General features: G+C 40.2%; 3 protein-coding genes across 20 annotated transcripts; 2 read left to right on the top strand and 1 right to left on the bottom strand.

The window, feature by feature from the left end:
- Nucleotides 1–7,919: 7,919 nt before the first annotated feature.
- On the top strand, nucleotides 7,920–47,631 carry LOC117216380. Of its 2 annotated transcripts, XM_033463054.1 has the most exons (7): nucleotides 7,920–8,112; nucleotides 8,332–8,588; nucleotides 13,792–14,011; nucleotides 43,163–43,419; nucleotides 44,524–44,587; nucleotides 45,131–45,379; nucleotides 45,772–46,128. In XM_033463054.1, the coding sequence occupies exons 3-7, from the start codon at nucleotides 13,808–13,810 to the stop codon at nucleotides 46,126–46,128; spliced, it is 1,131 nt and encodes a 376-aa protein (XP_033318945.1). In that variant the 5' UTR covers nucleotides 7,920–8,112; nucleotides 8,332–8,588; nucleotides 13,792–13,807. The 2 variants fall into 2 exon arrangements, with proteins under 2 accessions (XP_033318945.1, XP_033318944.1); XM_033463053.1 differs by lacking the exons at nucleotides 7,920–8,112; nucleotides 8,332–8,588 and adding an exon at nucleotides 11,919–12,440 and having other exon boundaries at nucleotides 45,772–47,631.
- Nucleotides 47,632–47,989: 358 nt separating this feature from the next.
- Nucleotides 47,990–141,716, bottom strand: LOC117216378 (voltage-dependent L-type calcium channel subunit beta-2). Of its 16 annotated transcripts, none has more exons than XR_004489363.1 (13): nucleotides 141,408–141,716; nucleotides 138,832–139,667; nucleotides 108,673–108,762; nucleotides 67,004–67,120; nucleotides 65,367–65,486; nucleotides 65,087–65,297; nucleotides 63,584–63,672; nucleotides 61,772–61,777; nucleotides 61,548–61,684; nucleotides 60,817–60,982; nucleotides 60,381–60,750; nucleotides 57,413–57,720; nucleotides 47,990–55,942 (listed from the first exon to the last, which is right to left on the bottom strand). XR_004489363.1 is itself a non-coding variant. In XM_033463040.1 (13 exons), exons 2-13 carry the CDS (start codon nucleotides 139,096–139,098, stop codon nucleotides 55,746–55,748), a joined length of 1,809 nt encoding a protein of 602 aa, XP_033318931.1. In that variant the 5' UTR covers nucleotides 139,099–139,667; nucleotides 141,408–141,712; the 3' UTR covers nucleotides 47,990–55,745. The 16 variants fall into 16 exon arrangements, 14 of the variants coding, with proteins under 14 accessions (XP_033318931.1, XP_033318934.1, XP_033318929.1 ...); XR_004489362.1 differs by lacking the exon at nucleotides 57,413–57,720 and adding an exon at nucleotides 59,840–59,878 and having other exon boundaries at nucleotides 47,990–54,634; nucleotides 55,668–55,942; nucleotides 61,548–61,777; nucleotides 141,408–141,714; XM_033463040.1 differs by lacking the exon at nucleotides 57,413–57,720 and adding an exon at nucleotides 59,840–59,878 and having other exon boundaries at nucleotides 141,408–141,712.
- Nucleotides 141,717–144,227: 2,511 nt separating this feature from the next.
- LOC117216279 (protein abrupt-like) lies at nucleotides 144,228–211,832 on the top strand. 2 transcript variants are annotated; one of them, XM_033462862.1, is made up of 9 exons: nucleotides 144,228–145,413; nucleotides 165,625–165,969; nucleotides 166,570–167,404; nucleotides 170,593–170,745; nucleotides 189,098–189,334; nucleotides 189,424–189,630; nucleotides 190,217–190,379; nucleotides 190,790–190,843; nucleotides 208,623–211,832. In XM_033462862.1, the coding sequence occupies exons 3-9, from the start codon at nucleotides 167,198–167,200 to the stop codon at nucleotides 209,615–209,617; spliced, it is 2,016 nt and encodes a 671-aa protein (XP_033318753.1). In that variant the 5' UTR covers nucleotides 144,228–145,413; nucleotides 165,625–165,969; nucleotides 166,570–167,197; the 3' UTR covers nucleotides 209,618–211,832. The 2 variants fall into 2 exon arrangements, with proteins under 2 accessions (XP_033318753.1, XP_033318754.1); XM_033462863.1 differs by lacking the exon at nucleotides 170,593–170,745 and having other exon boundaries at nucleotides 144,242–145,413.
- The last annotated feature ends 279 nt before the right edge of the window (nucleotides 211,833–212,111 follow it).

Below are 212,111 nucleotides of genomic sequence, written 5' to 3'. Positions count from 1 at the left end.
TACGGTGTACGAAATTCATCGAAAGTGGCACGAGATTTTATGACTTCATTTCCAATGCAAATGATCCTCGTGGTTCGTTGATTCTTTACGTGGAATTGTTTCAATTCGAAATCAACATAGACGAAGAAGATTCAATGTCGAAATTTATTACAAAGGTTCTGATTCTTTGAAAATACTCGATTAATACTCAATTAATAAATAAACTATGGGTGCTTACGTATAGGTAAGAAATTTAAATGTGCAAAATCCACGATAAGTACTCGTTATAATATTTAGAGGACGAAGTGTAATTGCATTCATAAAAACATGAATTTGCATAAAAGGAATCGCAGTCTATTGATGAATTACTCGTGAACAATTAAAGTGGCCTTCTCTATAGACGATAGCAAATTAACAGTCAGAGATTTCACCGTGTTCCGCATGAACTTCCACACGAAGATCATATTCAGCTATACATATAGCATAAATACATACTCAGCTTCGTGTCAGGTGGTTCCTCTTTATCACACAAGCGCATCTTAGATTAGTACCAAGAAAATAATCGCAAGACAACTACCACCATCCGCAGCATATTCGCGGTTCCCATCCATCTCGCAGAAACAATAGGTCGTTCGACGAAGAAAAAGAAAGAGAGAGAGGGTTGCCGCTTTCCTTTCTCAGACGCTCGAGCCAAAGAACGACGACCGCTAAACACAGGCAAGCTTTCGAGACGCGTGATCCCGAAAGCAAGAAGAAGGGAATATTTTAGAATACAAGGTTCTAATTGGTAACGTCAATTACTTTATAAATAATAACGGATCTACAGCTTATAGGAAATTAACGTTCTTCCGGTCAGACAGCAAGATTTCTCGATGGATAAAAACGAGTGAAAGTGAGGTCTCGTAATAAAGGGTATCGGGGAAACAGAGGAAGAAAATACTGGAATGCGAAGCTTTCGAGTTGCGTGATCTCGAAAGCAAGAGTAGAAGAAAATGCGATGGAAAATAGACTAGAAACCAGTGGAAATAAGGCAAATTCGCGCGACCAGAACCATAGAAGCGGTGAATATATGTATGCAACGAAGAGTTAATTTGCCTCTCTCACGCAATTCAGGAAGGCCGTTATTCGCGAAGGACGCTTCCCACGTTATTCGCGTCAGATGTGCGTTACTGGACTCTCGCCCCGTCTAGGGGCATGGTCGAAAAACATTTTTTGAGCAGCGTTTAAACGACCAATTTAGCCCCTTAATTATACCGAAGGAAGTTTTATTTAATATTTAAGTACCCGCGATGAATCTGCAAATTGCCATTGGTATAAACGAATTTCTTGCGCAGGAATGCCGAGGATTACATTCATCGCTTCGTATTATCTTGCAAAGAGAGTAGGATTACGCTTTCTGCCTTTGAAGTGAATAATCGAGTTATACTTATGCGAAATGAAAGTACGAGTCTCATCTGAATGACCTTGCCAGTCCAATATGTTTTGACTGTAACATCTAAGATTCTTGTTATGCCGAGAGAAGGTTAAAATAGAACTCATCGACAAGTAATTTATTCATATAAATGTAATCCATATAATAGGAGTTCAATAATTTCTCCCACTACTTACTCATTTTCCGTTCACATAGTACGAACTCATAGTCCGATAATTGAATTTAATCAGGAATTCATTTAACCTACTGCCATACTAATTTTGCGCACTAAATGTTTTTATGTATACTATTTTTCCTCGCGTATATGGAAAATGCTAAACAATAGCCACTAATGGACTCACGAATTTTATAAACTTTCATTTCAAAATATATAACATAGCCTTCCTCTAAATTTGACAAACTACAATATCTCAGATCGCCTGGCGAACGACTGTGCACTCTGCAATACCATACGTACAAATAGATTAATCGGCAACTAATTGAGATTTCGTTTCAATTAATAAAATTCTGTATTATCAATTGAAAGGAACTATTTGAATTAAGATGGCAGTTAAGGAAACACTTGGGACCAGAATTCGATGAGCCTCGTCTCGGTTCGCCGAGGTCACACGAGACGGTCACGCACTACCAGTTGCGAGGTATGGGTGTCGAAACGCCTATAATGCTCCAGATGTTTGGATTTCCAGATTCTTCATTGCGCTTTATATCTCTTTATTCTGCCTAAGATTCTTATTATTCGATTTTATGTATACTGAAATTTGAAATTTTTTCAATTTTCCACATAGAAAGAAAATGGATGTTTCTCGTCAAACGATTTGGCTGTAATAAAACTCACATATCGTTTCATCATGTCCGAGAACCGAGAGATTTCGTACCGGAAATTTGAAATTCTTAAGCAATGAAAGTATCGAGCGTTTAGCACGGTCACATACTGTGCGCGCCGGAAATGCATAACACAGCGTGGTGAAAACTCGATCGCACCTTCATCATATCCTGAAATTAGTAAACAGGCTGCAAGTTCCCAGAGTTGAAAGGAACAGGTTTCACCGTGATTAGAATTCTGGCACTTGGCTAATGCTTTATGTCACCTGTTTCTTCATTACGTAAACATTTTCCCACACGATGTATTTAAAAATTTCGTATCGAGAGTCTTTTGAAAACTATTCTTTTAAGGATTTTTAATTGAATATTATTCCTCCATATCAAAGATATTCAAGTCTAATGAATTAAGCTAAATCGATTTGTTTCACATGACTGCTCGAGAACCTTTCTAAGTTACACGCGATCTGTCTGATCGAAGATTGCAGGAAGACTTCGTTGCAAGAAGACTTCGTGGCCTCGAACCAATTGCCCGTTTCTCCAACTCATACCGCGGAGATGTTCGATTTGCAGCGAAGAATTACTTCTGCTGACTCGCTTGCCGGAAACGTCGATGCCCTTATCATACCTTGTATGGAATTATTTCTTCTAAAAATCCGTGTCACGTATGCCACGACCGATTAATAAATATACTAGAAAGCTTCAAGACGAATTCGTATGATTCATGAGCGTATATAATTACACCGATATTCTCGTTTCCAGCGTGGCAATCGTTAAATGATACACGGTATAGATCCACGATCATTTCGCGCGGCTATACCTTATTTACCGTCGTCACTTATCGTGTACAGTTATCGTAGCTTGCACGAGCCTCGTTTCGATCGAAGATCAACAAATGAACTGTGATTTATTGATCGTCGTCGTAGTGTTAGTATTTCGAGATACCGTCGGATCCTGTAGTAGCAAACAGATGTCAGATATGTACGTGACAAAACGCGCGACTCAATAATCGTTTACGTGTGTTGTGACACGGGCAGCTCGTGCCAATGCATTGCAATGGATCTGCATTTTCAAACAGTAGTTTTGAAATTCCCTTGGTGAATAATCATAATCCCGGTTCATCGTCTCGTGTAATTTCCCGTAGCTTTTCGCAAACCCCGTAACGAATGATGCATGAAGTAACGGTACTCGAATATCGAGTTAATTAATTGCATCTTCGTTGCATACAACCGAAAGCAGCCATTCCTACGTTCTTGCTGATTTAGAAGAATTTGTAGTCGGTGCGTGTCTACGCAATTTTGCGTGCGGTTAGTGGACACGCATGCACACGAAACGCAATGGTTGACACGGCAAGATATGAAACTTTGTGCAAGCGAGGCAGTTGCGTGCACGCTGAAAAGTACTCGCTAGCAGAATTTAGACGCGGAGACGATTTTCAGTAATTGAGATTGTTTCTTGCGACGATTCGTGGATTTTTAGTTCATGGTTAACGGGACTAAATCATCGTAGCGCGTAGCGGTATATCAGGATAGCGTGCAGAGGATCATGCTTGAAAATGTGAAGAATATTAAAATCAAGGCATTGTACTTTAGTATTAACCTAGTGGCAATAGACTATAGATAGAAGAGTAATATAGTTCACGGAGCTTCCCGGGCAATTTTTATTTTCATCGTTACGGTTAGGTAGGCGAGAATCCGGCGGAAGTGGAAGCGATTTAGGTGTTACACTGCTGCAGTGCCGGAAATACACGGGCAGACCCTGTGGAACAAATCGAAGCTCCATTGTTCGTCGCGAAATCGCGCTTGTAAACCCGGAAGTGGGGGCTCGTTTCCGGAAGAAGGTGAAAAAATGTCTGAGAAATTGCGAATCTAATGAGACAGAAAGTGATGGTACTGTTCACCTTCCCTGTTGAAACAATTCGTACGGTACCGCTTCTAATTTCTAATGGATCGTCTCCGCCGTTTAGTCACGGTTTGATTGATAATCGCAACGAGATCGAATCGTAACGGGAGAAACGAGGAAATTCGAGTTTCGCGCGTTGTCGCTGGTGTCACTCCGCTTATTAGATTCTGTCAGAAAGATATACGAGCTGTTCCACAAAAGACATTATTCGTTCCTGGCGTCGTTTCCTCTTTCATCACGATGCTTTTACGTGTAATCATACTAAAGTGGCTTCGTTACATGAAAACGCAGGAATAACGATCCGACGTGTGTTTGCGTGCAAGGGTGGAAGGTGCAACGATCGAGCCGCTCCCTTTGTAAGGCGCGGCCCTTTAAAGGGTGTGGTGTTTGCTACACGACGATGCTACGTCTGCTCCCTTATTTCTAAGCCTCGTTTTGTAAATTTGCGTTGGTACAACGTGTCCTGTTTAATAAAGAAACAAAGCATCGTTCGTAGAGCTCACGTTAATGTATGGAGATGAACAAAAGTAGCGATACAGAATAACATCTCTTGTCTGGTAATGTGCTGTATTAATTTGTAAAAATGTGATTCTTTATGGAATTTTCTTTTATAAAATATGATTTACAAGGGTTGAAAACAGTTATGATATTAATATTGATTTTAAAACAGTAGAATTTTTATTTTACTTTAATTTCGAAGTTCATATTTTACGTAAAAATATTAATTAAAAATTGTACGTTTTACAAAACACGGGAATTTACAGAAAAATCTGATCAGTACCGATACTCTTATTCATCAGTGTAATCTGTAAACTTAATTCCCATTCGTATGACTGTTTTGTTTGGCGATATATACATATTACCAGCAGTTTATAATATTACACGTCTGAAGTACATAAATTATTTCCACGTAATACGTGTTAATTACAGTTGTATATGAACTTTGAACTTTCTACGAACTTTTCTGTCACAACTTTTTTCCAATTTGTCGAGTCTATATTTTACACTTTCCACGTGCGTCGTTACATAGTACGAGTACATCTTGGATGAAAGCCGCGCTGTTCGCGAACGACAGGATGATGTACGTTTTGATTCTTCGGTTACGATAGATCCGCGCGGAAAGACGATTTATACTCTCGCGGCGTCTTATTGTCAGCGAATGTTTGTCAGTGGACGATCAGAATTGTTTATCCTATGACATACTCGTCGGTCTCTTAGTCATAACTTATTCGTCATATGATATTTAACGAGCTATGTATAGCGGCGTAAACGTGACGTACGTTTAAGATAAAAAGTCTTAACAATGGAACATGACCGTATGCCTCATCTTAGAATTATCAATCATATTTGTCGAACCTGAGATGCGCCTCGAATTTCTTCCTTGGTCTTCACAGGAAGTAAAGAGATTAAGTCGAATTTCTATACGCATTGATGCACTTATCAGACAGAAAAAATTATTAAAAATAGTACTTAAAATTGAAGAAGCAAGGAAAGACTAAATGTTACTATTTGCTGGTAGACATACATGTAATATATTTATTGCTATTTTTAGCGTTAATTCTTGAGTAGTGTTGGTGATTTAATTATTCCACTTTAATTTCTGTGCGATTCGACGAAATAATTTAGAGAGACAAATCAGTAGGCAGCGTATTGAAACAAATATTATTACTTAAAATAGAAAGATTTTTAGTGAAAGAAGAATTTAAGAATGCTTGATTGTATTTGTATTTAATGTAGTAGTACAAAGCAATATGTATTGGAACAGACACTAAAAATAATTAATGAAAGAAAGAACGCAATTCGAAGGGGTGGTTAGTCTTATTTTAGTAGCAACGACTGTGCTAACTTCTTTTTGACGATAATAGTAATTTCGTGATCTGTCAGGGGTCTCTTTATACCATTTACACGTTCGTTGCCCCTCGTTGCCCTCTGTCAACTCTGTCTGAAGAAATCGGAAAGTTCACGAAGCGTGTAATGTAAGTCAATGGTCGGATAGAATGCAAGAGGTGTTCTATATGTGCACAACCACTCCCGAATTGCCGATCCTATAAACTCGGGATCAATTAATCTATTACGTAACGTGTATACCATTCAGAGTAAGTAATTACGAACTTTTGTCGTTAATTAAACGCGCCTGGCGTAACGCTCGAATTCCTCGTGTCACTTGCAAACATTCCGTTCGAATAGTTTCAGCGTAATCTGTTTTCTTTTATAATAAATTCAAATACTTCTGCTGTGCATAATTTTTCAAAGGCATGGATTATTTCTTGACACGTTTTCAAGACAAGATGTGGTCTCAGGAACGGAAATTGGTTGTTTACTAAGTGCAGCAATATCGAGATTTAATACCTGGAGTATGACTGGACTAGTTTCGCCCGTCTTGAATAACTTTTCCTTTTTCACCTGACTTGATGGCCTAAACTGGCGAGCACTTAGGAGATTAATCGTCATTGATTAATGTATGTTCTCTGCTATCTGTAAATTTTCATTGTTATCAAAAAATATATATATGTTTTAATATGAACTATGAATAAACAATCCCAGAATATAAGTAAATAAACTCAGAAATTAAAGATAGAGAAAATACAAATCAACCTTTCATCTATTTTTCAACTTTATGATAGTCAACTATCTTATGGTACTCCAAAATTGGCACCAGTAACGATAGGCTTCCTAATTTATAATATTTCGATGTTTTATTCGTAAGATAAAATTTTAAACTGGAACTGAGAGACACTTCCTCTTTACTTTCAGAAATAACCGATACATTCGTTGAAGTGGATCTTGAAGTAATGGCGGCATCAGACAGCTTCGCGATGAAAGCAACACTCCTGGGAATGAAGAACTCATCGAAGAACTATCTCCTGAACTAGATGCCGTCGGCAAATCTTGTTATAGTGGATGCCGCGGGATATGCAATCGAGATATCCCGCGGTGCTTCTTTCGATCCACTTAAAATTTTTTGGGCCCCGTTACTCCGGTTTTCTTGCGCTACTTGCATCAGGAGAATGCTCGCGTAACAGACTACTCGTACTTCGTATACGAAACACTTACTCTTCCTAAGAACATCTCGTAAAAGTACTTTAATTTCTTAAACATATGTATTTTTAATTTTATATTTGGTACAAGTTTTGGGAAATTTCCCTGTTCTCTTTGTTTCCTTATTATATCTTAAGCGTAATTATATTGAATTTAGGTATTTACAGTATTTATTACTCGGATAAGTCATTAAAAAATTAAGTCGTTCGGAAAAACAATCCAAGGATCTTCAATGAATAGAAAAATTATCGGTGGACACGATTAGTAAACAATTTTGTTTCATCATGATCTCGCCCAATTATCTCGGCGCGTGTTAAACCTTAACAAACAATATGACGTTATCGGGTTAGTGTACAGTTGCAGATGCAGAAAACAACACCCATGGGAAAGGACACGAACTCGTCGATGACCATGGGGAAAGAGTCCACTTGATGTTGGGGGTCCCTTTGAATGCATGCAGCACGGCACGGTCCCGGAAATCAGTCCCGTCACGCAGGCCGGAAACTGGACGATGCCACGTTGCTGGATTGACATTAAATCCCATCAACCATTCTCTCTGTTCAAAGCAATTACTCATTCCATGTTAACGTATTACAAATTACAAATTAAGCTTGATTTTCGTGATCCGCTTAATAGATCATCTAATCTAAAAACGCAAATTTCTAAAAATATTCGTATAACACACTAACTATAAATCACCATTACATATATAAGATATATATCGTCCATTTCTCCATTCTAAAGAATTTTTTCTCCAGTATCAAAGCTCAGAGAAGTCTCATCGATACTTCTCTCTTCCCAGATTTCTCTTCGAACTGCACGAATGAAGGATGAAATTGGTCCATCAAAATCGAATTCCACATCGACTGCATATAATATGGTGCTTTGTCGGCTCGCTTCCGCCACAGGTCCCGTAGCCTGAAATTTAAAGATCCTCAGGGGTAACATTATTTTCAGGTCGTAACACTCGGTTTAAGACGATATTCGGTTTCGGTACCGACGAACAGGTTCGCCTTGCAAGGTGAGATGCGTGCTTCTCCCGTTCTTTCATTCTCTTCCACCTTCTCCGTCTGACCATTTTCGTCTCCTACCTATACAACCCTGTACATTCGTCAACGTGTTCTTTCCAACAGTGTGGGTACACGTACGCGCGTGTGCAGGTGCACGATGGGCGTACGCCGTGCAGCTTGCAAAGAATTGCACACGAAGGAAGAGACTCGCCTGTGGGAAAGTAACGCAACACCATGAGAGCCAGCGACCTGGACCGCTGCTGCCAAACTCCCATAGCGGCGTATGCATGCCATAGCAGCGTGCTCGTGGTGCTGGACGTGCTTGTTGCGTGCACGAGGATAAAGTGGCTGACCACCGTGGTTCCGATATGCTCTCTGACTTCGTTCTAACCGAGTTCCCGTCCCTGGTAAGCTTGTTCCTGCTGTATGAATTGGTAAAAACATTTTCATTCATTGAATATCGACCTCGGACTATAGTTTAGCAGAGGTACTATTAGAATCTTAATTCCTACTGATTGACAATTTCCGAATTGTAAATACATGTATGTATGTATTGCATCTTAAGAACTTGTATTTTGGTATCTTTCATTCATCTTATTTAGATTTGGGGTTATAGTTTAACATAAATAGTATAATGATGTAACATGATATGATACAAAATATTATTTCAAATTACAGCTACGATATACATATAAACATCTTTTTGTGTCTCATAGGAAGGATTTTTGTTTTCTATAGTGCAATGTTCCTTCAGCCAAGACTTCTGAATTTTTCTTAGTGATTTATGAGGATTTAAACGTCTCATAAGCGATTCACGATAATTTTATTTTCTAAAATTTGGAACATTCTAAGCCTGGAAGAGATCCGAGTCATGGCACGATGACGAGCTGCATCTATGATAAATGAGCGAATCGAAAGTCGCACTCGAGTGCTCCTTTCGCATGACATACAAGTTTCAGAGTTATCTGCCGATTGCAGCTGCGACGGGAGTGATCTAGTTGCCGTAGCTAATTGAATTTTCTCCTTGAGATCGTCGCGAACGAAGCCAGACAGCCGAGGGAAATGCTTCTCACAGGAGGCTCGTTGTTCGCGACAAAAGGCAAGAGTGTTGCACCAGGGAATCGCGATATCACGCGTGGCTGAGACTCCACGGCTTTCACGTTGCGATATATTTACTCGACGTTCCTCTACTTAAGGGTTGAGATGTCTATAAAATCCTTCTGATGGTACCGACAGTAGTATCAGAATGTTTTACGCTCTTCACGGGTCTTCGACCTCCAACGTGAAAAAAACACAATTATAATAGGAAGGGAGTGTTGTCAGTTGATCATAATTTATTTAATCTACCTATAAATCATAGAATTACTTGGTAAATGGTTGAGTAGTCTATTAACTATAGCTTCAAATTTAATAAATAGAGACTATCAATTTCAAAATTCTTATTCAGATATTTTTAATACCTGTATAACCATATCATATCTACTTTAAATAACTCGACCACCCCATAGAACATCCCTTGCAAGGTAAAACCCACGCAGGTATAATGATACGCTTCCTATTCGTCTTTTCTACGTTTCAACATGCAACCTGCACCCTACCCAAGGACCAATCGGTTCTGCTCATGTTGATTCTTTTCGCAGTCTTTGTGAACGAGCGAAGTGGCACTCACGAACAAACGTGTGAAGCATTTTCACCTGTTCAAAGGCGATACTTGCGGAATCCGTAGGATCTCAGACGAAAGAGAAGCTCCGCGTTACGTCGCGAGAGAAATCAGTAAAAAGATTATCACTGGTAAGAAGGAAATTGCCCTAGTCGTTTCCGGAATGAAAGCAAACGCATAACTTTCTTTCGTCTTCTGCTCGAGGGATCGCGTTTATTCAATTTAGATCGTATCTAGAACACTGGAAAATGAAATGTTTTTCAATCGAGTCTTAATCTAGGAAATAATCATAGGTTTTTCATAAGTGTAGACATTTCTGTCTAAGCTACAGACATTTTCGTAGTTGTACTCCTACGTGAAGAACAATCGTTTTTCTTCGAAGAAATTAACACGAAATTTTTTCCCTCGATGTATAATCGACGCCCATACATTCATGGATTTTATGTGATTACGTAGGAAGCACTACTTCTCGTCTTTATGTAATTCTTTTTCTGTTTCGTCAATATAGGCACCGTCGTATGACTAAAATATCGCCTTCTATAAAGGGAAGACGAAACTTCTGTATCGAAGATAACTCGTTGTCACGGTCGATTTAACTTGCGAGTCGCGAGTATCGCGTAGGAGTTTATCAGAAAGCAGCCTCTTACCAACGTTCTACATTTTCTCTAAAAGAAGATTGCCTTAAAAAGTTCACTTATCAACAATTATAATAGAAGCGCATATTTAATATTATCGACATTATTAAACGTCTCCCTGCATTACTTATTCCGAAAGGCTCGTTTAGAATTCATGACGTTCTTTGAAAAAATCTGATAATAACTTCGTATAGTCGTGATTTACTATCGGTCTATGCTTTCTGAATTTTCTGTACGTGAAACAACGAAGACGAGATGACTGGGCGTGTGTATTCGCGGTAACCATTAGCAGCTAGACTGCATTTTTTCAGAATCTCGAAAGTCGCGCGTGACGTCCATTAGTAGGTAGAACTTGTTCCAAAGACATTTGTAATTTACTTTCTTAGGAAGCTACTTGACGCGTTTACGGAATTTCAATCATCATTTAAGGCGTCACATGTCACGGGTTGAATTACTTCTCACCCTATGATCGTCTCAGTAATAAATTGGAAACACCTTGTACCCACGTACTCCCAAACCTATACGAAATATAAAATACTATACTCTTCCCTTTTATTACGTCGATATTCAAATTTCATCACGTATGTTGTTCCTTATAATAAACATGCTCGTTAAGCCGACAGAAAGAAAGAATAGCTTACAAATTAGAAATCTTGTTGTACAATTTTATTTATTTCAATACAATTTTCATTTAAAAATCAACTTATTAATCTTTAGCAGATTTAGTGTACTTTCTGGATTGAATTTTAGTAGAATTAAATTGAATTTTAATAAAGTCTTTTTGATCTTTTTTTTACACAATGAATTTTTTGATGACTTTGTTAAAACTTTATAGAATCATAATTATTAACAGACAATGAGATTCGTATATATTTTTGTGAATACAACTAAACAGGTAAACATATCAGATATTAAACATATCATGACGAGTACTATACTTTAGATATTTTACATATTTTTGCATACTATCTGCATTCTGTGAATTTTTTCCCTTTTTCCCGCAGAGCCGTGTGGACCCAATTACCAACGTAAATGTTTACAAACATAATAGAAGAGTTACATTTGCTTCTATATGATTCAAATTTATTTCGCATCAACTCACTCCTTTTTTAATATATGCACCCCAAAAGTGATGATGGCGAAGGATCAGTGAAACGAGACGAAAGCAAAGAAGGAATTAAACCCCGGACATCCTCCTAGCTTACAAATGAACGCCTACTCGTTGCTGAAAAGTTGCAAGCTTTGAAAGAAACAGAGATAGAATGAAAAGAGAGAGAAGATACTCTTCGTGGACATACGACCGTACGGTAACGAGATTCACGCCCCCGCACCAACACAGCGATAGAAAGTCGCGCGCATAGAACGTTCGGCGGGTCTCGTGCACTCGCAGGAAGGTCGTTTTCTTTCCTCTACGCCTCGTAGGCTTACTACGCCGACTTTACACGACGCGACTGCTCACGCGTCCCTTTCAGTCGTAGCGCAGCGCTCGTGGCGTGTGGAACGTCGTGCAGACGGGTGATTTCAACGCTGGACGAGGCGTCTCGTTCTTTGCTCGTTCAAGCATCGCGCGACGCGTCTCTTATTCTTATATTAAATCCATCAAAATCATTAAAGGACTAAAAACATAAGTAAGAATAATAATTCGTGTCACAGTGAATCATCGAGATAATTACGTGGATTCGAGGAAGGAGAAGCTTGTTCCACGAGGATTCGTCGAGTGACTTTGTATTTTTGGAAGATTTCCAACAACAGAAACTGGAAGATTTAATAGGGACTGTCTAGATAATGTGTTATTAATCGTTGAACAATATTTGGGACTAATTTGTTTAACAGTGTCGTAAGGTGTAATTATTATCGGATGCACTCAATGCCACTTGTTCGCCAAGTGTAAACATGATTCCCGCGCATTGACGTATGCACCGGACTGCGAGTGCGGGCTGCACTCAGCTGTGAATTGGTAAAAAGTAAGTATCCATGTGAATATTCATGACTGTATCGCGTGATAACGTTATCGATACCGTCTGTCCTTTTCCGTAACACGTGACATTTGAATGAACATATCCCTCGTGTGTGTGTGGATATATATGAGCTTCGCGGCACGCTTTTAATTAAAAGGAAATAATTAATACGGCTGATTTTGTAATATATTTAATTCAATAGATACGAATGGTCTTCCATACATGGCCCGAAGTATCGAGCGTCGATGTTTAGAATGGCTGTTTATTATTAATGAGAAAAATACAGTTAACGCTGTGAGAATGGTTACCAGTTTTTTCTTGAGCTACCTTGTTATGAAAACATTTAACAATCGGACCACGTACAGCTACCTCTTGGATGCGCATCGTGCTTCTCGCGAATGTTTAAGCTTTCGAACTTCTGGCACGCAGCTGCGTCGCCCCTTAAGCTGTTTATGTGATATTCAAGGGCTTTCCTTCTTTTGTCTGTCTCTCGTTGCCCGACGAAATTACGTCGATGCTAGTTTTTTTTCTAGTAACATGTACCAGGCACAGCTCGGTAATCATCTACAGTCTCGTCGATAATTATCAAACGTCCTTCACTACGGTTGTTTCCCCTCTTCGTAGCCTTGAAGAGAGAGGCCGAAGAAGCTATCAGCTACATTAACTTTTTATCCTAAATAGATGTCACGTATACATTACCCTATCTTAAGTAGCACCAAAGATAGCATAAAATTAGATCAACCTGTTTTCAGGATTCTTGTTAATCCTCGCTTCTAACCGACCCGTAAACTAGTTTCCTCTCCGTTATTGGATTAATTATCACAATGAAAGGCACAATTAAATGATACAACAATAAGCATTACAATGTACAATTGGAAATTGCTTCTTGGAATATTATTTGAATGAAATTATTCAATTTTACATGTTGAAAGGAGATTCAAATTCAAACGCATAGTTAAATCAGCATTTAATTTCATCTGCGTGATACTTAATGTTATTGGATGTAATTGAACTGCAGGATCCAGTCAATAGATTATTAGATTAAATCGCTAGATGCAATTGATCAATTATGTTTTCTGAAAATTCCTCAGTTTGTTTCTTAAGTTCAATCAGTCTTCTTTTCTTCAATTTATTTTCTAATCTTTTATGAATCTGATTTCTGGTATTCTTTAAGAGCAGAATATATTGATTTATGTTTAATTTTACATATCCGAAATAATTCACTTTTCACAGATAAACATTTTTAGACTTTGTCTCGATAAAGTCTATCAGTTGTTTGGCTTCTAGATATGTAGTTCGATCTAACAGTTTTATATTTTGAGCAAAACTAAAGGAAACAACCGAATTTCGATTTCAGGTGAGATCAAAGAGGGATGCTGAAGCACGTGTCAGTCTCGCCGTGGCGAGGGCGAGCAGATAGCGTGAGCCTGGCTTCGAGCGGGGGTGCGAGTAGCTGCGGAAGCGGAAGTCCTACCCCTGGACACACACCACCGCCATCAAGGGCATCTTCGTGCGCTTCGCTTGCGCCCTTAACCGCCCTTTCGAGCTTTTCTCCCGCCGACGCAACTCCACAGCAGGTAAGTCCATCAAATTACATACAATTCTTCCCTTTTCACACCGATCTCAATTGTCCCGATCAAAATAAGGTTGATCGAACCTTTTGTTCGTAATCAAATGAGGATTAAATCGAACAAAAGATCATGCTAGATGAAAAAAGTCGCGCATGAAGCAAAAAGAAAGGTTGAACGCGCCGCGGGAGGGTACAAAAAGCAATGACGTGGTTGCTTAATGAAGCAAACGAGGAGAACAAAACGTTATCCGTGACAGGCGTTAAAACGGTTTCATGAAAACGAGAACAAAACGATTGCCTGCACTTATTAACAGCTGGACCACGTGTGTCCTTGTCCGTTCGCGCTAATGGGATTCATCGGCGGTACGTGTGTTTAATCCACGATTATTTCTGACGTAGTCATTCGCTTGATTACTATCCCGCCAAAAATAGTCGCGATTATTTTCGATTGAGTAAACAGCATTTGTGATAAAATTATCAATTGATTAAAATTATCAGTTATATTCGAAATTATTACGTCATACGAAATTTCCATTGCGTTAATCGATTCAAGATATTCCAAGATATTTCATTGGTTTTATTTGAACGTTGACAGAAGTCAGGTTTGAAATGAGGGTGAATTTCTCACGAACCGAATGTCCCCAAGTTCGTCAAGCAGCAACTGCACGCGGCTCGGTTTGGCATCCCTTTTTGCACGAACAGAAACATGACTCTCCGGAGGCCCTTGATCCCAGCAAGATGCTTAGGGTAGCCAGTTTAGTCCAACATCTGCGAGGAAATGGAGGACACAACTCAAACCATTTGAATATTCAAGTAAAATTTCTAGCGAATATACTGGTAGTTTCTTCGTGGCGTGTAGTGTAAAATTTCGATCCAGCCAGGTTAATTGGCATTAAAGTCGATTACTCGCATACCTCGCATATCATCGTCAATACCGCCGGTATCGTTAGTGTCGACCGGCTCAGTCAATAAAAATTAGGGTCATCGCATTTAATACAATGCGAACTTTGCATTATTGCCGGTCAACACCCCAGTTTCTCTAGATATTAACTACACGATTGTTGAATACATAGTTACATTGCTGAGTTTTCATTGTATTTGCGTTTGCCTGGCCCGTTTCACACGAGGCTGCGCCAAAGGTCGTTACAAAACAGCTGGATTCTTCCGTTAACTTCTTCGAGAAACCAACTGTGTATGAGCATCCTGGTCACTGATTTGTGAATATTTTTATGGTGGGTTAGTCATCTCAAATTTCACGAATCTAGTTCTACTCTTTCAGGAGAAACCATTAACGCCCCCCATTTACATCTCCAATTCTTTATTTTTCACTTCCTCTATTAAACTTCTACGAGAGTAAACAATTTTTTTCGCCAAATTTCTCAATTACCTAAATACGTTGATTAAATCTTAATTTTTTTTACGAATTTTTTACTAAATTTTAATTTTTGACTTTCGTATAGTTCAGTTAACAGTCTTGTGACTCTAAAAACAAATTCATTAAGGATAGTTTCATGAACTCGTAGAAAACCTGTCATCGTTTTCTTTTTTTCAAAGAAAGAAGATATATATCACCCTTAAGGTTGAAGTTTTTTTTCTTTCGGTGTCTTCCGATGGGCGAAGTTCATCTTCGTCGTACGTCCCGCAGTTTTTGTTCATGGAACCAGGAATTCTCTGTGAGAACCCCGCATGCCAAGGCGTCGCACATTGCGGCCAACTCACAATGTGAAGTGAAAAACTATACATACCGCCGTAACCCTGATGGATCCACTTAATCGCACTTGCTCCCTGCCTACCGACCTTCGTTCCTTAGTAGGTTGCCAGGAATGAACCGGAGAAACGACTATGTTACGAACAATCAGCTTGTTGCGATTTGCGACATGAAAAACTTTGAAAAGTAGGAACTTTCTCTCCGAACGAAGTAGTCCAGAAGATACAAAAGATGTTACAAAATATTTAATTCATAATTAACCACAAGAATTTTCTAAATAATCTAACAGCAAAGGAGATCAAGAGTTTTCCTTGGTGAAACTGCTAATCTTTAAATTCAATTTTCTCATTCCTCATATAAAAGTGACTTAAAAAATTTGCAAGGAAAGTTCTCTGAAAGATAGCGTGAAGCTAAATTTGGTAAGAAATGATATGGCTAAGAGCGATGGAATGTTCCTCAATAGAAAACGAAAAATAAATAGCGTGCTCCATTTTGAATATAGAATGACAGTCCGAAAAGTCGGCGCCGTATGGATTACAGCGTAATCGCTGGTGGTAGCTTGTCACGATAGCAAACTATTCTGTCTCTCTGATAGCAGTTGTACTTTGATACGCGTTCGACTGCAATTTGTTTTCGTTGAATCATTTTTATGTCACTTGACACAAATAGGGACTTTTTGTACTTCTCTTTTTATGATCATTTGTATTTTACAGTAGCTCTTTTTTTATATTTTTGTAAAAGTTAATGTGTTAGAGTCCTATTTTAATTTCCATGCAGCGCGACCAGACACATTATCGTGCTTGCGATAAGATAAAGAACCCGCGGAAGCACCACGATCTTACTATTCCCTTGCTGGTCGAGAAAAAGTCTGGAAACCGGTATGAAATAAAATGTATTCTGGTCAAAGCTTTCTTTTTGTGTTAACTAACTGTAGGAAGATCAACAACGATACTATTGCGGCTTTCAGAATACCACACAATTTTACGTAACTGGGACGAAAAGTGAAAAATCGTCACTCGCGTCCAATGATCTTGATAATGTCAATGTCTTCTCGTAGACATTCCATTACCATATTAAATGCTATCATTACACACCACGAGCACGTAAAACCACTAACATTTGCATTTATTCAAACAAAAATTTGTTGCTTCTTTTATCTCTTCAATTTTTGTATGTTAAATCATCTCTAATCTATTCCGTTAGTTTATGACGATTCGATATAGTATTCGTTTTACTGTTAATGGAATACATCGTTAGATACTTCGAAACAAATTACTATACTCTATTACACACATTTACGAGATAATGGAATAATTTTGCTTTTTCTTAGAACACTAATTCTGATTACCATACTCACTTCTTCTTTTGTACTACATGTTCGTTTTACATAAATTTTCCACGATATCCTTCGTGTGAACTGTCGGTTATAAATATTAGAACATCTGCACAATATATAGAGAAATTAGCAAATATTACTGAAAAATTTTACATTCTCTTTTCCAATGTTTTAATTTTGGATCAAATAGGATAATCAAATGACTTGCAATTTGCCAAATTTATCTTTATTTATCGATCAAATTAATCAAATTTTATTTGTCGAATTTATTTAAAACTGTTTCTACTATGCAGAAGAATTTGTTAATACTAATAACTTGCAATTTGTCACATGTAAAATTTCACTAAAAATATTAAATATTTGCTCGTACAAGAGTCGAATTAAAAACCGCAAAATTCACGTAAAGGAAATTCCATGCTGCAGAATCTGGATCATCTCAATGATCGATGATCGATCATCCTACCGCTATACGCACGAAATCACGTTCCATGTACCTTCTCATTCCGTCTCTGGATGCCGGACTTGTCTCGCGTTCTCGGACCTCGCAACATCCGGCGCGGCGGCCCGTAGTTCCGGCTTTCTTGTCTACGTGTATCTTTTATTTGAACCGGTCTTGATAAAACGTACTACCCGTTGTTCCATCAGAATGTTAGGCTTTTATCTGTCGATCGATCGACCTTCACTCTTGTGACGGTTTACTCTTACAACTTCTGTCTGCATAATTTTGCTACGTTACAATGGCCCTCGTCATGAAACCAATATGCTAGAAGAGATTTCATAATAGCTTTTTTTTTGGTTGCAGAAGGTCAATGGAGATGCTTAACCCTTTCATTGTTACAGGTGGCTATAATTTTCCATTATAAGATTATGTCCATTATGAGTTTTGACATTTCAAGAATGGTTGTACGCATACGTTCACCTTTCCCTATTGAATTTTTATTAGGTTTCAATGTAAAGTATTATTTACCATCAGATACATTAATCATCTCATTAATTTGCTGCAATTTGATTTTTATTCAGTTGTATTAAAACTATAGTTCAGTACAGTTGTTTAGAAAAATGGAAATGTAGCAATGTTTCTTTATAAAAAAGTAAAATTTGTACAACCTTTGGTATATAAAGTAGGATCATAAACATTCATTACGAGATATTTATAGTTTTAATAAAATCATAATTTAGTTTAGTTTCTTGGAACTACAAAAATATAGTATTATTGTATAATAGTACAATATAATAATGGGTTAGTAGTAGTATATCAAGGATGTCAATCATTATCCCAATCTTCTGAAATTAGATTTCTATTCACTTCAATCCAATGCAGAGTTTCGAAAATATAAAAATATTTTTTCACACCATTCAGTATAAATTAATCTCACTTTTATCATTAGAACAGAAGTTAGCTGTCTCAACGAATTTCTTAGCACTTCTCGACACGTAACAGCATTGTCTCCGAAACAATATTAGAATAGTCCTTGCGCAACCAGATTTCCAAGCGGCGGACAATAAGAAAAGAACAAGTTTGTGAACGAACCAGGAAAGTCCGTGCTGCAAGCCGTGGTATTTTCGCTTCCTGCTCCGATTCCGTCATCGACGGCTCACGAAACCTGGGGGCGCAATCGTAATAAATTATTGGCCGCATTAATTATCATGCGTTGGTGCACCCGCATGACGGCGACACGGTAAACCAGAATTTCAAAAGGAAATCTCTTCGTATTTTTAGCTTGAAAAACTTTTTCTTTTTTATGAAGCCTGTAGAAAGAGTCAGAATACCCCATAATCAGGATACAAACGATCCAGGGTTTCTTGACCGGTTTCAAGGATGCTTCTCCTATAAAACGCACCACATAATCGTCAGAGTTATGTCTGCTATGGAGGCATCTCTTTTATATATCCGCTACGGGCAGAACGTGGCTCGAATTCACACGATTAGGCTACGAAACTGGAGTTATAGTATACTCAGTATACTAAGAGGGGTTGCTCCACGTTCTACGGTATCCGTTGATTTATTATCATGCTAATGACTTTATGGAACGCTGCCTGTTATGTAACAGTATTAAGTGGCGCTTTCCAACGACGAGGGAATGCCATTACGTCACGGTGTAGCGCAAAGGAAACCGTAATTGGTGCACCGATAGATTCTTATTAGGTATTATTGTACAATAAATAGAAGATTTTATCTTTATCGATCAACCCTTTAGATGTAATTTTGGAAGCATTTGACAGATATTTAGAGGGTTATTTAAAGAACGCACGAGCCACGAGAACATTCTGTTCTTCTTCTGTCCCTTCGCTGATAATTATAGGTTATTATCCGCTTCTGTTCTCTCGTAAGAGGAACGACTCGCGAGATGAACTCTTCTTCTTGGAGCGCAACGGGGACATGAGATTTTTAAGCGAGTGCTGCCTCTTAAGTAAACACGCGTGGACTTAACAAAAACATCGTTGACATGTGTGACGTGAAAAATATCGAGGCTAACATCTCTTCCAGTGTTTTATGACTGGATTAAAACTCACTTACGCCAGTTTTTACCTCTGTCAGATATCTATTTGGTCGTTTTGCTTATTTTCATAGCGAGTTCTTTTAAGAAACCAGATGTATACTCGCGAGATTCGGCAAATCTGTGGATCGTACATCGTTGACAGAACAAATCCAGAGATAATTTGGAACAGGAAAAGGTTCGAGCGATTAGATACCGGAATTCTTGTGTAATCGCGGTTCGTCTTTCTCATACACGCGTTTTCTTATGATAAAGTTCAGTTTTCATTCGCAGTTAGCAAGTAAGAAAGAGCGAGACTTCCGTCATCTTACAATAAATACCGAGAATCGGTGATTCGGCTTCCGTTGTGATAACAAGTTAGCGGCTATCGATCATCGAATATAAATAACACCGTTTCTCTTTCCATTTATCTGCAGTTTCAGACTCCCGGTGTTGCCCTTATCTGTGCCGTTCACCCGTTTTTCCCAGAACCGCTCGTGTATCGGCAGAAAGAAAAAAATCTGAAGATTGGCGCCAGAAGAATTACATGGCTGGTCTTTAAGAAGCTCGTGGTTCGTTCTAATTTGAACGCGTATCCTAGGATTTTAGAAATACTGTGTTTCTTCAATACTGTTATGATTATCGCCTAATATAGTCGAAGAAAAATAGAAAATTCAGTTAGAAGATTCATAAACAACGAAACGTTCTAAAATTATAATTCAAGTGATATTATTAACAATGCCATTTCTTATTTCGATAAAGAATTGATCTTAGGGGTGAAAACGTCATTCTAAAGAAATCATACAATGTACCTATTGAAAAGATGTTAAATTCGAAGTTTTATGGCTTTTCATCCTCTACAATGTGGTTGTTTAGAATTTTCCAAAGATACTATCTTTCTCAAATCTTTAAGAGCGTATCTTTCTACATTAAGTTTATTGAAATTTCATTGCAAATGAAGCGGAAATTACTTTTCGTTACCGATCTAATATTAATTACAGTAGCATTGAAAGGAACTCTCGTGTGCGAAAAGTCCTTGTAAGGACCATCGTGGGCGTACATTTGGCATTCAGATCACGGAATCATTGGTTTATTGGCGTAAACCGATCCGGTCGTTACATCGTTCTCGGCGATTAATCGTCACGGTTGATTCTGTCTTTTTAGCTCCTTTCAATGCCAGAGTGCGAATTCGGAATTGAAACCGTGTCCGTTATTATCTCCGTGCATAGTCACATCCGCGATTTAACGTTTTAGCCGATCGTCCAGCCGGAATTCGTTGCTTAACGTGAGTGACAATCGTCGATTATGTAACTTCGTGTGACGCACGTACACGTTTCAAGTACGTTTCTCGACGATTTTCACGGGGCGGATTCTTCGCACGAACGATGACGAGAATGATTAAGGGATAGTAGAGACGATGTGACGTCAGGTCTTTACGACGTCGTAGCAGTGATGCTGTACTACATATTTGATAGTATTATATCTCCAAATGTGGGACCTGTGCATCACTATGTAATAATATGCATATAATAGAATTCCATTTATTTATTTTAAAAGGAAAAGAGTTCATATAACAAGTTGTTTGGAATATAAAACCATAGGTTCCGAGAAATTTTATATTAAAACTACATATACTGAAGCCGCTGGTAATATCATGGAAATTTTCTGAGTATAAAAGGTTAACATCTATGGGAATTGAAAAGATAAAAACGATTTCGCTATATTTTATTGTGTCATTTAATCATAAAATTAGAAATTCACAGATCGTCTTTGCTATCTATGACTTCTCATTTATATAATATGAGTTTGCATAGAAAACGATTCTATTGGCACCATCTAAAGTTTCGTGCAATACATTGCGTTTTACTGTAAATCTATCACATCGTACAAGCTCATCGTTTTAAAGACCTAGTGCCATTGCATCGCTCCTTTGTCCCAAACTAAATTGTCACAGGGCTATCGATCGTTACGCGAACAAGAAACTTTGATTACGAGCACAAAGCCGGTGCGACGTACGGTTTGATCAAGGCTCGTAGCCCATTCATGAGCATCGTGGTACGAATTCTTTAAGCATGAATGTTGTCTGGGATTGGTCACAAGCTACCGGTGAAAGCACTCGCAGCTGGCTACTCACACACGTGACCGCGAACGAGTACGCGAAACTACTTACTCTCGAGTAATACTAAGAGTCATAGTGTGGTCTGTGACGCATGACAGGCAATTAGAGTACCATTTTTCATGTTTATTGCATCGTATCGAGCTTAATCATCATATTACTCCGTAGCATATTAGTCTCTATGAAATGAAATATTATTCTCTTTAATTTTACAGAAAATCAAATGGGAAATTGGAATTGTATAAGAAGTATTTTGTAACTTGTTAAATGCTCTAAATAGAAACATTAGCGTATCACGTCCCACTTTCCTTGAAAGTGAAAAAATAAACCGTTTTCTACGATTTCTTGCGAAATAGCTATAGTATGCATAAGGTATTACCCGGATAAGTGTTACTATATAGCGGATCCTGGGATTTGCTTACAACTACGCACTGTTCACACCGTAAGCACGTGCTAACTAGCTGATAGTTGGCTTGTATACTTTCATCGTTGCAAAGGCGCCAAAAGGTCTTGTGTCACCAGGAATTCGCGGTATTATATGGGAGACAATCGTGTCGACGTGTAGGTCGTGTGCTGCATTCTACGAATTCACTTATACGGTGTCCTTGATTCTTTCAGCCTGGTGACAGGTACGGGTATCACACATCTTGTTCGTTTATTAAGTTACAACATATGAAATTTCCGATTTTCTATGGTTCATACTTTATTGAATCTTGGAAGAGGTAGAGAACAAGTATATAGAGACTCGTCGAACATTTAAACCTGTTATTAAATTACAATATATGAAGTTTCCATTTCTTACGAGTCACGTCTACTTCATCAATCCTTTAAATATGAATACATTTTCATAAATTATTTCCTTCAGACGCGAAAAAATGACAAAGCTAATGAATTAATCAATACGCGAACCCCGTATCTCAAATTTAATTGAAATCGTCTATTGACCATAGCCATATAAGTAAATCCATAACATAAGAGTTAAATCTTTAAAAAGATCCTTATATAATATGTATTATGTTGAAGAATTATCTGAAAGTTAGATGCTATGTAAAATAATTTAAAAAGATGAACATTTTTGTCAAGAGAAAATGTTTAGGAAGTCGCTATGATAAAATTGTATATCTCGCCTTTCTGATTTCCTGATATTCTTTTTGCCAACATTATATAAACATCCTGATCCCAGTGCCACTAGGAATTTCTCATTTTATAATTCCCATGAGATACTTTCGAATTTTCTTACGCAACACAGACTATGCGAATTGAATTCCCGTGTACCCTTATTGAAAACCCTTTCTTTGATCTGTCATCGATCGACATCTGGCTGAATTGAAAGCGACAATTGCGGTTCGAGCCTTCAGTGCAGATGGTCGCGCTTCGCGTTTCTACAAACGCCGAACACAATCATGATTGCGACACTTAACATTCTTCTCGGTTTCGCTATCCACGGCCTTTCTTTATGGGACTCGAATAATGATACCTTCGGTGGCTGGCACAATGCTGAAAGTGAAGGAAAAAGGTGGGCTCACGTAGAAGTCTCCGGTCAAACTTACACATGCACCAGCGTGAAAAATATATATATTTTCGTGTTACTCTTTGAATTCCCTCTTTTCATGATACCTGTAACTTAGGAGAGTTTGTTTGGACATATAACAGGGACATTTAGACTTAATATGTGAGCAATAGACATTTGCATTAGTGGTGGGCGTTATAATTCTAATTTCAAAGCGATTCGAGGATTTTTAACACAATGAAAATTGGAATCATTCGAGTCAATGATTTTACAGCGAGAAATATTAACAAATAAAGATATAATATTATGTAACATAATAAATATAATGTAACGTGGCTTCTGTCATTCGAGGGTTCAAGCTGTGGAAAATCTATATAAATCTTGAATTCTAAATCTTTAGAATCAATTAAATAATAACGCCAATCGCGAAACTTCATGGTGTAGAGTGATAATGAATTTACATATCGACTCTGATCATCCCAACGTAATAAAAGTAACAAGGTAAATTATTTCTTCTCGTGGAGAAAGGTACGAAAACATTCAATAGAAACGTAAAGATTGATAAAAGCGGTCATTCGTGGTTACTATACTCCATCTATATACAATTTGGCATTACTAACATACAATGGCTGTCTTTCAGTAGGACGACCAAGGGATCCGTCACACATTTTTCTTACGATATCTTGAACGAAACGATTTTTCCTAAAAAGGAATAATTTCATATGAAGTAATTACTAATACGGTTTCTAATCATTTCTATGAGTCAGTATCAGAGCAAGCAATAGTCATACATATGTCTAGAGCCTAGAATATACTATGGAACCTGTTTGCCGGTTTTATTTTTCCGGTGCTAGATGCGAGATAAAAATTTCGACGCGGTGAGTTTCGTGTTACTCGCTCGACCGCAAGAATTAATCATCTCGTCTTCCCGTACGACGTATATACAATTCTTCTTTTCGTCGCCGCTACCCGATGCACACGCTCTTGTTAGCTTCTTCTCGGTACGTTTCGAGTTCGCTGAAAACCGTGTACACAAGAGAGGAACCACAAGAGTATACGATTCCTCGAATCAATGGGTAATTCGATGGTGTTACGTGCACGTAATTTCAGTAAGCTTCCATCGCAACCTCACGAACACGCCTTTCACTCTTTCGATATTACGACTCGCGATAATCGTATCTATCAACGGGCCTTCTATTTGCGTAGACTTTTCTATCTTGTCATTCAAGTTCCCCCTCGGCAGACGTTCCTATTAATCGCGATTCATACTCTGGCGACGCTCGATCGGTCAATAAATTTTCATTAATTATCAGAGGTCAGAGCGCGCAATAATGCCAGAGCTCTCGATGATCGGTTCTCGTTCGATGATATTCGCCGTAGTGTAACCACCGGCACAGATCTTCCTTCATCATTGGGAAATAGTAATGGGACGAGACTCGAGATCGCGACTCGAGTCGACCATCTGGCACACAGTGCTCCCATTCACTCTTTCTTTCGTGAATCTCCTCCCTCGTGCTCCTCCCTGTTGTCGTAACGTGTTCCTCTATCCCGCTCTTTATCCCTTTTAACCGCCTTTGTGCTCTGTTCATAGAAGTCTCCCGTTTTATATCTTCGTGTGATATCAACCGGGGCCTCGTGAACGTTTGCCTGATAATCGTGTGTTTGCCTTATGGCGCGCCACATCACTGAATTGTTGTTGCGAGAGCAAAGTCCCGCCTCGTTTTCGTGAAGCAATTTAGGATTTGTAGTTTAGCGAAGATAAGATTCGAAGGACGTTTACTTTCATTCTAAGTTGCATCCATTATTTCTATTATGAAATTTTAATCACTAAATGTAACGTATGGATATAGAAGTACTAGGTACTTACGTCTGCACTGCGGATGTTTATGGATGGTGTGCAAAGACCGAAAAATAATGCCTCCTAGGAAATTATTATGGAACAACATAAATTCACGTGACCTGTTTTTCAACCGTTAAGGACACTTTCCATTGACTAAATGTACTTTCGACAGACTCCTGCGTCATCCTATCTTCATGCTACTAACCCAAATTTTAACTCAAGTCCCAAAGTAGCACTCTCTTATAATCTTAAAATATTTCCTTAGTAAAATATTAACGTAGTCCGATACTTGGTGCAATCATTGTCCAAAGTTTGTTTCAAAACAAGTTTCACGAGTTTATATGTAAACTGTGGATTTGTATGCACTTACGAGAAATTTAAACTAAAAATATACAGAATAAGCATAGTATATATGAATGTACAAAGTCCTTGTTATATTATAACATTTACAGAGTAAAATAAATCTCAGTTTAACTTCTGTTTCATTGATTGTATTTAGAAAAATCTGAATTTCCATAAACATCCGCAGTCCAATTCTATGCGACATACGAGGAAAATCCTGATTCTACCGAATGACTGGATCAAGGCAACACACAATGAGTCTCATCTGCGATTACAAAACGTGCTAATCGCTGATGTACAAATGTGAACCATTGTAATAAAGGGATGAGAGGGACAGGAACCGCATCAATGAGTCGGATAGGATGCGAGTCATCGATACAGGCTGCTGTATACTCGAAAGCTAACCGGATGGGAAGCGTGCAAGGGTTCGAAACAGCCGGAAGTGTGGACACGATGATGATATTCGTGGTCCTGAGCCGGACGGAAGAAAAACACTTTCTCTGTAATTTTCTTTACTTTTTGACACTATTGAACACAGGAAAACCTTTCATTTTCGAATGTATTATATTCGAAGCGATCAAAAATGTAATTCAACGCATTCGCTGTTATTGATGCATATGGCGCTTCTGTTGAATTATTTAAGTCATACCGCGGATGCAACTGTTGCATTTTAATTTCTATGCGTTTCGACAGACAGATGAAATAGTAGTAATAGTAGTTGCAGCAAATATTATTTCTTATAACAAAGATACTTTTAGTAATAGAAAGCGTGATTCAAGGCTGACTAGTATTTTAATAACGTCGTACGTACTAATGCCGATAAAACATGTGTAATTAGTCACTGTACAAAACTTCCTACGATTTATATGCGATTAAACTTTCTTTAAGAAAGCATAGGCTTTGATATACAAGAGTAGACAGATTGATTCCACAATCCACACGCAACGAGTGAATTAAGGTACGACTCACACGATGGTCGATCGGTCAGCACACAGGATCGTTAACGTGAGCTCGCGCGCGCACGCTCGTTGAAACGCGTAAACGGTTGAGATACACACTGTAGTAGCGTACGTGTTACGATGTATTATGAGTTAAACAACGTAATGATAGGCACGGCGCCAGTAACTCGACGTATCTCTTGCGTGCCATGTATGCAACGGGTGTCTTAAAAACACCGCCGATTCTCTGATATCGGTGATCGTTGAAAGTGTCTTCCTCTGTTCCCATATCGTCTGCATGCATCATTACTCGAACGTTTATAAATACCGTTACCGGGATTTTATGTGTTAGCGATAGATGAAGTTCAAAGTTTTTCATTGTTCCTTAGAACAATTTAAAACGTGATAAATTTAATTAAAGCGATCAACTGTGTATTTGAACACGTTCGTGTCAACGATCGTTGGGATGCAAACGTACATACGAATGAGTGGTACCGATATGGGACAGTGGCTATTATCAATCACGGTTTAACAATGATAAACGATAGCCATCGTATATACGAGACAATTTCCCACAAATCCACGGTGAGAGCTTCTTATCGTCGTTCACGTTTGTTACCATGATTTCTAGCTTCCCCACGGTTCTTCTGACGAAAGAGTTAAAGCACGAACACGAAACTTCCGGTGCAATGAACCCCGTTAAAGTAACGCGCGGCTTGTTACGACACCAATATTAGTTTTACGACTAGCTTCTGAAAATAGATCGATGAAACCATACGTCATTGAAAAGCTGTTCGACAGCCTATATATACTAGACACGCGACTGTTGAAGGAGTGCAGAATGCACCTGCAACCCCCAGCGAGGGTAAATAGGGTTCGTGGAGACGTGACTGGTTGTGGCAATATCTCTCTTCTCTTTTCTTTGTCGGTGTAGACCTGCTGGATGAATAATAATTATTCTATTTTTAGAGGAAGACTGTAGCAAAGAATAACATCTTTTCTCCAGTTCAGTAGTGAAATATTTTTAGCGGATTAAAGAATATTTTACCTCTAGAAAATAGCAATTGCATAAAATAGAATCTCTCGTAGTTCATTGACAATTACTGATTCAAGATCTTATATTTTATTAATCAGTTAAAAGAGATTTTATTTTTGGTAAATAATGCAGAATAAAAAATTTTAGGTGCAACATTAATCACTAATTTAACAATCTAAATCTTTTTAACTGATTACAAAATTCTATTTCCGGGAAACAACAAGGATGAAGAGCATAATTTTTTCAAATTCAATAACAATCACTGATTCAACGATATAAATTTAACTACTCAGGAAAGATAGAACAAAGTTTGTGATATTGATTAATCAGGAATAAATTTATATTTAGAATTACGAAACCAGGAAAATCCAAAGTGATAAAAGGACACACATTCCAGTTGTTTTTCGGTCTTGATATAGTATACGACTTATTGACACTTGGTCAAGTGAAGTCAAGAGGACGGGTTAACTGAAGACGAGCGTCACCGCTGTGCAGGCCATTTACTTTCCGCTTATAAGCAATAATCTCGTTCATCATTAATGGTTCTCCATAAAAACGAAAAGATTTACCAACATAAAATTATTTTCGATCGATCTTGACTCCTAAAGCACCTGTGCGTAACGATTAATCGGAGGAGAACGGAATTATGGAATTTTAAGTGGCTAAGTTCGAGACTTCGTGCATTCATTTCGCAGTGACTGCCTCGCTTCTGCATTATTCATGAAAAAGAACCACCTCCGTTCCAGATAACCCTCTGTTGTCGACCTTATCGCCTTATGGTTGCCGCAATAGCAGTCAGGTGTGTGCATTGTGCACCGACCGAACAGAAGGGCAACTTTACAGGCCTAGGTTAGGAAAATGCAAGGACAGAGAAAGCCGTATGATTATGTACATAGATAACGACGTAGACATTTCAGTTTTTGCCCTTTCGTGACTTCATTGTACCTGGGTATTGCGAAAAAATTATACGTCATGTGTAACTACGAAATGATCGCTGAATAGACAATTTATACGTCTGAAGATTTTCTTTGACCAACGTATAATATGGAGATGGGGACGTTATTCCCATATTCATATTTGTAGACAAGACAGTTTCCAGTGTAACCTTGAATTTCTGAAGTCAATTATTTTCTCAACTTGGCCTAGGAAATTTAAACTTCAGTTTTCAAGACCTAACATTTTTTAAGTTTCCCCCTAAAATACAATTCTTAATTTAATCTTAATACTTACAAGGCCATGTGTTCTCTTAACCCTCTCATACAAACGGAGTCTTTAATCCGATTTTAGGCTTTCAAGGTCAAATAATTGAAGTTTCCCAGAAGAATATTTCGAATTGAAATATCATTTCATTATCTGTGTTTTCTTTCTTGTTCAACAAATTTTCAAGTTGGACAACATTTTTTACGAATAAAATATCTTTTAAACTAAACGAATAAAAATGTTTCGAGGAATTAAATAATTGAACGGTACTTGACAGTTAATGGATGGGAAGCTAACTGAAAATGAGCGATGTTACGCGATTCTCTATGAGATTAGAATCGTACATACCTCGAGTTAGCGTAGAATTGTATTGTCACCCTTCCACGGTCCACTAACCGGATGTAAGCGTTCCGTATGTACTGGTTGTGCCGCTAATAATCGCGCGCGTGTTGGTGGTAACGGGGGACTTAAAGTTGGTCGAGTTGTTCTCGTTTAAAACAATCAGCAGCAGAGGAAGGACCAATTATACGAACCTGCGACCGTCTGTCACCGACCTCCTGTTCTCTTAATATCGTAGATCAGAGCGCACTAGTAAATATAAACAAGCTGTAGAAGAAGAAGAAGAAGACGAAGAAGAAGAAGAAGAAGAAGAAGGTAGAGGAGGAAAAGAAGAAACTAATGGAACGGTCCATCAATCAGACATAGAGAACTCTCGGATGAACCTCCCTGAATAAAACTAATTCGACATGAGAAATCTTCAACAACGACGAACCAACAATTTATTTAAAACCTTGACAAGTTTCTCAGAATCAGTCACATACATCTGTTACATAGATCCTGTAGTAAAGAAGGCACCAGTTAAATAATCATACCGTAGAAATGGGCATAACTCCTTCTAAATAAGCAAGTATTAGTTCGACGAACGATCGTCACGAAGTGGTACAATCTGTCATTAACGTAGAAGTAAAAGTTAATAAGAAAGTTGGATACAGTATTGCGTGTGCAATTAGTCACCATTAAAGACAGACGAGTATCAGTGTTGCGTATTCGCGAGCCAAGATAGACAGACAGTTGTCATCTTATTGGAGTAATTACACGTGATGGCGTACACGGGATTAGAACGTAAATTACTCGAACTCGATGGTTGTTGACGTTGTACATTTCCTCCGTCCGTCTCAAAAGAGAGTCGAACAGCCATGCTGACTTCCGAGCTGGATTTACAGTTTAATTTATCCGGCCATTAAGCATCGCGACCCACAAAGTTGCCGGTGAGTCGCGATTGTCGTTCTTTAATTTGGCCTTCGGAGTGGGAACGGAAAAGGAGAATGAAAACAGCGTGTGGAAAGCAACGGGCCAGACCAGTTTTCACCGTGTCGATGCGCGTGAAAATCTGATACGACACAGAAGAGGTTTCCATCTTAATTGCGGCGAAGTTTCTTTTCCCTCGCTGAGAATTTCGCGAGTGACAACTAGGTTCTTTCTTTTTTTTCTTTTCTTTTCTTTTCTCGGCGCGCACGTTTTAATTGGGCGCATCAAGTGGCTTATTTTTCGAAGAGCTAGATCTTCAGACGTTCTCTCTTCAAAGTAGAAGCACGCGTCTTCTCTCGAGACTATAGCCACCGCCGACAGGAGACGAGTATTTTGCTCGCAGCAGCCTACTCCATATAAAAAATAAAAGAGCAGAGGTCGAACAGCCGTCTACCGACACTCCACTCCAAGTGGACGTACTCCGGGACACCCTGTGTAAACAGCTGCGCTGATTTCCTGACCAGTGGCCATTAAAATATCGATTTCGATGCGTGATTCGTGATGCAAAAGCACTGGAGAATCTTGTAACAGTGCTCTACAGGTGAAGCTATCTGATGAAATAATCAGGTTCAACAATATCGATGATTTCTCCGGTTCACTATCTATGCTAATACTAGACAGCTACATTATATAGCCGTGTCCCCGTGTAGTTTGTTGCGTAACGCGTTTATTGGATCCATCTCATTATCTTCATTGTGGAGTTACTGAACCAAAAAATTGCCGCAGAGGAACTGAAGAGAAACACGATTTAATTAAACGAGGCGCTCGAGCATTTACGCATTCAATTCTGTAATTTAACTGGTATTTATTATAATGAAGATATATAGAATAAAGCTTGTGCATTTTTGAAGCTTCATTTAAATTTAAAAATTCGATAGTTTCCATTCTTCTTAAAAATTTGAAAAATCAAGTATATCGACATACGTATTTAGACGCTATTTTCTCATTAAGAAAACCTTGAACGATACAAATATCATCCTGCATTTTTAACTTACTTTTGCATATAGATAATTTTATGCCAATTGTCCACTCGTATCTAATAGAAAATTAAACAATTTCGAATATACTTTACAAGCATTCAAAGTCGATTTTCTGGAAAACGAAGCAATCAACGAAGCATCTTTCTTACTTTTCATTTCCGTCTTCTATTGAATCACAATAGAAATCTCTCTTTTTTTAATCACAATCTCTCTAATCTCGCTCGTACTACGTTTTTATGAATATGTTGTACATTGTACATGCTACATAATTTCTACGAACAACCGTTTTCGGTCAATGACCCGTCCATAAAGAAAAAGTAGAGTCCGTAGAGGATGCGTTAACTCTTGAACCTCTCGCCGTGTCCACCAGCCGAGGAATCATTATCAACGAGCATGCACGCTCGACCATGCACCGATGCGTCCCGTGCAGTTTTGCTTTCATCTCGTGCCAAGAAGCCCGCAAAGACGGTACCATATGGCTCACAGAAAGAAGTTAGTATCGATAGGATGTACCACAGGAAGGAAACGTTCCAGCATGACCGTATTATGTTCCTGAGCATACCAAGAACATATTGCGAGAGGAAGACGATGGACGAGAGGGCGTGCGTGCACGTGAAAGCGGGCACGCGATGCGACGATGAGGGCACGTGCCCTATATTCTTCGAGGAGCCTCCTCCGCGTCGCTTCTTTTGTGAAAGCGCCGGAAACGGGTGTCAATTGTCAGCCACTTGGACGTCGACGGACGTGCACCACCGGTTGTCCTTCACTGGTTAAATTCGAGAATGTCACCGCCTGTGTGGCCCTTTGCAAATAATTACACCCATTGCCTTAAGATCGTGTCACGGACAAAGATATTCTTTCTTCGTTACGTATTTTGTACGAGAAAAGCTTTGAATTAGGTGTTGGGTGGTTGTATTAGCCCTTAATTAGTAGGTATCATTGGATTATAGGTAATCACGAAAGTTTAAGTCAGATTTGTGAAGTATGTTAGTTATACCGTACTATTGAGGTTCACTTTATATCCTGTATCTTGTGTAGTAAATATTAATGATCTTTATAAGATAAATTATAGAGTATAAATTAAGACGTGGTGTCCTAAAATCGAGTGACTGGATTATAAATTATCAGTGATTCAACGGTACCATTTGAGAGTGTACGTATGTAGTGAAATTAAGAAATTACGAAAAAGTGGAGTTGATCAGTCTGACCAACTCCAAAGAGACTGAAATAAATTTCATCCGTCGACTTAAATTGGATAATTAAGAAATTCTCCGACACTGATGCTAATAACAATTTCAATTTTTTATATATCATTTCTATATCACTTTTATATATAAACGAGCATAATCTCCAGTTGCATTCGAAAGTACCTATTTTCATGTTGACGATAGCAATCGCGCATAATCGGCTCACGTGCTTGTTAATCAACTGAAATCAGCGGCAACGAGGGATCTCTCCCGCGCCGTTTGAAATTCGAGTCTCGTTCTGTTGGACGCGTGTTTTCGAGTCTCGAGCCGCGTAATTTCACTTATCCCTCGGACACTTACTCTTAATACGTTTCGATGAAACATACGGTCGTCGATCCGCGATAAGGATAGTTGGCGTGCCATGGAACGTCCAGCAAACGGTTCATCGACGCGTAAGCCAGCATGGAATACACTTTCTGCGGTCGCGTTTAGCTGCAACGATGCTCGCTTGTGCCGTTCTTAATGAAATCGCTCGATTACATCGTTAGCGGCTCGTCTAAGCTCTCGTTTTATACCTAATAATCGTCCGTGACGAGACGTTAATTATCGTCTCCATGTGCTGCACGGATCGAGAGGCGCAATTACAAACTAGACGCTGCATCGGGATACGTGCATCAACCTGGAAAATATGTTGCTCCGCAAAAACAGTTGATTGACAACGCGATTACGCACTGTGTGAGCTATTTTGTAAATCATCTCTGTTACTTCATCGTTGCTTGCATTCTTCCACAGATTGAACTTCACCTTGTCTTCCTCTCGATAATTTGTTACACTTTGAGAAGAACGGTGGAAATCGTTTTTAGAAGGATTTCCCGTTACCAGGTTTATTTATATCTATTTCTTCTTTATCATCATACATTCCGAGACTTTTGGATTTTTCAAAAATTCTTGGAGGTCTGGCTTTTGAAGATTAAGAAATAATAGGACTCTGTAGGATCTATAGGTTCTCGTGATCTTATCATTGATTGTTTGCAGTCTTCTGGAGATTGAACTTCATCTTGCCTTTCTTTCGATAATTTGCTGCAGTTTGTAATAAGCGGCGAGGATCGTGTTTTTATGAGGATTTCCCGTTACTAAATATATTTACGCTTATTCCCTCTCTGTTATTACTCTCTGGAAACTTTTGCTGCTGTTAGAAAATTATTGCAGCTGTGACTTTTCGAAAAATAATAGGATTCTAAACTGTTCATATGGAATTTTTTGAATGCTCAGAAAATTCCTGTAGGTCTCATTTGACAAAGACCAGAATATAATAGGATTCTATAGGATTTATGAAGATTCTGCTGTATGTTAAAAACGCAAGGGCCACTGAACCTTCGGCGAAAAGTCGCGAAACATACGATGCAGTACGTCATAGTTGCGACGTCGCGACGATAGTACGAAATGCTTGCCTCCGTTAATGCAAGTGACAGTGATTGACCCTCGCGAGGAATTCTTGACCTCGCCACGCGAGCTTCAGACGCTTGAGATTGACCCCATTGCGTTCTATCTGACGACGTTGCTTTTTCCGGGCAAAAAGATCTCTGCGAACCTATTCCTGGTTCTACGACCATTCCAAATTGTATTCCAAGGAGTATTCTTAATCGTGTGTTCATTGGATACATAAGACGGTGAACATTACCTCGTCGGCTACTTCACACTCGCTGTTTCGTTTCAGATTCACGATAAGTCCTCATTGTTCGCTGCATAAATCGTTTGCAGTGCATAAACAGGATATGCAAAAGTAGTTAGTAACGTGATTACGAAATAATATCCGTTTTTTGCTTTATTCCAGTATCTATTTTAAAATTCATTTAAAATAATATTCATCACGATGATTCAGTGTCTCCTTTGTGCGTACATTATGAATCGGTCTCGGACGATTTTTTCTATCTGAATGACTCAACAGCCAGTTTCTGTTATTTGTTCGTATTAGAGATATTAATAAGAGAAGTTGACGAAAGAAGTTAAACCAAGAAGTGTATGAAAGAGTATATACATATACTGTCACTTATAAATATAAGAAATTTTATTAGAATACACTAATTAATGGTACTTTAATAATTAGAAGTAGTGTGTATTATGTTTTTATAGAGTTATAGGGGGCTATAGATTAAAATGACTTATTAAACAACTTGGCAATAGTATATATTTCTTTTTGTACGGTTATATTGACGTTACTTGCTGATTTTAGATACCTACCAACTGCTTCAAATAATGATAAGTTGTAGTCTTTTATGTCAGTTTACAAGAATTTTCTTTATATGACTCACAATTTAGAAATTGCGTAGTCTGAAAGCAAAGAGCTTTTTAAACTACAGCATAGTTTCACAATGTTTGACAGTCACTCCGCTACTTCTAATCATTAATAATAGACTACGCACATTTACGCAAATTCGTGTTTCTGTTAATACAATTTAAAAAATGCGACCTAAGTAGGAAATTGTTTTACCCACGAGTAGTATACTTTCGATATTTTGTATATTATGTGTATTCTGTGTATTTTTCCACCATGAAATTTCACATAAATGCATAAAAATCCAGAGTCTATAAATAATTACCTTCTGGTATTGCCACTAATTATTAAATGCAGCAGAAAAATGGCGCAAAAGTAAAATTTTCAACGGAATATACAATCGAGCACTCTCTCTCCGGGTTTCTAGGTCCCACGTGTATACCTCACTGCTCCTTTCGGGATCGTCTCGAGTGATCCAGATTGATCTCGTCTCTGGATTCGATGAGAAATCGCGGGCTTCTCGTTTCCTGCGGATTCTTACTTTCGCGCTGCCACTTTCCCGCCGCTGAACAATGCGCTACGAAAGCCTGGGAAGTCTAATTGTTGCCGAATGAAGCACACTTCGCACGCTCGATGGAAATTCGTATCCATTGGAGGCGGCTGAAGCCAGCGAGGAGAATTGCCACTATTCCTGGCTCCTTTTGTTGGTCGAATCGTCGCACGACCCGGTTTACATAACTTCGCTCGATGTGTAACGGGAAAAAAATCGCGGATTGGGTAATACAGCTTCCTTCGTTCGCCTATCTCGTTTGCAGGAAATCGTTATCGAAATCTCCTTGATGTTCTCTTAATTAACTTCGTTAATCATTCCTCCAGTCTCTGACTGAGATTGGGTTCAATGATTTCTCACTTACGTATGATTGAAATTCTAATCGTTTAAATGTTTCCTGATTATCACTTGACTAGTGAATTGAAAGATTGATACCAGAAGGCAATAACGAGAAATCAATTTTTTGTTGACAATAATTGTGAGTCTTCTGGTAGCAAAAGCGTCAGTTTTTGTTTGCAAATTGGTCTTTCATTTATATGTGATTTATTCTTCAATTGCTTAAATTTTAAGTTGAATTTAGGAACTAGTTATATTGGAGAATTAATAAGAGGCAAGTTGTAGATTGCAGATTTCTATTGCAGTATATACTATATTATTATACTTCTTACAATTTTACTAGTTTAATTGTAATTCGAGACATTTGCTTCAGCGATATTCCTTGGTTTGAGACCAAACTTGTTACGCAAGGGAATTCGTTAGCACTTTTAACTTGTGATTTCTAAAATTTCAATAATATTAATTCAACAATTTTTTAAATGTTACTAATAACGTTAATCCAATTATGTATGAAGGCTTTAATTATCGAATTAAAAGGTCGATACGAGCAAGTAACGATAATTTATAATATGGTCAACTTTTTACTGATAACTATTATGAATATTAATGACACCAGTGTTAAACTTGTTAAGGTATCTACTAATTATATGGTTTCTGTTTGAGTTTTCTGCTAATTCTATTAGAATTGAACTTACTAATTTCCCATTTACCATGTGAATTATTCTGTGGACACTTAAACGTTCTCTGATTTTGACCTGGCTCGCGACTCGAAAAATCGATACGTGCAACTAATAACGGGGAACACGATATTGGAGGTGATCAATTTTTCGCTGACAGCGGTTACGTACGTTGACGACATCGGTAGGAAAGGTATCTGTCTTCTCTATATACGATCATGTAACAGGTCGTATTGTACCTGGTCAGCGAACCTTTTGTCGTTTATGAAACGTGGCAGCAACAGGATCGCGGCTATTTTTATTACAACTGTACGATATTTGTCTCTATTAGGTATCCTTGTCACAATCTACCTTCAACTCACAAGGAACAAGATCTCTGCAGCAATATCAACTGCACGAGTTCCAATGAAATCACTTTCTATCGAGAATCTTGTTTCTGACCCAATGAAATTGCTTCGAACGAAGCTGCGCGACCTTGATTTCCTTAGAAGGCGAGGCAACCGTGCAGAACAATTGTTTCACAGCTTGGAGGAACGAAAAGATGAGGTGGAGGACACGAATTACTGCCACTCAGGGTCGAGTTTTTGTTCTAAGCGTCGCCAGATCCTCCTCCTTCGTTTTTCTCTCTTTCTTTTTTTTTTTGCCGGAAATCAGAGAGTGGGGACACGTGCTCGAACAGCAACAGCACCTGAACACCCTTTAGAGAGGAACATGGCAGCTGAGAATCGAAAAGCACGTGCCAGCAAGGAAAGGGGCAAAGACAGACCGTCGTTCAGGATTCAATGGACTTCTGGAATAAGGAATTTATTATGAGAGGTCCTACCTGGGACTGGCTGATACTGCCACCATTCAAACCGAGGTCATGCACCACGTGTACGTGAGCTCGCATGAAAATTAATGAACAGACGTCGAACTACGTCGTGACGAAACCAAAGGGAGAATTCAGGAGTCTCTGTGCGAATTGTTAGCGTATTGTCTTCGCCATATCTCGCGTTTCCTCGTGCCATCTGCTGTATACTGTGTACATACATGAACGAAAGCCCTAATCGATATTTTAGTCTGAGTTTCATTCTCCGATTATCGCATTTTCTAATAATAATTCTACATAATTCTAACAATTCTTAATAATTCTAAATAATTATATTGCTCGGTAATTCCCAATAATTTTTAATAATCCTTTTTGATTTTCAACCTCCGATTGTCTTACCTTCTAACAATAATGCTTCATTATTCTAAATAATTCCAACAGTTTCCAAAAATTCTAGTAGTAATACATGATTTGTAGGTATCAGTTACTGTTCCAATAATTTTTTGGAGTAAAAAGATCCGCGAAAAAACAGACGGAAGGTGTAATAATGTGTATTATTCTAATAAAACTGACGCAAAGACATGACGTCAAATAAATAAAAAGATTAGAGAGGGGGTCAGAAAATGGATATCGCAACTAGTTGTGTGGTTCCATTGGCGTGGGACACTCGACACGAAGAAATCCTACACGATCTTCGAGCCAACACCACACGATTTTGTTCGCGCTCTAATTATAAAGCGCGCCACTTCTCATAATCCCTTGCCATTTCCGGATTCCGAAAGATCAGCCGCTCAGCTCTCTTTGACCTGAATGGGGCCAGATTGCGAAAGGAGAAGTCTCACTTTTTCAGAGAAATTTCCATGCTTGAGAAACGCGATCTCTCGTTCGTTCTCCCTAATTTCAACTCCTTAGTTTCGTTCATCGATATATTACCAAGTGTCAGCCTCTATTAAAGCTCACAGGCGTAATTTCGTGGAAAATATAATTTTAGGCTTTAGCGATGTTAATTATGTAAGCACAGGAATCTGTTAGCTGATTAGAAAAGCAGCAAGGCCGTTCAATAGCATTTCCGTTGAAAGGTGTCGTTTACCTTGCTTAGAAACGGGGATACGTGATATAACGGGTGTCACGCTCGCGAGAGTGGGTTTGCTGTTCTACTTCAGCCATTGATAACGATAAATTCGCGATACCCCGTCTATTTTTAGTACATTGACGAATCAGCCACTTTTATCTACGCAGAAATTTGCCATGGAAATTTACGGGTGACTGTTCTGCTAGAAAAAGATCAAAATGGAAGGGAGACTTAGGTTGACTTTCATTTTCTGGCGATTAAAATTTGAGTTTGCTGGTTGAAAACTCATAAGTGTACCGAAAGTGCATTCTTGGAAGCACGACCAAGGTTTATGAAGGGCTTGATGAATTCCTGTTAAGAAAAGACCCTTCGTTATAACGCACCCTGTAAGCAGATGGTGTATCCATTCCACTCTGGTGCTCTTCCTCAATTTCTCTTCCCCCGAATTTTTTTACGTTTCACGCTCGATACGCCAGATTACTCGCTGGATTTTCATTTAGCGCGGGGTGGACTTCCTCTTCGTCGAATTCCTGCCTGTTAACTTCCCCATTAGGACGATTCGTTTACATGAAGCATGTTTTTTGACTTCCTGGGGGGAAACTGTTAATTCTTCCAGTTTCACTGTCTCCTTTAATTCTTCGTTATTCGATTACCGAGCAAATTTAATTATGCAAAAGACTCGAAACTAACTGCTGGAGTTACTTGAATCGAATAGTTCAAATTTTTGTTCATTTTGGTACTTACATCATTTATCACTCGAATGCTTTCATCGTTATTTAACAATTCAGAAATCTAGAAATTTAGAGGGTGCATAAATGTATGACAAGAAATGTACATAATTTACATTTACTCATTTGTACATTATACTTCCATGTTTTTTCACAACCTACTTTTTAACTTGCATAACTAACATCGATCCATCTGCACCTTTTTCCTTTTCTAATACAAAGAATTATTTTATAATTATATCCATTGTACTAAGACGCTTACAAGACACATTTTAAAGTTTCCATTTACGATCATATCTCTACCTTATCATAGCTCTAAAAGCAAAAATGATTTATTCTATCGCTTGTAACACGTTCCATCCTACTCTGTGTGTAATTTACTTTCTTTTTTATTAAAAAAAAAGTCATTTTTTACTCCTTCTATTTGGTACTTAATATTTTGCTCACCAGTTCAATAGCTCGATCAAAACCTCGACCAGATTATTATTCATATCACTTACGTTGGAAGTGGTTCCATACATATGTAGATAGGGATTGTTCTAACGACAGGATACCTTTAACGCACTCGAACTTCTAAGCAGGAATATCCTGACGTGTATTTCGGTTCGTACAGCCGGCTGGGAGTTATTGATGTTTCTGTGACAGGGTGGCTTCTTTTTTGAACTAGTTCCTGACGAGCGACAGACCCTCCCTTTGACACTTGTATGCGGTCGTCTACACGCTTTTTCTTATCTTTCATATTATTTTCTCTTTCATTAGCCGCCGCCAACGAAGAAAATACACGCTCTGTCGATCGAATGCAGTTCCTCTTTAGACTACGGCCGTCATTAGTAACTTGGATTCGATAGGAACGCGCTACTTCACTCGCTTCGTTATATAAACACGACCGATAACATGATCGACTTGTTGTGCGACAAAAATGTTTTATTAGAGTTGCCTGTTTTATCTTATAAACATGAAAACTATAAAGTGTGAATTATTCATTCGTATCATTTACAATTTATTAACTGCCAACTGTTTTTTTTTTTTTAATTTTTTAATGTTATGTAGGTTTCAGGTCATTGTTAATGAATAGGCGAAAAATATTCATGTAAAAAATTGCATTACATGAAGGTTACTATCGATAGTAGAAAATTGTTAGAAATTTATTTCTGCGATCTCCATACCGACGACCATGACAGCTGATATCTTAAAAAACTACTCAATGATTTGCTGACTCATATAGTAGTAATTATTTAGTAATAAAAGTCGCAATGATAATAGTACAGGAAACTTGGTATTCCTGTTGAGTGCGTAAATTAATTCTATGTTTTTATAAATACGATTAAAGTTTTATTATCAATCACTAAATATTAAAAACGAAAAAATCGTAAGTCTTGTCAAGATATATAAACGCATCTGTCATATCTTCAAAACACAAGGAAACAAATTCACAACATGAGGAAATCTGAATGTAAAACAGAAACTTAACTCGAATTAATTTCCACATTCAACGAAGCATCTTGCACAGGGAACAGAACGTTATAATGATCCAAATGGAGAAAAGTAGAAAGTTCTGAGAAGGCAGCTTCTGAAAATGGAATTTGGAGTCGTCGAACAAGAAGCGACCTTCGTAACCACGTTCAAGGAGCAGAAAAAGTCGACTAAGGATCGATACTTCGGTGCTCGAGCACTCGCGGATTCCGCGTAAACCGCATAAACGTTCGCGCGTAAGCGTATTGGAATTTCTGCGATGAATCAGAAATCTCGCAATGTGTCTACGTCGCGACAGTCTTTTCTTTCCTCTTCTCTTCTGCAGAAATTACATATACGGTAGCACGGAGAAGACGTTAGAAATTCTAACAGTCCACAAGCGTTTTCTAACGCGACGTGGTGTTTACAAGAACGGCGTATATATATTACTGCTTTGTTAGGGCTCGTTAGAACGGAACACGCCAACTCTCTATCGATTCCCGGTCGTCGTAAAACACCACCGGGAATTCCACGATGGAGGCGTGCTAGGACCCCGCTGTTTGTTTAGTTGGTACGCAAATACGACCACGAACCTGGCGTTACGTTCTCTACAAACGATTTGAAATATCGGAAGTATCGAAAATATTCTGTTCCTGAGATAAGAACCATTTTTGAGGCTGAATTTAACGTGCAGAATATTTCATGTTATTTTCATAATTTCATTGGTATATTCCTTACAGTATTAAAGTAGATTATACTCGTCTTCAAACAGTTCTGGTTTCTTGCGAAATTCTATGCATATACATTTAGTGATTGTTTAAGAATTTCAAAAGATACGATGAATATTATTATGAATATTTCTGTGAATTAAACTCAGTCACCATATGTGAGCGTGTCATTTTTCTCGGAAGAATATATAATTATCACGTTCCTGGCTTTAATATATGAAGATTTTAGTACAAGTATAGTATATTTGTATCGATTTTTACTTCCCTTTAGAATTTTCCTTGTAACTAATTTACACAACTATCCTTTTACTATCAACTTGCTTTAGACTGTTTGTGCTCTTTGATATCACAATTATTGATATTACATTAATATTGATATTACAATTAATCAACTAATGAAGATAAAATTCTATAAACGACAGGACCAAATATATCAATCATATTTACACAAAGTAATTACGCTTTATTGTACAAATATGTACACCAATTATCTAGAATCTAGGATTATCCAGGGATACGGACCAGCCATTCGATGTTTGAACAAGCGTGTAGTAATTGATACGGGGCACCCCTAAATTTGTCCAAACACGTTCACATATAATGCCCATTCAATTTATCCAAGGAATCGAATAGCCAAATAAACCATAGACATAAAAGGGTCATATTGCGTTACAAAACGATACGCGGTGAAAGGATAATCTCCGCATTCTCTTCGAAACGTGCTCGTCGAATATGGCCGTAGCTTAGCGAAAATCTGAACGAGTTCAATCGAGGTATCACGAACGTCATACTCCGTTAATTCCATGATTTCGCTTGGTATATTCGAAGAAAATCATTGTGCGCTGACACGTAGCCCGTGATTCGAGCGATGGCAAGTTTTGTACCGCGCGCGATTCGCCGCATTTGGCGCAGATCGTTACAGTTGGAAATAAAGCGTGGCTTGCGGTCATAAAATCTGCCTACACGTGTTTTCCAAACGCTGAGTGGTACTTGCAAACGTGTGGGCCAAGTCTTCGGCTAGTAACATCTGGCTTATTGACAGATTGGAGTTCGAACGTTTATAATTAGCTACTTGCTTCGACCGTGGTATTAATGAGCTTAATCTCTCGAACTGAACAAGCGATAAATGTGTGCATTTGACGTTGGCAAAATTAATTCTGATTTTTGTGGTCTTTTTCACTAGAATACCAGCGGAATATGTTTCTAATATTAACCTTCGGTCAGAGGCTAGACCATTATCACCAACGTCGATTGCTTTATTTCACAGCGATAAAGCGAAGAGTCAAGTGAAAAGGCTTTTTATCCGCACGTGATAATTAAATTTACTTAAGAAATAAAATTGTTAATATAGTTTGATAAAATAATAATACTTATATGTAAGATAGAAAGCGATAATAAACTTGAGATATCTGTATGAGTCAAGATTGCAGCCTTCGCTGCTTGCAGGTTTAATAATTGATAGAAACAGGAACAACATTTTTTTAGCCCTGAAATATTTAGTTATTCTATAATGAAAGTTATATACTGTTTGAACTTGAAATTTTTATAAAATTTAATTTTATCGTACGAATTTCGGTCATGGACATCTTGATTCTGTTCGTGTGGGGCTAACATCAATTTTCACACCCCATGTATTTAATATTATAGGCTACCGCTGTGTAAACGGAGCTTAATCCTGACATACGAATACACACAAGTATGACTTTTAACCATCTGCGAACGGGGTGATCTGGTGTCTGGTTTATTTTCGGTGCACACATCCCCTCGTAACTGGTGTATCTGAAGGGTTGATAGCGTTTTATGCAGCACGCGTGGCTAACGTCTGTCTCCGAGTTAATTATGGACTAATTGTCAAGGTTCTCGTCTCGTGCATCGAGGCTTTACCATTTTTTTCATAGTTCCTCCTGCGACAACAGGACGTCGTCTTCCTCCACGCTTTTTCTTTCTGCGATGCAGGCATCTTTTAAGGAACCACGTATTCTTTCTTAGAACAACCCTCTCTCTAAATTTTAAGCTAGTGACTATTAAGAGACTTTTAGAATAATATTTCAATTCAATCAAAACATTACGCAAAAGGGTAACTTCTAGATATGTGAGACATTCAGACAGGATACTAACCCCGGAGAAAGAAAGAAGAGAAAAAATTTGTGATATTAGAAATTGCAATGTGAATAATGTACCTTTGCTTCCGTGGATTCCACGGATCATTCATCCTAATGATCCAATTCCAATCACGGAATATTCATCCTAATACTTGTCCAAGATTTTAATTAATCTCCTCAAGTTTTAATTAATCTAGTTAATTGTGAATATCGTATCGATTAATTCTACAGAGATCACAGTTGAACTATCAGATTCTCTTATTCTCAATTCTCTTATTTAAGAATTTCTGACCAGACAGCTCTGACAGTAATCCAATCTATTTTTAAACGAACCCCATGAACGATTGAATTTTTCCATCCCAAACATTCCTAAATCTATTTACGGTTTTGCAAACTTCGCAAAACTTTTACCAAAATACATGCATACTAACGATCTTCGATTTTCCTTACAGACAACCATAAAAGTGTACGCCAACTGCCTGCGACCAGACATCGAGTACAAGACCCTGTGCATCTCGTACGAAACGACTTGTCGTGAGATCGTCCAGAACTTATTGAACAAGTATCGCATGAGGCACCGTGATCCCAAGCTGTACTACCTCACCATGGAGGTCACCGTACGAAGACCGAACGTGAGGACTGTTCTTCCTTTGGACGAGGATGCAAGGCCTGCCGTCTTACAATCGTGTCATCCTCGTGGCGATTCCAGGTACGATTCCGGTCATCCTTTCTCCATCTACTCTTTTAAACTTACCTTCCCCTCGGTTTCGGTCGGCTACGTGACGTAATTTCAGGGCTCGCGACCGACCGTAAACACGACTTCTTGTGGGTCGATGAGCACGAGCCAACGACGAGCAACGTCCTTTCGAGAGAGATTCCCTTTGTTCTGGCTTCTTCGAGTCGTCTGGCTCGACCGCGCGAGACGTGCCTTTATTTATGCTAACGAGTTGGGGGAATAAGTCGGAGGATGGTGGCTTCCTTGTTTCGCTTAGATTTTTAATCGAAATGGTAGCAGCGTTATAAATACAGTAGTCCGCTGTTTAGCTTCTGTGAGATGGACTTTTATAAGGTGATGAAAGAGTTACGATGGTGTACTTATTGAACTGGAAAAATACCCCCATAAAACGATTACAAATCGATGTAATCTTCAACTTTCTTTTTAGAAAAGGCAATACGTCCATAGGGGAAGCTAGTGGTTGCAAGTAGACCACGAATGTCCACGTGTTTATGGAAAATTTAAATGTGCAAAAATATACAAAATTTACACAATACGCAGAAATAGGATACATAGTATTCAAAGTGAAATCTTCGTTACAATATTTAAAAAATGAAAGAAATGACTACTTGAATTTCTTCAGTTGTTCACCAATGCAGCAGTTCGTAGAAATATAAATTTGCATAAAGATCTGCATTTAAGCACATGGTTCGTATAGCAAGGAACACATATTTCGTATTATGCAAGGATCCATTATATTTCAGTTCTTATTTCAACGTAAAATGCAAATGTATGTATTCCTAAAGACGAAGAAAGGTGTCGAGATACTTAAATTTCGGGAAAGGTCTGCGAACAGAAGGCAGAAACGTTTAGATTTTAAGTGTCGAAGCTTTGTGTCGTGCGATAGGAAGAAGGCTGGAAGTCAACAGTGTTTTCATGGTAGTTCGAAACTTCCGGCAAAGATATACGTAGACAGACAGTGTTTGACTGGAAGTTTCGGGTCCCGTGTTTTTACGTAGAAGTAGCGTTTGTCGATTCCCTTTGAACTCGCCGACCCCTACGATATCCATGAAATTCACGGATGTTTTCTTGTTGCAGATTCTCGTTGCAAACACGCCGTGGTGGACTTGTCAAAATATACGACAGCGCGCTCATGTCCGGAGTAAGTTACGCACACTTCAGAACCGTTTTACATGTTTCCTCGTAATTTAATTTGCTATTTCGTTCTATTCCACCTTATTTTACTTTACTCTATTTTACGACGTTTAGAAATCCGACTAGTCTATTACCTTTACCCACTTTCCATATTCTTCTCTATTCTGTTCTGCTGCGTTGTACTCCATTTTAATTTACTGTATTTTATCGTACAGTACCCAGAATAATTAGAGGGTGATTTTTACTGTACCAATCGAGAGAACAGACTTGACAGTTTGACTTTAATAGAGACTGACTTTAAAGCAAATATTTACAAAAAAAGAGTAGAAACACAAGAAGAGAATGTAAAAATCAAAGTGACACAGAAAATGATCCCTTAATTATTATGTAAAGAGCGGTGTATATTATTCTCTGCTCTCACTTATTGTAATTTTCTTTCTTCTAATGTATTGTGTTTTGTCTTATTCTGTGTTTTATTCTATAAAATTGTATGTGCTACTTTACCGATATTTTTACAAGTAATTTATCAAAAATATTTTATCGTTTACAGTCAAAGTACAAGAGTCTACTAGTCTCAGAACAGACTACCGTCGACGAACTGATCCAGATGTTATTGAGCTGCTACAGTTCTAAAGAACGCGTCGAACAATTCTCTCTATACGAAGTCTGCGAAGGCGAAGAGTACCAAAGGAAGTTGCATCCTGACGACTCACCCCTTAAAGTCACGCAACGATGGGCAAGCGCCGATCGTCATCTTCGCATAAGACGCAACCCTGACTACAATCCTCATAGAAGAAAAGTACATAAACCAGTTATTAACTACCTTAGATTCCCTTAATTAATCCACAATTACCTGAGAAACTTTCTAAATATTTTTATTGAATATTCGGAATATGTATTTGAAAAGCTTCCTCAATATTATTCTACCCAGCAAGTTAAAAAATTAATTATCAGGAGGCAAACTAGTCGATTTCTAATTTCTCCACAAAAGTCGATTTCTAAGAAACCAAACGATCATTGTACGTGTTTTCACGCAAAGAACAAAGGAATTCCTAATCTTGGATGTTCTCCAAGACTGTCGATTGTAATTGCGCGTACGAACGCATCTCGCTGCGTCAACCAACATAATCGGCGTCATTCATTAGAACATAATAGAAAGTCAAATTCGTTACACAATCGTCCTGTTCGCAGAGCATGTGGGCGTCGGACTCGAGCATCAGCATGGCGATGTCAAGACTGAACCTCCACAGTACCCATCAGGCCCATTACAACCCAGGAAACGACAACAACAATCATTTGCAGTTGTATCAGCATAAAGATGCCAGTCCGATCAACAATAATAACATCCATAAGATCGACCAACATCATCTGTCCCTGGGCTCGCTGAATCAGCAACCAAGAATCGTGGTGCCCCACGCGACACAACTACCGCAGTTGCAACTACCTCGAATGCAACAATTGCCTCAGAGCGTTCCATCAACGCCAATCTCATCGAAACACATCACAGCGTCCTCGTACGCGGACTACGAAAATTATTTGTTCATATAAACGTTGTATAATTAATTGTAATTTGTTGATAGAATTGATTCATGAATGCTATACAATGTGAAAATGAAAAATGAAGTTGCAGCTGCATGAAATGTGCTGATAATTGGCTGCAGCTTTTTCTCAATCGTGTTAAGCAGTATTTGAAGCAAGAAGTTGAGTAATGGTGAGAGCTAAAATGTAGCAAGATTTTTCAGGTAGGGCCTAGTTTTCTTTGAAAATTAGAATTTGAGGGAAGATTTTGGAGGAAGATCAATTTGCAGGAATGTAGTTCTTCAGATTTGAGATTATTTGTGAATGGTAATGGATTATGAAGGAATAGAAAGTAAATGGTAAAAAGGAGCACTGATTCGTGTCTCGGCTATATCACGTCGATCAGACAGAACAAAGAGAATTTACGATTATAGTCAATAGCGAGAACAATTGTACCAAAGGTAGACGTACGAAACGTTAGGTAAATAGTATATTCAGCCGTATATTGTGTAAATGTCTTGCGATAGAGAGATATGCTAATGGACAAAGTCAGAGTGTAATAACATGTAAGCCTTTGGGACTTATCTGAACGTCGTCGTTAAAGTATTGAATTAAATGTTTCACAATTTTATGATGTATTACGAGGAGATAAATAATCGGGGGGAATATTAATATTTTTACAGGCAACTTCTATAGAATTTGTATAAGAATTTAAAAATGGTACAAAATAGTCCCTCGGGTTTCACACCATCGTGTATTTATATGTTAGAAATTACATTTTACCCAAGAAGATCGAGGAATGTAACAGTTATTTATTTATAACAATCGTGTATGCGTCTAAGAGAGCGAGCCTAAGAATTTTAAGTTATTTTAGCAGAATCCCGTGCTGTAAATTTCGTCGTGCAATACGATCGAACGGGATTCGAGTGTAAATATATCGAATAAACGACGAGGTACTCGGATAGCTTTGGTAATTACCCCTAGTAGCCAGTCGCGATTGTAAATGTTACAAAAATTGACGAGTTTATCTGGTTTAATTTTCACAGAGCTTGCATTTAAAGAAACATACTATCAATATTATATCTTCTTTTTATAAATCGTTGTAAATAGGCAATTCTATCTTCTATCTTTTCTACTCTTTTCATCACGTTTCGTTAAGGTTGCATCGATTGCCAAAGAGTCGCCACGATATAAAACTGAAAACCGCGTAGATTTAATCACGTGCGACAAAACAAGCAGAGCCTATTTCTTTTTCGCCGCTTATGCGTGTTGCGAATGTGAAATCGTTGCGTCGAGATTGCGCAAATAGATCGCGAGTTCCGCGCGATTTACCAGCTTAACTTGTAACGAGTACAATGAACCTTGTATTATTCCAAGCGACACGGTAGAATGTAAATATTCATTTTGTAACGTCGTTTATAATTCATCGAAGAAAAAAAGTTTCGTCTCACGTGTCTAAAAATTTAATCGATTTTCATTCCCCTATAATCTTCGTGTTTCCTTACGACTAATAAAATAACACAATAAGATAATTAGTTGGTTGCGTGTTATGAGGAATTTAAAAACACAAAGATGGAACAACCCACATAGTATAGAAAATAATATAAAATATCCAAAGCGCAGTACAATTTATTTATGTATAGTATTTAATTCGTATTTTTTATGTCTCGATCTCGCTTTTATTTCAAAGAAAAGTTTTCAAGAAATTTTGAAGTATAATTTTATTAAATTTAAGAAATTTTCTACAGACAGAAAATAATCTAAAAGATACGAGGCGGTTAGTAGGTAAAATAAATTTGTTCTTAGTAGTATTCATAAAAGGATAAATTTGCATAATTGTCCGCGATCTAATATGCAATTAGGTTGAACATGGAGATAACAACACGTTGCATTGTGTGATGATAAAAATTTTATTTACAAATGCGACAAATGTAGGAATTTTGCTTACCAGTGACGTATCGGAGAGGAACGAGCGTAACGGTTGATCGATTATCGATCGCTATACTTTCAGGATTTTCCTAATAATAGTTAACACTTTTATCCTTCCCCTGAAATCGTCGCTATATAATTTTCTCCGGTATCTTCCTAAACGCCGTTCTTTAGTCGACGGTACGTCGTTCTCTCCGTGAAATCACTGATAGAGGAGAGATTCACTGAGATGTAACAATAATAAACTTTACATTAAATACGATTAGAATCTAGCTATTTTTTTTCTTTTTTTTTTAAAGGACTATGCGGAGTGTTACAGTAATAGAAATATTTATTTTCCAAGGAGAAGGGGTTCGTCTTGCGGGATACTTTCTGGAAAAATCGAGGGTGGGCCGTGTCGAAGGGGAACGGGGATGATGGAGGGACAAATAGGGGGAGGGGAAATATATTTTTTTTCATTTGAAGTTTCAAAGGATAACATCACAGCATTGACATATCAACATCGAAACGATCAAAGCATCGCGCTCCTCGAGACTCGTCGACGACGAAATTAATCGTCGATCCAGTCGATCGATCGTGTGTTTCCTATCTACTCCTTCCGATTATTAATTTCGAAGTTTCTTCTGCCGAAGTTGAATCGATTAGAGGTAAGAATTTTGTTAACCGTCGAGGAACTCTCGAAGGGCGCGCTGCCACGGCCGTAACACTTTTCATTTTTGCTATAGAACAATTTACAACATCTCGTTTAATTAATCACTTCAATTCCGTCTCCGAAGAACCGCAGCTCGCGCACACTGAACCGCAAATTCTCTCGTTCTCCTCTTTTCCTCCTTTCTTTTTCTTTTTTTTTTTTTTTTTTTTTTTGTTATTCATCCGTTTCTTCCTCTCTCTCTCTCTCGATCTCGTTCACACAAACGCATATAAACATACACTTGCTCCAATTTCTCCTCTCGTCCATTAAACTCGACGCGATTAGACGAACCTTTTAATTCGTTTAACAGCAAAGTCATCGATTATCCATTTTCAATGAATATCCTCTTTCTTCTCGTTACTCGCACGCTGATTCCTCCGCGACAACAACGAAATAAAATTCGCCCGAGGAAAACGAATTAGATCGCTCTCTTATCTCAACTTTCTTCCTTCCTTTCTGCAGTTTTATTTTCTTCTCTTTTACATTCTTTCTCCCTTCCTTTCTTCCTTGCTTTCGTTCGCTTGTCCGCAATCGAAATCAGTCGCACGAGGGAATAATAGACAATATACACAGGGAAAAAACTTTGATCCAACGAACCAGCCGCAAAAGAAAATAAGTGACCGAGAACGTGAATGCGCGGCGTTTGTTCCTTAGAGTTAGGAGACACAACGTGCACACACGCACCACGTGAGGCAGACACGCGTGAAAGCACGTCGAAATTGAACACGTTAGAATTCACGTACACAGGCGACAGGACTTCGTCCTCGGAGCGGCGCCGGTTGATTCGAATCGACGATCGTATTTAATTATACGGGACGGCGTGAACAAGAAGCAGCTCTTAGCAGTTGCCATTTTTTATCGTAATCGTATCGACCGGGCTTACGTCGTAATATCTTTTTTCCTTCAACGATCAACTATCAATTTCGCTAAAGATAAAAGAAGAAGACAATTGCGAAAATATCGATTAGTTTGTCAAGGCTAACCGCGAGACGAAGAATATTTTCAGCCGCGTTTTAGTTCTTTTGTTTTTAAAAATATTCGGATTGCATGCAATCGTCTCTATCTGTCTCTACTACAGCTCGACCTAATTCTAAAACGTTTTTAAAACGCGTATGATCGACGGTGAACAGCGAACGTCGTACGCTTCGTTTTTCTGTTTTGCTATGGTACTGTTGCCATTTTAGATTACGTCTAATAATCGAATACAGAAAGCGGCAGCAGGAAGCCGATAGAACGCGTCAATGTTCCCATTCTGTTCGCGCAGAAACGTATTTCCGTTGATGCGTCTGCCGCGGTTTATTACATGCATAATCGGAGACAAAATCACGATCATCGAGTCAAACCGACAATGGCGTCCATCGTGATCCTAGCACTACTTTTCTTTTATTCTTCGTCTCCCATCTCCTCTCTTCTGCCTCTCTGTGTACACACAGATATATACTTTCGAAACCACGCTGTACGCAATGTACCCAATAATATTTCATTGCGAAAGCCTTAAGGCTCTTTACAAGGACAGGCGTTTCGCCATATATGTCCCTAAAGCAAACATAACACCGAGGCACGGTCCACATCTACGAAGAATTTGCTAAAAATTCTTCAAAAGGAGAACAAATTTTTTCACAGAATATGGGTCGTACGAAACGATTATCTTTCGTTCGATGCTTTGTTCTTATAGTGCCTTATTCTCTTATTTTTCTTTTTTTTTTTTTTTTTTTTTTTTGGACCTTCCAACCATTCGTGTAATTGGGGTTGCATTCTTCGAGGAGTGCGTCGATTGATCGCACGAAATCGGCCGCCGCGACGCCGGCAAAAGCAGTCTAGATTTTAACAACACATTCACGTGCACATGGTGCAAACCAACGCAACAATTCACTCCTAATTAATTTAAACTCGCGCCCTAATTTTTTTTAATACATCGAACGAATTGTACTTACGCCCTCTCGACTCTCGCAACTCTTGAAGAAAGGCTTACCCTCTATCTCTCCCGCATCCAGTCTCCCCTCTCTCGTCTTTCTCTCGTTTCTTCCTAAACAGCTTAAACATCGATATTTAAACGCTCGTTAATATGTTCTCGTTAAGTCTTTCAGAAGAAAATTCGATTGCGTTGCCGATTGGACTTTCAGCTTTCCTGCATGACATCACGATTTTCAGTGAATTGTATCATTTCTTTTTTGTCTTTCGAATTTTTCTTTTTTCGCCTTTTTTTAATACTTTTTTATTTGGCTCGCTTGTGATGGGAGATATTTTCTTTGTTCTCTTTTGTCTTCGCTAGAACAGAATGTGTGTCGATTTTTGTAGGCATCGAACGAACTTGTCGCGTGCGAGTTTTAATCCTAGATCGTTTTACTGAGAAATACTACAGAGATTTCCTTTGTCTTTTTTTTTGTTTTTTTTTTCACGTAGATCCGAATTGACGTCGATCGAAAGCTACAAGTTACGTTTCATATAATTTTTTTTCTCTCGTTTTGCATTTAATTTAGCGCGCTAATGCACGTGTTACAGATTCGAACACTAGTCTTCGATATATCGAAAGAAAGAACGGACTGGAAGCCGCTAAAATCCTAAACCGAAATCGTTAATGATTACAAAACCGACGGGTCTCGCGTCAGTTAACTACAAGGGATCGTACCGTAAGAAATATTAAGGGTTCCTTTCAAATTCGTGTATCGTGTGGGTGTGTGTGTGTGTGTGTGTGTGTGGTATGTATGTGGCCACGTGAGACGCCATAATTCGTATCAGGTCTGCATGACGTGGGTTTCTATCGCTGCCTTTCGAGCGAAAGATTCTTACAAAATATTATAAAAAATTCTCATTTGCTTAAGGATGTGGGCTAGATATTGTTACACATCCTCTATCAATCGCGTCATTGACGTCTAGAAAAAATTGTATACAATAGCTACGATTTAAAATCGAGTCGCCTATGCGTCGCGGCGCTATTCGTAGTTAAATCGCAGAAACAGAGAAACTTGTTAAAATAATCGAGCAAACGTGATATAAGAACATTACCCTAGTACAAACGGCTTCTGTTCGACACGACGAAACAAAGTTCAAAAGAAACTCTAGCTACTACCGAGCATTCGTTTCCAAATTGCACTCGAATCGCGTCGTGAAGAAACCGAAACGCACGCTCCTTCTCGCATTGAATTTTGACTAAAACTCGCCTACATCGAAGTAGAAGCGTGAGTATCTTTAAATAGACATCACCAGTGATAGTGTTTTGCAAATATATTTTACCTAGTATTTACAAACGTTGGCTACAAAAAACATTTTACAGTTAGCGACCAATAGAATACTCGCGAAACTGGAAAACGTGAAAAATCGTGAAACGTGAAACTCGAACATTCCATAATGTGCCTCGAATTCGAAACAAACTATCTTTTTATATTTGTCATAGATTTTTCAGCATCTTCGCTCGATTTATAAAAATCTTCCAGTCTAAAGATAACATATGGAATTTTCGACAAGCGAAATTATTACGGCGCAAGGCGCCAATAAAATTCGTTTAACAGCGTAGCGATTGAAAATTTAGGTCGAATGCTGATCTCCACACGATCGTCTACTTAATTCTTAAGGCGTCTTTAAAGTTCATCTTGAGAGCGTTCCACGAAGACTTTCGCTTCGATACTCGCTCGATCCATCGGTGACGCCGTTAAAATTCAATAAACGGCGTTGCACGAAGATTTTTGTAATCTTCAACAACTATATAATCTTCCAGCGCCAATTTAATGTGGCGAACAAACAACGAGCTTAGTAAGAATTTGAAACACTTTCGATAAGACGACGACGCTGAATCGCTGGCAGAGATACATATATCGACAAGAAATTACGATCCACGCTCAAGTTTTGAGATTCAAAGGACCGTGCGCCAAATCCTTATTTTTAATTTATTTTTAAAGAAAAATATGCCAGCGATCGGCCGTGGAAAATGCGAAAACTGCGTGAAAACGATAAGAAAATCTCGCTAAATTCACACAGCAACGTCATACACGAACGCATATCGAACGTAATCGTTCCGGGAAAGAAACGCTTCGTTTCGCTAGTCTAATGATGCATAAGTGATCGTTTTAAGTAAAATTCCCTAAATTAATTTAGAAAAATTCATTATATTACGTTTCGTACATTTTCTTTTTTTCTTTTTTTTTCTTTTTTTGCCCTTTTGATATTATTTAATTATACTGGCCGTGCGCAAGGCTATTTCTGCGAAGAATGACGAGCTCGAGATTTGTTCGTTCTACTTAAGAAACAACGTTGATGCGTGCATCTAAAAAAAAAATCAATATACACGAACGACCAAAACTCGATTAGCATTATCGGTTGTCACGATTACATTCGTGCAACTGGTATGCAATCAAGAGCGTTTGTAATATGTTTCTGTATGTGTGCGTGTATGTGTATGAGTATGTTTGTGTATGTGTCTGTGTATACGTATTGCATCAATTACTCCATAAATATTTTTCGTATTTTAGTTGCAGCAAGTTCGTAGTGCGTCAAAAGCGTTGATCACGAGGACCGAAAGTGTTTGTAGATCCGTAAAAATAATGAGAAACGTTGACAAATATCCAGCATTACCATGATCCTCGCTGCAGCTGATGACGCTGCATTCACGACAAAATCGAAACGGAAAGGACTTGTTTTTAAAGGCTTCTTACAATATGTACACGATATCTATTGATTCTATGGTATAGTATCATCTCTCTTGTTTCACTTTCTATCCACTTTCATTCTATTCCTTTCATTTTCTCCCATTCATTCTTGCTCTCATACTCACATTTTGCCTCGATCGGAATTTTGTCGAGTGACAAAGGTAAAAGTGTTCACTGCGTACATACGTATACAATATATTTATATATATATATATAATATTATTATTTATATATGTATACTATATACACAAAATGTGTTTCACTGTGTGTTCTCGTGTGCGTGTGCCCGTGTATGCCTGTCTGTGCATGTGTAACACATGTGTGTATGTGTGTGTGTATGTGTATTCACATTTCACCAAATAGACTCTAATAAAACGTATAAACACGTGAGCCTAGCGCGGCGATCATCAACGCGCCATCGTATCGATAATCGAAAACTTTTAATCGCGTACGACAATAATGATTGATTATCTCTGATCCCAACCCATCGCCACGCAACGTTAATTCGTTTCGTTATTTTATTTTTGTCGAGTTTCTTCCATACTCGATCGTGATATCGTGAAATTCTGCACAAACCTCGTGACGAATACGCGAAATTTCTAAAATTTCTAGAATTAAGAATTTAATCATGCGATCGATCCTAAGGTAAATCGACTAGAGATCATTTTCCTCGTTTCTCCTCTCTTCTCTCTAAATCGAAGCAACTATCGCTGTTCTGTCGGCCGAATTGAAAGAATTCCACGCGAAATTCATATCGAAGTTTCTCATTTCTTTTTCCTATGATTTCTCTTTTTTGTTCGTTTCTCACGATTTTATTTTATACTCCCTTCTTTCTTTGTTTTTCTTTTTTTCGTTCAATTAGCTCCGGACGATCGTCTACCTAATTTCGAGCGAAAATCTCGTGGCGTTTAATGAAGACTCGATGCCGATTCACGAGTTCCCCTAGCTGGCTGATAAATCATCGATCTGAAAAATCTGATGTTTCTCGTGGGGTTGGGTAATAGGGGCCCGGGAGGAGTCAGCGCAAAGATTAAGGCCCCAGGGCTCTTTTTCTCTCCTTTCCTTTCTCTCTTATTCTCATGCTCTCCCTTCTCTCTCACTCTTTCTCATTCTTAAAAGTGTGTTTCTCTTTAACTTTGTTCACGTGACTGTTCTCATGTCAATACTCATCTCGTTGAGCTGGCTCCGCGAATGGGGGATTTATCCTGTGCGTACCTCATCGACAAGGACATTCGATTATTCGTTTCAATCCGCCCATCGTTATGCGGAATTCCTGTTGGAAAAAATGCTCGTGAAAATTTTTCGCTGCCGCCAACACGCTCCATCTCTCTCACTCGCACATTTTTTCTCTCTCACACGCTCTCCATTTACGCGAACGAACTTTGTAATTGCTTTGATAAAATTTCTGTAAAACGGAGGAGGGTTGGGGAATGGGAACAGAACAAAGCCATTTACTCGATAGTTTCATGACAACAACAATTGGTTTCACTAGAATGGGTCTTCTACTTGTACGATATCTATCGAATGGTCAAGAAAACGATCGTTACGAAATCAACAAGGCTCCTTTAATCGAGAGTACGATTACGAAAATAGAATCTACAATGTCTGTCACCATGGACACGTTACTCTGTTACGACAAATTACGCCATGTTTACTTTGGAACCAATAAAATGAAAAAATAATGCACTAGCTCGCTAACTCTTGCTTCCATTATAACGAAAATAGTCGCAAACGGAAGAAAGTGTATACCTCGTAGGATGAAACATTCGTGTATCATAGACAAGCGTGCACGCGTACCATCTCAACAATCCAACAAATAAAAATCAAAGCGATTTACCTGAGATTCAAAATCTCAGCTCTACGAAAGAACAACACTTTGCATAATCAACATTTCTACTCTCTGTTACAGCGTAAAGTATCGTGCACGCTTCCTCGGTAACGAGAATCATTGGCATAATACGATGCAATGTATCTATAATAGAAGTTCTACATCGAGATCCGGCACCAATAAACGGACAGAATGAAGAAAATGAAAATGATTCTGCATGAAAACACGCTGAGTTCCATGCGTTACGTACGATGCCGTATACTAAAGGCTAGAAATATCGTAACGAAAGGCGATTTCTATGTAAATTGTGGGACAGCTCGAACAACAAGGGTCTAGCTATTAAACAGTAAATCGAACAAAATGAACCATCTTACGGGTAGCGACAGGAAAGAAACCCCACTAACAGACCAGAGCGCAAATATTTTTTGTTTTCTTCGCTACGGTAGCGTTAAGCACGTTCGTACGTTCAGTAGCGTACCAGGTGGCGACCCCACTAAAGAGCAGTGGTGCGCAGGTGGGGACAGCGCTGTAGCGACAGGCCCCGGGGCCCCAGCTCCTAAATGGCGTTCAATGCGCGCGGATCTTGCTGCTGGCGACGCCTCGACGCGCTCCCGTAATCGACGCCACTGACGTACGATTCCTCCTCGTTGCCGTAGTCGTGTTCACTACGATCGCCCCGATCACGATCCATCCTCTCCAGCCTCGACTTTCGAGTTCCTTCGCTCATGTGTCCGCCGCTGTACGATCCTGATCCTAGATATTTTGGTAAAATTCAATGTTACAGTTGTTAATATTAGTTCAGGGTTCAGGGTTCAGGGAGCCTGAATTTCTGTAACTTGGCCACGATATCCCTTACGTGAATCTATAGAATTTAAGGTGTTACAGAAATTAGGCGCGATTTTGGGGTAAAATTTGAAAGGAAGCGAATTTTGAATATCGTTGTTTCCTGCTCAAGTTTTTGATAATGGAACATTGTTAGGATTGGAGCTTGATTCTAAGAAATAGAATTATTTATTATACGAGTTATATAGAATCCATAAATTGAATTGAAGAGAATTAATTTTAATCTCTTCTTAAATTTAATTCCGAAGATATTCCGTATTCCTTTCAAATTTTTGTTATTACTCAAGCTCGACGAGCTAAACTCATAATTCGATTTAACTTATAATTCTTATAGTTGATGTTACAGTATTAAAATATCGAGCTTGGCAATCGAATTTCACGGGGTGTCACTCAAAAAACTAGATTACAGAAGAGATTGTTACTTCGACGTTAAGCTGGACGGTGAGAAATCAGTAAGTCCACCTACATGTCACACCTAAAACAACACCGCAACGACACACCATACACAGTGCATGCAAGCTAGTTATGCAAAAAAAAGAACAGGGCGCGTACAAAAAAGACAGAGAAAAACGAGAGGGGCAAAAAAAGACACGGTTTTGCAAAGACTCCGACGTTCGAGCTATCGTTGCGCTGGAGCGCAGACATCGAGAAATAAACGAGTCCTTGAAACTCGACGCAAGTCCTCCTCCATGGACTTGCTTCGACTAGAAGGAAAAAAAACTGTGCTTTTCATTGAAAGTGGAATTCGCGTTCGTTCAGAAAAAAAAGGAAAAAAAAGAACAAGGGGAGAGCACAAAAACAAAGCGAATATCCCAAAAGAAGGATTTCGAAGATCTTCCGAGAGACCGCGCTCTGAAATTCCTCTTGAAACAAGTCATGTTACGTGTAACATTATTCCATCGAAAAATCTGTGATCCTCTCGATTCCCATGATCAAGTCTCGTTAATTGATTACGCTTCGTTAGGCTATTCTATATCAACCTATTCTATGTGAGAAGGGTTGGTGGAAGGGCTTGCGAGACAACCAAAAACAAAAGGGGAGATAAAACGAACAAATAGAACAGAACTGTAAAAAAAAAGAGATTGATTAAGAATTGAAACGAGAACGTAAGGAGAATCACTTCCACAAAACAGAACAGAACAGAACAGAAATCTTCGTCGACGGATGAATCGAATGACAAAAATAATATAAAATAAAAGAGAATAGACGAATGAATTAAACAAAAAAACGATGGAAAAGTGAGGAACATTTGAGGTGAACCAAATTAACCAAAATTAAATAACCAATCGATTAAATAAATAAATCCTTCTCTTTGGGTAAGAGAAACAAGAATAAGGTCCCGTTTCACCGGGCCCGTGCACCAAACCCGTCTATACTTACAACGCGGCCTTATTAAGGAGGTTTCCCTATAAACAGACAGTCTCTAATTCTCTCGATCGTCATCGTAATCCCCCGTGTATTAAGATTACGGGGGAAGGGGAAGGACGACAGAGTACAGAGAATTGGTCAGCCGGTCTACGCCGTAAAATCTCATCCGCGATGAGGAGGAAGTGTGTGTGTGGAAGAAGCGTCGTCGTGCGTGCGAGCGTTCTTTTAGCTCGACTCTTTGGGCTTGTTCTCGTCACCCGGACCATAGGTGAACTGGCCCTGTTTTCGGATGACTCCCGTGGCAGCCACCGCCTCCACGACTTTTACACGTAAACAAAGAGAACATCGGAGTCAGAGCTGATTGCCGATCATACTTCGACCTGGTGCTTTCTTTTCTTTTTTCCGTTTCCTTTTCTATTTTTCGTTTTTTTTTTTTTCTTTTCGTTTCTTTCTTTCTATTCTCGATCTGAGATTTTAATTTTGCCAGTGGTAACGGAACGTTTTAACTTTTTTCCTTTTTATATTTTAGGTAGAGTCGTCGTTTTGGTGGAGATTATTGCGATTCATCGAATGAGGACTTTTTTTTTACGATGAAACGAAAGAGAAAAAGATAGAGAGTATGCAAGGGTGGACGGTCACGCGCTTGTTTACGTGTTATTAGTCTTGCGTAGCATGTTACACGCGTGGATTTTACGTGATCAACCCTTAACTGGTAGCTCATAAGATTTATTTTAAGATTTTGGATCCAACCAGGCGGTTACTATTCACGTGACACGTATTTCCTTCTGTCTATTAATATTCTCTGAGCATAAACATTGAAAAATTGAATCTTTGACGACATGCTAGTGCAAAATTATCGAAACGATGATTTTCTAGTCCGTTCTTCGTGCAGTGGATAATTTTACAAGAGGAGGAATAAAATTCTTCCATATATACAAAATGAAATTAACCAAAAGTAAGATTTTTTTTACGTTAAAATATATAAAAAAAATTCACTATGGTAAATGTTCAAATACTTTTACGAGCCTCCGTATACAATGTCATAATTGCGAAAATTGTTTAGAAATTATTCTACCGTACCAGTTGAGGGCATTGAACAAAAAGAATGAACGATCCATGAAACATGATAGCTTCATTCACGATACTATCAAGAAGACGTTAGTCTTTTCACTTTGAGAAGTCTTTGTCCGTGACGACATCGTGAACGCATGCTCTAAACGCTTTTAATGAATATTAATAGTCGAACAGATGTCACGGGTAAATCCACTCGTGTCAGGGTAGTAGACAGAGCGCAGCGTGCACGAGGTAAGCTGCAGCTAGAATTATATTAAACGATCGTAGAGATGAGGATGAATAATAGAGGCGGTGAAACTGACGACGAGGGATGGTCGTGTCTTTCTGGTGGAGCGCAGAAAGGAAGTGGATATGAGCAAAGAAAAACAATATGAAAACGTGATTGAAACTAACGAGAACGAACGCGCCATTGTCTTGCAGAGGTTGATACATGTTTGCCGATCCATATATCGTCGCTGAAAAGAAATTCAATATAAAGGTGTCGTGCTTTCTGTACGAATATCTTTCACCGTGATACGTGTATTTTTCTTGATAGTTCAAAGACTGCTAGTTTATTTTTAATCTGCCAAATCATGCGGAAAACGCGCAAGTTAAAATAATAAGTTTGTAGGTATAGTTTAAACCAGCGTTGTTCGCGTTGGTGGAATCTCCTTTCTTCCTTTCTTTTTTTTTTTCTTTTTTTTTATAGAACGTGATATTAAAATTTTTATAAGAGGAAAAGAAAAAGAAGGTTAAATAGGATTCTTGGAATTTCCGAGTTTATTTCGAACAGCGCTGATTTAAATAGAAGAAACAACGAGAGCAGGGTATATACAACGAAAATGAGAGATATAACTTCTCGCGCGTCATTCAGACGCTATAGCGTGCACACGAAGAAGAAGGACGTGCAGCGTACATCGAACGATATATCGTAATAATTTACAAGGCTGAGTATAGGTCTGCAACCAGCGACTAGCAGTCTTTCCAATAAAGAGTAACTCTACGTTCTAACACGAATCCATGCAACGGCTACGTGCAGCTAATGATACAACTACAGATGTGTTTCATTACTAGCTTCGAATGTCGCCATTGCTCTTTCTCGAGAATCCAACTCTCGATAACAAAAAAGAAAAAAAAAATGGAACAAAAGAGGAAAAACGAACGACGGTGTTTGTTCGCGCGTTGAAAAATACCAGAACGAATATAATCGTTTCTCTCCGATTTATTCTATCAGCTGAACCTTTTATCTATTTTCTTCTCTCTATTTTTCTACATCTTCAAGCAAGTAACGGAACACAGGGTGCGCGACGTTGGACTCGTAGAAAGAGAAAAGAAAGAAAAAGGGACGTGTGTACAATTTTGCGCTCGAGAAAAAGGTTGGGTTACCTCTTGGCTCGTGGCCGTAGTAACTCTCATGATGGGCACCTGAAGAGGCAAGAAGAAAGTGTCGAGTGTTAGTTGACGGAATTGGGGCTCGTTAGAGTTTCAAGTGAGCTAGAAACCTCGACCCAACCAGCCATGACTGAGAGGTGAGGATCGCATTGAGACTGTGTGAAAAGGATTGACAGTCGTGGACGAGAATAATGATGATGATATGTCGCGATCACCGAGCTTAAATAATTCTCTGTGGTAAGTAATTGACTGATATATGATTCGATGTCGTTGTCTAGATTTCCAGTCTGAGTCTATCGAAATCAAATCACGAAATACACAAAATTCCTCTTTTTACCAGCAATTAAACGACCCAATTTTAAAATACCTTTGAAATACAAATACTCTACTCGTCTATGAAGGTGTACAATCCTAACCAGGCCATTCTCCGCGATAATGAAACTCACGTAGAATATTTGTACTTGGTAACATTCTGCTACGAGATCCTCGATGATAATATGCGACCATAATCGACGCGTCACAATGAATATGATACCTGATGTGACGCGAGGTGTTAACGCGTCGACCGGTGCATCCGGTGCAGGGATCGGACGTGGCACTGTAGCGATCACTTGAGGATGCGTGGCCCTCCAGTAAGCTTCCAGGTACTCAGCTACGTGTTCGCAAGCTTCCTCCAGCTGATTCTCATCCAAGATCACGTCGAACATCTCTGTAGGACACTGAGCCAATTTCTCAGCAGCCACCATTTGTACGTTCAGATGTCTGATCTGCGACTTTCCACGCGACTTGATCAACCTTTGGAGCACTTTAGGTGACGAAATCTTCAGGTAGACGATCGTTGGCGCCAGGCTGGTCTTAGCTAACTGCGACGGATGATTGATGGTATCGCAGTCCAAAACTACCAACTAGAAATTAATAGTGGTAAGTGGACAATGTTTAGAAACGAGAGGATCAAATGGTTGATAAAGTACCTGAAGGGTTCTGGCAAGCTCAAAAATCCTCTCGATCTCGGCTTGAACCTCCGCCAAACAACTGCTCCTGCTCGTGGATCGTTCCATGATCGCTCGTTTTGATGGATTGTTCAGCAACGATCTCTTTGCCAGTGAAATGTCTGCCATTACCCTAGTGATAATTATTCTGAAATCGTAGAAACAAATATTTAGCCAGAAGTGCAAAGAATGGAATACTTCCTCGTGCAAATAGAATAATATTCGAATAATATCGATTTACAAAACATCCTTCGTTTCTTGTCGCATAACATGATAAAGTATTATATAAACATAATTATTCAAATAACATTGGCTCACAAAATATTTTTATTTTGTTGTCATATTGTATGATAAGATATTATATAAACCTCACAAAGACTAGCTATTAACTATGTAATAAATTTCTTCAATATTAGAATTTTATTCTTAAGGAATGTGCCAAGTATAAATTAATTTAAATTCATCTTACGTATAGCGTACCGTTATTAGTAAAATAACTTGCTACGAATTCAATAATTTTTAGTAATAGTAATGAAAAGAGCAATCACAGAAAAAGTATGAGTGATGGAAAAAGTCTATTTGCAGATTCGAATTCAGCATGCACATGTACATAAATGTTACGGAAAATATGCAAATAGATGTTCAATAATTGCTCTTATAAAAATAATTGCTCTTCGACTAAGAGCTTCAACTTTAAAGAGAGCTTCGCGTACCTGCCTCGGAACCGATGTTTCAAATAATCAAACAACGCCTTTTGCATCATGTCCGTCACCTGATAACCTTTCAACGATGGACCGACCAGGACGACAGGCCTCATAGATGGTACAACGTCGTACGGCGTGGTTGTTTCCTGAAAGCGAGACGAACGAATGAGTCTAGACCGACTAAGAGGATGTCCTACACGCCAGGATCTGCCCCAAGATAGTCTCTCACTTACGTAGGACTTCGTGCGCACGGAATGCAACATTGAAAACATTGAAAACAGTTAATGGCCACGTCGACTGGAGACAGTATACGACCTACCCTCCTGCGCGGCCAAAGTCCTTCTCACGGTAATATCGCCATCTCATCGACCATCTTTCTTCAGCATTCCAAAGGCACTTTGGCCAAGCAGAGTCTGTTTTCTTTCTTTTCTTTTTTTTTTTTTTGTAAACTACTGATCAACCTAAGCTATCAACGATCTCCTACGCACTAAATCTGTTCTCGTTAGAAGCCATCATTCTACCGTGTTTTCGGCGAACCATTTTCAGCAAACGGACCACGTGGTTTCATCAAGGTCAGGGCATCTTCGACGAGATCGTCCTCGTCATGGTAAAATGGTCCGCTAAGATCGAATAATTGTTACTTGATTATCGATCGATGCTAGAAATTGCTACTCACATCGACACACTGACGTATTGTATATGTGTGGTTAAAAAAGGAAAGAGTACAGGAAAAGGAACATTTGACACAGTTCGCAGAGCAGTCAGCCGAGAAATAATGGACTTAGACTTTAGAATAATTGCTTCTTGTTGGCGTAATAAATTGGCGGAAATTGAAAGTGGGAATTATCGGATAAACTCTCGGTTTGGAGAGTTACGAGTCTGAAAGCTCGATGCGCGTCCTCTGTCCTTCCTTACTTTCTTCTTCTTCTTTGATTCGACAGATATACACGATGCACAGAGACAGCAGGTATCCCAGTATCATACACACAATCGCATACTCACAGAAATAAATCTGCTAGTCCTCGCGTGGCCCACGATATTTTCTAGCACCGACAGATAAATTTAGACACGTAAGCCTCGTCCACGTCACCGGTTTTATCGAACGCGAATCTTTGCCAAACCGACGAAAAATTTTGATTGGACCTATCTAATATCCCATAAAGCTTATCTTCGTCCGTAAGGGTTGATGAGATACTCCGTGAATATCTATGGGATCCTTTTTGAACGTCTATAAAGTTTTACGCCTTCTTCGGCGTCTATAGAATCCTTTTTGCACAATGGCTGTACGAAGTATTCGTACACATTGTATTTATTACAATTAATTAGATCTACGTAATATAAAATTTCATGTTCATGCGACTACAAAAATGTTGTACTATGGACGTGAAATATAGGATTTGCTGAAAAATATTTCATTGAAATATAAGGCTATATTTCTGATTATAAGTATTTTGACACCTGCTGGTTTCACGTAAAAACGTAATAATTAATTTAAGTAATCAAGGAATACTCGATTTGAATTTTGTATTTCTGCAAAGATATCAACCAATATATATAGATAAAAGTTGTTAAATTTGGAAGAGTTATATAAGCAACATAATAAATTATAATAAATATGAGTTGATTCGTGTAGTTTTTTTTTTTATTTTGAGGCAAATTAGATGGAAAACTTCAAAAGCTAAAAATTTGATGAAATTATTATTGTAACATTACATTATTATATCGTTATAATATTATATCTTTGTTTCAAATAAGACAGCGTTTCTTAATGTTTTTGGTAATTTCCTAATGATTTTTCAGATTTACTTAAGTGTCCTAGTACTCATAAACAGCGGTGTACGTTTACAGGATTTCTTCTGAACGTTCATAGGATCATCTCAGGTTCATGCAAACGTGGACGAGACTTTTGACTAGAAATATATACTTTCTCGAGCTGTCGACTACAAGACTAGAGATCCAAAGTAGAATCAGGCACGACGTTAGACGAGTGGACACAAAAAGGATCGGAATAGTCATAGACACTGCGATTCGTCGAAATCGTTTACCGGCTTCTTGAAGAAGTTCTTCCGTTTCTCCTTAGCCGGTGGCGTGGTCAACGTTGCCTTACCGCCGCGGACGCTGTCGCTGTCGTCACCTGTCAAGAAAAGAAATTGGATCGAATTAATCGTGGAAATCGATCCTTCCTATGCATCGTGCATCGACGGATGTCCCTCTTTCTCTCAAAGGAAAACTAGAGTGAGAAGCGATCGAATGCAGACTAAGAAACCTAGGGTACTAAATAAATTCGATGCTGTCGAATATGATTGTCTGGAGAGATCGTGGAAGCAACTACTGAAAAGTTCATTTACAGCATAGAATACTAAATATGACGTAAATTGACTGGGTCTGTGCGTGATCGTGAATAGAGTGGCTGTCGGCGAACAGGATCGATTGATCGTATCGTCGAGTCTGAACTATGAGGCGGGTGAACGTGGATACTAATATCAAGCGTGTGATCGTACTCGTGCGTGGGTCATTGATGAAAATCTCGAATTAGTATCTTTTTTACAATATGAGAAGGAGAAATTCTCGATTTGTAGGATCAGTGTTTAGACGAAACGTTTAACAGTAGAATTATTAAACTTGTTACAAGTATGGATCTTTTTCAGTTTAAAATTATTAAAAACATGCAGAAACTTTGGAAAAATTGATCTTGGATTTTATTCAGAGAGGAACGTGATTATTTTCATTATATCACTTTGATTATAATCATCTATGTACATTTTAGTATACGTTAACCCATTCGAGAAAAAAGTACATTTTCTCACAGGAAATTTTCAAGGATTGACATTTCGAAATTTCTATGATCCTGTTCGAGGATTACATATCTTTATCTCGAAACCAACGTCATTTCTTAATCTTATATAATACTCTCTGCAATACACGATTTTACTTCTAGTGACTAATAACGATAACACAAATACCTTCATACGACGCATAGGATGCGTCAGCATTTGATTTTACATCAAATAAATACTGGCATGTCCAGTGCGTCACCGGTTTCGAATAGGTTAAAGTAAATGATCGGTAGTTCTAGAGTTAAGAAGGCGGTCAAAGTACATGCAGAAATATTTCCAATGACCAACGCAACGTTAGCTGAATTTCCTATGATCTAACTCGCAGAACTCGATCATCGCTAGTCGAGGATTCACTCTCTTAACTAAAATAAAAACGGGCAAAGAAGAATGGTGAGAAGGTAAAGAAAGAAGCCCACGACATATGCGGTGTGGAAAGAAACAAAAGCTACTATAGTGTTTGTATATGTACATATACTTAGGGCCAACTTAGGATTCTTTCTGATTTTTAGTGTTCTTTCGTGTTTTCTTTCTCTCTCGTATATCTTTTCTGTCTCTCTTATTTCAGTTTGTATTTTTTGTACGACGAGCCGACGATCTCCCTCTCTCCGGTCTGTGTTTTCATTGTCGAGACATCGATCGGTCGAGAATTGCCGAACTGGTCGGTACACCGTGGTTTTCGGGGCGGAAAGAAAGAAGGACGTGCTAGGATACCTGGTGTAGGTGGTGTGGAACCACGTGAGGGCATACCACTCTCGCCAAGGTTCCCTGAAGACCCTCCACGTGCCGAATAGAGACCCTTTGTACCACGTGCAGCGCTCGCCTGCTGCCTCAGGGCCTCTAATTTCACCGGGGACGGGATGAAGCCGACGTCCGCGTTCTCTTTCACCAGCCTACCTATCCACCAATTGTTGTCGTACTTCTCCTGAAGAGTTTCGTGGACGATCGATTACTTTAGATCGTTAAGAAAACACACAAAAGATAAAGAACGTACCTTGATGTGCAGGAAGTCGCGGACCTCGAAGCTGATAGCCGAGCCATGGACAGGCGAATCATCGTCGACAGATCCATCATAGCTCACATTGGTCCGTACTGCAAACGCTACCGCTTTCGTCTGTATAATTTACAAAAACTTTCTATTAAAGCCACTCTATATAATTTAACATTAATTACAAGTTATACGTTAACATATTGGCTACCACATGGTGGTTATTGATGATCACGTTCTTTACTAAATTTTTTATAATGATTAAAAAAGGATAAATCTCGTGGACTAATAAATTTCTAACGATGAGAATCTAAAATATACATATTAGGTCGTCCGAAAAATTTCTTTCGTTCTATAAGGAAATAATGGATGCATAACATTTTCCGTTTTATATTATTTTATCGAATTACGTATGACCCATTTTATCTTATCAAGATAAAGATCACAACTTTTCGGACAACCTAATATAATATTCGCGCGATAGTCAAGATGTTAAAGAGCGCTTAAGAGCCAGATTCTCGTTAGAAAATTTTTCCCGAAGGAATATCAGCGGTAATATTTCGATAAATAAGCTAGTTTTATTGTTTACGATATCGACTTTTTTATTGGGTCGTGTAGCGTAATCCATTATATCGCAACGATACTCGTGCAACAATAATTTAAGCATAAAGTAAATGCCGATGAGATCACGGATGATCGGTACATTGTCAATGTATCATGTGACACATCGGCAAAGAATAAAAGCGTAATACAGTGATAGGGTGCTGTCCGCATTTGTTACGTCGTTCTACCACTCGAAGGTCGCGGCTATTTAATCAATATTCATTTATTGTTCAGCCGAAGGTGATTCGACTGATGGGCCGTGTATGCTGGCCAACAAAAGAGTTTTCATAATTCAGACATGACCCGCTCTGTTATTACTTGGTCTAAATACTCGCCCTAATTCTGCGAAACTTCATGCTCGTACCAGGAAATTTATCGTTGGAACATAGGATTAAGTTACATTCGAATGTTCGTAAATATATAAGCTCGAAGATTCGAAGATTCGAGGATTTAAATGGTCAGAAATTTTTTAATTCGCAAACCAAAAGAGATTTTAAAATTCGGTGGATCACAAGTGTGCTCCATTCTCCGTACTCTGCACTATTCAAAAGCCCGTTGATACAAAGTTGAACACAATTAGGCGATCCTGTACGTACACAGGGAAGAAGAGAGGAGTGTGACGGAAACATCTAGACAACCGATCCGATAATTACCAATTCACCGAGTTCGAACGCGTTGCACCGACTATTAGAAAGGAAGGTACAATTAAAGGCAATAGTATCACGGCTGGCAACGCGATATATTGCATTTGCATCTATCGTCGAAAACAAAGGATCACGAGTCGCTTAATTGGTTTCGCCAAGCGGTCTCCGCGTGCGAAATCTCATTGGTCTGGCGCGCTTATTCATTGACACGCTCCTCATTCCTCGGCGGACAACTTACACAGACTTGAACGTGAAGGCGGCGTCAGAGGCAATGACGCTGTTCGGAAGTAGTCGATCGATACCAAACGATTTACGAAAGACCGGTGGAAAAACAAGCCAAACGGGGGTGGAGGAAGGAGAGGTGAAACTGGAACATGCGAAAGATCAATGACTCACCCTGGCTTTTTCAAGTTGATTGAGGGCCTGCCTCTCCTTCTCACGACGCAAGCTCTCTTTCTCCTCGTCCAGCGAGAGATCCGAGCTCGGCTGTGAGTAGTTCGAGTCTGCCGAGCCCTGAAATACAAAATAAACTTGTTTAAATCGCGCCTCCAAGCGAAATCCATTATTACTTTCGGATCGTTATCGAATAGTTTCGAACCGAGTACAGTAACGACTCTTCCCTGATTTTGTGATAATAATATACTTCGTTTTTTCTCAGAGTTCACAGATTCCAAAAAGTGAATTTTCTCGTTTTATTTCTATATATACAATATGTTATTATTTTTACAAACGGTAATGTAAAACGTATTAATAACGTTGGTCGTTTTTTGATAATTTTAATATACTCTATTTTCTGTCAGGGTTCACAAAGATTCCAGAAAGCGAGTTTCCTTGTTTTGTTTATTTTATACGTCCAATATGTTGCTTTGACGAATAGTAGTAAAATGCGCGGTTGGTAAAATAAAAGTTTGAACGAATAGAATTTGGAAAATGGGAGACTTTTACGCTACCAGTTATTATGGTATTTTGTCAGTTCTTGTTTCACGGAATTTGTCAAACACTGGTAACTACTGCGTCACGACTCTGGCAAGATTTTTCGCGAAGTTCGTGTTCCAAGAACTACAGGGAGCCCGATGTTTTGCCCACGGAAGCCTTGGAGAAGTTCTCAAGGGCTTTGAGAGTCGGGGACCATTAGCTTAAAAAGAGAAGTTTCGTCGGTTCTGAAACAACCGTAGCCGTCTTTGCAGACCCCACTTCTTTGCAAATATTTTAACGTGCTAGTTTGCAACGGCTTGTTACTTGAATCGGTATAAACGACGAAATTCTTGTTTTGCACAATTTCTCATTTCATATTTGTTTTGATATCTAGTCTCCAATTTACTGTCGTATTTCATAAATTGCTCGTACTTCTGTCATAGGAACGTAACAAAACGCAATTATATACGTTCGACTTGGAAAAATTCAACGTTTGTACAAATAAGTGGATAATACGCGACTAAGTAGAGCGGACCGTACCTGGTCGGACAAGCGTATATTCATTAGGTACGTGTTTATCAGGAATTTTTTTTATTTTTAGATTATGAAAGGAATTAAATAAAACGAAACAGTGCTCAGTAGACAGTCTAACATACAATGGTATGTAAAAAAGATTTGAATGTATGCTAATGTATACGAGTATCGCTATGTTTCATACTATGCATTGTTTATCACGCTCTATTCTGGGATGTACATTATATTTATGCATTGCTCTTCAATGTCAGTTATAATTCCATTTTGTAAAATCGTGATGTTTCTTCCCCGCACTGTATCTTTTAACTCCCTATGATAATATAATAACATCTTAGTTAAATTTATAAGTGTCAGTGCAACACAATGCCAAAAGTACGCGTTACGAAAGTGTTACATATACTTCACGATTAGTTCCGTGTGATTTCTAGAATAATCGCGTGGCAATTGGGCAAACAACACCGGAAATTATCCGCGACGAAAGTTAGGATTCTATCTATACGTTAACGCACGCTGCGCAATTGGTTGCGTCAACTCGCGGAACATCCTGCCAAACGTTTCAGGAACAGCTCGTAACGCAACCATGTTGGCGACAATGTGACAAAAAGGGATGTTGGACGGTCAATTAATTGCCCGTACGACGAATTAATTGGATCGATTGCGTCGAACGCGATGGAAGACGTATCGATGTCGAACGTTCTCGAGCATGAAGAGACCTGGAAATTCATCGAAGCGAGAAGACGCAATTTCTAACAATTTTATCGATTCCAAACCGAAGACGACATTGACGTATTGATCCACCTTTCAAAGTCAAAGCTTTTACCTGTCCTGTAATTAGATACTTAATTAAATGCAAAGGGTGCCCAGCGTGTGTCGCATCACTCGGGCGACCGTTCGATTTGCATTTCAGCATGGTGCATTCGGAGGCAATTTCGAATTTCGTTATATAGTATTAGACGGATGAAAGTCGAATTCATTTACAAAATGATTCCCTCCTACTTCCCCTCAGCCTTCCTCACCCTTAAATGGGATCTTTTTTCTGTCGTTCTCTTTCGCTCTTTCTATCGGGACGATGAGTTCATTCGGTCGGGGCTTGTAACCATGCCAACGGCCTTTACTTAATCGTCTCTCTACCTGTTCCCCGTGCGTGACTGTGTAAACTCGTCTATGCGTGCCACCACGACCTTTTTCGACCCTCCGGGGGATCACGAGGACTGGAATGCTCTCGAACAATCGCGTGTGACGAATTTTTAGCCAGAGCATTTTTGTGTCATTGGGTAATACGAATTTCTATATTGGAAGATTAAATTAAGATGATAGGAATTTATGGAAGAAGATAGGGGATGGATATGAAAATATCTTGAAATATACTTTCAAGTTTCTATGTTTCTTGTTAACTGAGTCAGTTGACTTCAAGTAGCTTCAGGCCACTGTACTAACGTGAATCTGTTATTTTACTCGTCTTAAAACGTCTTGTCGAGTTCTCAGCTATTTCTTGTCGTGAAAGGAGCAACAGCTACTAGGTAATGTAATGTTACTTCCTATTACCTTCTTGCCTCTCTAAACTAAGTTGACTGTAAATATATGCCATTCGGACATCCATTTTCATTTAACTTAAATGTATCTGAGCTTGTAGCGGTATTTTTCAAAATAAGGCCGTGTCTGCTCCATTTAAGTTCTGCATTAAGTCTGCTGAGTAAGTTTTTGATTACTGTCTTTCTAAAAGCACATTCAGCGTTATAAACGATAGTAGTAAATTATAAATTAAATCTGTTGATTAATTTTCAAACCATTGTCCTTCTAAAAGGATATTGGCCATTATGAACGCTCCAAAAAGATGAGAAATTAAGTTTGGGTACCTTAAATCATCCTTCTGAGCGTATGACGGGCAGATCTGGGTTAAATATCCACTCAAAATCAGATTACTCGAACTTAAATGTCTTCGCGTCAAATAACTTGACTCGTGTGTACACAAACTTCAAGTCGAGTTACCTCAATTGAATTTGAAGGAGACCAAAGTGGTAAACGATGGAAGATGGAAATGAAGTAAACGTTAAGTGTAGAAGAATGGCGAGCTAACGCAAACAAAGTACTAAAAACTCGACGCGGATAAAAGGAGGATAAAAAGAAGTCTGTGAATAGGACGAAAACAGCGGCTGCAGGAGCAACAGAGCATACTGGAAACGCTCGGTTTCACGCTCAAAATGTAAACCAGATCGATTTAGATTGCAACGTAAAGGATCGAGGCTGTGCAACGATAGCACGCCTGGCCGGTTTTATTTCACGCCAGGCTGATTAATGTAAAACTTGTATGACGCATCGCACGCCACGGAAAATCCTTTATAAAATCGAGAAAATGTATGAAGACGCTTCGCAGGCTCCACGCTGCTCCCTTGCAACTAATTTACTTTGTGTAAGGAGGCCGATTCATTGACACCCTTTATGAAACGTGTACGCCGTACGCGTTACAAGTATTATCTTCTTATAACCTTACCTGTGTGCCTGTGTCGTGTATTACAAAAAAAATAACATTAAGGTGAAAGCTAAAACGAGATCGTTTTTCTTCGGAATATAAACGAGAACGATCACCTTAATTAAATTGAGAGAATATAAATAATGATGTTCGCGGAAGCTTCAATTTAATTCAGTTAATTGCTACAAGTTTCAATATGGATATAATAGTTGAATACCATAAGTGAAATGAATACGATGAGTGACAATTTCCTTGTTTTATAGAAATTCAATATATCGTCAATCAATTCTGCACTAAACCTTTCGTTTGATTTTTAGATTAATTATACGTCTCTTTTATGATCTTGAATATTTAACAAATATTAATAACATTAGTTATACGAAGAACTGATACTATTCCTTTCTTACAAAATATCATCTATTTTCAAAAAATTCATATATCATTTACTCAATTACTTTGTATCCCTTTAAGACGTTAAATAAAAGTTACATAAAATCATCCAAATTGTCATACGTTTTACCATGTGATCGTCAATTATTAATATGAATTTCTTTCATTCTCATGTTTAAAACCGTATGGAAACAAATGATATCTAGTTGAAAATTAACTGAATAATGGAAGAACATTAAAATTAACAATCACAAAAACTGACAATTGAAGAAAGGAAAGTTTGGAAAATATCAATGAAGAATGGAGAAAGAAAATATAAAAGAAGAGTAAAAGAGATGACGAAAGGATCTTCTAAAGTATCTACATAAAATTCCCAATGAGTGTCAACTAATCTCTACCAAATTTTCTTTTATGACCATAGCAAGACACAATGAAAAGAGACTTGAAAGGACGATTGTCTGTAGTGTACCTGCGTGAATAGCTTGTTGTAGCCAGAATTGTGTTGATTGTATCCGATCATCGCCGGAAGCCAACGCCGTCGTCGCCAGGGCCGTTGTTCGAGTGGCTTTATCCACCTTCGCGGGGCCCTTCGACTCTGTTATGGCCCAGTTTCGTTCTCTGAACCGGCTCTGTGGCACGACGTTGATCCGCTAAGCTCTCGCTTAGCACACGCTACCGCATTGCGTCTTTTTCTCCTCTGCTCTGTTCGTTCTTTCAACCAATGGAACAAACTTAGCAATAGACTCTGCCCCGTTGGTAAAAGTTTAACGTGGGATTTTCGCGGCGTTGCTACGCCATGCTGGCCGGCGCGAAGGCCGTGCAGCCAGTGGAACTTCACCTCAGGCGCTCTTCCACGACTTTTTCCGCTTCCGTTTGCAAGCCATCCAAACGCCAGTCGCGTTTCTACTCACAGCTTTCCAGCTTCATCGCACCTCGAATCGCACCTGGTGCTTCGACTTTCGCGTCCATCGCGGATTTCTCCGCGAGACGAGATCGCTTCTCGATGATCCTCTCCTCGTGTTCAGCTTCGAACACGCTGTCGACAAGGAGATTCTTTGTTCAATGTGACAAGCTTCGAGATTTTGACGGATGAACGCAGACACGATACTGATACGATGGTGGTTCGAAATTTCTACATTTATCAAATTTCGAGGGGAATTGTATTAATTGTATTATTGAATATATTGGAAATTATATTATTGGATATGTTATTTGATCTTCTTGCAGTTGTTTAAAATTTCTCTATTGAATATTTCAAATATTATATTCTAGATGGTTTACATTTTCTGGGCTCGCTTTATTTTACTACCATTATCAAATCTCAAAGGAAACGTTACTGGATTCAAAATTTTAGAATACAGATATTCCCTTATGGTAGTACAAAGTTTAACGTACGATCAAGTGTAGTCCGAATGGGTCAAGTGTATTATGTTCCACGTGGTTTGAGTCTTCTAGACAAAGTCTATAACGTATCGAATATTTTGCTCTGTTACTTTCACTAAATCAAAGAGGAGATTATCGGATTCAAAATTTCCAAATATATGTCCTCTTATCGAAATCCTCTAAAATCTAACTAATCCACTTTTACCAGTATGTAATAACATATAACCTCGCTCATCTATATAATCCACTATATACTTCCAAAAAAGAGAAGATAGCGGAAGAAAAGCTTCAGAACAAATATACGTCACAGTCGTCTAAATTTCGACAAAAACCCTCGCATAATTCATGATATTTCCTAAGTATCCTTTCTTTCCATTCTCTCTCTCTCTCTTTCTCTCTCTCTCTCTAGATACTCTAAGACTTTTTATTCTCCTACATATTATACTTAAAGAACGGTCAAGGAGAGTTACAAGAAAGGCCTTTTTCGGATCTAAGCAACCACCACCATAACTCTATTCCTTCTCCTCTAATGGTTTCGCGACGAATCGTCTGGTAGAGATTGACACCGGTTGGTCGGTGCCAGACTGGCGGTCGTTTCATCGCTGTCACAAAATATGCTGGTATAATTGCTCTTAAGAGGAGGATCTTAACGAGGGGAGACCGTGAGCTTCGTCTTTGGCTCCGAGACCTCGCCTAACGACTGCTCGTCCGTTAATTACATCGTAGCAATTAAAGTAACGACGGTTGGAGATCGCGTTGTTGTCCGTGGACGTGGATGCCTGCAACATCCTCGACACGGTCGATTTGATCGGTCGCGAAGTCTGGTCACGTAACATGGAAACTACTGGGCCATCTCGTATCATCTATATATACAATGGGGTACGTTACGAATGATTTTAAAACCAACGAAAACTATGACAATTGCTGCGAATAAGGTCAAAATACTACAACCAACGAAGATGTCATAACGAACGTGACAAAGTATTATTCATTGTGTTATTAGTTTAGTTGAATCATTTATTTATTCATTATTTGTAGTACGAAATATAATTCTTTTAATTATTTTGCTATATAATTTTAATTATTAGTGAGCAAAATACTCGCAACCGATTATCCTTGAATACATATATATTATGTATTTTTATGTATGCTAGAACGAACTGATGCTACAATGAACAAAGTTTTAGAAGGAATTAGTTCATTGTAGCATAGCCCACTGTATATAGCCGAGGTTTATTTCATCGTTTGTTCATGAACGCCTTTAATCGATCCATTTTGATCACATAGTCGAAGTTCAAAACGTTCACCGTGGCCCTGTTGCTTGACTGCGGATTTTTATCCATTTGCGTGTTATCCCAAGAAAAAATCCGGTAAGTAGATTTTTATCAATCTTCTCGCTTCAATATTGCTTTATGACATTGTTCTTTGATATGACACAATCAAAGGTAAACAAATTTTACTAGGATCAAAGATGAAAAATACTTGTCAGGTTAAAAAAGTTTTGTCGTTCAGATCGCGACTATTCAGTCAGATACTAATTAAAATTTCGTTGAGATAGATTGAGATAAAAGAAGTAAATTATACAAATGAATTTTATAAATTACAGGTCAACCGATTATTTAATTTCTATGCAAAATTCTAAAATTGAGCGCTTGAAGTCAATAACCTACGACTCGTCACTCGTCGGTTCACTAATATTATTAGTTAATAAATTATCGTGCAAGAGAGTCTTGGTTCGAACTAGATTGAAACATCGTTCAGACGATACGACGCTTATGTAAATCGACGGTGTGCAAAGACCTTGTTACGTGTTTAATAGCTGAGACCGAAGGATCGAGCTGGTAAGGCTTCGATTATGGGTGGTCACGATGAAAGATCGTTAAGAGGATTCCAGACTTATGGTCAAAGAATGGATTATACACGTGATGTTATGGAACAAGGAGCAAATTCCTTCGCGGAATTTCCAAATTTCGGGAAAGCTAAATGAGACGTGAAAATAGAAATTACATTAATATCATAGAAAACGTTTCTCGAGCAACGAACGAAGCAACGTCACGCAATTCCCTCGATCATTCTGGATAATTAATTAGCGAGGTATTCTCTATCTACGTCGTAGGCTTAGAAATCCGTCAGCGGAGGATCGAGGACGTTACGATTTAAAAAAAAAAAGACTCGACTGTCTGGAATTATCAGAGAGGGAGGGCAATCGATTTCGTTGACCCCTTTGTTACAGTGTACCGTGTCGAGTGCGCTATCCTTTTGTAAACAGTGGACGATTATTCAGCGAGAAGCAACGATTCACGATTATCGAGATAACACCCTCTGTATATCATCGCGCGATTATTACTCGTGGCGTTAAGAAGATTCCGAGGGACACGTCGAAAGAAACCCTCGTTCGCGAATAATGGCAGTGTCCTTTGAAGAATAATAGGATGTCCTTATCCAGCCAAGTGTCCTCTTTGTCTTCCTCCGAACAACGACGCGTAATTTGCTCAAAGAGCGTCGACGATAAGCACCATAAAAAGGGAGGAATAAAAACGAAGAAAAAAAGAAAAGACGCTTGAAAAACAAGGGAGAAAGGCGAACACAGAGAAAAAGAGAGACAGAGAGAGAGAGAGAATGTAGACTATCCAAGTAGCGATGTAGACGTTTCATCGCTTCAAAGACACTCGAGAGAGACGAGACGGGTTGCGAATCCACGAAAACTCGAACGGGGGTCTATGAAAGCGGAGGACGCTCTCGGAAGCGGGTCAACGACATCGTGGAGTGGCGAGTTCATGTTCATTCGATCGACTCGGCCCGCCGCGAAGCGTTATCAACATTTATCGTAAAAGCCTGCTGCCTGCGTTCATCCTTAGCCCGGTTTTCCTCCCGTCTGACCAGTGACTGGACGAATCTCCTTCCACGCGTTCTATGTTACTCAACGGTGTATACCTGCGTTCGATCGTCTCGCGCGGAAGTAGATAAGGAAAACAAATATCAACAGCTTGGAAACGTCGAAAAGTGGCCGGGGTCGCGTGCGTGGTCCGCCGAGCCTCCCGGCACTACGCGTGTTCCCTTCGTGGAGTAGAACAGGAAGCACGTCGAGATGAAACAAATTGAAATTCCTCGATCACCTTCCAGTGGAACGATGCAACGTGGATCGTTGAAATTCTTCTGCTTTTTTCTTTTTTTTTTTTATTTTTTATTCGAACACACTGAACTTGCGAATGCGATATCGGTGTCGTTTCGAAATGGCACACGCGCGACTTGACGATGATGGGGGGACGACGTTTCTTCGCGTACTGACACTACGTGCTGTACGTCCCCGCGAACTCGAATCGCGTTCCTGCCTGGGTTAGTTGATACATCGGCCTAAGGGTTTGCCGACTCACCCGCTCTGTGGCGCCACCGAGGAAGCCGGACGACACCCCCGTAACTATATCGATCCACAACCCCTCCTCCGTCCCGATCCTTGCCACCCATTGCGACCCACACGACAACGCCAGGCCACTGCACCCTGAAGGCAACGTGTCCTATCAAACTGTACGAATACACGCGTTCTTGAATACATTTATGTGAGTGTGTGTATGCGTATACACGCTTACTAGGCGCTTGGTAACGTGTATGCGCCGAGGACGATCGGAGTCGAATCGCGAAACCACGAGACGTCTTCGCCGCCGCTCTGCGGTCAAAGGTTCCTCCGACCGAAAGTGTGTCATTCGGATGAATCGAATATTTAGCCGATAAGTTTGCCGGGTCAAAGAAGGCCGGTCCAGAATAGAAACCAGCTTTCCGCGTTACGAAGGGCAGAGATGTTGCGTTTGTTGATTTCATAGCATAGATTTTTCTGCGTGTGGAGAATAGACGTTTTTTTTTCAGAGATTGTGGAGTGTGCGTCTTGAATTGGAATTTAGATTGGACGATTTTGTTCTTTTTGAGGAATATATCGGTAGATCTGTGTTTGGATGTAGGTTGTTCGTTGATTCGATAGCAGATTTTTTTTTAGAATGCAAAGTAGGGATTGTTTTTTTGGATTAGGATTTACCGTGGAATTTCTCTTCCTCTTTCTTTAGAGAATTGATAAGTTTCTGATTGGATACACAATAGTTGGTTCGTTGATTGGACAGCGAATCTTTCTAGAGGCAAAGTAAAACATAGTAGAATATGTATATATCGATTGATTGGAATGATTGCGTACACGTTGGATTGGAATTTACCTTTCCTTTTTATTTAGGAAATTTATAAGTGTGTTTCTAAAAATTTGCTTATTAATTTATTGAACAGGCATCGTTTGCAACGCTTTGCATTGTTTATCTCGATTTATCTTGGTTTATCTTTTCTGTAGGAAGTTCATAAATACGTTTAGATATAATTCATTCATTTTGTAATAAATATTTAAAAATAAGTGTAAATTAATCGTCTCGGAATATTTTCCTTTTTCCTAAGAACAAGATTATTTCATTTGTATTTGAATATAATTACGTTACAAATACTAGACAAACTGAAGAATTTGATGAATTACCCTGACAACGAGAGGGGAGTGGAAATCAATCGACTAATTGAATTTCTGACATTAATGATCGATGACAAGCTCGGTATTCCAACAAACAAGATTGAATCTACAAGGATTTTGAACCGGATTTTCCGTGTTAATATGACGGAATTGTCAGGGAATCCAATTTATCAACAAAACCCTATGACTCGTATCAACGAGACCTTTTTTTCGCGTGAGTTACAGGTTGATTCAGGAACTGGGTCAAACCTACCATACATTGTACGCGTCGTTCTTTCACCTTTGAATCTTTCTTCCGGAATCGTCGGGGCTATTACGAAAAAGCTTCTTCCCTTTAAAGTTTTCTGTTTTACAGACACACAGTACCGAAAGGCTATTATTACGTAAATGTCGCGACGAAGAGCGTCTTGTTTCGAGTAAAGAAACAACGTCTGCCCTTCTTTCTTAATTAGACGAACATAATTAAGAGATAAGATTCCAGAGTGGCACGAGTTCAAAGTTAGACGTAATTGTCTGTTTCGTGTGGCAACCGCAAACTGATCGAATCGAAGCATCCTTGAATTGAAGATTTATACAGCTTTACTCGTTCTATATTATCGTGTTCGATATTTCGACTAGAAAGTGGTAGACATACACACGTTTGATCGGTTATATGCAAGGAATGAAGACATATCCAATTTGCAAATGATGCAAAACAGACATTGCAGAAGGCTGATTTGGCAAACTTGGCGACCAAGAGGACACTCGTCCGACGAAGGACGTCGCAGCTATTTCAGTAGAAAGGCGGCATTAGAGCATCCTGTCATTTAAAGTAGAATTTTAAGAATAGATCGGTTACACAAGGCACACTTATGAAAATAATCTTATTACACTCTTAGTACGTTCCGTCGAATTCATTTTTTCTTATCTTATATCGACTACGTCGATACCATTATTGGCACTGATACACACTTTGAATTAGAATTTGCATTGAAATTCCAATGCCTTACCACAGCAGCCAACAACTTGCACATTCACAATTTTTATATAAAAGGGGCGATATTTAATCTCATTCCTTTCTTCCATTTTCATTTTAACTCTTTCGAGTTTAACAAGATTATACATGTCCTCCCTATCTACCCTCCTCAAAGTAACGTTTAGAAAGACTGTTAAATTGTAATAATTTTTCTGATATCGCTGAAACCTATTGGAACGTAATTCCATAATAAATGGAACTACATACATTTCCATTCCAAGCATTATACTCGACCAAATACCTTTCCTCAAATTAGAGTGGATTATGTGCCATCGTTATAAACCACACTATGCGATATATTCTATTTCAAAAAGTACCATTAATATATTCCCTTCCTCAGATTTGAATCAATTACAGACCAAATCGCTATATCTATTACTATAGTCATGAAAAATGCCTCGAAATATTATCTCTGTGTTAGACATTAGCTGTTTCACCAGAATTCTTACGTCCCTCAATTTACTAATTTATTCGATATCCGCAAAAATAGTCGAATTGAGAAGACTGGATCGATAATTCGAAGCAAGTAGAACGTCACACTCTACTTGCAATTCCTCCGATACAAATTGGGAGTTAGTAAAAAAGTACAACAGCTCGTTAGTCTAGTTTCGTTTACCTTCCTTCTGCCAAAGGGCTTGTAGTGTTCCCGTCTAGCTGGTCGTCGAAGATGCGCCATTTTCCGGTTGCGCGGATCGCAGGAAACTCGCAAAAGGGCGGAGAACTCGCGTGTACCACGTACTTTCGTCGATACAAAGAAGGCTGAACAATCGGATGAACGAAATCCGTTTACACGATCGCCTGCGTGGATCAGTTTTCGTCAGCTTCGCGAGTCCATCGACTTCCGGCACGAAGTACGTCGGGTCCTGGTTCTAAACCGCATTTATCACGGGCCGGCTGTCAGTTGCTTTTCACTTCACACGCATGTACACGCCAGACTGTTATTCAGTTTTTGTCGTTGATTGCGAGGGATGCATCGGAATTCGATTTTCTTCGATTTTTACGATTCTTTCAACGGCAAGTGGTTAGTTTCAAGGAACGAGAAACGATTGTTTGCGAGGTATGGGATTCAAGAATAGAAACGATTAACAGGCTTGTTCGAGAGATCTTTGGATCAATGCCGAACGCTAAACGCGATTGCTCGTGACGTGTTTGGGGGTATATCGAACGCATAAATCTCTGGCCTTAACCTTGACTTTTCAAGTCGAACTTTTAGGTTTTAAAAAGGGGCAGTGGGAATGGAATATTGAAATGTATATCGGGAGTTAAAAATTAATTGGCAACTATATATGTTATTGTAAGAGAGATGTTATGTGGGAGCGATATAAATTATTCTTGAATCATTTACAATTATATATTATGCATAGGTGCGTACAGAATGTTTCATCGGTTAATAACATTTATGATATTTTGCTCTGTCGTCATCAAGCCAATTATCAACTGGACCAATGAAGAGAGACCAATGAGAATTCCTATAAATTATGTATATTTAATGTTACGAAGGTATTATAAGACTAATATGAAAACTTTGTTATTGATTGTCATGGAGAATCGTAATAATCCTGCGATTCTCTGATATGAATTTATGTTTGGAGAAAATTCAATGAAAATTTTTTGAGATGCAGAGAAACAGGAATGAAGATGGAAATTTAACCTTTTAAAGAAAGTTTCAGTCACAGGATTTTTTGAACTCATAAATGAAGAAGCAAATTTAAGAATTTAACGCTTCTGATGGGCCTGGAATAATAAAGCTACGTAATCGTTCGTTCAATAAAAATTACTTTCATTCATTGTCTTTTACATATTTCGAAGAAGCCACACGCGGTCAGAGTTTTCTCTGAAAGAACATTTCACATGCACCGGCCTAATATTACAACTCACTACTACTGGCTAAACAAACGTAAGAGGACCTACCACTACCAGTTTAATGCATCCCACGCTCATTCATATCTCTCTACACCCAACTATCTCTGTTTTCCCAACAGAACCACAATTCTTCGTCCGTAGAAATCGATTCTCTAACACTTTACGTTACTCTGCTAACACACTGCGTGTCTCGACCACGTTAAAATCCACGTAGTCACGTGTGTCCGCCGAACGAGATGACTGAAGAAACACAACGGGGATACACGATTTCTTGGACGATTTACACGCGGTCAGAGGTTCGATTCACGAAACACGCATCCGCGTCCTTTCTTCATCCGTGTCTCGAACAAGTAAAATGGACAGACACTGATCGGTGAGAACTGGGTGTACGGAGACGAAAGGCCGGTACGCTCGAACGTGTGCTACTGGTGCGACGAGTAGCTTTTGGAACGCATCACGACCTCCTCCGCTATAAATAAAACGGTGGCCGCCACACCGAAAACTCTGCCAGCCAGCCGGAGAGTGCTCGAGCCGTCGTAATTTTCCTCGTTCAACGAAGGAACATGGGGAAGAGGAATACCAGCCGGTTAGAGGTAATTCCTAGAGACCGCGGAATGTGAGTCAGCCCGTTGGCTTTTGAGCCGATACTCCTCGATAACATTCCATGATTTAGGACGTGCATCCCCATTCCCAAACATCCGAACACTTACTGAACAAATTCGTGAAACGATTAGAAAATTGAGAAGAGTATAAAAATCACTACATAGCTTGGACCATGGATTGGACTGCGGAATTTTTGTAAATTCATATTTTCGTGAACATAGCAAATGAATAAAGAAATACCGATAAATTCTCTATTATTTTATCTGATAATCGAACAAGAACTGGTATTTTCCTACTGTAGAACAATAAATAATATTCTCTATATCTTTATAGTTCTTAGGAACAAGAACATAAAATTCTAATCTATTAATCGTTTCTATATAGTCCAGTTAATTATCGTACTTTGTATGAGATTAATAAGTATCCCAACACTCGTGAATCACTGACCGTGCTTTCTGAAGGGAAGCCGGAAACGAAATCTTTCTTATATATCAACAAAAGTTCCATCAACTATAGAAGAAAATATAGAAGTCTGAAAGGTTCTAATTGCGAGGGTGACTGGTGAAAAAGATTGTTGCCGAAGATTGGAAAAGTCAGCTTGCTGGTAATGTTATAGGGAGACTTGGGTTTGATGAGTCAGGTAACATCGGCTATAAACGAGTATTGTAATCGATAAGTAGGTCTGGGTTGTGTCTAGGTTGAATCGGCCAGCGTGCTACTAAAATTTGTCAAAGCTGAACAGACCAACGCCAAGGCAAATAATCCCTACGATATTGTTGTTTTTGACGTGAAAATCGATGAAACCGGCTTGTAGTTTCGTGTCACCATCCTATTTATTCCCACAGACGCATAAATCATTTTGTTTTTTCATTCAGAAATTCTGGCGATTCTCAAGTTTCGCTCGTCTCGAGACTTTCACGTCATGAGATTCTTACGTGAGAATCGTTCTTAAATCTACAGGAAAAGAACAAAAATATCTGTAACATTATATGATTATTAGCTTCTATAACTGAAGAGCTGTTATACAAAAGCACAAAAAAATACTCTAGAATTTGTAATCTAGTTCAATTTAGCATATCTCAATTTTCTTTAACAAAATATTCATCATACTACACAATTACTATAATTTGGCCTTGTGTGTTTAAATTATTACTAAGTATGTAAACTGAGGAAATCCATCCAACTTAAATAACGTTGGAGATGTCTGAAGCCTGATCAAATCATTCTCCGTTCCCATTTTCGACCATTGAATTACCATTAAGTCACCTAAATTAAATATTTCAAGATAAAAATTCAAAATATTTAACAATTACGAAACGAGGTGTAACAAATGAGAAATGAGATAATCCAATGTAACAATAAAAAATTAGAGGAGGAAGATTCGAGATTGCGCTCGCAGCGCAAGAAGTTTTTAAACTGATTTCCCTTCCGGCGAAAGATATTAAACCGGGAAGGAAGGATATTTTTCCAGGATTTAGAGTTACGCGCGACATTAAATTGAAATTCTTCGCGCTGCAAGGTCTAATTACTAGTGTTTTAATCAGGCACGGGGAATGCAGATTCAGCGGCTCACTGTCAACGCTCGCTTTTCCGCCAGCTTGTCAAGAATTTAACTAGGTCAGCTTTTTGTTTTGCCGCTGGGGTCAAGACGCGGCCTCAGTGATTTTTCTAATCGTCGTTAATCCTTTCTCCTTTCTTTTTCTTATCCAGCTGAATGAAAGTACAATCTAGTATAACCTAACACTGTTTTCAACGGAATCGAAACACTTCTCTTCTCTGCTCAGATTTTTGGCGAAACGTCTGATAGTGATAAAACGCCGGAGGGTAAATAAGGGAACTGAATTATTTAAATAAGGATTCTTCGACCTCAAATGCCAAACCCTAAAGTGTAGACGAGCCACACGATGGCGCCTTAAAGTTTTTGTGCCAATAGACGTCAGTAACCTTTGGCACTGTGCGTGGCTTGTTTCTGAAAAAAAAATTCCTTTACATGACGAACCGCTATCCGTCAAATGGAACTTCAATGTCGAATCACTTTACAACATTCGAAATAAAATTTTATGCGAAGTTGAAAAGTGAAAATGTCTATTCTGATCGCGAAAATTATCGCAGTAGTATTAATGATTATTTCAATAAATTTCTCTTGTTTGGTTTCTTATGATTCATGTAATCTATGCTTGAAGACTGATTGTCGAACGTATTTATTTCGATAATAACGTTTGGTCAGAGACGCGAGAAAAATCGATCTTCAGTTTCCTTAAGAAGGTAACTAGAGATTCGTTGGAATGGAGGCGCCTCGTACAATGCGTAGCCGCCGCTTGTGGTCGACTAAGCAAACTAAGAACTACGAATGTTCCTATTTCCCGCCGAAAGAATATCGGCAATATAGAATCCTCTTTTACCGACCTACGATAAAGCAAGTATAACATAAAGTATTATGGAAAACTGAACAGACCGTCAGATGACTCGAAGCAGCAGAACGACGTCTACAATGTCGACAGAGTTTTATTATACATTTTTATATTAATATTCTAGAACACTTTTCTTTCACTCCCTCTCTTGAAGGCTTGACAATTATAACGCAGAATCCATAAACTATAGAATTAAGAGACTGTAAGATGAACAAATTATAACTGAAACTCAAACAGCCACATATCTGTGTTTTTCATTTCAAAATTGCTGTTATTATTCCACGAGAACTGAATGGTATATTGTTCAACGAATCTTTGCTTTGCCAGAAAAGAATCTGAAAAACCTATTAGCGGGATTGCCATCAAGCCGGAGGCTCTTTGAATAATCGCCTCTCTCTATTGTCATCGAACGGGAGCGTCTCCCTCTGTGTCGAAAGAATCAATGCTTAAATGTACAACCACCGAAACTCGTTACTTCTCTACCGAATGAATTCACAGCATTTTTGAGCGGTGCTTACCAAAACGTTTGTCGTTTTAATTATTCACTAGTTCCTCGACATCTTCACTCCCATTTCCATAGTAATTACAACTGCTAACTTCTTCTTTGTACTGGACGTTTTTCATGGACTATCTGTTTATCGAATCTTCACCGTTTTCTACGAATCGCTTCAAGTGGATGGGTTCTTATCTTCTGAATCATCTTGGACACTGGGATAAAGTTTTTTGAATGGACAGTTGAAAATTGAACTTAGAAGATAAATGATGAAAAATGATGAAAAAAATATCTAATTTGCAACGTTTTAAAGAACAAAAATATCTAATTGGAAAATTCATATTGTTTCAAATGTACTAAAGGTAAACTTCAAATTATCTTCAAAAGTCAAAATGTATTAAAAATGTACTAAATGCAAACTTCAAATTAACTTCAAAGGACGGTCAATTAAAAATTAAACTTATGTACCAAATGATAATAACGTACCACATATCAAGAATATTTAACAGAAAAGTTCGTTCCATTGCAAATATTATTTACTCCTCCACTACACTATTCCAAATGTCAACAATATCGAACAATAAAACTAATAATATTCCAAACTCTAAAAGTAGCTATTCAACAAATTCCTAGTATCACAAACATTAAACCTGACTGTAAAGACTAAGCCACCAATTTAAGCACTAGAGATACCTAAATATCTCCCCTAATATTTCAAAAATAGAGTACTTAACTAAAAAATTCATACAATCCTGAATACAAAATATCAATATACCAAACCAAGAAATCGATACAACTCCAAATGTTAAAAATACCTACATTCCTATTTAATATGGATGATAAAATTTCAAAGACAAAGTGTTTAAAAAGCCAAACTAAAAAGCTTCTTACCGCCCTAAATAAACAACCAGCGAACAAACATCTACACAGTCAGCTTTTAAACGGTGGACCCCCAACCCCAGAAACATGAAACTCTCTCCCTTAATCATTCAGTACCGCAAATGCCAACGTTCTTCCGCAAAACACTCGTGTTTCTCTTTTATTTACATCGAGGTTCTCCTGCATTCGTCGGAATGCGGTCTATGTATCATTCTAAATTTCATTTCCAAGCGAAACAGCGTGCACCCGCACCTGTATACGCTTTAGCTCGCGGTTGCATCATCACGTCGCTTCGTCTCCGGAAATGTAGGCCGCTTCTATCCATCGTGTTGAGCGAAGAGGCGCGGATTTAGCATCTCTAGCCATTACCACTTCTGCCCCTTCCCCCTACTGGTACCCTTTCAGGCCGGTTCGTTCTGTCGAGAGAGCACGAGCCGATCCTGTCGATGCTTTTCCAGAGGCACGCGAGACACGCGAGACGATTCCGTGACACGGATCGCAGCTGCGACGCTGCACCGGCGGCAATAAACGAAGGTCGAGCCGTAAATTGTTCTCGATTGCGACGAATTAGCGGACGATCGCTATCTCGAGGCCTAAAATTATTTTCTTCGAGAGGCGAGTGCGCGATAATCGCGACAAACGAGTGTTACTCGCGTAATCGCTCTTCTAATACCAACTCCGTTCCCTCTATTAAATTAGGCTCTCCCAATGCAATTAAGAAATTAAAAGTTCGGTAATTTCGGTTGCGCTGACGCAAATGTCACTTGACTCATGGAGAATAGGTAACGGACATCTCTTTCCATTTACTGGCATAAGTACATATGCATATTTTACGGAGGATACATAAAATGATTTGGAGTACTTTGGAGTATCGTATTTTGGATCCAATATCGCTTATAAAGTGAGACGTTTTGATACAAATACGATTTGCAACACGGTGGTGAATTTGCAATAGGTGATAGCTCCTCCTATTTGTCGATGGTAGTTTGTATTGGATGAAGAGTGCATGCAATGGCACTGTGGAGTACTTTTCTGGGTATAATAGTTTTCATAAAACGAGTTGTTCCGGTAGGGATGCAATCTGCAATGTGAAAATACTAATGGATAGTTCTTCTGTAGACTTGCAGCGTTTGATAGTGTGCGCAAGATGATGCGTTTGAAGCACTTTGAAGTGTTATTTGCAGTAGGGTCTTTTTCGTATAGAATAGTTTTTGTAGTACGAATTGCTCTAACAGAAATGCTATTTGAGGCATGAAGGACAGATGACAAATAGTTCGTTCTATACCTGAAGTGCTAAATACAGAATACATGCAGAGTGGAAAGTTTGAAGTACCTTAGAATTTTTTATAATGTATTGTATAGAATATAGAATACATTTCCAAGCGACTTAATACTTCTTTCGTACTTGGATAATCAACTAGAGGTTACATGAGATGGAATGTTTCCATTACTTTATAGCAGATTACATACGATTCCTATCGTACAGAATAGATCGTTAATGGGAGGAACATCGTATAACGCACAACGTCCCGCTTATTGCAGAGTTTGATATAATTAGAGTGTTCTATGCGGAACGTTCTATATACACTCCATATAGTAGCCTATATAGCGTGCTCTATATAGCTCTATATAGCTGTATACACGGTGTCTTGTACAAATTGCTCTGTACAGGGTGGCCTAAATACATGGTACCCTGTATCCCGAATACACACTGGTATATATCTAGCATGCTTTATATTCCAAATGCAAAATTTCCCGTGTCCGAAATATTTTCATTTAAAACGATGGCTCGATCGTTCTTCTCTTTTATGCCACGAACGTTTCGTCCAGATTGAAATACACCGACTCACGAAGATATTCGTATCGTCGAATGTGAATATTAATATAATCGGTAAAATTTCAAACAAACGTAGAATAAATATCTTGTACCTTTCGTATGACAGACATTTTCAGATTGGTTTCAGATTTTATTAATATAACCACACGATAGTCGTATCTCATTATAATATCAATGAAACTTCAAAAAAGTTTCGTATAACACTCATAACATATTCATAAAAGTCTTCTGTGCTATATGTTTGAATACATTCATGAGCCTGTGTACGTTATCTATCTCTCTTGTGCTAAAGATCTTTATATAACATAGAGTGTATTCACTATTTAGAAGTGTCAGATAATTTTCAGAACCCGGAAATTCTAATTGTATTCCGGCCGTGTCAATTTACTCGTGCGGCCACGATCCTCTCGAGTTACCAGGTTCGAAGAACAACAGCAAACTTTACTGTTTTCGGCTGGCAGCGATAAACAGGGTCCTCGTAGTAGGTTTTAGTTCCCTGAACGGACAGTCGACAGACGGCAGATGGCAAGCACCTGACAGAGTTCCCTTTCGAAAGGTCCCTTTCCCTAAAAACCCAACTCTCTGTATCTCGATAAGATCTCTCGAAAATCTTCCAATTTTATATTACCATCGTTCGATAATAATTCCACAGAGAAATGAAACGTCGCGTCGCGTACATGGTTTGTTACTCGCCCTTGAACCGACAACGAAGACGACGGGACGGAGAATCATATGAAGGCGAATTAGATCCAATCGAATGATTAAGGACGACAGGCGACTGTTCGAGGTAGACCCGATTACCTCGAAATAGCGTAACTTGGATGAAAAATATACATTCCTGTTCAGAAATATTAGGACGGGCATAAACTTGAAAAATCATTACGAGAGTTGTTAAAACTTATTAATGACTAATTTATATTTGTATAGAAGAACAGAACTAGAGTAGAAATTGAGCAAAGATTTCTTCATCCGCCAAATGTTACAACGAGAGTACTCTGTTTTAGATATTATAGATATTTCTGCATGTTATAAATATTCTATGTATTTTTCTAAATTTCCAATAAATTCATGATACAACTATGAAATTAGCAGAAGCTTCTAGAACAATAATTTACCAACTAATATTATTAATAAATTGACAAGTTACGGCTTCTAAATAGATGTGGCGGATCGGTATCAATAGGACGTCGACAGGTCGAGGCATCAACGCGGCGCAACACCTCCCGGGCGATCCGCGGGTACCAACCGCCAACACCAGAGGGCTACGACGACAACGAGTCTGTTTATTTCGCTAGCGGTCGAATATACGGGCGAATGATACAAATACCGCACCTAGCGAGACTCCCTCTACGTCTAAGGCAGGGATTACCGAACATAGCCTTACCGACGAGTCCAGCGGTAGTCCCGGGACGAAACGCAAAGCTCTCTTTTTATCCACCACATAGATTATCAACTTGTCTTCTATAAATTTACAGTTTTGCATCGAATAGGATAATCAGGCGAATCGTAACTAGTAAAATTTCATTATAAAATTTAATGTAACTTCTAACTTTCGTTGTTGTAATATCACGAAGAAAATTTTGTGACGTATCAGTTGCATAAAACAATGTGCTAATATTATTTATGAATGAGAATGTACATAGAATCGATATTATTGTAAAATAGGCGAAACACTCGTTTCTATGGGAAACATACCTAATAGGCGAGAACGATTTATTAAAACATCGTCGCGTTGGAACAATACAAATTGCGAGAATTATCACCAATTATTCCAGACCTGATAATTCTACGGTCGAATAATTATACGGGCTCGCTGAACGCTGCTCATTATCCCTGTCATCTTCAGGCGAGTCTGTACAATGAATATGACCCACTATAATAATTATACGCGTCTCGCGAGGATCCTAATTTTGTGGGTCACTGGCGATCTTTCTCTCTCTCTCTCTCTCTCTCTCTCTCTCTCTTTCTCCCTCTCCCCCTCTCTTTTAAGTTGTTCGTTGTTCCGTGTTCGTGGTGTCAGCGTGGCGGTGAATAGCGTAACGCTGGATCAAGAAAGGTGGGAGACAGCCCGATAATTACGCTGGTCGTTGCTCTAGGCGCACGACATGCTTCGCTATTAAGCAACCAACTATATATAGTACCACTCATAATTATTCGAACGATTTATATTTTACTTCACGTTTATCACGGATATAAAATAAATATTCAAATGCAATATAAAAGCTAAATAAGGGTTCCTTTCCAATATTAACACATACGATTCTTTAGTGGAATAATGGATATTGTTTTTGATCAATTATCGATTATATCGATCCTCTATTTCGTCTCTAGACTTCGTTTAAATTATTCAAATACTCCATTGGTTGTTGATACTGTTTTGAATAATAGATCGCAGATTTTTATGCAAATATTTTTATGAGCAAAACCGAAGAAGTATAAAGATCTATTTTCCTCATTAAATATCGTAACGAGTATTTTATTTCAGGTGTTTTGTACATTTTTGCGTATCGCGTACATTCTATTCATCTTTGTAAATTTAAATTTCTCTAATTACGAACGATAATGTATTTACATACATGACGTTACAAGTTGGCCAAAGTCGGAATAATCAGAAATAGCAAAGCATATCGGCTATGTAAAATTCTAAAAATACCGTAAGTCGATCGAAAGATTTTCTGTGCCTAACAATCTGGCCCCAGCTCGTTATTCACTTTCATCGCCGACATAGATTCCTTGTAGTTACCTACTTTCGTCCGTGATTTCGTTCAAAGAAATCGTTCCGGTGTTTTATGCAAATTCCGAGATCGGTAAGATCCTTTCTGTTCCTAGTATTCTACAAGAATTACACGCGGTGCCGGTTCGTTAAACGAAGGGCTGGTAGTTCGTGAAATCGGCCAGTAGATTCCTGAGACGCCTGGAAACTCTTTTATTGCGCCGACTTTGTACGAAATTTCGTCGTTTCGTAGAATTTTACGATCCACCACCGCCGCAAAACGAGGATGAGAGTCTCGATCTGTACACCCATCTACTCGGACGAATTACATAAAAATCCCCTTCGACCGACTGCTGGCCAGAGTTTTTATCGCAATTTCATAAAAGCGTATCCCCGAAAAATTTTATTATACCGTTTATTTTTCTGGGTAGGAAACACGACCAATGCGCGCTGGCAGTTAAGAAACGGTCTTAGGATAATCCTGTCGTACGTTTTACAGCTCGCACTTACACGATCCTGTTGCACACCCACCGTCGATTATACGCCAGTGTGTAAGTGCGTGTATGCCTCTATACCGTCCAGCTTTCTCTTTTTATAGCCTTCTAAGCATCGTGCCCGCCTCCGAAGCCTCAACACTAACCAACAAACCGTATACGATCGTTGCATGGACACACGTTGCATACGTGGGTGTAACGTGACCACCGTTCAATCTAAGTGTACGTCGGTGTGCCGGAGGAACCACGGAGGCGGATGGAGATTCATCGAGGTACCATTTTTGTACGAAGCGAGAACCTTCGTGTTGTATCGGAGGAAACTCGAAAACTCAATCTTTTTTCTTTTCCCACCGTCTACATGGATTATTCACCCGGGTATAATAATGGTTGTGTGGATATTCAATTTTTAAGCAAGATTAATTACGGTGTACGGTGGAGGAAGACACGTAGGATGGTATTCATATAGCGGAGTTGGAGATACGGCTAAACCTTTAATACTCTGTGGAACTGGATTCGACACTTTCTTTCTTTTTATTGTTTTTAATTTGTTAAATGTGAAATATTCCTTTGAATCTTATTGAAATCTGTTAACGTAGATATCGTTAATATTGGCTGATATAAAATAATATAAATCATTGTTAATAGCATAAATTATTGAAGATTGGGAAGCGTGAAAATATTAAGTCTATTTGGAAATTTCGTCATCAGATTTTAAATATAGCACATGTACAACTTTACTTGAAGATTTTCATAAATCACAGACAGATAAAATATGGCGTATATTTTATTACGTATAAGACAAACTGGCAGAATATTTTAGTTACAAGAATGAAAGATTCAACAACGATGAAGCAAACAAATTGTCAAAACAGATGAAACGTCAGGAAGGCTGCTTAATTGACATTTCTGTCAATTGACTTTTTTCCTTATAAAAAAGGAAGAGGAATAAAACTTATCGATCCGCTTAATATATTCAAATCGCGGGTAATTTTTAAAATTACCTAGCTAAGCAACGAAATAAAATGCTATTTCAACCGTAAACAACTAATATTATAATAAATTAAGAAATATCATTTCAACAATTCGTCATGAGATTCGTGGACGAGCGAGTGTCCACGAACTTGGAGAACCACGTTGGTCGCCAGTTGCTGTGTGTTTATTGCAATAGGCCGACGCGGTCGGAACTTTTTATGACCGTTTAATGTCCAAGGTAACACGAGGAGTTATTCGGTTCGCGGCGCTCCTCCCTTTCTCCCGGGGAGGAACACGAGGACGACGAACGGACGAACGTGTGGAACACGGTGATCTTTCTCTCCGTCGCGCCGCGGTCCAGAGACGCCCCTCGCATTTAGGCTGCTCTAATCACTGCCGGACTCCGAGGAATATCGCGTCGAGATTGCAGTTTCTCATGCAAATGGAGCGACAGATAAGCGAAGCAAGTGGCCGAAAGTGCTGGTACAGACATTAACGAGGCAATATTTTTCCGCGGTGCCTTGCGAATTCTCTCGTGATCTCCCGATCGCTTCTTCACGGCCGTGCAACACTTATTTTCTGCATTTAAACCGATTTATCGTCGCCATTATATTCGAGACACGATTTATCGGTAAACGTTCGATCTTATGGATTTGCTCTTTCAATTTCTCGAATTTAAATTAAACGTTGATTGTTTCTGCTTTTCGTTTTAACGTTCTTCAGAGAAATTTTCTACGTTTAATCTTGTTGATAATGTAGTTGATACACGCGATCGATCCACTTAATGGTCAGGATGACATGGATAAAGTAACGATTACTGTTCGTTCAAGTGACCACAGGATGGGATCGAGCAGGATTAATTAATTGAACGTGTGACCTTCCATAAATTGAACAGAAGGACTGAAATCACTATAGACGGAAATTCAAACGTGGTCGCTAGCGAAAAAACGCTCGATACCTCTCGAATAACTGGAATCAGCCCTGCACTCGTTACTATAACACGATTGGCACGAGTACTCAGACACGCGCGTGCCGCACAAATTACTCCGCTCGTTCGCTGTTTACAGTCATTGGCACGTAAATGCGGCGCACGCAGACGCGTTTGCACGCGCCTGCACGATCATCGCGTAGCTTGCCGGCGAGAAAGAAAATCACTAAATAAGATCATCGTCGAACACTGCGATTACGCAATCTTGCTCCGTATAATCTTAATATTCGTAAAACGTACGATGTTATAATTTCATTAACTTTTTCTTAATTCTCTCTCCTCTTGAGAATTTGTATTTTTTTTCCAATTTTACTGATTAAAGTTTGAATCTCTTGCTCCGTGGGGCATTAATATTCGTAGAATCTACAAAGTTAGAAGTTTATTAATTCTCCTTTTCCTCCTTTGAGAATTGTTATTTCTTTTCGATTTTATGGTTGAAAGTTTGAATCCCTTGCTTCGTAAAATTTCAATAGTCGTAAAGATCATGAAATTGTAATCTCATTAACTTATTCCTAGTATTTCCTTCTCTTTCCAAAGCTTCTCCTTCTACTTCTTTCAACTTCACGAATGAAGTTTAAATATTTTGCTCTGTGTAATTTTAATATTCGTAGGAATATTCGTGAAGTGATGCCGGTTATAATTTTATTAACGTTTCCTGCCACCTTGAGATTTTTTATATATTTAAGTTTTATGGATTAAAGCTGAAACCTCTTTTGAATAGAAGGAAAGACATCGAGGACTGTGACAACGCTCGATGTAATTGATTCCACCGAGCTGTTTACGACTAACCAGTTTAATGTCTCAAGTATGGCCTTGTTGACTATTCCGTACACACCAATTCATAGTGTTTTATGAGTCATTTCGTTTCGTTCTATACGTAAGAATCGTACATGCGAGGGTTTGTGTTACGTCGTAAATATTTCAGTAAAAAATTCTTTCGATACTGAATATTTTTGTATTTTGAATATATTTTAATGGAAAAGTCGATCGATAAAGGAATACCATATAGGCACAGGATGCTTCATGGTGTCGAGAAATTTATAGAGACGAAACCGAACACGATGAAAGAAACTGAATTAACAGCAGAGTACTCGATTCAGTAAATTAATTGCTCTCACAGAAACCTTGCCCTCAGCTTAATTAGGTCCATGTTTTTTAATACACATAGCGGACATGACTAACAAAACAAGATTCGTCCACATCTTCTGTTTCGTTTGATTGTAGAAACCCGTTGCAAGCCAATCTCGTATTTCCCAGTGATCATACTTTGATCGTATTTCTTTCTCATTGTTTGTCAGCCAACATGATCCTTTATTTAAAAAAAAAAAAGCGGAAGTCGTTAAATCGTCAAAAGCGTGTTTTTCTCTTTTGAGAGATAAAAAGTATCGGCGTGACGCAGTATAACGTAAAAATCAAATTTCGTCGGATCCAAACGAGGAAGCGAATTACACACGTACGAGGAGTAAAGGCAAGCGAGATGTTGAAAAAAAAGAGAAGAACAAAGCGATAAATCAAGCAGTCGTTCATTAATGTGCAAATGTGATGGTCGTCGAAAAAAGATGTGGCCGGAGAACGAAGTGCGCGAACGAGCCCTTCGACTTTTCCTTTCCGATTCTTAGAAGCGGCAATTAAGATCGGAGCAATTCCATCGACGACAAGCTGCGCGCAACCGCGTATTTTTCTTTTGCGCTATTAACGAGCTTCTTGCAAGAATAATAATTTAATCGGTCGCCGACGAGAGTGTCTGTCTTTTTGCAAACAAACACACACGTACATGCGTAAAAGAACGGAATCGCGCGGCCAACACAAACGTAACACAACCGACAACGTGTTTGTCCAGTTATCATTATGCGCAACCTAATTACCGGCCAATGGTTTCATGGAACGCCGACCGAAATCCAATTGACGAGATGTCCACGCGATTGCCGATTCACCGACGAATTAAACGCCCGCTGCTGTCGTTCCTCTGGAACATTTACATATTTAATGCCAAGGACTTGTCGTGAGTTATACCCGAAATGTGGGCGTTACCCGCGGCCACGCTTATTTTCTTTGAAAAGTAATCGCTTTTGATGGAGAGCTGCGTCGACGTGGAAATTATCGAGTCTCGTTATCGTAGAACGCGCGCTCCACTCACCTCCTCTCTTTTTCTCTGTATGTACTCGCCAACTCCTAGTAACTCGCATGGAATTAACTCTCGTTAATTCAAAGTTCGTTAAGGTCGGAAAATTGAAAAGCCACAAAGGCGGCGGAGAAATTTTAGGCAAATCAACCCTCTGTGAGCAAACTGGACCTTTCACGTTCCAGTCTAATCCTTCCGATGTTTCAAAAAATCTGGAAAAATTCTAGTACACTTTGTTAATATCGCTACGGTATTGTACAAACGTACGAAACCTTCTTTAATAAGAATAAATATTTAGAGGAAGGAATTGAAGAGGGTGGAATCTTGCTGGAGTTGTCAGCGACTTTTATCAGAACTTAATTCTTCTACTAAATAGTCTGAAAAGTTTCCAGAATATTTAGCGATGTCTGTTTAGCAATATTAGCGTGTTAAGCGAGACCTTTTTACAACAAAAGTTTGAAACATTTTCCAACGAAGATAAAGATTCGAAGAGGTTATGGAAGCTAATAAATAAATTAATCAATCGCTTAATTTGCTTACAAGATTCTACAGATACTTGAAATAACATCCAGAATAATATAGAAGTCTGTTCGTTTTAACGACGACGTTTAAATGTCTTGATTTGCGTACATCGTTTCAAATAAGCGTATACGCGATGGCATTAGCAATGACTCCAGCAAAGTCATCCTACTATCAAGAATGACGACGCGTTTTATCAATCCTATTTACAAAATCGACGAACACTTCCACTCTATCGCACGTCAACGGAGGTAGTTTTCATCGATTCGGAAATCGCTTCATTCGTCCACCTACGATCAACATAATAATCGTAATTCTGTTCCATCAACGAAATCGTCGACCATTTGCTAATAAAATATCTCCACCTTCGAAATTTTTCTTACTACGCATTACCGTATATTGCCAATCGTAAAATCGAGGGAACAAGTATGTACATATATTCCGAAAAATTCGCTTAAAAAGTCGTTTCCTCGCATATCGATAAAGTTATTTCTCGATTACGAAGCTACGAGTTTCTCTTGAAATTCCTCGATATCTACTTATACAGGTTTTCATTTTCGTTGCTCATAAAACATTCACTAAGCTACGTTTTCGAAAATATATTAAGTTGTTAAAGAAGTTCATGGTATTTCTAACATATTCGATCATACTTTGAATATGGCTACCTGATGAATATTCTAAGCTTTACGAAATATGTACTTTTAGCAAGTGTGTAATTTTATATATATTTCCATACATGTTTACTAATGGATCTGTTTAATATTACCAATACAATTATGTCTCGTAATATTGCTAATGAAATTTCGAAATGTTTCCTATAATATACATAATTAGAGCGAGATTATTTATGCAAATTCATACTTTTATGAATATAATTTGAAGAATGGATCCTAGATAAACATTTACCTTAGCTTTACCTACTAAATATCATTACAAATACGTTCACATATTTTTCCAATTTTATGTGCAATTATATTATGCGCAATTCGTGCGTTTATGAACCTGCAAATTTAGAAAAACTGCATAAAAGTGTACTCAATATACTGATAATAATATTTTATTACAATCTAATCTAATAATTCTAATATATTTATAAAAGGTGTCTGCAAGTGTTTGAATGTTTTCATGAATCTGTATAGTTGAGTCGTGCAAGTGGCTGCAGGTAATTCTATAAAAATGCAATATCTCCAAATTTTTCCTCAATTTCTTAATGAAGAAGGATGCATCCTTTCTACGTGGAAATATCGCGAGTACAGATAGTTTTGCACCGATTAAACTTACGATTTACAGTCCCTATGTGCGACTCTGCCAGTCGGGACGATAATAAACCTATAGCCGCGATAAAGATAAACAGCTATCTCGTGACAGAAGCGTAAACTTGTACGAGGCAAATATATCAGGTAACGATATGCTTTTTAAGGTGGCCATTATTTTCCAACTAGTTAACAACTTTCTGCTGAAAGCGGGGGTATCGATTATCGCGCGCCATAAATATCGTAACGATTTCACAGAGCCCTAGATGCCCGCATATCGCGAACGATCGGGTTCTCCGCAAAACGAAACAGGTCCTGGGCTTTGACGTTGGCGCGTATCCAAACCACCACATAGCCACACCATAAGAGCACGTGGGTGTTTTAAAGGCACCTCTGCGCGTTCCACGCGCGCGCGAACGCGAATCGACTTTCACGAAACGAATCGGCCGCGAGTCACGTTGACAGTGTGTAAGTAAACGCCCGGCACACCGTACATGGAAACCCGTTTGCACGTTGTTTCCTGCTAGCACGGTTCACCGTGTCGCCCTTAAATAACGCAATTAAAACGTTCCTTCACGCGGCAGAATCGCGGAGGAATCACTTACGTCCGGCTTTATCTTCGACGGATGAAAAAGTCCACGGGTAAGACTGGTTCCATTACCGAAGCCCTGGACAGCCACGAAATTAACTTTAACGCGCGAGAAACCTCGCCAATGAGGGATCAGCGGTCGCCATGGGGTTCCGTGGTGTTACACAGGGCTCCGTAAGACGTGGTAATTAACTGGAAATATTCGTTCGTACGGGAACAACGTTTCTGTATGCTGATTGTTTAGTAGAATATTATGAGAAATGTTGTATTCTTACTGTTTGGTGATCGTTGAATGTATGTAATTTCGTATGAGAATTGCTAGCATACGAGTGTACTATTACATAAGAAATTTTTGGACCTGGCAAAATAACGGATCTAAAAAAGATAAGTGCTTGTATAATTATCAAAAACTTGTATAATTATCGTCTCTTATTGAGACAGAACACATGAACGTATATATGTACCACTTTGCATTTATTATACTAGCTTAATTCTAATCATCAACGTAAAAATCTAACACAAATTATTGCACGTCATCTATAATCCAACATCTAGTTCAGAGCTAACCACCACCGTTTTCAATATTTTATTCATTCTATTATTAGTTTTACGTTATTTTTTTCTATATTTCTATAAAACACGTGACATTTAAACCTAAAAGACCTTACGCGTTATTCGCGTTAAATTTTAATGAGCGACGTAATTATATTCGGTCGGTGTTACCGCAACAGTTTCGGGACTTTAGTGAAAGCCGAGAACAACTTGAACAATCTTTTCACAGACGTCACGCGTTGCCACGAACACAGGCCGGTAATTCGCTCCCCGTTTATAGAACCATTCGTACTTACGTCTACCGTCAAGTATTTTTCATAATTCAATGCTCTATAACATACTGACATTTATGCCGATCGAAAGTTCTCTTCTTTATCGCGTAAAATCTATACATAGATAACGCCCTCGATGTCCTTGCTAATTTACATCCTTCGTTAAACTACCAAGAAAAAAGAAACGCGTGCCAATTATTCGTTAAATACAAGAAAGGCAATAAATCGAATAGCGTCTCTCCGAGTAACACGTACTAAGGTTTTAACGAGCGACAAAAGTCATCCGCGTAGAGGGCGCTGCTAATCGTTTTTACCGTGTACCAAGGAGTTTCATAAAACAGGCGCTTCCTTTAAGCTAGTGTTTTATTATTGGCTCAAGGTATTTAGACGTCAACGTGAGAAAGAAGAAAGATCAACAGCGGTAGGTGTGTACGTGCGTGTACTGTAGAAACACGCTGTGGTGAGCGTGAAGTCGGTATAATAAATTCACCGAAAGGTTCACTAAAGTAGCGCGGGTGCGGTGAATCCGTAGAACGGAGTCGCTGGCGAGTTTTAATGGTCACAGCGCGAGAGAAAGCGAGTCAGAATTATCGTGGCCGGTAGCGCGTGGTATTTCGCCTCATTGGAATTGGCTCGTGTGGTTTATCCTTTCCTAGGCGGTGGAAGGCGGCTTGTAAAGAGCCGCGTCGACCTCTCGCGACGGAATTGTAAGAACTCGCGCTCGCTTCTTGCTCGTTTGCGGAGATACGATTTATGGTGCGACAAACCGTGGCTGCGCTAGCCGTCCGAATGACAAAATATATCGCGTGGATCGCGTAACGATGATAATTACACGGAAACTCGATGTTTCATGCAACACGCGTGAACGACGTCGCAACCGGTGCACGCGCCGACATTTTTCCATGATTTATTTCACTTTTTCTGATATCTAATCCTTCTAACGAAGCACTTGGTTCGTTGAATGGCGTGACAAACTTTCTAACCGGAGCAGACACGATTCGGTAAGATCGCTTGGTAGATCGGAAACGGCGATGGCGTTCGTCGATGAACAAGGAGTAACGAAGAAAAGGTACATCGTTTAAAGAGTCGAGTCATCTCCGGAGAGTTGACCTTGATCTTGAGAGACAAGGAGAGAAGAGGAGAGGCTATAAGAAAGAGGGAACGGTAAGGTGCACCACGAGGGCCAGAAATAAAGGCGGCAGTTAAGGCGCGTTTCATCGCCTTCTTATTTTTGGCATTCGCGCGAATTCAAGGGGGACGTGCTAAAAATTCAATCCCACTGCTAAGAGTAACTCGTGTGTCACGAGGCTGACGTGAATGCATTCGACAATGGCACTTGAAACTTTACCATCGCTCCTTAGGCCTGGCGTGTTGTTCGTGCCGAAGAAATTATTTCCAATCATCCTGCTACCGTTCGAAATTTCTACACTATGGTAATGGGAACAGTTGAAGAAAAAGTAGTCCAATTCTTGCATATTATGCACGAAATCTCTAACAGAATTTGTCAACGTATGATTCATCGCGTTCTAATTCAATTCATCAACTGAGAACTACGGCTTGCTTTTGTGAAACACTATCAATTTCAAACCGAGCAACAGCGATTCTACATCATCAAGAATATTAAAAAGAAACTTCCAAATGTTCCTCATAAAGTATATCAACAGATCATTCACTGTAAGAACCTTAATTTTATTCCACGGCCCAAATACGGTGTTTTTGTCGAACATTACGACTTTTGAATCAAACACTGCCACTTCTAAATGATTCCAAAACTAATCGTACAATCAACAGACGATCCACTACTGTACACTAATTCCATTTCATGACTCATGAGTAACCACGACGTGCCACCAATCACCATCAATTTCAAATGCAACAGTATCGATTCCAAGATATTAAGATACCATAATTCGACGATCCCTAATGAGACCTCCAGGAATAGTCGAAACAAAAATTGGAGAAAATTCGTCGGGGTCTCGAGCCCGGCCTAAAGATTGGCGTAGTCGTAGAGCAAGACAGGGGGAGATGGCCGTGGGCTTTTTTCATGGTGTTGCGAGGGCCGAAACGGCGGGGCGACGGTGCTGGCTGTTTTCGGCTGTGCGCTCCGCGCACCGGCCTTAAAGCCTTACCAAGCAGACGTAGCGTTTTCGTTCTCTCCTCTCTCGCGGTGCTTGCCGCGGTATAATGGCAACGTGTTTTCGTCTAATGTACTTTTTGTGATGTCCTTGATGGAGGAGTCTGCGAATGCAGAACTACAGGGCCAGGCCCGGTGGGGCCTGCCATAGTGCGGCAAGACGGGAGTATCCTCTTCGGATCGAAGCGAGAGAGAGGGAAAAAGAGCCGAACGAAAAAGAGAGATAGAGAAGCGGAGAAGGTGGACAGGAGGGCCCGGCAGCACCTCAACCCACCTCAACTTCGGGCCTAGTCAAGGTCAGTGCGGCAGGCCCCACCCTCCTTGTCCCCCTCCTTTTTCGGGCTTCTTCCTTCTTCTCGCTTCTTCCTCCTTTTCTTTCGTCGTCTTCTTCTTCTTTTCCCCTGGTTCTGCCCCCCTCCCCTATTCAGCTGAACGTGGCCCCGTACCGCATTATCGCGTCATACCATGTTGGGACCCACGCCCTCCTCCGGGTTTTGCTTCGCGTTTTTTCCCTCCCCTCCGACTCTTCGCCAACCAGGGAACCCGCGAAATCCCAATTAGTGGAGATACCCGGTCGATACCAGTCGGCCACCGTATTGAATCGCGGCGAATCTCACGGAGCTGGACGAGTTATCGTCGGATAACTCACTACGATATCCTCTCGACTATCATAACTCGTCGGTACAGATCAGCGATTACCAAGTGTGCTACAACACACACTGAAGTGCAAGAACTTTCGAAACATGCAATACCTAACTATCTCCTAGTTTCTGACTCCTTTTCTCTTAGATCATCGACTAAAGAAATGATAGCAGCCAACACGACAATAGCCCTACAGTGTAAATGCCTTCTCTCGAACCGAATGTAATAACACATTGTTTTGTTCACCGTAGAATTTTAGTAATTAGTTTACGCGTGCCATGAGATGAAAAAGGTTGAAATTCACTGGTCTATACACTGGACAGAATGACGAGGAAAGAGACGACGACGGTTTATAGGTATGGAAGTGGATAAGGATGGGTACGTTCGTATTTCGAATGATGGATTTTGAAGAATGAAGCAATTTGGTCCGAGGGTGGGACTTGCTGGTCGGCTAATGATCGGATATCAGAATGATCCATATCGATAAAAGGAAGAAAGAATTAGGAGTCATCCCTCTAATGATCTGTTTAATCATAAGGCAAGCCCCAGAGCTCAGGGACGACGGTGAACCGGTCATGCTCACACTTTTGCATGATGCACGTACACTAGAAGCGTGTTAGGTTTCAAAGAAATGAAAGAAACAGAAGCGGCCGACGTTGATGAATGAAGCTGATGAATCAGACATCCTTCGTGGAGTATCCCCGAAAGACCTTTCTTTACGATCGCGGGTGTCATGATAAATAGATCGTTTTTTTATTCCGCCCCGTGATACCCGACGCAGCTATGTTCCCGTGCACGATTCGAACCTTCGAATTCACTGCACTTTTAAAAGCAGCACAAATGAGAAACTTCTTACCAGCTGGAATTGTAAAGAAAAGGGCGTCTTCTGACGTGATCTTTATACACTTAATCTCTCATCATTTGACGTAGACTTGACACAAGACATTTCGCAATAAAAATAAATCTGTTATTTATTAGGAAGAAAGGTAATACGATAAATCACCGACACCATGTATCTCCAACTTTTAATTAAGAATTCTGTACCTGTTGAAGCGGACAAAAATTGTTTACCAAGTATCCTCAAAAATATTAAGAGATATCATCAAGGACCTTCTTCTAATTACATTACATTTGCGTCACAGATGAACTGTCGCATTATTTATTATAAAAAAGAGGAGAAATGCAACGAATCAGCGGTACAATTTTCCTTCCCCAGCCTATTTTTATCAAAAATTCCCCACCAGCTGGGATAAAAAACAATTGTCTCTCAAGCGTCCTCTCAAAATCTCAAGAGACATCAAGGACCACCGTCCAAAATCTGCGATGGCCATTCTCCCGGTTACGTTGCATTTGCACCGCGGATACAACTCGGAATGTCTGGCGATAATGATCTACGACGAGGTGGGGATAGCGTTTTCGAGGGAATCGGCTATGAAGAGGACGAGAGTAGAAAAAAGGCAGCGAGTGAGAGAAAGAGAGAGATAGAGAGAGAGAGACCAAAAAGGAGCCAGTAATCCGAGGCTCGGAGGTGAGTGAGCGAAGGCATGCTAGTACCAAATGAGATTGGATCCTGACCGTGTAGGACGACTTTTGGGCCCTGCTAGCCTGCCAAGAGTCCTTTAGATTCGGCGAACTGACTCCTCTCCCCTCCTCTATACCAATGTGCCGCCATTCGTCGGGTGTCGAAGTTGCATTACCATCGACGCCATTCCGTTCGTATTCGTTTCTCCGACTGTATAGTTTAGACCTATAGCCGAAAAATTCTATAGCCGGCCGACGATTTACATTTATTCGCTACAGAACGATTTTTATGTTTCGGGTTCGGGAACACGTGTAGAAAACACGGGCTACCGTTATGACAGGCGGTCGTAAAAATTTCGACGATTTAAATCGACGATTTATACGACTCTAAACCAGCCGCGTAATCAGCGTTCGATTCGTTTAATTGCTTCGGGCCTCCTTCGACCCTACTCTCACAGAATTCGAACCGCGAGGGGGACCACGACGATTTTCTAGCCCCCTACTCTTCGTCGTACGTTGCCTCGATCGTTCCACTCGGATTCGAGTCGACTTTTCGACTTTCTAGCGATCATTGTGTAGAGGTTACGGACTCGCGTACACCAGTACACGTTTATGAGTCACACAAAGAAACGTTCCCCACTTTACCATATGGTTTACAGCGTTGGTGCTGAACTTGCACCGCCACCACCGGCGTCGGGTTACCCACCCCACCCGCCTCAAAAAGTCCGGTCGTAATGCGCCAAATGCATTCTTTGTCCGGCTACGAGTGTAAACGTGGTCTGTTAACCATGTATTTCTAGTGGATAGAATATACACTGCATTTTGAGTATTTCTTGTTTCACGATAACGATCTTTAGATCTAAAGAAGAAGTTATACAATACAATTCCGTTTATATGTCTGTCTTTATCTATTATCTATTACCTGTCGAGCGTTTGAAATTTGTTAATGTTAAAAATTGTAAGCATTTAATGTAAGTATATGCCATTAGGATGAGGTCTTACCTCAATAATCGTTTTCATTCATACTGGGTAATACCAGAGTAATCAATATGACCAGTTTATAATTTTATGGAATCTTTATAGACATTGCAACTGTGCATAACTTTTAGTCAATTGTAATTATACAATAAAAAATACAAGTTTTCGTTCGTATAATGGAAGCTCGCATTCTAACGAGTAGATTTAACCATCATGACCACCATGAACCATGAACCATCGCTTAATCGTTCGAATTTCGTTCGAATAAATGAAGTTGATACAAACAGAGTTCTATTATACTTCTGAATTCGTACGTTATATATTGTTCCACGAAATCATTGCCTTAGAAATATTTACATATAAGAAATCCTAACAAAAGACACAAGGCGCAGCTGCACGAAATTCTAAATTCCTTGGCGATAAAGGAATCGATTCGCCAATCAAGATTACTTCGAATGAAGAAGTATTGGGATGGGGACACGGTCTATTTTTCAGTATTAATCTAATTACTCGTAATTCCCTTTTTCCGGGTAGAGAGCGTGCGTGAGTTGGCATTAATTGGCCCGGGCGACGAGCATCTGCGCGTTATGGCGTGCGTGATACAAGCGCGGACCAGCTTGGTGCAGCTGCAGGTATACCGAAAAGAGAGCCAGTGCAACGGTTTCAATTGTCGGCAATATGGCTGCCGCCTCAGCTAGGCCTCATAGTCGTTATCCTTGAGAGGCCCGTGCAGCGTTTCGTTTTGTTTTAGAACGCGGGATGCGCGCGCGGGTGCGACTGTGAAAAGAAGAAAGAACGAACGAACGTACGGCGAGAAGGAGCAAGGAAACGATACAAGTGGAAGAAAGAGATAGTGAGGATTAGAGGAAGGCAGAAGGAGAGGAACCACGCCACAATGAGGGACCGAATGTTGCAAAACCGCCTATATCCGTGACTATACCCACACCGGCGGCTTGTACAAGAAATGATAATTACCAGCCTCCTCTCCCATCTTCCCCCATTTCTTCAACGTCCACTCTTCGTCCGTATCGTTTCCTTTCTTCACCGACAATTACTTCGTTTATTTCTTCGTCCCTCGCGAACCGTACAACTTCGATTCTGCGGCTAGATTGCGCAGGGAGAACGGCAGTTTGGAATTATGGAGCGAGGTGTTCTTACTGTCTTTACCGCCGCGTTTATTAGCGTGCAAATGACCGGTATTTCAACGATCGTTGGTTTACGAAAGCGAGAGAACTGGGGGTTGCAAGTTGGCGTGATTGAATATAGTTTGATGTAGAAATAATTGTTTTAAATGGCGGGTTCTTGTATCGCGTTTATGCGTTTATGGGAAATTTAAATGGTCAAAAGTACACGTAATAGACATAGAAGATACGAAATGGCTGAAATAAAGTGCTCGTTATAACGTCCAAAGCTTTGATACTTGTTTATGGATTATACAACGCGCGTCCACTTATCAAATTCGTTTCGTGTTTTAACAACTTGAAATAGAAATATTGAGGCATTTGGGGTATTATTTCATTTATATTAATAGGCCGTGAATTTCTCATTCTTAATCGCTAATCGTTAGAGTACATTCAATTTGTCTCACAGTCATCAGAGTTACGGTTTTAAACGATGAAACATCTAGGTCAATTATTAACCCGTATTGATAATTGATTGTAATGAAAATAATCGTTTTAAAACATGATTATAGTTTCATCTTGATTCTGAGTCGCGATAAAGGTTCATCGTAAATAAAAAGCAAATGTACGTCTCACATTTCATACTGCGTACTATATTTTCCAATTCTTTTACATTCTGTGCCCCTACATATCATACACACAGTCCATATATAGTATTAGTCGAGTGCACGTGTACTTAAGGAATATTCAAACTCGATTTTCTCGAAAACGGAGCTGCATGTGAAAATAATTCGTTCTATATTTCTGACCTACTTTTACATAAGGAATTATCTCATTTCTGATTGTACCACGATTTGGGAAACACCCTGTATAACAGTATTTAGTCAGGCAGTAGAAGGTTCGGTCTTTTTTATGGGAATGATTCCCATGAAAAATCACTCCAACTGCTACAATACTGCCCTCTGTGCGGCCAGTCATCCCGATTCAACGGTCAGAAGCCATATGTTCCTGGCCGAATGTGCTAAGAAATCATTGAAGGAACCGCCGTAATGAGAGACCACCCAAAGAGCGTTTCGCGGCGTTCACCGTCCGACCGGAAACTCAGATCGAAGCAGCTTCATTATGCGACTCAATGCACCGATGTTTTCGCGTAGCCACTTTTTTCCACGTCGCTCTCCGTCTCGATAATTACATTCGCGAATTATTTTTTTGCTTTCCATTTCGTTCTAACGAAGACACGCGTTGCATTACTATCGATTCGTTAGGAAGTCAATTACAAAGATCAAACTTTCCAAGAGTCACTGGGAGAATGCTTCTCTAAATTTTTGATATTTGGAAGCTTATCGCATATCAAATGCAAAGAAGGTAAGAATCGATAGTTTCTCTTGTTTCTTATACGAGCACTATGTTTCCGTGATAAAATATTTCACAGATATTAAATATCGAAGTTTCAAAATTCACATTTTGTTTAAAATCTTGTGCCTTATACACATGTAATTGTTTCATAAAATTTCTCTAAATTTATAATTCCAAAACACGATGATCCAAAATGATTTTCCAATTTATGTCTATACTTATGTAGAATTTCGTGTGATGTGTAATATTTTCGCAAAACATTCATTTGCGATATTTAACTACGAAGAACAGGAATCATAAGTAAATTTCTCGATATTTCCACGAGGACACAAGGATAAAAAATTGTTAAACAAAGTGTAGAAAATACCTTCTTAAATTGCCCACAGGTCCTTATCAGACAAATTTCTAAATATAGAGAATTCAACAAAAGTACACAACATGATAACTAGGAACAATTACGGCAAGCCCAGCTATTCACAATGCTGCTGCGGATCATTACAGCCTGTTCGGGGCTCTGTTCTACCTGGTATACGGGAAAGGCGATATTATGGCTGTCATAAAGCACTAAAACAGCCCGATAGTTGTGAAGGGCCTGCGAGGGAGGCTGAAAGTGGACATTAGCGATGGCATTGTGAATCGAACCGCATCATCCAACCGAAACTAGCTTCCAGCGCGGCACAAAGGAAACGCCGCCTTAGTTTACGCCAACCAGCCTCAGTCCTTACGAAAATATAGTACACACTTGCACCTATCCCATAAACCATAAACGAAGGTAGACTGTACACAAGCTCAGGTGTATTAGAGGAAGCCGTGTTTTACGCTTCGTGGGTATTTTCGGGCCTTCCTCAGTTTGTGGCCTACTGGTTCACCAGTAGTGGAAGTGGAAGAGGGGTCGTTAGAGCGACCGACAACGCTATTGGTTACTAAGGTTGCGTTAGCGAAGCTTCCGATGGTTGGAAGGTAGCTCTGGAATTCATCAGCGGCTACATCGAAAAAACGGTGATCCAAGCAGGATTGTATCCTTAGAATTTTTAGAGCGATTGGGTAACTCCTTTAAGTGCTGAAATTTTTGATGATTACTTATACTTCCGGGGTGAATCGTTCATTTCTAAAATTGAATTTTAGAATTCAAGATTCTAAAATTGAATTTTTCTGAGATCTGCTGGATGGAAAGATCTGGTGGAAAAGTCGCCTCGATTAATTGACTTGTTATCCCTCTTCCAGGGATGTCGAGCTATCTCGAAGGATTGGAAGTTATCTCGGGGGTTCATTAGTGGCGACGTCAAAAAAACGATGATCCGAGCGTGGTTGCATCGTTAGAATCTTTATCGGGATTGGTTAAGTCCTTCGCATGAAAAATTTAGGGTATTTGGTATGTGTGGAGTAAAAAACCATTCGTTTACAAGCAAACTATAGTTTATGAATTCGTTTACGAATTCTATAAATATCTGAAAACTCAGAGATCGAACCTTTCTAATTGTCGTCGTGTTGAGCTCAGATACGAATACGTCGTTGATCAGAATTAATTTTCATCGATCGAACAATAGCCACCTGATCTTGCATATAGCAACTAACGCGTACAGTTGAATATTATTGTATTGAAAATAAGTTATTAAAGGAATTCTATGCACGAACCGTATGCAAATAGTGGCTGAGAGTTGACGTATGAGCGCATAAATTTCCAGCGATCTGATAGAAAAGTTGCTTTGATAAATCGACGTCTCGTCCCTCGTCAAGAAATTTCAAGTTATCTTAAATCGAGAATTTAGCTTCTACTGTGACCAGAGTTGATGTGTTCCAGGTACAGCCGCGTTATTTTTAGAGATTTTAAGATTTATAACAATAGAAAGCGACTATTTAGCTATTCCGTTTTAAGGTAGGTTTAACTTTGAACGGACTTTTAAGGAGAAATCGTTAGGACGATTTTTCTATTCTGAACAATGGAAGGCTATTTGTGTCTATGGAAATATTATCTCTCTTTCAGAAGGATCGAAAATTTGACGATTGTTACACTTGCCAACGTGATGGAAGAGAATCGTCCAGGCTTTCTAGTCATTTGCGTGCTCACCCGTGGGGATGGTCAAGAGTTAGGTCAGGTTAGGGCTACCCCGACCTGTGTATCTCATTCGAGGATAAATGCTCCCTTCGAAGAGGCTGGCGAGTCTGATCGTCAAAAGAGTTTCACCTGACCCTCTTCAAGCATATTCAGAGGGTATGTGCACCTCACGTCCTCTATCATTTCGATTTTTGTCTCAGGTGAAAGGGTCAGTCCCTTTGCGGTCTGGACGATAGATACAAGACGATCGATAGACGATAGATAGATAAAATTCTTTATAATGAAATATGTAGAAGGACAGACAAAAATCACGTATCATCTATCAAGTAAAAATGTTCCGCTTTAATGAAAGAATAAAGAGGATACTTGGCGGTACTTTAATTGTTTCAATACTTTCTTAGGAATTTGTTAACTGGTTAAACACAAAACTGGTTAACTAGGCTACCCTTCTACAATAGCAAAGTTAAAAGTGAACGAAGGCAAACCAACTTCAGGTAGATCGATTACAGTTCTCGATGAACAGACATTTCAAAAACTAGAGAATTTCTAAGTAAAGAAATTATTATAACCTACAGACCGGCGATCGAGTAAAAGTATGTTTCATTACGATTAGAAGACCATTAACGCAAATGGTGCGAGACTTTTCTACGATCCTATATTATATACTGTGTATCTACGAAGAGAAAGACTAACCCACGAAGGTTCGATAATCCAGCAAGTAGACTATGTAGACGCGCGTTTGAAATTCGATAGCCATTGGACGAGTTCCATGGAACAGGTTCTATAAGAATCTGACCGAAAGTAAGTGACTATTAACGGTAGAACGACTGTGCGTGAGACTTATCATCCCGGACTTAATAGTCGACTGGAACGTCTTCTGGGTCGACGTTCAAAGTCGATAATAAAATACCAATGAGTCAAGTCGAAGGACCTGTTTTCACGTGAGCCTGTTTTGTGATCGTTCGCGCACCGTTTCGACTCTATCGTTTTATCTCCGTCTCTCTTTCATTCTGATTCTCTAGACGTTAATCCGTGGAGCGTACGTAGGTGGGCACACGCACCACGCAGCCTATAGTACCTGTCAAAAACTGGTGCTGCAACAATGCCCGAGGTCCGGGGGCCTCTTGGCAGAAGTTAACCGCAGCGCAGCAGGGCTACAAGGGCCAGTTCGCCAGTTCAGACGGGCCTTTTGCGTATCGCGAGAGAAATAAGTCATCCAGTGGCGTGGAACACACCGTGAATTATTTAATTGAACTTTGCGAGTTTGACCTCTCCGCCTTCCGCGACTTTCAATTTTAGTAAACGATCTTAGATATTTGGTAAATATTTCACGAATCTGTGAGATATTCGACTTTTACTGTTTTATTTTTCATTGCGACAAAGAAAGGAATGATCTGAAAAAAAAATTTTTTTTTTTGAGAATACTAGTTGTACAATGTTTATGAAGTATTTATCTTATGTTTATTCTATTTTATTTTTAATTCGTTTTTTCTCTAGATTCCTTCCTTTTTTTTTTTTTTTTTTGAAAAAGCTATAAAAAAATGACATGTTCGAATTGTATTGAGTTTGGTAGAAGCGTTTGATAAGCAAGGGACAGGTGTCTACGCCAGTGGGGCAGCAGGTCAATGCTGCCGCATGGATCACGGTGAGGACAAAGAGATCCTTTCCCTTCCCTGATCCTTCCCCCCCCCCTCCGCCGCTTCAACAATATTCCTCCTCTCCTCACTCTCAGGACCAACCATCATTGCACTAATGCATGTGTGGTTGAATCGTGCAGCATCGTTGCAACGACAATGTGCAGCTGCCGAATACCAACACCCCAAACGTCCAACAAGAAATCATGATTTCTGCTTTTTCGAATTGCCGAAATAAAATATTCCGTTGACAAATCATCGTTGTTAACAGCGACCAAATAAGTTTCGTTCTTTTTCAATGGTATACCAAATGTATATTTTTCTTCCCCGACGGTTCTCAGCGAAGGTTAAGCGAAACGAACGAAAGATGAAAGAACGCGTGGTACGCGTAATACCTGGCAACGTTTCTCGACAGTGGAAACGAGAGCGCGGTTAGGAATTTACACTTGAAAGGTCGGAATTAACGCTTTCTTTTTCGGGCGTTTAGGGACCTCGTTAGTACCATTGTCGCGACTCGCGCGTCCCTAGTCTCGTCGATTCTCTTCCCCGAAACGAATTAAGGCGGTGCCATTATTCCGGCGTGTTTTCTTGTGCGTGCAGCCTGTGAGTATTGTTTTGCGGTTGGTTTTGCCAGTCTGCTGACCAAGTGAGTCAACCCCTCGTGCGTCCAAGTGCAATCAGAGAAAAAAGCGAAAAGGAGAAAAACGTGCCAAGAGAAAGTTGATAAAAGCGTTCGAGTGATTCTTGTGCAGCGGAAGACCTTTTCTTTTCTCTTTTTTTCAAAAAAAAGCCTCTTTCATTCGTTTAATTATCTTACGTTTAGTATTAAAGCTTCCAGAGTCGCGAATAGAATTTACTTACGACGATCGCCGATCTCGGAGGTACGCACAGATTCACTAATTGTAGTTCATCGCGACCCTCGTGCAGCGTGGCCCTCCCGTTCGACCTTTCCTGGAAAGCCCATCAAAGTCTTAATACACAGAGATCGATTTTTTCGTCGTTCGATCGGTGCGTTGGTGCTTTTAATCCTCACACAGTGACGGGATTAGATCGGAATGGTAAATTTTCAATTGCATTATGGGACTCAAGATCCACAACGCGAGATCGTGGATAAGATAACGTCATCTCTTCTTTTTCGTAAGTAATACCTTCGCAAGGGAAGTATACCACGGACAGACAGCGAAAATGTTCATCGAGCGAAAGACGACAGCCAAAGAAACTTGTTAATCGAACCGCCCTACCACCTATCCCGTCTGAGTAATCTCGGAAATAAAAGAAACTACTTAAGATCTTAAGTCCCGGCTAGCATTAAAGCATTAATCACCTTTAAATTCGCGAATCAACCTCGATCGACTCGACGGTGCAGTGGTGCATCTTTCTCTCGCCTGGATTTCTTCGTCGAACACTGTTCCACTGTTTCATCATCGAAGGTATCGGTCAGGATGTCGAACATAAAGAATCGATGGCGAAAAAAGAAAAAAAAAGAAGAACAATTCTGTACAGTTGACTCTGCCTTTTTCTCCCTTTACAATTCTAAACCCATCGAAACGGAACGAACATGGAAAAAGAAAAATGAAAATACTGCTAGGCTCAAGAGAGGTATGGTACTTGCGGATTCTCTCTAACAGTTGGTACTAATGATCCAAGCTGGCGAGGTACATCAACGGTATCCGGTATCGTGTAACTCGCTAAGTGAAAATGCACGTAGATCCTGCTAAGATACAAGATCACCGGTCCGCCTTCTCTCGCCGGTCTAGTCCAGCGAAAAACAATAAAAGCAATAACCAGCACGAACATAATCTCGCGGGACCCGCAGCCTCCTCCTATGCCTGTTACCCTACGCACACTAAAACCCTGCGGATACAACATTTATACGAATACGAGGGCAGCTCGTACGGTTTTTCGGGTGTGTGCAGCGTGCCTAATCCTAATGCGAGGACTTGGAAATGCTGCACGACGCGCATGGTCGCTCGACAAAGAAACTGTGACGACGCCAGGGATCTACCAGCCGCCATTTATTCGTCCGTTATATTTTCTTAGCCCGCAGTGCGCGATCATTTACGTCGTTTACGAGCACGACGTTTTATTGCACGATTATTCTTCTTGGAATTTTACGTGGAGTCTTTTACTTCGTATAGGAGATTCCGCTTTATTTTTATTCAGCTGGATGACGATTGAATAGTAGTTATTCGATGTTCGTGACAATTTATCGTAAATGATATTATATTTCTTGGATTCATTTTTAAACGATAATTTTCGTAGAATTAGATTTACTTTTTATTATATTGATCGATTATTTTTGGATATATCGGTCAACAAATGATTGTTCGTTTAAGAAGTTAGAGATTCACAGATTCATAGGATCTTTTTTCAAAGACGAATAGAATATTTCACAATCTGGCTGTACGAGACTGTGAAGCGATGCAGACGCCGAAATATGTAACTCGAGAAATCTGAATAGAGGAAACTTTTTATAGGGAAATCTACTCATTTATAAATATTAAAACACACTACTACATACAAGGATTATATCATTGTATTTATCGTGACGTTAAATTAATTATGTCTAAAAGAGTATTAAATTTATTAAATTTAGTAATACTTTCATATAGCTATAAAAGTTTGATATTCTGAGAATGTAATGTACATGGAACTTGATAAGAAGCCACTTTATTGAAAAGTAACGGAATATTCAAGTATTTTCCGTAGCCACAGAATACTCGTAAATACTTGGAGCGATTCGTAACGAAATTAAAAAGAAAGTTTACATTAAGAGGTAGTCTACCATATCGTTTATTTTTCCTGTTTCTCTTAAGAGAACACTGTACAATCGCTGACAGAGATTTCAAGGAACACGAGTTCCCTCCGCGTAATTCGTTTCGTTACGTTGTCCATCGGAGGGCGGGCGAATTTCGCATGTCATGCTTTCCGCATCAGTGTGTTCCCGGGATCAAGCAACACCGTGTAAAGGCAGACGAATTCTCCTCCCTCTATTGACTTTTCGACTTCATCGAGCACTCTACATAAGTCCTGGAAAATTTATCTGCCTCTTTCTTTTCCCTTCCTTTTTTCAACGAGCCAGCCATTGCTAGAGTTTCCCATGAGCTGTTCTCTGTTCATAGTATCGATACTCTAGCAGCGGTTCCGTTCGCGAGCAGAAGATAGAGAATCGAACGAACTATGAAAAGCGAGAGAGCAAAACGAACACGAGAGAAAGAGAAGAAGATACGAGCAGAGCAAGTGAGAATATATACCTGCTGGTGGATATTAAAGCGAACATCATACCCTCGTCACTTTTACTGGTCCTCTCTCTGTCTCTTTCCTACGCATCCCGTTTTATCCTTGTTACATCCAGACAGAAGTGTTCAACCATCTTTTTCCCCCATCTAATTCTACCCTCTCGCTTATGCATGCTATCCTACAAGTTAAACACATCGAAAAAGAGGATGCTGTGCGCGGCACACTGCAAAGTCAAATCGTCGACGTTTCCTCTGCCCGGTTCCAACCCAACCCAACCTAAAGCCGCGATGCAGAGAGAAAGAGAGATGGAGAGAGAAGGAGAAGAGGGGCTTCCCTCCTCGTGCACTTATGCTGCATTCCAGGCTTAGACGCACGTTTCTACTCTCCATTTTCATCGTTCTCGCTTTACGGGCGCGTCGTTAGCCCTAAAAGCAAGCCATGCTCTCGCTCTGCCTCCCTACTTGACGTCGTTGGTTTTAGAGGCTCACCTGCTCGATGGATCTCGGCCGCAGCTTAATCCTCGCGGTATCGTGCCGGGACGAGCGTTGCCTCGCCGATTTACCATCGAACAAACGCGCTACGCGGGATTTAACGTCGTTCTTGTATCACCAGCTTTCAGCGGGGTGTTCGAGAGTTTCGAACGATTAAAATATTCTTAATCCTCGTTCGGGAGATTGCCCAATTATCTTAAGTAATTTGATTAACGAAAGTCGTACAAAAGTAATTTCCTTCAGTAGTTTATTATGCTTTTACAAAGGAGCAATAGATAAAATTTCATAACGAGTTGGTAAAATTAAGGCGAAAACAGTTGGGACAATTTCGTTTACAGTAACAAATTTAAGTAAATTAATCCGCAGTATGTAAAGCGGAATGTTTACGTTAAAAGTTGACTTTTTGGCGTTCTAAGTTCTTTAAAAACTTGTACGAATTCTGGATTCTTAGTTAATTTGTCTACTAAATTACGTGGTTATTTATTAAGCGAAATATTTGAAAGTCTTTTTAAGAGGAATAAAATTTCCAAGGAAAAATATTCAGGGTTGAAACATTGCTCGAGTCACCGACGAAGGGTTAATAAAGCTTCGAGATTCGAAAGTCGCTGGTATTTCGTCACTCCACGGTTGATTGCTTAGGAATTCTGAACGATTAAAATATCCCTACGCTTCGCTGGAAAATTACCTGGCTATCTTAAGGAATTTACTTCCGCTGTGATTGCCAGGTAAGATCAGGGAAATGTCCTTCTACTATAGCGCCATAACTACGTAATAAAGTTTCGAGATTCTAATGTCGTTCGCATTTCACGGTTTTAAACGGTTAAAATATCTCTGTCTCTCGTTGAAAAATTGACTATTTATGTAAAAATATGGAAAATGTACATAGATTAAGTTACAAAACAGTTATTACAAACATACACTATCCATACTGTATAGTCGTCTTAAACAAAAAATTTTATGTTACCACATATAAAATTATATGTTTCAAGTATAATTAGTGCTAAAGATGGTCTCGTTAAATATTGCGATTTGTCCATCTGATCGATCATCGACTGTCCACGTATTTTATTAATCTTTGCCAAGTGCACACTTGCAACAAATGTCTCGTAATTTCCAAAACTCTCTGCCTCTGCACACGCTAAGTCAGCTGTCCGATTCAATGCTCACGCAAATTCTCAAGCTCACCCCTAAGTCGGCCCGTCGACCAGATCATCTGGTCCATCAATAAAATATATCGGCTCATCATCCGCACGCCAGCCGGGGGCCTACGGCTTTCCTTTGGCTCACGAAACCAACCACCATACTATTACAACCTTATGCAACGTTGTGTGGCAGGATCGACCGTGTGTCGGTACGCACGTCCAGCTCATTACGTTGATTGCCGGCGCAATAAGAGATCAGTCGCGCGTCTCGCCGCTAGTAAGCGTCGCACGTACTCGCCTCGGTTTGATTCCTCCTGTAATTGCTCGCTACGAACCGCGTAATGTATGCTTGGTAGAAGAAGAAGACCAGATAAGTCGATAAAGGAGCAGAACGAAGATGAAAGGGCAAGAAAAAACATGGATCTGCGTCTTATGGGTCGTGACTGGAAATCAAAGGTGCAACAAAGGCGCTGGAAAGTTGCAACATGTGGTTACCGAGGCGGAAACCAGCCCCCGCTCCTCGAGGTCCCCCGTGCTGCATCTTCCTGGCTCTTTATCCGGCGTGCGTGTCGAGGTTTGTACGAAAATCTTGTGCCTGAACGATTTACGCTTTCGTGGACGGCCCTTTCTGCAGCGAGATGGATTCTACACGGTGTATATTCATCGAGGGGAATATACGAGGGTGCAAGAGGGGTTGAAGTCACGCAAAGCTTCTACCTTAGGTAACTACGTGACCCGTCAGAACTACTAGAAGATTATCGCGAAGAAGTTTGCGAGTGAGTTGCTTGAGAAACTCGAGAAGGAAAATTCGAAGGGCAAATCGTATTTTTGAGGTGGCGTTACGTGATTGTCTGTGATGGACGTGACTACGCAATCTTCAATTGCATTTTCCTCTTTCTTTTTTATTTTTATTTAATTGTATATATTCTCTTGCCTCTTCTATGTTCTTCTAAAACACCATTTAAGTAAATTTGTCAGACGATAAATTGATGGATTTCATATAATGGTAATACGACTTTTCGTTTTATATAATGGTAATTCGCGACCAGACGATTGGATTCCATCAACAGAAATCGTTTAATCGGATATTAACTAAAATTTGATTGAAATAGACCAAGTTCCTATAATAGAATTTCACCGTATTTCCATTTAATTGCCAAAAATGCTGCGACTCTCGAGCTCTCGCTCGCTGTTGCGTATATTTCTCAGCGAGCCGAGAAAGTATACCAGCCTTGAATTGCACACTGTCAAAATAGATCTAGCACGGTGGAGAATGTTATTCGCGTCGCTGTTGTTCGATACTTTTTCTAGGTGCAGTGAGAGTAGATACATAATTGCTTAGAATTACGTAGCCGACTGGCGATAAGGGAAAAGAATGTTAATCGAAAGATAAAATGACAAACGAGGCGAATTCTGGCCGGTGTGTGCGGCACGCTATCGGCAAGCAGACCAAAATTTATTAAACGTCGATTGGTTCGTATTAACGCATAGACCGGCGGCGATCTCATAGGAAAAGCTTAGGCTGACTCGCTTGTGGTTTGTTAAAAACTAGTTCTAACGGCACCGGCAACAGATTTTCTTGCAACACGGTATTTCCTGATAACGCAACCCAGATCACCGGCCGGTTCACCGACGCACACCATCAACACGTGTACTTATAATAACCAGTCGTCCTGTAATTACCAGAGCCGCACCGCCTGCTACTCCTACGCGTTTTCTCGCGAGTACCCGACCGGTCAAACTTTACGGATTCCATCTGCGTCCCCTTTCCCTTCGTTGAAGAATTCCTCGCGAATGGAAAAACCGGAAACTGACAGAACTAGTTGAACGGATTTAATTATATCCTGTGGCAATAATCCGAGTCGATTTTCCCGAAGCCTGTTCTCCGACGATAACTTCTATTCAACTCGACCGGCAGAATAATTTTCGACGTGTAGACACCGCTGGAGCCTGTAATTACACGATCGTCGCCGATAACGCCGCGAACCTTCTCTCGCTCGATTCTCCCCCCTCTTACAAGCAATCGAATCGCGATTAATCACGACCCTTTCGAAGTCGTACGAAAATTTTATCTTCTATTTATTGGATCTTGCCCGTTTCACGAGAGAAAGCGAGAGAAGGATGAAAAGAGGCAGCGCTTCGACGGGTGAGAAGCTGTTAGTCGCGTTAGCGCCGCAACGAAAGCGCGGTTAGCGCCGCAACCGGAGCAATCGCGACCCGATCGGTGCACGCTCGAATGCGTCCGCGTCCACAGCCGTGGCTGATCTTAATTACAATCGCAAATGAGACGGCGAGAGGATAATTGCGGCGCATGTCGCAAGTCGCTACAATGTTGTCCAGCTGGTGTCTCCATGGCATAACACGGTCACGTATCGGCCATGTTTCTGTCGTGCGAAAATAGGCGCATTCTACTGTTTGTAGGTTTGATAAGAAAGCTCTGTCGTTTTTACTTCTCGAGAGAAAAGGGCTTAGTCGAAGACTACGAACAAATTCTCCATGTCTACAAACGAAAAATAAGTACACGTCTAAGTCTACACAAGAAAAATAAGTACATAAATCACATTTAACATTTTCTATAGGGCAGGAACTTCAAAATTCGTTTACGATAATATTACTGTGTTACCAATACCAGATACTGCTCGATGAAGTTGATCGGCACTATCACAAGTATTTCTGATCGATACAGATGGAGTTACTAGGATACCTTTCATATGATTTATTCTTATTGATAAGTATCTTTGTCGCAGATATAGAGAAATATAATATATTCCTCTTTCTCTTGAAAGCGATTGAAAGTAGGATTTAATTTCTGACTGGGAAGAGCTTTATTAGCTTCGATCTATAATGCGAAAGCTTTTTTATATTTTAAAGGGGTCGGTAATTCCATTAGTCCACTTGTCACCGCAGGGAAAAAGTCTTTCGATTTTAAAATGGTGTCATAACCGAGCTGCGAATTCCGCAGGCCGAATGATAAAAAACCTGGACAATCGTCGCGTGTTGGATAATTATTGGATTATCCCGGTTTTAGCCGTAACTATCCGCTAGGCACACGTATATTCTGCTTTATTAAGAGTACCGGCTCGGTCACGTGCATTCTAACGACTGCAGTCGATCGATAGTTCGCCAATGCGTTTCCGTTGACACCCTTCTAGGCGATACAGTTGCACTGGCGCATAAGTAATGTTTATATTTAGACGTTTTCCATTCAACGTGATACGCTGTCCACATGTTTTCACAAGGAAAATTTTTATATGCGCTGTTGTTCATGAGCAGCCAGACACTTGGTCAACTTGTAGTAATAATATGCGAATTTTATTAAAGTATACAAATTAACGACACACCGGTAATTAGAAATAACGTTTAATAAGATTTTATGAAATTGAAATTATATGTTAGAAAACATTTCCTTATCCATTCACTATCTAAATATCAATGGGTTCCATTGACCCGTAGCGATCCTCAAATTTTTATATTCTAATCTGGGCATTCTTTTAATAAGCAAAAAGATATTCAACGTTTTAATAAAGATTACGATTATTATTTCGAACATGACACTCGAAAACTACAACTAACATTTTCAGCGCAATTCATTCAATTGCCAAAAATCTTCTCAATGCGTGGAACGGTGAATGAATCTCGTTGACACTCTTCCGAGGAGTTCACACCTTCTCCAACCATAATCCATGCGGATGTAACACTCGCGAACGAGACTTTCGCTGGTTCAACTAAGATTTCACTTATTAAACGTCAATAAATCACTCGGCCGTGTCACTTTGTATCGTTTACCGCTTTGCTCGCACTAATAATTCGTTATGTCCGTTTATTCAGGCATTTATTAAATATGTAAATCGTGGAACTTTCCTTTTTATATGCTGTCTCGTTCACGGTTTATTGCGTGCTGTTTGCCAAACGATCGCCCTCCATGCGATATTGCCCGATATCTCGATTGATAGTTAACAAAAACGCTTGCAGTCGCGCGTTTAAAACGGATGAACGTTCGATTTACTCGATAGCGCGTTTCCGGCGACACGATTTGTACGATCAAGCATTTCTGCGACAAATTACGTGCTATCTGTGCGAAGGACATTCCTTCCCTCCTCTTTTTTTCTCCCCCTGTCTTTGAGGTTGCATTTTAATTGCTTCGTCTTTCTCTCTTTCTCTATTCCTTTAACAATCTCGACAACGATTATTGACGTTTCGGGCTGTCGTTGTCGAGCAGAGATACGAGCTCATTATTCGAACCAGAGACTTTATCTTATCTACCTTGTAAAGCTACTAAACGATATTACGTGGAAATAGTGGCCCTGTTTCTCTCTTATATCGCGTACAAAAATGATATAAAAGCAACGAGCGACAAGCTCGGCCTAATAGTCCGGCTCCGAGCGAGGCTGTTTTACAATTACGACACAGAGAATTGGAGCCATTAATATCTCTAACCGCGCGATTTGATCCTTCGTGGCTGACGTTCACGAGCCTTTAAAGAATCTGCGAGGATTATGATTTACGATTTCGATGTTCCTCTATTTCACCGGGTGTAAATTACTAGACAGTTTTTTGCTCCTCAACCTCTGCTCTTATGTTGCCTTCACACTCATACTCACGAATACGCTACGAATAAATTGATTTTGATTTAGTTTTTGTTAGTTTATTCAGATTGCTGTCTCGTTATTGCAGCATTCCCTTCGATTATGATATAATTTTACTGCAGAATGTTTCTAACACGTCTAATGAAAAAAAAAAGAACGGAGAATTCTCATTAAAGCATCAAGAATTCTTTCAAACAGAAATAGAAACACGATGGCGTTTTTAATACCACGATTACAACGGATACGGTATCCTGACGAATTAAACATCCGAAATATGACGTAGCTGCTCGTAAGGATCAATATAAATTGTTCGGTCATGTTCGTCAAAACTTACTAGAACCGTAACCTAGTTCGACCATACTTCGAGTCATAAAGCAAGTTTGAAGGGAAGAACTTCAAAAATCCATTAGAAGAACGTAGGTACGTGGTTTCGTCTCGAATTCGTATGGTCAGACATTGTAGAATGCCGCCTTATAAAATGATACACTCGTACGACCTATCCGGCCGATTTCTGGCCCACGATTTCCGGGAATAATGGAAACACGAAGGTTCCTTCTGTCTAACCTCGAAATGGAAGAAAGAATACCGTGGCGAGGCCTCGGGTAATGAGTATAATCAAAACGATTTAGTAGAAAAGTAGCCGCCAGCTATACACGGTTTACTACGGTTCCACTACGCAGCCTTGTGCAGTTGAATTTAAATTTCGAACCGAGACTTTTACACAACCATAATATTCGCTGGTCACGAAGACGCCATCTGATGGACGACCAAATTACCGGTCTGACCGTCTTAGAACTGCCCTTTTACTATTCGTCTCTAGCTCTCTGCACTATTGTTCCGTTCGTCTAGCTTCCTTCATAGTTTTTGTGCATCGCTACCGGCAAACCAAATTTGCAAACAGATCTTCTATTCACAGACGTTTTTTGGCGTCTACGAGACCTCTGGATCATCCTCCATAGAACAATCTGGCGGCAACCGCAAGATTCGAAGCTATTTTGATTCGAACAACGCTATTCGTTATTATTAGGATGATGCAAGTGAAACTAGCTTTCTTCCAATGAAACTGTAGTCACGCGTAGCTTCTTCGAAATATATTCCATTTGAATAAAGTAATTTTCCTGTTACTCCGTCCACTTCTCCGATGATTAATTCCGTTATTCCGGGATTATTAGTTTCTTAGAATGGAAACATTTTTGCGACAAGCCTGTCGAATGATTTACGCGTTAAAAAATCGTGTAGATGGAATAAAAGATGTCTAACATTACCCAAATGTTACATTTATGTAGGTAATAAACTATAGAATATAGTTTTGCTTATTTAGCATGGAAAACACGAGAAATTGGAAATATTTCAATGTATTTTCTAAAATAAAAGAAGTGATAGACAGAACGTTTCAACCAGCGAGACAAATTCCAATTATTCATGACGGTCAATAATAAGCTTCTCACAATTCTATTATAAGTCTTCCTCGCATTGAATATACGTCATTTGCGCCTAATACATTCTTCCGTAATATGCTTAATAATTGACGTTAGGACAAAATTTAATGGGCCGTCAAATTCAAACCCGGCAGAGACAACATTTCATATGCATCAGCCTAATATATGGTAACGATGCCTCAAGATAATGAGAGAATCACGTGTCTGGTCTTGTCAGGAGGATGATTCATTCGTCGTGTTCGCTCATGGACGAAACATGTCCATGCGAGTATACGTGGAAGGTTGCCAATATATAAAGGGAATACGTAAGGCTCGATTAACGTCACCAGCAATAAAACGTCGTAACGTATCGACAAAGTGATTCGAGTGGAGACGAATCGTTCTCCAATGAGACCATCATCCCTTTCTCTCGTCGTTAAGGAGAGCCTCGAAATTACGAGCAGCAAATGTTCACCGAGAAATCGATGTAAAAATCCATCTCGGAGAAAAATCCTCCAATAACTTCATTCCTGGCCAGCTTTCGACCATTGTTCAGGTATAAGAACAAAGGAAGGAGGGCGGCGAGGAGCGAGAAAGAAAAACGACACGAAGATGGAATTACCGTCTGGTCCAGCGGTGCGCGTATATATATTGGGAGCCGGTAGATTTATGTAGGTGCAGGAGGAGAAGGTATTATGGTGGATAAACTAGGAAACCGGTGACCTGACCGGTATACCATCTTGGCTGGTGGAGGTAAATGCCGACAAGGAATCTTTGTTCTATCCTCCGGTTCCAATTACTGTATCCGTAACCATTATATATTCCGCCGAAAATTCATTTAAATTCCTCCAGAGTTTCCGTGAATGTTTTATGTAAATTATGTATCGATAATGAAATTGGAGATTTCGGCGCGTTTGTGGGAAATTTAAAAATACGCAGAATATGCAGAAATATATAAAATATCCTGTGTAGTGTACTTTCAGACCTCGAACTTTTTTTATCTGTGTCCAGTCTTCGTTTTAATCGAAAGGAGAATTTTAATTTCTAGTATAACGTTGAAACGAGGAAACACGTTATATCAATTGCGATTCTTTCTTTGTTTCTGTAGAATTACGAAACTTTCTAAGGATAGAAATATACGATTCCGACGAAAATAGTTTAAAGAACGGGAAACGATTAACAGGTGAAAAAAACCACTTAATAATATAAATTTGTAATATAAATTAATTGTATTGAATGAAACTATAAATTTGCATGAATATCCGCAGGTCGTACTGTGTGGTATTGCGTAAAGATAACAATTTGCATAACGATCGATCTTCTCTCTGTTCTACTGACACTTCGATCGTCCTTGTAAATAGCAACGTGTATCAAGATGGATGGGAAAATTACGATAAGGCATTATGTCACAGAAACCGTAACGTCACCAAAGGGTTCAGCAGCCTTCATACGTGGCGAGAACACGCAACAGAAGGAACACAACGAACGGTCGATGCTCGTACAGAAGACGACAGAGAGAAAACCGTCTCTTTCGCCGAAGGGGGTCGAGATTATCGTTCGTGGGCTGGAAAGCCGAGGATAAACCGATGAAGGGTTGTTCTTCCAAGCCAATGGCGCGTGCCTGCTGTTGATCACCCCTTCCACGCTTTATTATTCCGATGCAACCCCGTTAAAACACGCCCCAATAGCCGTTCAGCTGCTGCAGAATCCGGCTACACATAGCGAATGGTGCTCTATTTTTTGGAGAAACAAATCTCTTAACAGAGACGCTCGAATTTTTTTTTTTTTTCTTTTCTGTCGATCCACTTGGTTGAGTCGTTTATTGGCCGCGCGAACGACCAGACGATTCGAGAGATGCAAAAAAAGAAGGTCTCTTAAAAAATAGTAATGTTTCGTCGCCGCATACCTGGCTCTGTCTATATATAAAAAGAGGGATAGCAAGGAAAGGATTGTTGCGTAATAATGGCGTGAAGCTCTCACAATGTATATTTATTCCTGGATTGTCTGCTGCTAGTCTAGAGAGGTTATCTTCCACGAGGAGTCTGATTATTCCTGTCTTCGTATGAATATACAAAGAGGAGACGTCTATTTTATTTTAAGACACAATTATTCCTATCTTGTTTAACCTGAGTGTGGGCAACTGGACGGCTACTCATCTCTATGTTTGCTGTTTTATTCTCTGGGATCTCTTGTATAATTGAACTAATATTATCCAACAAACATTACAAGTCACGAGTTACAATTTATTACCTAGCATTGGGAAATTCTCTCACATAAGAGTAACAATACTGGCAGTAAAGCAAACGGAATTTTATAAACTACGAATCATCCGACTACCCTATTTGATTTAGGAGTTCGAAATTATAAGAGAAAAATTTATAATCTATAATCTCTAGCTTAATCGGCTCACCGATATGACTATTTGTTAAGTCATAGCGCAAGAAAGTCCTAAAGCAACTATATCACAAAATCGCTCCAAGTTGTCGAACGAGTCCTTAAAGATTAAGCTTCTAACTTATACACATGCTAGATAGACGTAAAACTTTACCTACATTCTGTATTCAACAATTAATATTCTATATCCTGCATCCTTTAAAACGAAAGTTACTTTACAAGATGGCCAGTTCAGGAACGGATTCTTCCCCTAACAACACTTGTTCTTTCTTCGGATCAAAGTTATACCTGGATGTTTCAAGTAAAACGAAAGTTTGGTTATTACGAATTCGGTTGAACCGCGAAACAACGTTTCCCGCATGTGTTCCATAGAAATATAGTCTTGGTAGTTCACGCGATGCATCGACACCTGGTCGAGAGAGCTGGTGCTCGAATATAACGGCGAGACACGAAATAATGCTGCTGCTTGTATTTCCGCCTGTTAATTTGGATAAGGCGATTGTCTCTCCTTCTTTTCCTCGGTTTTTTCTCGTACACTCGGCCGACAGCCACAGCATAGTAACAGAAGGTAATTCGAGCACGGTTAAACAGGGACCTGGGTAGCAAGAAGTCCCTTATACTCTCTAAGTACTTAATAAGGTCCGACAAGGGCGTCCCTAAAGCCACTTTAACCGTGTGTTCCCCTTTTGGAATTAAGATTCTTTACATGCCGGAAGAAACGACGGAGAAAAATGCCGATGATCGTTTCCTAAACGTTTCTGTCTTTTTCATTCCCCTCCCGTTCGACTGGTTAATATTCATTCGAGCGGCTACGATTCGCTTATAGCGTTCGCTTCTAAAGTTTATTAGACGCTGGATATGGGCGAACGTTGAAGGCTGATGAATTGGTATTTAGACGTGGATTATAATACGGCGTAAGATGATAGAGAATGTTTGTAGACTGGAATTTTTAAATTCTGAAATTTTCTGGCGAGGGTGAGTCGATATCTGAACTAACGTAAAATATTTAGAGTTTCTCGGCAACGGTTCGGTATTTTCTTTGGGTAAAATTTCTTGGCGAGGGTAGGGCCATACCTAAACTGGCATAAGGAATTCGGAGTTTTTCGGGGAGGATACGAGATTTTCTCTACGTTAAAATGTTCGACAACTCGTACCAAATGTCCAGCTGGACAAATTGTAAAAGTATAAATTACGAATTGTAAAGTATAAATTAAATAAAAAAAGGAAAAAAATTCGTACACATCACATGAATTTCTAAGCTTCCTTGTCCTTGGCTAATGAGTGCGAACAAAACCAAATTAACGTATTTTAAATTGCGAATGTTCAACTTTTCAAACTTTTAAAGTCCTAAATCGCCAAATATCGAAATCTTCAAATCCCCCAAAATACCCTAATCTACAAATTTTTTAATTTGCTTCCCTGTACAAATTATACTCGATAAGATCCTTAGCGGAACTTTCCTTAAAGTTGGCGGCTGTTGCATCGCAAGGAGCGCGATATAAAAATTTTCCTGCTCGTTGCGACGAATGTTTTAATCGCATCTTCAACTGGCGTACACCTAGGACTATCGTGGGGTCCCATCCGGACTGACCGCATTCTCACCCGCGTGACGTCAGCGTCGAAAGAGATCCTCTTTACCATGGAGCTCGTAGAGGAAGCTCATGAATTTGCGCCTGGCTACATGTCGGCTGGACGACCTTAAAAATTCCCGGTGTTCGTTTATGGCCAGCTAATTAGATTTTTATCTTCATTAACGGCCCCCGCCCGGCGAATCCAGTCCCGTGAATCGTTTCTTCGTCGACCACAGTTCACGCATTGCTCCACAGCCTGCGTGTACCGGGTGTCTCGCAATTAATTCTCATCGAATACCAGTTCGAATAACTTTTCAGCTCAATTTTAATGCATATCAATATTCAAGAGATACTTGACATACAAATCTTCCAAATCGTTTTTCCGATCCTTGTTAACGATACTTCATCTTCGTTTTGCTTACGAGAGTTCAAACTTTGTCTTTGGTTAACAAAATTATGCACCTTTAAAATTGGAATTGAAGAAATGGAAACGAAGGAGTGAAATCCGATAAATACTTGATATGGATCGTCGACCTCGCAAAGATACGGATCTCTCATGCGAACTGTCTACACTCTAAAACACGCAATGGTGCTTTCCATATGGAATAAATTCGTTAGAGAAAAGAAAAAGAGATAGTCATGGCGTCAATGTGCTGCAGGATACCGAGATCCGCAACACGCCCCTTCAGAATGCAATAGACCATGAGTGCTACACATGTGTTTAGAAACACGTCTCAAAATCAACAGCAGTCGCTATACAAACGTGCTCAGCGAGTCTATTCCTTCCCGTTTCTCTTTTCCTCCATGTTGAAAATTTTCTCTACTTTTAGATCTTTTTTTTTCTCCTAAATTTATGTTCCTCGGCTTATATAATTTATGCGAGTTTCTCTAATCAAAAATAATCGTGCATATCCGTTTAGTAAAAATAACAACGCGTATCAGTTCAAAATCAGTATAATCACGCAGTTTCCAAAAAGACGCGCGAGTCGCGGAAACGAACGCATACGGCTGACTTTTATTCTCACGCCAGTGATTTGCATTAAATATTAATTCATATTTTACGAATCTAACATATTATCAACGAATTCGCCATGGCAAGACTGACGACGATACGTTTCTTTCAAGATGGAAGGTGCAGGAGTAGAGAGAAGGAGGCAGGTGCGTCGGGTTCTCTCAATTTATTCATGAATTCGTTTAATCGGTTTCTGCGCGTTGCCGGGCTATCTGGTTTTCTAGCTTTTTACGCCGGCCAGTTAATCAACGTTCATTCGTAGAAAATCATGCCGATAACGAGGAGCATAAATTCTTTATTAACCTGGATATATACCGTTCCCCTTTCCTTCCTTCCCGTCCCTATCGCCAAGCGTCCTGCTGTTTCGTACCGACCGAGGCTTTAAGGTAACGAAGAAACACTGTCTCGATGTTTTTGCGCTACTTAAACGAGAGGCGGAGACGAAAACTATTTACAACGACGAGGAGTAACCTTTTAAATCGCCAAATGTCTCGCCACGGGAGCCTGGCCTCTTCTCTCTTTCTCGAGCCACGACTTCCAGATATTCAGTTAGCCTAAATCCATCGCCATCTAACGCGGTAGAATTTAAACGACGTTCTCTTCGCTCCTCGATCTCGCGGAATCGTGACTCGCGAGAAGAGTACAGAGGAAGAGATACAGAAAGAAAAGAGATCGGTTGGATCGAGTACGCGCTGAGGCAATAAAGATACCACGGCAATTTATAGAATCATTCTTCTAGTCCGTATATCGCTTCGTGGATGGCTCGCGCGCCAACGAGTAGAAATTACATAATCTGCGAACACCGGGCAACAGTAAATTACGGTTTTATCGGTGCTCGTGCTACGAAGGAATTATCTCGAGCTAACTTAGCTACGTTAAATAATCTCGATCTTTTCCCCACCCTTTCGGGCGAGTTCTAACGTCAGGGTACTGGAAGTGGAATAAGAGAGATTCGAGAATTATGTCGCGGCGCGACTCCTTTCAAGTAGAATAAGGTGGAAGTGGAGGAGAATGGAGGCCAGCATTCGCAGGATAATCGATATCGAAGCTTCTTCGTGGTGGAATTCAAATGTTTGGCGTTTGGCTGAATTCCATGTGGAATCGTTGATTTTTCGAGCGAGCTCGAGTGGAATGAGCTCGCGTCTGCGATTCGAGGTTAAACAGCTTTGAAGAAACCGTGCCTTCTCTAGTCTTTTCACGCTTGATGGATACTAAAATAATAAACTACCATCGATCCCAAAATCTCTCATCCAATTTCTTTCGAGGATTCTAATTTTTCCAGTCGACGAGCATGGTGAAAATTGTCAATAATTCTCTAGCTCAATCTTCGAACGAAGAAGACTCGTTTTCTTGATAGATTCTAGAATAGCAGACTGCCATCGGCAATCCCCTAAAACTTTCAGTGTGTCTCCCTTATCTCCAACAAACCCAACATTTAATTTACTTGAATTCCAGCAGACCATTTCCAATTCCAGCTAGCGAAAATCATCATGAGCTTCAATAATCCTTTGAACCATTCCTCGAGCGAAGAAGTCTCATTTTTTTTTTTTTTGCGGGAGTTCGCGTTCTCTTTCACAGAACGCGCAACTCGGGCGTCCTCCACCGATTCCTAGAAGTTCCTAGAAAGTTATATCGCGGATTTCAGCGAGCTTAACGACCCTCTGGAATTCTTATTGCCGCAATGAAAGCCGCTTAACCAGGATTCTCCTTCTCTCTCTTTCTCTCTTTGTCTCTCTCTCTTTTTCTCGATTCTAGGCGATCGAAATACCGCGACGAACGGACAGGATCGCTCTTTTTGTCATAGTACGCTTGCGTTTCGAAGTCGCGGTTTCTGGGAAGAGGGTGGCACGAAACCGGGGCCAGGAATGCGGAGGAAAAGGACGAGACGCTGCTACATATTTATCGTACCGCATCGTCAAAGGCTTCTAGTAACGCAAAACCCGGCTTAGAGACCAGCAACCGGTGCACAAGAAACAGATCAGCCTTATTAATTAATTTAACCGGCCTAAATGAACCCAAAGAACGAGTGATTTCATTCCGACGCGGTCCGCTTTGGACGCGTGTGAACTGGGAACATAAAGTTTTTCAGAAGAAGGTACTGAACGCGATCGTATTCGAGAAGGGGCAAAGTACATTAACTCTAGAATTCTCGGATTATTGGAAGTTTCGAATCATTTCCCTGGTTGCTGTTCCGTATATCGAACCGTTGGCCTTCTAATTTTATTATTAGCTCGACACCAGTAATATGGAAGTATTAATAGAAATTTACTTTACCTTGATGGATCTTTAATTACAAAGGTTTCCGAAGTGACAGGGTTATTACCTGGAAATTGGTGCCACTCAGAAATATTTTAACAGAAATTTCCTTCGCTTTAACAGATCTTGGGCTAAAGAGTTTTCTAAGCTAACAGAATTTTACCCGAGTTCATTTTGTTAAAAGCCTATAATAAAGTCAATATCGAATTTTTGGTGAATTTGTGAGAAAAATTGCTTTTCGTTAATCCATAATAATAGAGATACATTTGTTCACGCATCTGTAAAGGAGACGTAATGTTCTAAAATTTCAGATTAGTTTCATCGAAAACAAGTACATTTGTTAATTAACTGGAAATATCGAAGTACAATGTTGAGTATATTAACAGTGTTTTTACGATAAGAAGAATAATGCCAATGAAAGAGTTGAACGAATTAAGTAACTACAAAATGATCTTCATAAAAGTATCCTGAAGATGTTAATGATGTTAACATCCGACTACCCCGTAGAACATCACGAAGGATTCTTTCTTTTCCCTCGTATATTCGATACATAGAACCTCGATAAAGGCTCGATACAGCCTGGTAGGTATCCCAGTTAAATTTTTGACACAATCCTCTGGGACAAGGAAGGGAACTAGTTTCCAGCTCGAAGGTCTTCTAGTCTCGAGTTCGTAATGGAGGTAGCCCTCACCGTACGCTGCTGGCGCATTAATGGTGCGTCTAAAGCAGCCAACGGGAACAAAATGAATTTTCGAAGGCAGAAAAGAGAAAAAAAAAGGAATTGTGGTTTCATGAGAAAAAAAGTGAAAGAGAAAGAGAGAGAAGGGGCGAGAAAAGGGGAGAGAAGAGAAGTCCCGGGGCTGGGCATGGCTTACGACCGCTTCTTGCTAGAAACGCATGAATAATGCAACAATTGGCCGGAGCGAGGACGATCCTTTGTTTTCGCAGGCCCTTCGTTACCAGCCGCCAAATTGCTCGCGAGCTATCCGTCTCGTCCGCTAGTCACCGACCAATTTTCGTGCACAGCGTACACCTCGTCTCCCACCTTCCGTTAACTCACGCCATTCTCTGCCCATTTCACTCTTCTTTTCGCGAAGCAACACCCTCCCATCGTAACCGTGGAACGATTAATAATTATCATGCCAGGCATCCTCATCAAACTATACACAGCTGCGTTTCAGTTAGACGGATAGAACGGTGAACGTACATACACGTAGACGGATAATCTGTTCCACGAAATGAATTAGATTAGCGAAACCTGTCCTAGAATCTAGAAGGATCTAGCCGCACGATAATGCTCGTTACGTGGTTCCGACGGATTTCTGCTTCCGTTTGGACTGCAAACTGATATTATCTACTCGTTAACGAATTCAATAAATACACTCACATTCTCGTCCGAGTTGAAAGAAAGCTACAAAATATGCAATTTTTTGTATAATAAAATAGGTTGAAAATTCATAAAATATAGTGGAACTTGGTTTGCCTTCGGTACGTATAAGTAGCAAAGAATACTTTCCATTGCTCTTAAATTTACTTGACGTTATTTCGTTACGTATTTCCTCGTCTCACGGCGAACGAAATCATGCATGTGAGTGATTGTTTGTTTAAGAATCGATCTAAGACGAGAAGATTTTGAGAAAACGCGTATATCAATCGCAGATTGTCCGAGCTTAAAGTCATTCGTCTTTGTTATACATTGAACTTCCATCATTTCAAAAATAGTAGGGGGCAATAGGAGAAGAATAGAAACGAGAATTCGTCGGAATTATCTTAATGAAGTGTCACTAATGTTCATCTCGAACGTTTCTCTTTTCTCCGAGAGAGATTCTTCCGAAGATCCTACATCTCTGGACACTTCAGGTAGCAGTGTTCCCTTGCGTTCTCAACTACGAGTAAAGAAGAGAACCAAGATTTTCTATGATAAAGTGCTCGTGGAATCTTGGAGCGAGGTACAGCGCGGGCCTTAGAGAGTCTTTCTTCTTCTCGTTCGAAAGCGAACCGAGCAGAGCTTTGTAAGTCGGGCGCAACGAGTTTAACAAGAACTGTGCCGGACAGGTGAAGTAATTCGAACCCCATCGTCTATAAATAAGCCAGTCTTTCCGGATCCACGAGCTCGCCATCGATACATCAGCTATGTTCTCCTATAACGAGTAACGAGCATCTTGGTATCTCGATACAAACGATCGCGATAAATTCGTCAAAGATGACAGAATTGTACCATTAATGTATCATAAAATAGAACGAAAAGTTTTAACAACGTACCGAATAAAAGGTACTAAGCCAGGATAGAAATGATTTTACAATCGCCGGACTTTATAAGTACCGGTTGTAATTTATATTCCTCCGCCATATAATTACTCGAAAGTGCTACTCTATCAAATAAAAAATCCGATTCCTGTCATTCCGAGCCCTGACCTAAAAATGGGATTCAACTATGAATATCGCGCTAATAAACGAACAATCCCGGACTCGTCGTGAGAAAATGTTTTCGTACAGGTAGAAAGAATTCTTCCTTCTGCGTGTACGAATATATTTTTAGCACAGGTAAGGTACGTTGCGTCTATGAGCGGTAAACACACGCTAAAAATCGACGTTCGAGCGGGTGGAACCGAAAAACGCCCCCTCATCCATCCTGATTTCTCTCTCTGTCTCTCTCTGTCTCTCTCTCCCTCTCTCTCCCCCTCCATCTCCATTCTTCGTGCATCGACGTTCGGCAAAAGGATCTTAGTTGGTCTCTTGGTATTGGTCAAAACGTCGGTGATGCTGGTACCTGTTTCGATTTACCTGAGAAAGGACTGTCCGCGTTGGAGGAGAACAGAGAGAAGATGGATACACCGTATGGAAAGAGAGACTTCTCGAGGAATACTTCGGTATCGATGTTGTGGCGGGTAGAGAGGGGGCAGAGAGTTAGCCCTCCTGATCCCCTGTCATTTGCCGCGAGCTTCAAGTCCTGAAGATCTCGAAGGCTTCGTCGTCCAACTATGCTGCGTGCATCTACGATTCTCCACCCACTCATACACGCGTAAATCTCACCAGAGTTGCCAGACTTGTGTTGTGCTACGTTCGATTGTTGTATTGGTGGACGTACTCGGACACAGCACTCACATACCTGCCAGGACTCGCCATACTCTCCCCCGTCTCTGAACGACTCTCACCCTACTTATCCTTTATACCTTTATACCTGGCATGGACGAGCTCCGTGCACCGACGTGGAGATACACGCGTCATTAAATAATCCTGGTCCGACGCTCATCAGGATCTTTACGAGGCGAAATAATATTCGGCCGACCGTCCTGCGGATAGCCGCGCGATATTTTACGTAAGGATCCCCCGGATGCCTCGTCCTTCTTCCTCTCACTTTACAAGGATCCTCTCCCACTCTTTATATCTTTGTCTATCGGGTTGGTTCTTCTACCGGGTAGATTCTCGCCAGCGAAAAACTTTTTTCTTTCTTCTGGTCTCGTCATTTTTCTCCGCTCGTCTTCATCTTTTTTCTTCTCCACGTTTTCTGATTTGTTATTGCACGCCAGACTCGCTGTGGCGTATCACGCAACCGCGAGAGATCATGTTTTATTTATGCGTTACTTACGACCGCTCTCACCTACAAAATCTGACCATCTCTGCTCTGGATGCCACTTTGAAACCTGGACACGTTCGCCATGATAATTGCTAGGTTTTAACGAGTTATGTATTGCTGAAGTATGGATAAGAGGGACGTTCGACGAGTTAATTAATCTTCAACCTTTCGCCATTCTATTGTTCCTTGTTTTTTTCCGAACTCTGCACGAGATTTATTTCCCTGATGATATCTGACATACATAATTGTAACGTTTGTTCCTTACAGAAACCTGGCGACCTAGAGGGAAAGAAGAAAGAATTCGTTGTGCAACCAATCCGCCAATAATCCAAACCGAAGCACGAGCAATGATTTATCGGCCGGCGCAAGGAGCAAACGGAAGTTCAGTGAATCGTGACGGCGGATTTATCGTACGAGTTCTATCTTTGAGCCTGGCGAACGAGGAAACGATCGCGAAGCTTTAAATAATACGTCTGAGAAACAGGGGGGAGGACGGAAAATAGGAGAGTACGGAATATACTTGTTCCTTCTAATGATTCGTTTTCGAGAAAATGAGCACTGAAATTTTCCTACGGTAACGGACAGCTCGAAAACATCGTCTCGAGTAAGTTTCCTACTTCTGGTTGCTATAAACACAGACCAGAATAGAAGTAATGGCTTCTGCGATAATAAACCATCTTTCTAGCCAAGTAATACACGTTCTCTAGATGTTCAGCCTTGATTTTCAAGATAAACAAGATTTCACACTCCTCTTGTCTTCGAGAAGTAAGTACTTTCATTGTTCTTCCTGTTCTGAAATTAGTTTCTAACTATCGAATTAGATTCCATCGAAATTTCTTACATTTCGTGATGAACCGAGAGGTACGAACAATTACGTTCCGGAATATTCGTTGTTCAAAAAAGTTTTTTTTCAAGCGAACTTGTTTCGTTTTGCGAGAAACATAAATCTAATAATTGTAAATGAACGCGTCTTCAAGATTTTAACGTGACCTCGTATAATAGGCGGATACACAGTGATTCGTTCCAGACATTTTCTCTCGTATTCGGAGCTCTTCGATGAAAGAAATTCTATGACGAATTTCTTTGTAGCATGGTGCAATAGCAAATTAATTTGACGCAATTGTCTACGTATTTAATCGCTTGAACAGCCAGAAATAACTGGAATCATTTGAACAGTCAACAACAATTTATCGTTTATGATGGAAAAGTGAAATGTTTTAGTGCGTGCTGTTAATTCGATCGACCGTATTGAAACAAGGACAATAATCTCGATATTATTCAAGACATCCATTCAATTATATCCAAATCGACGTATCCTCAACATAGGAATTACATTTGCAGCGGTGGTGACGGTGTCGCAGGTATTATTCCGTGTTCAGCCGGATGGCATTGCAGGCAGACCGGAAACTCCAAATTCGCGTGTCGCGCCACCTGCCCTCCGATAATTATTCCAAGATCGCTCGCCGGTGTTATCGAGTGTACCCAGGGCGTTAACTTCTATTACGTTCTCGAACTACGATTCAACGGACCATGAGTCTCGAATATCAGCCGGCTTCTAGCGTAGAAATACTTGGTTCGCGTGTTTCACGCGACTCGTGTCCGCAAACAATGCTCGATCTTCGTGGATCTTTCCAATTAAGCGGGCTGAAGGGGCTCGTCTCGATCAGGTGCAAAGAAAGAGAGGGATGCACGAGACCTTGCTCGTGTTCCTCTCTTCTTTTCCTCGTTGGTCGAAGAGAGCGATCAGGAAAGGGAAGTCACAAAGTTCTCGAGAAATCTCCTTGAACACGGTCGCTCTTCATCCGTCTACGCTCGTCGTTTCTTTCTCATTTCGTTTCTTTCTTTGGCCTCCTTCTTCGCGTTTCCTCTTCCAATTTCTCGATACGAGCTGGCGACATTCGTTGGCTCTTTTCCGAGAAGGATAATAATTCTGCAATTTCGGAGGCACGCGGCTCCGAACCAACAGTCGTCTGAGTCTACGTCTTTTTTTCCTTTTGCGACTAATTCCGCAGGTGTACACGCTCCGAGCATAAGCAGTCATCGTCGCCGACGACGATTTGCGCTCGGGGTCTCCTCCTCACGAGGCAGTCGCGCCTGTCTGCTTCTATATTAGCGGCTTCACGCTGTTGCCTGCACGCTTGTCTGCGTGCGAACAAACGAAAGGGCGAAAAGACGGCGAAGGACGAAGCGGAGAGGAGCGCAAGACTCGGGGATGCTCGCTTAGAAACGTGTTTAAGGAGCGGCGCGATGTAGGAAGGAAAGAAAGAGTGTAAGTATGGCGTGCTGTAACAAAACACAGTCTAGAAGCGGACCAAAGCCTCTACCAGCCTAGGACAACAAAGGCCCCCGGGACTTGCCTCCCGATCACGTCCCGCGGCTCTATATTGCTTTGCCTCCTCCTTTTTATCCTTCTTTCTTTCCACTCCACGTTCACTCCATTCCACGCTCATTCCATTTTTCGTTTCTCCATTCTTCTCTTTCTTCTCGCGAGGTAGAACCACTGAATTTGTCGCTGAATTTTTTATCGCCACGATCTCCAGGCGATCTCGAGCTCTTTTGTTGCATTATGAAACAGTCGAGTACGGAAAATTTCGAGTTACCGTTTGTTCCAAGAAGACTTATTCGTTCTCTTATTTTGTTCTTTGTGATCGATGAAAGAAAAGAAAGCAATTCGTTTCAAGAAGAAAAAGTCGATCGGTGATTACAAAGCCTCGTATCGTAACTGAAAAACCATCTGACCGTCATTTGATACCGCGGAACGGTATCCAGGCGAAAAAATGGCGTGGACGAAACAAGATCAAGGGCGAGACAAAGGAACGTTTAATTACTAAACGCGAAAGACGCTCGGCCCCGCGGATACATTATACGGATTCCTGCGGTCCGAAAAAGAAGCGACCGGTTCACCAGACCGATATATGTATACGCACACCGCGAGTGGTCCATTAACAATAATTTCGACAGTGAATCGGTCCGGGATAGCCCTTCTCGCTCCGCGCCGTACACTAAGAGATAAAGAGGGAGCAAGAGAGAAAGAAACACGCCTGAAGGAGGAATCCTTTCTCGGTGGAAAGGAAACGGGGGAAAAAAGGAGGAAGGAAGGGAACACGGGCGTGCAAACCCGTTTGGCCGTTAGCAGACTCCTTCAGACAAGCACACGCTCTAGCTCGCTCCGACGCAGGACGATCGTTTGCCGCGCTCACGGCTAAAAGTCTGAGCTGCTCTTTTGCTCCTGCCAGCTTGTACACTGACCTATATTCGATGGAACCGGGTCTGGAGACTCCAAGCAACCAACCATCGGAGACCCACTAGCCCGAAGAAGTCCACGGATCGATGTGTGTGTTTATGTACACGTATGTGTCTGTACCGCTTCTTATATGTATACGAACATACAAAGATATATAGGCAAGGAGACGTCTTTACTCTTCTCTCTGTATCGATCGTCATTTTACCATACTGGGTGATCTATAAATGCATGTCAATATTTCAGAGCGTCCAATCTACACATTGAAGTAAGCAGAGAGTGTTACATAGTCATATATCTTACGTATCCCAGTTTTCAAGCTGTAGATCATCAAAGAAAATGTTGAAAAGTGTCTTCGGTGCTTCGTGCCTCGGTAAACTTTACTATACACCTTAGTACTAACTGTATAAATAGCTGAAGTATATATGACATTATCTAAACTTCGCAAAGGATATCGATCGATACGAACCGGACAGAATTTCAAACAGTCAGTATCATAGTTGCGTATTACTGTTTTACGAATGAAACTTGAAAATAAAAATTGAAAGACGCGTTTTGACGTAAAGATCAAAGACGTCGCATAACAATCATTCAACGTATAGATTCACACCGTAAAGTATCGGCATGCATTTATCACCCTATATGGCGTATAGTTTTTAGCCAAGTGTTTTTTTAGAGAGAAAAATATATCTATCGGGCCCCAAAGCCGCTATTTTCCAGTTTACGCGTCCGGTACGTGCTTCGTTGCGTCGAATGATGCAGTTAGATCGATGCAGCCTGCACACTGCACACTCGGCCCGGTCAAGCAGAAGCTATTTATGTGCCCGGTGCTTCTGAATCTTTTAGCGTGTGACGCACTTCGGGGACTATCTGGCGCACGATAATCGATCCCACCGTTCGCGGAGATGAGATCTGCTGATCGGTGAACTTGCTCCGTAGGCACACGTGGGCGTAGCCGACGTTTCAGGTGGTCGGTGTCACGTTCTTGATGCTTGAGACCCAGCGTACACCTCTCCGTTACCAAGGAGCGTTTTTCATTTTTCCAGCATCGAGAGATGGAAGGAAACGTTTTTCTCCCGCCTTAATGGTTTTCAGTTTCATGCGAGTTTAATGACAAAGCGCGAAGAGTTATACATATGTGCTTTTTATATCGTAATACAAGCGACTTTGCGTATTACTGCTTAGCCGTGGAAATGACGCACAAGTCGCACAGATATGCCTGTTTTAACATTTACGACCGAGGAAAATGTTCATGGGAACGATTTGCGCCGTTTCCGTGTAACGAGCATGAAAAGCAGTTGACATTCCTGCAATTTTTAAGCATACTCGTGGTACCTCCTAGAGGAATTGTAACTCTACTTTACGCAGACGTGCATTCTCCGATCTTTCCATGACTAGTATTACGATTGAAATTTCGAAATATTCTTGAAATTAAAAAGAAAGTGTTCCTTTTTTTGGAAATACGTATAACGATTTCTCCTCAGCCTTTTTTATGATTGGAATTCCCAAATAAAATCCTCGCAACTTTTTATAAAAACTGTAAACATACTTGAAAAATCCATCTTCTAATTTCTACTGGATTTTTTTTTAGTGATGTGTTTTATAAAAGTTGTTCCACACGTTACACGCGCATCTCGCGACATTCTTTCAACCTTTTCTTAGTATTGAAATTTCTAAGCAATATCTTAGAAATCTTTTATCAAAATTGTACTCCATTTTAAAAGTGTATCATCTGAATTTTTCTACATTTTCTTATACTTGAGAGCTTTTTATGAAAATTGTATCATATTTTAGAAGTATGTTCTCCAATATTATGATAGAAAAGTAAAGAAACATTTTACATCAGAACGTCAATAGCTCAAGTGGGAAAACAGATGGTAAAGTGTATTTTGAGCAAGATGGTCGAGTATTTCTGCCCAACAGCATCGGCAATTTCCCGACTCGATTCTGTGACGAATAGAAGCTTTCATTTTTGCTTTTCCTGTCGCGCGGCCCGGGATATTCGAAACGACCGGATATATCCTGCCACGGATTTGGGTTAAGCGAGGATCATCGCAGTCATGCTCCTTATAACTTAGATTGAAACATCCCGCCACGAAACTTAACCGATTTCACGGTTTGTACACCGAGATCAGACATCTTGAATCTCGCTCCGGTCGAGATTCTCTATACCGACTTGTTCTCGTGATTTTGATCGTGACATCTTGGCTATTAAGTACTTTCAAAATTAAAGGATGCTAAATCATTCTGGTAAACTTATTCGAGCACTTAGAAATTGTTCATCCTTTATAAAAATCGTAAGCACACGCCATAAGCAATTTGACAAGTACATTTTATTACCATTAAAACTATCACAATGATCAAATTGATTTTATCGTCAGAATGAGATTATCATAGAAATAATAATAAATAATTCTTTAGAAATTTTATAAATATACAAAGGTGCATTATCGACGATATAAAAGATTTCTAGTAAATTACAATAAGATCCATATATCTGGATAACGAGAAATTCATATAATTGCAGTTCATACAATAAAAACAGGATTTTTTATTTCGTATAACAAGAGTTTCAATACAACTTCACTTAGTTGCGCTTCAATTGAAATTTCGTCTAAATAAATGGCTTTCATAAAAACGGACTTCTATTGTATACAGATAAAGATTTATTTTCTCCTCGCATTATCCATTTTTTTCATCCTGAAGTGTCTGACGAGAGTCTCGTGGTTTAAACCTCAGTAATTCTATCGGTACACGAAACTAAAGATATTCGTGTGGAAAACATATATCTGTGGAATAAACCGAGAGAGTATCTCTAATATGAGCCATATCGAAACGTAGGTTTCATAAATATGCAAAATATCATTTGCATTCGCAGCACGAATGCTCCAACGTACGCGTGGGCAGACAGCTATGAAATTTCGGAATGACTCTATTAAATTGATCGGTTACCAGGTTACGATTTTATCTGGTCCAATTATCCAAGCAAAGTTTACGCGCATGTATAATCCCAGTCGCGTTACCATCGAGTGATTTTCACTTTCCACGAGTCGATCCACTGTGATGTCGCGATGAACGATGATCAATCGTTTAAGGTTCGCGTAGGTGCTTTACGTTGTGGCATTGAAAAACGATCGATAATTGGCAGTACACAGTACGACAGGCACCGGAAAGTTCCGATTAAGTTCGCGCGATTATCACGGTCGATAGTAATATAGTTGCACTTTAATGCGTGCTCCGTTATTTGCATGATTATAGGTGTACGCGATTATAAAGCGTGCGCGAACGGTGGGTACGCGATCGAGATAAGTGAAGGGTTGGCCGGTGATAAACACGCTCGTGATTGATATCGAAACACGCGTAAAGATGTCGATTAAAGAAGCTCGATATCACGTTGCCTGACAGTAGAAAAAAGGAAATGACGCACAAATTACGCGTGAACGTTTTAATATCGTTGAGCCAGTGCTGTATGCAAATACAATTCGTTTCGGTGTTTCGCAAATGTCAATGAACCTGAGTGTATACGCGAAAACGAATATACTGTCTTTGAAAGAACTCGTTCGCACGGCGCGTGTAACGAGCGTGCTGTAAACCGATTTGCATATCGAATAGAAAGCGAACGAATAAATCAGAGTGGAGCGTTCAAGTTGATTTTCTTGCATCATCACGACGCGTCGTAGCGAATAAACGCGAGACTCTGCAAATATATATTACCGCTGCCGCGACAAAACTCGTTGAATTATCGAGAAATTATGTAGTTGAAGTAGTACGAGGAACTAAAAACTTCTTCCAACGAAACTTTCAGCCGAGGGAACCGAACTAAACTTTTGCCACAATCACGCGACCAAACAATCTTCCAGGTTAAAAAGCACACGCCTGCGGAACTTGGTTCGATTGGAAACACACGACGTGGAATAATTAAAAACTTTCGTGGCCGCTCTTCTAAACGAGAATAACTTGGTTTTATCGTAATCGGTCTCTTCACGGTGCGTAACATTATTACAATCTTTGGGGATCGAGCTTGGCGAACAAAACATGGCCCAGTTTCCTGTTTCTTACGCATCACATCCGTTTCCATCGACGATTCAGAGCAGAACACAGAGAAAGAGAGAGAGAGAGACAGACAGAGAGATGTGAGAGAGAGCGCAGTGGGGGAGAGGAGACGTAAAGAAAAACTGTGAGAAAGACTAGGTTAATAACGAACCTTCCAAAGAGGCTCGATTCCATTTTCCACCCCATCATCTCGTGTCTGCCTCATTAGCACTTCTGACCGTCGAATGAGAGAAAGAGAAGAAAAGAGAGAGAAGGTGTGGAAGCGGCGTCGCTGAGAAAGGCAAGCCAAACCCAGCTGAATACAGCTGCAAATGAGGGGCATCAACGATGCTGCGGTGGTCGCTTGTACCCCTAGCTATAGTTGCTTCCCTGTATGAAAGATGCAGAAGCGCTAAATGAAGAGCCTGGTCACTGGAATAGCGTTGGATATCAGGGACGATGTGAAACAGGCCGAGATGTGACGAGCTTTGATCAGACCATACCGTCCATCTTTCATTTTCTTACTCTGGCTTCTTCGTTCTTGTCGCATTCACAATTCTTTCTGGGTTGAACCACCACAGCCGGAATAAATTAGGTGACTTTCCCTCCTCTCCATTCTCGGTGAACTAGTTTTCTGGAATTCTTCCTTCGACGCGTTAAAAGTATAATATTTCCTCTTCTTTTTCGTATTAGTCTCTAGATGATAAATTGACGCGGATCTAACGTTCGACAGATTTACGATTAACATTCGATTTACATATATTATAGATTATATGATATTACGCAAGTCACGCGCAAGGTACCCGTACCGATGGTATAAATTATAACGAGATTAACAGTCGGTAATCGTAGCATGGAAAATAGAATTCGTTTCGATCGACGAGCACCGAGGTTGATGGAAAGCTGGTATGGCCGGGGGAAAGGTGTGCGAGCATAGTGTAGCGCAACGTTACGCAATACCTGGACGAAATATTAAAGAGAAATATTTGCAGACGAATGTCGCGACTATCTTCCTTTTTACGGCGTTCCGTGTGTTTCGTGTAATTTTATATAATGCAGTTTATATCCGTTGATGTTGCTTCCTGAAATTTTCCTACGTGACGTCACGTTGTACAACATCCATCACACCCCGTGTATTCGAAAGACATAAAGGTGGATAGAAACGTCGTCGAGGGATTCAATAAACGTAAATTTCAATGACACGACGAACAGCTTCCAGCGTTCTGATGCATGTTTCCCATAACTGTGTATAAGTAAGTTTGAACACTCGGGATTGTACATAGTGCCTCTAAAGATATTTCATTGAAAGTTTCTAAATTTCGGAAAAATTTCGATATCGGTGGTGAAAGATAACAGAAAGTCAAACACTTTTCGTCCCCACGGCGATAATAGATAAGCTCGAGTGTTCGAATTACTCGGCATCGACGTTCTCCTCGTTGTACGTGTACAGTGTACACAGATGGCATGCAGATTACTCGCGTTCTTAACTCGTGTTAAACTTTATTAAAAATATATGGAACCCATTGTTATATTCGTTGAATATAAAAAAAATTATTTATTTTGTAGGAAAATGATTCTTAAGAGAATTATTCAATTCGAGTTTCCAGAATCAGAACACCAAACTACCCCGAAAGGCTCCGTACCTTTCTTACGAAATTCCACCAAAAACCTTGACCTTGATACAAACTAGAATACTTCATCCCTTCCACGCCTCGTACACACAAGCCCCTCCAAGTCTACTCCTGTAATAATGATACCCACTGCTTATCACCATCCAAGCAACAGTGATATCAAAAACCTTGACCTCCGTCTAAAGTGGTCCTTTCCTTTCTAGTTTCTTCGAACCTACCACAATGACCATGCTAGTGAACTCTTATCTTACCAAAGCTACCATTCTAAATTCCCTCAATTTATACTATTCATTCTATTGTCCAAGTCACCCTATTCTAATAAGAACAAAGCAAAATGTCGTACGACTTTCAATACTTCGCTTCTAAAAGCAAATAAAATTCATTTTTCTCTCAATTCCAAGGCACAACTCGCAGAAATAATTAACTTACCGGATTGTTAGTGAGTGCCGAGGTAGACGCAGCGGTAGGATGATGATCGTAATCCAGGTAATCGTCCCGACTCCTCTCCGTGTCGTCCCTGTCGTCCCTAATGTCCCGGATGTCTCGAAAGTCCCTAAGGTCCCGAGGGTCCCTGATATCGCGTAGGTCCCGAAAGTCGCGGAGGTCGCGTTCTCGGAGGTCGCGTTCTCGGAGGTCGCGTTCTCGGAGGTCGCAACGGCTCACGTGGTCCCGTTCACCGCGAAGCTGCCTCGACATCGCCGTCGGCTCCTCCTCCTGCGAGTCGAGCAGCAGCTGCTCGGCTCCACCGCCACCTCCTCCACCACCGCCACCGCCACCTCCAACACCACCTCCGCGTCGGGCGGGATAACGCAGGAGGTCACACCATCCTATATCCTCCTCCGCCCCTCCGGCGACCTCGCCGCGGGGCAACCGAGCCGTGCCTGGGGCCCTCACGACCGATCTGCCTCGAACCTCCTGCCCCCGCGGCCCCCCGGGGGGCTCCGCCACATCACACCCAAACGCTACGCTTCTTGGACCCCTCACGACCTAACTCTTCTGCTTCCACTACGCACCACCCTCTTCTTCTCTTATATTTTCTCTTATATTTCTTCTCTTCACTTCTAGTTTCTTTTCTTTTCTCGGTTTTATTTTTCTTTTTAGCTTCTTCCCTTCGGCTCGATTTTAGTAGGTTGTCGTTTTCGCTGAGTTTGTCTTCTCTGAAACGGAATCTGAGCGACTAGTGGTGACAGAACGACGATGGATCAGCGGATGTAGCGAGAGAGTGGCGGCTGAAGGTGACGCGTTTGGCGAAACGCTTCGAGTGCCTGTAAACAGAGAGTGAAGGGTTAGCACGATCCATTCAAATGTGATTGAAGCTCCGAGATTTTTGATAGATTTGCTTTCTTACTTGGGATTTGACTATCGTTAGTGAATGTCACGAATGGATTTCAGGAAATTATATTTGGTTGGTTTCTGCTCTTTTTGCTCAAGTTATAGCGGGTGTAGAGAATGTAATTTTATTTGAACTAGTTAAGAAGTTGTAACGATGATACGTTTACGCTACATTGTATGTATATCGGTCAAAGGTTGATGGAACAGATTAATGGTTGTAATAGCTCGTCGTAGGAAAATATCCGTGGATATGTTTTTACATACAAACACACACACACGCACGCACACGAAGAGACTATTCGATAAAGGAACCCGAAAGATTCCACAGACTTTGTTATATGATATAACGCTATCGTAACTACGTAAGAAGTAAATTCAATTTTCACACCGTTACCATACGTCGCGACGGATAATTCAATTTAAATTTAGTGAGCCAAGCTATTTTGACACAATGACACGTGTTCCTCTATTGTTCTGTTGTGTGCTCTAATCAATGTTTCGCTAGAGGTTTACATTTCTTGCCTGGGTGGACTAATTATTACTTCCGCAACAATGGAAATTTCATTCAAACTTGAATACAACCTCATTTAAATATTACACAAAGATTATCATTAGATTTGAATATAAAATTTTCTTCGATATTTTCTTACTTGTATATTAAATAATATCATATAGAAAAATTCAATGAAAAGTATCCACACTAGTCAAGAAATAATTTTTTTTTGCAACACGATTAAACGTTAAGTCAATCAACAATGTCGTAAAGTTTCTCGCAAACTACCACAAACTCGATCAAACTGTTAGCACGGTGATGGTTGGAACAATAGCAAGGTCAGCCTCGATTCGTTAAATCGATGATCATTAATTAACGCGTCACCGCCGGAAGACGCCGGACCGATGATAGTGATAACACGGAACTCCTCTCTGCCAAGGTCAGACTCGACCATTCGGAAGTTATGGCTGCTCTGAACCGTTACCTTGAGAGGCTAGCGCAGAAAGTGACGTGTCTCCGACCTACGGGAACCTTGTGCACCCTTGTCGAAACACGGAAGAGAACGTAGCGGTGCGAAGAGAATCGACGCGCGAACTGCCGTAAAATCAGACGATAAACCAGTGCGTAAAGTCCTCCCTGGCGTTCCAGCCTTTCGAAGGAGAGAGGGTGGCAACGAAGCTCACACAAGGTGGGGTAAGTTGAGGTTAGGTCACGCCGCAGACCGCGAATGTAGGGTTGTGGGTCGCGCCCGGTCGAGCTCAGCTGCGCTACGACCTAAAGGGGTTGCGGCTTGTCTCTGGTCAGACACGCCACAGGCCACTCGGCCGTTCCCTTTATTTCTCTACAGAAGATACTCTAATGAACCGTCTCTGTAATTTCCCTATCGATCTTCCCTCTACTTTTCACAGGCTAATGCGTAAAGAAACGAGTTACGTGACAGTAGAAAGTGACCGTCACGAGTCAGACCGAGAGTCAGACGCGCTGACGCGTCGTCCGAGTATCGTAACGGTATCGTAACGTTATTTTTCGAGATAATTAGATTCTATAAATGAGACAACGAAGAACGGGTGCCAATCCATTCTGTGTTACAAGGTATAGTCCAAAAGGCACAAAGATACAGACAGAACACCATATAAAAAGTCAAGAAAATCACGGGGCCAAAACATCCCCTGAAACTTACTCGATCGGCTGTTCGACCCGGAGTCTTCGTATCGCTACCTTTCCAGTTAAAATGCGAACACACCACTGGGGATCACTTTTCGCGCGCGTCTCACGTTCTACCGGAAGCAAGATCGGCTGAAGACGCGTACGATGCCTGGTACAAGCTAAAATAGAACAAGGCTGGTCCGCGACGAGAACGAATTTCCGCGTGGACGATCCGGCGGCAAGAAAGTGTCCACGACGTCGAAATGACGGTGACGGTTGGGCCGTGCTCGCGTCGACGGCTGCTGCTACCGTGGCTCGCGCTACCTCGGCCGGTCTCGGTCGGCCTCGTCCTTAGTCGGTCTCGCTCGGCTCTTGTATCGTGACGTTGCGCGGGGACGCGAAAACCCCGGCGGTCTAGAGTATCGATCGCATGCGCTAGCGCACGCGAGCTACGCTGCGGCGCGTCAACACGCGCCTTTCTCGACTGATGTAAGGGTTGCGAGACACGTGGTTGCGTTTCCGTTCCAAGATCGTTTCTTTTTTCTTCGCTGCACTCAAGATAAAGGAGTCTTGATTGGACTGTTGGATGAAGGAGAGGAATGTTTTAGTGGGAACTGAGACGGAAAGAGCGAGTTCGACGAGGTAGGCTGCTGATCTGCTGGGAGAGAATCCAGGTGTCAAGGGATGACCTTGCTTAAACGCATTCATTGCAACAGCAGCGTCTGATAGTTGTAGCTGAGTATTATCATGTATGAAGATACTGCGATAGAATTGATAAATTTTATATTGAAAGCCCTCTAAAATATTTTTGTTGATATTTATGTATAAAGCTTGTAGGTTTATTTAAAGGAAAATAGTTGACGATGAAATAAAGTAGAGAACAACGGAAAGAATACCCAATATCTTCCGTAGTTCCATTTAAATTAAACGATGTTTTTTTCACTCCTTTTATCATCTAAATTGCAAATACGATCCACAGACTTTTCCAACTATAGTTTATCAGTGGATAACCGTATTGCGGTAGATTCCACCAGCACCCCGTGATGAATTAACGAACCTACATCGGTTCTGTAGCAACGTTTCGATTCAGGGTTGTCGAGTGGCGTAAAACGGAGCGATTGAAATAAATTTTATTAAGAATGTGTCGCTTATCATTAGACGCTGACTCGTTATCGCAATGATCTCTCGTTGCACACGGTCGGTTTTGAAATGACGACGCGTCGTTAAGCTGTTTACCATGAAGCAGTCATTAAGAGCAGCGCTTTCATTTAATCACACGTTATTAACTTACGCTTAATACTGCGGGCTTAAGCTGGCTGAAAACTGGTATAATTACCGACCATTATAATTAGTTAAACAGACCATGTGTTCTATGCGTATCTACATGTTCATAAATAATCGATGTTAACAAGATACGAAGTTTGACTCGATCTCATCTGGCCGTGGTATTTGAAGCTCGTGGCGTTCCACGCGACAGGGGGATGAAACCACCCTCAAGTGCTCATCGAACATCCCGACATCTGACGGAGGGTAAAAGAAGTGTCATGGGAGAAAATAGCTCGCAAAAGAAGAAACGGTCTACAGTTTTCTGCGCGAAGGTAGCCACCCTCCTCGCAATTTCATCCGTGATTTCACTCTGGAGCTCTCCTTACCGACCATCAATGATAACACTCCAAGTTTACTCCCAATGACCACTAGCTTTCGATAAAGACGCACTTACTTTGGACGAATGGCTACGTTCCAATCGAATGTTATTGATCGTAAAACAAAGTGCTAGGGACGTTAAGTAAATGGGAGCTTGCACCATACAGTGCTGCAGGCTGGTGGCTGGAATCAGAACATGTCTCTCTCAACAATAATCGTTTTAAGTGGCTGTTTAAAGAATGACATGTTCTTGCATGATTTTCTAGACCTCCGGATAGGAAAGTTATTTTACAATTATTTGGGAAAACTATCGTTTATATCGCTGAAAGTTACATGGTACCTCTTACGTCGATTCTTATTTTCTTAGAAATCAGCTACTGCGATTGCTTAAAAGAGAAAGACGAAAATTCAAAAATGTTTCACTCGTAACTTTCTAAAAGTTACCATACTAATTATTTTTAACGAGGATAATGATGTAACCGTTTCTGGAAATCCAAGTTATACGTCCTCCATGTAGATTCTTATTTTTATAAAAACTAAGCAATAGCGATCGACTAAAAACGAAACCAAGAATCTTTGAACTTCCAATCCAAGGGTGGCTCCCGATGGTCCTCAATTCTGAACTCAAGAGTTCTGTATCCACTATGAAAAAAACCTTTTTCCGCCGAACATCGTGAACACCCGTCAACTTTTCCCTTTGAAAGTCATCTGTACCCGCACGGGAAGCAACCCTTTCTACCTGTTCTAGCGCGTTATCCGATCATCGATCAACCGCGAGAAGGATCGTCAGACAGCGTCTGTCTGGTGATACGAGGGGCGTCACATAGCGGGACTTCCGGTCGGAAGCAGCGGTCTAGGTATCGTGACGCGTGTGTACCGAGCGAGTCGGAGAGTGTCGGGCGCGACGCTAGCTCGCAGCCAGCTCTACGTCCATCATCCCCGCGGCTACGCCGTAAGGTGGCAACGTTGCTCTCGCGCGAGAGAGGTTTGGAAACAGGCGCAAGGGGCAATGCTACCGCTCGCGCCAACAATGTACGCTGGTAGGGGAAGGTATGCAGACTGTATAGTATGGAGTATAGAGCGTCCTAGGAGCGTGTTCACGTTATTCTGGTGGGGGCGAGTCGTCTAGCGTGAGACGGAGAGCTAAACGCGAGGAATAGTGGGGACAAGTCAACAGGCCGTGTGGTGGGGATGAAAGACGAGGTAGCGAGAGAGGGAGGGTAAAGGCGAGAGCAGGAAAGAGGTAGAAAGAGGAGAGGGAGCGAGAGGCAGCCGAAAGCGTATAGCGGCCCATAATTCGGTGCGCCGCCCCGCAATCAGGTTCGTGCTCGATGTTTCTAACCGCCTCGCTCGTCGTAACCGGGAGAGAGAGACGGTAGTGCACGTTTTTACGTTTGTTCGTCAGCTCCGTCGATCAAGTACAGTCCGTGATATAGCACGGAGCACGGCTCGGACCCGCGATCTATTTTTCTATTATTTTTTTCCGTTTCTCGTTCTTTTACCAACTAATCGTGGTTTCGTTCTCCTCCGATATTGTTGACGCCGCGTCGTTCTTATTGTTTACTTGTCCGGAGAGATAGACGCAGCTTGACAGACACTCCACTCTCGGGCATTTCTTCCGTAGTTTAAACGTTTATCGTGAGAGATCGTACGTCACAGTCGACGTACGAGCGTCGTGGAAAAGCCGGAAGGGCCGATACCTGTGCCCTTCCCGGAGGACATGGAGGACAGTCGAGAGTGTGAGGGGAAAGCCTGCTAAACACACACAGAAGAAAGAAGAAGAAACGCAGTGGCTCGCCGGTGTAGTCTTGCAACAGAAGCGCGCGTCTACCAGTCAACGAGTCGGCTATTCAGTCAGATAGTCAATCATTCAGTCAGTGCCGGTTCTACGCTTCGAAACGTTTTCTCTCTGTCTGTTTATATTCGCCTAGAGTTCTTCAATGGTTGCTATCTGATGTGTTTTGCTGGCAACCGACGATGATTCTTTGTCCGTAAGTGAAAACGAGAAACAGAACAGCGTACGAAAACGAAAACTTCCTGGATCTCTGGTGTTGTTACGATTTTGTGTTCCATCGTCTTTTAAGACGCCGAAACGTTGCACGAGACATTTTATAATCGCTGGCCACACAAATGCTTGGCATCGAAGGAAAATGTGTCACTAAGAACACGGCCAGTGAATTAATGAATTTCTTACGTGATGATTTTCTTACGTTCACGCAATTCGTTGATTGTTGGTGATGATTGTGCTGGTTCGCTAATATAAACGCCTCCACGTCGTCGTGGTTAAAAAAAGAGGAGGAGGAGGGAGCTTCTCTGGCAGATTGAAACGTTCATCCTTAAAGCATCTCTCGCATCACCGTGCCTTCCTTCCCCTTCAGTTTGGTCCACGTAGTCACGTAAATATATAAAACGAACGAAACGAACACACATGCATGCCCCGAAACCGCGTCCTGTGCGCACGTGTATGCACGTGCACGAAGAATACGAGCGTGTTATGGCCGCGGCGTGGTACACGGCTCTGATTATTAACGAGTTATTACCGCGATACTAATTAAGTTTAATCGCAAGGCCGCCGTTCGTTAAAGTTAATTGCACGATCGACCACGGCCCACGTCGTTAACTACGCCGTCCCTGCTCGCTGCGTAGTCGTGCTTTTATAGAAATTACGTGGACTCAATCTTGCTTGGTAGGACGCGTGAAAATCCTTCATCATCGCGTAGCGGTTTCATTTTTTCTCTCTATTGGGTTAAGTTGGTATCGTGTCGAGACTGTTTAAATTCGCGTTTAAAATTGCACGGGAATTCTTCCGTGATACGATACGATCCGTAGTCTCCGTGTAAACATGTTGCAAAGAGTTGCGTTGCGTGAATTGCAATTGCACCAGTACGTGTCACGAAGCTCGTATTTCTCGCAGTTTCGAACCAACACAGTAGCCGCGCACATCATTGGCTTCGTATGTGTGAGCTATCGGTCGGCAAACACGTTTCGATCTAATCCACGGCGATGAGCTCCTCCAGTTCTCGGTCTTTTTCATCGATATCGGAACGATCGTGACCGTCTCGCTTGAATGGTTCGTCCGTTAATTTGTTTGCCACCCCCCACCCTACCGTTTCTCAGTCGTGTTATGTCGCCTACGGTTTCTTCAAATCCCTTCTCATTGATCCCGCTCTGATTAGACTCGTAATTTAAGCTCTTAACGGTACGCTCGTCTTTTTTTTAGACCAGTGATTAATCTATAAATTCGATTGTTTGAACCTGGATCGATGGTCGTCTGGGTAAGATTTTATATGATCTTCGATTCCGCTCGATATTTGATACAATTTATTTTCTTGCCGAACGTTTAATCTTGTGTTTTCGGCTAATTCTTCGTTAGAGATTCAAAATTTTTATAATTCCTTAAATCCGTGTTTATTTGAGTAAAAATATATTTAAATCTCGATTATTTGAATCATTAAGAATCTGCCACTATTGCACGAGTTTTCCAAAATTCTTTTGCAATTTATACGAGACCATTTTTTAACAAAAAGTATCTTTTACGTTATTTCCTTAATATCTATAACTATTAAATTTGATCGAATCGTCGTATCTTTAATGATTCATTAACGATCGAACCAATATACCAGCCATTCAGAAGCCACATTGACTACCTCCATTAATTGAAGATTAGAGACATCGATAATGCTACAAACATTATCTTTAAAATATGCCTTGTAATCCATGATTACTTACGCTATTTTTTTTTTGTTTTGCAATAATCAAACGTTCGCAACAGCGTATAATAAATCATATGTCGATATGTAAAAACATCGATCCTCGGATCGAACCTGTTTTATAAAGATTTTGCATAACGTTTATAATTAGAGCTATCGAGTAACTTTTTTTCAAAGAATTGAACATTAATATCATGTATTCGGAAACGAAATTTATAGAAAATAAATTCGATCAGTTTCGTTTCACATTACTGAAAATTCTCCACCCGAGAATTGATTGTAATTTTAATCAATAAATTAAAAAAAAAAAAAAGTTTAGTTTCGAAGAGGTTTACTTATCGGATGATCCGATTTTCGTTCCCCAACACGATTAGTTGAGTCGAGTTCCGTTTCCCTTTGGTTTTATGCTAATGTTAGTTGGCTTCACGCACATGTCATGATGGATCCTAGACGGAATTTGTTAAAGTTCGTAGGCCGTTCGTTGCGACACGCAGGCACACGCGTCGTACATTGCGTGCGACGCGTGTGATCAATAAATCGGGCTGTGCAGCACGCACACGAACGCACCTTCGCGTGTACACACGTAATGTGCACACTGTTGCAGCTACGGTTCTAAAACGCATAGCCCAGACGTAACAGTGTTCTTTTTCCATGCGACTCGACGACAATGTATCAAAAGCAGCCAGGTCAGAATATTCGTATGGCGTGGAAAATTTTCCTCAACGACGCGACGCAACGTTCACTATCGCCACAACTGCGTTATATTCCTCGAGATTTTGTTATTATTACATGTGTCGTTGCTAAGAATCCGTTGACGTAGGAATTTCGTTTTTGCAAATATTTTGCGACGAAATTGATATTCTATTCCGAAATATCAGTTTAATGCCACCTTCTCTTTTTTAGCCTTTTTTATTTTTTACATTTGATATTAAATATTGGCGCGTTGATCTTCCGTCAAGATTTTCTATTAAATTTTTGAAATTATATTCTGACAGTATCGCATATGATCTTTCTTCTCTTAGATTTCTGTATTTTATTTTTCATACTTGATAATACGGCCTCCTGTATATCACATAGTATTGTAAATATCATGAGCTCGGTTTTTAAAATAGGACTCCGTACAATTCTGCGATTAATATTCTATTATCTAATGTCTACTATTTAATATCCTTCCTTCTTGTATGTTTCATGTTTGATAATATATTCTGTAGGTATGAAATATTGGCGCGTCAAACTCATTTGGCAAAGATTTTGCACGATGCTTTTTAATTAAAGTTTTCGATTAAAGTTTCGAAACAAGGCTTTTCATTAAAGTTTCCGACGAACAGCGTATAACTGAAATTTCGTGTCACGAAGGAAACGACGATTTTAGCTACAACAATTGTTTTTACTAGACGAATTTTTTTCAGCGTTAGTAAAACGTTATTCACTTACTTCTTGGCCTATCATCTTATAACAGGCTTCCCGTCGTGTTTTTGATAAATTCGATACGAAACTTCCTGGACGCACGGGATGTAGGATACGTAACAAATGTACGCTCATACATTATCTCAACGAGTAATTTTTCATTCATATTGTTTCACTAAAATCTTTCCCCAAACGAACATCTCTATACTAATCATTACTTCATAATAAACTTTAACTTTATTAACCATTTACCAGTACATTTGAACGCTACTGACGACTGACGGTATTTTGTATTTCATTATATTTATATTCTCAATAATGTTTATTGAACAAAACTTGAAATATTTATAAAGTAATAGTACGCATATATAATAATATAGATGTATTTCATAAAAATAACAAATATGACGAGCGCTATCGCGCCGCTTTGTTTCTCTTTACAATCGATTAGGCAAGCACTATCGCGCTGTTTGGGATCTTTCGACCGTGTTTTTTCAAAGACCCTTGGGACTCAAACGGTTAAGACTCTTAAAGATCCATCCTAAATAGACAGAACACAGAAAGAAAGATTTGGCTATTATGACTTTACAAACGTTTCTAAATTTCTTAATTCTTCAATATATTTTTACCCGCAATTTGCGATGAATATACAAGATCGATTATCTCTCACTAGAAATGGAAATTCTATAAAGAACTGGGAATTTTAATCGCTTATATGTTTTTAGATTTTTTAAATGTCATTCTTTCTCTTTTACCGGCGATTTACGATGAATTTGCAAGCTTGATTAACGCCACGTCTCCCATTAGAAACGGAAATCCCACGAGTCCGTGTCTTTCCACATGGCGGCCGATGGTTATTTGATCGATACGAGCCCTCGTCTCTTCGCTTTTCACCGTGAGCATTGCGACCCTTTTATTAATGACCGACTCACACGCATCTCGATAAGCTGCGATAGGCACGAGTATATACTCACGAGTCACGAGCCTCGCGTTTGGGAACGTTTCACGCACACGAAGGTCGTATCTTTTTCGGACGATTTATTGAGTATTCTCCCACTACGTGCTTCCCTTTGTTCAATTTACAATCCGATCAGTCGTATTCGTCACAATAATACGAAGAAAAGAAAAGTAAAATTAAAGAAAGAATTTTGTTTGGTTGTTTTCAAATATTTGTTTATCGCATTTGATTATCGATCATCGAATTCCCCAATAATAATTCTCGTAATCTGTTCGCTATGTTATCATGTTTCACGAAACAAAGAATTACTTGGTAAATAGGAATGACGCGTTTCGTAAAGTTTACACGAGGGAAACGCCGCTAAAAAATTTCAGACGATAGTATAAATCTTTCTTGCGAACCACGTTGTTTCGATAAAGCGTAAACGCGTTGATCCGTCGTGATCGAACGTTAATCATAGATTTTTATCGTTCGCACGGTATTAGATAGGAATCGTCATGTGCGATGTTCTCGGTTGCATAGTCACAAGTTCGCACGTATGAATGCACTGCTTGTGTAATATTTAAAGCAGAAGATATACATAGTATTTACATAATGAATTTCTCGAAAGCCCGATTAATCAATTTCACTTTTTGTTAATTTCTTAATTCCATTACCCAAGTGCAGGATTGTTGTTCGATTCTCAAGGAACAAATTATTTCTATAAAGTTCATTTATCGAAAGAATATAATATACGTAAGCGATAGTAAATTCTAAGGTGAATTTAAAAAAAGCTTTTGTGACATCATCTCATTTCGATACTTCTCAATTTATGGAGTTGATCAATGTAATTTTTGAAGAAATCATATACGACGTAGTACACAAACCGGTTGCCACAATCTTTGGACACGTTTTCTTAATTTAACTGAAAATTACTTCAGACACGTCACAACCACTTCGAATATCGTGGCAATCAATTTATAAATCACTCTGAATATTATACACTCTTTTTTGCGAATTTTTCAATCTCGTACTACTGCAAAGCATTCAGTATCGATAATCAAGATAAGAAAAGATTTGGAATAGAAAATCGAGGAAATATTGGCATATAGTACGTATAGGTCGCAAAGCACAATAAAAACAGTGGAAATTAACCGAATTATGGAAGCGTCACGTCTGCTAATGATTTATGCGCGACAATGTGGCGGTAATTGGTAGCGTGCACGCAGCGAGCGACGCGCGGCCTGTCCACCGATTAATTAATGAATTGACGGGCACGAGATTGCGGCCGCAAAATGATGTACATACATTCGTCACTGGGAGATGGTCAATTGTCGATGTTGGAGCGCAAATTTCGTCGTTTGTCACCGTTCGTCGTCATTTGTCCAGATTTGTTTCTGTTTTCTGAGGTTGAGAAGTCTTCTGCTGTACGATCGTAATGGATCTTGGATCGCGTGGGAATCGATGCAAAAGAGAAGTTTCTTTCCTAAACCCCCTTTTGATATAAAAGCAACAGCAGGAAGTGTATTTTCGAACCGATACATCCGGTCGATCGAACGATGCGTTTTATTCGATGATGCTCGTGAACGATATTGAAAAAAAAAGAAAAAAAAGAACGTTCGGGGTAAAACAGAGGCTAATAAATAGAGGCGATCGTGCGATGATCGAATGACGCAATAAAAAGATAATTACTGGAAAATAGAAGCCAATAATGGGCGGGTATAAAATTTTACAAGCGAACGAGCGTTTCGTCGATGTTCGCCGGTGCCTCTGTCCTCTATGGTTTCCTCTCTCTATAGCTATTGTTACTGTGGTTCAGACAAAAAAATATTTCTTTTCTTCGTCGTAGCTTCGTTCTAGTTGGTTGGAAGTATACGTTTTTCGGGGTAGTCGTAAAATCGACCGGTTTCGAAAGTAATCTTCGTAATTCCAGTATACGTGTCTAGCTTTGACTGGGAACAGTAATACATAGTTTGCCCGTAGAGTCTGCTTCGTTTTTCTGTCCCGGTACTGATATCTCGACCCACGAATTGTTTTAGAACGAATGGGGAGCGACGAACCGCATTGAGATAACAGAAATTAAGGGTTCTAGGGAATATAGTTACGTACCTGCGTCGGAAAACGTACACACGTATACAACGAAATATTCCGCTTCTAGCCACGTACGTACCTGCTGAGAGGCCTCGAGGGGCCTCCAAGGAACGTAGCAGCTGGCCCGATAATTGCGCCGGCGATATTATTAATGGTTCCAAAGATTTGCTTCGGCCCGGAACCCAGGTAGTAGACGAGCGAGTGTGCGCTGTGCGCTATGCGCTGTGCGCTGTGCGCTGTGCGCTGTGCGCTATGCGCTATGCGCTGTGCGCTATGCGCTGTGCGCACACCTTAATCCTCTACCACGTGAAAAAGTACAGGATGTAACCGTGCACAATGATACTCCCTTGGCTCAGACTAGGGACACGTACAAATAGGATTCCTCTTTTCTTAGCATCTTTGTTATGTGCTTTGAATTTATGGTTTTCGTTTGAATCGTTTAAGGGCGATGACAATAGTGGAGATATTTTTTGAGCGATAGGATTTTGACGATAGGACTTTTAGGATTTCGTTTCAAGATTTTTTAATTGTAGCATTTTATTTTACGATCTTTCGACTTTACTATTTTTCTTTAGGTTTTTCGAATTCTAAGATTCTGTTTTTTTTTCTTAGTAAAATTCTTTGTGAATTCATGTAGGGGTTATTTCAGCTATATTCTTTTAGTTTCTCAGAATAACTGTGGAAAGTTTACTGACAAAGGAAGAACTGTCCCATCTTGTCGAAGTTAAAATGATTTTCTATAAAATAATAGCATCCAGTTTCCTAATGATACGCGCGAAGTATTAGGTATAGGAATTCAATAATTTCTCATAAACGATATGACAAATTATAGACTATATATTATAATCTGTAAACAATCAAAGATATGTTTTTTTTTTATTTATTTGTTGAAATTACAATCAATTCTCGCGTTGAGAATTTTCAGTAATTTTTTTGGCGTGGCGCAGTGACATGGCTGTTTATTTACAATAAGTTAATAATGATTCTTCTTTAAAGATATGTAGTATTCTAAAATATATGGATAGACGCAAAATGAGGCGTCGTTTGAATTCTAAATTGGAGATTTTTAGATAATATTTCTTTAATTTACAGTGTTATTGATGCTGAATAATTGAAGAAAGAAATAAAACAAATTATATTCAGCAAGATTATTCACTTTAAATATCGAATAATTAAAAGCATGAAATATTTCATTTTATTGAGAACCTCTAGAAATCTTCTACAGAAATTCCTGCAAATGTCCAGAACCTATAGATTTAACCAGACAAGGGAAAAGAAATTCTCGTCGGTCTGTTTCCTAAGAAGGGTCAGGATGTAAGGGTCTACGAGAGTGTTTATTTTCGGGCATAAATGGAGTGCTTGCCCGGGAGCTGCACACTTTTCTTACGATTTTGTGAAAAACTTCACGTTCTCGATGCGTTTCATCTGGTAATCGGAGTATGCCATACGTAGAGCTTCTTCTTCTCCTTTTCATTCATGTTTCTCTGGATATTTTCTCGTTTGCCACTCTCGCATGGTCTGTGTTCTGTCCATTTCGAGGACTTTCGATGAATAGAGCTCCATGTAATACGAGCTAAGCAGCGTTATGAGTTTTCCTTCGACTCCGTACCACGTGCATCCGCAAAAGTATGCATGCGGCACACCCACCGCGTGAAAATCCTGTTTTCACTTTCATTTAACCGACAAAAACTTTCACCGATCGATTCCTGCCACCAGCGTAGGAAACGACACGCCACAAAATAAAATCAAGGACGTTCGACGAACGTTTCATTCATCGTACGTCCCGTTTCCTCGTCCTCCGGGCGGATATTCCTTTTTAATATTTAAGTTGTGACGTCAGATCTTCCGAGCTCTCGAAGAAAATCGCGCATTCTTACTCTTCGCTCGCGAATACATTTCAATATTTAGGAACGCGATGCCTTTCGACTGCAAACATTCCTGCCATGCTACTTTGCACAACGCTACTTTGAATATTCTCCGAAGTAGGAACCTCGCCCATGATGTATGCTAATTCTTTACATCGTATAATAAGGGTGATTTCAGGAAGAAAACTTCTCGATTGTCAGATTATAATCATTCGCCTAAAAGGTCCTTCCTATTTGGATATATTCTGTATTTTATAATCGTGTTATAAATATATATATGTATCTTATATATATATATATTTATTATATATAGTGGCTGCAACAAAGATATTTGCACACACCTTTGTTTTCCAATGAAACGCTGCCTCTTGTTCAAGTTTGGCATTTTATTTTCATAATTATAGAGATACCTATTACAAAAAATACGAAATTTAATATACGTACATTTAATTAATTATTATAAAAATGCAATATTATGGCAACAATATATATATATTATAGTCCCAATAAGGTTGAAACGATTTATTTCCGTAGGCCGAACACAGCATTTCGTTATCAGGGGCAATTTTCTCGCCTAATACAATGCAGATAAGAAACCGGCAACTATCTGTTTCCTTATCGTGATGCATACACGATTTCTCATATTTTTCCACAATTAGTCTTCCCGTCGATAGAACGAAATCGATTTAACTTTATACCTAGCTACGAAGATAAAGCCTACAAATACACCTGGATACCCAATCCACCGATAGGATCTTCAATTACTTCGTTCTGCCAGGTCTGAGGAATTACAAAATCTGTAATCTTATACATATCCTGGGTAAATCTTCGTGAAAAATTTCAGTATGAAAATTCCATTCTCCATCGAAGCCTCGGCAGCCAAGAAACTGTCGAGCAAAACCTGTAGAACACGAAGCCTTAACAAAACTTCGATCACTTTTTACCATCTCCTCGATGAACACAAATCATTCGCTTTTCTTGCTTCTGGATCTTGTAGCTTTTTCCTATCCGTCCTTGAGATCTCTCACGACAGCGGCATAACGGTTTTTGATCTGTCGCGATCGATAGAGATGTCGAACGCGATTGACGTAGCGGATGAATCTAAACGCTGATCATAATAGTAGTCACGACTAGTGGCGAGTAGGTTGGCCACGGAAAGCGGAGGAGGAAGAGGTATCCTTTCTGAAGAGAGTGGAAGGATCGAGAGTGTACGCCACACCTCAAATTCGCGGCATTCCTGCTACGCGTAGCCAATCTCTCGACTCGTCTTGAGATCTATCAAACTTCGTCTGTGTGGGTTTGTGTGCGCGCGAGTGTGTTCCTTCCATCTCTAGGATCGATCTATCGTCGGGCACGTGCGTGCATTTCCTGCTCGTGAATAAATATTGCGACCACGTTATCTACTCTGGTCGGTCGTTACCTCGCTGCCACGCTTTTTCTCACCGCGGAAAAATCGCTCGTGCGGCTAATAATCGACAACGATTACGTTTTACGAGCAGATTACGCTGTAGAGAAACGGATAGACTGTCGTAGGAATGACCGGCTAAATCGCGATTTAGTTCACTGCTTGGCGGCATATATGTAGTCTCGCGACAACAATTTTTCGCCTGCGAAAATTGCTTTCTAGCAGGAAAATCTGTATGCTTCTAAATATTGACTGCTGAAAGCTATCACCGGTGAATTTCGTTTTAATATCTATATTAATATCTATATATGAATTTTGTGCATATCTACGCCTTCACAATAAATCCATAAATATCCGCAGTTATTTTTAATAGTAAGGATATTGTGTATGTATTATCTTTTGACTATGATCAATTATTCGATACGAGGACTTCACGTCTTCTCCTTCTGTCTTGTTTTCGTGAAATTAAAAATGGAAATGTTAAGGTTATACGAAAAATAGCTTTGGATGTTAGAGGAATAAACGATTATGGGGGAATTGGCTAACCGACGAAATTAGCCAGTCACTTGGCCTTGAGAATCGGACTAAGTGCGATAAATTAGTCATGCGTAGCGAATAAAAAGAATTTTTCGAATATAAACACATTTGATGGTCGATACATAGACTCGCGATGAATAAATCGTCCCTGCGTCATAGTGTGCCAGGTAATCGATCGGGGTTTTAACTTCTAACTTTATCTGCGTACTTCGTTAATCGTTTGATAAACGATCACACGTACGATATCAGGTGGGGGAAATGTAATTATTTTTGTCGCGATGGATTTCGTAGATATCGACGTTTGCTTGCTGATGTTGAGTTTATTATTTCGATAAAATTGCATTCATTCCTGGCAGTACGTTCTAGAATTAAATATTCGGATTGTGTTGAAATCTTTTTACGACTACAGTAAAAATAAGTAAAATACGGTAAAAGGATAGATAGGGATTTTGTTTGGTGTTTTAATAGCATAAAACGTACAAGGTCAGAGAATTGTGTTATGTAAAAAGAATAAGCTTATAGAAGTAATTTTAATGACATGTAAGCAGAATATTATTTATATTTTTTAATTCCAAAATATCCCGTTTCGAAGTAACGTATACATTTATAACTTTACCTGTGCCAATCAGAGATCGATTGTTCGTATAAATTTCCTGATATTTACTCTGCCAAACAATAAACGACGTACGGTATTAACGATTATTTAGATAAAGCATTATCAATCCTGCGAATTATCGTTCAAAAAAAAAAAAAATGCATTCGTCAGTCGAGTTAAACAGATTGTCATTCGTCATTTCAATTACACGTAAAAAGATCTCGCTCGTATATCGTCTTTGAGTCAATCATGTTACCGATCTTGATAAAAAAAAAATTATCGTTAAACATTCGAAAATACACAACACGTTAGAAAAAAGGAAAAAAGGCGGATTGTTCGATGTAATTGCATTGCGTCAACGAATCATCACTCGTCTGGAATGAAAAATCGTCGTAGATGCGTTCGACGCAACGCGTAATCGATCTTTACTACCGATCTCCCGTATCTGTCCCCGCTCAGTGCCCCTCCGCGCCACGCAAATCCCGCGGTTTCGCGATAAAAACGCAATATTCTGTAGCCGACTGGCAGATAACGCGTTCCATATTGCAGGGAGCCGACGAGATAACAGCGCTCGCGTTATTTACGTACACGCACGGAGCATTGTGCTGCATCACCAGCTTTTTCTATGCCGATCGTGCCTCTTCTTCTCTCTATGATCGTCATATTTTTTTTGTCTTTGTACATGTACGTAAAACCAATAGTAACACGTCTATATTCAATCTTCCTTTATTTCGAGGAAAAAATATATACATATAAAGTGGTCTGTGAAAGTGTTCAAACGCTATTTCACAGAAGATTTATATCGGTATATCGGTATATCGGTATATTGTAAAACATTTCAAATTTCACTAGCGCTATAATAAGACACAACTGTGATTTACTATTGTAAGACAAATATTGAAAGTTATTGTCTGAGAATGAATATTTTGAATGAGAGTATTTTGGTTACTAATAATCATTACATATGAGCAAAAGTTTTTTCATTAGTGGTAATCGTTATCGATGACGGGAATTTTACTTTGGTTGCGAATAGCCATTATCGATGGCGGAAATCTAATTTTGGTTAACAGTAACCAATATAAATGACAGGAATTTTTTTTGGTTACGAGTAACCAGTATTGATGACTCGAATTTTATGTTGATCACCGCTAACTATTATCGATGGCAAAACTATCTTTTGGTTATATTTGACTACTGACAGTCGTTGTTAACATTACTTATAATCAGTCTATATTTATTGACACAAAAACATGGATTGTGAAACTTATGCATATTTTGTTGAGCAAAAAAAGATAAAAGACGGTATGAAAATATATGAAACAAAGAATAAAATAAAAGATATTGTGCAAAATTTTGTATGCGTTTGTATTAATTAATTAGCGCTTGTATTGCTATGCTAATTGTCAGTAATGTAAAATGACAATTCGCAAATCGAATGTAATCAGATAAAATGTTCATAGTCGATATCAGTTATCGGTAGCCAAAATAGAATTCGGACTATTGATAATGGTTACTAGTAATCAAAATTCAATTTTTGTGATCTAGAATAATTATTCGTAAACAAAATAAAATACCCATCATCGCTAATGATTATTTGTAATGAAAAAAATTTTTAATCTTTTATTATGATTATTCGTAATCAGAACAAGTAAAGCTTAATATTTTTTTAACATTTTATTCTTTGAGAAGCTTCTTTAAGATTTACTGTAATTGTCCTTCTTTTCTTAAGTAAAAATGAATTTATATTCAATGAGATTTTTCCACAAAATGTTTGAAATATCTGTTATACTGGATCCTTGGATTATATCGGTGAAATTTGAAACGGCTCCGCAAATGTATATACAAGTTACAAGATATTTACTACAAACAGTAAAATTAGTCTACGTCACAAATAGCTACCTTAAACATATAATCAATGTTAAGTATGGTTACATTGAATACTAGGTCTTGTTAATATAATATAGTTATATAATATAGTTACGTAATACAGTTATAATATTAGTTAGTTGACTGTTTAAATATTTTTGTTACCTTTGCAAAAGATGTATTTGCATTAAATATCTTGTAGCTCATATATACATTTTCAGATTTCTTTCAAATTTTTCCAATATGATTACGACAGTTGTCTCATCGCAATGTTAATAAATATCAAAATATTTCGTATAGCGCAGATAATAAATTCATGAGAGGTTTCTATAAGTGTTCGGTTACTTCCGTGAGTCACTGTATCTATTTTGTGATTGTTTCGTTTGGAATTTTGTGTTTCATTTATCTTTGACGAGTTTCGTTCGTCATGTTGGTGTTCCAAGAACTAAATAACCATCAAACGTTAACTTTGTAGAGAAAAGAGATAGAAATATGGTCAATTTGAACGACGAAGACGCACAGACCTTTCGGTACGAAGATCTCATTAACGCGTCGATTGCTAAATGCTTCCTACTTGGATGGTTCGAAATCCACGATCGCTGCGAGAACACGCTTGGTTATCAAAGGGTCGTCAACCTGGCGTTTCGTAGAGAACGATCAAAGAAATACCTGTAAATACGACACAGTCAGGTAGATATAGTCTGAACCGCCGCGACTCTTTGAGTGGATGGAAGTCTGCTGATAAGTATGATCACGCAATCTCTAATTTGCGGCGCGAGTGTGGAAAAGTCCACGGTGAACAGGAAATTAGAAAAACACGCGTATGATTAACTTTTTAACGCTCGCTTGTCTGTCTCATTGCGTTATTCATTGATTTTCGTGAATCGAAATTGTATTTTACATGGAAGATGTCGCTTTGTTACATGTATATACTAAATATTAATACACAAAGCGGAATGATCTGTCTCTTTATTCTGGTAAAAAAAACTTCGCTTTCTTCATAGTGGTAAAAATATTTCGTATACCTTGTATATACATTGACAATATAGAAAATGTATTACTATATTTAGAAGGTATGAATTTATGTATAAAGGCTTGCACATTCTTGGATGAAAAATTTGAAATTGAATGCGATATGATTTACGTTATACTCCATCTTTCGCTTTTTTTTTCTTTATCTTGATAAAGGTATTTTGTACACTATTGTGAACGTAGAAAACATTGTTACAATTTTTACAAGAAGGCGTAAGAAATCTCAGTCGGTTCGTGCTCGGATATAAAATTGAAAAGAAATCTGACCGTTAAAAGGTTAAGGACCACTACGTGTTAAATTTCTCCCCTCCGATATCTTCGAATTAAGCGTAATTACCAAGCAGAACGACATAGCTTCGCTCTCGAAAAGAGAAGTCTAATATATTCGTCGCGTTTCCAAACTGACAGGCGAAAGTAATTTTGCGACGCAAAATGGTTGTACATGTAGAAAGTACAAGGTTCGCCAGTAGAAGAAAGTGTCATCGAGCTGGCTAAATGGCGGGTTTCGGTTCGTGTACGCGCCGGTTTGAACATTAACCGAGTAGTACACGCCCCGTGTTCCAGGCGTCGCGTCGCCATGGAGTCCGGCGCGTGGTGAAAGTCATTTTGGTTGGCGATGGGCTGATTATTATGCTATCCGAGCAATCGTCATTCAATTATTACACCCAGTGACCCTCGTCTTCGTTCGGCGTAATTACGTTGCACGCGTGAAATATTGCCGCCCGCCTACTGCGTTGCGCGAAATTCAACGCATATGCAAATCATCGACGTTCAACACTTTTTCAAATTCAATTTACGTTCACGCGCTCGTCGTGTTAATGGGAGTGGTGCACTCCTGTTGTCCACCTTGAGTTAGGAAAGGTAGTATCATTGGTAATTGCGTGTTATTGTTCTCTTTGAAGATTAACAGAGAAAAGTTGCAATACCGCGAGTTGTTTACGCGAACGATCGTGTCTGACCGGTGACAAGAATTATCTACTGCCGCCGCATATTTCTTATCTTGCGCTCCGTCGATTAAATTTAGGTAAATGCAAGAAAACTTTGTATCTTAAGTTTGTTATCTGTTGTCTTCTTTCTTCTTTTTGTCTTTTCACCGATTTGTATTGCTTTGAAACCGTTCGTTGGGACCGGGAAGGGATACTTGTTTTTTTATCTTTTTGGGAAAAATAACACACGTATATGTGACTATGGCAAACTGAATCTATTTGTCAAACGAATTCGTGTACTCAAGAACGTGCATTTTGAATATATTATATCTTTTGGTGGCATATTTAAGCTGAAGAATGATCAAACGACACATATGGGTTTGTTATCTTCCAAGCAATTAATTTCGAAATTAATTAGATTGTACTAGTTCAAATATGGTAAAAATTATATATCGATACAAATGGAGATATCTTTGCAGATGCCTGTGTTAATAATTATATTACATCAATCATATTACAATCATATTACAGTACGACATCCGAATATCGAACATTACTTAACGGTATTTAATTTTGAATCTATTATATATATATTTTATATATATATCTGAAAGAAATGGATAATTAAAAAGATTCAATTTGACTTTTGAAATTGTATAAGTGATCGAAGCTAATACCGTTTTGAAGGATTAGTAAATATCTTATAACATATTTCAAATATTCGAAAAGGAATAACACAAAAAATACTTGAGAAGAAAAAAAGGATATTCCATAAACAGTAACGCGATAAGGTTTATTGACTTGCAATTACACTGCATCACATTAAATCGACTGCATATGCAAATGATCCAAAGGTGTTGCAAACAGTTTGCAATTTCACATCGCATTTGCATACGTTAACGCAGGAACAATACGTGTCTAGAAGTTTTTCAATTTAAAAATCGTAACTTGTCGGCGGCATAAAACAAGACGAGATTTTTAATTGCATCCTCGTCGCATATAATCAAGATCACCAAAGGAATAGGATAATAACGTAGAAGAGATATTCTTCCTTTATCGATGAATGAAAAAAGATTCCCGGAAACTCGCGAGGGAGGAGGCGTGCTCTCGTGCGTGGCAACGAGAAATGTAATAAAGTATTGAAAAAGTACTGTGCGTGGTCGTGGCGAGTAATGCGATAGGCGTTGTTGACTCGCGATTATAAACGCGTTGCGCCGCACTGCAATGAGCTTTACGATCGCCCCGTGGAATAATAAAACGAACCGCGGTTTCGAGGAAGTTACGCGCCCGACGTCCTTGATTCGGTTCGGCGAAATTTTTTCCTCTCCGCGAATAAAATATTTAAACGTTGTATCTTTTGATTTATCGCCCGCGCGTATCGCGTCTTGTCCGTGCAAACACTTTAGATAAAAAAGAGAAGAAATAAACCAAACGAGAAATAAAGAGACAAAAAGTCGTCGCGGTGTATAACAACGACTGTGCGCAACGGTGGTGGAAGTTTAACGCTTCGTATTGACATGTTTTAATTCGATGGTAATGCTGTTTTTCTTTGAAAGATATTTCACTAGATTTTCATTATCGGATATTTTATTTTCATTTGTTTATTCTATATTTCAGAATGTTTTTTTACATATGAAAAAAAAAATCTTTTATGTACTTTAATTTAAAATGTAGGAATTAAAAATTTCTACAAATAAGTTAAATAGCGTCACTAATGAAATGATAGGTGAGTAAGTATGAGTGATCATTATCACCTAATGACAAAATCCGCAATCACTTAGTTGCCAATTCAATATATACTCATCTATTACTACTGTTGTATTTTTATAGATGTGTGTCTCTACCTCCAGCAAAACCATCACTCTGTGCCTGGAACGTTTCAAAACGTCACAGAGCGCGAATTATTTATGATTCGTTCGATCGATAATTATGATTATGATTCGTTTCTTCTAATTAAAACAGGCAACGGTCTGGATCCGGTAATCGTGGATGTATCGTAAAAAGATCGAAGTATTCCAGCCGCGGGCGCTAAGTAACGACCGCTAATGATGCCGAGTTTCAAGTCTCTGCCTGTCGAGACGGGTTCAGTCGGTCGATCTCGTGTCAGTAGCTTCATAAATCAATTGCCGCGTCAAACGTATGCAGATCGACGTGTTTTTACGTCAAAATAAGTCTCCTTTTGTCTGTGTGCATTCTGAATTACAAAATGATCCTGCCACTCGGCTAGGTTTGGCTCCAATTCTCGAACTTCGATCGATCGAAGACGAGTAATTAACGTGTTCGTTTGGAGTCCGCGAATCGAACATCTGGGCCCTTAATTATCTCATTCAATATTTACCGCGTCGGAAACGCGGCGGAATTTTCAGTAAAGCCGCACGAGGCTTTTACACCGTTTGCAGAATCGTGTAACAGCGGGAAGCGAGGAGGGAACGGCTTAAGCGCCAACACCAGACGAACCCGATCGATCGGTTGAAATGTATTCAGGGACGCGCGATTCATTCATACGATATAATGGAATATGTTGGATGACGCACACGTGGAACGCAACGCGCGATTTTGCACGCGCGAAACATCTGATCCAAAGACATCGAGTGTTTTGAAATGGACGATGAAGATGAAAATTTCAATACTCGTGCGCAGTTCGTAAACGTTCGTACGAAGAAGCCTGAGAATCGTTTCTGATTTAAAGGTGTTAATTGAGATGGTCGAAGCAGTTTCTTCAAATAACATCAGCGAGGATTTCGAATTTTCCATTACTGCTCGTGGTGAATATGTGACTTATATCGTTCGTATGTTACGCGTAATTTTATCTTATCGAGCGTTTTAGGTCGATGTTGGAAATGAAAATTTCGATACTCACCGCATTATTGATAATAATGCATTCTAGAAACACAACATTGTAGAATCGGTATTATAAGAAATGATGTATGGAAATTAAGTATTCCTAAAAAAAAAAAACCAACTTTAGCTATTGGATATAATTCTTCTGCAATTTTGTTGCTAAATTTACAAAAGTTGTATAATATCATGAATATTTTATTAAAGAAATCGAAATGTACTAAGTCGAAATTAAAGATGCTGAAATTTATCGCTTCGCTCATGAAAACGAACATGAACAGAGTCGCGTCATTGATAATAATGCATTCTAGAAATACAGTATTGTAGAATCGGTATTATGAAAAATGATGTATGGAAATTAAATATTCCTAAAAAAAACAACTTTAACTATTGAATATAATTCTTCTGCAATGTAAATACTGATAAATTTATAAAAGTTGTATAATATCATGAATATTTTATTAAAGAAATCGAAATGTACTAAGTCGAAATTAAAGATGCTGGAATTTATCGCTTCGCTCATGAAAACAAACATGAACAGAGTCGGTTTGTTTAAAGAGGTAATTGAAGTGATTGAACAAGCTCCTTCAAATAAGACTAATCGGTATTTCCTTTGTAATTTTCCATCGTATTACTCATAGTACATCATTTGCATCGGTTTTATGTTACATTTAATTCTAAGAAATTTTCTTCCATTCGTTTTGTACGAAACCTCGTTAGCTTACTCTTTTAAAAATATCTCGGCAAGTGTAACCCGCGTAGTTATTAATAGCATATAATACTATGCGGTATAGATACCAGTGGGACTATATCGTACGAAAGTTTAGTGTATCAACACGCGTTGCATGATCTAGAGTAATGTGGTGTGTTGTTGTGGATTAATTTCGAGTTTTTTCTCAATATTCAAAACAGAAGCAACGCGCAACAAATGAATGCTTAGTATCGAACTAAAAACTATATAGATACTACTTTAACATAACGAAATATTTTTAATTATTATAAATCATACAAAATCAATACAAATTAGAATGTTATTAGAATCTGGACCTTTGCCATTGATTCTCGACTTAATATTGGTCTCAGCCTCGACAATTTTTCTCATACTTAGAACATTTTCTACGGATAGGAAAACACGAGTCGTCGAACATTATTTAAGGAACGTATCAAGATTGAACGTTTCCACTGGTAAATTCCAACTACGTTACATTCACGTTATTTCTACTAATATGCTATGACAATTGCAATTAGTCGATATTTTCATTACAGTCCTCTCGAACGAATTATAAAATTCCAACACACCTTATAGGTCGATCAGCTGATCTGCTTAAATAGTTTCGAATCCGTGCTCGGGGTGGCAATCTGCTCGTAGGAAAATGCGTATTTAATATGAATATCGTAATTGAGATAACGCAGAGCTCGCGTACTCCACGCCTCGTAACGCTTTCTAGGTATGTGCTTGCGAAATCCTCCTCTGGTCATTATGTTAGTTTCATAATGCGCGAGTGCTCGAAGGCGTATGTACTTACGTTTTTGATTCCTGTCGCGTTGCTTACTTATCGTTTGCAGCCTGAATTGCATCGGTCTCGTTTTTTCTTTTTTTTTTTTTTCCTTTTCACATTTATTTCCAGATTCAACCGCGCGTACACGCCTCTGAAATCCGCCTCGAGAAACGGAATTCTAACCGAGGGGCTATTAGCGGATAAAAATTACGCGAATACCGCGCTGTACGATTCTGCGTGTTCCCAATCGTTTAGAAAGTATTTCAACCGGGTCGTATATTTTATTTGATTTCCTGAAACCGTTGCAGCCACAGATCGAGCTTTGATTTCTTTGTGATCCTCGTAATTCGTATCTTCGCATGTTTCTGATCAGCGCTGGCACACTTGCTACACGCTTCTGTAATTTAAAAGAGATCGGCGTCGGACTCGAGAAATACATACAATTCGACTGCTTGGACTGTTTATAGAGCGTTAATCTTACGGTGATACGAGTAATCGAATCTCTATCAGTGAAATCTCGTCCTTTTTTTTTTGTAATTAAAGGTGGAAAAGTAATTATAGAGTCTGGTCGTTTGGTTGTTCCATTATGTCGGTCGATACCTGGCACATATCTCGGCCGTTTTCTAATATTTGTCGAGCCTGTTATAAAGTAAATTCACGGAATCGTAAATATCACCGATAGTCGTGTTATCGTTTTGCGATATTACAGCGGTCTCAATTTTCTTTTACCTTTGTTATTAATATTCTATTCGAAGAGGTTGTTCGTTGATACGTTGGATATCAGTCATTTACCCGGATAATGGGAAATCGTTAACTTCGTAAAAAGGGGAGTTCGATTATAACGTTTCTATATTTACAAAATCAATACAAATTTGATATTCAACTATTATTTCTTTTTATTTATTTATTTATTTATTTTTTTACTTAATCTCGTCTTCATTCTTATCATTTATTTTTCATACCTTCGTAAATTTATTCCTGATAATCATCTAAAGGTTTTAAGGTTATATATAATTTTGACTGACAACAGGGGAGATTTCAGGAGAAATCTGTATACGCCTGTCGGATCGACTGTTTGTTACTGGACCGATAAATTATTCGGTGGTGGAAAATCGCGATGGTATCAGCTCAGTTGAAGAGACGCATCGTGATACAATGTACAAAAGAATTGACAAGCCTCGTATGCGTGCAAAGCGTATGCGACACGTTGACGTGTCGAAAGGAACCGGATACGATGCTCTCGAATACTTTTGCCGTCCATTCATTCTGTCAGACAGATGCAGGAGTATCCACTTATCGTTTCGATCGACAAAGAGAAGAGCCTGATAAAACGAGAGAAAAAGCAACGATTCTCCGTGCAAAAAAAGGAACGCGCCAAATTGATCTGCAAGTACAACGTTTGAGACAACGAAAGTAACCTTTCAATGATATTCTGCTGATAATACATCGTACTATAGGGACGTATGACAAAGAACAGTTTCTCAAAGCTGACCAGCATAATACTGTACGTGCATTGGGAAAATTACGATTAGTCACTGCTTGTTCAGTAATGGAATTATGCTTTATCGTTCCTTCATTGGTCATTCTGAATAAAATGCAACTGGAGCTTTGGAACCGATCTTACGATGATTTGTTGTTATTTCTTCTTATGCTCGATTATATATGCTCGATAGCTAGTCTATAATTCCTTCATGTATATACTAACTTCGTTCATAGAACCTGGACCGACTGAATATTAATAATCTTCTCGAATCGAGGCACTGCGTTTTCTCAAGTGTGCGAGGAATAAATAAACGAGCGAAATTGTTGCTCGATTAATTTATCCTCTTGTTCGTAGCTGCTCCGACTAATTTTATATTGAATTACGTTAACCAGAGTTTCGTTTCATGTATTTTGTAGAATTGGAGAGATCAAGGCGGTTAAAGAAAGAAACACCAAAAACAGCGACAGCGGAGGTGAAGGGGCATGATAAGCAAGGACACTAGTGTTTCGCGAGAATCAGGTGATCTGGTAGACTATAATCAAGCGTTTAGCATCCAAAGGACGAGGGAGTACCGACAGATGTGTCGTCGCGTTTCTCGACAACGAATATCGGAATGACGCGTCGATCAAGTCGTGGCTGGGCAGAGGGCGCAAGGACTTCATTAAACGGGAAAAAGTAATACACGTCGTGCTTGGAGCTTGTTGGAGAAGTCTTGGAGTGGAAGAAGGAAGATCGTCGAACTTATCAAATACAAGATTAAGGTACATCATTTTTCAATTTCTATGTTTCCTCTCTTCTAAGATAGAGAGAAACCAGTAAGATTTAGCAAATACATTTGTAGACACTCGGAATAATTAGAGGTTCTTTATTATGAATGATCATTATTGCATCAGGCAAGAGAATAGAAGCGTAAAAGTGTCTTATAGGAATCATAGATTATGTCAGTTGTGTGATATTGTGATAGAGATTAACTTTAAAGACAATCGCAGATACAACAAGTGGATATAAAAATCAATGTGACGCGGGAAACGATCCTTTGATTGTTTCAACTAGTGTAGAAAGGCGACACAATTTTGGGTAGAAATATCCTGTTATAAATTCCTTTTGCAAATTCGCATCACTTCTGTGACGGTTTTTTAATAGAAATTTAGTCTTTAATGGTCTTCAGTCGCCATCTCGTTTCAAACGATAGTTCGGAAGGTAGTATTTAAAGCGAAAGAAATGGAAATTTCCCAGCGAGCTAGATTTAATATACAAAATGAATCTTGTGGCATTTATCGATCGATATTCAAAAAATGGCCGATAGAGCGCGTCACATGGCAAGGATCAAGCATTCACAATAGACGCCGCATTGTTTTCAGAAACGATCGTGGGTTTATTGTCTCGTCACTCCGCAGCAACAGCGATGGATAACGTCCTCCCGTTCCTATCACGATGTCGTTACTATGAGATCCTTCGTGCTGTTATACCCGACTTTTCCTTACATCAGACAGCTTCCAGAAGAACACCATTCGAATACTTCGACGTTTTCTATTAGTAATAAATCTTACATATTCGCCAGAAGTAAAAAGTGATTACAAACAAAACGAAACAAAACAGAAGAGAAAGTTCGGGTCGGTCAAAGAAGAAATTAAACAAACAAAGAAAAATTGAAGAACCATAGAATTTAATACAAGGACGTTTCATGAAGAAGATCAAACTTAACAAAAGGGAGAAAACCAGAAGACAACAGTGATCTCGTTTAACCTCGAGTGGAGATCACTAAATCGCAGAATCGCTCGCGTTTGATTAACGTAATTGCACAAGGACAGCCGACGACTGTCCCTGTGGGTGGTGTGTGGAAGAAGCAGAAGGGCGTCGATAAAGAATAGAGGGGTGCGTGGTGAAACGCGACGAGAGGGTGAAGTGAAGGTGTCCTCGTGGGGTGCCAGAGTGAGCACGATAGCACCTCTGGTGCCCTCGGCCGTGGGTCCCGAGGGGACGGACGCCATGGCGGCCTCTTCGTCCTCGTCGAGCGGCGAGCAACAGTACTCACTCAGGTGGAACGACTTCCACTCGAGCATCCTCAGTTCATTTCGTCATCTGAGGGACGAGGAGGATTTCGTGGATGTGACCCTGGCATGCGACAGTAGCAGCTTCACCGCGCACAAGGTCGTCCTCTCTGCGTGCAGTCCTTACTTCCGGCGGCTCCTCAAGGTCAGTATTTCTCTCTTCAAATTTTCCTTTCTTTTTTTCTTCTTTCTGTTACAGACATACATGGATTTTTTGGATTTTTTTCTTTCTTCTTTTTTTTCTTATTGTCAAATTGCAAATGAAATACACGTGCACTACTGTTCACAAGTATCTGGATATTTGTTTATTTTTATAGGCGATAATAAAATCGCTGCGTGTAATTATCAAAGCTTGTAGGACCATTTCGTTACTTGACAAACCATTTATCTTCAGATTTTTTAATTTTCGTATTATAAGTTACATTGAAAGAAGTCTTATAAGACCGATTGAAATTGCTTTCGTTGTTAACGCAATCATTGATATTTAAATACTACGTATATGCAGAAGTATGCAGTAAATGGCAAAATATATTATTGCTATGTTTTTATAGTTTCTAGCTAGTAATTCATCATTCACTTGTAAACTTTGTTTCATTTGTAAATTCACATACCGTTATTACAAATCGATCAAAGTGTCCAGTTACTTATGAACGGCGGCGTATTTCGATAGGAATATTTCAAATGACAAGGTAAATGTACGATGCTGGAGTATTTTTAGGGAGGAGCGTCATTTTTCAATTTAGAATGAAATCGGCCGGGCGCAATTTTGACGTGCAAAATATCGCGCGCCGTTAATTAAAACATCGCGCTGTTAAATTACCGCGCGAATGCCATTTCCTTCGTACAATTTTATCGACGAGCGTATATCCTATCTCTCTTTCTCTTCGATTCAAACAAAAGTGAAATCGATCGTTCTCCAACGTGAAAACGTTAGACTGGGTAATTGTACATATTGCGAAAAAGGGACGTTCTCGGTGGAATTCGACGAACATGTTACGTTTCGATATCCTGATTTTAGTAAATTACCGCGAAGCGAAACCACTTTCGAGGAAAAAATTCGTTGGCGATTTGCCGTGCGTGGAAACAATCGTATGATTGTATTTTAATTTGCTTGAATAATATTTGATATTCTTCCGTGATATATTATATTCACGGCTAAAATAAACCAACGTGGAAGTTGCGAGGATATATTTTCGAATAATATTTTCAACGTTAAGGTGGGGAAAACACATTCCACTCTTTATGTGGGCGTTTCCAGGCAAATTATCGACGGTAGGAAGGGAAAGGGCTTTTTTTCCAACGAGGGAAGTAGATAGAGGGTAGATAGGACGCCGATTTCTTTGGTCACCACAATTTCTTCTAAAGTCACATAAATTGTCAGTCACATAAATTGCGTGTACAACACTGTTGCATGAATTAGAACCGCACCGTGTTATTTTCTTAATCAACGTAAGTCTAATTGCGATCGTTTCCATTGTCGTGCCTATAAAAAAAAAATACAACTAGTAACAAGTTCAACATCCGTTCGATGAACGTTGATGAACGAACTTTAAATATGCTTAGTTTTCAACCTCTCAATTATTAGGAATTTCCTTGGAATTACTCGAGGAATCGAGGATGAAGAGGCCAATTTACACTGTGCCACGTTCTCGTGCGCATAATGCAGTCGATGCAAGTATAAAATTCGGACGAGCCATCCCCCGTGCAATTTTCGAGGCCGGAAGAGAGTAATTACGGGCCCGTGGCGGCGGAGGAAGAATCCAGGAAGAACATCCGGTTGGATTTACATAATAACGCGGCGTCAAAGTGGACCGGCGTCGGGGAGATCGAAACGTTCTAGCCGGCCAAACGACTATCGATCACGTGGTTGTGTCGTCGCGATGTCGTCGACGACGACCATCTCCCCGAGAACCTGTTTCCTCGAATTTTACCCTTACCTCTCGTCGCTTCCTCTTCGAGGAACTTTCTTCTATAAATCGTCCATCTGAGTGAGGCGTTCCGGTCTAGGGGATGAAGAAAGGCGTATAAAAGTTGGAAATTTAATCGGTCGTACTTGATATGCAAATTATTTTATGGAGTACGGTATTTTAATTTCTTCGTGGGAGTACGAGGTTTAACGCGAAGGGGAACAAATTTTAAGAGACTGGATACGTGTGGATATCTGAAGAATTTCAAGTAACGTTGGGTATTTATGCGTAATAGGCTTGGATGAATTCTTTCTCCGTGGTATAAGTTTAGTAGCTTACGTAACTGTCACGATATGGTTGAATTTCAATAATTTTGTTTTGTCCAGGCTGCTATCTATCGATAAATTCGTATATTAAAACACGTACATCTAGGTAATTTTAAAACCCGTTGGACATTGCACGAGTAATTGAAATCCAAGACAGCGAAGAATCTTTATTTACTTTTCATAGTGAAAACGAAGAACAATTGTGAATAAATGCCGATATTAGTGTCAATATGAACTACATACAGCTAAAAGATATCGAAAGGAGGGTTAAGAAGCAGAACGATTATTCCACGCTCCAAAGCTCAGCTACTAAGAAATTGACATCGAGGAGAGGCCAGTCGACTTTCTAATTGACGCGTACCGCTAATTGATTTTAAGTGTCAGCCACGGTACTACTTGCTCTCGAGTCCCGTCGAGTTAATAACGCGACAATTCGTCCTCGCGTTTGCGTCACTACGTCATATAGACTACAGATGAGAGAGTATAGTGTAACAGCGTCGCCTCGTTTAAATATAAGTCACGCGGACGATGTAATAAAAAGCATGCATTGCGTGGCCACGAAGGTGGAGTCTTTTGTACTCATTAATATCCTCACTATTATACTTTCACTGGCGTCCTAGTGGCGCTGGAACGTTTGTTTAATGTTCGTCGACACGTCCGCGTCGCGTTTATTATTACCCTGTTTGCTATGTGAAATTGCAAGACAAAAAAGCTTGAAGGAGAAAAAAAAAAGTTGGGAGGGATAAATTATCGTTGGTACAATTAGCCAGGATTAATCGTATCAGTGAACTAACGTTAGCATTGGTCCAGCGTACGTATTTTCTCTCGAATATTTTCACATATACTCGATATCACGCGCGTGACGTAACGATAACGAGACTGCCTGAAACACCTGACAGCCGTGTGTGTTTTGATTTATGCGTTAGTGCACACTGGTGCAACGATTTACGACAGCCCGTTCATTTGACTATCGGCCGGCAGTCGATGACGAATCACTGAGTTATCGACTACGTCCGCAATGATATTTGCCAAAATACGATCGCCGTTCTCTATGTTACGCGGTCCCCATGCTATCCATAATAAATTTCTATCTGTCCCGGGTCGATAATATATTGGACTTGGCCAGTGACCTGTCTGGATTAGCCTGGGATTCGTGGAAAAGGAATTCCATCGATGGAAGTTACTTGGTCGCTTCTACGGAAATAAATATGCCGCGGATATCTCCAATTATGCACGTCTCTAGGTTTCGAATTGTTAGCACTTTAAATTTTTTAATTCTTAGATTTCAATTTCGAAACATTGGAATATTCAAATCTGGAAATTTTTTATTTCCGCATTTCCAGAGCTTTGAATTTATATATTTTTAAATTATCAAAGTTTTGAATGTTTTAACTTTCGAGTCTCCACGATGTTCTTAAATTTCAGCATTTGCGCGAATAGATTCTCCCTTTTATTATTTACCACAAAATTTATCTTCTTTACAGCTATTTATACATATATATTAGAATATTTCTTCGTTTTCGAAGATTGTATGTGTTCTCCTGCTTCTTCCATCTTTCTACTCCTGCGTATCTTCTCTTTCGCATTATCAGCAATCGCAAGTTCGGCTATGTTGTAAGTTATAACGATGATCGTCAGTGTAGATAATTGCGACGCAGGAGCCACGTCCGGCACAGATATTACGATGGGATTAAAACACGCGTGTAATCACGTGTCACTCCCATCTGCGTGAAATAAGTAAGTACAAGCTACATCGGAAGTTACGGTAATTCGAATGAAACTTCGCGAAGATTAAATCCTCCCGACTGGTCATCATCGTTACTGAAACATTAATGCAGTTATCTCGTTGCGTGACAGCCTTTGAAAGGCGTGTCTCTCTGTGGATCGCCGTGGCTGATACAAGGAGAAGGGAAGAAAAGGATATCATAGAAAACAGGCCTAACTAGTTTTCGTAGTTTATAGTCAAGTTTTGCTTCGATCGTACCAATCCCAGAGGTAAATTCATTGATACAAGAAAACCAGCTGAATACGTATAACCAAGACGAATACTACTATCGATATAAATTGCACGGATCTTTCCCTCGTGACAGCGATTCGCAATCTAGAAACGAAATTGCTAAAAAATGCCACGGTACCGATCGTAATTTATAAACAACCGGAGATATTGCGTGGCTTAATTGGTTCAACCGAATCGATAAGTCAAGTCTTTTACTAGGAGCGATTCTAATTGCGTCCATTTTATATTTCAATGAAGAAACTGGCCCAGCGTATGTATGTTCTTATTGACCAAGGAAACGAGAGAAACTCGAATCTTTTACGCAGGAAGATGACGACAATGGGCAGCGCTGAATCGAGTTTTATAGTGTGTTGATGTTGCATGGTGACTTTACGAGATACAATAAATATTTTAAAGCGTCTCTCCGAGGGCTAAGAAACGTTGTTTAGAATCGGAGGAAGAAGCCCGTGACTCGTTATCGCGTTCACGGAATCGTCGGCTTACACGCGCCACGGCTATATTAATCGCGAGGGATTGGTCGTGTACGTATCGCAAGAAGAACAGCCCACGCGTGTTCCGTGAAAATAAGAATATGAAGGAACGAAAATGGAGCGACGACAGCGTTATTTCGACGTCCGTAAAGCAATATCGCCGCGATGGTAAATTACAACGAGGAGGCGTTCTGCTGAGATGCGTTATAATTGGAGAATCGATGAATGCTGAAATTCAATCGATTTGATCGAAATTGATATGATATCGAGTATGAAAGACGTTTTAAAATTGACCGACCAAATAAAAGGAATATGACAATTTTTTTGCATAGATATCTATGACCATGATTTACGAGCAAGCACTAACTGTCGCGCAATTTTTATTCTACAACTCATATTGACGTAGTTATATTTATGAAGTCATCGCGATACCACCCATGACGAGTGTTTTAAAGTTAACCAATTAAATACGAAGTTTATAATAACTTGTTGATATCTGTGGCTTCGTTTATGCAGGCTAGTTATCTCGCAACGTATACAGTAGTTATGTATATGAAGTACAGTTCTTCGTGATACCAACGTGAAATGTGTTTTATGTATTTAGCAATCTAATTCTAAGCCTATATTAATGATTTCGATATCTATGGTTTATATGGTACGGCTGGTTATCGTATAATTTTTGCTCTGTACGCATATTGAAGTTAGCTACGTATATAGATATGTTATGAAATGTGATTCTTCGTGATACCACCATAGACGGTGTTTCAAATTGAGCAATCGAATATAGGAATTTACAAGCGATAGTTTTTGAGATAAGTCTGGTTATCGTGCAATTTTTTTATTCTATATTATTTTAATTGTAGCCACGTATAAAGATACGTTTGCGAAATCTTTTTTCGTGTAAACTTCTCGTGTAACTTCTCTCATGCTTCGCAATCCATGGACTTCCCAACCAACGTTCTACATATAATCCCGCTACATTTTCAATTAAAGATCGGATCATGTATATTACAAATAGATTTAGATCTGACTGCACAGTTTCAAACATTCCGTGAGTTCTTCGAAAGAACTAAGAAAGAAAAAGATATTGCTTTTAAATAAATTGAATCCTGGATGAGATAGCTTTTAACTTTTCATGAGAATGTGCTTTGAGAAATGTACGTGGTGACTAAGTAGATTTTAACCAGAAGCTTGCGCTCGATCTCTTAACAATATTGAATATCTCGAGCAAAGTTGGAATACATAAAAGTTGCAAGTAATATCGAAGATACATAGTTCTTTGTTCTTCACTCGAGAATCTTCGATTTTTTTTAAATATCGAAACACTTTTAAGCAGATATATTCTCGAGCGCTACTTATTCTGCAGTTTTAAACCAATTCTAAAATACTCATACCTTTTGTATCTACAAACAACTTGTTACGATTATTAATCCAACTTTTTCAATTAAAATGGCTATTTATGTATTTGTCGAGCTAATAGATGTATGTCCATTTAGTATTCTTCATAAATATTGACCGAGCAGAATACAAAGGCATTACAATTTACATGACAACGTCCTATTACATATTTTCCATATAACAATATGGAAACAAAAAATTTTTACGATGAGAATTTGCATACTTTCGCGACTCAGTGTAGGATTCAAATACAAAATAGAGGCTAACGATCGAAATTGAAACTTAAACTAACCCAAATCCTATTCTCCGCTCGAATCTCGTATTCGCGGCCCGCCAATGAGGGTCTGTTTCGAAAGAAAATACGGAGCAGCCGATGGAAGAAGACCGCGGGGAAAATGGTGCGGACACGTGGTGAGTGCAGGGAACAGAAAGTTACGCTTGCACAATCCCATCGCGTCGCGGTGGCGGGCAAGGTGCTCCATATTCTATATTTAAAAGGCGCACGCAGGCCACAGCCTCTCTCAGCTGAACACGTGCGTGTGCGTGAGTACGCACGCGCTCGTGCTCTCTCACCCTCACGTACTCGCGAGGTACTTGCGCTTCTCTCGTCTCGTGACCGGTCGCATTTAAATTTACCAGCGATGCGCGTCGTCAGGGCGCGTTTCTCGATGTGTTCCGCGCTCATGATACCGAGCTACCAGAAGGAAGACAGAGACAGGATAGAAGGAGACAGAGAAGGAGAGAACGAGTAAAGAGGAAGAGAAGGAGCAACGAGAGAGCACGCCTCTGGAAATATACGGGACGATGGTCGATCTCGTTTGTTTCCGGCTGCTCTACTGCGGTGATTCGAAACGCGGCTGTAACGAGAACCTTAACACGTCATGGAGGGGCAAGAGGATTGCCGAGGAGATCATCCTGGTTTCTATTTTCTACCCGAAGAGCCTCGAAATCGTTCGCATCGACGACGAGGTGATACGACCCCGTGGTGATTTCGGAAAGAGAATCACTCTCGAATCCAACGTTGTAATTTACGAGCGTGTAAAGGAGACACCGCGAAGATCCCGCAAGGAAATCTCCGCCTCTCTTTGTGAACCGATGCCATATGCCATGTACCAAACATTATTTACGAGAATCACTTTGATACTTCTAAAAATCCTTTAGAGTTTAAAGTATCTTATATATATATATACAGTAGATATACAGAGATATACAATATCTTATATATATATATAGTAGTAAATTGAAGTTTAGGTATATGATTTAAGAGATATTGTTATCGTATACCGTTCAACAAATAGAAATAAAAATAGAAATAGAAGTTACGAAGAAATGTGTAAGTAATCTGGATGTAAAATCATTACTCTCTCTCATTCCTTTTACGTTTTATAATTAATGAGGTAGAGTATTACTACTTTATAGAGTACATGTAGTATAATGAGATTTAAGAGATTCGATGCAATGTCTCGCTCGATGATCCGATTTGAATCTTCAGGATTCCTTCTCATGAAACACTTAAAGACTTCAATAAATAATTTAGTACGCGCTACGGAGAATACACGTAATGCGAGACATCGATCCATGATTATCGAAGATCAGTTTCGTATTGAAATAAATATTTTCGTGTCTTTCAACGAAAGGATCGGGTCTAGAGAATCCATGTTGATTATTTATCTGATATTGTATGATTTATATAATATTTTTGCTCCTCTCAGCGGCCACTATAAGTTCAGATTAAGTTATTACGAGACTTAGGCTTTTGTTTGCAGCATCCTACGTGCTCCACGAGGAGGAAACATCGTTGTATGCTATTCGGAATAAAGATTCCAGTTACATAGGTTATTATTAACTAGATATATTATGAAAATATTTAGATCAACTAGTCTACCGATAATATTGATATCGATCTCGTCAATAGCACAATTAGCTCAAGGACCGAATAAGATACTCGTATCCCCTCGATACGTAGTCGAAACCCGTCTAGGTTCGCTGTCTTGTGTTATTCTCGAAATCGTGGAAGATAAGCGAGTCGAGCCAGTGTCCAATCAAAGCTTCTTGCTTCTTCCGCCTCGCAACGTCACGGCTGTTTACGATTATGTGCGTCATGGCTAGCACACCCACGTAAGCACCGGGCAAAAAGCGAGTCGCATAATGGCAGGCGAGTAATGATTCTCACCAGCCGGCGAGTAACGATCCGATGGAAACTTACGACCGCACCGGGGATCCCCACCTAACCAAACGAACGTAACCGCATAATTGTACGGTTCAACGTTTCTCGACGAATGCCATCTGTTGTCGGCCAGAAAAACGTCTCGTTACTTATTACGATCAATGTTTCTTTGATTCGTTGTGGATGTTATCCTGTTTTACGTCGTTTTTGCGCTTTAAATTTTCCTTAAAACCTTCTGCATAGGGATTCTAGTGGTTGAAAGCATCTGACGACGTTGCATGAGTAAGAAATCGCGATCGATTCCGTTAGATGTTTGTTAAACAGCGTAATCAACAGAGGAAGCTATATGACGTAGAATACATAATTGGCTATTGATAGCGTAAATTTATTTATAGACAGCTACGACGTTACGAATTGTGAATTTTTATGACAAATGTCATTTGTCGGGCAGAAAAACGTCTCATTACGATTATCCCGTTCTAGGCCGTTTCTTCGCGTACTATTTCCTACAAAACCTGCGTAGAGATAACTCCAGTGTTTGAAAGTGTTTGACGATGTTGGATGAACAAGGCATTGGTGTAATTAACAGCGGAAATTTTTTGGAGAAGAATAATTGCTTGTTAATGGTGTAAATTTTTTTATTCGGTTATTATATAATGATGTTTGAATTTCAATGGTAGTGTCGATCACAATTTTGATCGGCTCATAATGGATTTATTGTTTCATAATCGACACGTTTCTAGTGTTTACGCATAGCACATTGGCTCCACAAATACGGGATAATTACACAAACGATATAGAATCGCGTAAATTGACGTCTACACGGAATGTTTGTTTTCCCGTATTAGATAATGCCGCCCTGCTACTCCGATATTTGATCAATCGCTGTTCGGTAATCAAACATTTGGCTAATATTTCTGACTGAGTTCAAATCGCAATTGATCGGGTAGCCGCGGCGGTAATTCTGTCACTTTACAGAGTCAATAATTTCATAATATAATATTAGTCTAAAGAAATAACGTTCTAACTCGATACCCTGACTATCTTAACCCTTTCCGAGTGAAATGTTCTTCAAGCTGAAGAAAAAGAGGCTCAATTTTTCATTCGTCAATTATTACTGACAATGAAGACACATGTTTCTAATCTTTTTGAAAGAAGATCGATTTTTCTTTTGTTAGTAAAATGTACATTGTATTCGTTATAATATTTGGTAGATAAAACATATATCTGATCAGATCGCGGTACAGTAATAAGATTTTAAAGCATAATATCGGGCGTGAAAGAGTTAAATTGTAAATGTTTTCATTTTTACAATCAAGCTAGTTCTCTAAATTTAACTCTGCACGACGCCGTCTGAGTCATCGGATAAAACGATTCTGTTTTTTAAACGTTCATAAAATATTTTTCATGAAAGGAAAACGATGTCAATAATTCGTATGCAGACGATGAAATGTCTGCCAACCTCAGTCACAGAACAAGAACGATGAGCTCAACTTGTTCTGGCGTAATGTTGGAAAAACGTTGGAATCGATATTAGCCTATCCGAGCGTAAATGGTGTTCCATTGGCTGGAGCAGTAAGAAACGCAAATGCGGCACGCATTAAGAGGCCTGGGGCAGCGCGTGCTTTAATGTACGCGAGTACGCACGCCGTAAGTGGTTCCATAGGAACAGCCGTAAAGGAAAAACAAGCCACGATTTCATGACGTTGTCTCGGATATACGGCATCATTTAACCCCTCTAACCCGCGGTACATCCTTCGACGAGGAGGTTCCATTAATGGGCCGCGCCTATAACTCGAACGACGTTCGGATTAGAAAGACGATAGGTCTCTTCCCTCGTCCTAATTTCTTCCATTTCTTTTTATATATTTTCGTTTTTAGATTCTATGTTGTATCGTTTCCTTGTTCTTTTTTTATTTCGCTTTACTTGAAAAGAGATATCGCTCGGAGCGAGGTCTGTCGCGATGTCGTGACGCTTGACGTATGGTCTGGCACGAAGATATACCGTTGCTGGAATTAATTAGAAATACGTGTAATCCAGTAACGAAGCGTTTCTTTTTCCACTTAGTCCTCTTTTCTTTTTCTCTTTTTTTTTATCCTTTCTCATCGTGATCGACCTGTACGCGAGTAACTGGTATCGCTGTGAGTTCGTTAAAATGTCTACGGTTGCATCGCAATGACAAATAACTAGAATTTCTGTGTTGTTTCTCTCCGACGGTAATCGATGGCATTTAATGATTGTAAATTTTATGCGCGACCTTTGCTTAGCCGTCGCGGTTCTGCATTAAAAATAAATTAAGTTGGAAGATACCAAATATGATATTGGATACTGAGCCTTTCTATTCCGTTCCAACGAAACGAACGCTCGAAAATATCCGCAGATTTCGGTAAGTAAACAACGGATTTTCGTATACCCTTCTCAGTTAAAATTTCTTAATCAGTATTTTTCCATTTTTCAAGATATATCGAAATATTTAATATTTCTCTATTTTTTAAGTAAAGTCATATATTCTATAGACTGTTAGAAAATACAAAGAAAATAATATTTCAGTTTTCTTCAACTTTCAAAGGTGATAAATAAGAGATTTCAATCAAAGAATACTCGAAAGAATTATCGACGTTTTTTTTCTTTCGTCGAAAATATTTTATGTAACAATTGGATATTCAACAAACAAAATCGTTTTGTCTGATGACTCAGACAATGTCGCGCTCGAGTCAAATTTAGAGAACAATAATATTTCAGACAAGCAAATACCGTCGTCATTAGCACATAGTAATACGACGAATTATTGTTATAACCGTGATGCAACGCGCGTTCCATGGTACCAGTTTACATACAAAACACCGCGACGTATTTACCAGGCTGCGTAAAAACGATATAATGAATTATTCTTTTAATTAACTTATTTTTGTCCAAGCAATCACCTCCGTCTGTATTCTGAAAATCATGCACAATTACTACATGAAATTCTTATCCCACTTCCTACGATTGAATATTCCGGTACACGCGAATCCTCTCTGCAGTAGTAGGTCGATAAATTATCCGTACTGACTCATTTCTATCGCCAACGCATCGAATCAGCCTCTGTGGTCCATTTCACAACTTTCTATACGCTTACGCTACGTTCTAGCTACACGCATACGACATTGTGTATCAAATAATTCGATCGATGCCTGTAATCAAACTGCCATTTAATAACAAGCCCCTCTTGCATAATTAACCAATTTTAATGAGATCTTGCAAATCGTAAATTATCAATAGGCACTAATAAATTTTCTTATGTAACTGCAACAAGTTCGGTGATAAATCCAATAGAATTTACAATCAAATTCTATAAATTACAGCTGCTCGCGCGATTTTGTAAAATTACAAAAGAAAAGTCTATCCACCACTTAGAAATAGTAATTTGTCAATATATTTATTTATTATTAACATATTAGTAATATATTGTTAATTAGTAAATGCAGAAGGATCCAGATCGAACGATTCAGAAAAACGAATGGAAAAAAGAATTTTTCGAACCGTAGCCGTGACGGTGTCAAATTTAGACAGCCGTAGTATGTACATCTGTCGACTATAATATCCATTGACTCGTCCCCGTAAGTAAGTACCCCGTGAACACAAACAGAAGCACAGAGGCGTCAAGAAGACGCGCGTGTAACCCGCATACACCCGTGTGTGCGTGCACACGCATCACACACGGAATATGCGTGTTGTTGGTCGCTAGTCTTAAAATAAGACCGGCCACCGCACCGTAATAAATTCTGCGTGCCTCCTCCTCTCGCGTATCGTGCGTACGTGTCTACTTCTCGAAGTGTCAGCCGGAGAAACAGAGAGGGAAAGAGGGTGGCAAAGAAGGGATGGAGGGAGCGGAGTATAAAAGAGAAAAAAGAAGAAAGAAGAAAAAAGGGAGCTGCGAAAGAGAGAAAAGAATAAAGTGAGTCACACATTGGAGGGATCGAAAAGACGGCGGACACCCGCCCCTCCCTCCTCCAACCCTATCTTTTCGAGTGCGCACCAGAAGCACGCGCGTTACTTTATAAATGTGCTCGCCAGAAGATGTTGCTATATATGTTAGCGTGTAATTCAAGAATTCGAACGGCGACACACGCTGTTGCTCACGACTCACGACACACGAAATCCGGAGAAAGCTGGCGAAGAAACACGGACGCGAGGATCGTTTTTTAATTTAGATCCGATGCCATATGTCACGAGGATGTGGCTTTGCTTCCCTCCGTTGTGAGATAGTATTACGAGAAATTAGGATAGTTTTTGTTTCGTATGCATCAAGATCACGGATTCGGATTAGATTGCTTTTGCTGTCTGCAATTTATTCGCCGACCGGCTCTCCCGATAGGGAGGTTTTGATAAGGTATACGCGCATCAGACAATCGCTTTACGCTGCCGCCAAATATCCTCCAATATTGTCGTGCAATTATCGTCGACGAGCACACAACAGTCCCTTTGTTCCCGGTTTCCTTTACCACTGAGTCACACCGGTTCAACAAAACGCGGCTTTTTCTGCCGGCTGACATCCACACCGGTCGTCACGCTGAAATTTCTGGAACATTTTATCCCCGTCGTCGCTTTTGCGACAATGCATTAACATTCTTTTATTCAGCCGTTTCCAGGGAACACACTTGTCGAGTTTCGACTCGAACAGAGAGCTCATCCCTCGATTCTTTCTTCGTTTACCGTGCTATTACTTGCTGGAAATACTGAGCTGAATCACCTTCGGTGGCAACGGACTCTTAAGTCCGTCCCAATTTTTCTTTTCCTCGTTCAGTTTAGCTGGTCGTCGAAACAAATACCGGTATCATGGTTTCGTTAATCTCACGGTCGTTACTCATCGTTTTTAATTTCGAGAATTTTACCTGAGTCACTTTCACGCAGCATCCACCCACGGTATGTAACAGTACACGTATACAAGTGCACGTTACACGGTCGTTCTCTCTTTTACCCACTTTGTTCCTCCAGCGAAATGAATTGATCATTGAACTGGTCACGGTGTTTTTCGTTCCAACTCGGTTATTCATTCCCGAATGTAATTCCGCGCCATTGCATCATACGTCGTTCCTAGAACACCTGGTCGGCACATCTTATCAGGAAATCTTATCGAAATCGTACACGTTAAATTTAACCGCGGTAGATTAACCCGTTCGTTTCGTGATCGCTACGGGAATAAATCAGAGACTCGTATCCGCGGTTGCCCGACCGCGTGTTCAACTATCATAAAGAGAAGCAGAGTCTTTTGTAACACGGCTGTTTGTATATTAAATATAAGATTTTTTCTTCCCCTGCACTAAATCTCAATTTCCGCCATGGAAAGCGAGAACAACAGTTACATGAAACGATAGGGAGTCGCGAGCGTGAAATAGACGCGTGCACGTATAATTACGCTGGCGTACACCTACGTCGCGTGGACATCGTGTAACGATCCGTTAATAACGTTACCGTTAACCACGCATTAGTGGTCACCTCGGCTATTTGCATATCGGATCGGTAATTTCCATCTGACGCCAAGAGAAACGAGAGAGGAGGACGCGTGTTGTGTACCAGTTTGCGTGTAACGTACAGCAGCTAGCAAAAGTATTTACACACACGCCATAAGAAATTTGTATCTGCATATTGTGTGTTTACATTAAAGATTTTGAAATTTCATTAGTATTGTGATAGGATTACATGTCTACTGTTATGATTATATCGGTAAAACTTAAATCTAATCTGAGAATATATAATAAATATGTATTTAGTAAAAAGAAAAAGATACTAGAATACAGCATGAATAACTGAACTATGCCATAAGTGTATATAAGTGTATGTATAAGTGGATAATAGTTTGTTTAAATATTTTTGCACTTATTGCTATGTACTTGCATTACCAGATTTGTCTCGAAATTTACCAATGTAATAATGACAGTCGAATGTCATTACAGTGCTAATGAAATATAAAAACGTTTCGTTTAACACACGCAATATATTCATAAAATGTTTCTACAAGTGTTCGAATACTTTCGTGAGCAACTGTAGGCGAAACACACACGGCTGTATTAAACGTGTGGCCCGTCTACTAGATACCCCTTGCTACGGCATCTATGTGCGCCATTACGGAGAACCCGTGTGGCGGTGATTTATCCGGCGCGGTCGAATCGAAAACGTCCTCTTGATCCGAAATGAATATACACATACACATAGGTACGTAGTCGTGAATCGTGAATTTAAAATGCGCGGAAGATCAATCTGACCGATAACTGAAATAACAGTACGTTCCTCTAATAACTATCAATTACCAGTTTGCTATGGATGCTGCTGTGGGAACGTTCGAGGATTAGATATTCGAAATATGTATCTCTCATTTTTTTCTCTTTTCATGCTCTTTCCTTGTCTTACGAGTAGTGGTATCTACTCTTGAGAGGCTTGTGATATTTCGGGATATTACGAGATGAAAAGGATAACTTTTGGTTACACGTTGCTGAATATGACCAATGGTAAGAATTATGGAGATTTTTAGAAAAAGACTCTAGGAGGATATACATATATATATATTATGCCTATTATGCCTAGAGTATATATATATTTAGATAGAGTATATATATATATAGATATGTAATTTCATTTTGCAGAAAGTTCTTAGTGTATCGACGAATCGATACAATTTTATTTCCAGTTCGGTGTCTCGACGCGGATTGCATCTTCTACCGAGTGTCTTCATATTTTAAAATATCTTGCCTCCCACCGACTGGCCAGCACATCTAAATATATACATACGGTTGGTGCTCGTGTCAATTTGCGGGAACACGGAATGCACGGAGACCAGGGAGCGGAGAAACGGAAAGCTGGACTCACGCTTTCCTGTGTGCATGTCCTCACCGGGTCTCTCTTCTCACGCGCGTATTTAATTTCCAGGCGCGGCTCATCGTCGTCAACGTCGACGAGGGTCGTTCTTCGCCCGTAAACGTGCTCTCTACGCCTCTAATAAGCCTTCGTATTCTCGTTTTTCGTTAATGCGGCGTCTATGCACACGGTGCACTCGCATTACGCTTAATGTCGCACGGCCACAGCAGTCGTGCACATGCGGCCAGCAAATTATCGCCGGTATATTATTGTGCTGCGTGTGCGTATAACGTGTTCGTCCCGTCCTCTTTCGACGTTCGTCATTTTTTTCCCTTTCTTTTCTTTCATTCTGCTCCTTGTTCGGTTCACTGTTCGTCTCTATCTGTATTTCGTCGCACTCTGTCTCTTCCTTGACATGTCTCCCTTCCTTCCTTCATTTTTTTCTCTGTTTCTGTGTTTGCTCTCTTTCCAACTGTGTAACGTGGAGTACAAGCCAAGCGAAATGACGATGGCCGCGCGTGTACCGAGAGACACATTATACCTCCGTGTATTTTTATCAACGGAAGTGCGTAGTTGTACGTGCGCGCATTCCTGCACAGCCTGCGCCTGGAAAAGCGACGCTGAAGAAGGAGGGAGCGTGAAACGCGCCGCGTGTACAATGTACATGCGTGTATTTCTTGTTCCCGCCATTGTCGTCGGCACACGCGTCTCCCTCCATGCATCCGCTTCGTTCATTCCGGTCTTTCTTTGTCTTGCTACGTACGATTCTAGACATTTGGAATGATTAGATTCCGTTACTAGGAAGTCACGCAGTTCAGAATTACTCTGAGTGAACATCAGAACTCTGTTTATACGGATCTGTCAAGGAGTAATAGCAATTCAGCAATTCTTCTCACCACGCGTCTCTCTTGATGCGTCCACTTTGTAGATTCTTCAACTTCAGTGTTTCTGCGTTTTACGTTTATTTTACGTTCAGTCTTGGTGTTGGAACGATTTGGATATAATTTGGGATTACTCTGAACTAGAACTCTATACGAATCCGGCAAAGATTAAAAGGAGTTTGCCAATTCCTTCCACTGTCCATGATTTTTCTCCGAGCAATAAAGACTTTAGATAAGCGAATCCAATCGGCAGGAAAGAGATCGGTTAAACGAGAACTAATTAAAATTTCATTCCAATAAATGCAGTTCGGACAAACGAAGTGTCTATAGACAACGGACGTACAAAGAAGTTTATTGAATGCATTCAAGTATCGTTCGAATATCAATAGTCGGAGATCTTCCATCGTCCTCCAACGATTTCTTTCACAGGAATATCCAACGAATCACCCTGAGAAACCTATAATTGCGAGATAATAGTTTATCTAATTTCAATGAATATGATACAATTAAATGAAAACTGCCTTAATTTTCAAAATAAAAATATTCACGCGATATAGATCCAGTAGCAGTTCTGTGATACGTTCACTGGAAAGTACAAAAATTCTGGAAAAATGTATAAAAATATGGACTACTGCACAGAATTAAACAATGTATTTTCAAACGTTAAGGTCCCCGTTAGTATGAAAAATCCTCTTCGTTGGCACGACATCGCCTGACGAGTTAACGAAAAATTGAAAGTGGATTCGTTTAGGGGTGGCAAAGAGAAAGAGGGTAAACGCGTGGCGAAGTTTGATCGATACTCTGGCTACCCTCGAAGTTGCCTCGCGATTTGACTGGTTAACGCCAGGAAAGCTTAAAACATGCGTCAGTAAAACTCCAACTACCCAGATAAGAAGATAACGAAGAGTTGTGTGCACGCGTGAACTACTTGTCCGTGTATTCGTCTGTACAACGAAACTATATGCGTGGCCGGGGGACTGTAACGGCGAACGGACATGTTTCGTGAAGCCATGACGGCTGCGCGTTCACTGCATAACCGGATCAGAAACCATGCAATCGTATCTACTTTTCTGCTTACGCTTTAGTTGGGGTGCTTCGCCTACATGCGATCAAGATACAGCACCGACGCACGATTACAAGAACTTTTTTTTTTCTTCAAACGCTCAACGGTACAAACTCTCGCCACCTTTTTCCTTCATCCCTCGACAAGGCGTCTTCGAGCCGTGAACGAGTAAGTTCGCGAGCATCGAAATCGGTCTAATCTCTGCTTTAAATGACTAATATACGCAGGAAAAATATTCTAAGTTTGGAATAATTTGTACCTATTTAATTGGTAACCGAATATATTTACGTAGAAAAGATCGTGTAAGATTGGTAAATACGAAATACGAAAGGTAGTTAAAGAAATTTAGTAGCCGCCTATCTATGCGCATACTAATTCGACAAGTAAATGTATTCGAAAAACAATGGAATTTACATTTTTACTTGTAGGAGCGTACATTTTTAATTGGATTGAAATTACTTAACGAATCACATTACACTTACGAAGTTTGCGTTAATATAATAAATGTGTACATTTCCTAGATAAGTATATTTATTACGAATAATGTACATCTTTGTATATACACATATTTATTTGATTTTATAGTCTTGCACTTTCGCTAAAATCCTGCATAAATACATACATTAACCAGCAACATTCACTTTTTATCTTTAACTGTGACACATATAAATATAAACGATTTCACATGGACAAGGTACAAGTGAGACGTTAGAGTTTCGAGGCAGATATAAATTTAGCGTTGAATCGTTAAGAGATCGGAGACCGTTGATCACGAAACGTAGTGGCACGACGAAGAGGAATTTAATGATAGTCCCCCCCCCCTTCCCTCGTCGTAATAATTCCTCTCATTTTTCCGCGTTAATTCTCATCAGCCGACGTTTTCTACGGATTCGCGTTAAAAGCACGATGCGAGATACCGCGAAACGTGGGAAACCTCTCGCCCGGTTTATTACGATGCTTTTGTAGTCACGCTCGCGGCGGTCAAAGAAATTTTCTTCGAATAGGTTTGCACAGGCTGTGCGACTCGGGTTTCCCGTGTGTATATCACATCGGTCGCGACTGCTACGGCCATAATTTTCTAGCCACCTGTGTGTGCAAGCGATCACGCTGGAATCCAGAGCGTCCGCTTTCTAAAAACCGTAAGTAATGCAAGAGCACGGAAGATCGTTCGATCGATTAAAGCGGTCGAACGAGAAGGTGCCGGGGAAGCTTCGTGTTTCTTTGCTTCGTGGATCGCTTCGTGATCGCGAGCTCGCGCGCGCGTATTGCCTTCGATAATTGATTAATGGAAATAAAGGAGAATGTATGAGACACAATGAAGGTGAACTAGAAGGAATAAACGGTTAGCTCCGGAATGCGCGGCATAATGTAAGCAATTACATCGTTTCTTCGTTTTTAGATCGCGACTGCCGATACCCAGGCCTACCGAGGAACTTGATGTGTTTTTAACGAGAATAAAATGGTAGCGAGATAGCGTAATAATTAATTGTTCGGTTATCTCGAATTTTATACGACACTGTCTTCGTTTCACTCGTCGAATATCGTCTTTAATGGATCGGAATACGATGGTAATTACTGCGTGGCATCCTTTTCTCTATTATTTGAACTTCAACTTGGATCTTTAATGCCTGGGAAAACGTACAATATTGATATTCGATGGAAATAGTGGCACATTAAAATAACATATCCCGGTCTGTTTTTAGATCACTATTGGTGAAACGTTGCTGAAAGTTATCGATCGAATCCGGCCCTCATTTTTACCCTCACTTTACGGTACTACTATGAAAAAGGAAATACGATGTTGAACTTTTCTTTTCTACCAGTTTTGTAATCGTGGGCATTCGGTACGAGTAGAAACTCGAAGCTTGAGCGATAATAAAAGGCTAAATGGCGTTGCAACGTGCGGAAGACTCGCCTTTAATCATTCATCGACGCGCTTGCAAACGTACTTTTCCCTGGTTGTTGACGGAATGCGTGCGCGAAATATAATTCCCGGCTCGAGGTGGCACGTCGCACGCGTATTATTACGTGTACGGCATCGACGTGTCTAATTACCTTCGATTCAATTTCGAAATTACGTTTCGATGGGAATTAATCTGCCTACATTCTTCCCTCGCGAAAACACATTAGGAAAGCATTTAAAAAGAAAAAATTAGATACACACAATGGAATCTCTGTTATCAGAACATCGATTAGTAATCGATTAATGGGAAATTTACGAATAATCTACCTTGTACTTTACATCTAACGAGGAGAAAACAAATATAAGAAACTAGTAGATTATTCGAATAATTCAATGGTAGAATTCATTATCCTCAGCGAGTACGATCGTACGTACACATTATAATACCTAATAAAATAAACAAGAAAATAATTCCTAGGAACGAATCTTATTCTTAGTTGCGTTCACAAAAAGTATGAGTTTGTCACCTAGTCATGATTAGTTTGAATAGTCCATTGTACGGAATTCCATTGTACATGAACTAAAGTATATGTATTTTACAACGATCGCGAAATATATTTTGGAAGGATGGCCTCTGTTTCGCTCATGTACGACGCACGAACATCCGTACAATTAATTATTGACCCGTTTTAATCGCGTTAGGTCTAATTAGTGGGGAGAGGGAGTCTCAAAGTTGTTAATTAAATTGGTTAATGCGATAAAGGAGACCATAGCGGAGTTCTCTTCGTTCCCTTTCTCTTCTCGTCTCTTTCGTTCCCCTTCTATTTCATGTCGGACTCCGTTCGTGTCTTTGTGTACCGCCCGCGCTATACTGCACCGCGAAGCGGAGAGAGATACTTTCAGCCACGGCGATTATTTCAATTATAGCGTGCAGCCTCAGGATCGCGAAACCCTTCTTCGTTGGTGTGTATATTCACGGTTTTGGAGCGAATAGCCGGCGTGACGAGTAAATGGACGCTCGCTTTTGCGAATGTTTATACCGCCCGATACGCTGTATCGTAATCCCATTCAGCACAGGCAACTATAATAAGAGTTTTTCAATCGAACGTGGATTGTCAGGGTGTTCTATAATTCTCTTATATCCGTATCTTTTATTATCTGACGCGAATTTCGTGAAATTTCTGACCGTTTCTAGATAGTACTCTGGGAGTAATTGCTTTTAAAATAGAATTTTCTCTAATGACTAACTGTGTGCGTTTATTGGCAAGCTTCTGTTTACGAAAGTCGCGTTATGACTAAGTCTCTGTCGTGTTAAGATATTTCTGGCCTGTGTTTATGCTTTAATAACGATATTATCCGTTTATCATAGGTTTAATTATTTTCTACTTGGCATAAATAAAAAAGGCGTAGCTGTATCAAAGTTCGATTTTAATTCTGAATTTAACTTTAAATTATGAGAGTGTAGATGGTTGAATTTAAATTGAACAGAATATTTCAATATTCTTCTTCAGACGTAATGTCAAGATGATAGTAAACAGCCAAGTACACTATAGTAAAGTAACACTATAACTACCGATGATTATAGTATACAATGTGTATTTTAATAAAAATCATTACAATAAAAAATCATTCAAATTCACAAAAGTGGAGTGTTGTATATTTATAAAAGATAGTCTCAGAATTAACATCTCTCCAAGTTTCGCAAACGTAGATCCGCATCACTTTACGGCCTATAAAACATCCTCGAACTTCGAGAAACCTGCAGTCGAAAAATATCTCAGAAATCGATACGGCACAATTTTTCGGGGCAAATCAGTCTCGTCAGCCGGTCGCGGTTACTCCTTTCACGCGGCGAAATATTCGAAAGTAAAGAGAGAAAGAGAACGAGAAAAAAAAGAAGAAAATTCAACAGCGTCGAGTTTCAACCGGTCAACACACCGGTCGATATTACAAAACCTGGAACGATTATAACTCGCAACGGGTAAATCGATAGTGGCAATCGACAATAATAAATATTCTCGTGGTTCCCCCCTGCGCTTTTAGCGTATCACTGATTCGAAACGCTTCGTGTCTCGATAATCGAACCGGTGAGATATTCCAGTTTATGCATACCGGCCATTCTCGTTCATTCCTCTCGCGTTCTTGCGAATCCGTCGTTGTACGACACCTTTGGCCGCGAATCGTGTCGCCTCGAAATAACCGATGGTGGCGTTAGCGTTGGCAAGCTCTGGTAGTCATTAATTATAATTAATATCGATGCCGATAATGGCAAGCGCACCGTCGCCTCGCCGATCCGTATATTGCCGGGACATAGATCGGCGAGAACGCCTCTAACGTGTAAGTGCGCGCTATATATGTCCATATAAATTTCCATCTTCCATCGAGGATGATCGTTCCTGTTATACAGCCACGTTTATACAAGTGGTCAATTTGTAGGTTAGTTTGCTTGTTGGCTGCGACTATTAAAAAACAGAAGAATATAAACGACGAAGATGCACCATATAACGATAGAGGAAGAGAAAGAGAGAGCTAATGTGCACGGTATAGCCCATCCGAGTCGTTAAAAGCTACACGAAAGGTATCGTCGACGTGGATTAAATGTTGCTCGTTATACGTGTCGTGGTTGTAAATCGTCGTTGTAAATCAATTGACCAGACTTGGTCGGACTGAACGACCTGATAAATAGGATTAACTGATTTACATGAACGAGATTCGTCCGGGCAGCATCGATCATAATCAACGCTCTCGATAGCGTAATCTAGAATTCATTTTCGTCAGCCATATAAGATTTCTTCCGACTCAACGGTCTTTTTTCTTTTTCTTTTTTTTTTTTTTTTGTTTTCTTCTTTTCCTCACTTATTCGCTCTATAGGCGAATCCATGTCAGCATCCGATTGTGATCCTGAGGGACGTTGCCTCGTCCGATATGGAGTCGTTGCTGCGCTTCATGTACCACGGCGAGGTTCACGTGGGACAGGAGCAGCTGGCTGCCTTCCTCAAGACGGCGCAGATGCTTCAGGTTCGGGGGTTGGCCGATGTGAACAGCGGTGCTGCCACAGCGAAAATTCCACCTCCTTCGTCATCTGGTGGAAACAACGGTAGTGCACCGGTAAATATGAATTTTAATCTTTGAAATATTAAACTTAGTTTTAAATTGACTATCTAGTGTAATAACTGAGGGATATTTGATTTTCTCAGGCGACACCACGCAATCCGTGGCAAGATAACGGCAGGGGAGAATTGAACGAGGGTGCTTTGAGTCCTCCACCAGAAAAGAGACCTAGAAGTTATAGTCCACCGTTGGGTAACCACGTGGAGCAGAAAACTGACCTGCAGGAATCACTTCTGGGACAGGCCCTGGAAGGAGGACCCACGATACACACGACACCTACGAATAATGTACAGGTAGGAAGGAATTGTAGCGGCAAAAGAGTTAGAATTTGCTTCAAACCATGTTGTTGTTTTGCTTCGGAGTATTAAGACCGTTAGGTCTCAGGTATTGTTATGAACTCCGGGCAAAACAATGATGCCGCTACAGGTAACCGTTAAACGATACGAATTTGGATTTTTTAACCTTCTTCTGACGATTATAAATAAACGAACGTGATCGCAAGCGATTTAGTAAAAACTGTGACTAAAGGACTGTATAGATATCGTTTCGCGACAAGATAAATACACTAACGAATACACATATTGGTAATCTCATTATTCGATCCCCTACAGAATGTTACCTTGATTGGATCAACCCTTTTACAGTTTTACAGTGTTTAAAAATCTGCGAGTTAAGTTTTTTGAAAATATGTAGTCTGTAAATTACAAAATACGTGATTTGTTCTTTTCGATTTGTTAGTGCAATTTTCACGTATTTGTATATGATCCAATAATACAACCGTGTTTGTGATACCACTTTATTATACTGTCAGAAGATTAATAGTCTTAAATGAGATTTATGAAGACTGGATAAGAAAAGTGGAATTATTATTGGTTACAGACGCAGTCTACAGGCGACGAATCGAATTCAATGTCAGATGAAGAGGAGATGTCGAATAACGACAGTATCCTGAATTCCGTGAAGACGGAACCAAGCGACATTTTAAATGATTCTATAGAACACCATCGTAACTCGTTTCCTACGGCGCTCTTGGGAATACCAGGTAATTCAACCGAAATCAATTCAACTTTTTTTGCTCTTTATAATGATTTCTAATTAACGGCCAAAGAATAATAGCGCTGTAAGTCGAGATTTTGAAAATTCAAATTCAATGACGTTTCAATTTTTAAATGTAATCGTCCCTCTATCTCCGTAATTAGTTAAGTTGTAATTTTATTCTCTGTCTGTGCGTTTTAACGACGTGAAAAAGCATAAGTAATTTTTTATGGTAGTAAACGTAGAACATTATTTTATGAAAACTTGCAGTAGACTGACTTACACAACTACGACTCTCAGTCAACTAATCGAGATAGAAATGAAATGACGCCGAGTCGATTGACATTAATTTCCTGCTTAGAGTTGACGGATGGTGTAAGACAATTGTGTGATTATGATCGTAATTGATAATTACAGGACTGATACCAGGGCCATCCGGGATCCACGCGGCGAATCAGGATCCGAATTACGGTAAGTGATCAGAGTCAACGATTCGATTTTACAGTTTATTACGATTTCGTAGCCCAAGACTATAGTATCCTCCCGTCGATTCCCTCAAGACTCTGGTCTCTCGTTGTTGCGTTGAATGCATGGAACTCTCGTACCTCTCACAACCCTGCATCCCCTTGCCCAACTTAACCCTTTTTGAAAAAAGAAAAAAATATAATAAAAAAGAATAATAATAACGATAAAAGAATAATACAGAAACATGGCGAGTAACAGCGTTATCGTGGAGCTACGTCTCCGACGGCTCTTCGAGTTCGTTTACCGGAATAATATCGATTTTCTTCCGCAAAAAATGGTCTGCGGTCGTTAGAAACGGAATTGTTAGGGTTGCCATGCAAAGTCAAGCTCGACTCTTTTTAATCTCGAATTCTTTAAAACGACCCTTCTTTCAGTTAAAACTGTTTATGGATAAAAGAGAGGGTGGAGGTGTGGAAATGGCAATGAAGAAGGACAAAGTACACACGTTACCACATTCAGCAAACAGATAAAAATCTGATCGAAATAAAATTGATACCTGTGATATCTTGAGATTAAAAGAGTGAAAAATACATTTACAAAAAAAAAGTAGAATGTAATCTACGATTGGATCATAGATATTCAGGGAAGTAAAAAAAACACACACACGGATTCGGGGGCGGGAAACAGTGTGACAGGAATGACAAAAAAAAAAAAAATAAACGGAAGTAAAACAAAAAATGTTAAAAAAAAGAGATAAATGAACGGAACGGGAAACGAAGGGCTGTGGGAGAACGGAAAAAAATTGAATAGTGTTTAAGGGATCGTACGAGGTTGGCTGAGGACTGACATTGGCTGGTGGTTCCAGGGCGATGGCAGCCCTCTGGAGGAGACGGTTCAAGCTCGAGTTCCGGTTGGTTGCCGGGTACGTCCTCCGCGAGGAACGACCACACCGGGTCTGGAACTTACCAGAGCGGAGTGCACAACTCGAAAGGTCAGGACCTGTCGTCTCTGCTCCAGCAGCATCATCATCACCATCAGCTCCACGCCACCAGCCAAGCGTCGCAGCAACACGCCCTAAATGCCTTGAACTCGCTCAACTCCCTGAACAGCCTGAATACCGAGCAGCTGACGATGATGCATCAGAAGCTGCAGAACAATCTTCAAACGTTGCAGCAACAGCAACAAACAGCCAGCGCGAAAAACGAGCTCAATCTGATGCTTCAATCGTGCACCAAGGAGAAGATTCAAGAGAGCATGGCGTTGTTCCATCAACAGACTCATCGTCGGTTTCACCAGCAACAGCATCATCAAACCGACAACACGAGCCAATCTGGCAAACCAAAGTGTCCGGAGTGCGGGAAGATCTATTCGAACAATTCGAACCTCAAGCAACACATCGTGAACGTGCACACAGTTCAAACCGAGTACGTCTCCTGTCACGTGTGCAACAAGCAGTTCAAGACGAAACAATACCTCCAGATACACCTTCTGTCGATGCATGGTATCCGGAAACGGAAAAGTTACCCGTTGTATCAGATGCAGACGCAGATACAACAGCAACAATCGTCGGGTGGCCAAGTGTCTGGCGGCCAGCAATCGCAGCAACAATATGCGGCACCAGAAAGATGGTCGAACGAGGACAAACAGTGATCGGAACGCGTGTCTTGCGTATCGTTGATCGATCAAAGAATTGACGAGACACGCGTGTTTCCCTTGGACGATGTTTAGGGCTGAAAAGAGAGGGGTCGATGAGAGTGGATGCTGGCAATCTGTATGGTTGACCCTAAGGAACTTTGACGAATAGCTGGGAATATTCCCGAGTAAGACAACTGACCTCGCAATAATACTCGTAGTAGATGTACATATACACTATTGTAAAACTGCATAGGGAAGTTAAGTGTTTGTTCTTCGCGTAGAACATCCATAGATAGATAGTTTTTCTCTTTTCTCTCTTTCATTTTTTTTTTTTTTTTTTTATTCATTTCTACCGATAGTTAGAACAAAAGAACGGAGGTGGCGATAGGCAGAAGGAGGGCGAAAGAGGGTGCTGATACGAGGATTGGCCGACCTATTTTCGTATTGTACCGCAGTGCGCAGCCAATCCTTCCAGGCAGCGATAAGTAAGCGCCCGCGATTGGCCGACAGAGACTTCTTGAAATTCTCGCCCGTATTCTTATCGGCATAAATAGTAGCGGACGAAGAAAGAAGGATGCGTCAGCCTCGTTTCGCGAAAAGAGAGAGAGTCATTCACGGGAAAAACGTCGATAGAACTGTATTCACCACTTTTGAGGATTCACGGCCTTTAAGAGGAACCGAGCGAATAGAGAATTCTAAAGAAATAGCTGAACCGGTGAAAATAACGTTTCTAATAGAACCGAATCTTATCGTGAATATTTCTCTTCTTCTCTCTCCCTTTTTTTTTTATTTGTTTTTCTTTTGAAACGAATCACATTTTTTTCTCTCTTTTTAACCGCTGATAAATTCTTTCGCTTGTGTCAGTGTGCAATTAGATTGACCGAATTACGACGGTGTATCTTTATAGGAAAAGAAAAGAAGAAATGGAGCGAATTATTTCCGACCGTGGCGTTGAAACGAACCGAATTCAGGGCGTAATATTCGCTTGTCTTTTAACGTATGTCTCTGCACAGGGTGCTTTTAAAATATTGACACGCGTGGCTAAAACCGGTAGCCAGAAATGCAGCGTCCCATTTACTCTCTGTCGCTTCCTCATCTTGACGCGTCACAGTTCGCCCTGCAATCGTATGTAAATGTGTGTCCGCTTGTGTACGTCTCTCCCTGTGTGCATTTTCAGAGGCACGAACGAAACGAGGCTCGGTACCACACATACGTACACACGTCGAATGCCCGCGCACATTTAGGCTCACGGAATTACGAGGCAGAAAGAGATAGACTGGCTTGTATTGATCTCGAGGATTCAACAAACAGCACCTACTGCCTCCCGCTCCTTCCTCTCTAACTTTACCTTACTCTTCACCCTCGACCTCACCCTATCTCTCGTTTCGTTTTCCACGTGTTCCATAGGATTCAACTTGTCTCTCGGACAGAGTTTGATGAGCCCCTCCTTCTCGATAGTTTCTGAGCCAGCTTGTTAGCAGACGTTTGCTTCAATTCTCCTCATTTTCCACGCGAATTAGATCTGACACGGTGAATTTCAAGTTCGTTTATTCAAATTGCATTTTTACGATCGGTCACTTTCAGTTCTACTCGAGATAGCAGATAGCAGATATGTATATAAGAGTTTATTTTGTATTTTCTAAACTTAAACTGCAATATCACGCGAAAAAGGCTTTGCATTACGGTATATGTGATATCAGGCCGATCTATACCATTCACGGATCGAATCGTTAACAGTGTGAGTGCGTTGTCAGCGTCGAGCCATTGGATCAGGGTTTTTCGAGGGTGAGGAGAAGAAAGTTGCACAGGACACGCGATACAAGACCCTAGTGAGCGTGGGCCACGCGATGCTAGTACACGATCAGCCTATCACCCCTATTGCGAACCCCTGGCAAAACAAACCCTGCCGGCTTATCCAATTCCACGGCATTTCCACGAATCTCTTCCATCTCCTGTCTGTGCTACCCAACCCTGACGCTCGTAGTTCCGACGTAAATGGAGGAGGAGACTCGCATTTGTTCCAGCCACCCTCTCGCTTTCTCTCTTCGTTCATTCTAACCCTTCCTCCCACCCTTCGTTTTTGCCTGCGCCTTCTCCGTTTTTACCTTCAACCCGCAATCCCTGCCATTCAGGCGGTCGGTTAGATCGTCTTGTTCTTATTTCTTGGAGTGAAACTACGTCACCTTTGAGAGCCAGTGAGCATCTAAAAGCATTCGCCGCTTTGGTTTCAACCGACACCACGAGGAAATGGTTCTACTTCCTGCTGTCGTTAAAGATGATGGCTCGCTAGCATATGTCTTTCTTCCATTTTTGCTTGTTTCTTCGTTTTTTTTTTCTTTTTAATCTTACGTGCAATTAGTTTCGAGTGTCATCATCATCCTAAGTTTAACGATTGTCCTAGGTCAAGGGTATTTTGGATTTCAAACAAGTGGTTTCAGGAAGAGTTTTTTTTTTTTTAATTTTTGCATCTGTCGCTACTTTTTGAAATATTTAGAGTCAAACAATTTGTAGACTTAACAAATTTGAATTCCTAGACATTCGGGTGAACATCGCAATTTCATCGAACAGAAATTTTTTTACATTGTTCACAAGTTTCTTAATGCTAGAATCACCGAAGGTGGAAGTATAAAATTGATAGCATAGAAATGAAAATAGAAGCTTTGAAGCAAAGCTTTATTCATATTCATTATCCAAAAACTCATTGAAATGCCCAAAAGTGCATCGTTATAAATCCACAGGTCTATAGAATTAGTTTGGTGATTTTACTGTTAAATAAATAATACTTTTCCCAATCCTCAATCACCACTCGAAACGCTCGAAAGGCTTTTTTCCGCTTTTTCTCCAATTTTCTCGCCATTACACTGGAAATCTCCACGTAAGCTGGTGAAATCGGCTCTCCGTTCGCCGCTTCACAGATTACAGTCATCTATCACCCGGATTCGATCCGGATAACCTAACCGTCCGTTTCGGACTTCGCTAGATTCTTATCAACTTGATAAGTTTGTCTGATAAAAGCGGCGTGTCTCTTCTATCGTCTAACCGACGTTCCACGCCGTGTACGTAATATCTTTCGACATACATTGGGAAGAACAACTGTGAGAGAAACTGCAGGGAAAGTATGAAAGTGATCGCGTGATTATCGTAAAGAATGAACGAAAGATCGGTTGTGTTACGCGCGTCACGTAGTTGAGGAGGACCACGAAAAAGAATAAGTTTTCCCGTCTTTAATTCCACACGCCTGCGTCTCGCATCTTACTTCTCCCTTGCTCGCTTGACGCAGAATACTGATTCTTCTCTTGGCCGAGAACTAAGGGTGGCATTAAAAGTTTCGTGGAAAAGAAGTCGAGCAAATAACACGCGAACGTATGATCGATTGCGTTCCCTAGGAAAGTGTAATCTGCCTTGGAAAGTGGTTGGGGAGAAGGGCAGAGCGGAGAGACAAAGAAGAGAGGAAGAACAGGAAATGAGATGGGATATAAGGATATTGTGGCCCACTTTGCCGTCGACGATCAGATACATAGAGGCTTTGGGGCTGGTAGAAAAAAGATGGCCACTCATAGAGGGCAGGGTAAGATCGGTAGAAGAATAAAAATGGGATTTCGTGCGATAAGCGAAACGTAGACCGTTGAGTTCAAATGTTTGCTCGTTGGATTCGCTTCTCCTTTTACCTCGTGGTTGCGTATTTTTTGGTCTCTGCTACTCTTTTTTTTTTTACTCCCTCTTACCAAGGTTCACCTTATCCCGATTTCATCCTGCTGGTTCTTCTCGTTTCTTGTCTCCTTAATGTTCTGGAATCCCCTTTTTCCTCGCTTTTACCCCTCGTGGCATCCACGTGTTGGCGGAACGTGCGCGAGGAAAGGGGATGATCGACCAAGCCGAAGGGCGGTTCATCCTATATTGCGTCGTCTGGACAAATGACAATTGCAATTCCCTTTTGGAATCTATCGCATTAGTCTGCTGTCCGGACGCAAAGTCGTTAGATCGCTGCGTAAAACTGTCTGTTCCTATCTTTTCTCCTTCTAATTTCGTTAACAAAGAGGGACAACGATAGAAACGCGGTGAAATTAAAGGATAGGATAAGGTAGAGTTATTTAGGTTAGAAGTATCTCTGAGTCCTGCTATATTGCCTCGAAGAGAAGGAAAAGAAGTTGAACGTACACGAGTTTCAACTTGGTAATATTATTTTAGCTAAATTTATCGTAACTATATTTAGTTACTTAGAGATGGTATTGCGTCAGTTATTCCGGATTGACTAATTTCCACTCGTGTTTTCGTCGTGAAGAGTCATTAACAGAATTGACAGGAGGCTCCATTAACGTAAAGAATAGCAACGAAACTAGAGTAAAGAGTCACGAACGCCTTGACAGTGATATTCGTCTAGCTCTAACTTTTCCACGAGTTATGCGTCGCAGACGTTGCCACTCGAAATTACGAAAGTTTGGCGCGCCATCAAGAAAAATGACGAACGGAGAGTGCGCGCGGTTGGAGCGCGCGTGTCACATGGCGCCTTGTCCCTTTTGTTATTCTACTCGTGCACAATCCAGGTATCGCTCTTAGTCCCATCTTATCGATTCTTCCCTTTCAAAACCGAATAAAAAATAGAGGTAGGGGAAACTTGTCCGGCTCCCGTAGAGATTTCGTAACGCACGAAGAAAGAGGACACGATACGGTGGAATTAATTAAAGAAACTAAATCCCACCTCTTTTATGAACGGAGCGAGCATCTTAATTAAATTTCTCTCTAATTGATAACGGTGGTGGTCCTACTCTTCATGCACTTGGATACGTATATCAGAGTTCATGTTATATAAATTTTCTAATTTCTGACCAGCACAGAATGCATAGGTCTCTCTCTCTCTCTCTCTCTCTTTTTCTCTCTCTCTCTATGTGCAGGCATCGCGTACACCAGGCTTATTCCGCCTAGAGCGTATCGATTGTTCCGCGTCGAACGTAGAGGAACGATAGAATGAGATTGGATTTCACGGTTGCAGCAACGACGGATGGGGTGGTGGTGCAGCACACTTTAGCAGGAAGATTGATTAAGCTGCCGCAGCCACCGCCGCCCACGCGAGGTATATTAAAGACGTGACCCGACATAAAGGAACCCCCTTCGTCTTCAGCTACCATCCGTCTCTTTCTCTCGCTACATCCACCCCTATCTTCTCTCTGACCACATTGATTTTCCACGCCACTCTCCATCTTCTTCCTCGCTTCAACTTCCTTCTTCACCCAGTGATTTTCTCCACTGTAAACTCTCTTATCCTTCTCTTACTTCTCAGTTTTCTCGAAGAAGTACAAACAAGTACGATGGAAGAAACGTTCCTTTCTCGTTCTCCTTCTCCTCGTCGTTGTTATCGTCTCGAGGTCTGCGGTCCTCTATCTATCGGGGACTCGTTGTTTACTTTAGCTGTAAGCTCGGGCTACCCGAAGAAGAAGAAGAAGAAGAAGAAGAAGAAAGTGAGAGAGAGAGAGAGAGAGAGAGAGAGAGAGAGAGAGAGTTCTCTGGTCCTTGGAAAGCTTTGCAAGTTTGATTGAATTCCAACGAGTGGCCGGTATCAGGAAATGGACAAGTTGCTTCGAGGTCTGTTTCACCTTACCCGTCTCCGTCTCCTCACCCTCTTCTCTCTACTTTTCACCCCTCTTTCCCCACATCTCTTCGTTTTTTTCCCTCTCTCCAACACGCCGCTGTCTGCTAGAAAGCTTTTAGCCTTTCCTATCCGAGTTTCGAGTCCAGACTGCGAGCGTTATTTTCGGTTCTCACGTTCGCCAGGAGGGATTAGAGAGGACGCGAGAGATTATAGAGTTTCGTTATTGCCGCGCTAAATGTTCGTTCTCGGTGTAGTTTCTGAATTAAAGGCGACCTGGACGCGCGTATAGTGCTTTTATTAAAAGCTCGCGCGCCGCTTCAATTTTAAAACAGTCTCGCGGACAGACGTATTTGAAATTAAAATAGAGCTTGAAATTAAAGCGGCGAGGAAAGAAAGGAAGGGAGGAGGTCGAGGATAGCGAGGGAGAGAGAATAGATATTTTATTCTGTCAGAGATATTTATGTCGAACGACCCTTTTTGTTCTATGCCGCTAATGTTCTATTTCTCATTTGAGCTCGTTTTTTTCTTCTTCCACCTTGTCCTAGATTGCATTTTTCATGAAGATCCCGCTAGGTTAGGTTCGTCCTGGCCATTGTCACGAATTTTCGACGCTGCGTAGATCCCAGGGAATCCAAGGACCATCCACTTTTCTCTATAGCAACTTCTCATCAATTTCACCGAAGGTAACACCCCAGGGCCGTGTTCTGTCTCATTCTTCGTTGCTTCGCTATATCGCTATCTAACGTGTTAGGCTTTTGTCAACTCGGGATATCCGTTTTCCTTGGATCCCCCGCTGGGAGGGTTTCTCGAATAGATTCTATACGATTTCGAACAGTTGGTCGTTTCCAGATTTTTCACCGATGTTAAACAGTCAGTGAAATTCCATTTATTTCCCCGTGATTTACGACGCACGTCAATCGTACAATTAATCTTAAGAAACTTAATTACACGCCGCTCGTTATCATCGTGTGACGTGGCTCATCCCTTTCGATTAAAGGACGCACGAGCTACTTCCGAGAAAGAAAGCTCGTATCTCTTCTCGTCGGTAAATACGTTCGAATTAGCCGGCCCCTATCCGCGGAGACGACGCAACAAATGTCCTCTAAAAATAAGGGAAGAAACGGGAACAGAGGAGCGTTCCAGGCGAAGTTGGTTGAGCGACGCGCAAAAGCCATCGGACGTTTTCATGAACGAGGAAGAGAGGGACGAGTTGTGAGAAGGCGAGAGACGGTTACGAGGGCAGCAGCAGAGCGAGATGGGGGAGGAGGGGCTAAAGTGAGAGACAGAGCAAAGAGAGAGAGAGAGGGGGGAGAGAGAGAGAGAAAGAGTGAGAGGCCGTGCTTCCCCCGAGGGTCCCGGGATCGATCCCTGTGCAATTTCCCGCACATGTCCGCATTGATCTGCCCTCACTTGCCCCCGGCGCCCACCCTTGCCACACTGAACCACCGCCACCCCCGCTGACGCCGTCACTGACGCCACTGCCGCCACCGCCAACCAACCACCCTTAGCTTCCTCAGGATCCCCACGATCGTCCAAACACCCGTCTCTCACGCCGTTTCACTGTCCAAAGTCGTTCGAACTACTCTTCCAACCATCCCCGCGGATTCAACCCCTTATATAGTTTTCCCTCTATAGTAGCGTGCCTTAGAAAGAGGAACGGCGCTTGACACGCGGGTCTTGTCACGCGTCACACACGCGATACGCCCCGAGGCATACACGATTTTTCAATTTAAGGAAAAAGAAAGAAGGAAAGGGAGACACCGATACTATGTATTGGGTTTCGTGATTGGCAGGTTCTTCCGGTCTCCCAGGGGATTGTACGTCTCTCGACAAACGTGTCGCTTTGGAATTTCGTATATCCTCGCGACGTCAGGGTTAATTAAGAGAACGACGGAAGGGAGGAATTACCGGTGTAGATGTAACAAAGAACGCGCGAAAACGAGTCGACGAGCGAAAGGACAAAAGTTATTCGCCCGAGCACCGCGACGCTCTTCACTTTTTCTCGCCGATTTTTTTTCGCCTTTTCTCTCTCTCTCTCTGTCTCTCTCTCTCTCTCGCTCGCTCTTCGTGGAGCTTCACGAGAAGGCTCGTAAAAACTTGGTTCTGACAAGGGGCGTCGCGGTGGAGGTGGATGCGCACGAGGGCCACGAGTTCGTAGGCAACAACGTGGGCCACCTAAATTAAACTTTTCTCTCCCGGTTCTCTCGCGCCACGTCCCTCCCCACCTCTCTGTCCGTTCACCGAGCCCCCATACATCAGCCTGTCATAAACCTAAGCCGTGCCGAGCCGCGTTCGATGTAACCGATCGTTAAAGAAACTTCGCTACCGGAAACCAGGTGTACCTTCCGACGGGAATAACCGTTCGAAGGAACTCGACGCGCGGCACGCGGGACGGATAAAGAGCGAGGTTATTGATCGCTTCGAAATTGCTCGACTTCCCGAGGAAACGCTAAACTGGGCCTATTGAAAAGCTGAAGCTTTGCTCGAACTTTCGCGTCGATCTTACTTGAATTTACAACGCGATAAAAGGAGAAAGAAGACAGAAGGAATTTTAATATCGAAAGAATCTTTTATTGGATAAAAGGAATATTGGTAATAATCTTTGCATCCTTGCAGTTAAGAACAAGATCGTCTTCGTGAACTTTCCATAAAAGAATTCTTCCTTCAAAAAATATGATTTTCCTATAGAGATTGTTAGAAAATTTTATAGCCAGTTGAAAGTTCGATCGATCAAGGAAGATTATCTTTCTAGAATTTTCATAAAAAAAATCTTTCCTCAAGATACAAAATTTTCGTGCGAAGGGAGAATACAAATAATTAGAGAAATTTATAGCCGGTTGCGAGTTTGATTGACCGAGAACCAATGAAAAGGATCCTCCGCGAAAGGAAGGCTACAGTGATTTTCCCCTGATTAGTCCCCCAGGGAGAGTCAATGGCCGACATGATTGAAAGGATCTAAAGTTTCGCCCGCGTTAGAGAGCCCACTAGTCTCGATGTATTCGTTGGTATAGAGAATTATCCGGCAGTTTCATGACGATACCCACGCGGTCGTTCGCGGGATCGACGTTTCCAAGACATTTCGTTGCGTAAGAGGAGACAGACAGCGAAGAACTTTAGCGGAAAGCCGAAGACATCGATCTTCGACTTCCCTTCGGCCAATCAGCGTGCTGACTGCTTCTTGAGAAGCGGCTCCTCGTTAATGCAGCGCAATTCGTCGGAGCGACGCCGCTAATGGAATGGCGCAATCATCCCAGCCTCACTACTGAAGTTCCTTCCTCGTCAACACCGTTCCTTCCTCTCTCGTCTGTCGCTTATTAGTTTCTTCCTTTCATTGCTTTCGTTCTTTTTTTTCTCTTTCTTCGTGTTGGACTTCTAACCTCTTCGTTGTTTCTCAGTTTTCTCAATTTACATCTGGCTCTTTTTTTCGAAGTAGAACGTTGTTCTTGTTCGTTCTACTTCCATTCCTCCTGTTGCTTTCTTCCATCTTTTTTTCTTTGGAATTCTTTTGTTTCTTGATGTAATCCATCCGGATCTATAGCTCTTAGGCGAGAGTAAAATGTTTCAATTTTTGAGATATTTTTACGATATCGATGAATAAACATTTTCTGCATTTTTGAATAGTCGCTACTATAGATACATCCTGTACTTCTCATCGTCTGTCTATATTTCATAGCGCTTCTGTGGTCCTTCTGTCACAGGACCACCATTCCATTTCTACCCTCGTGCTTTCTCTTCCGGTTCGACGTCCCTCCCCATCCCCCGTCATTCCCGACGTTCTATCACTCTCTTCCGACCGATCGGCTCGAAGGTCCGTTGTAATCAAGCGCGCACGTACATTTCCCACCCTAATCGATCGAACTCGCTGGTACAATTACTCAGCCGACTGTCTTACGTGATTCTATCTCGCGTAGAAAAAGTTTCCTCATAATTATTCGAATTTTGCTCGGTTCTTTACTTCCACGGTTACTTTTACGGTTCCACGTGGCCTTTCTATATTTATTCTATACAGTAAAACGAAATTCTTGTAAGCAAAGCGAACGTGTTGCGCTAACTGTATTTTGTATACAGAGTATGTGGTAACTGGTGACATAATCGGGCAAGGGACGAATCCTCATGAAAAATACGTCAAAAATATAAATACTTGAGTAGAAACTTACAGTTAGTGTATCGAATTTTCGAATTTTCAAGCAGATTTTCATTTTTCTCGAAAGGAGTTTTTCCTGCGTTTTCGCGGTATTTTTTCATGAAAAATTACACCTTACTCGGTCTTACTATCAGTTACCAGACACACTGTATCTAATGGTAATAAATTCGTGCTACCGGCAATAAAGTCTCGATTCAAATGAAAAAGACAGAAAACGAAGGAATTGGATGGTTGAGAAAACCTTCCACGCGATTCTAGCGCAGGTGTCATTTTTACCACTCGTTAGCGCGTTTACTTTCATCATAGATAACAACCGGTATTTCAAAACCGATTCGTGGCTGGAACGTGCAGCGTGACCTTAATTCCGAGCAGAACGCGGCAGAGCCGATACGTAAATCATCGTTGAATATGGTTTTCCGGGTGTATGTACCGTTCACGTAATTCTAATAAATCGGCTCGTCCCAGCGCTGTAAATCACAAGCTGCGCGCAAAACTCTCTCTGTGCGGTGACCGCGGATCGCTTTTTCCATCGTGTGAAGCTTCTTATCCCGGTCATATTTCACGAGGCCAAGATTAATCCTTATTCTCGCTGATTCGACTTGTAATAGACGATCGACGTTAGTACACAATCGTAAATTAAACGCGATTTCATCAGCCGTAAAGTTAATAACGTTTTCGAATAGTGGAGGTGGAGGATCGTCCTCTATGGTTCTCTAAACAAAGTGGCGGAATCCAGAGTGGCGGAATGAATCGGAGGGTGGCACAATACTTATGGAAGACAATTTCGAAGGCGGATACCTGTCACATCGTGCCTGCACATTCTTGCCCTTTTACGTAATGAGACGTGCACGAAAGTGGGAGAGGCCTTTTGCTTAGAGATTCGTAGGAAAGATAGTCGTAACGAGGCGTAGAGGGTGGATCAATACGAGGGTTCTTACGTAGTTCGCACACTCTCTCTCTTTCTGACTGTCTCCTCCTTTCTTCGTACTCCTCCTTCCTCCTCTAACGACTCCACCCTGTCTTTCGTCTTCGCTTATCTTACTCTTACATCTGAAACTCCCTTTTGTCTGAGTTCTTCTCTATTTTTGTTTCTTTTTTTCTTTGCCTTTATATCCTGGCCTCTCCTTTTCTTATTCCCCTTCCCCCTCCGTTACTTTTCTCTCTCTTTCTCTCTCTCTCTCTCTCTCTCTCTTACTCTCTTACTCTCTTACTCTCTGGCATCGAGAGCTTGGAATGCACGAGGACGAAGGTGGCGACGTTGTGGAGGATCATATACATTTCTCTTCTATCTTCTGTCACCTACGATTTTGTCGACGAGGCGCGAGCAGAAGAGCACTTCCGGTGACAGTCTCCCGCGGCTGTCGCTGGACCCGATTGAAAAAGAACGTCTTACGATTAGAGAATAGTCGAGAAGAAAAGGGAACGATCCGACAAGACGGCTTCAGTTTCGATTAACAGGCTCTGAAACACAGTTTAAGGTCTCAAGGGATGGATCGAAGGAAGCGTGCGCAGGTAGCCCGAATTACGCACGAGTTCCGTGATCTATGCGCTGGTTTCGCCACGAATCGACGTAGAGTTAATTTGTTAAACGAGATCAACGTTGACAGCTACAACATCATCAACATCAACAACAACTACAACAACACACCAAACATCCTACAACCGGGCATGCCCTGAGAGTACGAGAGTAGCCTGCGTGCGTGTGTGTTCAGGTATGAGAGTGCGTGTGCATGAAGTGCAGCCTGTGTGCACGTGGCAGAGGAAGAGAGAGAGAGGAAAGATCGATCGGGTACGATATCGTGTGGCCCGAGGGTGCGGAACACGATCGAGAGAGAAAGTGAGAAAACGTTGAAGACACGAGAGGAAGAGAGAGAGAGAGAGAGAGAGAGAAAGAGAGAGAGAGAGAGAGAGTAAGAAAGAGGAAAGGAACACGTGTGAGAGACTGGTCACACGTGTGTGACTAGTGTGTGGGCGTATGTCGGTGAGAAGAGAGGCTTAATGTGTTTGCACGTATATGAGAAGGAGCAACTGTTGTATGATTGTATGTGTTGAGAAGAGCAAAAGAGAAGAACGGACGCTTGTGAGAAAAAGAACGAACGAAACGACAGAGAGAAATAAATCCTGAATGTAAAAGGGAGAGAGTGAGAAAGAAAGAAATGAAAGAGAATCAACTGACGGGCACGTCCTGGTTGTAGGATCGGTGATGCCGAAGAGGGAGGAAGCCGCGATGGCGGCGGTGGCTGCGGCCGCCAGCGAAACTACGCAAGCCGTGGAGAATTTCGCGAGACTCTACACGGCACTGCGCCACGACGATGCTAGGCCTCTCTGTCGTTACTGCGGCAGAAGCTACTCGTCGCCGAGCAACCTTCGGCAACACGTGAAAAATGTCCACTCGAATTGGCCGCCGCCGGAGACGTGGCCGCAGTGCAACGTGTGCGGGAAACGGTGCAAGACCAAGCATTACCTGATCAATCATCAGCTTCAGGCGCACGGAATACACCAACGGCCCAGTTTGAACAATCCTAATCAACAGCAGCATCAGTCACCCTCTTCGTCCTCCTCATTGCCATGAGTGCGGTCCTCGTCGTCTGCCGTCCCGTTCTCGTCGAACAGCATCCACAAAAAACGATCCGCGACCAGATGAAGTCGGGGGTTGTTCTTGCATGTCATTCGTCGATACAGGATGACCGTAATTGGTACAGAAACGAATCGAGATTTTCGATCGGATTATTTTAGAACTCGAAATGGTCGCTGTCATTGTATCCATGATAGATATTATCCGGTTTCGGTTCGATTTCAGTCGGTTTATCGTCGCGTTATTTTTACAAAAGAGAAGATATTCGAGAAAATCAGGTTACGTCCTGATTCGTATTTATACATAGAACGAGGGAGGTTAAAACGGTTAAAGCGTGACGTTCGAGGTGTGGTCGCCTGTATCAGCGAGGTCACATTCAGATTCCTATTTTCTACAGACTTTAAGCAGATGGCAGACGAAGTGATCAAGAATCCTTGCCATAGACAAGGAACTTTACCGTTTTACAGTGTAACGAGGTACGCTTAACGTTCCACGATCACGGATATCATACGTAGAAAAGACAGTATAATAGACACGGTACGAACGAAAGGTCCGTAATAAGATTTCCGGCAGATTCGAAGATAGACGTGGCAAACATGGAAAATCTATCGAGTATAATATGCTCGATCGCTTACGTAAAGTAAAAGGGGTATTTTCTAAGTTAACACGTAATAAAGAACGCTTACACACCTCCGCCACCTTCGAGCCAAAATCCGCGTGGATCTGGTTTTGGAGTCGACGAACTATAATATCCGGGGAAGCGTGTTCAGCCACCCCACGCATACGCGCGCGTATATTCACAGAGAGAATCGAACGGTTTCCGTAATAATCTGGCACGTGAGATTCTGCCGGGACACGTTCAAGCGTCTCTACCGTCAGTATTCGATTTACGCGGTGATTGCGCGAATTCCGTGCAGTCCTCTGTCTGCCAATTGCGCGCGATATCGAGCAGAGAGAGAGAGAGAGAGCAATTAGCGATCCGCCAGATATACCAGTAACCGGTAACTATTTGCGGGAGACGTAACCTCTCTAGATATTCCGCATGAATCAATGGGGTGATACGGGTGGGTAAGGATTTACAGGGGAAATCCGGGGGGTCGGAAGGCGGTTTGAACACATATTCGCGCGCTTTGGTACTCTCTGTTTTTATTAGGGAGGGGCTTGGGTTTGAGTTTATGATGGTGGTGGCTGGTGGTAACGTTGGTGTGGTGGTGGTTGCAGATCACGGGCTCGATGAGGCAGAGGGCGCGGCTTACCACCACCACCACAGCCATCACCAGCAACATCATCGGCATCGTCATCATCATCCACTATCCGTTCCTCCTCCTCACCATCATCATCAGGCGCTACAGGAAGACGACCAGCAGCAACAGCAGCAAGACCAGTCGACCACCACCGCATCCACCACGAGCACCACTACGACCAAATATCAACGGAGCCCGGCGGACTACAGGCAGCAAAAGATGATACGCGATCATCATCAACAGCACGGTTACAGGTGTCCCCTTTGTTGTAGGATGTTGCTGGATATCAGTACAATGAGGGCTCACTTGGAGCATCATTATCCGCGAGACTCGCCCACATGTCCCGTTGCCTCTTGCGCGAAAACATTCTCTCACCCTAACAGTGTGAGGAACCACATGCGTTTGAAGCATCCGGTGCAATGGGATCAGATAAAGACGCTTAGATGGACTTACGTCTGATAAAGAGGCAACGAACGATCGCTGGCTGTCTGTCTGGGTTACATTAAAATCTCGTAGTCATTTTATTTTTCTTGTCGCGCATATCCGATTTCGTATTTTTTAAATGTTTTATTTTTTCTTCTCGGTTGAATATTGCTATCTGTTCTTCGTTTGTTTCTAGAAGTACCTTGTTCGGTATGCGAATTTGAACGCGGTTTTTTTATTCCCTTTGTCACATCGTTTCATCGATCCGAGCACACGTGTCTCGGTATCTGTTTCTTGGACACAGTGGAGGGTGCGTTTCTACGAAAAGGTCTCGCGTGCCGGAGTCTATAATCGTTCGAAGGGGTTGTATACGCGATTGTATGGATTGTATGGATTGTATGGTAGGGGTTGTATGGTAGCAGCGGAGGAGGAGAGGAGGGTTGAGAACGATTTCGAGGCGAGTTACGTCTAGGATGACATTGTCCCTTTTTAGTGCTTTATTCTCGAGACGTCGCACAACCACCCACCTCTTTTCCTGACAATTAATGCCCACTGAGAAGCGCACACTTTGTAAATATATTCGGGAGATTATTATTATTATTATTATATATATAAATAAAAAGAGATGAAAAGAGAAGGAATATATTATATATAAATAAATAAATATAAATATAGAGAGAGAGATATATATATATATAAATATTAAATCTATATATATATAGAAGAGAGAGAGAGAGAAAGAGTTGATTTTGTATAAAAAGAAAAAAAATGTACGAAACAGTATTTCTAGTAGAGCCTGATTAAAGAAAAAAAAGAAAAAAAGATAAAAAGGAAAAAACTGTAGTCACATCAATAGAGATCGTGTATTAATAAGGTCGACGTTGTTTGTAAGACTACGATGTTGACGATAATATAATTAATGATTAGGTTAACGTATCTTAAACAAGAGAAAACAATGTTCCTCTAAAGCTGAGTAAGCCAGCCTTACGTTAACGAGCGTAGTTTTTAAGGAAAAGCGTAAAACACGAGTCGGGAAAAGTTTTTAGTCTACGGGCGAAACATAGTCGAGTTTATAACAGTAGAAGAACGGAACGATAAAATATTGGGAAAGGAAAGAACGGCGCGTGGAAGAAAGAATGTTTGAACGCGTATCGGGACTAGTTGTGCGATGCTTCCGTAATCGTTATTCGATGAAACGCGCCGCAATACGAATATTAATACGTATATTTACACGTACACACACACGCGTAGAGAAACATAGAATATACGAATATATATTGAAATGACAGACGATATAACGCGTCAGCGAACGTTGGAGAAACGATCGACCAGCATACGATGAACAGTCGATTCAAGAACAGCGCCTAGCCTTATTTTTCTACAGTCTTGTGTTTTTTCGTCAGTATTCCCTAGGTAAAGAATATCCCCCGATCAGGTTAAGTTTTTTCGACACACCGATGTACGATAGTTACTAGAGGATACGCTGCGAATAAAATTACGAGGAAAATATATATAAATATAAATATATTATATATTCGCGTGCACGAGTTGTTGGTTGCGCAAGTGAAAAAGAAACGATCTCTATTCTTCGTAGATACGACGATGGTGGCTAGTCTCGAACATTCGTTACGATCGATCTTTTTATTTTCCGGTAAACTCGATATCCTATAATCTTTGATTTTTAATTTAACAAGTTGCTCGATGGAAATCCCTTTCACAAGCGACAGCTCGTGCCACGAACAATGTATAGAGCATCATACGCACTATTTTAGCAGATACTAGCGTACGTAAGATTATACATAAGACACACGAAATGAAGTATATACTATTTAAGTAATGCTTTGTACAATAAAAGGTATTCAAAGAAGCTGACGTGGCTCGTCAATCTTCGTTCCAATGGATCCACATTTGTTCAGTTTACCAAGCCAAGACTATATTATGAGTTCTACAACGGAACAACGTTTCTTTTTCCTTAAGTTCTCTCTGTCTTTCGTTTTCTATTCAACGTTTATTTTTTTATTTCTTTCCATGCTGTTTAATTGGCTGGGGCTTGCGCTACTCTTAGCTGCAAGTTTCTCGGCAAAAAAAAAAAAAAAAAAGAAAAAAACGACGACGACAGATGACTTTCACTCGGAAAACTCGCCTTCATCAGCCTTTTGTTTGTCTTCTTTTTTCAGTCGGTCGCCGCGGTTTGGACATGATGCGGGTTCGCGCCACAGATCCACGTCCCTGCCCGAAATGCGGTAAGATCTATCGATCTGCCCACACATTGCGAACTCATTTGGAAGATAAGCACACGATCTGTCCCGGCTATCGTTGCGTTCTCTGCGGCACCGTGGCGAAATCAAGGAACTCTTTGCATTCGCACATGTCGCGGCAGCATCGTGGAATCAGCACTAAGGACCTACCAGTACTACCGATGCCGAGTCCGTTCGATCCTGAACTGGCGTCGCGCCTATTGGCCAAGGCGGGTGTCAAGGTGAGTCCCGCGGAGTTACGAGCTCGTGCCAGTCCCACGGGACCCAGAAGGGGTGACATGAGACTGGAGATACCTCGAGGAGGCGCGCCATCTGAGGCCGGAAGCAGCATCTGCGGCGGGGACGACCCGGAAGACCTAACGCTGCCGCTCAGCCTGAGGTATGGATCGCCAACGCCAAACAATAACACTGTGATCACCAAAGTAAGCGGTAGCAACAGCGGCATTAACACCAAAAATTCGACTGCGACGGCGATTGCGGCCAAGTCTTTAGACACCATGCACGGCAGCCGTGAGCCAAATACGGCTCCTCTTCATCCACCCGGACATCTTCATCCGAGCCATCATAACACCAGCGCCACTGGATCGGCGATCATCGATACGTATCTACAATTTATCGCGGAGAATTCCGGATTGACCACAATGGGACTTAGTGCAGAGCAAGCTGCTGCGGTAGCGGCTGCACACGCGGCTAAGATGGCTCACATGAGCGCGATGGATAAATTAGGCAGTCGTGGGATCGAAGATTATCCTATGATCGGCAGAGATGAGGGTCGAGGACCGGGAGTAGTGCACGAGGATCGTCAGGATACGTTGCAGGATAGGCACGTTGGACTTTTGGACGAAGGCGAATCGTCCGGTGGCGAAGAAGATGACTTCAGCGAGAACGAGGAGCCAGAGATCGTTAAAGAATAGATGGCACGTATCTTCCGACCAGATTTGGTGACACGTGCCTCAATTAAGAAGTGATGTCTGAAGAGACGTGTCCTGTCTCTTGGATCCAGCCACGTCCTCTTCCTTCACGTCAAATCCATCCACTACCTCAGTAGAGACTTACTCCTGTTTTCTTTTCGTTACGAGAGATGGAACGCTTTTGATTTTTTTCCAAAGAAGGAAGAAGGAAGAAGTTGAGAAAATGAAGTCACTGCAGACCACATACGTACCCATGTGTCTTTGGATTGGAGAACGAATTCCTCCTTCGTTACAGAGAAACAAACGGAATTTTTCGTTGCCCACAGACACACGTACGCTTTCCGGGAGGATATGTGTGTGAATACACATACACATGCGTATATGCGCGTATACAGTTTTTAGCCTGTTTAAAATATTCCATCTGTCTACCTCAGTGAACACGATAAACGATAAGTAATGGGACAGACCAAGACGAATGAATCTCATGAATCATGAACTTAGGGGAAAGTAATATGGTGAAACGATTGGAGATGAAGAGGTCTATCACCATGGCTATTCGACGATGTCAGTTGCGCTACAGCAAATGTTCAAGTGAAAAAGATATATTGCGATGAAAATATTGTTCATGGTATCAACGACTGTGCTTCTATAGGATCGCAGACGAAAGTCTCGAATCGAGAAGCCAGGCAACGCCAAGGAAACTGTTTGATCCTTTTTATTTTCTATAGGTAGAAGAGAAAAGAGAGAAAGACAAGTAAAGAACAGCGATCGTAGCGTGTACGCAATTGGCGCGATGATATTACTATTATATTACATCATATTATTATATATAAATGTTGAGGAAAAATATATATTGTCTAGATTTATAGAGAAGTTAGTTTACAACGGCACGTACGTACGTACACGGATACACATAAAAAGAATGAATAATAATAATAATTGGAGGGGAAGAGAATATTAAAGTAATGGCTAGAGTGAATACGTGTAGCGCCAGGGTTAGCACCCTTTGTATTTTTTAGAAGAGTGCACTCACCTGCAAACATGCGTATACAAGGCACTACGTACATTAAATACACTCTCACACATACTACATTTTACTTTTTAACGTATTGTGGTAATACACATACACATATACACAAACGTATATACATGAAAAGTTATGTATTATCGCGTGATTTAAAATTACGTGCGGTCGTGTTTTCGCCGATTAAGAGTCGCTCTATAGAAGTGCGACGATTATTGCGATTGTTAATTGTCTATTCGCTTTATCGTAGGGAAAGAGGCGGAATATGAAACAGAACGATACCGGGTAGCTCAACATGTCAACCGGCAAACAAGAAATCTTAATGCTGGTTTATGTTTAGCGAAGTCGGCCAAACTTTCTTTAATAGCCTGGAGAGAATTCTTAGGACAACGTGATAAATGGTGTCAGGATTCGAGATAGAAAAAGAAGGAGATACTTCTTACACAATCCTCGAGATGATGCGTTTTGAAACTGGTCAGTTGAATTTGAAATTTTGCTCTGTTTTGAAATTAGAATTAGATAAAGTAGCGCGCGAACTAGGAAAAGAAGGCTTTGACTTAGGTGAATCATAAAATAATCGAGAACAGGCCCTTCTTGTCGTTCCTTTCGTCATGCGGAACTCCTCCCCCCCCCCTTCGTTCTTCTATTCAATCGAACCTGTCGATTAATCGAACTGGAAACAAAAATCCATCCCCCAGGGCTTGCCATGACCTTTCTAGTACTTAAGTTCTTTTTTTCGGCTTGGGCGATTTTCTTCTTTCTTGAGGGGAACGACACGATTCTTTCACCCGTGGACGAGATCTGCTCATAGACGATTAGTTGCTCGTGTACTTTTTTTTCCAAAAGAATAATGAAAGTGAAAGAAGGAAAAATGTGATGCAAGGGGACTGATAGTATAGAGTCACGAGTAGAACGAGAACCACGATCCATCTTTTCTTCATGTTCGTGTTGCTTTTGCTCCTGGAGCATCCATCGAAGTCTTTTTCCGCATTCTTATATGTCTTTGACTCATCTCGATCAACGATTTTCTTCTCTCAACTTGCGTTATTTATAAACTGGTCGATATTTCTTTTCCAACGAATTTTCGTTTCACGATAGGTATATGTAGGATTTTTAATATTATCGTATCTCGTTTGAATCATGCTCCAGAATTTTACAAACGTGATTCTCGTTCTTCGAGTGATATGTAGGGTGGAGAGCGGAAGACGAAAAGAAAGATAGAGGAAGAGGCAGTTTCGAACTCGTAGATCGCAATTATGCGCGCGATTTCGTGTTTAGGCTCGAAATGTATAATACTAAAATGGTTCCTACTAATTGAATACATACACGAGCTACTTTGATTTTATGGTATACCTTGAGAATACATATTATATATATATATGTGTATATATATATAAATATGTATGTATGTATGTGTGTGTATATATATATATATACATACACACGAATGCGCGCGCGCTCGCGCGCGCACAT

Source organism: Bombus bifarius, unplaced genomic scaffold, assembly GCF_011952205.1.
Source record: "Bombus bifarius isolate JDL3187 unplaced genomic scaffold, Bbif_JDL3187 scf7180000010271, whole genome shotgun sequence".
In the NCBI taxonomy this organism is placed as follows: Eukaryota; Metazoa; Arthropoda; class Insecta; order Hymenoptera; family Apidae; genus Bombus; species Bombus bifarius.
Note: the sequence above shows the minus strand (reverse complement) of the source record. Positions and strands in the feature narration are given on the sequence as shown.

What these genes read in the sequence shown, in the direction of transcription:
- LOC117216380 (XM_033463053.1), top strand. Translation starts at nt 13,808, where the DNA reads ATGCTGAAGCACGTGTCAGTCTCGCCGTGGCGAGGGCGAGCAGATAGC. An exon ending in CATCCTCGTGGCGATTCCAG is followed by an intron (nt 43,420 to 44,523) that starts GTACGATTCCGG and finishes TTCTTGTTGCAG; the next exon opens with ATTCTCGTTGCAAACACGCC. An exon ending in ACAGCGCGCTCATGTCCGGA is followed by an intron (nt 44,588 to 45,130) that starts GTAAGTTACGCA and finishes TATCGTTTACAG; the next exon opens with TCAAAGTACAAGAGTCTACT.
- LOC117216378 (XM_033463038.1), bottom strand. Translation starts at nt 139,098, where the DNA reads ATGTCGAGGCAGCTTCGCGGTGAACGGGACCACGTGAGCCGTTGCGAC. An exon ending in ATCAACTTGAAAAAGCCAGG is followed by an intron (nt 65,487 to 67,003) that starts GTGAGTCATTGA and finishes TAAATTATACAG; the next exon opens with ACGAAAGCGGTAGCGTTTGC. An exon ending in CTACGGCCACGAGCCAAGAG is followed by an intron (nt 55,943 to 59,839) that starts GTAACCCAACCT and finishes CAAAATATCTAG; the next exon opens with GATCAGGATCGTACAGCGGC.
- LOC117216279 (XM_033462862.1), top strand. Translation starts at nt 167,198, where the DNA reads ATGGCGGCCTCTTCGTCCTCGTCGAGCGGCGAGCAACAGTACTCACTC. An exon ending in ACTTCCGGCGGCTCCTCAAG is followed by an intron (nt 167,405 to 170,592) that starts GTCAGTATTTCT and finishes TATCTGTCCCGG; the next exon opens with GTCGATAATATATTGGACTT. An exon ending in GAATCAGGATCCGAATTACG is followed by an intron (nt 190,844 to 208,622) that starts GTAAGTGATCAG and finishes TTCTTTTTTCAG; the next exon opens with TCGGTCGCCGCGGTTTGGAC.